Consider the following 288,358-nt stretch of genomic DNA (forward strand, 5'->3'; position numbering starts at 1 on the left):
AGACATGTAGGAGAGTGTCTGGCTTACAAAAGGGCTTGGTACGGGTTAGCTATTGTTTTTACTTTATGCCATTTTATATTTTTTCTTTTTATAATTTTATTAATCATTAATTATATGGATAGCTTTTTGGACAATTGGCTTTAATCCTTCCCTCGAGTTCAGCATCTCTGATAAATATTGTATATATCCTTTTGGTTCATCAGAAGACTATACAGAGTATATAAAATGCTGCATCATATGTGTACATAACATACATTTATACATGCTTATGTATATATCTGGATAGATGTGTGCAAACCAAAAGCTAACATTTAACCAGTTGACTTATTTCTAAACTCTATTAAAATAATAGATTTCCTGCCCTGACCGGTGTGGCTTAGCTGGTTGGGCATTGTCCCGCAAAGTGAAATGCTGCTTGCTTGGTTCCTGGTCAGAATACACGCCTGGGTTGCAGGTTCTGTCCCAGGCGGGATGCATACGAGAAGCAAGCAATCAATATATTGGTATTTTTCTCTCACATCAGTGTTTCTCTGCCTCTCTTTATCCCTCTCTCTCAAAATAAAATGAGTAAATATATAAGTAAACAAAATCTTTAAAAATATATGCATTTCCTAAGATATTTATTCATTTTTCCTTTAGAAGAGCTCTAAATGTTTCTTGAAAGAATTCAAATTTGTATGCATAAAAACCACTTTTTCATTGTTTACACATGTATATTTGCATACTCAGAAAATAAAATAGTTTTCATATGTGTGAACATTTTTTTTTTTTTTTACATAACTGGTATCATATTATATATGGTGCTCTGGAAGTTGTGTTTTTGCTCAATGATTTGTTCTTGAGATTTTTTTCATGTTGATTCATGTCAACTTAATTCATTATTTTTAATGTCTGAATACCATTCCAGCGACTAGAAACGCCACACTTTATGTACTGGCAAGTGTTCCAGGTCCTCTAGCTGTCTCTTGGCTTGAAAAGCCTGTGCAAGGATGCCTGAGTCATGCACTGAGAGTGGCCACTCCCTGGAACCGACGTTCCCACATTTCAGCAAGCAGTTCAGTTCCCTGCTCTCTGCTGGACTAGGTGTGTTTCCTCCCTTGCCAGAGGAGAGACACCTGGACAGGTGCCCTTAGACTGCTCTGTCCTGCTTACTAATTGATAGGATTAGCAGGCAGTCAAAGCCAAGGTCCTGTGCATCCAGATGTCTGTCCCATTACTAACACTGTGGCAGGGCCATGCAGTCCTAAAAAAAAGTGGGGTTTATTGCTACAAACGGATCCCTCCCATTGTTTGCTCTCTATCCTCATTGTTGAACGCGTGTGAAATCAGACACCAAGAAATTGTTCAGGGCATGTTTTGAGCAAGTTAATCGTAAAATACAAATAACCGTCCTCTGAATTGCTGGAATGGTTGTGAGCAATAGCTAATTAAATAGATTGTAAAGCAATTTTATTTGCAAAGTACCCCATCGAAGAGACAGAGGCTTCGAGGCTGGCATCAGGTCAGCACAAAACCTCCTTCTCAGGAAATCAGACTTCATCTTGCAATTCATGATGCTATAAAATTTCTAATTTGAGGATTTGTGAAGAGATGCACAATCTGTTCCTTCGTACAGTCCAGGGCTGGGTACGATGGAGCCCATCTGCCATCTGCTTGTTGGGAAATGACTGGAGTATGCCTTCTCTTTAGCATTTCCATTTCAGGTGTCAGCGTTTGGAATAGGCAGCTTCTAGAATAAATCATATTGAGACATGATACGTAAATGTATGAAGTGAAGCCGTATGCTTAGGCAATGCTGAGCAATAATTCCATCCAGGGATCTCTGCAGAAAGTTCCCTCAGTGCAGGTATTTAACACAGAGCTCCAGGGGCTGCCTCACCGCTGGACCAAAGGGTGGAGTGGGGCCGATGGGGCCCATGGGTCTAGGGAATGTTGGTGGAGAAAGTTCTCCTGTGAGTTCCTCTGATAGGTCTCTGACTTTGGCTTTGTGCATTCTTATCCACCATGAACAAGTGCTTCTGTGCACAGCAGTTTGAATTCTCCCAGGAAACATCTAGTGACTAAGTAAGGAAAAACATAAAAAAGATGAACTCTCTGGGGCAATGTATTTTTTTCGAGTAGCTTGGGAATAAGTCAAGCAGCTAAATTTTATCTTTTTGTTTTTGTTGTTATTGTATGAAAAATGCAAGAGAAGCCCGTAAGGCAATTTTACCTGAAGCTTATCATCATGTTTTTATTTATATTACATATTAACCACCCTGATATTAAGAAGGAAAGACACATTAAAAAATGTCTTTTATAATTAGCTCAGAATTTGATGGAGAGCGAGCAGAGCATGTAGAGGCTGAGATGGAGTTTTATGTATTTAATTAACAAATTTTTTTTGTTTGTTTGCCTCCTTTATGTCAGATTCTGTATTGAATTCAGGATTAGGGAAAACAAACATGGTCTTTGCCTTTCTGGAACATTCAGTCTCATGGGAGGCTCAAAAATAAATAATCATGCTAATGCATATGTAATTTTAAATCCGGGAAATGCTGTCCGTTGCTAAGTGATATACCACACTAAGGGGCAACCTTGCTGGTGGATTTAGGGAGTGCAGCCCCCCTAGGACACATCTTTTGTTCTGAGATGTGAAGAGTGAGTAGGATTTAAATGGGTCAGAGGAGGTAGACAAGCCTGCAAAGGTGAAGAGCTTTACTTGAAAGGGACAGCACCATTAACGGCCTTGTGGAAGAAGTCTCCTCCCTTGGGGCACTGAAAGCCCCTGTCACCTGAGGGCAGACAGAAAGGGCATTTGGGAAGAGGGGAGGCCAGAGGTGTAAGGAGGGGCAGAGGAGGTAGGTCTGCCAGGCTGCGCTGTTATGGCTCAAGGCAAAGGGAAACCAGTGAAGCATTTAAACAAGGCCATTCTGGCTGCAGAGCAAGCTGGGAGATGGGAAGGGCTGGGGAGATGCATTTGTGTAGGGGAGAAATTTTTCTTAGGACACACTATGCACCATACACAGGAGGAGAAGAAAAGAATGCAACTAAAAGAGACAGAGAGCAAAATACTGTTGGTGTGTGTGCATGCGTGTGTAAAAGAGAGAAACAGGTAAAAGCTTGATGGCATTGGGTTTTAAAGTTAGAGCAGATTATGCAATTCTGAGATCATAATAATATAAATTTTAAAATGTATCCTCCCTTCTTAATACTAGGGTGCTTAATTTAACAAACTACAAAGAGAAACACCATCTGCTTCAGATAAAATTGTTTATAGACTTTTCTACGATATTTTATATGAGAACAACACAACCAGAAAGTGGAATTTAGCTGGTTCAAATCCTGGCTCTGCCACTTTCCACCCACGTCAATTAGAGCAGTTTCTTAAATCTCTGAGCCTCGGTTTCTTCATTACTGTTAACTGGTGCTAAAAATGTTCTGTGAGAGTTGAGTGCGGTAGTTAATGTACATAATGTGCGTGTGTGTGTGAGTCTGTACCCTGCTTCACCTTTCTCCTATCCCATCACAAACGAAGCATTCCTCAAATACCTCTCAAAGTAGACTCTCTTTTTTGCTCTTCCTTAGTGACTCCTTCTGGGCTCGCAACGTCTCTTGTGCCTTTTTGATGCATGACCCCACAGTTATTTCCAAATAGACTTAGTTTGGAATGAAAGCCTGAACTCTGACCTGAATTTTCAAGTGTCCAGGTTCACCTTTCTTCCAATGTGTAATGAATGCTTTGAACTCGAGTAGGTCAGTGTTGAGAGTCTGTGGAAAAACCATTGACACTGGAGAAGAAGGCCTGAGTAGCTTCGGGAAATGACTGAACTATTTAGGGCCTCATTTTCTAGAGTTAAAAGGTGGTAGGGAACTTGGCCTAGAATCAGGGTCAAACACTGTCTGGTTTATAAATAAAGTTTTATTAAAACAGCCCTATCCATTTGTCTACAGAGACCAATGGACCATAAATTCTAAAATTAATATCTGGCTCTTTACTGAAAACGTCTACCAACTGTTAAGATTAAGGACATTAGTTTCCAAACTTCCTTTTCCTTCTCCCCTATCCCTCCCTCCCTCTCTCACTCCTTCCCTTCCTTTCTTCCCTCCCCTCTCCCTGCCTCTATTTTTCCTTCTTTCTTAACACCTGAATCCTTTCTTCAAACTATTTATTACATAAAAACCCAGTATAGAACACAGATAAAAGCAGGCTTCCTCTATTGGAAAGGTGTGGATGTGGGCGTGGTTTTCAGTTCCTTTAAATTGAATGTCGTTGGACTAAAGCATTTTCATAACAATAATGATGTGTATAAACAGATAGGATCCCGAGAGCTACAATACTTGACACCTTTAGCAAAATAATCAGGTGATAAAATGTATCTTGGTGCATCCCACTACCAAGTTCCTCCCCTCACCCAGCCCCGAAATCCCTTCCTGGATTTGCTCTCATCTTCTATTCTCCAGGGTTCCCCACCACCCCTGCAGGTCAGTCCGATGTTGCTATGCCCCTGAGGGTGCACTGCCCACATGCCCAAAAGGGGGCACACACTTGGCTCTGCCCCTGGCAGCAGAGTCCCCAGATCCAGACCATTCTGGATCTCCCTGAAGAAGAATTTCCAGTTCATGTTCTCCCCTTGGAATCTGCTTTCTACTGAATGACAGCTGGCTAATCAGATAAATTCAGGCTGTTAATTTTATAAAGCCTGTTAATTTTCACTAATGGCTTAATGAGTTTATTCCTCCCAGGTAACACATTTGTCTTTTAATCGGGGCTTTCTGGAGATGGTGCATTTGTTAACCCCAAGGAAGGACCTTAGTGGAGGGAATGAAACATTGTGATAGTTTCAGGGGTGCTTAGAGTAAGAGAAGCCCTTGGGTGCTGCTCGGACCATGTACAAAAGTGGCTGTCCTGTTGTGTTCATTGATGAAGTTCACCATCTCATGGCCACTTTGCTCGTGCAGGTGGGTAGCCCCATGTGTTGTGTTGTCTCTCCTACTTGTAACCTATGTCACCATGGCCACGTGACGTGGTGTCTTGGGGGCTCACACTCTTCATTTATCTGCGGCAGGGTTCCTGGAGAAGCTGTGCATAAGAAGCCTTTCTCGTACTAGAGTCTCAGTGAATGCTGCTTCAGTTTCTCGTCAGGATGCAACCTAGTTCTCATGTGTTTACGAGTAGACAGTCTCATCTTAATCTTGTGCAGAATTTGTCCACTGATTTAGAGAGACTTTTATTTTGTATGTTTAGTCTCATTCTCAATAAATTAGTTCAGAGAGACAATCGCTGGAATCTGAGAAGTCCGTTAAGTATAAGGGGCCTTAGTAAACACTGGATTTGCTTCTTTTATTTCCCGGAGGTTAAATGATTCATTCAGGGTCACTAGAGGTCTAGGTGGTGGCAGGTCTAGAGCGAGAAACCAGGCCTCCGAACTCCCAGTCTTCCCTAGTCTCCAAACAAGCAGCACATTTTCTCCCCTGAAATTTCTATCCGATATTGAGGAAAATGCTGTATCAAAAACTTGCACTTGGAAGGAAGCACATAGAGATTTGCTCAGAATACCTCCAAGACTGGTGAGGTTGCATATTTCATCTTATTTGGACCAGGGACATAGTCAAGCTCTCAAATCCACTTAATGAAGCAAGAAAATAGGTCCTTTTACCTTGACCATCATTTAGCGTCTGCTTTTCAAGTCTGTTTCTGTAACCAGCAATGAAACCTGCCTTCATCACATTTATTATGGAATGAAAACCGAGCCTCTGCATGTTGATGGCATAGCTCTGGGGAGTCACCCTGCCCACTTGAACTTCAAACCGGCCTCTTACCGCTTATGCCGTATTTGTTCCTCCATGCAAAGTGCTTTCTCCTCATTGCTGGAGAGCCTAACAAGAAAGTAGCCAGGCGCAGCTGCTTCATTCATTCTGCCACAGTACTGGGGGTAATGACAACCTGGCAGGCTGCGGGTCGCCCCTCCCACCCCTCTTTCCAATCCCCGCGCAACTGTTGCAGCCTCTCCGTGCACCAGCTGCCCCACCCTCCATTTCAAAAAATTACTTTCAGTAATTACTACAGCTCAAGGATGCTGTCCAATCTAAAAGAGCTAATGAGAACTAGTCCTTCAATCTACACTGTAATCAGCTTATAACAAGCTCCCTTTTCCTGTGCTTCATTACGGTGACACAATCTATTTTTCATACCTCCAAATGATAAGGCCGAGTTGGGGGGAAAAGAGTCTGTCTCGATCGCCAGGCTTGCGTGAAAGGGGGATGGACTTAAACATGCAGGGCTGATTTATTTGCATTCTTCTATTGCTTTGGTGTCTGCATCTTTGTGAGAAATTAATATCATATTTTTGAATTGGTCCTAAGAACAGCAGGACCTGACAATCAAGCAAGCTTTTATGACCACCAGGAAGAAACAAAACAAAACAAAACAAAAAGTAGCCCGGCAGAGCTCAAGTGCATCATGATTTATTTGGACGTGTGCAGACTTGGAGCAGAAAGTGGGAGAACCTGCCAATCCTCCCTTGAGCTGAATGTTTGTCCTCCCTGAAATGTGTGTGGGGTTACCTACAACCCTATTAGCTACTTAACTGCCTTATGTTGGATGTGCCTGTGTAAATTGTTGCTTATTTTCAAAGAAACAACACAGAGGGTAGCAAGCAAGGGGTGCTTGCTAGGAGCTGGGGAAATCTGGTAGTGAATATTATACAACCTGTTGATAAATGCCCAGGCTATTTTAATCTCCTTTCCAAGTTTATCCTCCTGAGTTCATTTCCAGACTGTCATGTTTTACCTGGTGTGATTAAAGCTCGGCCCTTTGAAGCATCCACATTCTCATGGCGTGATTCCTAGGCATCAGGGTGGTGGCAGAGCACGCCTATTAATCCCACCCTAATGATGAAAGCGGCCGAGGGGCTGCAACTTCTGAGGGGTTAAGACCTCCAGTAGCTGAGTCCTTGGGCTTAATCCAGCTCAGTCATCACTTTGAGTGACAAGTCTGATGAGCTTCCGTAAGGCTGGGACTGCTGTCACTGTCCATTTTGGACTCCACAAACTCAGAAAAGGTAAGCGCCGGTCTCACACGGCTGGGCTGCTCATAGCAGTGTAGGGGTCAATAACATAAAGATACAACATGCAGATTGGAGGATCTTTGTTAAATAAGTGTTAATGGGTGGAAAAACCTTACAAAGAACCCCCTGCAGTATTCTCCTTAAGTCCCTGGAAAAAAAAAAACACAGAAAAAAATTAGACTCCACTAGCCAATTTTTAAAAGTTGTTTTTCAACCAATGTCCTCCCAATAGATTGGATTTAAAAAGTTGTTTTTCCCAACTTTGTCTAAAAATGTGTAAAAAATGAGGCTAAATTAGGAAATCTTTTACCAGATTTCTTTGTTTGTAGAAAATAAATGCACACAACTCATTTAGAGTGGGAGGCTTGCAAACTTGCTCATTAGACACAATAACCAGTAAGCTGGTATCTCGTCTCCAGTGGAATTTTGATCAGACAATCAGGGAAGGTGGCTGTTGGCTGCCTCTCCATCCTCAAGAGTGCTGGGATCCAACTTGCTTTTAAAATAGCAAGTCTGTCAGAGGACTCAGATTGAGCATCTGCACTTCAAGCGAGCCCATAAATTAACTCCTGGTACTTACGGCGTTCTGAAGGAATGAGGCTTACATTGGGACTCGCGGGCCACCTGTCCCAGGAATGTTATGTAACAGTGCCTGTCACACAGGGAGAATTTGCCGCCTCCACCGTTAGCAGGAAGGAATTTTTCTTGCCAAAGCAAGATATTGTATTATCACTCTCCCTCTCCCTCTGCCACTCCCTCTGCCTTTCCTTCTCTGTCTCATTGGAGGTGACCATCTGAAAACATATACAGAGAAATGCCATTACAACCGGTGCCCGGGGGGGCAGAATCCGCAGCCTCCTCTGGACTGATCAATCGGGCCTTTCCTGTTTGAGTGTTCAGTTTCAGGGGACTCGAGCCAGCTGACAGAACACCTGGATTAATAGATGACTGTGTTGTTTTTTAAGGGACATTGATTTCCAATACACAGAGTCCCTCCCATACTATATTCACCTGCCAATGAGCGCCACACTTTTGAACTGCACGGGAAGCGGAACACCAGTTTCGGAATGCATATAGATCTTTGCTAAAGATTAAAATGAAAGCACCAAGTAGTTTCAGAAATAATATAAATTATCAACCCCATATAGTCACTTTTATCGTAGCTGACATGTACATAATATAATGTGCTGTCAAGGCTTTATGTTTCTTCCATCGTATGCTATGTATTTACTGAACACCTTTTACACATGGTGCAGTGTAGGCCACACATAACTAGTGTAAGGAATTGCCCCCATCTTGTGAGTTTGTACTTTTAGCTTTCTAAAATTTTTTAGTTTTTAATTTGTATTGAGTTTATGGGGGGTGACATTGGTTAATAAAATTATCGAGCGTTCAGGTGGACAGTTCTAGAATACATCATCTGTATCATATATTGTGTGTTCACCACCCCAAGGCAAGTCTCCTTCCATCATCATTTGTCCCTCTCTGGTAATCACTGTGTTGACGCTGGAAAGGTGGAGAGGAGTGACCTTAAAGAAGCTTTACTTGTTGCTAAATCTCTACTCTGGGCAATAAGTTCACATGGAGATCAACCGTGGCAAAAGCCACTGGTATAGTCCTGGGCAGTGACACCAGAGCATCTCATATTTGTCTTCCCGTTTGGCACTGCAGGTCCCAGAGTGGTCCCCAAACATGAGTGACAAGAGGTGGTGCAATGGGGACAACCAGGGAGAAAGTGGGAAGGTCCCAAGTACCCAAGTTACTGTCTTAGAATTCTGCTTCAGGGCAATCAAACCAGAGGTACATGTGGGTAGTAAATACTATGACTAAGAGCAGGTCTGGTGAGGGAGGTGTCTGGGAAGACTTCATGGAACTGGTGGCCTGTGAGCTGAGGAATGAAGCACAACAACACTTGAACACTGGGAGACAGAATAAGCTAGACATTCAAGCTAGAGGGAGCAGTGCGTGAAGAAGAAATGCTTCTGAGTATTCAAATGACAAACTGTGGAAACCTTCTCAATCCACTTTACATGTCTACAGCTGATCAATGTGGCAAAAGGTGTTTTCTTTTTTAAATTTAGGGAAAAATTAGCACAATGGAGTATTAGGGTACCTATAGTATTCATTCCTACTTAACTTTCCACCGTGGGGCTTGATCTGTACAGACAGTATCCTCACTGAATATCACAGCTCCAAGAAGCATGATGGGTAATTATACCAAAATCTACGGACTGGAGGGTGTCCGGACGAACAACAAAATCACGACGTGTGGTTGGCTTCACCATAACCAGTATTTCACTAGTAAAAAGCACACTAAAAACAAACAAACAAACAAACAAACAACATAGAATCACCGACTGTTAATTTAAAAAATTAAAAAAAAAAGAAAAGCAAATCTAAGTCAGCTAGAAACATCACACGGCCTTGCAGATTTTCTCTTTTTAGACCCAAGTAATTCCGTCTCTAAGAGAGGACATTCTCTGAGTCACAGTGATGAGACATGATGAACAGAGAGACAGGAAGATGATACCAGACAGTTTCTACCCTCTGGGGATGATCAGAATGGTGAATAAAGAAAATCATGTTTTTAAATGTCTAACCCCGTTTTTGAATTAAAATAAACCTTCAATGCTTGGCAAACTGTCTTTTACACTAAAAGCATGTTTTCTCATAATGTAGTGGCTTTTAACCTCCCTTTCACTCATTAAATTTGAAATGTTTTTAAGCATACTTTTGGTTTGTAGTCATTTTTGCCTTCCTCAGTTGTTCCTGGTGAGAAGTGTAATCATCTGGTAATTAACACATGCTCATTGAACATGCAAAACAATGTGCTAAATATTATGAGGATTTCAACAATTTGTTTCACTTTCAAACTACTATCCTAGCCTTCCAGGGCTTCGGAATCTGTGCTTGGGGAGGGCGATGAGTTGGTGCATAAATTATGCGGAAGGAAGCTGACGCAGTAAGTGCTATGAGAGGGAGCAATCAGGATTCATTGGTTCTGGCTCCTGGATCCGAGAAGGCTTCCTGGAGGAGTCTTCTTTATGTGTTGAGGATACTGTGTTCTGAGAGGCTCATTTGCATTCTCACCTTAATCTTGCCTTTCACACTGGAACGCTAGAGTTGTGTTCTCTGTGGTTTTTATCTCTTGGGTAGATAGGAGTAGTTGCTTCTTCTTCCATCAATACTAATCAGAATATCTGGATTTTGATGCAATTGCTTGTCATCTAGACCTGTATTTTGCAACTAAGGAAAGGCACACAGGCATATTCATTTAATGTATTCATGCTAAATTCACAGTGAAATTCTCTCATTTCTCTCTTTCTCTTTTCCTTCCTCTCAGCATCCATTTCTTTTATTTCATTTTTCACCTGCTCAACTGCCATTTTCATAATGTGTTGGAGAGTAGCTACCAATTTCCTGAGCTTGAATGTTTCAAGCTTGCTGTGTATGTTTTAAAAGTAGTTATTTGTGGATCTGCATTCTTTTGTGTATCAATAACAGATTCCATCTTAGCTGGATCTCTTTGCTGAGCTTCTGAAAGCACTGGACACTTTCAGGGGGACAATGTTGGATGGTGATGATGCACATACATTGTTGAGACCTCCTGGCCTTGAGACCACTTGTGCCACGTGTGACCCCAGCCTTTTGATCTCAGGAGAGCGGCCACCAGCTCTGAGCCGGAGTTTCCTAATTTCCGTTTAATAAAAGGAGGATGTTATAAAGGTGAAATTAGGTAATCCATGAAAAGTTTTAGTGTAGTATCTGATACATACAAGTCTTCAGTAGAGTTGATTATTCATCATCGTCATCACAGAGGTGCCAAGTGGTGGGGTGAATCTTTTTAGAACATCAAATATGCTTAAGGATCTAAGGGAAAGAGTTAACTGATTTCACTCAGAAGTAATTTATTTCTTACATCAAAACAAATACAACCCATCTACAGAAGACAGAAGTCAGGTGGATTTTTTCAAGGTAAAATAAGACAATATATGGTGTATTGTGCTTGTAGCAGGAAGTCCCTGTGGGCGGACATTCACTGTCTTCTGCCACCAGAGCTGTTCCAGGGCCCATCTGGAGAGGTGCTCCTGTCGGTTAACACAACGGGAGAGAAAAGAGCATCAGTCCTCTCAACCAAGCATCACGGCTCATCTGCTTATATTGCTTATTTGTCTGTTACTCAGGAGGAGGTACTTCAGGCTGGACTAAAACCGGCAGTGATTGGAGTTTGCCACCCCTTTCTAGAGGCAAACATCTGTGACTGCTAACTTTGCCCAACGCTGGCTAGGCCACTAGGCCAGTGTGGTTGTGGTGGTTCACAAAACACTAGAATCACTAGGGACATTGTGACAATGCAGAATCCTGGGCCTTAGATATCAGTATATATTTCACCAATACTCCAAATCAATCGTAGGTACAATACCATTTTAAAAATATTTATTTAATGGGTCCTTTCTCTGACTTCCTCTCTCTGCTTGTGAGAAAAGCTTAGTGGCAGACATCATCTTGATTCTAAAGGCTGAGACAAAACCACACACATAATCATATTTGGACATATGTCTGCACATTCATGTTTTCCTAACATCCATCTAGGTGCACAATGCATGTGCATACTGATATATGTACACATTATTTTTACATATATGAACATGTATAAACATGGACTCATCAGTGCAAGCTCATGCACTAGTGTGTAGACAAAATCTTGTTTGGCAGCTCCTCATTATAGTGATAAAAATCCAATGATCATTCGAGAATAATTACTGCTTCCATACCATGCACATGTTTTGACATAGAATGAAGTAGAAATGAAGACACTCACCTCTCCTGAAGTTGGAGGTAGGGAAAGCAAATGCTATTCTAGGCTTTAAGCCTCATTAATATGTGTTGATGAAATCCTTCATCACATCAAAGTAGTGCCATCTTTTAGAGATGCTTTCTTTGAATAAAAGGCTTAAAGTATAGGTACAAAGTTAAATTGCTTAAAATATCTACATGAACAAAGAAGTTCCAGTATTATTAGTAAAAATATTACTCACTAATTGACTTTATTGTGATCTGCTTAATTTGAAATGGTTTTCAGATGAAGAACAACACCATCTAATATCTTTTTATTGCCATTATTTTATTTTAGCATACATTTTTATTTCTTTAATTTGTATAGTTTATTTTTAAACTTGACTTTTCCTTTCTCATTTAGAGAGATTTTCCCAAACACAAGAATAATTCCTGCTGGTAATGTTGCTTATTAGGAACATTTCCAGCAAGAGAGGTGAATGGCACAGCAAATATCTCTTCACTTCCAGCATGGTGAATAATCTGTCAAGACAACACCCTAGCCAATTGTTTAATTGTGTATCAGGTTTAGGTGACAGACCTTGGATATGACGTTACAAAAGGGCTTAGGAAGACCTATCCATCTTCCTTCACTTTAGAGCAGCAGGGTCTTCAGTAAAGACATCTGTTAAGTCTATTTCCTAAGGCAAACAGAACCAGCCTTCTTACCATTCAATTAGTAATGGAAGAACTTCAACAAGGTAAGGTTTCATTTTCATTTTTGCTATTGCTGGCAGGTTTCAGATACTTGGAGGGTTTTATGGATTCCATCCCCTCCTCTTCTCTGTTTCTTTCTGTTCGTGCTCGCAGGATGATCTCCATACTCCTATTAGTTGGAGGTTCATTAGTTTCATTTTCGTATTTGCATTCATTTGATTATTTTTGAGATATTGACCAGGAAAAAAAAGAAAATCTTTTTGCAGAGATGATTTTTTTTTTTTGGTTGTTGTTGTTCTTCTCCCCTCCTTCTCCTTCCCCTCCTTCTTCTTTTTCTCCTCCTCCTTCTTCTAATTAATAGCCACCTTTTAGAACTGTTGAATAAGTCCATATGAGCTATGTCTTCACCCATAATCACTTGCAAATAAATCCTTTGTGAGCTCAGTTTTCCTACAGTTATCAAGTTAAAATGTGCTCTAAATTAAAAAAGGATCTTTCTGCATTAACCTAATTTTTATTTTAAGGTTTGATGAATTTTTGGATCCTCTTCCTTTTCAGAGTTCTTAAGCTGGTTTGTCTCAAACCACAGGTCAGGGTTTCCAAATTCTTCTTCTTAATCTAAGGACACCTGGATACCTGAACAGTGGTGCTAGACGTTACTACTTGCCATAAATAATGTCTTGGATTCTTCCCTTCCATATGTATTTGCTCTTCAATTTCTACTTTATGTAGAAGGAAACAAAGCATCATTTCCCCTCTAACTTTAACCTGACCCTAATTATCCCCTGTACTAATTCAGATCCCCATGAATCCTTCCATCTACTCATCCATCCACCCATCCACCCACCTATCCACCCTCCATGTATAACTAGGTACCCACTCTGTGCCTAACACTTACGTGGCCTGTTGCTGGAGAAATAATGGTGGGAATAAAACTTAGACTTAGTCTCTGCCCCAAAGAACTAATAGTCTATTGAGGAGTAAGATGATAATTTAAAAAATCACACAAATAATTATATATTTTCAGTGGAGATATACATGATATCATGAGAATTTTTAATAGGGCAAATTAAACTAGTTAGGATGGGCAAGAAAGCTGACCCTAAGGAAATGATGACAGCTGAGACATGGAGAAGGAGGAGGGAGAGGAGGAGAAAAAGGGATGGAAGAATAGAAACTAGATAGGCAACAAATTAACCCTTCCCCTCCCCCAAATCTCACACTAAAACAAAAACATTATAATTTTATATCATGTACAGTAAAGACATGCCCTTTTACTATGTTCTAGTCATACCTCCTTTCACATTTTTACATTGTCTATGAACAGCTAATGAAAAAAGCTTTGTCATTTTAAGTGAAATCCTTCCTTCTGAAAGTGGTAATCAATATATATCTATAGGTGATAGTAATTGTGTCTTAACTTGGGTAAGATCTGAATCACTAGTAGAATTGAACAAAGGGGTAGTGCCTAGGGATGCCCAGTTTATTAGCAGCAATTCTGAAAACTAAAAACAAAACAATTTTTTTTTTGTAACTCAGTCACTGAAACTTATTTGGTAAAACTTGACCAGTGCTGATATGAGGATACTTATGATCTTTATTTATCACATTTAGAACGGACATGTATATGTGTTACTGCAAAGATGTAAATGTGTTTGTGTGTTACTGTGCTTGTGAGGTTACACAATATATGGAACTTGTATTACTTTATCCTTTTGAAATCTGCAAAATTGTGCATTCAAAACAAATCTGGCTCAGGAAATTTCAGCTCTGTATTATTAGTCCCTCTGCTTTTTCAGTGTTTTTTAAAAAAAATTATGTGTGACTTGTATGTGAATACCCATGCACCTGTGCTTGGTGAAAAGGGGGATCTTTAATGAGGACCATGAAGGTTTTGAGCCCTAAGTAGAAGACAATATGGAATAAAATATTTGAGGATGAGTTATGTTGGAGAAGGCATGGCTCTCCCGAACACATTTGCAAGTAGGTCTCTATTTCCCCTCCTACCCTCTCAGTCTTTCAGATGTGGATTATCTGTAGGAGAGATGTTTGAGCACTTTCATTCTCAGACAATTAGGTAAAAATATTCCCACATCAAATCTTACATTATCTCATCAACTCTTGTTGTTCTGCTCTTGGAAGAGTTAGTGACACATCTAGAATATTGGTAGGATTCATACCACATAAATGAGTGTATGAGCTGAGACCACACAATACGCTTATGTGAGAGTCTGGCTTAAAATCCAAGTTTAGTCATTTCTACTTCAATGTTCTTTCCATCACGTCCGTGTACTGTGTCCTCAAAGGTTTTTAAGGAAAGAAAACCCTTAGCTTATGTCAGCATTTCTAATTCTAGAAAGGCATCTGGTAAAAAGACCCAGAAATGAGGGTTTTTCTGTTGTATCCTTTTCTCTTTCCCATTTTATCTTATTTCCCAACCTCCATTTCAGTTCCTTTTAAAAATCAATCCAACCGACCTTGCTGCTTGCGTGCCCAGGGCTCGCCAGGGAGGTGACCACTCACGGCCCGCTGACCCTTCACCATTCAGCAGCTTGTACTCCCTGCCGAGCCAGAAGGCCTGGGCCAGACTGGGAAGGAACTCCTGCGAGCAGTCGTCCTTTGTTCTTCTCTTGGCTCCTGCTCTGGCCATGTGCTTTAGGCAGGACTTCCAATTAGGACGCCTGACAGAAAAGAGCAGATTGGAGAAGACTTGTCCTCCTGCACTGCCAGCAGGACGGAGGGTGGCATAATATGCCACCCAAAAGCTCTTCAGGAAAGACTCGTTTCCGTAGGAACAAGCTGTGGCATTTCAGCATCATAGGTAAAGGATGGGAGAAACCAACGGCAAGTGTGGCAGATCTGGGGCATGGCCCTGCCCAGGGTGATCTATGTATCCATATGCTTGTACAAGACTAGTATGTCCCAAAGCTGAGTATAATCCTTGCTTCTAATTGTCACACACGTTTTAAGTGCTGTGTCTCTTGAGCTGTAAAGGCATTAAGCCTTATTTAACCTTTGATATATATTCACCATGGATACAATATCTTTTATACATGTACTTGTTGTACATGTATAAAAATTCTTGTATATATAGTACAATAAAAGTACCATAAATACAAGAATTTGAAGTTTTTTCACTGCTGGATTCCAGTGTCAGAATAGAACTTAGCATGTGATAAGTATCAGGGTGATACTTAAAATATTTAACTACGAGTTCAGCATGGGTGGCAACCAATCAGAAGACTTTAAACAACCAGTGTGCTGGCGTGAATATCAGTTTTGATAAGAACTTGATGAATGTTGATTGAATGACTTAGTAAGGGGTATTGTTCCCACATAAGTGACGAATATAAAGCTTTGAATTGGTTTTTAAAACTTTCCTACTTAAAATAGGTCTTGGGAATTCACATACATGTACTAAAATGTGTATATGAAAATACATTATGTATATGAAAAATGATCGGCCTAGTAATCAAAGAGATACATATTAAAACAACATAGATTTTTGTTGTTGCTTTTATGAACTTCTAAAAAATAAGACAAATTATGTTCCTTACACTGGTGTGAACATGGTGAGTATGTAGTTCCATAGCCCAGTATTCCACTGGTCACTGTCGCTAGCTTAGAAAACAGTTTCATTCACCTTGACCTGTAAGGGGCTAAACTTATTACTGAATTGCAATTATGTTTCAATTTGGTGACACAATCACCAAATATTTAATATATGTTTCAGAGTATTAGGCTGAGTAATTAAGTACTTCTTTAAAATTCTATTCTAATATTAATTTCATAAATGCATAAGATTATGTGTATAGTGCTGTTTATTATAGTACAGTAAAAAAAAAAAAAAAGGGAGCTGCCTAAATGACCAACCACAGGGAATCGGTACAGTGCTGACTACTGCATCCAAGCTAGGTTTCCCTGGGAAGCCCTGGCCAGTGCTCCGAGGTGCCTGACAGCGCGGACCTTGCACATTGTGATAACTCACTGAGGTGGTATAAATGGGTATTTATTCACCAAGTCGCTTTAAAAAAGGTGATGTCTAGCTACCAAGAGAACACACTCTGCTCAGAATTTATTGAGAGAAAAACAACCAAAAAAAGTCCACAAAGCAGCATTTATGATATCTTTTCATTTTTTGGTTTAAAAATACTTACAGAATGAGACTTAAAAGAGATCAGGTGGCTGTAAATCTAAAGTTCAGCCGCTGTACAGAATTTCCAGTGACGGTATTGCTGCAGTATCTGTACACCTCCACGTGGATACAGAGGTAAGAAAGCTCTGAAGTATGTTCCCCTATGTTCATGGTGGTAATTTATCGGGAATGTGGGTGATTATTTTCCTTTCTCTTTGTTTGTCTTTGTTAATCTGTATCTTCTAACTTTTCCACCACGTGCCCCCTGTGAAGTTAAAAGCTAACAATAACGAACGAATAAAAAGCAGCCCTAGGAGGTGTCTGTGAGAGAGGGCAGTCCTGCCTCAGGCAGCCTGCCGGGTGTGATCCCTGGTCCTTCCGTGTGACCCGGGCTAACCCCTTCACCACCGGTGTAACGCCTGACGTGCAGGACCGCTTTAAGGACTAGAGGTAATGTGTGTACGGGTCCCAACGTGCTGCCTGCCCATGCCGGACTCTCAGCAAAGTGGTCTTTATTGGTGCTGTTATTGCGAGACTATCCCTTTTCAATCTGAAAGCAGATGTGAACTGTTCGTCATTCCCACGTGCCCAGCTTGGAAACCTAAGTAGGAGGAAACTGGTATTGTCTGGGGTGCTGCACATGCAGTGATTCCTTGAGACCAGAGCCCGGTGGTAAATAGGAGCCAAGCCCTGAGACAGTGAAGAAATTAGCTGAGCATTTTGAATTCCTATCCTGAGGTTTGGGGTAGAGTACCTATCTGCTCAAGGAGTACATTGGATTTTGAGAGAAGTACCCCCTCCTCACCACACGCACATTAGGTAGCACAGACCAATGGGTTTGTAAACCAAGAGGTAGTTTTTGCATTGGGTGGTTCTTTCGAAACTAAAGTGATTAGCAAGTGCACAAACCTTGGTCTAGAAATGTGCACGTCCGCACACGCGCACGCACACGCGCAGCTGCTCCTGCCGGGCTCTACGTCCTGCCTTCCCTGCCAAGTCCGCTCGGTGATAAAGGAGGTCTTGCCCTTAGCTTCTCTTCTCTCTGTTCTTTTCCATGTTTTCTGGCTTCTGGGGATCCCTAAGGATTTTCCAAGAATATTTTCTAGGGACTAAGTGCATAATCCAGTAAGGACTAGTCTCCGGGAGTTGCTCTGTGGATGTGAACTTGAAGTTGTTCTAACAAAGGTGTTTGGTGGTGGTGGGGGGGGGCTGCCTCCCACCCTCACTTTATCACCTGTTCCCTTGTGGCCAATTACAGCCACTCATTGCTGCAGAACAGAGTTGGTGTCAGTGCAAAATACTTGGCAATGAACTTTTTCACATTCAGGTAGTGAGTAACCAACTTAATTAAAATACAAAACAGCAAATATCTCTCTAGATTTTCTTAAAAAGTACTATGATGTAGGCAAGATTATTATATAGATTGCAAGGTTGCAGCTCTTCCTGGTTATTCATCTTTTTAAAGCTGCGTCTAAAAAGACTTGTTAGTACCCTGGGGGAGGGGTCCTGCCAATTTTCCAGGCACAGTAAATTTAATTCTGTGCTGAAACTTAATACCCCCAACAAACACCTGCATTAAATCTACTTTTTATGGCATTATTATTAAAAGTTAAGTATCATTTGAGGAAATGAGTCTATCACTGCTTAACTTTACTCGTAAAAAGGTCTTCCTTGTTTATAACTTGTATTTTGGGCTTCTGCAAAAAAAAAAAAGTAATACCTCTGTACAAATAAGGATGAAATTCTTGAAACCACTCATAACATAGTTTTTGGGGAGAGGGGGATTTTATTGTTGAGTTAGGCTTCAGATGTTTCTTTATGTACATGAGGTAGTTTGGGGTAATATGGTTGAATAAAAAAAAACCAAAATAAAATAACTTTTTTTTCTACCAAGCTTCTGTATATGCAGTCTTAGGTCACAATAATATTGGTATTTAGTTAAAGTGTAAATTATGACAAAATGTACCTAAATCTTTTCTTTACCCTTAGCGTTGTTGCCTGTACCCCACGTTCCCAATATGCCTTTAATTTCTAATTGGTCTAGTCCTTAGGTAATTAGAATAACTCCCTATGACAAACCATTCTTTCCTTAGCAGAAACACGGAATAGGGAATCAGAAGGCTTAGTTAGGTTCAAGGTGTAACTCTGCCACTTGCCAGGTATAGAATCACTAGTAAATAAACTACACTCTCTGAGTCTGAATTTCTCATCTTAATAGAGATGCAGTATGATACTTTTACCAGAGAACTGTGGTGATGAATAATTAGACAACATAGCTAAACTGTGTAGCATTATATAATGTAAGGCCTGATTATAATTTGGCAAAGATTGGCCAGTTGCATAGATTACATATTTCACTTGATCCATTATGTAGGTAGTTGAATCAATGTAAATAGCTAGTCCTATAGTCAAATCTTAAAACAATTACCCAGAGGTGAGTAATTCCGAGTCTACATTTTACCTTTCTAGATCTCAGTTTCCTCATTTGAGAGAAGAACTCATTGCACTGGAAGATTTAAGGACTTTTCCAGCATTGAGTTCTATGATGACAGAAACTATTTTTTTAAAGGTTATTGTTTAAATCATATTAAAGTAAGACATTTTTCACAGCTTCAATTTCTGCCATTTGGCCCTTTGTTCAATGGAACAAAAATATGCCACTGAGGTCTGTGGTGTTGGCATCACGACACCCAAAGATATTCAATAACAGAGGAATAGAAAATGAAAACAAGAAGGTCAGAGTTTCGTTTGGGAAGCTGGAAATCAGCACGGTGCCAACCAGTTTTCAATCTGGAGGTTTAAATGCATTGGTTTCATCTAGCTCATGAGGAGCCAGGTGGCTGCCACACCACAACAGCTCCCTAAACTGCCTGCTTCATATCGTCCAGGGCTTCCTGCCTTACTCTGAGGTAGTGCGTCAGCCCTGGGCTGTAACTGGACTCCATTCCCAAAGGCTTGTGTGTTACGAGATGGTCCCGCAGGGTGACTGTGGAATTTTCACTTTGCTGCTCTACAGTGAAGCAGGGCAGCTGGAAGGAGATATGAATGCTTTCACAGACCAATGGGGATTCACTGCAAATTGCCTCAGGGAATCCCTGGAAAATGGCATAATGAGGATGGATGGCTAAAAACAAGGAGCTGGATAGTACAGCTAAGATTTACTGAGCACTTACTATGCATCAAGCACTATCCTGTGTTTCACATGCATTATTTGATCTTCTCAACATCTACTTAAGGAAGGTACCATTCACCCAGTCCCCATCAACACGTGAAGAGACTGATGCATGGAGAGGATAATAACTTGCCCAACGCCACACATGTACAGGCAGGTTTCTCCACAGTGAACGAAGAGGCAGCATAGCATCTAATTGTAGGCATGAACGAAAGCTCAAGTTGAATGTGCCCAGGGTTAGAGGGTGATGAATTGTAGTGTTTTCACTACTATCTGCACACTCGTGTGAATTGTAACCCTTTAATATCATTAAATCCCCACATAGAGGACACCTTATTCCTCCATAGCAGGTGTTCAATGTCCTGGACCTCAACTGGCACCCATAAGCTATTTTTTCTCTTACACAGGAAAGAAACAAGAATGACCATTTCAAGTTAATTTCATCCTGAAGAAACATGCTAAAGGATGATTGATTCTTTTAGTTTCGTGCTCTTCGGTACCATTTCAAAACTTAATCCATACTGAATGAAAATTGATTAGAGCACACTCTGATAGTTCAACCCATTTCCCCACCCCCCATGTGTGTGTTTGTGTGTGTGTGTGAAAGAGGCAAAAAGAGAGAGAGAGAGAGAGAGAGAGAAAGGGAGAAGGAAATTGTAGCATGTGCCCATGTCTATGAGGTTATTTAAGGGAAGAGCCCACTTGAGAAAAAAAAAAAAAAGGTGCATAAACCAAATAGAATAGATTTCCAGGAATGTCTCAGAAGTTTTGCAGTTATATTCATATTGCTATTTATTGCAGAAAAGTGGGACATTCTTGCAATATGTTCAGCACTTCTATGCAGAGTGGAGATGCCGGCTATCAAGACTTAATTGTAATGGTTATTGTGTGTCATGGAAAATTACGTCAGTACAGCTTGAGGCAGGTATGTGTGAATGGGGTGTAATCTTTCGAGCAGCAATAGTTGAGGTATTACCCAAGCGAAAACCTAAGTGAGCTCAACATGGGACATATTTTAACTCTCTAACATATTATTTCCAGCTATATTTAAAATAAAACACAATACAGACTATGAAAGTCCACCTATAAAAGTGTGGCCAATATGTAAAAGTTGAATGTGTACTTACTCAAGGACTAGAACATGTCATACAAATGAAAACACTGATTTGGTTAAATGAAAGGATTGTGGACAATTTTGGATTTATCTTCTAATTTTCATATTATTTAAGTAAAATAATGTTTTGCAATGGTTACAGCCTCCAAATGACTCTGCACACTTATGTACATGAAATGCACACTTCATCTTTTCTGCTCAAGAGAAAAATCGGGTCGTTGAGCCTCGTCACCTGACAGGAGAAAATGAAATCCAAAGTGCTAGACCACGTGGTTAGGTCCACATAAGAGCAGTGAAGTGGGATTTGAATTCACAGGGCTTCTTCTGCCTCACCAAGGTGGCTTCCTGCCATCTCTCACCCTTGACATTTCATCTCATCCCTCCCTAATCTTTCATATTCTGGTGACTCCTATAGTAGGATACATGACAGCCCCCCAAATTTGCAGGTACTGATCCCCGGAACCTATAAATATTACTTAATTTGGAAAAAGGGTCTTTGCAGATGTGATTAAATGAAGAACATTGAGGTAAGAAGAAAATCTTAAATTATTTGGATGAACCCTAAATGCCATCACACATGTTCATATAAAAAGAGATAGAAGGAGAATCAACCCCTACTTCTCAAGATAGGTGCATTGGTTTGTAGTGATTTGGTCTCAAGCCAAAGAATGCCAGCAGTCTCCAGAGACTGAAAGAGTCATGCAGTGACTAATTCTGCAGAGGACTGTGGCTCTGTCCACACCTTGATTTTGGTCTCCAGCCTCCAGAACTGGGAGGGACCACATGTGTATTTATTGCGTTACCACTAAGTGTGTGGCACTTTGTTATGGCAGCCATAGAGAATTAACATAAGTCCCAAATTTATTGCTCTTATCCCGACTTCTCCTCTAAATTGAGATTCCAATTTCGATCTGTGGACGTCTCAATTTTCATTTCTAAACCCCCACTAGCTGTCCTCTCCCTTCCCCTCAACATGCTTCCTAGCTCAGGTAATCATTTACCAATTCCTAATCACACTGAGTTTTACCTCTTCTCTCTTATTCCCAACATTTGCTCAGTTACTACATCCTGGTGATACTATCTTGAAAACATTTTTCTGGGATCAGCACCTACTCCCCATTCCTAGCCCTCCTAGTCTAGGCTGGATACTTCTCACCAAGTCTCTTCTTAATTTCTACAATTTTTGTACTTTCCGTTCTTTAATTTGCTCTCTATCCTGCCAACAGAATCGTCTTTCTAAAACGGCAAATGTGATACATATCACTGCACTCGAGAATACCTGCAGAATTAAGTTCAATATCAGAGGGTGACTAAAGCAGCAATAAAGTGCCGACTCGGAGATGTGACTGCCTGGGTTCCATGCGGGGCTCCTTCACTTGACTAGCTCTGCGGCTTTAGGAAATTACTTCACCGTCCATCATTTCTGCCTCTGGAAATTGAGGGCAATAAGAGTGCCTGCCTCGTAAAGGGGCTGTCAGAAATAAATGAGTGGGTACCTGTAAAGCATTCAGAAGAGTGTCTTGGCCACCCAAGAAGTAAGCAGCCACGTTACAGCTTGTCAACAATAACAATTATAATATTGAAAAGAAATATTAGCTGTTTTTAACATGTGTAGAATGACCTACAGATTCTTTACATTCTAGTTATGGTTAATATTACAACCTTGTCTTATGCTGCCCTTTCTGTACTAGCCAGGCTTCTCTAGAGGACGGAACTGATAGAATGTGTGTATATATAAAATTTATTATAAGGAAGTGGCTCATGGGATTGTGGAGTCTGACGAGTCCCCAGATGTGCAGTTGCCAAGTCCCTGAGCCCTGGGAGAGCTGATGGTGCAGCTCCAGTTTGAATGCTGGCAGGCTCGAGACCCAGACAGCAGAGGTTTTAGTTTAAGTCCAAAGGCAGGAATGAACCGATGTCCCAGCTCACAGGCAGTATGCAGGAGGTGCTCTCTCTTCGCCAGGGGTGTTCTTTTGGGGCCTTCAACTGATTGGATGGGACCCACCCACATTAGGGAGGGGAATCTGAATTACTCAAGTCTACCGATTTAAAGGTTAATCTCATCCAAAAACACCCTCATAGAAACACCCAGAATAAATTTTGCCAAAATATCTGGGCTCCCCATTGCCCAGTTAAGTTGAAACATAAAATTAACCATCAGCTTTTCCTAACTACCCTCTTGGTAGTTTCCTGAACAAGCCTGGTCGTCTCTTGTCTTCCTGCCTTGGCTAATACTGCCTTTTTTTTTTTTCCCTCTTCTCCTTAAATTTATGTTTATCCTTCGTTCACTCCAGCCTGGACAAGCCCTCACTATTTTTCACAACTAAGGTCAATTATCACCTATTTCTCTACTTGGCAACTCAGTTCTTTCCTTCTTCACAGTGAGATTGAGCTCTTCCTGCCTCTGTGCTATGCACTGGAACTAAAGTCATAGAACTGATCACGTGGTGTTGAAACTAGATATGTAGCCATCTACTCAAAGTCAAACCTCATGGAAACAGAAACATGGCTTCACTTCTTTATTTTCTTACTAGTTTAGTGCCTGGCTCCGTGCCTGGCACATCGTAGGTGCTCAATGAATGCTTGTTGAATTGATTCTTGGCCCTTTGGGAAAACAGAAATGTTGAGCCTCTCTCATGAACAAGGAAAGGTCAGCAAATTGGAATTGTGGTTATCAGCAGTTTTCCCACTCCCTAAGTGAAGTTTTCCACAGAAGGCATTCTGCTCTTCCCTGCCGAGGGAATTTGGGGACTGCCAGCAGGGGTGCCCTGGCTGAGCTGAATTACTGTGATGGTGCCTAGGGAGAGAGGCAATCTTTGAAGCACCCAGGCGGTAACCTTTATTTAATTGGCAAGATGGAAATCAATGGCACATATGGCATTAACAATTTTAGATTCTGGATTAGTTCACAGTGATATTGCTCATCAGACAAAAAAAATAGATTCAAATAATCTTCAGATCTTTTTGGTACAGAAAAAATCCCAGTGCATTTGGTGTATTTCAAAATAAGAATTTAGAGATTTAAACTTGCATGCAGACAAAACTCTGCAATTGCATAAACAGTTATCTAAAAAGATGTATTTGTTAAATGAAGGATAGGCTGTGCAATATGGCAGATCATTCCCTGTCTTTTTATTTTCTGCCTGGCCAAGAGATATGTCTATTATTACCTATTATTTTTTATTTTAAACTCTAAAAAAATCTTAAAGGCAGACAAAGCATTGGTGCACACAAATGAAGAAGCTGGGAAAACCATCTCCAGACTAAAATGGGGCAATTATTTGGTTTAGTAATGAACTATATCATTCAGAATTCAATATAGGAAACAGAAACCACTTTAGATATTTTAAGCAAGAAGGGGTTTAATGACTAAAATTAAGGGCCTGGAGGACTGTTGGTTAGACTGGTGGAGTGGACATCAAGGGCCCCCACAGGACATACAGAGGAGCCAGCCCAGTGACCGTGACACCACAGCGATGCTGCTGCTGCTGCCGCGGCAGCACCACCGACTTCCAACACTCAGATGGTGGGGACTCGACACGGGAACATGCCCCTTGTCACTCTCATCTCCATGACCTCTCTTCCCAGGAGAAAGAGCAGGAGTAGTAGAGCCTTAGCTATACAGTCAACACGATGCACGCATCGAAGTCCATCCTAACCAAGTCATGTTTCAGTAGGTGAATGGGTAGCCAAGCTGCGGTCCGTCCTGACAGTGGAATATCAGTCAGCGCTGAAAAGAAATAAGCGATTTACCCATGAAGAGATATGGAGGAAACATAAATGCATATTACTATGTGCAAGAGGCCAATCGGAAAAGGCTACATATTGTATGAGTCCACTACATGACGTCCTGGAAAGGCACAAGTATGGAGACAGTGAAAAGATGAGTGGCTGGTTGGCAGGGGTTAGAGGAGAAAGGGTGGCAGGACTAGGAGGAGCACAGAGGGTTTCAGGGCAATGAAACAGCTCTGTGTGACTCTACAAAGGGAGGTATGTGTCATTACACATTTGCCTACACCCGTAGGATGTGTAAAACCAAGCGTGAACATTAGTGTAAACTGTGGACTCCGGGTGACAATGACATGTCCATGTGGGTTGAGCAGCTATGACAAATGTACCACTCTGGTGTGAGATGTTGGTGATGGGGGAGGCTGTGCATGTGTGGGGAACAGGAAGTAGAGGATCTCTGTATCTTCTGCCTAATTTTGCTGTGAACTTAACACTTCTCTGAAAATTACTCTATTTTTGTAAAAGACCAACCTCTGGCATTTGCATACTTTGTTATACAAACTTAGAGGAGAAACTTAGAGATCTAGTCCAAATCCTATATGTGAGAAATTAAGAAACTGACATCATGTGTGGTCCGAAGAAATTTTTCGCTTGAAAAAATAGGGGAGTTAACACAAAGGATCATATTGTCAAATCTGATTTTTTCACAACTAGGAATCTTTTTTAGAACCAATCTTTACTGCTAATTTCAAAGTTAAGCCACCAAAAGGCCAAGGTGCAGCACAGGGGAGCTCGGGAACGCTGAGGCCGGCTCCCCAGGTCCTTTCTGACCTCTCACAAGCACACTCTGACCCGGATTAGACGGATTAGACGAGGTCTCTAACTGAGGCACATGGGCTACCTCACACAGCAGAGAGCATTTTGGTTATGAAATATCTCGGTTTTGTACCCCTGATGGTCACCTAACTTTTGTGATATTTTTTCAGGGGCATCTGGCCCATAAATCCAAAGGTCCCAGGTATGTTTATGTTAAACCTAAACCAGAGACATCCTCCTAAGAAGATTCTCAGATACAGACTCTTCTTAGGAAATATCAGTGGTCTATTTACCAGGAGGTCCAGTTATCAGTGTGTATATTAAGAGATAAGACCAGGTGCCCTATCTTTTCTCTTTCTCCAGAATTGTACCTCCCTATGGTGGGAGAAATGAAGTGTAGGTTAGTTGCTTTAAGCCCTTCCTCTTCAAACAGATTTTGTTTTTTTAAGAGTAGTTTATCAGAAGACACAGAATGTCAGCTGTTCCACTGTTGGTGGTATTACATTTCTTCACTTGGTTAGATGTCTACCGGAAATGACACTACGAAAGTGGGCTATTACTCAAGCTACCTTAACCTTTCATGCTTCATACCACAGTTCTTTCCAAACTCTCTCATTGACAGTCTTTAGCAATGTCTGATTCTCCAACTACATAGTTTTGAAGTCATGAAGAAACAAACTATTTTCCATCCAATCCTACACATTAATAATCCATTTTCTTGCCAATTTTCAAGTTTTTTCCTTTATACCACTCAGATATATACCTTTATATTCACTGTGTAACCATCATTGTAGTTTGGTCTTTAAAGTTTTGTTCTATGAACTCTTGGAACAAATGTTAGTCAACTTTGATCAACACTTTCCTTTTCCATTTTGACTTTTTTCCATCCCATAGAACTTTTAATCATAATCTGTAAACATTCTTAGACCTTGCATTAGTTTACTAGGGCTGCTGAACCAAGTTACTAACAACTGGGAGAGTTTAATGAGCAGAATTTTATTGTTTTATTGTCTTACTGTTCAAGACGTTAGAAGTCCAAGGTCAAGGTGTCAGTAGGGTCGGTTCCTTCTGAGGGCTCTGAGGGAGAATGTGTTCCATACCTCTTCTCTAGTGAGTGTTGCTTTGCTGGCAATCCTTGGTGGTCCTTGGCTTATGGAAGCATCACCTCATCTCTGCCTTAATCTTCACACAGTGTTCTCCCTATGTGTGCCTGTGTCCAAATTTTTCCTTAAAAAAAAAAATAAGGACACAAGCCATATCAATTAGTGCTCCACCCTACTCCAATATGACCTCATCTTAAGTGATTAGATATGCAACAACCCTATTTCCAAACCTAGTCACATTGTGAGGTCCTGGATGTTAGGGCTTCAAGAAATAAATTCTGGCAGAGAGGGCACTACTAAATTCATAACAAATCCTTATATAAACTTCTGTGTGCTAGGTTCTGAGCTATTTATAATTATTTGATCTAGTCAAAGCATCACTTATAATGTCTTGCTTGAAGCCTTTTTTAACTTAATCCTACCCAGTTATTTTCATTTAAAATATTCTATTAAAATTTTCATCACACTTACTATCTGTTACGGTGAAATGGGATCCTTACTCATGTGTACAGCCATCAATTGTGCTTATGTACTAACTGGGCACCACTCATTTTCGAGTGAAATGAGCTTATTTCTCATGATCAGGGGCGGGGCTGGACCTGGGGCTGTACCCAGGGCTGCAGATGACGGCATCAGGGTATTGTCTCTCTCTGGTTTTTTTTTTGCATTGGATCTCTCCCTGCTTTGACTATATTTTCAAACTAAATTTTTCCCTCTGGTAATGATTTTTGACATGGCCAGGTCCAAATTGATATCCTACCTGCTAAGCAATTCAGCTGGAAAATAGATACATATTTCTTTCCAAAAGAGCTCTTGCAGGCTCCTGATTTTGCAACCCATTGGCCAAGACCGGATCACATGTCCATCCCTGACAATCACTGTAACTATCTAATTGGTCATGCTCTGGAACTGTAGGCAAAGTGTGGAGTGAAGATGAATTTAACCTAAAGGAAACCCAGGGTTTTAATTTTTTATTTTTTCCCCCACAAAAATAATAGATGCAGAGAAGGCAAAACAAACAAAAGACAATAACGGTCACCATATGTTTTTCACTACAGCTCATGTTTATACTTCTGTTACATTTGGATTGGCATTTTAAATAAATAAAAATGTGTGCATTTACACAAATATATTTGTCTCATAATTTTCTACAGAAAACAAAGTGGATGGGATTCTCCAAATCTTGATTAAGAGAGTTTTCAGAAACACGCCTCTCTAGGGAAAATCGCAGCATGCTTTCATCTTGTAGGGCTAACGTGAGGATGAGCTAGTACTAGTACTTTGAATATAAACACTACAATATAAATGTATCTTTTAATTATGCTTCTGAAAGTAATTGCTGTTTTCCCTATCTATTAGGAATAACATCAGGTAACAGAAGTAACGTGTAATGAAAGACACCAAAATTAATCATTCTGGGACCAAACAGATTGAAGCAAAATAGCTAGGCAGAGACTCTTTTCCCTGGGTACAAAACTAAATCCAAACAACTTCAACTGGCTAAAAAAATATATCACGTCCACTTTCTTCACTAGCTTCTTTATGTATTGAAAAAAATGACCTTTAAACTACCTTGAGAGATAGCAGCTGACTAGAAAATTACAGTTATTAGCAGGATAACCAGAGATTAGAGTATTTAGAGTATTGTAAAAAAAATACTAAGAGACAGATGTTAACAATTTGCAACCTCAAACGATGGCTACAATAAACCCTGTATTGCAGTGCTTTTAAAGGATGATTGGGGGATCCATGATAATACACTATACTAGAAGTCTGAATGTGGATGAGTCAAACTGCCTTTTTTTTGAGAAATTTATCCATAAATTTTAATTTGTAAAGCTATGGAAAATCACTAATTATATTTATCAAATATTCACCTCTGACCTGAAGATGTTTTCGTGTAATGTTTCCTTTATTATAAATAACTAAAGTACCCACTACAGTTTTTGAAAGACATGGCTGAAATAAGGACTCTGTAATGATTATAGTCTGTTCACTGTTCACCCTTTGGTAGAAGGGCAACATGAACCTAAATTGGGTGTTAGGAATCATGAGTTACAGACATCATTATTAATTTCCACTTGATCCTGGGCCAATCATTCAACAACCATTTTTTTTTCTTCTCAGAGGAAAGCTCCAGCAAAGTTTTCTCTGTGAAAAAGTGGAAAGAAAACATGAGCTCTGGCACCAGCTTGACTGAAGTCCCTACCACACTATGCCACTGAAGCCGGCAGGGCTGGGGAAGGTGACAGATAAGCTCACAGACGCCAGCACTGGCCTGCTTGGGTTCAAGTCTTAGATATGACTCTGTGAGATACAGTTCATAAAATACCTAAATTCTTTACTACAGTGGCCACCCACTGAATGACAGCTGCTTTTTAGCTGATGAGAATTTTCCAAGGTGATAGCTGGACATGTGACCAGGAGATATTCTATAAAATGGCATTCTCGTCTTCTGTGATGGCAAATTCAAGTTTTAGTGATGTCTCTGGAACATTTTATTTCTCCCATGGTCACCATTTAATTCTAAAGTTTATTATAGATTCATATCAATTTAGTAAACATTTATGAACTAATTTTTGTGTGCCTCTATCAGGTGTTGATCTGGAAGGCTGGTGTAAAGAGAAAAAAGCATTTACTTGACATTTCTAGTTGGAATCAGGTTTGCCCTCATCCAATCTGTTAAATCCTCATATGTTCCTTGCTTTAGTCAGTGGAACCACCATCTGCCTGGTTCTTGAAAACCCCTTCCTTTCTTGCCCTTGCCCTCAATGTGCAGCCAACAGCCAAGCCTTGTCAAACCTCTGTGTGTGTCTTCTCCCCCCTGCCACTGTCTCAGTCTTGGGCCCCATCCTCCTTTGCTTACACTCTTAATAAAGCTTGAGGGACACCCCCAACACACACTCAGCCTCCTCTTCTATGCACCCCTTCCGTGGGTCCAGACTGGTGAGAAGATACTGTCCAGATTCCTCAGATTGAGATTAGTTCCCTACCTACCATTCCAACAGTTTCTTACTGTTCTCGTTATGTGCCACATGATCCCCTCGAATCTACCTGCCTGTTTTCCTGCTCTTGCCTTTACTCACACTGCTTCCCTTCCTTGGGGAAATGTACTACCCCACATCCATACCTTACCCACCCTCGGTGGACAATTCCAAAACCTGTCTTGTTCCATGAAGGCTTTTCTGGTTTCCCCCTTCCCTCCCTCTCTACCCACTTCCATCCTCTCTGTTGAGCTTCATTATCTTAGAAATCTCCTAACAGTTCATCTTTACCTCTCTTATGCCACTTATGTGTATCTGTATTATATTTATGTTCTTACTGTCTTTTATTACCCACATTGTAAATTTTAGAGAATAAAATATAGTCTGATTTATCTGAATATCTTCATAATATATACCAGTAAATATGAAAACTCAAAAATACTGATTTAATGATTAAAGATGTAGATGGAAAATACAAAAGAATTGTGGCAGCTAACCTCCAGGAGCCCAGCATCTAGTGGAGTCTATCTATCTCTCTATCTCTCTATCTACTTATCTGTCATCTGTCTATCTACCCACCCATCCATCCATCCATCCATCCATCCATCCATCATCTATTTATCATCTATCTATCAATAATCTATATACACACATGGAAAGTATGATGCAAGGTTGATTCTGGAAAGGCAAAAAATATGTACAAATGTTTTATGAAGCAAGTGTAATCAAAGGAATATTTTAGACTCACTAGGGAATTTGAGGGAAGTTGGGCTTCTTAAAGGCGGTAGAATTTTAATTGAACTTTGAAGATAAGAGAGCATACATAAGCAGATTGGAAACAAAGACACTTTAGACTGAGCCTACAATTTGAGCCAAGACCTGGAGGCAGGTAATGCAGCACCATGTTCAGGAAACAGCATTTAGACTGGTCTCACTGGTTGTGTTATCCATGAACTTTGGTAAGTCTTATGATTGGAGGACTCTCAGGTCTATTCTCCTGTGATGGGTCACTCTCTTCAATACAGTCTAAGCTGATTGAAAGTGAGAGACTCATTTCCTCCATGTTCTTATTTAATACTACCTATTTTTTGTGAACTACAGACCTCTCTCTTTACTGGATATAATTGATAGTTACTAAAAATTGTTGGATGGTATGTGCTCAATCAACATATTTATTACTTGCCATTTTGTTTCATGACAGCAAAATGAACTGCAAATAAAACTTAATATGTATCAGTATTTTTTTAGTGGTATACCAAATTTCATTTTAAAAGAGTTAATTCATTAAAGTGTTATGAAAGACCATGCAGATTGGCAAGCATGAGGAGATGAGTGGTGAAATGCTTTGACATAAAAAGGGTGCTTAATGAGTATGGGCTAAATTAAACTGGTATAGTGACCACCCATGAGATTGTGTACATGTTACTTCCCCTCTTACCCATCCACATGGCTACAATGAGAGACTCTATGTTTCAAGGTCACATACACATTCCTGACCTTGTGTTCCATGAAACATTCCATTATTAAAAAAACAAAAACAAAACTTCTCCCTTTTTTGTTTGGTCTTTTTTTCATTGTCTTTTGGTTTTTATCTACCCAAAGTTGGAAGAAAGATAATTTATCACAGCTTTCTTCCTTATATATGACCACCCAGAGATTTCAAGAGCTTTTATGTAACATTTAAAAAATCCAAAATGAAATTGTCCCTATAGTAATAATTTCCAACTTGTCATAGACTTCAAAGACTGGATATATCTTAGCTATATGGTAAAGACTGTTATGTTAGAAACCAAACATTAGAAGGTGAAGACTTTTTCTCTGGAGAATAGAAGGAATTCTTCAAATGGCTATGCTCTTCCAAGCTTGGCTGATTGCATCAGATGCCCCTGATTTTTTTCCCAGGAATAAAATACTAGTCTTTAATCTTTTACCTCTGCTGGGGGCAGGGTCGGGGGAGAGATGTCTACAATATAATTATCTCCCAACATTTCTTTTCTATTCTGGGTATTATTCCCTTCTACATAACCAACCTCATGACTGGTGTAGAATCTGGTTACACCAATGAATTATTTCACTAGGATTTCTGAACTTGTGTGTATAGAGTTAAAACTAATCTTATTTAGTGGCACAAGCCATGACATATAAAACTCAGATGTGCTGTGCTGCTATATTCCCCATAAAATGGAGAAAAAATATGAGAGACAATAAACTTGATACCCAGAGCAATCAGAAACAAGAGGTAAAAAGAGATGGCCTTAAAACACCAGGCCACAGTTGACCTTGGGTCCTGCTACATCTTTGCCTTGCCACTGAATCCCATCTAACTTTGGATTCTACTAGTCAATATATTCCCCTTCCTACTTAAATGTGGTCAAGGGGTGTCTTTGCCATTTGTGACTAAAGTTCTACAAAATCTCTGACTCATCCTAGGAGACAGGAAGCTGGAGTCAGCTATATGAGTGGGGAAGCACTGGCCGGGTACCTTGGCTATGGGGCAAATGACAACTGGTGGCAGCACTTAGCTTTGACAGAGGCATGACAAAAGCAAATACCTGACCTGAAGCAAAAGGTCTAGAATGGCTGCCCATCAGGATTGGTTCACCAGAAGGCAGACACCAGGAAAAAGTCCCCTGTGTAGGAAGGAGGGGTCTATTCTCAAATGCCTATGAATTCATCCAGGGTTGGGAAGAGAATGTAGAAATCTCGAGCTAAGGACTGATTCCAATGCAGGACCTTTCTTATAGAAGTGTGTAAAAGGGTAAGAATGGGAAATTAAATGTAGGCTATGATTTGGGGAATGATAGAACAGAGCAACAGGTCCTTTTTCCTCTCATACCTGGGGAATGAATCAGCATCATGCATTATCAGTAGATCCATATGGCTCTGAACATTAGCAAGTACATAACTGCAAGAGAGCCAAGTAAAGCTCTATGCCATTTTAGTGATGCAATTGGCATTCCCTTAGAACACTGATATTTCAGAATGTTTACATGAAAGAGAGAATTTGGACAAGAACATCCCAGAGCAGAATATTGAAACCATATACTCTGAAGTAGACTCTTGGCCTGAGTTCTTTTCTGAGAGGTTCAAATACCAGTAATTGAAGGGTTCTAAGGTCCAGCTGGACACTCAGTTTTTGATGCCGGCTGCAAAGCAGATAAATGTATCACAGGGCTGAGTTAGTTGCTTTATGTGTGTGAGGAAAATAAAAGCTGCTCAGTTGCACAATGTACTGTCACAGAATTATGAAACACCTTATGATTTAGTTCCGTGGAAACAGCCAGAAACCTCGCTCCTAAAATTCCTATCTTACCTTGAGAAATGAGGCAATACAAAGTTTTTTCAGATGACATGCCTTTACTCTCCAAATTAGTTTACTGCAAGTCTATAAATCAACACTATTTTTCACTCTTCGCTCTGGTGGGTACCCTTCTGTTTGACTACATCCTGGGGTGGGGGACGACCTTCACTCTTCCCCAGATGTTGTGGAATGCCATAATTCTCTCACTCTTCCCTACTGTTAATTGCCTTGTCTCTTAAGCAGGCAGTTGCAAGTCGAGTGCATGGGAGGATGTGATGATGAGGCCTTATTAAATCAGGGCCAGTCAGGTTAGAAGCTGTGGCATAACTTCAGTCTATGTTTCTGACTCTGAACTTGCTTTTCCGGATTCCTGACCCTGAACTTGCTTTATGGTCCATTGCATTAATTATGATTGTATAAAAATTGTTTTAAAAAGAAAAAAAAAACTTTTAAATAGCTTACAAAGAAGTGTTTGGGAACTTTACTGGGTTTCCCTGATTTGGTTCGTGTTCAAATGGTGAAGCATTTAATTAGGCCACTTTCCTCGGTCACCCCATTCCTTACTTATCAGGAGAACATAACTTTCCCATAATTTTTAGAGTCCTTCTTCTCATAGTATACTGAGGTCAAGAACATGCTAATTTAAAATAAGTGGTAATTTAAATTATATAACATTTGTATATGATTAGCACACAAAGCCCTACACATATATTTTTCACACAGCCACCCTGTGTGGTAAGAATTAGCGTGTGAGGTGAGCAGGCCTGCTTTATCGTGGTGGCCTCAGACAGCAATTATAGGGGTTCTATCCATCTGAAATTCTTTTCTGCAAGGGGCAATGTGATAGGGCTTAAAATTATATGTAAATAAATATGAAGCAAGTTTAAAACACATAAGCCTTCCTTCTACATAGGGAGTTCTATACTAGGCAGGCAGAGGGATTGTATTTCTGCTTTTATTAATCACAAAGGAGGCACATGCTTAGCCAGCCAAAACTGCCTTTATTAGTGAATATACATTCCTTGCGCCTAGGGTTATGGTCTGCATTCTAAAAGTGTTTTATATTCTTTCTTCTACTTATGGCTGTTCTGAGTGATTGAGCTCGAAACTAATCCTTGTGAATTCTCCAAATAACCCTATTAACTGAAGAGGAGAGTAATGCTGGTCTTTCTGAATGAGTTTGTAGGATGTCACACACTTCTAGGTAAAATCAAAAAGCAAATAGCAAACAGTTCTGAAGATCTGATCACTTTATACCACTAAGCACCGATAAGGTTGCTTGGATTTTTCACTCCTCCGCGGCAGGTTTCCTTGGTTTGTCTTAGACGAAATAACAGAACAGTAGTTCTGAACCCCCTGAGGCTTCTTTACTTGATCTTACCCAAAATTCCACTGCAGGGACACATGGTGAATGATGAGACCTGTTTGGCTGTCATAAATCTTAGCAAATCGAGGAGGGAGAGACCAGACAGACATATTACCTCCGAGGACTGGGCTACAGACTCCCAGATGATTTATCTGCCCATTTCTCCTCATTTGGAAAGATGGGAATGGTTTAGCTCAAACATTTGATGGAGACGTTTGGTGAGGGTGGGCCTGTTTCTGGGGGAAGAAACTCCTGTCTTCATCCTGTTTATTGTTCTCCAAAGTTTTTGCTCTAATCTAGATAGAGCTACCAGGCCTTAATCCACAGATTTTATTTTTCTTCTTAGAAATAAAAAGTAAAAGCCTGGCCCCTTGCTAAGGCCTGCTTTCTTTAGGAGAAACTTGGATTTTGAAAGTTCCATCTTTCCTGGCACCAAAGGACGGTTCAAATGAGTAATGTGAGGAATCAGGCAGATGTGGTTTAAAGTTGTGCCAGCCACTTTCCAGCTGCATGCCTCCACACACATTGTTCACCTCCCGAGACTCAGTTCTTCATCTGCTAAATGGCGTTAATCATAATGTCTGTCTCCTAGATTTAAATGAGATAACATTTGCTATGTAGTAAGTGCTAAATAAATACCTGCTGTCACACATCAGCATCTTCCTCCTCATCCCCGCAGCATGCACATCAATTCTACTCTAGGAAGGGGACGTCCTAAGTTTTAGCCTTGATGTCTCTTCTCCATTAGATTCTGAGGCTTCAGCACCAAGGAAGCTGGAAATGGTATCCTTGACGTAGTCTCTCATTAAATCCTGTAATTATATCCATTAACCTGCAGAACGAAGTCCAGTCTCCTTAGCCTCACATACACAGATATAGCACCTGTCTACTGAACCTGGCTTCCTGTGAACTTCTTCAGTAGCTTGTACATTTCCCATGAGATTATCAAATTGCTACAATTTTTGAAATTATGAGCATATAAATCTATCTTCCCCATTAGACTGGAAGCTCCTCAGGGGCAGGATTGTCATACTGGTGCCTGACACAATGAGGCGCTTGCTCCAAATATGATTTTAAAGGTATTTTAAGCTTAGTTTGTAATGAGAGGAGGTATAAAAATCATTTTCTTTGTGAATAAGACTGTAATAAAAGCAACAGACTAATATAGCTACAGGTGGTTCTATATGGAAATATTTACAAGTTTATATATCTACACATTTCTTTGTTTTGTCAAGCAAGGAGGCATGAGGAAAGGGCAACCCATCATCAATGAGCCCACATAGTACCCAGATGTTTGTTTCTAATGTCATTCTTCATAGAAAGGACCAGGGCTACTTGTAGAAATGACTGATTCTAGAATTGGGGGAGGAAATATACAAGGTGAGCTCAAAGCAACTCGTAGAGTCTGAAAATGAAAAGCCTCTAGTACAGCTAACACACATGCACACACACACGTGCACACACCATGGGAGTATGTTGGGCCATAAGAACCAACTTAAAGAACTTTCAATGGCCAGAAGGTGAAATAATTCGGCCAAAAATTTACTAAGGTAGAATTAGATTATAACTCAAAGGATAAAATAAATATCCACAAGTTTGTACTCAGCACTTATCAAATACTCTTGATCAGAAGCATTGAAAGAATTGGAATGGCTCCTATGGAATTTTGGGAAACAGTAAGTGGGTGGGAGAAGGCTGAGCAGCAACCAACTTTCAGTGAGTTTACACAGAGGGAGCTGTTTTGTTGGACTCGGGCCAACAAGAAAAGAACGTAGATGTATAACATTCCATGTGAGAAGCTCTGTTTTGCTCTGTTGCTATACCCACAGCCAGCGACTTATTTCCTGGACAATAAATGTTGTTGTTCAAGTAGAAATTGCTGAAGTTTGTGCATTTAACCAACTTGACAAAAAAAATGCTGAAAAGTTAGTTTGTTGTTCTCAAAAAATTCTGTTCCTAAACTCATGCTTATTTTATATGCATGGTTCTGTGCCCTGGCTGAGAGAGAGCTACATCGGAGTCTTTCTGATAAACAGTGGTGTGGGAGAAAGGCAGGGGATGTCTGCATGACAGGGTGGCCCAGGTCAGAAAATTAATGTTCCTCCTTGGGGCCAGAGCTGGTCAGGAGAAGGACTGGCTTTGACCTTGAGGGTTTTACTCTGGAGGCCTGCAAAGGTGGTCCAACGTGGAGGGGGGATAAAAAGAGGAAACCACAGCAATTTTGATAGAGTTGTTGGATGAATTCAGTCCCCTGTTTAAAGCCTGAGATTCTTTTCTAGTCATGTAGACCAAGCATACAGGCAGTTGGTGAATGCCTTTAATTTTCAAACATTTGTAGAGATTTCAGGTAAACACAGGCTGAGTGTGAGGACCATTAATTAAGATTTCATTCATAAATGATCCAGATTTGGGAATGATAATACGGCATAATCTCACTTAAATGTGGAATCTAAAAAGATACAAACTCATAGAAGCAGAGAGTAGAGTGATGTGGGTGGGGAAATAGGGAGGTAAGTTCTGGAGGTCTAATGCAGAGCATGGCACACACAGTTAACGATACAGTATCGTATATTCGAACCTTGCCCCAGGGTAGATCTTCAGTGGTATCGCCGCGCACCAAAAGAGGAGATGGGAAATATGTGAGGTGATTAATATATATGTTAATAACTTGATTGTGATGATTTCACAATATATACATATATTAAATGATCAAGTTGTACACCTTAAGTAGAAACAATTTTCAACTGTCAGTTATATATCATTAAAGCTGAAAAAATGATTTCAGTCATAATTTTTCACACCTATTCAGTGCCTTCAACTTTCCAAACTGCTTTTGCAAAACTGCAGTTACCTTCTTGCTCCAGCCAGTATCTTCTCTCATTTTCCTTCAGGAAAATAAATCAACAGTAGAGTAAGTGGTTTTAAACCACCTGGGAAAGTCAACTTTCTACGATTTTATAAATCCCTGGGAGCAGGTGGTGGTGGCAGCACTGAGGTGGAGTGAACAGCCCGGGATCTGAGTAGCACCGGTCACATAGATTGCCAGGCTTCATGCAAAATGGAAATGGGGGGGGTCATTGTCAAAAATTATTAAACAATTGAGATGGTGACAGTAGAATACTAAACCAAGAATGCCCTGTGTGACTGCCCAGGCTACACATGCATGAAGCTACCCCTGGTCTGAAGTAGCACAGCAACGTGCTCTAATCCTGTCTCTCCCTTTCAACAATGGCGTAACTTGGGGCAAGTTTTTCGTACTCTTTGACTCAAGATTCTTTACCTGTAAAAGGATAATAAAAGTATTGACCTCATTTTTAGAATGTTAAATGAGGCAATGAATTCAAAGAACAAAATACATTGTATTATGAAGTCAATACTCAAAGAAGGAATAACGGTGATAATGCCATTAATAATAATACCTCAAGCAAGAAGGGGGAGAGGCATTGGGGTTGGGTCGGTGCCCCCCTGAAGTGCACGCAGTCAGGAGAGCTGCTGCCTCTCCTCAGCTGTGCACACCCACCTCAGCTGGCCACCAGTTGCCAGCCCCCACCTGCAGGCCTCAGAAGGGACCATCTGGAACTGGCATTTGACACCACTCCCGGCATTGAAGAGACCAGAAAGAGAGGTCAGGAAACTGCTACAGCGGTCATCTCCTTGACAAGGGCATGTGTTTCCATTTACTACAGTCTTGTTCCTCTAGAATCCCAGTCCCTTATGACGCTTGGAAATTTCCTGAGGGCCTTGGGCTTGACCTCCACACCTGGGTCTGTTGAGTTGGCTTCCTGCTGTCACTGCCTGCCCTCTGGCCTGCCCGTGCACCCGCTTATTGACCTTTGGAGGGCCAGACCTCATAGCGTGTGTGCCCTGTGGCCTTCTTGTCTACACACTTTCTCTGACCTGACGCCATGACGTCTGTATTTGCCCTCGGGCCGCCTGCTGACTCTGTTTGTAGCCCTTTGCATCAATTGAACACCCTCCAGTTCTGGCTGTTTTCCCAGAACAGTGACCCTAAGCTGCCTGAGGCCTGTCCACCAATGCTCCACAACATACTGGCAAAATGCAGTCCGTTTATCTACCCAGCCTGGCCATGCTCTCATAAGGGCACAGGACCGTCCAGTGGAAGCTTCTCCTCCTGCCTTAATATGGGTGGTACCTAAGCACGTGATTCATTCAGTCTAATCAGCAACAGCATCAGTCACTCCGCTTTAGTCAACGACACTGGAGAGAGCTGTTCTCCCTCCAAGGAGTCCTCCTCCCTTTCCCTTGCCTGTGGGAAGGCAGAATGGTTGGGGCATTCTTTCCTCTGGGGTCAGCAAGAGTTCTCCATGAACATGCTTCTTTGTTCTTTATGGTTTGATTATATGCTTTTAAAAAAAATCAAGTAGGCTTTGTGCAGAATTAACCCTTTGAGATTATATATTAGTTGACAATCCTTAATACCAAACCATTTATTTTTCATTTGGTAGGTATTGTGGCAGTGATCCAAATTGCAGTGGAAAGATTAATAGTCAATCTGCCCATGCTTTTACTGTGCTTATATTGTGCTGGAGCAGAGTCAGCTGCTCTCACTCACCAATAGGTGCTTACAGTCCCGCTCAGGCAATCCAATGTGCTTCAGAATGTATGTCTTTGGATCCTGGAAAATGACTCCAAGGTAAAGGCTTTTCTGAGAGGTACGTGGTGGCTACAGCATGGTGTGCAACCTGATAGTTTGCAGGTGTCTGTGAGCAGTCTTCAACTCCAGAGTCCCCCAAAGGGGTGCAAGGTTAAAATAATCTTCCTTCGCTCACCAGCAGTGTTTGGTACAGTGGTCACGGCGATCACTCCTTGAAACACTTCCTTTACTCTCGGGGACATCTCATTCTTGATTCTCCTACCTCACAGCTCCTTCCTTTATGCCTTTTTGTGGTTCCTCCTCATCTTCAAGACTGCTAAATACTGGAATGCCCCTTAGCTCTGTGCTGGGGGAAATCCTCCGTTTGCCCTTTAGGTTCTCACTCTACTACCCCACTCACCCTTTCTTCAAGTAGCCCTGTGTCGTGGGAGGGTGACCGTTGTAGATTACATCATGGACTTCAGTGTCTGTTATGACTTAAATTGTGTCCCCTTCCAAAATCATATGTGGAAGTTTTAAGCCCCAGTATCTCAGAATGTGGCCTTTCTTGGAAATAGGGTCACTGCAGGTATAAACAGTTAAAATGAATTCATATTAGGATAAAGCGGTCCCCTAATCCAAAGTGACTGATGTTCTTATTTAAAAAAAGGATTTTTAGACACATGCACACAGAGTGAATGCCATGTAAACACAAAGGCAGAGATCAGGATGATGCATCTGCAAGCCAACGGACACCAAAATTGTCAGCAAATCACCAGAAGCTGGGAGAAGGGCATGGAGAGGAGTCTCTCCCTCAGCCCTTAGAAGAAACCAATCCTGCATATGATACCTTGATCTTGGACTTTGATTTTCTAAAACTGTGATACACTACTGTTCTGCTATTTAAGCTGCTCAGTTCAGGGTACTTTGCTATAGAAGCCCTAGAAAACTAATCCAGCATCTCTTGTTTCTGGCTGGGTTTGCCCAGTGTAGATCTGGCAGGAGACTAGAGAGAGGAGGAGGGTGAAACAGGCTAGATGGTCCCTGACACCCTCCATGAAACAGTACTTATACCCTAACCCAGTACTCCCTATCTTCACTCCACGCTCTGTTTTTCTTCATAGAAATATGCACATAGAGCAGACAAAATTGCATACTTGTTTATTATCTGCACTTTTCTCCCCATTGCCATTCTTGAAGGTAGGGATTTTGTTCACTGCTCTCTCCTCTACAACTACACTTATGCCAGCCTGGCCCATGGTAGGCACTTGATATATATTTGTTAAATAAATGAATAAAGGCAAAATCTATGCTTCTGATCCTGACCAGGATGAATAATTTATAAAATAATAAATAAAAACTAGACATTTCCTTCTTGTCTTCTATTTATGACATTTAGTTTATGATTTTTGATGAGTGTTTTTTTCTCATTTCCTCTGCATGGGAAGTAGAAGCACATGGAAACGGTGAGCTACAGAGACATGAACCAAACTCTTGTCTCATTCTACCTGGTCTGTCCTGTTTAGATCTTCAGCCTCACAGTTTTCCTTTACCCACTTATCTGGACCCCAGCAGGACTGGATTATACCTGAAATTCCTGCAGGGCACTGAGCTCTCCCTGACCCCTGCCCTTTACTCAGTGTATTCTGCAGGGTCCTTCAGAGAAACAAAATGTGTGTGTGTGTGTGTGTGTGTGTGTGTAAGTAAAAGGAAATCTATTAGAAGGAATTGGCTCATGTGATTATGGGTGTTGAGAAATTCCAAGATCTGCAGTTGGCAAGCTGGGGACTCAGGAGGGCCGATAGTGTAAATTCCAGTCTGAAATCCAGCCCCAAGATGAGTCCGAAAGCATGAAAAGATTGATGGCCCAGTTCAAATAGCCAAGAGAGGAGAAATTCCTTGTTACTTGCAGTAGGAACAGCCTCTTAGTTCTATTTACTCATAACCCTTCATTGGACTGAATGAGGCCAGTCACACAGGGAGGGCAATCAGCTTTGCTCAGTCTACTAATTCAGATATTAATCTCACCCAAAGACACCCACACAAATGAACCCAGAATAATGTTTGACCAAATATTAGGGAACCCTGTGGTCCAGTTAGGTTGACACATAAAAATTAACTACTACACTCAATGTTAGTTTCCTCTTTACCTGCCTAACTTTTACTCTTAGGAATCAGGATGCCCCTTCTGGGAAACAAACTCCAAACACCTGTGGTCATGATTAACTCTTTGTCCAGTGTAGTCATGTAGCAAATTCTTTCTTCCTATAATTATTTTGTACCTCTGGGTTGCAGTTTTGTGTTGGTTCAGGAAGTGGCTATTTCTTGGGCTTTTTCTGCTATGATTGCATCCTACAGCCTGGCATAATTCCTGGAGCAGAGGAAGTGCTCCACATTTTTTTCCAAATGTGCAAATGAACAATGGTCCACTGAAGACTTATAATCCCACATGTCTTTCAGCTGGGAACATGTATCAGGAATGCTGAGTAAAATAAAAGGAAGGAGTTGGTGTCCTTGCATAGTGTGATAGGATCTTGTAAACTCTAAGGCAAAATAGGAGAGATAATTTAAATTACATAGCAGTTCTGAGCAACTATTACACAATTCATTGTACTGGGAACACTTCAAAGAACCCAGCCAGCCTCCAACTTGGACTTGCAGGGCCCTCATAGTTCAATGGGTTGGGCAGTTCAATGTCACAGGGGCTCTTTTAGAATCTCAGGACACACTCAGATCTACTGAATCAAGTCTGCACTTTAATGTGATTCCCAAGTGATGTGAGAAGCTTGAGACACTCATGAGCTATGCTACAAACCAGTCACATGAATTGAGGGAAGTTATTTAACTTCTAGACCAAAACACCTAATCTGTAAAGTAGGGAGAGTGATACTTGGGGTGTTGTAACAACTAAAGAGATTCCCCCTGCTGGTTGTGGTGCCTGGGGTAGGGTAGGAGCTCAATGGTTTTGAGTTCTCCTTTCAACATGGAAGCTGTGCATAAGTGGCATTGAGCAGAATTGATCTGTGTTTGATTCTGTAGATGCTGCTACAGTATTGTACTCACAACTGTGTTGATGGTCTTGGGCTTTTAAGCTCATTTCCATTAAGTTCCCAGTGGACTATATGGAGAGAATATGGTCAGCACTACATGGTTTGCCCATGCTACCTGTAACTTCTTTACTCTGAATATTGCTTTTGTTTACTTTCTAGGGTCCACTTTGTATATTTTATTGGATACTAATTAAATGTAAAGCTCTGTGCTTGATGCTGTTGTAGACTCAGAAGATAAAAACAAAACAAGGACCTTATCCTGGATGAATTTGTAGTATCTTAGAGGAACATAAAGATATATAAATTAAGCCAGAAATTGAGAAATACAAGTCAAGATGCTAAGAAAGTAAGAGAGTAGAAACATTTAGTATATTTTTTAGTATATACATTTATTAGTATATATTTTATGTTTCTGTAGTAGCTGTTATGACAACTTATTTCTCATTATTGATATGAATATTTACTAAAAGATACCTAGGCCCACCCTATGGAATTAATGTTGACATTTTACTGTGCTTTTGTTTTGAGCAAGATTTATTCTATTTCATATTTTTAAAAAATTGGAATTAATATGATCTTTCTGAACAGTTCAATTTAATTACTACTTTAAAATTCAAAGAGAAACATCATTAAATATTAATAGGCCAATCTGCAAAAACAAATTTCCCTGCAAGTTTGGCTTAGGTAAATGAGAATTTGAATAAGTATGACAGAGCTTAAGAAATAATAGAACTCAGAAGTGATTGCATTTTTTAGGCCTTCTTTTTCTTACTTATAAAAAATAATGAATCTTAAGTGTGTGATTCCTAACCGTTCTATAGGTTTATGCTAATGAATATAAAGAAAAGAGCTATAAAAGCCACTCAGGTAATATTAGTGAGAGAGGGGGTCTGGTATGCTCTGCAAAAGGGAGTGATGGGAACTGTGACAAAGTGGAGAAGACCTTCTTCGTGTAAGAGTGCCGACATCATTGAGGTCCAGCTGAGTGTCCCGTGTAGAATGTCTGGAACTTCTTTTTCTAGGGAAATAGACACTATATTTTTATGTAAAATATCCTGTTTTTAAAGAAATATTGTTTTGATTTTAAAAATAATACATGCCAAACTAACATGTCTTCATGCTAAGTAAGGTCTTCGGGCTTTAAGTTTTCACCTTCTCATCTCTACCAAGGGTCCATGGGCAGTCAATCATCAATCCCAGTTGACCAAGAGGGTCAAGTCCAGCGCAATGGTCCTCAACACAGCCAAAACATGAGGCTCATTCAGAGAACGCTTTACAGCAAAAGGGCCCGACAGGGCCTGGACTCCACCTGCCGAGATTCTGATTCCATCAGTCTTAGGCTGGTGTCTGGTGTTAGTAGTTTTTAAAATTCCACTGGTGATTCTAATGTGCAGCTAGGTTTGACAACTGCTGTGTCAAGGTAACATTTCCATCCCCACGATGGATGCCACCTTCTCCCATGAGTTCTGGGTTCCCCAGGGCTACGTGAAGCCTTCTTCCAGCCACGCTTGCCTTTGTCATCATTCTGAAGCCTTGCTGGTGACTAGAGACTATGAAGAAGTCGCAATTCATTTCCTTTCTCTAGAATGTCACAGATGTTGACTCTAGTGTAGTTCAGGCAACTCTGCTCCCAGCCTCATTCCCCACTCCATTACTGCAGGCTCACATTTTTCTACCAGCTGCAGAATGGGAAGGAGAGAATCAGGAGAGATATTCTCTTGCTATTTTTCAGTTTTATGCTGCCTAAACAATATTCATAACAAGCTCTCTGTGGTAAATCTTTCCTTTACTGTCACAGTTTTTCTACTGTTTTGGTTCACTTTTATATTTCTACTCCCTCAAAGTATTGAAAACAAATTAAATTCAGCAAAACAGAAGATCCAGGGAATACAGCAAATAATTATTCCTGCAAGCATGAGTATTTAGCACCTGCATGTTTGGGAAACATTCAAATGTGTTTGCTCTGTATATGCTATAAAGTGCTCCCCGGAGCTGGAGAAATCTCTTTTAGGCTTACTTGTTATTTATGTATTTATTTGATTTTGAAAATGTAGGCAATAGGTGAATTAGGTTAGGTTTCAAAGTCTCTGGGCACAGCCATGAGATTTCAGAATGTCACATTTGGTCTGGATCTCATATTGGGGTCAGGCTTGGGTTATTAATCTGTGGACCTGGGGCCAGATGCATTATACTAAAGTAAGACCTTGTACATTTTCATATAACTCATTTTTGTCATGCAGCATTATATTTCTCAGTGGCTGGAGGTGCACAAATGGCTCATAAATATTTTGTGAACGAAGGTACGGGGATGAGAGTGGGGTAGCCAGAATGAATTGATGTGAGATAGTAGAAAAGTGAGCTGCAGACCTTCCATTGTTCTTACATTTCTTGGAGGCCTGATTTAGAAGCCTGTGTAGTTTCTCCTTAATTACTGCAGAGATAGTTTTGGAAAATGCAACTCTAAATGGAGCATGGGATGATTTATGATCCTGTTTTATGAGACGGAATTAAAAATTCAAACCAGAATGTGGAACGGCGGCAGCGTGGGGCTACTCATTAAGCGGCAGTGAGCCGCTGCCATTCATTTGACTGCACCTGCTCGCGGAGGACCACGCTGGTACCTGCCCATTTGACAGGGCTCAGCAGGATCGAAAGAGACAGTCCCAGATCAGTGACTGGAGAAAGATTCTTTGTAAGGAATTGGGAGAAACCTTCCAATTTCTGAAATGAGAACAGCCGGTAATGTACATAGTGCAGGATAGTCTGGGGATTCCATGCAGTTTGCAATCTAGACACTCTGCCCTGGAAGTTAAGAGCATGTGACTCAGCTTTAGCATATATAGGATGGGGCCAGTGACAGCTACAGGCTGTTCCTTGAGGGTGAAATAAAATCATATTCGGTGAAGCCATTGGTGAACTTGATAATGGAACATAAATATGAATTGTAGTGTGTTTTTCTAAATCCCCCAAGGAAAACGTCTCAAGATACTTTCATGCATTATTAGCACAAAGCAAAACAGTTGCTTCACAACTTGGTGTATACCTAGGGGTTGTGTCAGGGGCCAAAAGAACCCTACATTGTGAAAATTCTCGGCTTTTGCCCACTAACATCCATTTACCCTGCCAGGAGCTCTGGCCATGTCACGGGCTATTTTGTTGGATCAGTACCCACAGTCTACTCAGGTGTGCCAAAAAGATGCATTTTCTCCATCACATGTGTAACTGACCTGTTTGTCTTTATGCCCAACCCCCTGCAAAGTTGTGGGAATAGATCAGCTTGGTAACTTGAGTCTGATACAGTAATTGAAATTATCCCTTTAGGTTTCTCAGCTTATATATAAAATGCTAAGCCTCCCAATTTCCATAATTTGCTCCCTAATACCCATCAAAAATGGCTTATGTGACCTTAATGAAGCAGATTGATGGGATTCTAAGGCCCAGGCTGAATCCTCTGGCTCCTCGGCTCTCTGAGCAATGCCCTTCTCTACCTGGTCCCTCCCAGCATTCATGGTTGGCATCACTTGTGATGTGTTTGCCGTTGCCCTGTTAGGTTTAGTAGCCGCCCCTGCCGTTTGGACTCTCCTGGTTCTTTGTGATCCTCTTTCAGTATCAGCTGTATTCCCTTTTCACCCCTGGCTTAGCCCTGATATGGGGCCCCTCCCCCCATCCTCAGAGAGGCCCATTGTTTCATAACTCAACTGCCTTGTAGTCACACTTCATGAATCCGCAGGAAATTCTAGGTCCTGTTGACACTATACTAGAACTGAGAAAGACCCAATAAAACTTCACAATGGCTGCTCCTCTGATTACAGTGTTAAGATTATTAATTATTTTTGATGTTACCACTTCCCTTTTCCTTCTTGCCAGGTTGGTGAGTTCTAGAGTTCTTTGTTATTGGATTTTTCATCTGCTTACCTAAAATACTTCCTTATCTTTGAGTCCAAGTCTGGAGAGAGATTGGACCTTCTTACCTCTCAGCTGCCTCAGTCCCCAGGAGCTACATAAAGGCTGCTTGGACTTTCCCTTGTAGCATATCCTCCTCCTATTTGGGAAACAAGCCTGTGGTCTGGTTGTCATGGTGGAAGGGGCATCTTAGATACACTATGAAGGACACTTCAAGGTCTGAGTCCTCTAGGTTTGGTTCTTGATATGAAAAATTGCTTTAACTTTGTAGATAAGTATTTCCCAACAAAGTCTGTCTTCAAAGCCTATTAGGCTACTTAAAGACCTTATTTTGAATGCCAGACTCAAATGTAACAATTCAAATACACCACCCCCAAAACATATACGCATAGATATGTACACAGGCTGTGTATGAAATGCTGTTAAGGATGACTTTGTAAAGGAAACAGATGACATTCCTGCTTCCAAGGAGCTGTCATTCTAGCAGGAGGTGACAGATAATAAACCAAATGAATAAGTAAAATAAATATATGAAATGATATATGATATGAAGAAAAATAAAATAAAGCAAGAAAAGATAATAGTAAGTGTGAGGTGGAGGCTAGGCTTCATTTTAAAAGTGACATTTGAGGGCCTGATCTCCAAAATATATAAAGAACTCATATGACTCTACTCCAGGAAGACAAACAACCCAATTAAAAAATGGGCAAAGGACTTGAACAGATACTTCTCCAAGGAAGACATACAGAGGGCCCAGAGACATATGAAAAGATGCTCAGCGTCACTAGCCATCAGAGAGATGCAAATTAAAACCACAATGAGGTACCATCTCACACCAGTCAGAGTGGCCAACATAAACAAATCCACAAACAAATGTTGGAGAGGATGTGGAGAAAAGGGAACCCTAGTGCATTGTTGGTGGGAATGCAGACTGGTGCGGCCACTATGGAAAACAGTATGGAATTTCCTCAGAAAACTAAAAGTGGAACTGCCCTTTGACCCAGCAATTCTGCTGCTGGGATTATACCCTAAGAACTCTGAAATACCCATCCAAAAGAACCTATGCACCCCAATGTTCATAGCAGCACAATTTACAATAGCCAAGTACTGGAAGCAACCTAACTGCCCATCAGCAAATGAGTGGATCAAAAAATTATGGTACATTTACACAATGGAATTCTACACAGCAGAGAGAAAGAAGGAGCTTATACCCTTTGCAATGGCATGGATGGAACTGGAGAGCATTATGGTAAGTGAAAGAAGCCAGGTGGTGAGGGACAAATACCATATGATCTCACCTTTAACTGGAACATAATCAACAAAAGAAAAAAGCAAACAAAATATAACCAGAGACATTGAAATTAAGAACATTGTAACAATAGCCAGAGGGGAGTGGGGCGGGGATAGTGGGGAGAGGGGTCTATAGGAGCTACTACAAAGGACACAAGGACAAAATCAAGGGGGGAGGGCAAAGGTGGGGGAGGGAGGTGGGACTGGCTGGGGTGGGGTGGAGGGAAGGGGAGAAAATGCAGACAATTATAACTGAATAAAAATAAATAAATAAATTAAAAAAATAAAAGTGACATTTGAACAATATCTGACATAAGCTAGAGAGCAAGCCATATGGATTATCTGGGAGAATGTCATGCTTGAGAAGGTCATGTGAGAAACTAGAACTAGAACTAGAAATGCATGTTAATATTTAAAAAAATATCCTTTATCATCACTGATTCCAAAAGGTGATGTTTTGTTTTAGGCAGAGATATCCAGGTTGCATATTATTAACAAATTAGGCTACCACAAAGATACTACACACATGTTCAAAAATCACTGGAGGGATTTTTATTACTTATACGACAAAGTCATTCATTATTCATGCAAAATACTGTAAGAACTGGGGATAAAACAGGAATGTGACATAGTTCTTGCTTTCAAGGGGCTCTTGATCAATTAGGACAGAAGGACTTAATTATAAAAGCATGTAAGAAGATCAGTGGCAGAAATGTGCATGGGGTCTTTTGGAAACGCAGTCAAGGCATCTAATATGCTCTGGGTGGATGTGGGAGGTCAGGGGAAGCTTCTTAGAGAAAGCAATGCCTGAGTTGGGTCTTAAAGATTAGTAAAAGTTACCCAAGCAATGCATGAAAGAGGGCCATCTAAGCAGAAGGGGCAGCATCAGTTAAGGTATGCAGGTGGGAACACACAGGTGAACTTCCTCATAACTGCTGGGAGGAAGGTACAGGACAGGCAATGGAAAGAAATTGGCTAGAGATGTGAACAGATCAGTGAAAGTCATATTAAGTTCAACTTCATTCACAGGCACATCTTCCTTTCCAGGCACATCTCCGGGAGCTCAGTCACTCCAGCCTCTGCTCTACTTAAGCTCTCCTGGGTGTCAGGAGGATCCTCCCACTACTGTCCACTCCTGCAAAATGTATTCATCTCTTAAGTCCTGATTACAGCCTGTCATAGCCAAGCAGCCCTCCTTCATTATAGCTGTCGAGGGTGATTGAACAAGTTCTGCCATATACCTTTAGTTTCCACTCATTGCAGTTCAGTCACGGCTGCCTCTTGTCTTTTAAATGTCTCATGTATGTCTAGCTTCCTTTCACAGATTATAATTTTGAGGACAAAACCTGCCTTGTGTTTCTCCTATGTGGTCCCATACAATGCTCTGTATACATGTTCCTGTTGAAAAATGCATCTCATTATTTTTAGACCTGCACTATACTATATGATAGTCACTGGCCAAATGTGCATATTTAAATTATAGTCAATTAAAATTTTAAAAAGATTAGAAATTCAGTTTATTAATAGCATTAGTCACATTTCAAGTGTACATTAGCCCAAATGTGGCTAGTAGCTACTCTATTGGGCAACACAAAAAACATTTCTATCATCACAGGAAGTTCTATTGGCCATCACTGCTTTTGAATACTTTTTAAAGGAATTTCCAGACGAGAACTGCTTTAGGTCACCTTAAAATCATATCTATAAATTTTCAAAAGAGCACCATTCAGTTCTACTGCTATTGATAAAATGTTATAATTTGACTCTAGGTAATTTATTTTTATAAGCTTGGCAATACACAACATGCAAATATTTATTGAAGAAATAAAAATAGTAGCACTTTATTGATGTCTACTCTGTGCCAGACATTATGCTAACACGCTATGTATATTTTATGCTATAAATATTTTTAATTTAATCTTTAGAACAACCCTTGGAAATATGTATTATTAAAGAAGAAGAAACTGAAGTCATTCTGGTGAAAAACTGACTTGAGATATACAGCCAGAAAGAGATAGAATCCATGTTACAACCCAAAACCTGTCCAGAGAGTATTCCATATTTCATATATAAATATACATATAGTTTATTAACATCAGCAATTCAGAGCTAAGAAATGTTATCATTTTCTATGTTTTCTTCTTTTTATAAAATAAAGACCTAGAGATTTAAAGCCATAGATAACAGGTCTCATTCTTTTTTCTTCCCTTGAAAAAGATAACTCCCATCCTGAAGTTAACATGTACCTCTCCATTCAGGTCTTAGTATTTATAATGTATACATGTACCTAAAAACCATATATAGTTTTGTTTTGAACATCTTAATTTTAAAAACAGAAATGTAGTGTTCTGCAATTTACATTTTCATTTAATACTTTTTTCAAAGTTAAATCCAGTTGATGTATCTATCAGTGATTTATTTATCTCCACTGTTCCATATTTTTATTTTATTATGTGGATGTAGTAGAGGTTATCCATTCTCCTGCTGGTAGACATTTATGTTGTTCCTAATTTTTTTCTCCAAACTTTTACCCAGTGCTGTGGAGAAGATCTACATATATGTTTCCTTAAGCATATTGCAACCATTTCTCTAAGATATATATCTGGGAAGGGGATTGCAGGGTGCTTGTTTTATATGCATCCATATGTTATCGGAGAGTGGTAAATTGTTCTCAAAATGGCAATTTCGATTTATATTTCTATTGTCAGTACTTGAAATTTCCCATTTTCACACATTCCTGCAGTGCTTAGAAATTCATAGTTTTTAATTTCTGCCATTCTGATGAGTATGAAATAGTAGTATTTCATTTTTGTTTCAATTTTTATTTCCTTGGTCACAGTGAAGTTGAACCTATTTTCTTATATGTAGTAGCCATAACCATAAATACTACCCAAATTTCCATTTGATTATTATTTTTTATTTTGATTTGTGAGAGCTCTTGATACATTCTGATTAGTGATCCTTTTTTCTCTAAGTGGGTTGCAAATAATTTTCCAGGTTGTCTTTTCTTTGTCTCCTCACTTTGTTGAAAGAAGGTTGTTTTTTAAATTAAGTTTATTGGGGTGACATTGGTTAATTACATCATAAAAGTTTCAGGTGTACAATTCTATAATACAACATCTGTATATTGCATTGTGTGCTCACCACCCAGAGAACTTCAGTGTAGTCAGATTTTCAATTTCCTTTTTCAGGGCGTTCACTCTTAGTGTATTACTTAAGATATATTTTTCTTATTTCACCTCCATAAAATAATCCATTTCCTTATAAAATTTTTAAAGCTTTATTTTTTACCTTTAGGATCTTGAACAATTTGGATTTTATTTTGGGGTATGATATGATATAGGTATCTGATCTGAAAATCATTAGTATTTACTGGCTGCCCCCTCACTGTGTATAATGAAGTTATCATTTATCCTTATATACACAGTGTGGGCCTGGGCCTGGTCGCTCTTCTCTGCCATGGCTTTCTTTGTTTAAGCCATTGTTCACAATCTTGTGATTTTTGATATCTTATAGAGCACTTATTTGACCTCTTTATTCTTTTTTTGAAATTGCCTTGGTTAGTCTTGGTCTTTTTTCTTTCTTTCTGAAGTTTTGAAACAGCTTTTTCCATTCTGCCAAACTACCTCTATTTTAAGTCTCAAGTTGGTAGTAAAAACATCAGAAAAATCATTTTATGCTCTCTCTACAAGACAAAGTCTGTCTCAGGAAGGATGATGAGTTAAATCAGAAGGCGACATGACATAGGAGAGGAGGGTATGGTTGGCCTTGACCAGACATCTGTACTTTCTTCAAGATCAGATGGGGAGATAGAGGTGAGAATTGGTTGCTGGCTGTGTAGGACTCAGGCCGGTTGCACTGTTTGCCCAAGGAGGGCCAGAATTAAGCTATCAGACCCATCATATACAGGGTGATAATCAAGGATCTAGGCAGGAGGAGTGGGCAGGACAATGCGATGGCCAGAGTCTATGAGAATTTCCTGGCTACCTTGGAGGATGTCAGTTACTTAGCAAAAAGTTAACTTGAATAAGGTCATTCCAACTAGGGGCAGCCTTGCTCTAGGCACCATCCCTTTCCCAGAAAAAGATTTCCTCTCATCATAATAAGACAGTATGGTACAATGGTATAAGCAGGCCTATCAAATTCAACAGGTGGCTTCCAGCTCCACACCACCACCAGGTAGGTGAATGACCTTGAGTGAGGTTTCTTGGTCCCCGCTAAGCTTCTGTGAAATGAAGGTGATTCCTAATTTCTATCTCGAAAGTGAGAAGAACACCAAGAAAGGGCCTAGCAAACAGTAAGTACTTAAGTACTGTTGTTTTATTTCCTTAAAAATAAAACAAACTCCATCAAAAATGGTCAGGTCTCCAAATGCTAGAAACTGTGCCTACAGCACCCTCCTGGTCCTCTTTATTTGGGGAATCCACATTATTCTCATGCCTGTGTATTTCCATCTTCTGCACATAGTGGCCCATCATTGTATTGTGAGCCATGCTAACAGACACTCCTGTCTCAGGTATGTAATTCTCTCTCTTTCAGGTCTTAACCTGGGCTCAAAACTCAGCCACTCTTTACTTCCTACATTGGGAAAGTGACTTAACTTCTCCGTGCCTCAGTTTCCTCATCTGTAAATAGGGAAACTCACAGTTAGGGCTACTACCATCATTAGACGAATTAATATGTAAAAATGCTTAGTACGGTGCTAAGCACATAGAAGGTGGGGCAAAAGCAGGTTTGCAGTTCTGAGTATGCAAAACAGTGCATGCTTGGTTTGTTATTTATTAACTATTATTTTCCATATAAACAACTGTAAACTTACTTTTGCCCCACCCTGTATAGGTCCTCTATAAAAACTGGTTATATAATAATAAATGAAGGCACTGCACTAGACAATGCAGTGTTTAAGGGTTTATTCACTGGTGCCAGACTATCTAGGTCAAATACACACTCTGCCGTTTGCGAGTTGCATGCCTTTGGGAAGTTACTTAAATTGTCTGAGCCTCAGGTCCTCCCTTGTTAACTCGAAAAATAACGTCCATCTCAGAGGGTCATTCTGAGGATTTGTGGGAATGATGTATGTCAGCTGCCTGGCACATTGAAACTGCTCAGCAAGTATGAGGTTTTATTTTCACTACAGTCCTAGCATAAGGTCACTTGCTCAAGGCTTTGTTATACTTGGAATAATATTTAGGTCAAGGATGAGGGAGATGGCTAACCCAAGGTAATGGAAGTTCTATGTTAAGTACATGTGAGGGGCAAAGCTTGTTTACAGGCCTGTGGGAGAACCACCCCATATTCCTTTATACCACCTAACTTACTGGAGATGTGACTCGTCACATCCACACGCTGCTTGGCTTAAAGAGTAGCGTCGTGAGGAGAGGGAAAAGTGTCTTCTTCCCATCCTCAGTCACTGCAGAGTGACACTGAAACACCTCGTTGCATCCTTCTTCATACATCTCAGGAAGGACATCCCAAGCTCCCATTAGATGTGACAGGAAGACTGAATGCATTGAAATTATGTGTGTGCTTGCCACTAAGCTAGGTATGCAAGATGAGAAAAAGGCTTGAGAAAGGGAACAGAATGAGGCTTTAAAATTACTTTCATCTTGAAGAAGTCAGATGTAATTACAAAATAAAACCCCAGTATCACAGCTGTGGTTATCCACCCAATGCAATCTTCACAGTTTGTGAATTTGGCTTTCTATTCATTAGTGGCTCTCCTTCAGTTAGTGGATCTGTTCTAATCATAAATGAATTCTTAATAGCTTCAAACCAAAAGAATTATAGCACAAAGGTCACTGTTTATTTTCTAAATGGCTTTTTGTAATGTAATATCAAATATCTATGATAAAAAATGTATTCCTTCTGAAATTGGTTGGGCATAAAGAGGCCACTTTCTTCAAAGCTCCAGGGTGACAATATCCCATGACAGACACTGCAGTTAATACATGCTCCAAGAGCGGTCCTATGCCCAGAAGCGTATACTCCCAGGAAGTGTTTTAGAAAAAGTAAACTGTAGCTCAGCCTCTGAGGGCTGAGTTATAAGACTACAACGGAAGACTGAGTACTGTAAGAAAGACCCAATTAATAGTGACGTAAGTAGGAAAAATTAATTTACTATTATCCTGAGAAGCCAGACTGATATGGAAGCTCTGTTGTAGTACACAGTCCTTAGAAGCCCGAGTTCCTTCATAATGCTCCTCATCCTTGGTCAGTGCATGTCTGGATTCCAGCCATTATAAAGAGAAAAGAGCAAGGGAAGAGCACAAACCTTGTTTTTAAGTCCCTGACCAGAAGTCTCATATCACATTTGTGTTCACATGTCATTGTTCAAGAGGTAGTCACATGGTACTTGTTCTACAAGGGAAGCTGGGGTATGCAGTCCTTATTCTGGTCATTCATAATCTCAGTTTAAAAACCAACAGCCTCCGAGATTAAAACAAGGAAGACTCCATTGAGAGCTCAGATAAATTTTGTATTCCTGAGGCCTGATGATTTTTGACTTGGATATACCGCCGGGGCTATGAGAAGTCACATGCTGAGCCAACCCTCAAAACTTTGATCTATCCCAATCAAACTAACCACCCCATCTGTACCCAGATTTTTATGCTTCAGCAACAGGTTTTTTAGACTGTGCCCATATTTTAGATCCTTTAATTCTATGAAGTCTAATAGAAGAGTGAAGAGATAAGTTAAGAACAATGCAAGTAAAAAGTTAGACGTGCCATAAGAGAGAGTCTAATCAAGTGCTAGAAAATCCAGGAGGTGAAGGGAATATTTCCTGAACAAAGGCTATCTCTTCCCTGATCCACTCATTTGCCACTGCTCATCCATTCATGTACATCATGAACATAGCAGTGAAGGAGAGGATGTTCTAAGCTGAGCAAACAAATGAGTGGAGCTTTCACTTTGGCTTAGTACACAGGCAGACAGGGTAGGCTGGGGCCAGATCTGACCAAAGATGTTGCTAGTGTGTCTTCCCAAACGGTGTTGCTAACATTGGACAAATACATGAAATTCCATTTACTTAGGATCCTCACTGACAAGGGAGAACGTAAAATTGCAGGTACAGACTGTCCTACACAGAGTAGAAGAACAAGCTAATACAAACTGTGACCGACAGTGTTGTTGGGCCACGTTTTTACAGAAATCATAAGACCAGTGAGCATTTGGCTAGTGTTTGGGGTGCTCCAGTATAGGGTTTTCCTTTTTCTGTAGGTTTAGAGGAGACCTTTTTGAAACAAAATAGAGAATGGGACATAATGAAAACCAATTGGATGGAGGAGTTCAGGAAGCTGAACGAAGTTACCACAATATCAGAAACAGATGTGGTTAAAAATATTGTGATAATTTTTTAAATGTATTTGTTTGGTCATTTGGTTGGTTTATTATTTTTTGGGGGGGAGGGGGAAATGGTGTGTTTAAATGTGTGGCCCTGGCTGGTGTGGCTCAGTGGATTGAGTGCTGGCCTGCAAAGCAAAGGGTGGCTGGTTTGATTCCCAGTGAAGGCATGTGCCTGGGTTACAGGCCAGGTCCCCAGTAGGGGGCCCATGAGAGGCAACTACATATTAATGTTTCTCACCCTCTCTTTCTCCCTCCCCTCTCCTCTGTCTAAAAGTGAATAAATACAGTCTTTAAAAAAATAAATGTATGTTTGACATATTAAACTATGATGTTGTTTACTTAATCTCTGAACTTCAGTTTTCTTATCTGTAAACAGGAAATAATACTACTTACAATATAGGATTATTGTCGGGATTAAATAAGATAATACATAGTGCCTAGCACCTGGTAAGCTAGGTTATGATAGAGATGATGATGATGATGATGATGGTTGATGATGATGGTGATGATGATGGTGTTGATAGTGATGGAGGACAAGGAGATAAAAATGATAATAAAATGGAGGCCTCTACATTTTAAACAATGGGGCATATTCTGATGTTTATACTGATTTTAATAAGATTATATTTGTGTAAATATAAATACTTCAGAATAAAAACATTTAGTCTCTCTGAAGTAAATCATTTACTTCATGGTGAATGGAGAGCTAATAATGCTCCCATCAAGCAAATGTGTGCTCAGTCCCAGAACCACTCTTACAATAAATATGTATTTTTTCTACTGACAAGGGCCTGTTATTGAGATGGTCTTGTAAATGTTGATTGGAAAAATTTATATCAACAATTCCTCTTGCTTCTTATAATTATGTCCTCCTCCACCTCTTCCTCCTGTTCCTCCCCTTTCTTCTTCTTCTTCTTCTCTTCCTCCTTCTTAGTCTATTCTTTTCCTTTCATTTTTATAATCATATATTGTAATAATCAATAATAGTGACGAAATCTTTTTCTTCAGGATTTCTTCTTCCTCTATTTCACAACATTCGTGTCTTCACGTTATATAGTTCAGAGGGCCACGCTCTCCCCACTCCTCCCTAGCACAAGGTGAAGAAGACCCATGTAGAGACCTGGCCAAGCAGAGCCTCCCTGGGCGTGGTGATCAGTGAGGAGCTGGTGTACACCCCAAGCAAAGCCACGTAGAGACATGTCAGATGTTTGAGATTTGATGTATAGAAGCTGCGAAAGAAGAAGGTTTTCTCCCTTTATGATAAAAACATGTGTGCAGAGTTTTCTTGTGGCTTTCTTCCCCATAGTCACTTGGCAGACTTTGTTTACAGAAGACAAAAGAGTCCAAGACAAGAACAGAAGAACTGAAAGAAGTGGGGGCAGGGGGACTGAGGACTGAGGGAGAGAGTTAGGAGTGATTTAATGACAATTTTTAATACCTAAATTCAAAATTTCTTTAGCTATCGCTGTGCATAAGTTTTCAGTTACATGAAAAAACCACATTTTTAAAACTTGAATCAGTTTGAATTGGATTTCTGTCATTTCTACACCAAATATCTATTAAATAAACATTTGAGGGAATGAACTTATTAAGATTCAAAGTATAAGTAGTAGCACTTAAATTTTTAATCAAAAGAATACATGCATATATATATATGTGTGTGTGTGTATATATATATATATAATATTTTCAGAGCACTCTTGTTATACATGAGAAGTTAGATCAATGAAACTTTTTGGTCTAGTCTTAATAAGTCATTACAGCAGACAACTCAATTTGAGATAAAACCTCTTACTTAAAAGTTTTCAGATTTAAAGGTATCTTTCTTATGATATGGTTTGTTTTGTAATCATTACTGTATTTACATTTGTTTGTGGAATTTGTGTGGCGTACAAACAGTAGCATTAGAGAAGGACTAGCATTTATGCTGAGTGGCATGACTGCCTTGGGATAGGTATCACATTGGAAGAAAATAAAGAAAATCAATAAAATCTGCTATTTTTCATTTGCTTTTGGCTTCATATTTAAATGGAACAAAGTAAATATGGTAAATATTTCACATATGTGAATACTGGTATCACATTCCTATTAATCAAGTAGTACAACGTTTGAAATTCTCAATTAAACCCCTTAATTTGCCTGCTATAGTGCCTGCAATCCCTAGAGTAATTGCTCTCTTATTTTCCTGGATAACTTATTTAGGGAAAAATACAATAATGAAATGATCTTAAAATGAAAAGGCCTGAAAATAGTGCTCTTATTTAAATTACAATACTTCACACTCATCTGAGATTTCTTCATCTCTGCAATAATGCAGCTGTTTTCCTCAGGGTGTTCTCACAAGTTCATAAAGAAAAAAATTGTTATGAGCCTTCTGAAACCCTGAGGAAGGCAGCTGTGTTTTTGATAAAATGGGCTACGGTTTCAACACTTCAAGCTATAGAAAAATTTACACGGGAATTTTCTGCATTATATATCCGTGAGCAATATATTTTCAACAGTAACGACGTACACTGTATTTAGTCAGAGTTTACACAGCGAAGCGGTCAGACCGAACACAGCGAAATTAGAGACCTGACCTTCAGCAGAAGTCTCTGCTCTAAACACACAGGATGTCGCTCACTCTGACCTGTTAAAAAACGCAAGGGAAATTAAGGAAGGGTGAGGAGATGCTTTGGCCGACCCCCGCGTCACATCTTTCTCCACATTCAGTAGAGGGAAAACTCCATAAATCAGTGGCATTATCCAAAGATTTCAGTAGAGAAAAAATCTACCAGGGCTTGAGTGATAAGAGAGTTGGGACGCTGCCAATCCCAAATTCTCTCGGTTCACGAAGCTGTGCTGAATCTTCCCTGCTCTCTCACCTTGGCCTTCAAAGCCCTTAACCTGGCTGATTTTGGACAGGAAGAGAAACCTTCCCAGGTTGAACATATTTGAAAGTTTTCTGCATACTTTTGTGAGAAGTGGCCTATGCTGTGTTCACCCAATTGCAAGAAAATGTGCAAGGAAAATTCCGATCAGTGTGTTCAGTTGTGAAAAATTTGTAACTTGTTTTTCCTGGACCTGCCTTCACAGTTCCTTGGCCTCATGTCCTACGGCTCCTGTATCATTCCTTCAGGCAGAGCCATAGTTCATGGTCAGATCGGCTCCCTGTCAAAGCCATCTTTCACTTATTCCATGCCAGTTTCTTCCTCTGTGCACCATTTATTCTACTGACTTTTCTTTTACTTCCTGCTACCATCTTAACCTCCTACACCAAGATCTTGCCTTTGCAACAGACTGTTTAAAAAAGTTAAACTCCAATATGTTCTGTGAGCTGTGTTTCTCTTTAAGAGCTCCGTATCATTCGTTTGCCTGTTTCAAAGGGGAGTGGCATTGGTATTGCAAATATTCCCCCAGCTAATTTAATCAGCACCGACAATTTTTGAGCTCCTGTTGTGGGTTGCGTATTGAGTTATGTGTAGTGTTTCCTAATGACAAGGACAGAGAGACAGACAAGGAAACGGAAGACTGCTATAGAGTGTGATGCATACAATCAGAGCAGTATGCAACAATACAGTGTTGGAAATAGGGGTATTTTTGTGGGATTAAAGAAGCACTTTAGCCATTCCTGAATGTTGATTATCACATGAGCAGCCAGCATGCGCAGTGTGCTAACAGCTTCACTGACCTGTGTCATTGAATCAGCGGGCTGTCTCACGTTAGTCTCCATTCACAGGTGAGGCCCAATAGGTAAAATATTTTTCCAAAGGTCTCAGAACTAGTAAATAGTAACGAATTCACAGGTGTGTCTTTTTCCCAAGCTCATCTTTCTTCTTCATAAACCTGAGTTTATATCTGTCAGATAGCCCTGGAAACAAGGATATAAGCTCCTGTTTGTTGCATATTAGAGTAATGGCTGCCACTTAATATAGATAAAAGTAAATTATGTTGATTTGATTAATTTGCCATGTTAATACTCTCACTACCACCTTTCGTTAGGGCTATGGTAGGTAATAATGTCACATACATCAAAACAACTCCTCATGTCTTCTCATAGACATTACTAATCGAGTACCTTCCTCTGATCTGCTTATCACAGGCAAGGTCAGGGAGGCCCTCTACACACAGTACTCTAGGTGCCTTCTTCTACAAATCAGTCAGCCTTGACAAGGGTTATGGGTTGAATTGTGTGCCCCCAAATTCATATGTTGAAGTCCTAACTACCAGTACCACAGAATATGACCTTATTTAGAGATAGAGGTAATCGGGGAAAAATGAGGTCATTAGGGTGGAATCTAACCCGATATGACTGGTTTCCTCATAAAAAAAGACAATTTGGCTCTGGCTGGTGTGGCTCAGTAGATTGAGTACAGGCTTGTGAACCAAAGGGTTGCTGGTTCGATTCCCAGTCAGGGCACATGCCTGGGTTGCTGGCCAGGTCCCCAGTAGGGGGCATGAGAAAGGCAACCACACCTTGATGTTTCTCTCCCCATTTTTCTCCCTCCCTTTCCCTCTCTCTAAAAATAAATAAAGAAAATCTTTTAAAATTTTTGGAGGCAGTCATGAACACAGAGAGAAGAATGCCATGTGAAGATAAAGGCAGGAACCTACAAGTTAAGGAATATAGAAGACTTTCAACAAACCACCAAAAGCCAGGAGAGCAGGATGGAACATACACTCTCTCATGGTCCTCTGAAGGAACCGACCCTGCTAACACTTTGAGCTCCGACTTGCAGAATCCAGAGCTCTGCAATAGTATATGTCTGTTGTTAAGCCACCCAGTTTGAGGCCCTTTGTCACAGCAACCCAGGAAAATTAATAGAGCAGGTAAGAAAAAAGGTATTTTTCATTGTTGTAGATGGACAAGTAAGCAACAAAAGGAAACAAAAAAGAAAACAATAGAAGAATTGACCCCTCTTCTGTCTTCTGTAACTATGATAGCATCCACTGTTAAAACAGATTATTCTTGTCCAAATTCAGTTTTCTCATTAAGGTCAATATAATGTAGGGCCTTATGTGGCAGAATAAATTAGCAATTGGTAACATTGGGTGCCATCAACCTCAAATTTCCTTTAGGCTAAGCCAGGTGAGCATCTCACAGAGCAAATCATGCTGTCACTCATATGCAGAGAACTAATCACATTCTTTGGGAGTGTGCGTTTGGGGGAAGTGGAAGGCCTTTCTTGGCCTATATTCCTCAGCATCTGTGCCACTAAGAAAGGGTCTCTGGGGGAGGGTACAGTCATGCCAATAACCATCATTGTGATGCTTACCCAAGTCATTTCAATAAATGTTTAACTATCATAAATGGAAAGATACAAGTCAGAAGATGTGTGGGTGAATGTGTCTGTATGTGTATGTTTAATTGTATTGGAACATGAAGTATCTTCTACACTCTTGTTAAATGAATGAATGAATGAATGAATGAATAATGCATGACATGGTGCCAAGGGAAGAGCATGGGCTTCGGGATGAGACAGAACTGGGTTACAAGATTTACAAGAGATAACCTTTGGAGAAGTACTGATACAGAAATGTTCCCTTCTTTCACACTCCTTGATTTCATCACCACCCCTGCGCAGGCACTGCAGCCTCCCTCTCCTTGGACCTGTTGACTTCGTGTTTCTATTTCTTGCCTTAGAAAAGCATTATCTAAGGAGAACTAGATGATCTTAGTTGAATAAATCTCACTTCTGGTATAATAACAATTTCTTCTTCTTTTTTTTTTTTTTGGAAAGAATGTCTCTATTTAAAAAACAATCCTTTGGGAATTAAGCCTTACTAATCAATTAACACCATGGAACAGAGGAGCGCATCTGCAGACACCAGGCATCATGTTCGGTGGAAGTGATCTAAGAATTTATGACAGTGACAGGCACATTCAGTTATGTCCCTCAAGGTGCACGTTACTGTCATAGCCCCACATTTCTAACTCATCAGTGCTGAATGTCACCTGATTCTGTTCTTCACTCTTCTAAATTGCCCTATTAACCAGCCCTGAAGACACATTCAGCAGTTAGAGAACTTTGGAGAAGGTATTAACTATAGTTTGTGCCTTGCGGATTTCCTCTCTGTGACACTGGGGTTCTTCCTGGTGTCGTACCTGTGTCTTTTCAGCTGCTGGAGAACATGAATATTGCTATAGAATGAAAGAAATGCCCCTTGTCTTCCCCTAAATCATAGCTTATGTTCTTTTAAATCAACAAATTGCTCAAAACCAGCCTGAGAATATAGCAGGGCACTCTGTTTTACCAGAGAGCAACACAGATTCAGCATGTCCTTGACACAAGGATGTGACCGTCTCTAAACTATGCTGGTTGACTTAGCTGTCATTTCCTTACCAAAATTGTAGGTAACAATGCTCTATAAAAGCTTTCCTCTGGTCAAGAAATGTCTTCCAACATTTGCTCCTAGATCCTGCTTCTGAATTCTCCCCTCCTGAAACTGGAGCTCTATCTTAACTCCAGTGCGAGTGAGTATTAGTATGTTTGTGCAATATTGGAAACATAATACTGAAAAATTATTCCTTATGTATCTGAAATTCAAAGTTAACTGGTCATCCTGTATTTTTATTTGCCAGACTTGGCACCTCTCAGTTACATTAGCTTTCAAAGTAATGAACTTCCCTTTTCAAAAGAAACTAACATCAATATAAGTTTATCTTGTGAGTATATTTTTGTTTATATATTCACCTTATTAATAAAAGTAATTGAGTAAAACAAGTAGAGAATTGCTGCACCATGGGGTTAACTGATTTTTTTCACTCTCAGCTTTGTCCTTTAAGTAGTTGAGAAACCTTTGATAGAAATTTGGCCTCTACAAACCATGGTCTCTTCTTCTCAGAATTGGAAAAAGTAATACAAGAGGAATATTTGTGGTTGTTAAGCACCTGTATTTGTGCTTCAAGAAAAAAATTATAAAGCTGAAGATATGAATGACTATGCTGGTGTAATACTTTGTGTGTGTGTTTGCATCTGAAGACGCTGGAAGAAGATAGCACTGCTTTTCCCAAAATAAAGAGGATGTCTCTCTACATTAATTCGACAGCTCCTTCTCAGTACAGGCTGGAATGGCCAGCCAGCAAAGCCCTTGGTGCCATGTTGAAGTGAGATGTGGACTGAACTCCCTTGGAAGTAGAGCTGGGATATGGGAGACATGCCATAGCTGCCCACGACAGCATTTCCTGCTCTCTAACAAAGGTGCCACCTGGAAGCTCACCTGGAGGTCTGCTGCTACAGAGCGCAGTGCTGAAATGACAGCTTAACACATGTAGTTTGCCAACAACTTGTTTTTGTCTCTACAGTTCCTTTCCCTCAACGACGTCACCAGGTAGTGACAGAGTGACCAGGGAAAAGGTGATGGTAATTGTCTTATTAGAAAGCAGTTCAGTGCACGTCCAGTAAAACTAGGTACGCGGATAAAGAGCAAGCATTTGCATCTGAGGATAACAGAGTTTAGATATCTCCCACCTTACCTAAATACAGGTTTGCTGCAAAATATTGCATAACATATGGAGGAAGGAATTGAAGTTAGTTCAATGGCAAACCAAATACAATATTATTTGCCTTTTCTTTCCAATGTGAGTGATAAATTGCTAAAAAAAGGATGCAGTGTATTTCAAACTTAAATATAAGGATGCTATCCTTTCTGAAACATAGTGACTGACATTGGATACAAAAAAAGGAGAATTTTTAATGGTGTCTGCATTGAGTCAAGGGTACAAACATCATTTCCTCGTGGTTTGGAACATACGCAGAATACAAATTGTCAAGCCAAGAAATTTACAAATACAGCAAACTTCTGTTCTCAGATAAACTGTAAAAATAAATGAAGTCATCAATAATATCAAGTGTAATTTAATAATAATGTTTTCAACATTAGTAGTTTCCAGATGGCCCAATATTTGTCCAAAAATAAAGATGGTTGTACATATATATAATAAAAACAAACAGTTAATTATTTTCTAAGAAAAGCAAAAGTGTGACAAAATGTATCATTTAAATATATCAATTACATTTAACTAGGATCATAAGTATCACATAGAGGAATTTTTATCAAGATATTTACTCAATTAGCTTCTGAAATTTTACCTCATTCAGGAAGTGTTTACTTTTCTTTACTTAATTTTCTCCTTCCCATTAATGATTTTATGTGTGCCATTGTTTTATTTGCATTAATATTTTTGTATTATTAATCTCACTTTAATTTTTCTCCTTTAACACAAGTACAGAAATGGCTTTAAATAATTATATATAAGAACTTAGCCAATGTTTGTGTTTCTACTGACCCCTGTAGCATAAATGTGATTAGTGGCATTGATTTTTATCTGTACCTGTCTGTAAAGTTCTTTCTTTTAATGAAAAGAACATGTGTTTAGAGTTAGAACTGGTTTGGACACTTAACAGCTTTGTAACCTTGAGCAGGGGACTATGTATCTGAAGTGCAGTTTTCTCTACATCTAAATTAGACTAGTAACAGCCCTGCAGTGAAAATGAAGATAATGGCAGAGAATACAATGTCTCACATAAAGCATCTTCTTGGCTAACGTTGATCAATGGCTACTTCTCTTCTCTCCTTTCCCTGCTCCTCGGGGACTGTCGTCTGCCCATTTTGTTGTTGTTGTTGTTGTCCTTGAGTCCCAAGAACAGTAAAATTTAGAATACATTTGGGAAGACATAGAAATTTGTGATCTATTTGATATGTTGCATGAGTCGATACCCTATAAAGTGATGAATAAAGGCTGCGTTGTGCAGGAATGTTACTGATACAATAGAAAATGATTCTGGAAAGAAATCAAATCAATTTATCAGAACTGAGTGGTCCCCGAATCGTATAAAACCCATATATCAAGTGTATACTTGGAAACGCAAAAACAAACAGTCATGGTCCGTGCCCTGAAGGTACAACTGATTTCCTGAGGATATAAAGTAAGTCATAAGGTATCCATATACAGAGCAAAATGAAAGGCATGCTGGGTTGAGGTATAAACAGTGTGCTGTGACACAGGAGGAAAGAAAACTTTGCTTTGATAGGAATTTCAGTGATACTCCAAACAATTAGGGAAAAAAACAAAGTGGCAAAAACAGGACACTTTTCTCCTTTCCCATGACTTTGGAGTTAACCTACAGAGTGCATATTATATAATGTGTCAAGTTTCAGGCTAAAAGATAGTATTATGAAAAACAAAGGGTGAAAGTACCTCTATCCAAGAACTTGTTAGTGCATTGAGAAGGAGGTCATGTAGATCAGCTGGCATACTGGTCATAAATTATTAATTAATTTGAGGAACTCTGTGCCAAAGTGATTCAGAGGTGATTTACCCTGTCGAATACAGCAGAGTTATCGTAGTAGCAGCAGTAATAGAAATAGTGGTAGATCGCTACTTCAGAAGTAAATCACTGCCTTTTGTTGTTCTATTCAGCCAGCTATATTACTTATCTGTCTTATTTATGTCTTAATAAGGGTTCCAACATATGCTTTATTTGCATTATGTTTGTATGGAGATAATTTGCATATGCTAAAATGCACAGATATTAAGTGTACTGTAAATGCATTTTTTAACCAGAGACATTGAAATAAAGAACAAATTGACAGTAACCAGAGGGCCGAGGGAAGGAGGATAACAGGGGACAGAAGGGGAAGGGTCGTCAAGGAACACGTATAAAGGACCCATGGACAAAGCCAAAGGAGGGTAGGATTGAGGGTGGGTGGGGATGGCTGGGGTCGGGGAAAGTGGTGGTGGGAAAATGGAGACAATTGTATTTGAACAACAATAAAAAAATAACATTAAAAAATAAAAAATATAAATTTATGCACACTACAAAAAAAGAGAAAAAGACAGTCTGATTGTAGAGCAGTTGTAGGCTCAGAGTAAAATTGAGAGGAAGGTAATGATGCATTTTGACAGACTCATGCCTGCGTCACTCACATCTGCTTAGGGAGAAATGATTGTGTTAGTTTCTTCTCAGAGCCAAGCACATTATTTGCTATTTGTGCATAACAAGTTCTTGGACATTTTCACCAAGGCATAGAGGACTGGACCTGGTAGGGTCCATACCAGTGTCACCGTGGATCTGACAGGAAGCGCCCATTCTAGTCTTTCTCTGGTCATAGGTTCCACCACTGGGAAGGGGTCTTTAGGGTCAAGGAGACATGGCTGCCCAGAGCCCAGGCCTTCTCCTGTCTCCCCTGTCCTAGATCATGCTCCTAGAATTGTTTGCCCCAGTGACAAAGAGCCTACTTCCTGGGCCTAAGCAGGTTCCTTCTCTGGATCGTCATCTGAGGGAAGAGTGAGCCACCACTGTGAATGCTCCCAGGGGACTAGTCACTGTGAAGATACCCTGAGAGGTGTCAAGGTTTAAATATTTGGGAGAGGGCTGTGCCCCCATGCTCTGGGGTAGCCACACACATGTGATAAGTTACCTCGTGGAGTGAGACCAAAAAAAGGGAGGGCTGGGTGGGGCCAAGGATCTCCAGTTGTGGTCTTTCCCTAGACCCGCAAATATTAGGGGTGGCACCAATCTTTTCTTACTTTTCCAGTCTCAACTCCCTCCTCCCTGCCTCCACTAAACTCAGTTGCACAGGTGTTCTTCCTGTCCCAGCAGCAGATCAAACTTGCCGCCTTTGTACATGTTCTTTCCTTTGCTTGGATTATGCTTTCCGTGATTAGTTCTGCAATGGGCTCCTTCTAGTTATTCAAACCTGAGCTTCCAAACCACCTCTGCTCCTAGACCTTCTGCCTCATTCCCAGGCATTTTCCTTCATTTTATCCTGTTTTCTTACAGGCCATTTTATAATCTGAAATGGCCTTCTAAAGGCATTTGCCTATGTATTGTTCACCTCTTCCTTCTAGAATACAAACTCCACAAGACAGAGAATTTGTCCTGCCTCTGGTGGTTTCCCCAGGATCTACCAGAGAGTAAGTGCTCAATGATATTTGGTTAACAAGTGATTGAGTCAATAGATATTTGTTGGCTCCATGTGATAAAAAAGACAACCATATGTAAAACTAAAATTAAATTGTATCGTCAGCATTAATCAGGACAGGCTAGGTTAAGTTGCAGTGTCTCTGGTTTAAAACATGACTTACTTCTCATTCACACTACATCACCACTGAGGGTTAGCTGAGGGCTTGATCCCATGTTGTTATTATTCTGGGATGCTGATTGACAGATTCTTCCCTGTCTGGAGCAACACTGGGAACCAACGCACAGGGAAAGAGGGAGGGCATCAAAGCACTAGCTGGCTCTTCAAATATCGACCTGGAAGTAACATATATAGGCTTCGCTCAAATTTTGTTGGTCTTAAGACTGTGCCTCATTTGAAAAGGGGTGCTTTGTTGGAGGACAAGAAACATGTGGTGAACAGCTCCAGTTGTGTCTACTGGACAGATTGTTTTGCTCCACATTTTACAGGTTATATAAGATATTATATTTACAGGGTATTTTGCTTAGCATAAAGATCGTAAGTTGTGATACAAATGAACATATCACTTGTGAGTGGTCATTTGTCTTATACAATATATTTTTAACAGAGCTAGAGCTCATTAAAAGCATAATACTATATATCTGTTTTATTTAAAAAAGAATTTTACATTTTTAAAATTGGTAATAACTTTGCATCCCTTTTCAATGTGATTGCTCCTGGCATATCCACTGATATGTTTAAAATAAAATGACAGAAAATCAAGTGGGTTATTCTCCTGCATACATATGGTTCCATAATGGAATTATTCCTGCTGTGAAGAACAAGTTTGCATTTTGCAGCTGGTCACGATTGGTGAGAACAGAGGGTCTATACCTCTTTAATAGAATGTATTTCTCAAACTCTTCTGACAAGTGCAAGTTCTCTCACTCTGCCCCACAATTAAGTCGGCAGTCCTTGGTTTCAAGCTTTCGTTAGGGAGATGCGATATATTGCACACAGAAGCAGCAGCTGCAGGCTGTCTTTTGATCTATTCTTGCTTGCTCTTCACTTTTCTCCCCTGCCTGTTTCTGCCTAGCTTCCAAGTACCTGTTCATCAGATTCTGTGTAAACACTTTGGATGTATGCAAGAGATTTAGATAAATTTCATTATAATTTCTGCATATTTTGCAAAATAGAAGAATTAAATCCACACTGAAAACTTGCCTATTTGAGATCTTTATTTTCTATCTTTTTTAAATATAGGAAATAGTTTACTTATTTTAGAGTTAATACAAGCCTTTGGGTCCAAGAAGAGAACAAGGACTTTCTTGGAAGGAGTGTCCTTCGATATTTCTCTGCTTCATCAGAGAAGTGGTTGTCTCTACATGACCAGTTGCCACGTGGTTCCAAGAAGCAGCTAAACTATTGTTTTGGGTCCAACTATTGGATGTGGCCTGTTTCTAGGGATAATAGTCAGTGGAGCCCAGAGCTATTTTGTCGTAACCAAAACTTGGAGAGAGAGACCAAAATGAGAGTTGTTACAAAATGTGTAAAGCAAGGTAATTCTTCATAATGTTCTTAGGAATATGGCTTTCCACAGCAAATCAAATGTTTGCAAGTGTGTTTCACACATTTCTATGGAAACCATTCCCATCTACACAGAAAAGGAAGGAGGAAAGGATGATTAGTATCTGTTGGGCCTCTATATGTGCTAATCACCATACTGTATGCCTTACCTGATTCATCTCATTTAATCTCTGTCTCAACAACCCATGAGATACAGATTATTCTCATTTATCTTTTCTGTCTCATTGAAGGAATAAGTATATTACAGAGCCTTGTGGAATAGCAAGACACAGGGAGCCCATCTTATATTTAAGAAGAGGGATGATGCTTCTGGTGGCATCTAAACAGTTAGGATGCCCAGGATTGTGCTATTGTTATTAAGTCTTGTCCTTAATTAATCAGGGAGTTCTGACATAACTCAAATTACATCATCATGTATAAGTTCCACTCTAGTCATATAAAACTGTAGCTAGGACAAAACAAATATTTTGTTTAATTATTGTATTAATTTATTTTTATTGATGACACTTTAAATATTTAATTTTGAATATTTACAAATATTAAAAATACAATAAAGAAGCAGTATCAGTTATGACCCCACCACTTTCTTTCACAGTAAGAAAGAACTGACTTTCACCTATTGATGTATTTACTTCCAGTGTAATTTTATGTATAATATATAACATTGGTATTATGTATATCTTACTTTTCACAAAATATAGATTTTACCATATATACAGTTTATGCTCTCCTTTCTTTACTTAAAATTCAGTTTGATATTTTTAATCAAACATATAATTTTAATAGCTATATGTTCTTGTATTTATGGATTTGCAGTACTAAATACAGCTTTTTGTTTATCGGTTCAGAGATGCTGGTTTGCGTGTGTGTGTGTGTGAGAGAGAGAGAGTTAGACAAAGGTACATGTTCTCTACCTATTCCTCTAGATTTTCTCACTTTCATTCCTGTAACAAGTAAGGTTACCAAACCACACATTTTCATTTCCCATGAAGGTGTCATCATTTCTGAATCATGGTTTAGTGTTATTTCTATAGCAATGATTAGTACCAGTCTACATAAAAAAATGGCAACATGAATGACATTGCTGTGTCCTCAAAAAAACCATCACATCAATAAATTAATCACTGTATGGATAAGGCCTATGAACTATATTCCTGTTAGACATTGGGAATTAACAGGAGACTACTTCTCCTGGATAACAAGGGTACTTTCTTTCACCAACTCATTTTGCTCAGAGCATCTTTATTCTCCCCTGGGCAGACCTAAGTTCAGTGCTCAACTGTAGAAAATATTTGTAGCCTAGGTCTTCACTGTCAAGTATGGTAGCCACCAACCACGTGTGACTCTTAATTTAAGATTAAATAAAATTAAAAATTCAGTTCTTCAGTCACACTAGCTACATTTCAATTGCTCGATAGCCACATGTCTCCATTGTCTATCATACCAGAAACCACAGACATGGAATATTTCCATCAGAGTACAATGTTCTATTGGACAGCATTGCCCGAGATTATGGATCAAAGTATAAATCTCTTGCATTCCATACATCTTTATACTTTACATTAACTTCAACCAGCTATATGATTAGTTACTTATCACTGCATTGTACCTTCTATTACTTTTAGAATTAGGTAATATACAAACTGAAAATATGTGATTAAATCTATCCTGTTATAATAGGATATTTTCATCTTTGTTATAAGTTCTTACAATGTTGATACCCAACCATTAGGATATGACTGGATGGGTTATGAGGCTTACAAAAGAGATTTATAAGTTTTATTATACTCAGGTTGCTTAGATTTACGTGGTCACATTTGAACAGGCCCTGCCTATTATGGTGATCCTCCCCTCCTCACCGCCCCCATCCAGTCCTATTTTTTACATCACTTGCCATCAGTGTGACTGAGTACAGGCTTTACTCGGATCATTAAGGGAGGGCTGGAAATCATGCAGGTGCAATGGTTCTGTGCTTCTCCTTCTACCACACCACCTGACTCATGGTCACTGCTAGTAGGCATAAGTACAGGCAGGGGAAAGAGCTTCCGGAAGAAAACAGCGTCAGTACCCACAGGATAACAATGAATGTTTATTTGCCATTTGGGACATTTAAACTCAGACTGAGAATCTGAGAGCCAGATTCACATTTTAAAATTTAAAAATACTCATACCTCTGATTAACACCGATTTGAGAGGGATTAGAAGTAAACAAGTCAGTTGCATGTGTATGTTAGGACTGGTGATGGCATTTTCTAAACCCTTGTGTATAAATAAGCAAACATAGATTGCCTAGGCCTGTCTATATAGGCGTAGGGTGCTTAGCGATAAATCAGTATGGACCACTTTAATTCCATTCCTTACCTACATAATCAAAATGTAAAGTTCCCTTTTCTGTAACACATAACTCTTCTCAATCATTCCATAAATTACCATATTTCTTTAGAAGAAAATAAATGTCCAGTTCAGCCATGATTTACAGATTGTGTAAATTATTAGCCATATGGTTGTTACATGCTATTCTGCTTGCGAAATATGTTTTAAGTAAATATATCTGTGACTATAAGAGAGATGATTATTCAGTACTACTTAGATGTTTTAAATATCTCTTCTACAGCAAAGGTAAACACTTCTAGCTGGGCTATGTTATTTGTCTTGAACACTTTTTTTCATAGTTTTATTATTCCTACTTATAAAAGTAGCTAAGGATGGGCCTTCATAAGAATAATTTCAGACCACAGCTATCATTTACTATGAAAATATCAAAAAAATTTTTGTTGCCACTTCTCTTGTGCACTCTCAAAAAAGTTATTTGACTGAATTTTTAATTAGTTTTATATTCTGCATGCTAAGATGTCATTGATTGTTTGATACACTACCAGTTTAATAATAATCTTCCTGAGGGTTGACGAGGGATCGATTTCAATAAAAGTAATGTTGATTAGTAATGAGATGGCAAACTCATTCTTCAATTATGAACTCCTGGCATCAGAATTTTACTGAGCTGTTTTGCATGGTAAGCTACTTTGTTGACAGGTTCTTCCTTGAAACTAACTTAGAGTTGCTGTTAAACAATCCAGCTTACATGGGTCTTAAAAGGCGCAGGGTCTCTTGTGTGTAGGGGGATGGCTAAAGGAAGGGGCAATGAAGACTTGCATAGAGACAAACAAGACTTGCATATAGCCAAGCAATTTGGAGCTTGAGGTAGGTAGGGTCAATTCTGGGGACAGTGATGAAACAGAGAGAGATGCTGAGAAGTGAATATAAAATGGGATTAGGCCAAAGCCTTCTAAATTGACTCCTTTGCATCTCCCAAAAACCTTCAGCAAATTCTGTATGCTCCTAAAAGTACCAGTAAGAGAAAAAGGTTTGTGGAAATTGGTAGAGAGGCCAAAGAGATTTTTATGAACCTCAGTAGACTTGGGGTACAACTGAATAGTGCGTAGACATGCAAAAGCCAGAGTTAGGAGAGCTATGAATATAAGCCGAAGATTCAGTCCAGGTTGACACATATATTGTACATTTAAGCTATTCACTGCCTTAATGTATCTATCAGTTTAGTTATCTATGCACTGATGAAGGGAACTTAGTTCTTGCCAGTATTTATCTAACATAGTCAGTACTGAGAACACCTATATATGTCTCTCTGAGCATAGAAAACTTCTCTAAGGAGGTACCTAAAAGTGCCATTTGTTTTGGTTAATGAGGGACATATGAGATATTTTTAAATTGTACTCCAAAGTAACAGTGTACAGTAAGTTACAAAACACAGTGTAAATGTATGCCTTGATTTTCAGTAAAAGAAAGTTCACCTTTACTGTCATTTTGGGGGCAAATAGCATTATCATTCTGACTGAGTATGAAATGTCTTCTTATTTTAGTTAATTAATTAATTTGCTGATTACTAGGGGAACCAGGAGGATTTTCTAATGTGTATTGAACATTAAGTTTCCTCTTGTGTGTATTGCCTCAATTTTTCTTTGGTGGGTACTGTTAATCATTTCTCCTTCCTATGTATTATTTACCTCTTTACCAACAAATTCCGATTTTGTTTGAGATCTCAATGTATCCAGTTAAACTTATTTCCTATTTTCCCATGAGGCTAGAGGTGTGTGCATGAGCCAAGTCTGGCCAATGGGAAATGAGTGGAGATCACTAGGACTTTCAGATAAACTCTTTAAAAGTGTGTCTTTTACTTTTTGTCCCTGAAGTTTCTTTTTTTCCCCCCCTAGAACACAGACTAGACACCTGTAGTAAAAGAAGGATTCTGTGGCATGTAAGGAGAAAGACTATTGAACAGGAAAGAACCTGAATCCTTGGTGATTTCCTCAGATGGCTGTGCCCACCTGGTTGATCTCCTCCCTTACCTCTGGTTTTGCAAGGACAAGCAGACCATATTGGCTTAAGCTTCCCTAACTAAATTTCTGTGGCAACATCCCAGCCTATTAAAATGTCTTGTTCTCCTTTTTAATTCACTTACTTTGTTCTCTTACTGATTTCTTAGTGTTCTTTATATATGATAGATACAAATACTTTATCAGTTTTATTTTCCACAAATATCTTCTTCCAAGAACTGGGTTTTTTTGGGTTTTTTTTTTTGGCTCTTTTTCTAACTTCACCACGAGTTTTGGAAAAACCACTTTTTCTTTCTAGGTTGTAGGTTAATCTTTTGTAAAATGAAGGGTATAGAGTCTCTAAGAACTGGCCTCATCCTATATTCTATAAGTCTATGAGTTTGTGCTTAATAAACACATCTCTAGACAACAAGGTACAGCAGTGTGCTCTGTCCTAGCCCTTTGTCTTGATAAAGCTTTTCCTACCTTGGCAGATAGCTCACACGGTCCAGACTGATTACTTAAGAGACGATTTATAAGCCATTCTGGTTAGCTTTAGAGTGTTCCATCTTATAGACTGGAGGTTAAAATTTTTATTATGTTACTCAAGGCAAAAATACGGGAAAACTAAAGAACAACATTATAATATTTCAGTATATATCTTGTGAAACTAAATGGATATAGGTTGTCAACAGAACCTGAAAATAACATAGGCAATTGGTAAGTGATAGAAAAGATTGGTGAGTAATTCTCAATATGTTTCAATAATACTCATTAAGTTATTATAAATATATTGAAGTAAAACAATTTGCTAGCTGTTAAGTTTGGATTTGATTTAAAACATTGCCTGTGGAGGAATCTTAAAATACAAACAAACAAACAAAAAACCAAATGAAACAACAAATACAGCAGATCGGCCTCACTGAGCACTCTGTCACGATAGCTTCTTCTTCATTATTCCTGTGAACACAAAATGTCGGTTTTTTAAATTGAAGAATGCTTTTCTCTATAGTTCATTTCTTTTTCTCTTTGTGCTTGCATAAAAGCCAAGGCAGAAAGGAGTAAGACAAACAGTTGGGATACAACTAAGAGAATGCCTTTTCTGCAGACAAGACCATCTTGGACATCAGCCTAAACATGCCAGCACTTCCTTGAGTTTTGGGTCTGCGAAGGAGCCTGCACGACTCTCTTTCCTCATTACAGTGCTCTGAAATGAGAAACCTGCCAAGCTGTCCAGAGCAGGTTGGTGACAGTTATGCGAGAGCCTAGTGCATAAATCTACTGACTTGATTCAAGCAAATGATATGTATGACTGAACCAAGTCTTGGATTCACGGAAGGAGGAAAAACAACCACCACCAAACAAAGCTTGTTAATCATCCCTGTTCTTCGCTTATAGCTCTGCCTATGGCAATCTTCTGAGGTTCCTGCTTTATCTCATCCTTCCTCCTTACTTTTCTTGATTGCAACTCAAAAGTCCTCTGGACCCTAAAGTTTTGTGGAGCCTAATTAAGAAGTTACTAATATCATCACTAAGTGAACTGCATGAGGAGTCCTTGATTTTCAAGTAGAAGGACTTGGGCCTTCTGCTTCTTCTTTCCTCCTTGTAATATGTAGAGAAGGGCTCTCTGGGCTTCTTCCTTAACTGACTGCAGACTCCTGTCTTCTCTCTAGTTGTACCAATACTGAGTCACTTCAAGCCGTGCTCAAACTTGACCCTATCTTTCCAGTGTCACCCACGTACAGCAGCCACACCCAGGAGATCCATAACCCAAGATGCTTCTTGCTGTTATCTCTCTATGGTCGCCACTTGGAGCTACTCACCTGTCCCACTTAGTTCTGGTTTTCATATACTTACTTTCATTGCTAGGGAACGACTTTTCTGATCTAGAAACACCTCACTTCTTTGTTTTTATGAGAGGTAGCAATAGGTTGGGGAGATCTGATGTTAATGTATTAGTATCTCTAATAATACAGTTAAATCCACCTTCCTTTATTTCATAGGACCAGCCTGGGGGTGGTTGGATCTGGACCTGGAGGAACCCTCGCTGCAAGGTCTCAGGCCCTGGTGCTGCTCTGGTGCTCATGGCAGACTCTTTCCTCACTGATGAGGAGGGCGGTATCACTAACCCTACCTAGTGCAGTCTCCAGGAGTCTGCATGTTTTTAAAGTTCACTTCTTCTTATTTATATTATTGTTTGCTTTTATCAATGAGGATTGCTTTCTTACAATATGTTTTTTAAGTAGGACGTTGTGGCATATGTAATGTATATAACACTAGTAGCAGAGTGCTGGCACATGGAAAGTGCTTAATGAATGCTCTTGATATGTCCATTTATTTTATTTTTTTAAACATTGCTTTTTTATTTATTGACTTGAGAGACACACACACACACAACTTTTGTTGTTCCATTTATTTATGTATTCATTGGTTGCTTCTTGTATGTGCCCTGAGTGGGGATCAAACCCACAACCTTGGAGTATGGGGAAATTGCTCTAACCAACTGAGCTACCCAGCCAGGGCCATTGATATGTACATTTATTTTGTGCCTAGGCACCTTAATACTTGTGTTCTAATTTTAAAACTAGTTTTTGTTAAATCTTTTATTTTATCTTTATAAAAGCTATAATCTATAAATAATTTTACACTTCACTTATCTTTTCAAAAAAGTGTTATTTTTATTTCTTATTGCTTTGGTTAGATCCTCCAAAATAAATTTACATAGTATTAATGAGGAAAGGAATCTTGGTCTTATTCTCAAAAGGAAAAGAAATCCCTTCTCAAATTGTTATAATTTTCTTTTTCTCCTAAGTTACCTTTGTTTTCTTTAGAGACAGCCTTTCTTATTAACATGGCCTTTTAAAAATATATTTCACATTTTTCCATTACCAGGTGATCCTTAGTTATTGATTTTTAAGACAGTTAAAATAAAAAGCTCCCTGGCAACTCTGCCCATGGATGGGGCTTTTGACTGATGGACTTTATTGTAGCATGATTCAGATGGGAAATTTTCATGATGCTGTGGGACCTTTGAATGTTGGAAATTAGGATCACTTAATGTATCCAGTTTTCTAATCTTTCGTATTCCTTTATTTAGACGCATCATCCAGTTTTCCAGGAGCTTTGCATGTAGTGTGTATGTGGAATCACTATATAAACTTTCAGGTGCTGTCTTATTGCCAGTCTCAGATCTTGTTCTTTTTTGACGTTGCACCTAGTGTTTCTGAGACACATTTTTCTGAAATTCTGAAAAGTAGAATGGTGGTTCCTTGCTGTATTTTTGTAGTTAAGTATTTTCAGCTTTACATTTCTTAGCCTTGCTTCAAGATGTCCCATCTCTATACCCGTGATTTCATTCTTCCAGAAATTCATTAATTTCTACCAAAGCTTCTTTGTGTGTTTAAACTTTATTTTAAAAATTGGTTTTATTTCAATATGGTTTTAGGAAGTAAGGAATAAATCATATTGAATGAGACTATCATTTTAATTGCTAGTTAAGACAGAATATTTAAGATGTACTCTTTTATTTCTATTTTCTAAAATTTTTAAAATTAGAAATGTCAGCATCTTCAGAAAAAATTTTGGAATATCTATTGTTTTACTATATGTCCTACTAATGTGATATACCAAGTTATTAGATTTTATTCCCCATTTTCTTAATTCCTCAAACAAATTCATCATTCACTATTCTCTAGGTACTTCTTAGAGAATTTATAAATAAGTATAAAACATCTTGGACTATTGTGATTCTATTAACATAATTGGAATCTGTTTAAACAATAAGGTATAATGAAGTACAAAATGTATGTAAGGAAAATGGGCTAAGAATAAGCAGCAATTAATTAGAACTGAGAATATAGGGAAAGTTCCACAGAGCTTCTTGCCATTTGAGTTGGAACTTGAAGGATGAGATTGTATTTCCCATGCTAGTAACAGAGAATGATGGTGGCCTTGCAATGATATCCTGGGCTAAAGACACAGGGGGCAAAAAAGAAAGTGTGGAAAAAAGGTGGGATACACAAAAATGGCAAATAACCTTCTTTGTCTTTCTCCAAGATGCATGGAATAAAAGGTGTGTTACAGAGGTGAATGGGGGTCAGACAATAAAAGCTTAAATGGTTTTTGTCTATAACCATGAACATGGACATTTAGACTTGTCAGATAGTTTTTAAATAGAACCCTGATCAAAACTCTGCTTTACAAAGATAAACCTAGGGAAAGTGTAGAGGGTGGACCGACAAAGTAAGAGATCATAGGAAGGGTGCCTGTTAAAAAGCCGTTGCAAGAGTTTAGAAAGAGATCAAAAGTCCAAACTCAGGCATCAGATAAAGTAATTGAAAAAAAGAGATAGATAGCAGAGTCACTTTGAACATATACTTGATAGAAATCATAAACTGATTAGAGATAAGGATTGAGAACAATGCCAAAATAAGGGATACATCAAATTTTTTAGCTTGAGTAACTTGGATAGGCCTGCAGAGTTATTTCCTAGAAACAACACAAGAAGGGAACAGGAAATAATATGGGAAAGGTTAGAGGGTGTTTGTGGCAAACACAATGTCAGGAAGTACCACTCAAAGCTTTTCTGCTCACAGGAGGAAATATCATTCCTATTATTTGGCATAGTCGAAACATTTCCCATGTGCAACAGTGTTCTTGCTTCATTATCCTGGTGTTGTACCTAAGAAGTTCCAGAATTCAATGGAGAAGAGGTGGGAGACTGACCTAGGCTGTAATGAGAACCCGTATTGTATACAACTGAATAATGGAATGCAATCAGGAGCCGGGGCTCTCCAACAAAGATGGTGAAGCCTGCAGATGAGATGTGCATGCACACACACAGCCACGTGTTGTGGGAAAACTGAATCATTGAGAGTCTTGGTGTTCTTCGACCCAGGACCAAAAGACATGAAATTGGCTTTGCCTTGGAGTCAACCACTGCTTTAAAATCACTCTGGGATAAAACTGTCTGACTGTGCAACTTAAGTTTGTGCTAAGAAAAGGGAGTCCAAGCTTCTTCCTTCCATTTATTCACAAACAGAGACACCTACCCAATTTCTTTGGGTGCTTTAGTAATGTCCACTGTTCTGACTCCTCTGGGCCCCTGGACAGTGACCCTCCCTGTCATGGAAGGGGAAGGCAAATATTAATTAATAGAAGTGCTGCCCTGGCTGTTTAATCAACAGCTGCTTTCTGGTTTCTCCTGTAGGCACGGTCTCTGGAAAAACAGGGGAAAGTGCTACTCCTCCTGTAACTGGAACTTTTATAGAAGTTAAGCTTTTCCACTTTAATTTAAAAAAAGCCCACTTCCTGAGGGCAATAATGTGGCCCCTAGAGAAAATAAGCAAGGGCAGAAATGTATTTTGTCTAGAAACAATAATTTCCAATTCTCTGTACCAATTTAAATATCTATTTTCACCAGGTGATTCATTTGCCCTATCTAGGTTGAGTTGATACAACTAAAGCCATAATTTGCTAATTTCATTTTATTGAATTCTTTATCAGAATGACCATCCCCCTTCACTGAAAATCCTCAAGCCACATGTTGCTCTTTGGATGGATAAATTTGTTTTTTTCCTACTTTCTGTCTACACTGTTCTTGAAAATTTCAGTCCCTAATTACATTCATTGGTCAAGAATTTTCTTGATGTTCATTTTATAACCATATTATAACTTTGTTAAAACTTTCTTGTATAAGTTCCTTTGGGTTCTACAGTGGCTCAGGGAAGACCCTGAGTGAGGATAACAGCAGAATTTTGCCAGTTGGTTCAAAGACTTATGGGTGAGGAATTTCAAAAAACACTTGTGGTCCCCTGTGGCATTAGGCAAAATACATGTTCTCCAGGGCTCTCTGATCTTTAGGTGGTAGACAATTAGGGCTGGGCAGTTGTAAGCCTGCTGAGTGGTGGTGAAGCCTGGTTTTTGAGGGAGGCTCTCATCCTTCACTGAAGTCCCCAACAGACTCTATGAGGGCTCAAAGAACGGATATGGTCTGTTGGGAAGGTAGCAGATCACAGAGTTACCCTAGTGATACACAATTTTATTTCACCAGAGCACAGTCTATACTCTAAAAGAATTAATCACTATAATTTTTATAATCCTTCACTTTTATGTATTCCTTCTCAGTTTATAAATCTCAGCACACACTCGATCTCATTTAATCCTCCTATACCCCTAGGCAGTAGGCTTTGCTCACCGCACTTTGCAGATGTGGGGGCCCAGCACCGTGCAGGCTAAAGCAACTTCCCCAGGTCATCTTCTTCTCACCAAGTACTTTGTCCACCAAACCCCGACTATCATGTGATCAAGGTCCTACAAAGTTGGTGCAAGCCTCAAGGCTGGATTCCCAACTACCTCTTACAGAGACTGAGAAGCTCTGGGTATTTCTTTAGAACCAGGTGTGTGTTCCTTGGCCATGATGATCCTTGCTTGTGATGTTCCTTGCTCATCACACTTACACTTTGTTTCCCTCCTTGCTGTAGCTGGAAACTACTAAACCCTCTGGTCCCAGCAGGGGTGCTGGTGGCTCTCAGAAGCTTTTCTGACCTCACTGTCACCACCCCAATTTACACTCCCCTAGTGCGATGAACTTCTCTTCTCTGTGTTGATATGATTAATGTTTCTATCCCCTTGGAAGCCCGTATATATCTATTGAGCAAGGAAAATATGTTTTTGCTCTTCGTTTTGTCCAAGTGCCCAGCAGTTTTTAGCCCATAGTAAGTGTTCAATATATATTTGTTGAATGGATGAATGAATAATTAAGTCTTACTTGAATAAGTTGGCCTATTTGTGAGAAGAAGCAATGACTTTATAATCCAGTGCTGGCAATGTCTTTAAAGATTTTTTTTCCCTACTAAGCACATTTTCTTATTGTGAAACAGACCATGAATCTAATTCCCCTGGTACTTACACTATTCCATGGAAGAAATGGAGCTACGTAAAATTAGTTAAGTCAAGCAGAGGAGTATTTAAGAAGTTTCTGTTTGAGCACATAAGACTAGTTTCATCCAGAATGAATTAATGAATCTATCAAAGATGTCAAGTTATTATTTTAGTTTTCAAGAAGGTCAGCAGAGAAAAAATCTCATACCAGGTGGATCAAATTCATTTCCAAGTATACATTTCAGCTCAAGCTAAGGTAACTTTATCTCAGCTGGCCCAAAACATAAATGTCAACTTGTGAGGCATTTATATAACATTTATAAACTTTTCTCATGAGTATGCTAAATTATGAACTGACAATCTGATTTTTCCATTTTGTCTTTGTTGCTAATGCTGTGACAGAAAGGCACCCACCCACATATTGCTGTTTGCAGGAAATCTGTCATAGAGTAGCTCAGGTGGTGAGGCTGAATTTCTTATCATGGTCCATGCTTCTGAAAATGCTAAGCAACCATTCATTGAAAGCTGGTTCTATTCCCACTGTACAGACAGTGTAAATGAGGCAGTGCACATTGATGAATTAGATGAGCCAGAAAAATGCCTTTTGTGAAATGACCTTCTTGCATTGACCTGTGATAGGCTTTTCTGTGAAATTTTGTTCTCATGAAAAGGAGGATTTCCAATGACAAAGTCTTTGTAGAATCAGTGAAGAGTTGCAGGAAGCTACAGAGAGATGGCTGCATGAGACCCCATTTTGCTCTAGTACAGACAGCCCCACAGGGAAGGATCAGCAGGAGTTGGGAGACCTGGGTTCCAGTCCTGGCTTCTAGCAACTTCCACATGAGCACTGGCAAAATATTTTACTACACTGTGTCTCAGTTTTCACAACTGTGAAACAAGGAGAATAAATTCTGGGTGATTCCAAATGTGGGCTTGCTGCTTGGGTTGCAAAAGAATGACCAGGGACTGATTAAATTGCAGGTTCCTGGCTCTTCTCCAAGACTTAACAAATAAGAACCTTTGGGAGAGGAGTTAGAACCTGGGAATCCAAATTTTTAATAGCTCCATAGATGATTCTTGTAAATTAATGAAACACAGATGGAATACTTCCAGCCATGAATTGTAAGCTTTGGCTCCCACATTTAACAATCCAATCATAATCTATGTCTCCAGGGCAGCAATGGGGTTGCTGGAAGTATCTCTGCATTTGATACAAGACAACTGTTCATCAGAAAGTACTGCCTGTATTTTCTCAGCAATGTGTGATGTGAAAGAGACTAAGATATACATTATTAGTCTTTTCAAGCTCCATAAATGCCACAGAATAGCAATGGGACATAATTCTGCCAACAAGGGAGACCCATGTGGAGCTTCTAAGGAGAAGACCACTATAAACAACTTGCATATTAAGAAATCATCTTTTGCAGTGGGCTGGTGGAGCAGCTGGAACAAAGAGAGACCAGAACTTTGCTATTGTCCAGGCAACAGGTGATGAGCACCAGACCCGGGGAGTAACCTGTTACATAAACTGAGCCAGATGCTGTTAAACTGAAGCCTGGCCATTTGGAGAATGAATGGTGGTACTTCAGAAACACCATTGTTTTTCTATAGATCTTTGTATTTTGTGTACTACTGGGTTTCTTATTTATACACTTAAGAACATTGTGCTCTCTCAATATACCTCCCTGTGGTGTGTGCCTGTCCCTGTGTGTAAGCAGTGCTAGTGGTGTTTTGGGAAGGAGGACACAGAATTGCTAGGAATCCTAAAGGAAATTTAGAATTGGAAAAGTGACACATTGAGAACTTGTATTTCTTCCATTTAAACAACAGATTCGTAGTTAACACATACTTTTAAGCAGACTGTATAATTAGCTTTGTTTCTTCTGACAAGCTTTAAATTTAGAACCAAGATAATGCTTTTTAGTTAAGACCTTTAGGCATAGCATTTTAAAAAATCAAAGTGATAATTTGCAGTTTAAAGTCTTTAGAGTTGCAAAGGAGTAAGAGTTATATATTGAGATTAGAACTTTAAAAAGCCAATTAAGGTTGGGTTATTTTGCTCATTTTGGCTCTTTTCCTCTTTGTACCCCTAATTGGTAGCTTATTCTGATACAAAAGAATAGTTTTATGAGTTTTTACTAATTTGCATATTTTCATCTTAAGTTATCTTCTTAAAATCCTGTTTTTAAAATTTTGTGGGTTGCGGAAATCTCTGTAGGGTGGCTTTAGCCAATTTACTTGACCACCAAGATGCCAGTTCAAGAACTTAAGACAACTGATACTTAGGACTGTATTCTTTTTATGCAATAGAATCCTTAAAGGTGTTCCATAGGGTAGTGTTTTAGGCAGCGTTGCTCACTTTGTCAGAGTGTCCATCAGAGAACCTCTTGCTTTGCTCTTTGGTTCTGAGGCACTTATTGAGATGCCATTGTGAGCTCATTGCTATACCCAACGCTTTTGGACAAAGAGCTGTGAGCTGCTTGGGAACACAAAGCCAAGAGTAGGATTGATTTAAAATTCTCTAGTTGAAATACGTGGTATATTAAAGTTCATCTTTCAGGTCGTGAGCATTCAGATCGCCAATACTCTGACCTCTCTGTGTGGAAGAGACCTGCTTCAAGAAGACACTTACAAATAAGCAGCATGGATCCCACATTCTGCTAAAATCAAATAGAACATTTCCCCTTTGTTGGATGCCTTAATGCATGAGATAGAAGCCTGCAGGATGCCTGGGCTGAGTTACTCATTCTTTTCACCAAGCTCAAAGAGAGCCAGTTCTCATCACTTTTATTCATCAAGAAAAGTTCCACTGCAAGGCAGCTCATTTTTTCAAGAGGAAGTAAAATCTTATATAACTTAAGGGACTAAAAAATAGAGTTTTCATCTATTTTAATGAATGTTTCCTATTAAAACAATCATTGCTTTCACTAGCCAGTTGCCCCAGTATAAGAGAAATAATATGGATTTTGCTGTCAGATTTCAATTTTAGTCCCTAACCCACAGCATACTAGCTTGTGACTTCTTACATTACTCACACAATGGCCTTCACTTACTTCATTTATGAAATAGAGATAATGGTAGTATCTCACAGGACTCTCGAGGATTACATGAAGAAGCTACCATGCTTAGGTTGTGTAAGCTCATGAGGTCCTCCTAATCGAATTCCCAAATTGTCTCAAACACTTGTGTATATGCGTGTGTGCATGTGTGTGCACCTGACCTTTTAGTAGTAAGGTAAGTAAGTATGCGCTGAGAAGTGGGAGATCTGGCTCCAGGCTATCTTTACCTTTTCCTGGTCAGGTGACTTTCAGCAGGATTCCAACTCTCATTCTCTTTCTCTCCGAGCCTCAGTTTCCTTATCATTAAAATGGACAGAACGCCTCCTACCCCAAGTGGGTGTTATGATGACTCATTGAGATAATCTATGTGAAGCCCCTGGAAGAGACACAATCTCTGAGAATACCAATGTCCTTCATTTTCTCCCTTAGTGCCTTTGAGTAGAGAGAGGAAGGGAGAACAGGGGAAGACTAAACGTCATATATTTCATGCTTGCAAAATTATGTCCTGATTATACCAATGAGGACTATATTAAATATCTACTGATTACGTTTTCTGAATAGTTCAAGGCACTTACCTGTATTATCTCTGCATGTAATCTTCACTGCAGCCCTTTCTAGAGATACACTTATTTCCCCATTTTCCTTGAGAGCGAGGCTCAGAGATTAGGGCTCTCACCTAAGATCAAACGTGGGTCTCCCATGTTCCAGAGAAATTTGTTCAATCCTTCACCTTCTGCTTCCCTAACCAATTTTATTTGCTCTTTAATCATGAATGCCCTTGGATGCTTTGGTTTGTTTTTCATTTTTGTTTTCACCAATCTTTGGATTTAAATTGGGAGTGGTACTACCGTATAAAACACAGACAGGCCTGCCTTAAGTTGTGTCTAGACAGGCTCTAGTGGAGGAGGTATCATTTTTCAGCCTGAGTATTTGATTGTTTCTTTTATAAGTACATAATGGAGATACACTTTCTCATTTGCTTTTCAACAAAGGTGTATGGTTTGAAGAAGCCTTACCCTTGTGTGATTAGCTAGCTTGTGTGACCAGTAAGAATATTGTCCTTAAAGGAAATAGGAATATCTTTCAAATACAAAAGCGCTCAATTGGAGTCTTAAATTAGAATGTAATTATGTGTTTTTAGTTTCCTTCTTTTTTTAGGAAAAAATAAAGAGAGCTTTTAATCTCTTAGGGATCTTTAAATTTAAGAAGCTGTTCTGCATCCTGCCTAATTTTGGACCTTGTCCAGAGTCTGAAGGACTAGAAGCAGATAAGTTTGCTTATACCTACCTTTTTAAATAACTGCATTTTATAATTCAAAACAGGGATAAGCTGTTGACATGGATTACTGCACTCAGTATAATGAAATGGTCAGTGTGCTTAGAGATGCTTGGCGTGTACTCAGGCATGTAGGGAAAATAGCCCATTCAACCTCTGAAACAAAGGATTTGTCTTTGACACTGTCACTGAACAAAAGCATCCATGTCCTTTATTTGGGGAATAAACTGCAACATGTACAGTTGTCTTAACATGGAACCAAGTGTGCTCTTTGTTCCCAAACACTCTCCTTTATAGAGAAGAATGACATGGATGGGGAAGACAATAGGGTTACCTGTTAAGCTACTCGTTTTGAATTTATCCATTTATCTACCACCTGAACTGAAATGCAAACAGCTACCCAGGGTTCAGAGCTTGTAAACAGTGATGTAAGTCTTAGCAAATATCAACAGCAATTTAGTCTGAAAAGGAGACGGATTTGTTTAATTTGGACCACTTCTCCCCTTTGGGGAAGTCTCTATTCCCGTGATGTGGATTCCTTGTTCTAGGCTATCATTTGACCTCAGATGCTTTCTCACAAGGGCACTAGTAAAAGCTATCCTTGTGTTCTGCAATGTGCTGGGGATGTTTGCAAATACATTTATGTTCCATCTCATGATCTCAGGATTATGAGGGTGGGTCTTGTGTCTCTATTCTGTGAGGTAAAGTGACTTTTAGACCCCATTGCTGTTATGTAGTAGAGGCAGGATTTACCTACCTGTGCTCTTCATCTTGCAGGTGTACTTATTAAGGATTTCTTTTAATCATAGGGGTGTATTCACTCACTGAGGGAGACATGGAGCCTGGCACACTCTGCCAGTGTTCCTTGCATCAGACGGATTGCCCATCTCTAGCTGTGCCTTTTTAAAACTACTCCTGCCAACATTAATTTGGATGCTAAATTTCTTAGCATCCTAGAGATTTGGAGTTTGAAAAAATGCTAGGAGGCACTGAGGGCCCAATTCCCAAAATGTTACTTATAAGAGACTGAGGACCCAGGAGGCAAACACACAAAAGTAACACTCTGACCAACAAAACGCATCGCCTGGATTGAGTCAGAGGCTTAGCAGCCACTCTGGGATGGATACTTCTTTCCGTTGAGTTTGGATCACTCTGCCACCGTACTGCAAGGGTTATATTTTTATCTTCACTTGTTTCTAGGATACGTTACAGAAGTTTTCAGATCAGAAAAGACAAATCACATTTTAAATGTTTTTTCTTTAAAAACTACATAGGGATTTAAAAAAATGCTTGTTGAGGAAATAATTATAGACGAAAACACAAATAACTATTGTAGAAGCTATTTAGGGACATCTGAAACCAGAGTAAGAGCCTGAAAGTAACAGAATAAACAAGTCACTGAATGTAGGAGCTGAAAATGGTATTAAAAATTGTTCTGTTCTATGTTTTCCAAAGAATGGCATGCAGAATGCTCGGGCAGTGGGATGATCACTGGTACATGCGATGGTTTTGATGCCATAAACAAAATTTGAATATTTATTTTAATGATATTAACATATTTATGCCGATGCGATGGTATATAGGTATGTCTATAGGTCTATTTATGTGTATATATATTTTGAGCCCTTATTGTGTGACAGATACTCTCCTGGGAAACACAGAAAAATGGAAAAGACAAGTTGCCTGCCCCCATGAAGCTGACATTGGCCCACGAGGTTTGTCCACACAACAGAAGGGCTTTAAAATATGAAATCTTCAGGTCCTAATCCCACTGGCCAATGTTGCTGTTGCCTTAACTAGAGAGGTCAAGCTCCCTCCAAGGGCATAGTGAGTCCAGGCCTCAGCTGGGGAGAGAAAAACGTCTGTAGTGTAGCTGAGGTTTTATCACAATGGATGGGCCTCATTAGCCATTCACAGCTTCATAGATTATGCCGTCGAGGATGGTGTCATTTTGTCCAGTGAAGAATCACCCAGGAGATTGTGTTGACATCTGAGATTTATTCTAATCTCTTTTTTGCAGATTTTATAATGAGAATTGCAACAAAGGCCACCAAAGAATCATTACATATCTTATAAAATCTTAATAATACAAAAATTAGAAACGTTTTTCAGGCATATGTTCAATTTTTTCAGAATCTGCAGATTTTATTTTGCTGATGAGCACATAATGCCCTGGGAGGGGACACTGCCTTTAAGAAGTCCTGAGTCCCAAATTGCTGTTCACACTTTTGTTATGAACATTGTTTATGTTTATAGACTGTTACAGTCAAAGTTTGCTGTTTAGACAAAAGAAGATATAGAATGCACATATCCTGTGTATGAGGGATTTTTCTCACTTATTCATTAAATGTTTAATGATTACCTACCTCAATTATAGTATTAAATATAGAGAAGGTAAAAAATAAGACTTTAGAAATGAGGACACATTTTCAGTGTTTGGAGCAGATGTATTGTGGGGATCTCTGGAAAAGCCAAGGATTCCCACAAAAGGCAAGAAGCAAGGGATGTAGATGAAGCTGACTGCGGGACCTGGAGTTAGAAGCATGTCTTATTCTTTTCTAAGGTCCATCACTTGATTGGTATGTGATCCTGGGAGCTACAGACTGAAGATTCTTTTTCAAAATTTATATGTTAAAACATAATCCCTAGAATAATGATATTTGGAGGTGGGGTGTTTGGGAAGTGATTAGGTCACAAAGACAGAGCCCTGTGAATGAGACTAGCACTCTGGTAAAAGAAACGCCAGAGTTCCCATTGCTCTTTTGTCATAGGAGGAAACCCATCTATGAATCAGGATATGGGAATCTACCTGACATTGAATCTGCTGGTCCCTTGATCTTGGACTTCCCAGCCTCCAGAGCTGTGAGAAATAAATTTGTGTTGTTTCTGAACCACCCAGTTTATGGTATTTTGTTATAGCAGCCTGAATGGACTAAGAGACTAGGCAAGGTGTTCAATTTTTTTCTGAGTCTGGTTCCTCACCTGGAAAATAAGATTAAAACCACCTATTTTTGTTGTGCTCTTGTGAAAATCAAAGGGGATATTATATGCAGAATTATCTACACAGAGGAGACATCCAATTCAAATTGGTTTTGCCCCTCTGTTATTTGGTTCAGATCTCAAACAACTCAATTATCCTCTAAAAGCAGTTGTTCATTTCAAGATACATCCTCCTTGAAACTTTGTGGCCTTGAAATGACATCTCATGCAGTATGCCATCATTCTAGTTCCCACTGCCAACCCAGAATTTGGGCTGTTTCGCTATTCTTGCCTCAGATTTCTGTTTTCTTGGTGCTCTAGGCTTCCTTTTTACCCAAGAATCTATCTTCTTCCATTTGATTTCCACAGCTTTCTCTTACTCTATTTCTTAAAGGTTCCATTACTCTCAAGATCTGTTATAGAGAGTATTTCCAAGTTTCCTATTTTTTGTCCACCAAAATAGAAACAGTCAAGTGTTTTTATTTTTTATTTTTCAAATCATTTTTATTGTTATTCTATTACAGTTGTCCCCCCCCCCCTTTGCATTCATACCCTCTATGTTCTTTGTCTAGTCCCTTCCCCTCCTTTCCACCATTATCCCCCACTTCTCTCCCCTCTGGTCACTGTCAGTGTGTTCCATGTTTCCATGCCTGTGGTTCTATTTTGTGTGTTAGTTTATTTTGTTCATTAGATTCCTCTTATAGGTGAGATCATATGGTATTTGTCTTTCATTAACTGGCTTATTTCACTTAGCATAATACTCTCCAGTTCCATCTATGCTATTACAAAAGGTAAGAGTTCCTTCTTTCTTTCTGTTGCGTAGTATTCCTTTGTGTAAATGTACCACAGTTTTCTGATCCACTCGTTTACTGATGGGCACTTAGGCTGTTTCCAGCACTTGGCTATTGTAAATAATGCTGCTCTGAACATTGGGGTGCATGAGCTCTTTTGAATTGGTGATTTGGGATTATTAGGGTATATTCCCAGCAGTGGAATTCCTGGGTCAAAAGGCAGTTCCATTTTTAGTTTTTTAAGGAAAGGATTTCCTTAACATGAACCATAAAACATGTTGAAAATATTCTAGAATCTCCCAAAATTCTTATTATTGTTGTGTCAATACTTCATTGCAATGACCAACCTTGTTATCACTGTACTTCCACTCCTATCTCCCTTCACCCAGTCAGGCTTTTGGCTCATGAGTTTCTGTTGTAAAACTTGCCTATAATCCTGCTCCACCCCCACCATGACCAGCTCTGCCCAACCCTTGAACTCCTGCAAGCATTCAGGGTTTTGTTTCCTAAAAATTAAAATCACTTATATTAAGATGAAGTGAGAGAGGAAAATGCCAAGTGTAATGGGAGCACAGTGAAAGAGAAATAAAAGTTGTAGAACTTCACCATCTAATATTGCAGCCACTGGCCACTTGTGGCTATAAAACACTTGAAATGTGGCTCGTCTGAATTGAGGTGAATTGTAAGCATAAAATACATATTAGGTTTTAAAAGCTTACATGAAAAGAGAAGTGTAAAATATCTTAAATGTAAATTTTTATTGCACATTGAAATGATAATATCTTGGATATATTGTGTCAAATAAAATAGATTATTAAAATTAATTTCATCTGCTTCTTTTAACTTTTTAATGTGGACTCTAGAAAATTTTAAATTGCACTTGTGGTTTTTGTGTGGCTCATGTTATATTCTGCTGCAAGTGTTACTGTAGCAGATGGGATTTGAAAGATGACAGAAGTCCTTCTTTTTAATGCTTTCTAGGCCATTGTAAGACCATTTTCCTTTGCTCTAAGTAAGAGGAAAGCCAGGGGAAAGTTTTGAGCAGAAAATGAACATAATCCGCTATTTTTATAATAGGATCACTCTGGCTACTCCTTTATAGGCTGTAGGAGGATGCAATCGAGAAGATTTTTTGAGGAGCATTGGAATAATCCAGGCTAGAGATGTCTCTGGCTTGGTTAGCAGTGTGGATGGTGAGAGGTGGCCAGAAACCAGAGGATTTTCTGATACATTCAAGATGGAATTTGAGAGAAAGAGAGGAACTGAGAATTATCCCTCAGAGAGTTTGTCTTGAGGAGACTTGTTGATGAGGACTCAGTCATCTTTCGCTGGGATGGAGAAGATGGTGGAGGGCAGATTTGAGCAGAAGCTCAGGCATTTAGCCTCGTACATGACGAGTCTGGGCATCCAAGACTTATTGGGCATCCAAGTGGAAGTTTAAGGAGGCAGTTTGACATAAAAGTCAGGCAGAGGTCTTGGCAGATGATATGTTTTGGAGGGTCTTCAGTACGAAACTGGCAGCAGGGCCAGCAGATTGAGTGGCGTCAGCAAGGGTGTGAGCAGGTATGGAGAAGTCCTGGAGGAGGGAGCCTGGGGCCTCTCAGACAATTCGTGAGTGGACTCACAGCTGCAGCTACCCTGCAGCGCCCTCTCTGGCATTCCCAGCATGGTGCTCATGGGTGTAGACTTACTCAAAAGGAGAAATACAATGATAAGTTTTAAAAGTCTGTTTCTTCTGGGCTGGGTAGTTGCAATAAAACATAGGCTTATGGTAAGTATCAGCATTAAAAAATGTCGTAAAATATATTTTTTCATATATAGATATGAGTCATTATTTAAACAAATTGCATTAAATGAAGTCTTACAGATCTTTGAATTTTAATAAATAATTTGAAATTTCAGTTATTCCAATACCATAATGTGCCATCAATGATCTCAAACGGTACCCCCCATTTTTAGTAAAATTTTAAATTTTATATTGCTCTAATTTTTTAATGCCACACAGTGCTCTGAAATGAGCCCTTGCAAAATTCAAATAAAATGGCAGTGTCTTAGAACTCTAAAGTAGTTAGAATCACCATGGCATAGGCTTCCTGAACACACATTATAAAGACATTTTTAGGCACTCTCGACCTTGTCTTTCAGAAAATATGCCCCTTATATGTCCACTAACTGCTGCATTTTGAATCATCATCTCTGAGTTTTCTGAGTCTTTTTCTCACTTCCAACCTGACCAGTATGTCCATTTCTGAAAAGAAAAGTTACACAAAGGGGTAGGAAGTAGAGTCTGAGTGACCAAAAGCAGAATAATATTATCTTACTGCAGGCGTTGTAGGCCATAATGTGGAAAATTAGGTTTTTCTTCAGGATACGGAAGCTGCATGCTTTTATGTTCTCTATTCATCTAGCTATAGAGTGAGTGGAGTGCAGGGAGCTGAGAATTCAGGCTCTAGAGCTGTAACACCTAAGTTCAAATTCAGGTTCTTTATTTAATAGGCATGTGAACTTCGGCAAAATTTTAAACTTGTCTGCAACAGAATTCTCATCTGTACAGTAGTGATAATATTAGTCCCTATATAGACGGTTGTGGAAAAGATTAAATGAATCAATACTTGTTAAACACTAATAATGCCTAGCTTAGCACTTTATAGGTGTTAACTACATCTATCATCTATCTATCTATCTATCTATCTATCTATCTATCTATCTATCTATCATCTATCTATCTATCTATCATCTATCTATCTCTATCACTTATCTATCAGGTTTCATACTACGAAAGTGCTATCATCAGATTTTGTGAGGTTGTTCCTACTGCCTAGACTCAACATGCCATTTGTCATACATCTATGTGAGTTAAATTCCAAGCCACCCTTCATCACAGTCCTTCTGATACCTTTATGTCCCCAAGGGCTGCTACTCTTGTGCTATGTACCACACTGGCATTCCCTCTGGGGACTTCTGTGCTTTCCAGGGAACAATAAGAAACTAATTTAATAGCCCGAGATAAAGTAACAGATCAATCTACCTTCCTGCTAACAATGACAACAACAAAATGGATACAATATATAGAAACAATGCTCTGCGAGACCCCGGACATCAGGCAATGAAGTTAAGGAGTCCCTGAGAGACAGGAAGCGATGAGTCCTTTGGTCGCTCCAGCGCAATGTCAGGAGTTTCGGTCTGCTGGGTAGGGAGGGATGGGGATGCACACAGAGCCTGGTACACTCCCTGAGCTGTGGACGTGGGTCGGAGAGTCTGAGAAACCCAGAACGATTAGAATTCACAGGGGAAAATAGGGGAGAGGAGAGGCTGCAGAGAGAGGGAACTGCAGGTAATTACAGAGGGGTCTGGAGTTTTAGGGAACACTGATATGCACATGCCTGTGAGGAAGCTACCCCAAGCTGGGGGAGGAGAGGATCAGAGGCAATATTCCTGCGCAGCAGCGAAGCAGGGCCTGTCCCAGTCAGCCGTACTAGAAAGGCGACTGGGGAGAGCACTCAGGGGGACCTTTCCTCAGCAGACGGAAAAATGAGTCCTAGACAGAGCGTAGCTCTGATCCCCTACACTGAATGTTGAACGCAAGAGCCCAAAAGACCAAACTTCTGCCAAATAACTTAATTGAATTCTGAAACAAAGCTCTAGAATATTTATAGTATTTAGAATTATATATATGTATATATAAAATAATATAAATCATCTGGGTCCAACAAAATAATGTTCAAAATATTTGGCACCCAATCAAAAATTACTGATCATAGAAGAAGTAGGGCTATCCATCAATCAGACCAACCCAGCACTGGCACAGATGTTAAAATTAGCATATTAGGACATAAGATGAGTTATTATATCTCTCTTTCATATATTCAAAAACTTAACACATTAAAAGTAAAGGAAAAATCCAAATAAAACTTTTACAGCTGAAAACTATAATGTTTAAGATAAAAAATGTACTGGAGGGGCTAATGGAAGATGAGACACTATAAAAAATAGATTAAAGAAACTGAAGTCATAAAAATAAAAACTGAACAAAATGAAAGAGAAAAGAAAGAATAAAAGGAAAAAAGGGAAAGAACACCAGTGTGCAATGGGGCAACTTTAAGTGGCCTAAAATGTATATGCATATTTATATGTATATACACACATTTATGCATGCATGTTTATGTCCATGCGTTTATGTACATGCAGGTATATGTATACACGTTTAGGCATGTGTTTGTGTACATGCATATGTATATGTACACACATGTTTGTGTATTTGTGCATGTGTATGTATATATTTGTATGGAACTGGAGTCTCAGAAGAAATGAGAGGGCAAAAAGCACACCTATGCCAAGAAATGGAAAGCACCAGACAGTAAGTACACAGGAATAAACATAATACAAGCTTCTTTTTATGTAAATCTCTTTAAAGGTAATTACCTATTTAACAAAAAAATAAGGTATTATCAGTTTCAAAACATATGTGAAAGTGAAATATATGACAACAATATCCCAGGGCTGGCAGGGGGGAAGTGAAAAATTACGGTGCGGTAAGGTTTCTGTACAAGATGTGAAGGGTGTGCTATCCCTGGAAGGTAGGCCGGGACAAGTTAAAATGCGTACTACACGCTCTAAAGCAACCCCTAAGTTAAAGAGTTATGGCTAACAAGGTAACAAAGGAGCTAAAACAGAATCATAAAGAAAAGTGTACTAATACATGTTTTATTTTAAATAAATGTCGGAATGACACATTAGACATGTGCAATCCATCCATTTAAGAACCGAAGAGTTAATTTTGAGGAAAGAATAGAAAAGCATTTGGAAGAGCTCAATCTTACACTGATTTCAGGGTATGTCAATCATCTTTTTACTGCAAATAACCTGAGAAGAAGAAGCCAATCCGAGGACTGTTACAGGAATTAGTTAAAACTTCAGCAGAAAATACAAGACTTGAATCAGGAAGCAACCCACATCTTTCACTGCATTTGGCAAAGTGCAAACTTAAATGTGTGTGTGTGTGGGGGGGGGCTCATTTCCAACATGCAATGTTTACATGAAAGCCCACGTAACCTGCAGGAAATTGGAGGTTATTGTTAAAGCAAAATCAGTTTTAATAACTAGCTTGTGTCTACTAAAACAAATATAAGATTTATAAAAATGGTACAATCTTGAAAACAAAAAGTGAATGCTATCTACCTACATATTGAAACCTATTCTTGGAAGATGAAACAGAGATGGCAGAATATTACATAAGGAACAGAGTGGACGACCATCAGCTTAGAGATCAACACTGAGACAGCTGTGGTGGGAGAGGAAACTGACCTGCCTGACAGAGAACCACGACTATTGTGGACACAAGGAGAAGGAGGACAGAAATCAGAGGTACCACCTGGTCTGCATACCTAACAACTGACAGTCCTTTTTCCTATTCCTGTTTGAAAGATGCCTGACTGCTGTGTTTATTCATATCCCAGTTAAGACAAAACTAATGAAATGCAATAGCTATTTTTTCTGTAGAACTAGAAGCAGTGCTATTAGAAAATAGTGTCAATAGTGTGAGTGCTGGTTACTTAGAGGACATCCCTCCAACTGTAGCCTTTGACGGAGGGTATCTCCAGTGTAACAGTGAGCTCATGTCCCCTTATGCTAAATAAAAGCTCCCAGCAGATAAACCTCACCTCAGCCTGCAGAGTCCTCATAATCCTTTCTACTGTTTTGTGGTTAAATGTAAAAAGATTACCAAGAATCAGCAGGCATTTAAGAAAACAATTCACACAAATAGAAAAACTGATCAAAAGGGAAATGAGGCAATTCAGTAATAAAGAAGTTAACAATGTCTAGTCAATATTTATAAAAACTTAAGGAAATTTTATACCTGTAAAATAAAATAAGGATGCTATTATAAAAGAGTCATCAATAATGACAAGGAACTCTCAGATATATACTATATGTCTGTCAAAAAGGAAAGAACTCAACAGAAAAGTTGGAAGAAAATGTTGAAAATCCAACAAGTAAAAATCCCAAAATGTAGAATAAAAAGACAAGTCAGAAAATAGGAGAGGTAAAGTGAGACATAAATTGAAGATTAATTGGCTAGTTCCAGAATAAGTGAACGAAGCAAAGAAACAACCAATGTGCCTGGAAGTGCTTGGTAAATATTTAAAAAATCAGAAAACCAGCAGAATCTTGGCTGTTTATGAGCTATAGGCAAGGTTGGGCAAGTTGCTTGGTCTGTCTGTATTTGAAAAATTATTTTACATTTATTATAACTGACCTTTTAAATTCAAGGATTGTTACAAAACAGAACATAAGACACTATGAAGCATTCTCATCACTATAATAATTAGCATTAATTATTAAAACTCATACCACTAAAATTATTTTATACATGGCTGAAATTCTCCTCTTATCATTCTATTCTTCTGCTACTGCTCTTCTGAGCTCATTAAGAAATACACAGAATTTACTATATTACAAACCAGTAAATTTTAGGTAGCTTTAACTAGTTTACAATATAATTCATTTGTGATGATAAATTCACAATACATTCACATGGATAATTTTATAATGCTAACCATAATATTTTATTTTTTTCCAACTTTAGCAACTTTGAGGGCAGGATCAAATAATAGCATACAACTGGCTTTAACCCAAAGCATGTATTTTTTGGGGGGAACTAGAAGGGACTTAGAGATTATATAATGTATTTGAACATCTTTATTTTAGTAATTAAGGTCCAGATTGATGATATTCACCCTTAATGGCAGAGTCAACTCTTCTAAACACCTGCCAGAATGTTCTTTCTGATAATTTTTAAATTGAATGTTCTGTGCATTTTAAGAGGAAAAGAACCCTATAAATTTATAACAAAAACATTGGTATTTCAAGAGAACTACAGTCTCAGCAGGTGAGCTAATGTGTACAGAAGGTGTCAAGTACAGAGGAAAGCAATTAACAAAACTGAAATGTATACTTTAGTTATTTAAATCAGATAAGTGAGGATGTATGTTCTTACATGGTATCATAAAGCCATTCTATTTTCTAATCTTGTTATAGCATCATCAAAGGGTAGTTTATTTTCTGTCTTACTTTCTGCTTTTCTTGGTTTAGTAATCCTTTAAAAGGAAAAAAAAGTCTTGCTGAAATTGAAGTGAATACATTTAATGCAACATAATCAGCTTCTAAATCTACTTAACTGAAGCCCCATCATGCATTAGTGCACTGAATGAATGGCACAAATGGGAAACGTATTATAATGAGGACTGGCTGAATTTCGTGAGTTTAAAACTTCACTCTCCTGAAATGTTTTTAAGCATCTGATTTTGTAGTCAAGTATAGCTCAATTTGCATACTCCTTTATTTGCATTTGACCTAGACACCTGCATTACTTTTTTGGAGAATTCCACTTTTATGGTGCTTTTGAACACTTCACCGCCACCCCACTATGACAAAATGCATTTTGCTTGCTGGGGCTCTTTGAGGGGTGCACAGCGTGATTAGGTTTAACCTTTCTCTCGTTCTTATTTAAGTTAGAACAAGTTGTTTACTTATATTACAAGGGTGTTTTGCTTTTCATAGATTTACATTCTCATCCAATTTTTAAAAAAGTACATGCAGTTTTGGAGACATGAGCATTTTCCGAAAATAGACCGCAAACGATACCTACTGATATCTTGATTGTTCATGTTAACATAAAGGGCTCCCCACATTTTCTGTACCAATATTAGAGAATGTGTTCTTGCCTTCACTGTTCTGGAGGAAATACTCATTCAAAACTCAGATGTCCCCAGCTGAACCCGTCAGCTTATCACTTCACTTTGCTGCAAAACATCGCATCACTTTAAATGCTTTTATCGTTGCCCTTTCTGTCCACCTTGAAAACCTGGACATTATACTTCATTCTTTTCTTCTCCACTGTCCCATACCCAATCGATCATGAAGTTTAGTTGACGTCGCTTTGTCAGCTATTGGGTCTGTTGCTTCTCAATTCAAATAGCCATTGCTTAATTCAGGCTCCTGCCATCTCTTAGCATTTCAGCATCCTTATTACTTTACTTCCTGCATCCTATTCAACTGTTCAATGCGACAACATTTCAAAACTTAACATTTCAATATCATACTGCCTTGCTCAAACTGTAAGAGTCAAAACACCCCATTGCTCTTAGGGTAAAGATTACTGGTAAACAGCCTTCATGCTGCAGATCACATAGGCGCCATCTGGCACCTGACTGACTCCTGCGTCTCCCACTTCCCACTGCCCCTTCCTTGTGCATTACTCCCAAGCCATGTGGAATTCCTTCTTGTTACACTGGGCTTTCACAGACCTGTGAACTTGTACATGGATTGCGCTTACAATTCCCATTTCCTCTCTGCATGGCTGCTGGTGCATGTCAAAAAGATTAATGGGCTTTAAAGTATAGGTGGCAATATAAGGTCTATATTCCAGTCCTCTCAGCTATCAACTAACTGTGAGACTTCGCCAAATTACTTAGTTTCTCCAAGTTTCAGTTTTCTCATGTGTACATAGTATTAGTAACACAGTCTGCCCCATTAAATTCATGTGAGGTTCATGGTGATCAATGAATGCTAGCTATTATCAATGCTAATAATTAGAATAATTACATCATGACCATCAAAGAAAGCAAAGCTATTAAGGGTATCATGTTGTATCTCATATATACAGCTTAAAGCTACACTTGATAGCAATGGCAAAAAGAAAAAAAATATATGCCTTTTCTCTACAATGCCTTAAATAATCATCTGATTTGTAAGTCATATCTGTGTAATTATATGTATAACATAATTCATTTTCTATGCATGTGCATGGATAGTGCTGAGAAATTACAGTCATCAAGAAAATATTGATTGCTAGATATTATTTGATTAATAAATCATAACCTTCTGAGGCTCACTGTCTTGGACTTTCTTTTGCAAAAGAAAGAATCATCAGCAATTTCCTGGTCCCATAAGGTGGGTTGCACAGAGGGCATCTTCTGAGACGCCCAGGTGCAATTGCAGCTTAGTCTGGAAACCTCCTGCTGGTTCCACATTCTGCTTTTTTTCACCCTGGCTGGCCTTTTCTGTTATTTTTACTTTGCCTCTGGCTTCAGACCCAAAGCCTGCCTAGAGAGTAGTGAGGATGACCAAGACGCACCCCTGATTTTCCAAATTCTTCAAACCCTCCCTCCAGGGCTTGCCCAAGGGGCTGTGCTGCTTCCTCCCACTCCTTCTCTTCTTTCTGACAACCTGAGAGTCAGTTCATGTTTTCGCTTTCTTTGTGGTCAGAGCTACCTCTGCAAGTGAAGTGACCCCTTTGCCTCATCTCCCAGAACAGCCATCAGCACCTCCTCCTCACCAGGCCAGAGACCAGGAGGAGGTCTCCATTACACTAGTGTTTGAAAAATGGAATTATTATAGCTCCCCAAAGCAAACGGCCAAATTGTAAGTTGAGCAGGAGGCTGCACTGGGCAATGCCAAGGTCTCTTTCTGCTCTAGAATCTTACAAACCTAGGTTTAGAGATATTTTATTTTAAAATCTCCTATTGACAAGAAAAGTTAAAAGACAAAAATAAAAGACACACACATGCTATCTCTTGTTTATTCTTGTGGGAAGTGGGAGACGCAGGAGGCAGCGAGCAGGCTGCCTGCCGTGGTGAGAAGGAGGAAGTGAGGTTCTAGTCCTTCAACATGGTCCCAGGCTCTGCATCCTCTTCTACCCAGAGCTTGCCATTACCTCGGAACCCTGCCTCAAAGGACAATCAGGATTTCAAGAGGGGAGTGGGATTTCTAGTAGCTCTCACCATATGCCCTAGGACAGTTCCTGGGAGTCCTGGGGTCCCACTAAAAATTCTTAGTGGTCACAGAAGAGTAGGGCGTTGAGAGACAGAAGAGGGCTGAGCTTTAGGCATGGCAGCTTCCAGCAGAGCTCTGCCTCGATCAGTCATTTATGTGACAAATGTTTATGGAGCCCCTCCACGTGCCAGGACTGTGCTGAATGCTGGCGGTGCTGGAGGTGACAGACGCATTTCCTAACCTCTTGGACAAGGACAGGGGAATGCAAGTGAAGGGTGAGGGTGAGAGGAAATGGCAAGATAACTCCAGCAAGTGATATGTCTATGAGGATATCGATAAAATGTGTATAGAGGAGTGACTCGAAGGGCCGCCTTAGCTGGGTCCTGCACTGCGGAGCAATAGCGACTCTGCCAGGAAGAACAGCAAGAGAGTTTTCCAGGGAGATGGTCTGACCACTGTGCAGGGCTAAGCCAGGAAGAAAAGCTGACGTATCCAGGAGCCAAGGGGAGGTCAGAGTGTGGCAGAAGGGAAGGAAAGATCCAGGTCACATGCACGTGGTAGACACAGGTCTGGATGTTGTTCTAACAACTTCGTATGGGCACAGGGCTGTAGCAGATTGGGTCTGATCAGGAGACAGAAACCCCACAGTAGGTTGAATGGGGAAGTTTAATATATAGACTTATTAACTATGACAAAGAAGTAACTGTACACCTACAGAGGAACTGCTGCTGGTCCAGGACATCTGATGGTTATCCTTCTTCTTCCTACCGGGGTGCCTGCCAGCCAGCACCACGAATTGCAAAAAACCTCTTCCTCCTATAAAACCCTGCAGCAACTTTTACTGAGAGAGCTTAACATCATGCTGACTTTGACTTTATTTTTTTACTTAAGTACAGTTGACGTACAATGTTATATTAGTTTCAGGTATACGACATAGTGACTAGACATTTAAATAAGCTTCAGAGTGGTAAGTGTTGGCGAGGATGTGGAGGAAAGAGAGCTCTCACGTGCTGTGCTGTTGGTGAGGTTGCAGCTACGGTGGAAACAGGAGGGAGGTTCCTCAAAAATTAAAAATAGAATTACCATATGACCAGCAATTTCACTTCTGAGTATTTATTCAAAGAAATCCAAAGCACTAATTCAAAAAATATATGCAGCCTTACGTTTATGGGAGCGTTACTTACAACAGCCAAAATATGGAAGCCGCCCAAGTGTCCATCGATAGACGGTAGGATAAAGAAGCTATGGCAAATACATACTACAGAGTATTACTTGGCCATAACAATGAATAAAACATTGCCATTTGCAACACCAGGGATGGACCTAGAAGGTATTATGCTCACTTTACATGGAAATATTTAAAGAAGTTCCATTGTTTTTCTCAGAGCCTATACTGAAGGGTGCAGAGATGGGAGACAATTGATAACTCACAAAGGGGTCCCGTGGCTGAAAGTAAAATATAATGAAAACCCTACTCAATGGTACCCGGTTAACTTGGTGATGTCCTTGCTGATGTTCTGGGCTCTCAATTCTGACATCTGTGCTGAGCAGAAGCGCATTGTCCTTTGCCCTTGTATTTTGTTGTCATCCTTGGATTTCTCTCTAATTTCCTCAGTCTGAGAGTCTACTTTCACATTCTTCCCAAGCCTCTAATCTTGGGATGAGGGTCCTGTTCTATTGCTTTGGCATTCCTTTCCTAGCCTTCCTGAGCTCCAGCTCTGGATCTGAGCTCTCGGCCTCACTGAAGGACTTCCTGGAGCTGGACTCCCTGCCCGCCAGACTGGGGTCCTGAGAACCACATCCTGGCTGCTCTGCCCGCACACAGCACCATCGCTGTGGGGGCTGCCCTCTCAGTGGTACCCCACCCCCTGCAGAAGAAGCTGCATGTTTCAGAGGAAAGAGCCTGGCCTTGGGCATTAGCTCTGGTTGCTCCATTGCAGGGTTATTATGAGGAATAAATGAAAAACTAGTTAAAATCCAAGGCATACAGTACAGTCATATACTGCTTAATGCCATTTTGGTCAGTGATGAACTGTGATATACCATGGCGGTCCCATTAGATGATAAAGGTGCTGAAAAGTTTCTATCACCTAGTGATGTTGTACCGGTCCTAATGTCACACTGCAGCACATTGTGTGCTTGTGGTGTTGCTGGTGTAAATGAGCCTCCCACACTGCCAGTCATACAAAAGTGCACACATACAATTATGTACAGCACATAATACTCGAGAATGAGAAAAACTGTTACTGGTTTGTGTATTTTCTACCTTATACTTTTTATCATTATTTTAAAGTGTACTCATTCTACCCATTTGGAAGTTTGCTACAAAACAGTATGTCATGTTACCTCGGCGGCAGCCTTGTACATCTCATGTTTACCTCATCGCTTGAGTGCATCACTTTCTCCTGTGCTCGATTTAATCTTGTGTTCTTTTAGAAATGTAGTGTAGCCTGAGTGGATAGTGGACAGTAATGTCCCAGGCCTTCACGGTCACGCACCACTCACTCACCAACTCACCCAGAGCAACTTCCAGTCCTGTGAGTGCCTGACGCAGGTGTACCATTTTTATCTTTGATACCATATTTTTACTGTACTTTTTCTACGTTTAAATATGCTTAGATACACAAAAACTTAACATTGTGTTGCAATCACCTACAATATTCAGTACATACTGTGTACATGCTGTATAAGCTTATAACCCAGGGATAATATTATATACCATGTAGCTTAGGTGAGTAGGAGGCTATACCATCTAAACTTGTGTAAGTGCACTCACTGTATGATGTAAGCACAACAAATTGCCTGATGACACATTTTTCAGGATGTGTCCTATCGTTAGGCAGTGCATGACTGTGCTGAGTACAATGCCTGACACAGAGTCAGAACTCAAGTCATAGAAGTTTCTTTCTGTCCCCTGGGGGCAGCTCCCAAACCTGCTCCAAGCCCCTCCTTGCTGGTCTCATCCTTTGGTACCTACCCACAAAATGGCCAGTGTTTCCAAAAATAAATATAACAACAATAAAAACAACAACTATGGTTGCTGTTTATCGAGACCTTATTATTTTACAAGGGCTTAATTTAAGAGTATTAATTTATTCCAACTTTAAAACAATTTTTTAGGGAACTGCATTAACATCTTTGAATAAATGAGGAAATTGAAACCCAGAGAAGTTAAGTAGGTCATCCAAGGTTATGCAGATATAAGGATTGGAACATCACCAGCCATCAGAGAGATGAAAATTAAAACCACAATGAGATACCACTTCACACAGGTGAGAATGGCCGTCATCAACAAAGCAACAAACAAATGTTGGAGAGGATGTGGAGAAAAGGGAACTCAGTGCACTGTTGGTGGGAATGCAGACTGGTGCAGCCACTACCACCACAACAAAGTAAATATCACAATAAAGAGAGTCACACAAGTTTTTTGGTTTCCCAATGCATATACAAATCATGTTTATGCTACACTGTAGTCTGTTATGTGTGCAACTGCATTATGCCTACAAAATGTACACACTTTAATTAAAAAGACCTTAATGCTAAAAAAAAATGTTAATCATCATCCGAGTCTTCAGTGAGTCCCAATCTTTTTTCTGGAGGAGAGTCTTGCCTGAATGTTGATGGCTGCTGACTGATCAGGGTGGTGGCTCCTGAAGGCTGGGGTGGCTGTGGCGATTTCTTAATGTAAGACAACAATGAAGTTTACTGCATCGATCGACTCCTCATTTAACGAATGATTTGTCTGTATCACACCATGCAGTTTGATAACATTTTACCTAAGTAGAACTTCTTTCAAAATTGGAGTTAACCCTCTCAGAACCTGCTGCTGCTAAGTTTAGGTAATATTCTAAATCCTTTGTTGTCATTTCAACAAACTTTATAGCAACTTAACCAGCAGTAGATTCTATCTCAAGAAATAGAAGTAACTCCTTGTATGTTCAAGTTGGATCATGAGATTGCAGCAATTCCGTCACATCTTCAGACTCTACTTATAATTCTATGTATTTTTTGCTATTTGCACTACATTTGCAGTTAACTTCCTCCACTGAAGTCTTGAACCCCTTAAAGTCATCTATGAGGGTTGGGATCAACTTCTTCCAAACTCCTGTTAATAATGATATTTTGAACTCTTCCTAAGAATCATGAATATTCTTAGTGCCATCTATAATAGTCAATCCTTTCCTGAAGGTGTTCAGTTTTGGCTAGATTCATCAAGAGAATCACTATCTATAGCAGCTATAGCCTTATAAAAAGCAGTTTTTAAATAATAAGACTTGAAAGTCAACATTACTGCTTGATATGTGGGCTTTAGAAAGCATGTTGTATTACAGACATGAAAACATTAATCTCATTGTGTATCTCCATCAGAGCTCTTAGGTAACAAGATGCTACAAGTATGTCAGAGAAGTATATGAAAAATTTTCCCTCCTCAGGGTGCAAGAAGCATGCATCTTATGATTCACACTCAGAGTTACAAATTTGTAAGTGGTTCTAAGACCACAGCCTCCTCTCACCAAAAGAAGGAGGTCAAACTTAAGTAGGGGAAGCAAGGGGGGATGGAGCTGGAGAGATAATGGCTTCTTAGTTCCAGAATGACCTCAAGAAGTTGGGAATACCTTGGCATTTCTTTTGTTGCTGCGTGATAAAATGCAAAAGTGATCAGAGCTATTTTTGTACCTCCTTCAAGTTACACAAGCTTAAATTGGTCTAAGTCATACCAGTGCATTTTAAGCTCTAAAAGACAACCCAAACTGATGGTAGTAGTAAAATTATTTGAAATGAAGATTCACTTAGGCCACTGCCAAGTGGATTAAATAACAATGATATTATTTTCCTTTGTTCTACTTTTCATGACTTGAACCCTTGCAAGTGTACCCCCTCCAGCTCCAGAATTGCCTAGCAGATTGTGAAAGGGTGGTTTTGATGGCTACAGATGGTGCCACCTACAGTCAGTTCCTCAGTCCTTGTTTGCTCTGTCAGTGGCCTTTGTCATAATCTTCTAACAGCTCGTTTAGGAGAAAAGAGGGAACCGTGAGCCTTTTCTGTTCACAGTGCTCTCACAGTCAGCAGCCAGTGTTACATTGTTGTGGATACAATGGTACAAGGGGGTGGGCAACTGCGGATAATGACAACCCCATCCACAAATTTTTATTCAGGATATATTGTGGAGAGTGTAGCTCTTTGTGGCAAAAAAAATTGTTAAGCTGATTACAACAAATACCGGCTTATGAAATATCTGAGGCTGCAATAATTATTGATTTATAGGCTAATGTAATACTATAGGGAAAAAAACACCCTGTTAAGATGGCACCAAAGCTGAACTCAGTTGAAATGTCTGAAAGTGGCTGTTGATGTTTCTGGGCTACTGTTTTTCTCCTTATGTGCTCTGAATGAATGAATAGATCTTTCATTACTGTTTCTTTACTCCTTTATATAACATTTAAATCTCAAAAATTTCTTGGAGGGTCTATGGGGTACTCGGTTTGAAAGCCCTTTAAATATAACGAAGAGTTGTTCAAACACACTCCATGAAATTAACAATCATCATTGTTCTCTTCCTCCTCCTCCTTCACTTCCTTCTCCTTCTTCTTGAGACAATAGGGATATATTTCAGAAGAGTCATGGGTTTATTCCTAGGTATCGTATTCTTTTTGCAGCAAATGCGAATGGGATTGGTTTCTCAATTTCCCTTTCTGTTAGTTCATTGTTGGCATATAAAAATGCTACTGATTTCTGAATTTTAATTTTGTATCCTGCTACTTTGCTGAATTAATTTATCAGTTCTAGTTGGTTCTCATGGAATCTTTGGTGTTTTCTATGTACAGTATCATGTCATCTGCAAATAATGACAATTTTACTTCTTCCTTTCCAATTGAATGACTTTTATTTCCTCTCCTTGTTCCTGATCTAAAGGGGAATGATTATAGGTTTTGTCCATTGAATATGATGCTGGCAGTGGGTTTGTCATATATGGCCTTTATTATGTTGGGGTATGTTCCCTCTATTCTCACTTTGCTAAGAGTTTTGATCAGAAATGGGTGCTGTATTCTGTTAAATGCTTTTTCTGCATCTATTAATATGATTATGTGGTTTTTATCCTTCATTTTGTTCATGTGGTGAATCACATTTATTGATTTACAAATGTTGTACCAACCTTAAATTTTTGGAATAAATCCTACTTGATCATGGTGTATGATCTTTCTGAAGCATTGCTGTATTCAGTTACGTAATATTTTGTTGAGGATATTAGCATTTATGTTTATCAGGGATATTGGCCTAAAATTTTCTTTCCTGTAGTGTCTTTATCTGGTTTTGGAATTAGAATAATGCTGGCCTTGTAAAATGAGTTTGGGAACCTTCCCCTCTCTTTGATTTTGTGAAATAGTTTTTTAAAATATATTTTTATTGATTATGCTATTACAGTTGACCCATTTTTTTCTCCCCTTTATTCCCCTTGCTGTGTACCCCCCTCTCACCATCATTGCTGCACCTTAGTGTATGTCCATGGCTCATACATATAAGTTCTTTGGCTTCTTCATTTCCCATACTATTCTTAACCTCCCCATGTCTACTTTATACCTATCATTTATGCTTCTTATTCCCTGTACCTTTTCCCCCTCTCTCCCCAGTCCCCCTCCCCGCTGATAACCCTTCATGTGGTCTCTATTTCTGTGAATTTGTTCCTGTTCTAGTTGCTTGCTTAGTTTGTTTTTGTTTTTGTGTTTTTTAGGTTGGGTTGTTGATAGTTGTGAGTTTGTTGTCATTTTACTGTTCATGTTTTTTATCTTCTTCTTGAGAAGGAGAGGTGTTAGCTCTTCTTGGAAAGTTTGATAAAATTCACTTGTGAAACCATCTGGTCCAGGGCTTTTGTTTGTTGGGAGGTTTTTGATTACTGCTTCAATTTCACTAGGTATAATCTATCTATTCAGATTCTCTGATTTTTCCTGATTTAGTTTCAGAAGATTGTATTTTTCTAGGAATTTATCCATTTTCTCCAGGTTGTCCAGTTTGTTGGCATATAGTTGTTCATAATATTTTCTTATAATCCTTTGTATTTCTTTGGTGTCAGTTGTTATTTCTCTTCTTTCATTTCTGATTTTATTTATTTGGGTCCTTTCTCTCTTTCTCTTGATGAGTCTGGTTAAAGGTTTGTCAATCTTGTTTATCTTTTCAAAGAACTGGCTCTTGAATTCATTGATCTTTTGTATATTTTAGACTCTTTCATTTATTTCTGCACTGATCTTTATTGTTTCCTTCTTTCTGCTCACTTTGGGCTTTGTTTGTTTTCCTTTGTCAAGTTCCTTTAAGTGTGAAGTTAGATTGTTTATTTGAGCTTTTTCTTGTTTATTTGAGATAAGCCTCTAATGCTATGAATTTCCCTCTTGGGATTGCTTTGTCTGTGTCCCACAGATTTTTTGGATTGTTATGTCCTCATTTTCATTTGTTTGGTATCTTTTGACTTCTTCCTTGATCTCATTGTTGACCCATTCATTGTTTAATAACATGTTATTAAGCTTCTATGTCTTGGTGTGTTTTTCAGTGTTCTTCTTGTGATTAATTTCTAGTTTCATAGCATTGTGGTTCAGAGAAGATGCTTGATATGATTTCAATCTTCTTAAATTTATTGAGACTTGTTTTGCATCCTAACGTATGATCTATCCTAGAAAATGTTCCATGTGCACTTGAAAAGTATGTATATTCTGCTGCTTTGGGGTGAAATGCTCTGAAGATATCAAATACCTTTTTACCTATTGTATCATTTAAGGCCACTGTCTCCTTGTCGATTTTCTGCCTTGTTGATCTATCCACTGAAGTCAGTGGGGTGTTAAAATCCCCAACTTTGACTGTATTTCTGTCAATCTTTCCCTTTATATCCATCAAGATTTGCTTCACATGTTTAGGTGCTCCTATATTGGGTGTGTGAAGGTTTACGAGGGTTATATACTCATGTTGTATGTCTCCCTTTAACATTATGTAGTGTCCTTCTTTGTCTCTTACTATAGCCTTGGTTTTAAAGTCTATTTTGTTAAATATAAATACTGCTACCCCAGCTTCTATTTCCTTTCTATTCACATTAAGTATGTTTTTCCATCCCTTTACTTTTAGTCTGTGTGTATCTTTAGGTTTGAGATTGGTGTTGTGGAGGAAGCATATATATGGGTCTTGTTTCCTTATCCATTCAGCTACCCTGGGTCTTTTGTTGGAGCATTTAAGCCATTTGCCTTTAAGGTGATTATTGATAGATACATACTTAGTGTCATTTTTTTTGTTTGATTATTTCCCTCTGTATTTTTCTTTCTCTTTTTCTTCTTCTTCTTAAAGTAAGTCCTTCAACATTTGTTGCAGTATCAGTTTGGTGTTAATAAACTACTTTAGTTCTTTCTTGTCTGGGAACTCCTTTTTCTCCTTCAATTTTAAATGATAGTTGTAGGTCCTTGTTTTTTATCACCTTGAATATTTCACACCATTCCCTTCTGGCATGAAATGTTTCTGTTGAATAATCAGATGCCAGACTAATTGATGCTTCCTTGTAGGTAACTACCTGCTTTTCTCTTGTGGCTTTTAGGATTCTCTTCTTGTCTTCAAGCCTTGTCATTTTAATTATGGTGTGTCTTGGGGTGGGCCACTTTGGGTCCAACTTGTTTGGGACTTTCTGTGCTTCCTGGATTTGTGTGTCTAGGAATAAACCTAACCAAGGATGTAAATTACTTGTACTTGGAAAATTATAAGACACTGAAGAAAGAAATAGAAGATACAAATAAGTGGAAGCACACACCATGTTCATGGGTAGGAAGAATTAAGATCATTAAAATGTCCATACTACCCAAAGCAATCTATAGATTCAATGCAATTCCTATTAAGATTCCAATGATAATTTCACAGAACTAAAACAAATATTTCAAAAATTTGTATGGAACCACAAAAGACCCAAATAGCAACAGCAATCCTAAGAAAGAAAAACAAAGTTGGAGGAATCACACTATTTAATATGAAACTATACTATAAGGCCATAGTAATCAAAACAGTATGGTACTGGCATATAAACAGAGACATAGATCAAGGGAACAGAACAGGAAGCCCAGAAATAAACCCATACCTTTCTAGTCAATTAAAATTCAACACAGGAAGCAGTCACATACAATAGGCCAAAGATAGTTTATTCAATAAATGGTATTGGGAAAATTGGACAGATACATTCAGAAAAATGAAACTAGACCACCTTCTTACACCATACATGAGAATAAATTAAAAATGGACCAAAGAGTTAAATGTTATATCCAAAACAATAAAAATCATAGAAGAAAACATAGGCAGCAAAATCTCAGATGCTGATCATAGCAATATTTTATTGGATATATCTCCCCAGGCAAGGGAAACAAAAGAAAAAATAAACAAATGTCTAAAAAAATTAAAAATGGATCTGCCTTTTGAACAAGAGATCTCACTTATGAGAATATGTATGAAGGAACCCAAAGCACTAATTTGAAAAAAAATAAGCACCCCTACCCATTATTTACAATCACAAAGATATGGAAGCAGCCCAAGTGCCCATCAGTAGATGAGTGGACAATACAACTATGGGACACTTACACAATGGAATACTACTTGGCTGTAAAAAAGAAAATTTTACCCTTTGTGACAGTATGGATGGACCTAGAGAACACTATGCCAAGTGAAATAAGCCAGTCAGAGAAAGACAAATACTGTATGATTTCACTCATATATGGAATCTAATGAACAAACTGAATTAACATGAAAAGGGAGTCGACTCATAGATGGAGAGCAGGATGACAGCTATTGGTAGGGGAAGGTTAAGGTTTGGAGGGATTGAGCAAAATCCCTCCATGTCCTCATGGACATGGACAACAGTGTGGCAATTGCTGGGGGAATAGGTATGTAAGGGGACTAAATAGTAATGGAAAAATATAAATATTGATTCAAAAAAATAAGAAAAAAGAGAAAGCTTCAAAAAAAGTCTTGGGGAGACAATAGCAAAGAACACTGTTATGTGCAACCTCCTTCCAAAGAAATATTTGACATCTCAGAGGGAAAAAGAAACGACATCTGGCTGTCTAGATACCAAGCACAGTAAAGCGTTGGTCTCTGCCAAATTGCAGGTTTCACTCTTAGTGTGTCTACATTAGCGGGACAGTGGAGGACTTACGCAATTACTCAGATGATTCAGCCTCTGATTTTTTCAGGTAATTGGAGAAAATACATAGGCAATGTGGCACAATACTGGATAATTATGGATGTTTGGTGCATCATCCCATCATGACAGTACAATCCTTGATTATACTTTAACTATAAAGTCTCTTAAATGATTCTAAAAATTACTGAGAGAAAGTGAGAGGGTAAGATTAAGAGAGGGATAAGGTGAGAGGAAGTGAGAGAGAGCGAGAAAACAAAAGCGAGAGGGAGAGAGGAAGGGCACACATGCAGGAACATGTTAGAAAGGTTTTTAAAAAATGTGTTGGCATTTTCCCTTTGAAATATGACCAAAGGAACTATAGTAGTTGGACTTCGTGTTTTTTTTGATGTTTTTATCAAAATGTACTCCCTATGAAAGCTTTGTTCATTACAAAAAGAACACTGAGAATAGCCGTTCACCACTCAGAGCTTAGTCTCTCTTGGAACTTAACATGGGCAAAAAACCACGGGGATCTCATAAAGAGGAAGACAGAGATAAATATGGTTAAAGTATTTGGATAAAGGTCAAATATTCTATTTCAGATTTGAGAATTCATTAGAATATAAAATTGAATAAGTATCTAAAAATTAATATTTAATAAATTTCATACATAGAATAAACATCTCAGATAAAATAGGTTTATTAAAATCACCTTCAAGAATGTTTTAAAATTAAGATATGATACAAAGAAGTGTCTATGATGCAGAGAAATTTAGATTCTTTTTTAAACTGCACAGTCAAAATCCTAAAGCAATTCTAGCATTTGGGGCTGACAAATCAGTAAAGTTTATCAGAAAAATAAAATTAGGCCAAAATTTTGTCTGTGAAACAAAAAGTCTATGACATTTTAACATATGTCCATGAAGCTGGCCAAGTTTGATTTTTTCATATTTTTTTCTTGTCTTACAGGATGTTGCTGAAGCCTTTATCCATGTTTTTCTCTTTTTAAAATGGTATTGATTTAGAAAAAAGGAAGGTAGAAACTACCCTATAGCTAAAAGATATAAATTAATCAACCTCAAATAAATTTTAAGATGGAAAGAGAAAAGAAAGAATTATGGGCTACACTAACCTCAATTTTTTTAACTTGGCATGCTTTTTATATTTACCATTTATGTTCAAAGTAAAGTTAGAAAAATGACAATGACAACGTAGGTCATGAGAAGGGGACGGTCAATTGCTTGTCTAGACACTGTCTTTGATAACAATGAGCATTTTCAGATACCCAGGGAAAGCACATCCCTTTCAGAAAGGTAACTAGATAGGGGATGTGTGCTTATATTACCAATAATTGGGCCTAGGATTCACAGTTGAGAATTTTCCCTCTCCTAACTGGCTCATGCCTCAAACTGGATGCTACCTGCTCTTTCGTAAATGGAATTCAGGGAGTAGAGAAAAATTCTGGCTTTAATGAAGGTGATACAAAGTTAGAGACAATGTGAATGTGTTCCATATTCATTATCATGCTAGATACCATATGAATTTTTATAATGACCTACTTTTATAGATAATATGACTCTACATGGATTAAACCATATTTGCTCAGTTTGATCTCATTTCTTAGTATCCTCCTGTCATTCTGGGTTATTATGGTTTCTTATGGGATTTGCTGTCATTTGTTTTTTCCTATCTACACTTTCATTATCAAGAATGAATATGGTATTTATATATTTTTTTAAAAAGCACTTCTTTTCCTTTCAGTTTTTTCTTATTGCAAAGGTAAGCTTTGCTGTGACTGTGAGTAAAATTTAACCCGCAGAAGCATGCCGGAATTAGCTAAATTTAAACTTCATCCGGTTGCAATGCAAAAATATCATGACAAAAGTGTGTGTTTCATCTTGTCTTTTGATGAGCACAGCACGAAGTAGAAGATGTCCCCTTTTAACACACACTGCCAAATTTCTATACTGGTGCCCTAATTACACCCTTGCGATGCGAAGGTTTGTCCATTTGCACATCAGTGGAGAGCAAATGCTGCTGCACACTGGGGCGCTGGTGCTGTCCAATGAACTAGGAGAGTAGGTAAATGACTCTTTTTCTTTTAATGTTTTCCCCCAACATTTTATTATGAAAATTTTCAAACATACAGCAAAGTTTGAAAGAATTTTTCAGTGAACATCTCACTACCTTTCACCTGGATTTTACCATTAACATTTTACTACATTTTCTATAACGCGTAATTATCCCTCTATCCATTTCTCTATCTGTGCATCAATCTATCTCATTTTTGTGATGCATTTCAAAGTGAATTGCAGAACTGTTTCCCTAAGTACTTCAGCCTCTTATAATGGTTTTGATGAAGAAAATGGATGCATTTCTCCCAACCAACTTTGAAAGAGCAATTTTAGAGAGGCGAATAAAGGTAGAGGAAATTATTTTCCAGGAACAAAGATATGAAGAAAAATAAGTTTTGAGACATCACACAGGGTCATTTTATAGAATGCTATTCTAATCCTGCTGGAATTTAAATCAATAATGCCTTTTTTTTTTTTTTTGCTCTCAGTAGCAAGAGAGAATTGTTTCATCAGATCATCAGATTTATATGACACTCTTTAGAATCAGCAATACATTGGTATTAACTTGGTACCAACTGATGCTTAAAATATGAGAATTTCTACTGGATTTTGTTTTTATACCACTAAGCAGATATAGGACAATTATTTTCCTATATGTTATTGAAACCAAATAATACAGATGAGATGACCTGAGCATAGTATGGGATAAAATCATCCTTTCATTAGAATATTGGTTTCTTAGATGAAGGACATTAAATGCATAACAAAATAATTGAGACACTCAGTCTTCTCTGCATATTATTGTGTTGCTCTTTAGCTATGTGATGACTTAAACTTTCTTGGCAGGAGAGGGGTGAGTAAGTTACCAAGCAATGTTGGGGTGTGAAAAAGAAGTGAAATAAGGAGTTCTGAACAGGAGGTGCTAGAGTAATCCATTTAATAAGAGTTCTTAAATTGGAAGCAAAATTATAGAGAGCAATCCTTAATTTGCCATATACATGGAATGAGAGATGACTTAACTTTAAGATGCCTTATGCATCAGTGATTTGGGAATTGATAGCACAGGATAGGACAGTGAATAATTTGAAATGATTGTAATGTGCAACCTTGTGTCCAAGAGAAAAAGATGTAGCATTATTGCCTGGGGCTGAAGGGTGATTACAGGGGAGAAGACAACCCTGAATGCATAAGAGAGGTTGTCTGGGCCTGACCCAAGGATGAGTCAAAGAGGAAGACTTTAAATTCCACTGGGGTTACACAAAAAAGAAGAATGTTTTAGAGAGTGGTAGCAAAAGAAAACTGATTGTGATAGTTGAAGGTAGGGAGGGAAAATGATTGCTGAGTATAGAAGCTGATAGAGGGAGAGATATATCCACACCCCTTTTCCTTTAAAACCAGGGAATGTGGTCTATATTATGCTCTAGAGCTAAGGGTTCTGATACCTTCTTTTGCCTAGAGTTCTAAATATACATATTTATTGTGAATAGATGGCAGATGATAGCCTTCTGTCAGTGTTCCTTAGTTCTTCCATCCATCTAGATCTTGTGACAGGTGATATACCGCAGTCCACCAGAGGAAGCTCACAGAGGGCCTCTGGAGAGAAAGACAGGCCAATGCATATCAGTTATAGATTATTTTGGTTAAACAGGAAAACATCCCAAAGTGAGCTGTCTGGAGGAAAGTCAGTCTCCTAACATAACAGAAAGACTAAGTGATTCACCTAAGTTCACACAGCAAGTTAATTGAAAACATTGGATTTTATCTTGACTTTTAGTCCATCATTGTTTAGGGGAACTGGGAGAAGGAAAAGAAGGGAGAGAAGAGTGTCAGGGAAGAAGGGTGAGAAAGGAAGGAGGGAAAGTAGAGAAGAGGAAGAAAAATGGAGGTAATGCATTTCATAGTCCCCCCAAATATTTGATTCCTTTTGTACCATTTAAATATAAATATAAAGAAAAATAAATGTTAAGTATAATTTATTTTAAAATACATATATATTCAGTAATATTCCTCTTTATGGGTAAACTACATTATACATGATGCACTCTAATTGGCATAGGCTAACCAAATGACTTGATTTGTAATTGCTACGGATGTCCTTGGTGCACCAACATTTTCATTAAAAAGAAAAAAAAATCCCAAGATTTCAAAATGCCCACAAGTTCTGATATTATATATCTATTTTCCCCACCTCATTTCCGTTTTGGACATTCTGCCATCATCTGGCCTAAACTCATATTAGAGGATGAATGCTCAGCTCACTGAGGTTTAAACTGTGATGGGAACCTGCAGAGAGCGGTCCTAGACTAATGCAGTCATTGCGTTCTCTCCTCAATTGCTCTCTTTTAAATACACTATATATCTGAACAGTTTAATGTGGAAACCTTTGCAATTTTGCTCATATGGGTAATTTAACTCAAAATACCCGTGGGAGAGGAAAGAGATTTACTTGAAAAATTCTGGAGATTTCAGAGATCCCTCACAGAGTAGCTCTGTGTTGTCACCCAAGGACCACTGCCCTCCTTTCCACCCCCATTCCTCCTTTCGTACCCTCGCCTGAAGCACATCAACTACCTGTTCACCAGATGCTCTCTACTTTTTGATAAGAAATGGTTTTAAATTTATTATATGTTAATGAATTGTTTTTTTTTCCAAAATAGAGGTCAATGTTAATTATAGTCACTTTTGTTAGAACTCATCTACTGTCTACTTGATCATGGAAGAATTATGAATTTTAGCAAGGTATAGTTTATTATAGGTACAATTAATTAATACTACAGCCCACAGAGATTTCGAGAACAAAAACATTTTCTACATTATGCATGCTAAAAGAACAAAAAGACCCCTTTTGTACCCAGAGAAAAGGATGAAGGAGGTAAACGAGACTTGGACGCTTTCTATTGGGTCTTGGAAGAGGGTCATATGAATGCACTCTTTATTTTCACATAAAATAGGGGATTTTCATACTCACATCCACAGTCACACTTTGTGTAAAAGACAAAGAGGCCAAAATGTTAATTCTAGAATCTTTTTTTAGAATAATAAGTAATTGACAAACACTGATTTTTTTCTTGGCTCTGTATCTCCCAAAGCTTTTATGTAATTCCTTCTTCCATCCATCTGCTTGTCCTTCTGTCTAGCCATCCATCCAACCATTCACTTAGAGAACATATAGTACACCTGAGGCATTTGCTTGGGTTATGAAGAGGAATGAGCCATTCCCAACCCTGAGGAAGCTCATAGTGTAATAAAATGCCCTTTTGTCAACCTAGGGTTCACTCCCAAGGGTTCTGGCAGGGCTATCCCCAAAGGCAGAAGTTATCTTCTGCCTTCCAGAAGAAGATAACGTGGCATCGCCTTCCAGAGCTTTGATTTCACTTTAAGGCTAACCTGTGGGAAAAATTAATTTACGGATCACTTAAATCTTTTTATAGATGGCATATAGATATTTTATTAGTTGGAGACAAAATTTGTTTGTATTTAAAAATGTTTGAGAGGTGAGAGACACCCTGACAGACATTCTGTGATTCTGAAGATGGAACGGCAGTGTGTGTGGAAATCCGGGAAGCAAACAGCAGGCACAGGAGCGCTGGAGACGGTGGTGGGGAATGGCGCTGCCTGGCAGGTGGAGCCAGCCTGGGATGGGCCTTGAACACTGTGCTGATGACTTTGAACTTTATGCCAGAGGCTCCAGGAAGTTGCTGTGAGTGAACCAACAATTTGACCCTCCCAGAATGGTTTCGTTCTTCTTGGTAAACTGGTATCAGACATTGTCTAAAGTTTGCTCAGGCAGCATAATAAACTAAATATTGTGCTATTGTCTGTGAGTCAGAAAAACACCCTTTTGGTTCCACTAACCATGTGAATGAGCTTGTATAAGTACCTTGGTCTGTCAGGGACTCAGTTTTCTCATCTACCAAAGGGAGGGAAAGCCATCTGCCAGTGCGTCCCGCAGGCGATCATGCCAACGTGTCCTCCTGGGTAAACAGCAAAGCACTGAACGAACTGAACGAACAATGCACATACTGTTTATTACTGTGAGTCACCTCAACTGTGATGTAAAATCACTCAATAAATATTTTCATAAGTTTTTACAAGTGAGTTTCCAAATACTTTTTTTTTTTAAACTCACGTCAGAGGATTAAGAGTTTCTGTCCCTTGAAGGTTGTTGTTTTTCTGTTTTTACAGAATTAGGCACAGCCTCCAGTTCAACAATTCAGTAGGAGCTCAATAAACATTTCTTTCATGACTCCATTCCCATAGCCAGGTGCCCTACTTCTAGTCTTATCACTTGCCCCAACAGAGCGACTTCTCTGTCTCCTTTTTTCTTGTTGTTTCTCAACTCCACATCCAAAATGAAACCTTGGTCCTGAGACCACTCTTCAGACTTGAGAATATGTAGATATCTAGATGTTTCTACAGACATTCACCTTGAGGGTTCCTGACCACCATTTTCTTGGTATTTTTTTTTTTACCTCATTCCCTGAGCTCTTTGGAGGTAAGTTTAACTCAAATTTCTTTTATTTTTAATCATTACTTGTTCATTCATTTATTCATATACCAAGAATGACATGTATCTTTTCATTTCATAGCACTAGACTGTGGGAAAATAAAAGGGCAATTACAACTTTTATTCCTGATTTGAAGGATCTTCTGAAGGGGTGGGATAAACAGCTCTGTGGGAGATATGGAGGAAGTAATGCAGGATGCCTAGAATAAAGGTATGAACCAAGAGTTGTGAGAAGTCCAAGCAGTCACGACGGAGTGATTCTACCTGGGAACATCTGGCCAGACTTCACAAGAGGGATTCATTTAAGAATCTTGAAGAATGATAACTTGTTTACTTATTTATCTAGTCATTTGTACTCCAAGTTGTATGATTTTAGATGGATCTCAAAATTATAGGCAATCTACTTAAAAGTAGATGAGAAAATCAGGATATTGAAAAAATTAGAGAGAAGTAAATAAAATGAAGGCAGGGTGAAATTAGGCCATAAATGTATGGACTTAAACTTTTTAGAGGTAGATCACAGATTTGAGCTAAGCTAAGGGAGGAAGCATCTTTTCAAATGAATCAGTTTGTGCTTAAGACAAACACAAACCAGCTCTGAGAAGACCTCAACTCTCCCAGTTTGGAGAGACATTGCCTTGGTGCCCGCAGGAAGAGAGCCCTGGTGAAACAAGACGATACTTTCGAATTCCGCCACTACAGTCAACATAACAGCAGGGTTCGTGGGGTTATTCTCACAACCTTTATTAAGGGGGCTGATGGCATAACGTCCATGTCAAGTTGAGTGAAAGTGATTCTAACTTGTCAAGTATACAGCTGAGAACAATGAATACAATTTTGCCAGGTGAGGCTGGCATTTGGAGCTGAAGCAGTAAGGTGCACAATAGCAGAAAGTTGTGAAAGTGCCTGGAGTGGCTGTGCAACCAAGCAGAGTTTGGCGTGGCTATGGCTCAGGGTGTGTCTGGGAGCTCTGCCACCCGCAGGATCAAATCCACACTTCCTAGCATGGCTCGCAAGACCCATGAAGGGCTGGTTGCCTGCCTACATTTCCCAACTTCAGCGTAGCCACACCTCATTCCCACTCTCGAGTCATAGGATTCAATTTTACTTACCTTTTTTTAATTTTTCATTTTCAAGATATCCTATGCTCTTTCATGTCTAGATAGCTTGGTTCAGTCAGTTCCTTCAGCCTAGACTGCCATCATCTACCACGTCTCTCAGTGCACCAGGTCCACGTCTCTTTTGTTTTCACCATCTTCTCTCAGCTCTGTAAAAATTCTCCCAGGCTGGCCCTGGCTGGTGTGGCCCAGTGGATTAAGTGCCAGTCTCCAAACCAAAGGGTTGCCTGTTCCATTCCCGGTCAGGGCACATGCCTGGATTGTGGTCCAGGTCCCCAGTGTGTGTGGGGGGGGGTGCACAAAGGCAACCACACACTGTTGTTTCTCTCCCTCAATTTCTCCCTCCTTTCCCTTCTCTCTAAAAGTAAATAAATAAAGTCTTAAAAAAATAAAAATAATAAAAGTTCTCCCAGGCTGAATCTAACATTCCTCCTCTGGATTTCATAATGTGTTTGTTTGTCTCTTCTGCACCCTTCATTAGCTTTGTAATTCCATGTGGATATTTTTGCTTTTTCTTTGGTCTGCAACAAAACACGATTTTTTCTCATTCATTTTTCTTTCTCCACCACCTGGTAGAGTGGCTTACCTAAATAGGTATTCAATGAATATTTACTGACTAAGGAAGGGAGAAATATGAACAGGGTGATAGGCAGGAGATGATACTGGAATAGTCAGGTGGAAAAAAATTGCAAAAGACCCCATATCTATGCTAATGATGTAGGCTTTTTCTAAATTTAAAGAAATGAAAAGAAATGGAGAACAATAGACAGTGTGTACACAAGGGAGTTAGTAGGGCAAGCCAGCACTTAGGAGGGGAAACTGGCCGACAGGGGCACAGACAGACCAGTTGATGTTTACTGTAGTCTCCCTCGTGCGAAGCAGTACAGCTCGGAGCCAAGACAGAGCAATGAGCAAGAAGAGACACTGGAGGTAAAAACATCAAGGCCAGGTGAACAGTTTATTTCTGAAACTGTTCTAAAGGCACTGCCTGACATATATACTTCACCAGTTCGAGTTATTTCCTGCTCATTATTTATTATTTTTAAATTGTGATATAACGTGCATAAAGGGCACCAATTTTAAATATATACAATATAATTCAATAAATTTAATATATTTATACAGCTGTGACTGTCACTCTGATTAAGACAGAGGGCTCTTTGTGTTCCCTCCTGGTCGATATCACTCCCCAAATGTAGCTGCAATTCTGATTTTTATCACTATTGATTAGTTTTGCCTGTTCTTTAACTATATGTAAATAGAACTGCACAGTACTCATTCCTTTGTGTCTGCCCTCTATGTTGTTGTGTGTGACTATAGCCCATTCATTTTCATTGATGCATAGTGTTCCATGTTATGAATACATCCAAAAGTGTTAATCCATCCCATTGATGGATATTGGGGTTGTTTCCAACTTGGGACTATTATGAATCAAGTTTCATCACTTTTAATACCTCAAATTGTTCCATGAAGCCTACATGGACTATAAAAGGCTGTTACATTGCAAAAAGCCTTGGACTTGGAGTCCAGCCCTGTCTCTGACAGTTATTAGCTTTATAACATGGGCAATTTATTTCACAACTCTGTCTCAGTTATGTTTTCTGTAAAATTGGGGTAACTCTCTGAACTCACCAAATCTTGAAAACCAAGTCAGGCCTGACATAGTAAGTAGGATGTATGTCTTCATGAGACATCGGGAGGTGACTGATTCACTCACTATTGCAGGCCCTGAGCCTGGCACTCATTAAATGCTCACAAATTGTTGAATCAGTCAATGACAATTAATAACAGTTGGTAATTTTACCCTTAATCTTTCCTGTCTAAACAATAATCCTTCTTAGTGGACTTTTTAGTAATATATCAACCCATTATGTGATTCATGGATAAGTAATTAAAATACACGTAGCATATAAGCCTGTTCTCGAGGCTCCTATGTTTATTTTAGCTGAAATTTGCAATGTGGATATTGCCCAAATGTTACTGTTTTCTTGGTCATTGTTTCCTTAATGTGATACTCTACAAGTGGAGGAACGGTTGTTTCACCAGGCTCTGTGCCCTGTGGAGCATGGCTCACTGCTGAGTCCTGCGTGTGAGCAGATGTTCCATCGCCTGTTTGCCTTTAAAGACCACTTTAATCTCCATTCCATCAAATATACTTAGCCCTTTTTATTCACTGTAAATACTGGTAATATTTATCTAATACATGCATTGGTTTAATATTAGTCAATGGGTGATTATATCCTTCAGAGGTACACTGTTACTATGACCTTTGCTTAGAAGCTTTAGGGGTGAGGCCCTGCTTCGGGTCATCCACCGAGCGCCAAAACAACTATTGACTGATTAAACAATTAAATCAGCCAGTCGTGTGGGCTATCTACTATCAAAACAACTGGTTTGACTCCTACAGAAATATTGACAGATTTTGTTTTTGTTTGTTTTTGAGGGGCGCGCACAGTGAATGCAACTAATTTTTACACATTGGGCTAGCCAAAGGGGAATATTTATGGTGATGAACAATGAAAATTTGTTAAATTTGGTTGCCTTTTCTTCTGTCCCTTAATTTGGGGCTCTAATCTGATATCTAAGAAATACAATCCAATGAATCGTGAGGCTCTTATGAATGGTTAAGGGGGGCATTCAGCTTTCTCTACTGACCACCAGACTCTTCTCTCTGAATGTTAATTGGGCATCTCCCCTGGGGTATTCTATAGAACATAAAAATTTAACTCCTCAACAACAAGCTTCTCCTTTTTCCCCCTAAATTTGTCCCATCCCAATTAGCTCCGTCATGGTGACTGACAATAGTCACTTGTACAAACTAGAGAGTCCTCTCTCCTACACCGTACCAAGCCCAACCGTACCAAGGGGTGGCATATTAAATCCATCATTCAGTTCTTTGGCCCTCACCTCTTTATCCCTCTTATCTAATTCCTATCTTTCTCTCCTTTCACTATAATAACTCAGGCCCTTAGCATTATTCTCCTGTAGTATCATCTTTTGGCTTCTCTCTTTCTAACATAAACCACCTACTAACCTTTCCATGATTTTTTTCAAAATAATTTTATTAAAATTCAATTTAGACAATGCCATGTTCTCTTTAAAGTCTTTCATTCTCTGGTTGAAACTTTCAAGAAACATTTACAGATATTTTTCTTAGACAGGTAAGGTCTCCTTACATATGGTGGCCATGGCTTAGTGTTCCAGGTGTAGTTCCCTCCCTCCCTGGCATGTGTTTGTCACTTAATAACAGAAGTACTCAAAGATGTCATGCTATTTGTGGGATTGGGTTTTACTTTCCTTTTTTTAAAACATGTACACAACTTACATGTGAGCACAGTCTCCTTATGCAAGATACAAGTATCCTATACTTTGCAAAGCCTCACATGCAAAGTTCTTTTCCCCCCAATGCCATGCTTTTCCAAATGTCTGAGTCTACACATATTCTCTTTCTGTGGGGGTTTCTTTTAATATCTTCTAGAAAACTCCATCCCATCCTTCAATAATGAGGTAGAACATCAACTGCTCTAAGAATCCTTTTCTGACTCCTCCTAAAATAATTATGTCATTCTGGGCTACATTTCAAAGTGTACAACCCTGATTAGTAGAATTTGCACTTGTTCTGCAATTACTGATCTCCTTGTCTTTCTCCTCAGCTAGAAGGTAGGCTCCTTAAGAGAAGGAAAAGTTGTTTTACTTGACTTTGTGCTCCAAAATCATGGTCAGTAAGTGTTTGTTGAAAGATGAATGAGCAAATTGTTTAACTTGTCAGAGTGTTCATTTGAACTATGAGGCAGGAAATAACCATGGAGAAAAGGACTTTTGAGTAATGGAAAACAATCTCCTCTGCACTGATAAGCTCAGAATACTTCCTTTCTATCCTGAAGTCATAGAGATATAAAAACTTCTCTCATAGCAGAAACATAGAACAGAGGACGTTTGCAGAGATTTAAAGGATGTCAAACTGTAGTGCTCTTCTTTATAGATTAATGAAGTAACAATTTGGAAATGAATTAGAAGCAACAAATTATTTAATTATATGTATGACTCTGTCTATGTAGCCTTTATATCAAAGTTTGAACTCTGAAGCTTACATATGAAGACTTTGGGATATCTCTACAATAAGAATATCACATTAAATGCCAGATGCAGTCAGGCTGGCTTGGACTGACCCAGGGCACTAAGGATCAGGCTTATTAGAGGATGAAAAGAACAGAAAACCTAGGAACAGGCCGAGATGGCACCAAGAGCACTCCTGTCTACGGGTTTCAACAACACCCTTAAATCACTACAGTGAAGTGTGGAATAGAGCAAGATTACTGCTGACTATTCTTTGTAAGCTGCTAAACCTATTGGTGTTTACGTTGTCTTAGTTGTAATATGCAGAATCTATTCCATAATGTAAAGTTATTTTTTACGAATAATATTTCGGTTGTTCTTTTAAAAAATTATTAAATCTAATGGGTGACACTGGTTAATAAAATTGTATAGGTTTTATGTGTATGACATCACCATCCAAAGTCAAGTCTCCTCTGTCACCGTGTATTTGACCCCTTTTCCCTCCCCATCACCCCAACACATTTCCTTCCCCGACTGGTAAACCACCATACTGTTGTCTGTGACTATGCGGGTTTTCTTTCTAGTTTTGCTTATTCATTTGTTGTTTTCTGTTTTATATCACACATGAGTGAAATCATATGGTTCTTGTCCTTTTCTGTCTGATTTATTTTGCTTCACATGATATTCTCAAGATCCATTCACGTTGTTGCAAATGCCAGTATTTCATCTTTTCTTATGGATGAGTATTTTTCCATTGTTCTTATAAAGCCTCAAGTTAATAAATTTTAAGGTATTATCAGAGTGATACCTGAACCAAATAGAAACACATCCAATTGTCTTGCTTGACTGGTAACTTGATTGGGTAGCACAACCAAGTAGTCCCAATATAGGTCCATTTTTTTGGTCAATACAGTACATGGTTGAAAATGAATGAAAAATTATGTTAGTAAAATGCTCTATGTGTTTCTACATGGCCATGCATAAATGGTGTTTTATTTCAAAGATGTATTACTTTCTCCACTGAATAAAATCAGATGATTATATATATTGTAGTAGCATATTATAATGTAATTGAAAGTAAAGAGAAAACAGCGCAGAATCAAGAAGGGCTTGGAAAGAAGTGATCAGAAGTTTGGGATGAATTGTTTCATGGATTGTGTTGAAACTGGGACCAGGACTGGGGGGACATCAAGCAGGATTTGCTAATGGTATCAAAGACATTTCACAAACCAGTTAGAATCATAAAAAATTTTCAGAGTCAATACAGAATAATGGCTACTAGGATAAAATAAATATCAAGAGATCAATAAAAGTGATAGAATTTGAAGAAGGAATTTGGGTATTGCTCCTGTATATTTCATTTCCTTGAGGATGTAATGGAAAAGCTTATGTACTGAAAAATGAGTAAAAGTTCATTGATTTCAATGAAAATATATTAACAAGATGAAATTATTGAAATAAAATATCAATAATGTAGTTACTTGCTTATGACCCACAAGAAATGTTTTAAATGTGAAGTCTTGTTGAAATGGAGGTATACAAAACTTGTTTCAGTTTTCTGAGTGGAAGACATAGTCTCCATTCACCCCCCACGCCCCCATTTCCTTCCCCTTTATCTAGTGACCAAACTGCCACCGCTTTCCTCCAAGCTCCACAGAGCCAGGGACATAATTTTCCTCACGTTCATCAGGGGTCTCTGCTCTGACAAACTCCAATGCACTGTTTTTATTCCTTTTATCAAGTGACCCACCCAAAGTATTTGACACAGCTGACACTTTTCAACTGAACATTCCTCTTCTCTTGACTTATTGGATGTCATTCTTGGTGGTTTTCTTATTTCATTGGTTTTCTTTAGTGGTTTTCTCAAGCTGCTTATTTTCACTCTCTCCCTGGCCTTTTTGCCTTGAAAGAGCTCTTATAGTTTCATGCAGCCTAGACTCCGTATCTGTTCCCTTTCTCTATCACCCCGCAGGCTCTCCGCGAACCTCACCACCCCAAGGCTTTAACCACCACTTATACAGTAGTGACACCCAGAGCTTTATATTTTGCCCCTATGTTCTTCCTGTCTTCTACTCTGACCGGGTCTTCTGCCTCCTCCTCAGATTCTCTACAGGAGCATCTCCTTGTCTAGTTAAAATGAAAACCTTTTTCCCAGCCCAACTTCTTGTCTTTCTCATTCGTTTCTCATCAGAAATAGCTTCATAGTCCATACAGTTGCTCAGGTAAGCCAACTTGTGTTTGTCTTTGAAATCAATCCCCTTCCTTTTATATTCTTCCTTCTATGTCATCCACCATACCAAATTGGTCGGCGAGCTCTATCAATGCCACATTCTAAGATTTGCTTTTAAATAGATTTTCTTCCTTTTACCTCCCCATCGGAATTTAAGCTCAGGCCTGCGGTCTCTTTCACCTGCACTAGTATCTACAGGTCACTTAGAATCATCTCCTTCTTTGTGACTTTCCTGTCTCCTGTCTCTCCTTCTGTTCATTCATCTTTGACGTATTGTCTAGAATAACTGTGCAGAAATGCAATTAGGATCATATCATTCCCTAAGTTTAAACACTTAAAAGGTTCCCAATTACTCTGTAGGTTAAGATCCAAATCACTCAGCTGTGCGAAAACAAGAACAAACAACATCAGCCGTTCACCTTTAATTGTCCCCAAGCCTGCCTGACAGCACACGGTACCATGCTGCTCCCCACGCCAACTGCCCAGCGCATTCCTGTCTTGTATTTCCTGCCCTCTGTGCTGCTGCTTTTCCACCCACTCACTGCCTGGGGAGCCCTTCCTCGAAGATACAACCCACGTGTTTCCTCCTTTTAGAAAACTTTCTTGCGGGTAACCTTATCTTGGCTGTCTCACGATCCCGCACACATGCTCCTGCCACAGCGCTTACCACACAGATGGGACTGTGACCATCTGTTTACCACCCGTTTTTCCCATTAAGCAGAGATCTTAACATTTTTTCAGATGTGACACATTTCACAGATGACATTCAATAGTGCAACATATTTCCACCAGTTTTCCCAATGAGGTGGCTATAACTGGACCATTTTTTCCCTCTCAGTCAAGAGAGCATATTCCAATAGCAGTGAGAGTGACAGACAAGAATGGCCGTGGCTCTCTCCATGCACACACACATATGAATTTATTTATATTTGAAAAGTCGTTTAGAGGTCTCATACTGATTCTGGGGTTCAGACTGCCCAGATTTAAATTCTGGCTTTTTCACTTACTGCCCAAAGACCAAAATGAGTTATCTAACTCTATAAGCCCCAGTTGTGTAAAACAAGAATTATAATAGTAAAAAGGACCTAAGTAGATAAAAAATCAAATGAATTAATTCAGGTAACTCGCTTAGTACGGTAGCGGTACATGAAGTGTTCCCAGTGAATCTTAGCTATTACTGCTATCATTGTTACTACCATTTAGTATAAACTGATTGATTTCCCCTCAGTGGATTCTAGTAACTCGTTCTTATTTTGCTGCTACAGAATCTGACTTTACATCAGCACTTTTGTGAAAAGACAGAAATAGTTATCCCTGAGACTATGCTGAACTTCAGTTACTCATGAAATTGGAAAAATAACGCCCATGACATTGGGCAAAATAGAAAAAATAGCACTAGTTGGGAGCGTCAAATCCACAGGGTTCATACTGTAGACACACAGGTGCTCCTTCCCTTCCTCTCGTCAAACCTACCAGCCAAGGGTAAAGGCGAGGGCAGAGCTCTTCAAATTTTCTGGGGCAGAACTATGATGAGATCAGCTTTGTTCCACTATACAAAGAGAAAACCACTTCACCAAGAGAGGGGCTATCAACCTGAACACGGAAGAGAGAGAAACACGCCTGTGATTGCAAAGGAAATTCTTTAAGTGTGAATTGCTCCGAGTACAATATAAACCTTGTCAGTTACGGCATTCCAGCTGTTGTTTTATTGCCTTTAATTTCCCATTAGTGGTTCAGTGTCTGGGAAAGGTATCTGGCCTCCAGTGGGGGGAAGCTACGGTCGAAACTGTTGTTCCTGTCTCTGCCAACATTTTGAATGGAGTTTAAACGAAATTGTTCAAAAGATCATCTTATGCCTAATTTTTGTAAGGAGTGTTTGTGGCTAAAATAAGCTCTTTTAGTGTCCCCTCTCTCTCTCCTATGACTCTGCCTCTACTCTCTTCCCACCTTCACCAGGAAAGAAATGTTGGGATAACACAAAAGAATCATTCTGATACAGAATTTGGGTGTAGCTGCTCATTACATGGGAGAAGGGCATGGAGGGTGTTGACAGTGGAGTGTGGGCTTCATCAGTTGACCTTAACTCTTCCGCTTTATGGATTGAATGCCCTATATGTGTCTACTGCCAAAAAAGACCATGTTCCAATTGGGTGCACCCTGATTCTAACATTTACTCAACATATTATTAGGTATCTTGCTGGAGGAATTCAGTTTGTTCACTGACATGGTAGGGTAAGGTATTTCCTTCTTGATCATTTTTAAGATTACTGGTGGCTGGACTTCATACCAGCTGTAAACTGGAGGCTGATGAAAACTGGCATTTATTCTAACATAGACAGACAGACAGATATTTTGGGGCCCGTAGTTAAATGCCTTTTTTTTTTAATATATTTATTGATTATGCTATTACAGTTGTCCTATTTCCCGCCCCACTCCACTCCATCCTGCCCACCCCCCTCCCTCCCACATTCCCCCCCTATAGTTCATGTCCATGGGTCATACTTATAAGTTCTTTGGCTTCTACATTTCCTACACTATTTTTACCCTCCCCCTGTCTATTTTCCACCTATCATCTATGCTACTTATTCTCTGTACCTTTCCCCCTCTCTCCCCCTCCCACTCCCTTAATGACAACCCTCATGTTCTAGTTGTTTGCCTAGTTTGCTCTCGTTTTTGTTTTAGGTGTGGTCGTTAATAACTGTGAGTTTGCTGTCATTTTTACTGTTCCAATTTTTGATCTTCTTTTTCTTAGGTAACTCCCTTTAACATTTCATATAATAAGGGCTTGGTGATGATGAGCTTCTTTAACTTGACCTTATCTGAGAAGCACTTTATCTTCCCTTCCATTCTAAGTGATAGCTTTGCTGGATACAGTAATCTTGGATGTAGGTCCTTGCGTTTAATCTTGGGTAATGTAATTATGATGTGCCTTGGTGTGTTCCTCCTTGGGTCCAGCTTCTTTGGGACTCTCTGAGCTTCCTGGACTTCCTGGAAGTCTATTTCCTTTGCCAGATTAGGGAAGTTCTCCTTCATTATTTGTTCAAATAAGTTTTCAATTTTTTGTTCTTCCTCTTCTCCTTCTGGCACCCCTATAATTCGGATGTTGGAACGTTTCAAGGCGTCTGGAAGGTTCCTAAGCCTCTCCTCATTTTTCCAAGTTCTTGTTTCTTCATTCTTTTCTGTTTGGATGTTTGTTTCTTCCTTCTGGTCCACACCATTGATTTGAGTCCCAGTTTCCTTCTCATCACTATTGGTTCCCTGTACATTTTCCTTTGTTTCTCTTAGCATAGGCTTCATTTTTTCATCTGTTTTTCGAATAGATTCAACCAAGTCTGTGAGCATATTGATAACCAGTGCTTTGAACTGTGCATCCGATAGGTTGGCTATCTCTTCCTCGCTTAGTTGTATTTTTTCTGGAGCTTTGAAGTGTTCTGTCATTTGGGCCATTTTTTTTTTTTGTCTTGGCGCGTCTGTTACTTTAAGGGGCGGAGCCTTAGGTGTTCACCAGGGCGGGGTAACGCTGGTCGCTGAGCTGAGGCGCTGTACGAGGGGGAGGGGCCGAGTGGGAGCAATGGCGCCCGCCTTACTCTCCTCCGGATTTCAATCCTTCACTCCGCTACCCACAATCAAACTGGGCCACTCTGGTGCTGGTTCCCGAGTAAGTGGGCCTGTGCACACTCTAGGCCCCTGTGGGTCTCTCCAGCGACCTCTCCTGTGAGGCTGGGAGTCTCTCCTGCTGCCGCCCCAACCCCCAGGGTCGCTTTCAATCAGAGGTTTGAGGCTTTATTTCCCCGAGCTGGAGCCCTGGATTACGCGGTCTGCTCCCCGCCATTCGTCAGGTTTATCTGTGGGCAAATTTGGTGCTGCGGGGTGCTACCCGCTGCTCTGCCTGCCCCACTCTCCGCCACTCTGAGTCCGGCCCTCTGCGTTTATCTGTGCAAATGTGGGACCGCAGGGTCTGCTAGTGCTCGGACTGCCTGCGCCATTTGTCCCACACTCCACCAGTCTCAGTCCCGCCACAGCCACGAGAGTCCTCTCCACCCCGGTGCCCGTCTCCGCCCCTCCTACCAGTCTGGATGAATGGTTATTTTCTATTTTCTTGGTGTTGGTCCCCCTTGCTGTTCGATTCTCTGTCAGTTCTGGTTGTGCGAGGAGGCGCAGTGTGTCTACCTACGCCGCCATCTTGGTTCTCCCAAATGCCTTTAATTTATATCATCACATTAACTTCTACGGTGCCAATGTGAAGCATATAATATCACTGTTTCCATTGTAAATCAGGGTTCAAATATTCAGAGAAATGGAGAATATAAAATGTTTAATTGGAAAGGATAGAATTTGTAACCACATGTAACTAAATCAAAACTCTAAAAATAAATGTGCTGTTTTGTCCATACAACTTCTCCAGAAAGAAGAAGGGAGGAGTTTTTCTTTTCTGTACCTAAGAGTCTGCACTGCTCAGGAACTTCACATGGTAATAGGAAGATCCATGCCCTGTCACTGTTTCCTATGGGGCTGGGTCTTCCCATCTGGATTGATCACTATTTAATATGTGAGTCCAGAGGCAGGCACCCCTGAAGCCCTGTAAGACGGAGCTGGAATTCCTTATTATTTGTACCTCCTCCCATCAAAGACATTGAGATTTCTCTACAAAAGACCAAAAAGACTCTTCTTCATGTGCCTGATTTTCAAGTCTTTCTGTGGAGTTTCTGGGGGTCAGGTAATGAAATGCAGGTGCATTCCTCTGACAGCCAGAATGTGAAGGCTACAAACATTTGGTTGAATATTCAGCACTTTTAAATGCTAACCTTGTAATAGCAGTGTTCTTATTATTCCAAACCCTGCAGTCAGGATTTCCTGGCCCTGAGCACTAATATGAGCCATGTATATATTTTTTCTGTGTAACCACAGACACAGTGGTCACGTTAGAGGGCCTAAGGGTTACATCAAGTGCAGTACAGTGATATAACATATACATGCAAACTCGCGATAGCAGCCAATGCTGGAAAGGCCAACTGAATTCTGTGAAAATTTTATTTAAAACTGTGGTTAAAGAACAATCATGTCAGCTTCTGGGCATGGCCTATATTTGAGGTGAGCAATCAGCAACTATTAGTTAAGACACCTCGGCTTCTATTAACAATACACAGATATTGTTGATCCTGTGTATACTGCTCACCTCTGCTTAATGCCATGTATTTCAACCATGTCCAGTTCATGGATGGGTTATTATGGTGTTTTGTTTTTAATCTTGCCATTGATATTAATGACATTTCCATTATAATCCCATTCCCCAGCTGGCTTTTTAGAAAAGAATAATATACAAACAGTTACATTTTGGGCAATATTTTCCCCATACTATTACATAGCAGATATCGAGAGTCAAAATAGTGCAGCTTTTCAGAGATGACTGTCACATGTGGCCCCCAGAGCACGGCTGAGGCAGATGGTGGTACAGAAGGGGTGGGAGACCTTGCCTCCCGTCTTCTCAAAACGCAGAGCAAAGCTGGTGTTCCTCTGCCAAAGTCTCACAGTATTTGGCCCCAAATAAAGTTGGACCATGTCCTTCTGTTTCTCTCTCTTTTCCCCACCTTCTGTGAGGAGACCACGTCTGTCTCAGTTGCCGTGCTGCTCTGCCAACTCTGCCAGTGCAGGCACATGTCCGTGGCTGAAAACTTTGACTCGGGTGTGGTGGAAACCCCCATGACATCCCCCACCCTCAGCCAGAGCAGAAGTCATCGAGGGCACTGCCATGTGATGGCTTCAAGATTTGTCCCAAGATGACAATTCTAAAATTTTCTTCATCAGTAATTTTTGCTGATTGGTAATCTATCAGAGAATGTTCTTTTATGTCTAACCGATAGTCATGTCTACATGATAGGTAATTATTGAGTTATATAAAAACTAATTGAGTCATCCAAGTGGTTGGCTCCTGTGATGCCAATCACCCTGAGGCATGGAATTTGGGGAGCATGATAAAACATGTATCCTCAGCTCTAAACATTGATTTTCTTAAAGTCAAGTCTTCTGCTTAATTGTAGTCACTGTAGCTTTCAGACCTATAATGAAGGCATCACACTTCCTGGAAGCAAACCGCACGGTGGTCCTCACAATAGAAAAATGAGCGGAAGCTTTAATTTATAAGTGGTAAGCGGCACTGTCCTTGCATCAGCTATTGGCCTCTATTTTTTGTTAATTGTATGATTCTGTTCTTTTAAAGAATTCAAAGGGTATAACTTAAGACAAAGTGGTAGTTTGACTTATTCCTGCTTAATTCAGTTATTTTAGAGAACAAGTTTTGGTCAGATGCGCAGGTTCTTTATTCCTTTGACTAGAATTATGGTGCGATGGGAGAGTAAAAAACAACCATGGTTAGTCCTCCCTTAGCAAACATTTTGAAGTGGTGGAAAAGTTCATCATCTTGGGTTTCCTTTATAGAATTCCTTTATTTTCTATTTACGTCCTCTTTGTCTTTCAGTGATGTCACATTCATTACATATTGTAACCCTATCAGAACTTGGTATTAAGATGATGTCCATACCAAACTGGAGTTATACATTTTTCACTTAGTTAATTTTTTTTATTTTTTTATGTTTTATTGTTTGTGCTCTTACAGTTGTCAAAATAACGCATCATGCATTTTGTTTCTTATCTATAGATATTAGAAAATAAGCTTTGAAAATTGTTTTAGAACCAGCAGATGAAGAGTTGTAATAAACTTTAAAGTGTTTGGTACATTCCTATGATTCATTGAATCATCTGTTTTTTCATTCTTTTTTTAAAAAATAGTTTTGAATGTCTCTGTTCTGTGGGTGCTAGAGTAGCTATTAGAAATCAGTAACATGTAGTTTTTCCTAAAATTGAATTACCATAGCAAAGTAGCATAATGAGGAAATAAGTAAAGTAATTGAAATAAAGAATCTTAGATGCAATGGTGTCGCCTTTAGAGAGTACAGTGTAAATGAAAAGGAAAGAAAAATCTAGTCCATTTGATGAAACAAACTGGCAAGTCTTCATGAAAGAAGTCATATTTGAGCAGAGCATTAAAGTATGTATCTTCCAGGAAAGGCAAAAGGGTTGGGAGGATGGGGGAGGAAATAATATCATGGGGATAGAAAAGCCACAGGAGCATGAGGGAGTACTGCGCATTCAAGAATCTGCAAAGAGTTCACAGAGCTAGACTGTAAGGTGCGCACACACAGAAAAAGAGGCTTTATGGCAATGGATGAAGCTCAGAAAGAAGTTAGTGGAGATACATGATACCTGGGTGTTGTCTGCTCTGAATTTATTTGGTCTTGGCCTCACCCTACATATATCCATTTAATAATAGCTGTTATGGTGGAGATTATAGTTCATATGTAATGATGTTCTCATTTTTCTGGTACCATGGCTACCATGGCAAAAAGTTTGAGCTATGCCTTCTGGGCAATTAATAAAGAGCCCTAGAAAGACTTTAGACAGAGGAGGGGCATGGCCAGAATTGCTATGTCAGCTGTAAGGTAAAGAAAAGATTGGATCGAACAAGCCTGGGAGCACAGAGTGTGAATGGGAAAGACTTGAAAGATCCCAACATAGCCCTCTAGAGAGGCCAAATAAAGTCAGTGACAGAAAAGAAAACTATGAGAGATTGTTTTTACATTTAATATTTTTACAATTTACATTTAATACTATTCAATATTTTGCATTAGTTTCAGGTATACAGCATACTGTTAGACAATCACATACTTTACAAAGTGGAAGTAGATAAAGTCAACTGGATTTGGCCACCAATTAAACATGGACGATGAGAAAGCATTCTGGGTGAAATCCCAGGTTTCTGATGAGGATGGCGGGTGTTTCAGTGAGAAAGAGAACATAACAGAAAGACCACGTCTGTGGGAAAAGAAGGGCTGGGCTGAGGGCATATTAAATTAGACTTCTAAGTGAGACACTTAGGAAACTTGCTTTGCAGACACTGGATACTAGGGGTCTGGCGTTCAGGAGAAGGCCTGAGGCCAGGGGTGCACATGTGGTAGTCACCAGCAGCTGAGCATCAAGTCACTCCCCCAAAGTGATTACCCAGTGGACACATGGAGAGTGAGAAGAGTGTGCACCAATGTTGGAACACTGCGGGTGCATGCATCTACAAAAGAAGAGTAATCACCTGAAGAAGGAATACTCAGAGATATGGAAGGAGAATGAAGTGTAGGGGAGAAGGAGAGGAGTTATAGGAAATAACAGAGGAGAGACAGTACGGTGTAAAATTGCTAAATCAGAGTTGTAGTGACACAAGGAAATGCCTCTGTGGAAAGAGAGAAAGGAGAGAGAGAGGAGAAGGAGGAGGACAGGGAAGAGTGAAGGAGAGGGAGGAGAAGGGGGAAAACACACAAAAAGGTTTCTTTGTTGACTTTTTTCATAGGAAAATACGGGCTGGATACATACGTTGGAGTGACAATGGCAGGGAAGCACTGCGTGAGCAAGAATAGAGACTAGAAAGGACATGCATTTGAATTTGGAACTTGGTGTGTGTGAAAGAGGGTGTGAGAAGATGAAGTCAGCATATAGTCCCCTAAGGAGCTTGGACTTTATCTCAAAGGCAACATCAAAGCATTTCAACCAGGGCAGAGATCATTTCAGAGCTTTAGAAAGCTCATTGTGTTTTAGAAAGCACATTCTGACAGCTGTGTGGAGGAAGGTTGGACAAATGCCATCAGTCAAGAGGTTGGTGAAATCCTGGCCAGAGAGGACGAGAGTCTTCATGAGGGTATGTGAAGTGGGCCCCGACCCATGACGCTCTCAGAGATTCAGTTATCTGTCTTTGATAGAGTGTAGCTTTTTCCTGCATCCCGGTGTTTCTAAAAATAGCCATCAGCATGCACAACCCACCACTTGTCTAAATGAGCTCAGAAGGTGATGCATACTGCTGCAGCTTTGCGTGATTATCGTTGGCCTTCAAAGGGAAAGTGTTTCTATTTTCCACTTCACCATGGTCACAGCTCTGGTCTTGAAGAAGGATTCTGGTTCCAGAGACAGAGCTTGGCTCAGCTCCAGGAGGTACATTCACCTCTGAGCTCTGTGAATGGCGCCCACTGGAGGCCTGCAGCACACAGCCTCTAGAACATGAAGGAAGGTTCTATTTGTGCCTATTCCTCATATGGAGAGTTACCAACAGTTTCCTGCATGCTCCTCCTTTCTCTCATTGTGGCTTCAGACAGTTAACCTATATTTTAAAGCAGCAGTTGTCAACCAAGTGTGGTCTCCTGCCCAGGGGACATTTGACAACATCTGGAGATGTTTTGGTTGCCACAACTAGGAAGAGGGGGCTGGCTTGCTATTGGCACCTATAGGTAGAGGCCAGGGATGCTGCCAAATATCCTACAATGCACAGGGCAGTCCCCACAAACAAACCAAAAATAAGTAATTATCTGGCTCAAAATGTCAATCATACAAAGGGTGAGAAGATGTGTTTTAAAGGACTGCGAATTTTTTTCTTAAGACAAGCTTTTTATTTCATCACTTACTATAAAAGTTTACTTTTCAAGTTATCTACTTCCAGACATCTATGTATCTACTATAAATTGAAATGGATAATTCAATAAATCATTTTGGTTATGGCAAACCAACATTCTAAAATAAGTTTTATTCAATTATTAAGTATTACTCTAATTAATTTTTAGAATTTAATTGTTCAAATATGGGTGGCTAAAATCTCTTTTGTAGTTGTACCTTAAACAATGAATAGTTAAATAAAAATGAAGGTAGGTTAGCTTAATAGATTTTGGCCTGAAATATTAGTATTTTCAAGTGCTCATGTATGTACTCCAGTGAATCATGAAGGATAAATGTTCTCTGTTGGAATACAATGCAAAATGCCAATGCCCTCACCTTTTTCTGTGTACACTGAGATTTAGGCAAAAAAGTTTGGGACACTGACTAATTTGAGAAATAGTGATTACCCAACAGCTATCTCTAGAATATCACCTTTACTTCCATTTATTTGTTGAGGAAAGAGATTATATTTATGTTACAATCCTCTCTTCCAAGATATTTTGAGGAAAAACAAATGCTAGCAGAATGCAGTAGATCTATGCTTTTATAAGGTAGGAGACAATTCACACATCTCACAATGATTAAAAATGTACTAAGTTTACATTAGAAAGGCAATCTGTCTTCTTAGCAAAACTCCACTTAATAGTTGTCACATTTTTATTTTCATTTTTTCCAGCATTTATTTATGATGTCAAAATCAAAATTCAAAGAACGACACTGCATTTATCAACTAAAACCTATGTCAACAAGGCAGATATTTAAGCATTTAACAATGAAAGCAAATGGTTGAGAGAGGATTCTCTGACACAGTTGGTGGTCAACGCTGCAATAAGCCACCTCCTTAGAATTAGCATGAAGCACAACCAGTCACATCGGAAGCCTAGAGTGTCCTCCTGGGTTGCAGTCCGAGCCAGCTGTGTTCCTCCTCATAGCAGTGATGACTGAAACTCCTGTTTCTAATTTGCATCTGAATCTCATTTTAGAATTTCTAGAAGGGTACACTGGCACCATACTTTTTCCCTTTAAATTTGAGTAGAATTACCAATGAGAAGTAATGTCCTAAAAAGTACTAAAACTCAATTCTTCTAGGGTTAATTTTTCTAAATAAAGTGAACATTTAATATAATTTCAGAGAAAACTCTATTGTTTTGGAACACATTTTTGATCTTTCATGGTTATGTGACTTGAAAGTACAGGGAGTCTGGCCATTTAGATAATAGTCTGCATTGTTAAGTACCCTCTTCTCTGAGATTCTGTAATAGTCCATGCATATACCTGTCATTGCATTCATCACATTGAATTTGAGTTATTTCTTTACGTGACTATCTCCCCCATTAGACTGCAGGACCTTGAGCTAAGGACTAAACATTCATTTATCATTTTGTTCCCAGTGTCTAGTCCAACTATAAAAATGAACAAATGAATAGATAGTTAGATGGATGGACAGATGAAGATGTAACACCAAGTGAGTGCATTGAAAATAGGTTAAAGGCAGTAGTAACGTTGGCCCAGAGATAGCTGGAATATATATTATTAATGGATTTTCAGTGAAAAAAATTAAAAGCTTCAGGGTAAAATATGTTTAAGGAATTCTGAGTTTGTGTGTTATAAACTGAAAGACTTCCCAGAGCTTGTAAATTGTCCATAGGCAGTGTGAAATTTGAGAAAGAATAGTAGAATGTATAACATTTCAGAAATTCATGTGAGCAGAGGATATTTCATGTCTTTCTCAGAAATGACACTCAGGGAAACATCTTTTGGAAAAGGCTGGTTCACCTTCACTGGTGAGGAAAAGAAGAACAAAATAGAAGCTTGAAAGGAGGTGAGATTTTTGAATACTTCACTCTCAGAGTAGGTAGTAGGGATGTGTGTAAAAGATAAATTTTCTTAGAAAGCTCTAAAATGGGTTGAAAGGCTTTATAGCAAGAAAAAAAGAGAATATATAGAGGTTTAGAGTTCTGAAGCTAAGCAAGTTGGAAAATACCCAATTTACTTGCTTTTTTCATTATTTTATTTTCACAGTTATATATGAAAGTGGATTTAACAACATTTTGTGTTGCCTAATCAAGGCCCTAAATGAGATACCTGCCCCTCCAACCACTGCCTCTATGTTTTCATCTCCTAAGGCTCCTTGCCTCTGTCTTTCCACTCCAGCCCCAGGAGCCCTTGTGGCCCTTCAAACAGGCTGAGCACACTCTAACCTCAGGGTGCTTGTGTCATTGTTTCCCTGTGTCTGGAAAACTAGTCCCCAAATATCATTCTTACTCAGCTTTACCAAATGGCACCTCCTCAAGACTTTCTTCTCTATCTAAAATATTCTGCCTCCTCTCTCTTGATTTCCTTTTTAATTTTTCTTCTTGGTGCTTACCACTGCCTGACATATAACTAGCTGTGTATGTTTTTTTTCCCCACTACTGGAGCATAACGTTAGTAAAACATTGGGGCAGATGTTAAGGATACAAGGTGAGGAAGGTGGAGATGGCCCTTGCCCTCAGGAGGCTTCCAAACTCAGATGAACTTAGGTCCCTGTTCCCTGCTCCCTAACAGAGACTCCTTAGTATTACTGATAGAGTAAGAATACCAAGGAGAATTCAATACTACTAAATTTTCTGTAAGTTTGCCTAAGGTGTGAGTAAACCTGGCCCAAGAACTTCTTCACAATGTTATTGAGAATTAAATGTAATGATGTGTATACACTAGCTCTTTGCAGAAGGTAAAATGCTGTAGAATCACATATTATTATTAGTGTTTCACCAGCACTTACTTTTCATTTAAGTTTATATTTCTGAGTCAAGTTAATAAAATGGACCCATCTTCAAGCAGGCAAATTGTCCCCAGGCATATATGTATTACATTCCAAAACCTACTATCAAGTTCAGGCTCACCAACTTCTAGAATTCTAATGTGGGAAGGGACCTTAGAGACCACCTAGTGCAACCCCCTCATTTTGGCACTTGTGCTTATGGCACTAATTATTACAATCTACTGCAATAAGCAGTGGTCGAGAGGCATTAAGAGACCCAGAAGAGTACTCCATGTATTTGGTCTCTAATTGGCAGTTACAACTCAACCTTGGCATAAAAGGAGGGATTTTTTTCTCTTACTATGAACAAATAACCTTGGTCTACATAGTGTGTCTTTTCATACTGAAGAGTAAAACAGGAAGGAGAAATTTATATTAAGAATTGTTCAACTGAACTTGTCTTTGTTTGCTGAAGTACCTTTTGTTGTTTGGAGGAAAATAAACTACTGAAAATTGTTCATTGTGAGGTTTTGAAGCATTTCTGGTGTTAAAATTCAGTGGACTCCATGACCTAACTGAACATTCAAAAAGAAACTAGTTCAATGGTTGTACCAGAGATATATAAATGGTGCCATTTTATTAATACATTTCAAGGACCGGAGTGTGGTCTCCCTTGATGGACCGCACCAAAAGTCAACCTGTGCTTGGGGAAAGAGTCGTGAACAATAGGGGCTTGGTCTCTGCTCTGTGAAGATCAACGTAGTGTGAGAGTAAAAACCATAATGAAAAATAATACAGCAAGTTCACGTTTTTGTCCCTCAGCCAGTGCTCTGACCCTTTTTTAATTTAGAAAAACATTAAGGTGTTCTTATCTCTCAAGTGGTGGACTTCCTTGCTCCAGTCTTCTAAAATATTTTCCCATTTCTTTCTACGGTCTACATTTTCTTGGAGGGTGGGTTTCTGATTTTGTCATACTCTTCTTATGCATACCAGTCTCCCACACTATGTGGATTCTGTGACGTTTTCCCAGTTTTGGTCTTTTTCCTCCATTTGAAGACTGAATTCAGCCATCTCATAGGTGTTACCATTCAAATTAAGGACTTTGATGTCATTTTTTTACACAGCTACCGTATTCCTGAAAAGGACATGTGATTTGTCATCACTCAAGACTAACCATTTTGAGAACTTTCCCTTTGTGAACAGATTAAAAATGCATTTTAGGCTACCTTTTACTTTTAAACAAAAGCCTTGCCGCTTTTAGTTATTTTAGATAAGTAAGCTAATCATCCCTAAAGAGGCATTTAATGGGAAATTATTGAATTGCCTTGGAAGCTGTGAGAGGTGGTTCAGGAAGTTTGAGCTGAGGGCCTTTGTGCTGGTATGTGTCAGTCAGCAGCGTCTGCGGACTAGGCCAGGTAGGGTTTGTATGGGGGCTTCCTGCCGTCAGGAGCCCACGTTCCCATCTCTGTCCTTCACAGCCTTAACAGGTAGCCGCAATTTCACCTACATGTAATAAAATCTGTGTTCCAGGCAGGAAGGAGTGGAAATAATACACTTCCAATTGACCTAGGCTCTTTGAAGGGTCTTTCCTGGAAGCTCTACCCAGTGTTTTAATACCTACACTTGGATGCAAGGAAGTCCAGGAAATGTAGTCTTTTAGCTGGGTACATTGCCACTAATAATCAAATGAGACTTCTGCTAGAAAGGAGGAGAGAATGATTGTTAGGAAAGCAACTTGCACTCTCTGCCACACTTAACTGTGTGTCTCAGGCAGGAAACAGATGAAATTTCATTCACCTAATGGAATCAAGCCATCGGCACCAGCAGTCGGTGCAACCTTTCACCTGCCCCGATATATTAAACAGATTATGTTAGCCACTGGCATGCTGCCAGCTGCGTTTCCTAGGCCCTGGTGGCTTTTGTGTTAGAAGCAGGAGCCTTGGCCTGACTTCAGACAGGACCCTGCTCTGCTCTTGCTCTAGAACACATGCCTTCCCATTTGTTTGATTTCACAGTGGGCAGTGGCCTTTGTTTCCTATCTTGGGCTGCACAGGTAAAAAGTGTCTTTGATTCTGAAGTGCTTATAGAGTTTTAGAGAATTTAAAAATCTTTTATTCACCAAATTGAAAAAAATTAAAAACAGACTGTCAAATACTCGATATAGCAGAGCTGTGTTGAAAAACAAGAGAGAGTGTGGAGTAGGGGCTTGTAGCTAAAAAGGGTCCATATGCGCAGCCTGACGGCTCAGGGGCCTGCATGCTGGGCCTCCCAAACCTGGAAACTAGACTACACAGGTGGTCTCAATGGAAAAATTTCTAACTCAAAGTGGGTCAGGGCGGGTAGTCATGTCCTTGGCCTGTAGCTTCCTTGACAGAGGTCAATTTTTAATCTTTGAAATTTTCTATTGTCTTGTGCATCCAAAATAACATGTCTTCAAAATGTCAGAGAAATTTTCTTTTTCAGCCCTCTTGGAGCACGAGCCCATGGCAATGTCATGGTCCTCGTATCCCTGCCTACCATCTCTGGGTGCTGTAAAGGTTCATTATTAGCTCTCCTGCACCCACCATATAGAAGGAGTATGTGTCAGTCCATTCTGCTTTTTATCTAGCACCACAGATGCCCCTGCTTTGCTTTCTCCCACCTCCTTAATCTATCTCCAGTGGATTTCATTACATCTCTTCGTTTGGTTCTGATGTGTAAAGTAAGCTGCGAAGTTGCCATCCTCTGGAGCATTTTCTCAACCCATTGGAATTTTGCTTCCTGGCAATTGTTTCCATTTGGCTCAGATAAACTCTTCTGAAAAAAGTCAACTTGTAGAGATGAGTGTAGGCATTTGTTAGAGACAGTCAAGACTAAGGAATCTTTACGTAGTCTTAAAAGTCCACTATCAATTTTTAAAAATACGTTGCCATGAATTACAAATATGATTAAAGAGTCTCTTTGTTTAAAAAAACTTGGTGGGGGTAGAAGTGGGAGGACATATTATCCCACTTTTTATTCTTGACAAAAATGTTTTACCTAATTAAATACAAGGTGACTAAACTACTCTTTAGCCAAAATTATTACACATAATTTACAGTTTTAACCTACTTTTCATTATAATTGGCTTAAAATATTTGTATGCATTGGCAAGAGCAGGATTGATAAACATAAAAGAAATGGCAAAATAATACTGTACTTACATATGAACCATATTATGTTATAGTTAATATAAATTTATATGTACTATTCACTTAAAACATCTTTGAAAAATTGTACTGTATTTAAATGGCTTTTTAATTTTGCCACACACAACATCTGGTTTAACCAACTCTTTCACATGTGTCCACTCATCACTTTGGAATTGAGGACATAGACTAGACTCTTTACCAAATGTGGTTTCCAACTAAGCTCCACTATTAAAATTGAACAAGGAAACAGTACTCGAGCATCCTCCCAGCATATGACAAATAACTCCAAGCCATAAACTGCCCTAGATATAGATCTGTGTTTAGTAATGAAGATGTAATCATAAAAGTGTAACCTGGAGTTTCTACGCTGCTGAGCCAAGTTGCCATCAACAGACATGTTGATGCCTGACAGCGTATTTCAGCACCTCAATGTCAGGAAATAAGAAAAATGCCAATTTTATTCAGTCTTCAACAGATCCCACTTAGGCATCTCCCAACTTGTGGCTTGAATGTAACTTTAAAATCCTGGTTGCTCAATAACTGATAATCATCTTTCAGGGACTGTGTCTCTTCTTTAAGTAGTAATTTGTAGTAGAGGTGGTTTTTAAAATGAACTGTTTCTAAAGCTTGACAGTTTTTAATACACTTTGACTTTTTAAATAAGGCATTTTGTGACAGAATTACTTTTTTCCCTCTCTCATGCTCTGTGGTGTACCTTACCTCACAGGTCAAGATAGATGATTTCTACATCAAGACTATTTTGTATTTTTATTTGTAGTCATTGATGACACAAACATTTATTGCACTTGTTTTTTTCTTTTTTTCTAGGAGAGGCAACACTATGTTAGGTGCTAAGGATACAAAACCAGATAAAACAGAGGCCCTCCACCCTAGGAGCACACAAGGTAGCAAGGTAGACATTCTTGTAAATAGGTACCAGTGATACATTTTTATAAATAATGCAATCAAGCTATGAACAAAGGCAGTGGGAGTTCAGTTGACAGGGCAACCTGTGACATTGCAAAAAAAAAAAAAAAAAAAAAAAAGCCTGTAAAGAGAAGGAGACATTACTTTTAAATTGAGAAAAGAAATAAAGAAATTTCCAGAAAATAGGCAAAAGTCTATTCCAGGAATATTGGATAGTGTTTGTAAGGCACAGAGTGACTTGTGAAGGGACAATTACATCTAAGCAATGGTGGAAATTTGAGCGCACCTGGACTGGAGAAGACAGTTAAGAATGATGCAGAAGAAATAGCTGGACAATGTTTTACAAAGCTTTATGTAGGCCATGCCAAGGAATTTGGATTTTATCCCTCTGCCCAAATAAAACATTACATGACCTTAAAATACTAATTTAGAATTATAAGATTGTTTCCTGATTTTTTACCCGTCGGTGAAAATCAGCATTTTGGTTGGCTTCACTTACGTGGCCCACGTTCTCAAGAAATGTTTTGACACAGGAAGGGCACAGGTGTGGAGAACAGTCTGAGCACAAGACCAGGGTGGAAGTGCATAAGGTTACTCCGCACAGCAGCATCCAGGAGACCTGTGCAAGGCCCTGGCTCAGATCCCCTGGTAGATCAATGTCCAGAGCGAGGTTGGAGGATTGATTGTGGAAGTTAAGGACAAAGACTCCCATGGCCATGGCTGTGCCTGTACATGGGTAAAATAGGTAGGTGGCAGCATGTTGAAATTTAAGGCACATTAAAAGAAATAAATACCCCAAGAGATTTAACATCTACCTTTGGATCCATTTCACGGAGGAAGGCATTGTCCCCTGAAATTCTTATTAAGATATAAGCATTAGGCCAGAAGTTATCACATGAGCATATCATCATAGCATCCTTAGTCCTGGCCCCACAAAAGACATCAGGGGCCCAAAGACATCTCAATTTGAAGGGTATGGTAAGTACATTTGAATGCGAGTTATGCTGTACCATACACTGACCCCAAAAAGGACATAGTGGAAAGTTAGGAGGCAGAGCGAAAGTTTGGATGGGATTAGGGAGAGGCGTGGAAAGGCTTTGCTTTCTCCTGACATAACTATCATTTCTATCGTTATTCTGAAGGTTTAGAAGCCTGACTCACTAAAAGTCATGGAAATAAAAGGAAAAAAACCCAACTGCAGTAACAAACACTTATGGCTAGATAAAGGACAGGTGTCTGCATTACCGAGTATTACATTTAATTCCTCTTCCGAGACTTAAAGCCTCCTTAGTCCTCTTAGATTCTTCTCATGTTGTTTGGGTGTCGTCAGGCTCCCGGCACTACCTTGGTTCTACTTGGCCCCCTGGAGCGGGAACACCTTCTTTATATAAACCTAACAGTTTATGTCCCTGAATTTAAACTGACTTTGCATGTGTCTCCTTCTCCACTGTCCTAGAAAATGTCAGAGTCTGACCAGTCCCTGTTATCCTTTATTACATGCTGATCATGTTCCTGACACTCGTCACTAGCCAGCTTCAGGCTCGTTGTCCCTAACACCCTGTGATCAACCTTAGTGGTGGCCTTTCCTCACCTTGAACCTTGGACTCTGCCCCACAGTGACGTGCCTCTGTGACTGCTTAAGATAGAGACCATTTTTTCTCCCGAACCACAACCCCATGGACCCTTCTTTTCACTCGTGGAGCTACTGTTTCATATTTGAAAACTGGCTCCTGCTCCAGTTACACGTACGGTGCATCAAGGACAGGACTCGCTGAACGATCAAGCATTTGGTCCCAATCACTCTGCCCATGAACGTCCCTGTGGTGTGCATGTGTTCTAAGGAGAGAGCGGTGGGAAGGCAGTTGAGCAGCAGTGTTCCAAACCCCGTTATGGTTTGGCATATTGCCATAGACAAAATGTGTGCTAGAATAGTAATTATTGTACATAGATAATGTTTATTGAATGCTTACTATGTGCCAAACATATGTACATGCTTTATATAAGTTTAAATATTTTAGCGCTAAACTTAACACTACACTACCCTTAGAACAAATAGGAAGCCAGTCTCCACATTCACAGAGTGTAAGTCTTGGTGGGGTCATGTTCTCAGAGTTCCTTTGTTGGTTTCCTCAGTAGATATCGTCTCCCCTGTCTTCTGGCTGAAAGTGGAAACATTGTTGCCCCAGCACACATACATACCTGTGTGTCTACACCCACATACCCCATTTCAATTTCCTCCTGCACAGAGCCTCATCTGGGTTGTGGCTGTTGCAACTCCCATGCTGGGCTCTTACTTATGTTGTTAATATTCTAACACTCATTTGTGAGTCAGGGAATCAAGAACAACATATTCCAAGGTAATTTGGGTGTGTAAAAAGTGTATTAGCAATACAATAAAAATGCACATAAGATATTATACACCAGAGAGTGCGGCTTTTGAACAATGTCATAAATAAGCATTTTTAAAGCATTTATTCCTTAAAATGGCAAGTTTGGAAGATAAACACAAATTCCTTGAGATATCCCAGCATCTAAAGAAACTGAAAAGAAACATAGATGTGAACTGCTTTGATCCACTTTTCAAGAAAACAAGCCAATGATTATTCCCTGACAACAAAACAAAACAAAACACACTGTAAGGGATTCTTCATTACTATGTCCACATTTGTCAATATCCCATTATTAATTCTCCCATGGAGAAGGAATTTCTGTCTGGTAAAAATGCTATATGAATATAATTCTACTAAATACCATCATTTCATATTAAAGCACTCATTTTACAAAGCAGTTCTCCAGAGCAATGATCAGGGTATTTCTTCTCAAAAGTCTACCAAATTTCTGCCCTCCTTCATGGGTAAGTTCCAAATCTTAGACATGACAGCCTGCTTTTGTAGAGTATGTCCTGAGCAACAGGACACCAAATCTGTAATGTGCAATCTTACAAGTAGTGCTTTTGCTATTGGTAGTTAGCTAATTGTTAACAAGAAGGGGGACGAAAGGAATTAAACATTGAGCTTAATAAACAGGGTAGCATGAGCCTGTTTGCTTCACCAGGAAGCTACAGTGTTGTACCCCGGGGGATTATAGCATTGCTCCTCCAAGGAGATTAACATCCCTGACTTCCCCCACCAGTACCAGATTGCCAGGGACAGACAGGCCCATGTGCAATAGAAGTCAAAAGGGCACAGCAGGGAGGTGCTTGACCACAGAGACCTGTCAATCGAGCCTGGGGAACAATGGATTAGCCTGGGTATGGATTCGTTGAAAAGCCTGTGACAGTTTGGGAAGTTGATTTGTTCTTTTGAAAAATCACCTGGACCATCCCAAACACAAACTAGTATAATACAAGAGGAATAAAGAAGCTCTCTCTCTCTCTCTCTCTCTCTCTCCCCCTCTCCCCACACTTGCCCATTTGTTCGCTCTCTCTCACAAGGGAGAATGAGGCCATGTGTGTCTAGAAGCTACTGGGGCCTGCAGCGGATGGCGTGGGCTCCAAAGGACTAAGCTTTAACATGAACACAAACTCTGGACCTTGGCTTTTAGTTTTTGGCCTTGCTGAGGACATGGTTGGACTTTTTCCATGGAAGGATGGAAGGAGATGGGATTTTGGAAATCCAGGGGTAGGTTCCCACATCAATAAACCATCTTACTACACTACTATATCCCCTGAGTGGACCCTTGGAATGCTTCCCTCACAATCCCAGGGAAGAGCCTGATTTCCACTGGCAATGGTGTTTTGGTTTGTACTCAGAATCCAAATTGTTTCTGATCAATATCAGGAAGCACATTACCAAAGATCTCTAAGAGTTAAACAGATCATATAATATTGCAGATAAGCTGGCATATTGTTCTTGCGTACATAGTGAATTATGTTTAATCAGATTAACTACAGCTTTAAGGCTTTTGAAATTTACTAATTTTCTTTATTAAGAGGCAATTAAAATATTATTGTTACCTTGATGATACTCTTTTACATGAGAGAGATTTTAAAGAATCTCAAATATTATAAAATGCTCAGGTTTATAAATATTTGAGACTTCAAAAAGTATTCCATAAATAGATCATTATTCTGATAGTGCCTATTGTCAGAATTCTCTCAATGTTTTAATTTAAGCCCCACTCTAGGGATGATTGGGACCCAGGATAGGCGATGTCTGTAAATTCAGTATTCTCCTTTTGCTATTTTTCACTTTTCCATTAGTGTAACTTTTAATACCTGGTGCCTACACCTCATGAAGTACATCTTAGTGTATGTGCTAGTCATGATGGGCTGTTATGAAAATGTTGTAACCGACATCCCCAAAATTGCAGGGGCCAGAAATGACAAAAGTTTATTTCTCCCTTATGCCACACACTTCCATGCAGAGTCAGCAGAAAGTTCTGCTCTGCATTGTTCTCTCTCGGGGGCCCAGCCCTCCCCAACCTGGACAATCTAAAATATTACAGATGACATGGTGAGTCACACACTGGCTGTTAAAGATTTCCGCCCGAAAGTGATACACATCACTATTGCTCACATCATAAAGGCCATAGCAAGTAATGTGAAAACTCCTAACCTCAAAGAGGAGGAGCAGTGTGATCATATTTTGTGCCTGGAGGAAGGAGGCCTGGACATTATGGAGAAGAGCATTAAGAACCACTCTGATTCTTAAAAATTTATTTTATTTCCAACATGAGAAATACGCTCATTTTATTTTCAAGTGAGTCAACCCAAAAGTGCCATTCAGTCATGGTATCGTACTCAAAGTGCTGGACCTCTTGGTGATAGGAAGGACCAGCAGTCTCCACAAAGGGAGGAGGTTTGCAATGGTATGGAAGTGCAGGCCAGTTATGGTCCTCACACACCCAGGGCCTGACCATGCAACAGAGACACAGCGCAGACACGGGGCTGGCTGTCGCAGCTGTACATATTCACTTATTTTGAAGACCGACTTTGGTTAAGCACCAGTTTTACTTCCTGGGAGCAGCTCCTCATCTTTTGTCCTCTGTGGCCCCTGGTTCAGCCCCTTGGGAGAGTCTTCTCCTTCACACCCAAAGTGAGACCCAAAAGAACACACCCTCCCTGATGACTGGGCAGCCCCCCTCAGCTCTTGTCTTGCCCACAGACAACTGGATTTCCATGGGCCACGCCAAGTTTCTGTCTGTCCCTTTTAATCCAGGTTGATAGCGCTTTAGGCAGTACAACTTCCTTGGAAAATGAGCTGGCTTTTAATCTCTTCCTTTGTGAACTTTGTCTTCTAACGGCCATACCCACAATGCTTTTGATACTTAATTCCTTGGCTTTGTCACCCCCATGCCTTTCTCTCTACTTCATTGTAACTATGTTGAGCCCCTCAAGCATTAGTGGGTCACACATTTTTCTGAATCAGTTTGTCCAATTGAATAGAGTAAATGGGCACCGCGAGTGAGATCTTTAATCTGAGGCCCCTTAATTCTTTGTGATTTTAATAACTGCCATGACAGTCATCCCCTAAAACTTACCTTTGTGGAAAGGAGACCTTTTCTTGATTTTTGTGGTTCTACTATTTTTTAAAGTTTTATCTTTCGCTGTTAAGGAATTAAAAACAGTTGCTCCTTTGAATCCTAAACATTTTTGTAATTTATGGACTCCCTGAATTCCCTTTTATGTGATGGCACATTGGCCAGCTGTGTTCTGAGCTCATCTGTCTCTCGTAATATACCTTGCCCCTTGAGGCCAACAGCAACCAGCACGCACAAACTTAATAGTGTCTCGTCTCTTTCCTTAGGGCTGCAAGTGTGTGAGAGGCATAGTCTGCTGCCCAAGTTACTGCAGCGTCGGAGATAATTTCACTAACGTGTTCACTGCTGCATTAGCTTTTCATTGCCTTTCCTGCTGAAGAGTAACAGCTTGTTTGTCACTCGCTGCCTGAACAGTAGCCATGGACGTATAGTTCCGCGTTTGGTCCTCATGGTATGCCAAGTTTCCATTTTCTGTATTAGTCCGGAAGATCTGAGTTAGCCTGTGGTAAGAAGCAATCCCAAAAATCTCAGGGGCTTAAAACTGTAAGTTTATTTCTCACTCGTTCTATATGTCCATCTTGGGGTCTCAGAAACTGTGCTCAAACATATCTCTTAGCCAGAGACTCCAGCTATGGAACTTTCGCTAACTGCTGTACCACAAGTCCCCAGGGAATAGGGAGAAGAATGTTGAATCAAGGACTGGCTTTTAAGATCTTCTTCTCAAAAGTGACCCATATCCTTCCATTTTCCAAATGGAAGCCCATTTTCCAAATAAGGTCACACTGTGATGCTGAATTTCAAACACCTAAGCACTCCACAAATGCTTGCTTGCTAACCTGTCCTTGTCTGTCTCGAAGCATTTGCACACGCTCTGCCCTCTTCCTAGAGTGTTTTCTCTTCTCTGCCTTGTGTGGTCTTAGTTCAAAACACAGTTCACATTCCCACCCACAATGCATAAGGGTTCTCTCTTCTCCACATCCTCTCTGGCACTTGTTGTTTGTTGATTTATTGATGATGGCCATTCTGACAGGTGTGAGGTGATATCTCACTCATGCACTGTTGGTGGGAATGCAGACTGGTGCAGCCACTATGGAAAACAGTTTGGAGTTTCTTCAAAAAAACTAAAAATGGAACTGCTGTTTGACTAGGAGATCCCACTTCTTGGAATATGCCCTAGGGATCCCTAAACACCAATCAGAAAGACTATATGCACCTCTGTGTTCATAGCAGCATTGTTTACGACAGCCAAGATCTGGAAACAGCCAAAATGCCCACCAGTAGATGAGTGGATACAAAAATATATGGTACATTTATACAGTGGAATACCGCATGGCTGTAAAACAAAAATGAAACTCGTATCCTTTGCAGCAGCATGGGTGGACCTGGAGAATACTATACTAAGTGAAATAAGTCAGTCAGAGAAAGACAAATACTATATGATTTCACTTATATGTAAAATCTAATGAAAAACATAGTCTGACAAAATAAAACCAGAGGCATGGATATATGGAACAGATTGACAGATCTCAGGGGGGAAGGGGAGGGGGGACCTGGAAGAGATTAACCAGAGAACATATATGCATATATGCATAACCCATGGACACAGACAACAATACAGTGAAGGCCTCAGGGGGCGGGGGGGGGGAGTGGGGAACATCAGTAATAATCTCAACAATAAAAAATAAAGAAAGAAAAGAAAATACAGTTCACATGCCCCCTATTCTGGGAAATATTCCTCAATATGTCACTGAGGAATAAACCATGTTCTCCCATATTCTTACAGAAGTTTGCTCTTGCATTTGCAAAACTGCATTGTCATTATGTATTCAACTGATTTCTTCACCAGACTTTGAACTCTAAGGATATGATTGAAATTTTATTAATTTTTAAATTCTAAGCACCTATACAGTACCAGGCACATAATAGATGCTAAAGAAATTATTAAGAAGTGAATCCTGCCTTGAGAAATCGATTATAAAATCCACAGTCAATTTTTTCTTTAGATTGAGTTTTTAAATTATACATTTTGACATAACTTGATGAAGAATTTCACCTTGTAATTATTTTGTTTGAAATATTTTTTTCTTTCCTCTTATGCCATTTTCTATTAATAATCATAGTCCAGGCTTTCAAAACAGTATGCTTGGACTATTCCAACAATTTGTTAGATTATATGATGAGCTTTTCTTCTCATTCACCCCAAAACCAAGGCAATCACTTTCCATCATTGAAACCTTGTCGCTTTGACCACACCATGCCCAAGGACTCACCCTGTTTTTCTGTAACGTGTGAGTTCGAGCTCTTTAGTACCGGTGGATGGAGCTCCTTTTCCATCTCACAACCGATTTTATGGTATCGTTATCTGTCCTCCCCTATGATTTGTTTATTTATGAACGGCTTATTCTCTGCCCCCAGAATCCTGTTTGCAGCCTGATCTGAACAACGGTTAACTGAACAGAGCAACTCTGACCGGCAACACGGCAGCTGCCTCCGCAACTGTGAAAAGTGACAGCACGACGGCCCCAGAGCTGTTTCCGGACTTGTCAACGGCGGGGACACTGTCCCCTTCAGACTCACCCTCAGAGCCACAGCGCTTTTCCAGCACGTTTGCCTGTCCCCATCCCTGCTTGGGTCAGCTCTGCTGAGCAGGGCCTGAATTATTATTTTTTTATTTCTTCCATTAAAAAAAAAAATCTAAAGTATGCAAATCATTAGCCCAGAGGAAGATCTGGTGCTTTCATCTTCCAGAAAGTAAAGGAAGCAGTGCTGAAAACTGCTAGTCTGGATTTAATTCTAACCTACAAAGAAGGACATGATGTGGAGAGGGGGAAGTCTGAAAATCAGGAGACTTAGAAGAAAGAAATGATCTCACCTTGGGGTTGGTAATTATCAATAAGAACATAATGAGTATATTGGATTCGGGTGCAGACTTTATAAAAGCAAATTTCAAAAGATTCTAAAATATACACACATATATAAAATATGTTTCCACTAGCTAGAGATTCTAAAGTAATAGGAGAAAGTAAAAGTAATTCTTAAAGTAAGCAAATCAGGAACAAAGAAACAGAAAAAGACAAGACATTACTACAACTGTAAATGTTCTATTAAGGAAGAAGTCTGAAGGAGTCTGGAATGGTAGGCCAAGTAAAAAGAAATGTGGATTTTTGACCCACTCTGATTTTAAAACGCTGTACATGAAGGAAGAATGAAAAAGTATGTGGCCTAATGCAGATGCAAAATGAGTGACAAAACTCAGCAGGTATTAGGGCAAGGACGTCAGTGCTTTAGAGTAAACTGAGGCTGATAGAAACGTTCCTAACAATTCAGACGCCTCTGGGTGGATTTAGAGAATGAAAGGTGGGAATCGCCAACAGGAACGATCATTAACCCATGACAGAGAACAACATAAAATAACGAGTAAACAGGTATTTGCTTTAGTAATTTCTATAAATAAAAAGGCATTCAAATGTTACAGACTGGACACACTGTATTTAAATAAAACGGTGCCTGAACTAAATGGAAAGGATCCTACAAAACAGCCCAGGTCCTTTTTACCCAGTGCCTTCTCTGAGCCCGGGCTAACTGCCCTCCAAAGTACCGCCAGAGAGAAGAAACAGGGCCCATCTGAGGAAAGATGGAGAAGGACAGGCTGAGGGTTTCACCGCCTAAAGTCTGTTCTGTAGACCAGCGGCCTGAACGTCACCTTGGACCCTGATGGCGATACTGATTCACAGGCTCCACCGCCAGCCTGCAGACCCTGCCTTTCAACCAGATATCCTGTGATTCACATACACATTAAATTTGAAAAGCTCTGTGCTAGAAAAATGCAGATGGGCAAAAAAATTTGATTTTCAACATGTCAATTCTGTGTACTAAAGCATGTTGATTTTTGACACTAATATCAGCAGAACGGGAGAAAGAATTATTCGAGAAATGGTTATGCACCCACGGAAGGGCTGTGGTAATCTCTGACTGAGAGAAGTCCACTCAGAGCAGAACACACACACTAAACCCCCTTTCACAGCTAGAATTAGGGTGGGGTAGCAGGGAACGCCGTGAATTTTTTTTTTTAAGTGGCAGCACAGCATGAGGATTAAGAACAAAGGCTGTGGAGTCCAGCTGTTGAGTTCAGATCCCAGTTTCTGCTATTTTCTGTGCGACTTTGACCAACTGCTTAACTTCTTTATGTCTCGGTTTTTTCATCTGTAAAATAGAGAAACTGTACCTATCTCATGCATAATCATGAAGTAGTAAAAGCAAAGCATTTCTAAACGCAGTGTGGACCCTGGATAGGATCCTGGAACAGAAAGAGGTCAGTGGTGGAAAAACTGGTAAATTCCAAATAAAGCCTGCAGCTTCGTTACTAGCAATGCACTGATGTTAATTTCTTAGTCTGGACAAATGTGCATGATTATGTAAGATGCTAACATTAGGGAAGTGGGCGAAGGGAATATGAAACTCTCTATACCATTCTTGTAACTCTTCTAATGAAATTAGATTTTTCTAATCTAAAATTATTTCAAAATGTACTTTATCTAAAAAGCGAAGCGTAGAACATAGGACCTAACAGGCAATAAGCACTCAACAAATGTGAGCTATTGTAATTAGTTTAAATTTTTGTTCACTGACAGTCAGTATATCCAAATCTAAGGAGTCTAGTACAGGCATAACAATCCTGCTCCAGCAATGTATTTTGGTTGAAGATATAGAAGATATAATTATCATATTTTGGGATAGTACAAAACTCAGAGAGAGCTAACATATGTAAAGCTCACATCCACTAGGTTTAAAAAAATGCCAACTTTTGCTTTTAGTGCAGCTTATAAAATCGAATGAGACACAGAATAATGAGTGTTGAAAAGGATAAGGGTCAGGGGGACCCTGGCAATCTGAGTACAGTAAAGAATGGACGTTGTAATCAGTGTGGAGCTCAGGGGTGTGAAATCTACAGTAGTTTTATCTTTGGGCCACTCAAAGGTTCACATTCCAAGGGCCAAGAACAATTAACTTGTCCAGCAAGGGTCTGTGTCCTTTCTGGCACCCATCACGTGAACAGAGGGGGCAAAGGTGGTTGGGATGAAAAGGAAGGGGCATGGATGCTAGGCAGGTAAAAGGAGCAGAAGTCTAATGCAACTATAAATACAGTTTTGAAAAGGTCTTAATAAACTAGGGAAGGGTTCTAAGGATATGAAGTCTGGCTTCAAGGTTAAGGTTGTTCTGTAAAGGAAGGCAGGTCAGCGAAGAATCTCTATCTGCAAGCACAGTGTGAACCAGCCTGTTGTCCAGCTGCCTGGACACTGCAGTATGAGGAGGTTGGGGTATAAATACAAGGGGGAGTTCTCTGGACCCTCTCACTAATTAGAAGCACTTTGTGTTCTAGTTTTGGTTCCTTATTTTAGTGGGATTTGTCCAATCTGAAATAAAGAAAGTCATGTTCCTGGAAGACCTATGACTGTGTGCAGTGGTCTCCGAAGTGGGATCTATGCATTCCAGGGAGGAGCAAAATCATATACTTTGGGGTGAAGGTAAAATATTAGAGCTGCTATTAATATTTACACTGTATACGGAGAAAAAATTAATTAAATGTGATATGTATTCTACACACTGCCTCAGATGTGTTCCCTGGGACCAGACGTTAGTTGGTCCCATGTCACACACCATGGGTCATATGTGGGGCTGGAGCACAAGTTCCATCCTTGTGCCCACAGTCTCACGTTCTTCGGGTGGGTTGAGACATACTTTGATTTAAATGGACCCAGTTGAATGGGTCTGGGAAGGAACGTGAAAAAGCTTTTCCAAAGAGACACCAGATCAAAAGAGCACTAATGATGGATGAACCAGGAAAATGGAGGAGCTTACACTTCTGTCCCCAGCATAAACTGCTCATCAGCTACATTAAAAGATAAAGGCAATAATGATGTAAGCAAATTTGCAAGAAGCTGGTGAACGAGTTCAGAATCATCCAGAAGAACGTCTAAACTGTGGATTTATACCTACAACATTGAGTGATAAATTTCACCCTAAATCAGTAGTTTCTTTCTTTTTTATTGAAGTTTTAAGGTGACATTCAGAGAAAGACAAGTGCCATATGACTTCATTCATGTGTGGAATCTAATGAACAGAACAAACTAACAAACAAAATAGAAACAGACTCATAGATAGAACAGATTGACAGCTGTCGAGAGGGGAGAGGGCTTGTAGGGCTGAGTGAAAAAAGTGAAGAAATTAAGAAAAAACTCTCATAGAATAGACAACAGTGTGGTGATTACCAGAGGGGAAGGGATTGGGGGAGGTAGAAGAGGGAATAGGGGGATAAATGGTGATGGAAGGAGACTTGACTTGGGGTGGTGAACACCCAGTACAACATACAGATGATGTATTATAGAATTGTACACCTGAAACCTATATAATTTTATTACATTAGTAGTTTTTTTTTTAACAGGAAGTGACTTTGGTCCTGAGGGGACATTTGCAATGTCTGGAGATGGTTTTGGTTGTAAAAACTGGGAGATACCACTGTCATCTGTGGAGAGTGTGGGGACGATGTGCAAAACCTCCCACAACGCCCAGGAAAGTCCCCTCCCCCAACAAAGAATTTTCTGGCCCAAAATGTTAGTGGTGCCTAGGCTAAAAATCCTGTGCTTTGTTTAAGATATTTGAAAATTATAGTGCTATACTTATAAAATTTTAAAAACAACATACATAATGTGTTATAAATATATAAAATACATATCAACATGCATGTGTTATACATGTGTGTTAAGTAACATTATTTATGGCAATATTTACTCAAAATACTTTTATGATCGGGGATTATGCATCAAAAAAAGAATTCGGACCATCAGAATAGCACATAACAGCTGCCTGATAAAGGTTGTCATTTGCCTTTATTTAAAGACCAGCTAACGGTTGTGAAAACACATCACAGAAATCATTGAAGGCATGTGTGACTGTGAAACTTGAAACAGAAGATACAGCAGTTATGTTAGTTGTGTTCAAAAATTGAGGAGTATTTTGTAGAAGAAAGATTCTTCTTAGTGAGGTATCCACAGAGGGCAGAACTAAAATCCCTGGAATCAAACAGTAAAAGGAGTTTTTGATACAAGAGCAGGAAGACTTTCCTAACATTTTAGTAATTGGGCAATGAAATGAGCTGATAGGCCACCAGAAATTCTCACATGGGTTAGGGCCTTGGCCAAGATGAGTGTGGGCCTCGGCTCAGCAATTCCGCAATTTGTACTTAAAATGTATGAAAAGCATTTTAAAAGCAAGACATTTTGCATAAACAATCCCGGTTTCAGGTTTTTCTGGCAACATGTGGAGATGTGACACCACCAGGAATGTGTCCGAATGGCAAAAATAACCAGGAATTGTCCACTTCACTCATTTCTAGAACCAATGTCTGCTTTAGAGATCTTGTTTCAGAGCGGAGTAGCGACTGATGGAGTTAACTCCGGAGCTATGCGACGTGGCTACAAATGCCTCTGCCATTATTTACTAGAGATTTTTTGGGTATTTCCTAATGTTCTCTTTGCTCTTAATTTTCTTGTCTCTGGTGTGACGATAACGACACCCACCGTGTCAAGGTGTATGAAGATTAGTTGTATTCACTACAGGCAGAGTCCTTGGAACAGTTCCTGGCCCACGGCACTGCTCAGTGAGTGTCATCATTTCAGTCTGGGGCTCCGGGTGGAAAGGCTGCTTGCGAGGTTTCCTCTTGCAATTCTCAGCAGAGCGGCTGAGTCAACAGGGTTTCTCCTTGACCTGACATTACCATCTGAATGCAAGAAACAAAAGCCCTGTTTGCATTCAGGCTTTGAAACAATTGTCAGATTCTATGACTGGTTAAAATCAAATAAAAGTGTGGTTAGGGAAGCTGGAAAAGGACTGCTTACACTTTGTTATAGGACTGATAATTTCATGTCATAAGTTCATCGTGGAAACATGAATCAACAGAACTCCTCTGTTGGGGGAGCCGTAGTCACCATCATTGTGATTTATCAGCAAAGTGCCACTGGCAACTAGGAGGACTGGAAACCTCAAACAGAACTGTAGAGTGGATGGAAAGGATAATATTTAAAAACATCCAGTGGGAAGGGGACAAAATGCAGACAGTTGTAACTGAATAAAAAAAAACCAAACCATCCAGTAGCTCACTGAAGAATAACTTCAGTCCCAGGGACCAATTCCTATCTGTTTGTCTTAAAGGGAGTTTGAGTTAAAATTGCATTATTCTCTTGCCTAATGGGAATTAAAGGTTTATTATTATTATTATTTGCAACTTTATAGAAAAATTGAAAAACAGGTAGAGTCCATTAAGAGATACAGTGGATTTGGTGAAATTTAATCCAGTAGGGGGAAAACTGGCTTTGATATTGGCTGAATAACCTTCTTATTTGGATCAGGGTGAACAGAATTGACACACATACCTTTCAACATTGGTTGCTACTGAGAGCAAAACCATAAAGCCCAGAAATTGCAGGTGTGATTAGTCTCCAGTGCTAAACGACCTCCCAAGGAAGGCAGACGCATTTTGCCAAGATAGAGGTTTCATTGAAGAACTTCGATAATGACAGATAAAGACAGCCTGGTGGTGCATGGTTACGTCTTTTTCAAGGGTTTACTGAATGCTGATAGGACACAGCTTTTGTCTGAAAAGAAGCCTTTGCGACCAGTGATTGTCTTGTATCATGAAACCTGCTCACCAGTTGTTCTGACCCACAGGACCCGCTTTATCACACCAAGGGAAAGAAAGGATGGTTAGGTATTTTTAATGACAAAAAGAAGCTGGAGTTTGAAATATGCACATGTTTACACAATGATGAAGAGAGATTTCTGTGCCTGATGGGTGAGTTCTGTTTCATTTCTATCGTTACACATTGTACGTGTGCGAGGAAGAGTGAAGTTACTCAAAATTAGGTCCAGGTAATGGGAACCTGAAAGCTGACCTGGCCTCATGTAAGTATATTTTAACCAGCCATCTTGTTCACATTCCATGTTATATGGAAATACATGTTAATGTATGTTAATATAAATGTTAATATTTGTTGCCTTATATTTTCTCTCATGATTAAGGATATACATTGCATGGATATGTATATCCAACTATAATGTATAATATACATACATTAATATACAACTATAATATACATTACATGATGTCATAGGTCCTTCTAATATTTCTCTTCCTCTATGTTGCTCCTTACAGAGGCCTGGGCACATAACATAGGTTCAAAAATATATGTTGATTGGTTGAGTGGCAAAGATTATGGTTACAGAAAGTGATGGGACAAAAATTCCAAAGTTCCAACACAAGCTGAGCTTTCAAAGGATGAAATGGTCACTTACTTAGAAAGGGACTTAACTGAAGATTGAGAAAAGGAAACTATGGGAAGGTGGCTTGTCCCAACACTGTTGAGACAGGAGCTTTGAAACAGAAATGGATGATGTTGAATGATGAAAAGAAATTTTGAGCTATGCTAAAATACTGTATTTTCCCATGTATAATGCACACCCATGGTTTTTGCCCAAACTTTCCAGAACAGTCTTTTGTTTTACTTTTTTAATTCAAATTTTTATTTATTTATATTTAGCACTTGTTTTTTGTATTATAAAGAATCTTTAGATTTATTTTTGAACATATCATGGTATCAGAAATTTCATGTAACAAATAATGACAAAACACATGAACAGATAGATACAAGGTATTTTAGGCACTACCCATATATAATGTGCATCCTTACTTTTCCCTCTAAAATTTTGGGCAAAAAAGTGTGCATTATACACAATGAAATATAGGTAGATGCAGTCTTCAAATCACACTTCCTTAGCTTATGACACTATGGATTAAGATAACATAGAACCAAATTAAGTATTTGGTTCTTTGAACCATTTTAGACAAGTTTCCCCCTCACTTTCCACTGCTTTTATTCATCATCATTGCTGGCCTATATTTTTAAAAAAAGGTAATGATAGTGGGATATGGAGCCACTATACATGTTTATTTATTTGTTGTTATTAGTCATAGAAAATACGTTAACTATTCTTCTGGAACCAATGGCCTTACCCTCGTTCACATGCAGTATCAATGAAATGCATGGAGGAATCTATCTGGAAGTTAGCATTCCCTAAAAATTTCAGCCCGATATCTTTTTCTTACTTTGTTTTTATTGTTGACACTATTACAGATGTCCCCACTTTCCCCCTTTGCCCATCTCCACCCAGCCTCCGCTGCCCCTCCCTCTGGCCATCACCACCCTGTTGTCTGTGTCTTTGGTTTATGCCTATTTGTTCTTTGGCCAATCCCTTCACCTTCTTTCATCCAGTTCCCCCCATTCCTCCTCTCCTCTGACAGCTGTCCGTCTGTTCCATGTATGCGTGCCTCTGTTTCTAACGTGCTACCAATCAAATATCTAGACTGAGGTCACAAACAGCCACGGAGTGGAGAAGGTGCCCTCGACACTTCTTCTGAAGTCGTGTAAGGGAGAGTGGATGTCAGGCTCCCTGTTCCATTACTTGGACAAATGGCGCGTGACTTTTATGCAAACACCACTTTCTTTGATAAGTATGATTAGTCTTCCTATGATTGGAAATGCTGTCTCCCCTGTAATGAATGAGTGACGCGCTTCGATTCCATCAGGACGTACGCGGGCCCTCCTGTGTTTCGGTGGCTGTTACAGAATCCATTGAAGTCCTTCCTAGAGAAGTTAAATTAATGGAAGCAACCACATCATGAGTCAGAACTTCAGTAAATTTTTTGGGGGCAGGTCACCAGGTATGTATCCTTTACTTTTATATTTATTTCAGAAGAGAAGAGATAGTGACTTAACATGTGTTGAACAGTTCTCATGGGTCAGGCTTTGAATGGGGCTTTCACATCATTGTATCATTGGCTCTTCAACAACATCCTGAGCCAGGTGTGGTTATCCTCACTGATACGAGAAGAAGATGAATCACAGAGAAGTTGAGTAACCTGCTCCAGGCACACACAACCACTGAACGTGAGAGTTGGGATACGGATCCAACTACATGTGAAAGAAAAGCTCATGATGTTTATCATTTTTCTTCATCTCTTGATAAAAACATAGACTTTCCATTTTCTGCAATTCCACTACCCCAATGACAAAGTTTTTAAAATATTTAGAACTAACATTTTTGTGTGTTTGATTAAACTCCATAGCTTTATGTACTAAGTGCTTGAAATTTATTCTTTTTAAAGCCTCATAACCCTGCAAATTAGGTATGATTATTATAATTCCTATATAACTATAGGAAACTATAAATGTGGAAACTGAGGCACAGTTGCGCTATCTAATTGTTCAAGGTCATGTGACTAGTAAGTGGCAAACTGGGATTTGAATTCAGAAAGTATGGCTGGCTCTGTGGTCTGTTCTATCATCACTATCCTTAACTGATACATCCCGTATTCCTTCCCGTAGTATTAAACATAAACACAGACTTAGCTTTGACCTTGATGTGTGCTGCTTAGTACATTTATATGTAATTACCTAATAGGGAATCTTCTCTTGATGTCTCCATTCAAAATGGTTTATGCACTAACTGAATCAGGCTGAATAAATAATATTTTACTCGCTGTAAGTTTTACATGTGTGAGAGTCCATTTTTCTGTGTAATAACATTATATCTCTGAAGGACAATTTTATCTTTTCTGTTAAAAACATAGTTGATTTGATTCTTTAATAAAAATATAATACATGTGATGTTTGTTACTAAATTAAGTTTTCTATTTAATATAAATTAATTACAGATGGTATATAACTCAAAGTGGATTACAATCTGTTCAAGAATTCACATTATTTTATATAGAGGACCTCATGTAGCATCACAGTGTTGCTTTGAGTTTTAAAATAAAATAAATGTACATCTTCCTTGCCTTTGAAGATTCTCTTGCTAATCTCAGATTGCCATCTGAAATTTTAATTAGTGATTTAAAATGTGCTTACACAAAGAACTTTGTCCAAGTTGTCTGTTTCTGCCAAATTAAACTATTAAACTAAGTAACCTAATTAAAATCCTTTTAGCTTTTAATCAATATTTTATTTACATTCATATTTCCTGGGATACTTGATTAGCTTTCTGGATGTGATAGTTATTTCTTCCCCATTTATCAAAAGTCATTTTTAAAGAGGAAAGTCTCTGCTCCAAGGCCATGGAGCCAGAAGGAAAGAAGTGAGGACGACTGGGGTGCAGGCCTCTGCCTCGCCTCCCAGCCCTGGGTGCACAGGGAAGCCTGGTAGAGCGCTGCTGTCGGAGGAAACGGGGGTGGTGTGTTTGTCCCACACAGGGAATTCCTCTGCTCTCCCTCCCGGAGATCCCGGCAACACACATGGACATAATTGCAGGAAGTGAAGACCACGATGTGCTTTCCAAGCCAAAAAGTAGGTTCCCTACTCCTTCTTCTCAAGAATCAAATAGTTTTATAAAACTTCTGAAAACAAATGTCCTTTCTGTTCCCCTGTCACCCTTCTCTCTTCCCTATTTGCTTTGTAACAGGCTGCCCATTTCTCAGGTGCAATAGCTTCCAGCTTTTGAAAATAAATTTGAGTATCAATATCTCCAGAAAGCACACTTCCTATTCCTTGATTTAAAAAACAAAACCAAAACCAAAAACTTAGACACACCTATTAATATTCTACTGTAGAGGATAGTGATTTGGTTTTCTTTAATCTCCCCCAGTGCCCATCCACATATACCTACACACCTATGCACACTGCCCATTCGCACAATACAGGCGTAGAACAAAAGTTTGGTTATATAAGTATTTCACGTTGACAATTTCATGAGCACATATACATTATTCCCTACTAAGTCATGTAGTATACTATGAAAACTTTTCACTTCTTGAAAACTCTTTGTTTTTGTTTCCTTGAATTTGATTATGTTATTTCTTTGTTTACTTAGTTTGTGTGTGTGTGTGTGTGTTCATGTAGTTTAGCCTCAAATTCCCCCTTAATGGGTTAAATCTCCCTTCATACAGTCAAACGTGTTACAGTGTAAAGGTGAGTATTCTTGGAGATCTCACACCCAGAGCATACGGACTATTTTAATCTAGGCTAGTTGGTTTTTATGGGGTACACAACGCTCATTCTGAGGTCACCCTTCACCACCCTGGGGAGTCCTTCGTATCTCCATGGAGCCAGGTTTCCCTGAATTGTAATGGATCATATGTGTTGGTAAAGCACATTCTGTTATAGTTTCCCAAAAGCGAGTACATGAGAGGTAAACTGACATCTACATGTCTAAAGAATGTTTTCATTCAACCCTTGTAGTTAATAGTTTCTCCGAATATGGCATTCTAGGTTGATGTGGAAGATTGCATTTTCCAAAAATAGCTAAAGTGTTATCTTCCACCTCACACTCTCTTAGTATGTGGCTTTGACACCCTCTCATAGAAAGGCGAGGTCTCTCTTCTCTGCCCTTCAATCTGGACAGCCTTATGACTGTGGTGGCGGAGATGCCATGTAACCTTCAAAACTAGGATACACAAGATTATACAGGGTTTTGGTGAGGGGGAACTTAGCTCTTGGGGCCCAGCCAGTATACTCGAGAGTATATACAATCCACCCACAAGGAGAGAAACTTATAGCCAGTATCAGCTCACTAGCTATGTGGGTGAGCTCATTTGGAACTGGGTTCTCCCGGCCAGTCAAGGAACCTACTCATGCTACTGAAGGCAGACCCTGCTGAGTCTTATCCAAATTGCAGATTTGTGACCAAAATACACTATTTGAGGGTTTGGGATGATTTCTTATTGAACAAAACATAAATGCAACACTTGGGGGGAAATTCCCTAGGAATTTGGAAGGTATCATTCCTGACTCTTGGCTTCCCATATTGCTGTGACAAGCATGAAGGTATTCTAATTTCAGATTAACAACATTTTAAATTTTTTAGGGAGATTTTTAGGTTGTACTCTTTAGCCCTATGCAGAAATTTTACAATGTTGAACCCTGATATGTGTCTTTTTTCACTCAAGTTGTTTGATGTTTTCTTCTCCTACCTCTCTCTTTTCTTTCTGTGTCTATATGAAAATATTGAATTTCTGGAACTGATTCCAAAAATCTCCTAGCTTCTATTTTATTATCTGTCCTTTTTTTCTATCTTTCATGTTTTGTTCTACTTTCTGGGTTATTTCCAATACTTATCAACCATTCTCTTAAGATTTTTTATTTTTTTAACATATTTTGAATTCCTCGTCATATTTGCTTTGTTCTCTGACTTTTAATAGTGTTTGTTTTTTCCATAAATATACCATCGTTACTTATGCCTAAGATGGAATTAATGATAAACATAGATTAAAAAATTCCTTTTTGTTCTTATATGTTTTTTTTAAAGTCTTCTAGGGAATCAAGCCTAGAAAAATAAGCACATGCATAAATATACCATTTTTACTATGGCCTTTATTGACCAGAAAAACAAATACAAACAGTAAAAGAGGCGATTATAATATCATATTCTACGTGTTTCTACATGGAAATCTTCCAGCTTACTGGTCAAAATTAAGTAAAAAAAAATTCCCTGTCTGATTTTTTACACTTTTAATCCACAATTAAATACTATTGATCATTTTATATATATCTTCTTGCATCACTTTCATTTTTCCTACCCAGACTAAGATTCTTACAACTGTATGAAGTGACTTCATTTTCTGCCTTGGTATCCTGGGGGAATGCAAGAGCCCCCTGCCACTGGTAAGGTTTGGCTCGGCCTGCAGTGATTACGAAACGCAGTCTGAAAATGAGCATCAGGGTCAGAAGTCCCACAAGTAAACCTGAGATGTTTCTGCAGGCGGGGGCGGGACAGTCATATTTCCATGGCTCCATCACTGAGAGGAGTGTCACTTCACACCTACGTGAAGGAAACACAGGTGTGCCTGTCCCAGAGAAGCACTGCATACATGAAGAACTTTAGTAGAACCTGTGGGTCTACTCCCTGGGTCCCTCTTTACCTTCCTGATCCAGTTCTCTCTCCTCCACAGCACCAATCTGGGCCAAGAGAAACAGCAGGCAATTTCTCTATCTTCTTTAAACTGCTAGTCCATGAAGGTGCACAGCAGCAAGCTGACATCTGCCTTAACCTTGTCTTCAAGTTTTCCCTTTCCCAACAAGTGCCGTTCCTGACCGGCAGCGTTTATCTTTAGGTGGGTGTTTATCCTGTCTTACATCACATCATAACATGTTTTAGAGTCCAATGTGTTTTAGAGATCAGTCAATCCAAAAACCACATTATAAGAGAGAAAGTGCAGAGACATCATTTGGCTTGCTCCAAATCACACGGTGACTAATCGACAATTGAAGTTCGCGATTTCTGACTCATACTCCAGGTCCATACTATCATATTGACCTTCACGTTGTGAAAATGTAGCATTTGAGACAAATAGTTGGCTATGTCCTTCCTCTTATTAACGTGTGTGTCTTTGGTTAGCAAGAATTCATTATCTTTTCACTGTCCCTGTGTCCAAGGCAATTTTACAATACATGTTTTATAAATCCTTTTTGTCTCCCCTGAAACAATTTTCAGTGTCCTCATTACTTACAGACTGAAAAAAAAAATAGCCACACTTAAGGGATATTCTCAGAGACCATCCCCTGATGCTTCCCCCTCTGTACATTACAATGTTTTTATTTTTTAAATTTGGTATATAACTTTAAATGCAGACCTTCCAAGAACAAGCTGTAAGGGCTCTTCTCTGGTTAACTGCTCTCAGAAACACTCTCAGAATTGTTCGTCAACAATATCCTTCTTTGGCAGTCCCCAGAGATCACGGAAAGTCATTGCATAACAGCCACTTCCATTCTTCATCTAGCCAGTCCAAGGTAGCCACTGATACACATTATTTGTCTTGTTCTGACTCTCAAAAGCACCTTTAAAACTCCCTTAAATCATGCACTGTACTGACATGAAAATGGAATGCATCAAGCTAATCAAACAATTGAACCCTCTGTATAGTGTCATGATCAAAATTAAACCATAGTATTCACAACCAGTCAGTTCCATCTGCTTTTGGGTTACATATGCCGTAACACAGAATGCACATGTGCTGTTTCTCTCATTCCTGAACCAGGGAGGACATTGCTAATCAATCACAGACCCTATTGGGAAGACTCAGAATCTTGCTCAGATTCTTGGTAGCCACTACCCAATAATCATATTATCCATGTGAGTTTGAAAACCATTCAGTTAATCTATTACCTAGTTATTCTGTGTATACTGAGAAAGAACGAATGTGAAAATCCAAACATAGACTAACTTATTAACATTCCATAATGTTATTGTCATTTTTTCTTTCTTTGGCCTATTGAAAGCATGTTTTCTGGTTCACAAAAACTTCCCAGGAATTCCCCTTCCATTAGTGTAAAAAACAAACAAGCAAATAAACAAGCAAAAATGCCTGTTAGAGCCTTAATATTCTCAGTGGTGAAATAAAACAGTGCACTGGATTAGTTTTTAGTTTTAAACACATGTGAGTCTAGTCTTTCTGTCAGGGTGTTAACTAAGAAAACACACCCTAACTGTCGCAGAAGGTAAATGTTTAAGTTGGAGAGATACCGCCACTCAAACATTTCCCAAAAAGAAGTGTCTATGAAAGTATTGTGTTTATAAGGTGATAAAAATTATATTTTTGTTACATAATTATTTTTATAAATGATATTTAAGTAGATTAGTGCATAATCTATATTTCTATCATTAGTAAAATAGACTTAGTGCCTTTCTGCAACATGTTTGTGAATATAATTTAGTTACTAAAACAGCATTTAACTTAAACATACAAATAAACAAAAAACACAAAACAGCAAACAAACAAAACTGGAAAGGACCATGGCTGAATATGGCCAGTGAAAGGAAAACCTTTGAGTATGAGAGCGAGGCGGTGACAACAGTCTTAGAATTAAGCCTTTAATTTTTCCCCTCCCCAGCTAGGGCCTTCTGGGCTCTTGATCAGCAGTGAAGAAAACGCATTTCTGTCGGGACGAAATGGAGAACATGATCCTTTAAAATCTACAAATCTCAATTTGTAGAGAGTCTGTTATGTTGAGAAGAGGTAGAGATTAGGTTGACCTTCCCCAGCAGTTCCTTAGACAGGGAAAATAATTAAAATACCTCAGGTTAGGCCACTTTAGTGTCACTACTGTACAAGACCCCAGGAAGTCCTACACCAAGGGAAACTCAAAAGCAGAGAAAGTGAGATGAGTGAACTGCCGTGCCCCGGGGCCGAAATTAGCTGCAGAAAGCTCCTAGCCCGCTGTGTGATGGGCTGGGTTCCACCCAGTTTCAGTAATAATCAAGTGAGCATGAAAGAGAAATGGAAATATGTAAAATGAATGAGGATAAGCTTTCTCATAGAGATACAGTTTAGGAACACCTCGCCTATGAAATGGTCATGTTTCTGGTTTTTTAAATACATTTTTTTTTACCAGTTTTATAGTAAGTATTGTAGCTTTATCAGAAAAAACATATATGTGTGTGTATATATATGTGTATGTATGTGTGTGTGTGTGTATATGACACAAGGTAATTACATTTAGTTATACATAGTTTTATGATGTAAATTTATCTAAAATTTTTACTCTTGCGTTAGTAAATCAATTCCGGTTCTCCTGGTGGGAGTGCACATCCTTTATGACACGTGACGTGCCTGAGCTGGGGTAATGTGATGCAGGAAATTAGAAGAAGTGAGGTGTTTCCTGCTGGGCAGAAGCCGTGGTGAGCCCGACGCGGTAAACCACGCCCCTTTCTCCGTGCCACAATGACGTAAAGGATGTGGAGTTTCTGTCATTGTGAGTCCCTGAGTGAGAGGGACAGAGGACAGCGTTGCTGCGGATCTCAGAGGCTGATAGGGCAAGAGTGAGAACTGCTTTTGCTGGTGGTGTAGGTCACCCAGCTCTGGTCGCTGTTTGTCCTGCAAGGGCATGCGGCCCACTCCAGACTTCAGGCAGTAGCAGGATTGTGTGATGAAAAGCAGTAAGGACAACTCAGCTGGGGAAAACATTGGATTAAAAACTCACTCAACTTTAAGGTAACCCCTTCTTAATACTCTGCAATCAGGTAAGTGCCGATCAGGACCTGTCATTTGCTTACCGTGTGGCTTACTCACGTCATGTCAACTCTTTGGATAAATGAACATTTGAACGAGATTTCGATAAGGTATGTCCCTTACATACCATCCTGGACTAATAAATGTGTATCAGCTGTTTTTGTGAGAAAAAAGTCCCACTTTGTAGAGGTGGTCAATGTCTGTGGTCTAAATATTCCTAACGTGGACATTTTCATGCTATTCATATAACATCACTGAAAACATCGTTAGGAAGAGTTGCCAGTGATTCAGTTTTACAAGCAGTACAGGGTGGCTCCAGCACATCACGCTACATCTCTACTGTTACAATCCTTGCAACTAAGATGCCTACTGAGAACTTCATGAATTATTCCAACTCCTCGCCTCCTGATCCTTCCCTAAAGTTTTAGAATTTAGAAATGATGTGTGCCATTCATTTGACATTTAACTGCATCTCTATTTTAGACATCCTTTATATTTATACCCTATTATTTTTTAATTCAATAATTATTTTGTAACTAAGGTTTATGTCTTATTTTTCAAGCTGGAGCGCAAGTTATATGACAGGGAATTTTTGTATTATGGCTCGCCGTGTCTCCTCCACATCTTTCTTTTTCTTCTGTCAGTGCCTGTTAAGTAGTTTGTTAGTGTATAAGTAACATTTAAACATGTCCCACAATTTCCTGCTGAATAAATTCAGCTTCCTATTTTTATTTACATCCATAGCTGGCGAACAATAAACCTAAGTGACTGTTTTGCGTGTAAGGTGCTGTTCTAAATGACATGTGAGTTTTATTTACAAGTATTTTAAATAAAGACTTCAAACACAATAATAATTAACAGGGGAAGAAGTTGAGAAAAAGGGATATTTGGGAGAGTTTTATAACAAGATAAATTTTTCAGGAAACAAGTTCATAATTTAGCCTCCTTCCAATGTAAGTGATCAAACGGTAAAACATTGACAGAAAGGCGCATTTAAGGAATAATTTGGCATTTTGTTTATGGGTTCAATCTGATTATAAAATATGCTTCAAAGAGATGTTAGAGCATCTTTGGTTCATTTTTGTGTGTAAGAAAGGGGAAATTAACATGGTTGCTTGTTTGCATTGTGCAAGTGGCATTCGCTATAGAGCATTGCATTAATTACTAGCTGAATCATTGAGAACAAACAACACTTGCTTAATTCAAAAGACAAGGTTAAAGAAGTGTATATGTGTGTATATGTGTTATTTTCTGTTACTCTAATATCCTGCCTCAAGAGATAAACTGATTTTCATCAAAATGAGCTAGTTTTTTTGGAAATCAGTACAACTCAGCCTCTTTACCCAATTAGAATAATTTAGATAGAAATAAATTATAGCAGTGCATGTCTCAGGCCTCTAAGCATGTACCAAAAATGCTCATTAGCTTTCCCCAGAGAGGATCAGCACACTAAGAAGCTGTATCTGGATGGGGACAAAGAGCCACGGCATCGCCACAAATGCCATTGATCGATAAGAGGACTCATATTTTCAATACCAAGAAAACTAAAAAACATGAATTATCTTAGCTGCAAATGGATGCCTTAAAAATTTTATGAATAAATTTTTCCTCTAATGGCTCTGTTTACATGGAACTTGGGTCTCTTTGCTGTTGTTTCTCAAAAAGAGAGAAAAAGTAAAACACCAGAAATATTGTATCTAGGAAGTAGGTTGAAATCAGTCCAGGGTGAGTAAATTCTAAGCTCTAGCATAGTTCTTAGTGCTGTGTCTGACCTTAAAAATGATTAATAAAATGTAAGAGCAGTAATAAAAGGTACATACTTTTTTTTTTAAAGAGAAAGTCCTGGGCAGGAGAAGTTAATGGGTCCTGTAATGACTGGGAACCTGTACTGGGATCCCAAACAGCAACTTTGAGAGGTAGAAAATTATCAGAAGATGTTCTTAGCCTTATCAAATATCCCTATTCCCAAAAATGGTGTAGAAGTTGGAGAGAAATGGAGGCACCGTTTGAACAGGAAAAATGGCAGACTTGGTGGTAACCAGAAGAAATTACCAATTGCCTTAATTTCACGGTAATTTTCTATAAGGAGTGCCTGAAATTTTTGATAATGAGTATCTCTAACAAGTGACGTGAGTTGTAGGGTGGGACAGGGCTCACTCTTTATTAATAAATGTAGTGACCAAGTTCCTGTGTTAGTTCTAAATAAAAAAAAGAGTGAAGACCTCCTCATACCGTATATGTTTACATATTAAATAATACTCATATTTATGCCATATAAATATACATATGTCAATATTTTGATATTTCCAATAGTTAGTCTTTACTAAAAGTTTGTATTAAATTACCACATTACAAGTCTTAATTCTGTACTAATTGTTAATTTTTTAAATGTCTACCGTGGGAAAAGCACTTTATTAAATAAAGGGCCTATCAAGTACTTAAAAATCAACAAATAGTCTGCTGTTTGGTGTGACTGGAAAGAGATTACAAAGAAATGTATTCATTTTAATTGGTCTTAAATGTCTTTATGCATCTTTATCGCCATCTCTAGCTCAAGCTCTATTTCTGTCTCTGCCTACCTACTATAATACTCTTTTTAAAAAGTGTCTTTTTGGTTTCCTGATCCTACCTTAACTCTCTCTTTAAAGTTAAACAGGCACTGAAAAAGTTGTATTTCCATAGACACTTAAATCGTAAGTGAATCTTAAATCCTTTGTCAGTCAAAGTGGACTCATTGTTATTTCTTGAATAGAGGCAAGAAACCTACCCAAGCTTTCTGAAATTGGAGCTAGAATATATAGAAATGTAAATACAACTTTTACTTACACATGAGCCATGAGCTGCCTCTCCAATAGCTCCCTTTGTGGTGGAGAATGCCTGCTAGGAAAGATCCAAAGAGTCTGTCTACTCGAGATGGCTTAATGCAAGAACTTCTCAAAGTGATTTTCAAAAGATTTCATGTACCAAACATACATAAGCCAAGTTTAAAGATAAAAATAACAAATATTTTACATGCATTTTGGGAAAGGATGCATGGACATGAACAATAGTGTGGTAATTGTGGGAGAGAGGGGAGTATAAGGGGGATAAATGGTAATGGAAAAATATAATAAAAAATTTGAAACTAAAACAAGTTTTTTTTTTAAAGGTGAAACACATTCACAATGATCAGGATTTTAATTGGGTTGATATTACTGTCTTACTAAACATGCCTTTTAACACCTATTTGATGAAATAAAGACAGATGTTAGTCTTCAAAAATACCTTTTCCCATTAAAACAAATCCCTTTATTTGAGACAGAGAGAGCGGTTGAGAGAGAGAGGAGAGAGACTGAAAGAGGAAGAGGGTTGAGAGGGACAGGGACAAGGAGAGGGGGAGAGAGAGACAGACAGACAGACAGACCTCAGAGAATGTCAGTCAAGTACTTTTCTTTGGTAAAGGAATCAAGTCATATTTTGGCCTTATTCTAGTTACAGAAGCAAATCATGAAGCCTCTGGCTAGGTGATATATCATTTATTGGCTGGCCCCATATGATCATAAGTCAATCAAATATCGATCCCTATATATTTGAGCCAGCTGGATTGCTCAATGTAAATGGCCTAGTAAAAGTCTATCATAATTATTTCAGAAGGTAATCAGTTGTGATTAACCAAATGTATCAATCAGTCAGCTAAGAGACTTGTTGATTAAATCGTGTTTCTTTATCCAAAATTCATAGACATAAGTGTTGACATTCACCCTCTTTCTAAGTAAGAGAAACATGACCAGAAACATATTAAAAAGCAGTCAGCGCAATGCTGAAGATACCTGTTTCTTGGTCTGGGTGGATGGTAACAAATGTATTCAGCTTTTGAATATTCATTGAACTTAACACTGATGAAGTGTGCAGTTTTCTGTGTGTAGGTTGTACTGAGATTTTAAAATAGTTTTTTTTTTTAATCAATACTCTCCAAAATAAGTTGATGTGTTTTTATCCTGAAGCTAATACAATTGATCGCAAATGACATTTTGATGCCTCTAACATAATTATTTTCTGGTTCATGCCTACAGCCTAGACTTTTTCCAACCAGAAGATTTGTTACTGAATACAACTGTGATTCATCTGTATAGTTTTACATCCCATAGCCTCTTGAAATTATTTTCTTTAGTGTTATAAAATTAATACATGGAGTGGCTATTGTGATTACTTTGATTGCAACTTTTAATTTCCAGTTCATGAGACTTATCCTCATTCTTAGAAATCATTGTTTTCCAGGAAAGCACATAGGAGAGGTAAATGAAATTAATTTCAACCAAATGAAATTTCAACCATTTCCACAGATTTAAGTTTGCCTTAGTTAGGAAGTTGGGCTCATGAGTTCTGAAATGTTTGAAACAATTTTCTGATAAATAAAAACTTTCTGCTGAACCCAGTTTTATTCCCATAAATTCTGATATTCACAAGAAATTTTTGTTTCCCAAAATTCTACAGATCCTGTGACTTCCTACCTAGAAATATGTGCATACTTACGGGAATCTTTCATTTGGGATAACTGTTATTTTGCATCTACCCAATATTAAAACCAAACCACACCAAATCAAACCTAAGGTACAGAGAGGTTCAGAAGTACTTGTGTCAGTACCCACTACGCAATGCTGCCTCTTACACTCACTTTGGTGTGTCTCTAATTTAAACGTGTACGAGGTTAGATACTCAGATATAGAAAGGGTGATGCATTATAAACATGGTGTTTTTACAACATGCGCAATATCAAAGGACTACACTGAATTTTGTTTATTAGAAGCTAGGGACCATTAGTTCTTATGAAGCTGAGGTTAAGTAATCTGCATGATCTAGACCAAAGCTGAAGAATTTAGTTAAATTGAGAAAGTAAAAAAAAAAGATTGCCTTGGAGACAGGACCAAGGATTTTACATGGAGCAAAGGTTAGGCTTGGGTTGGGATAGGTAAGATGAAGGGAGATATCCAAGATGAAATATTTTTACTGACTTTTTTTGATATATTTATTGATTATGCTATTACAGTTGTCCCATTTCCTGCCCCCCTCACTCCACTCCATCCTGCCCACCCCCTCCCTCCCACATTCCCCCCCTATAGTTCATGTCCATGGGTCATACTTATAAGTTCTTTGGCTTCTACATTTCCTACACTATTCTTACCCTCCCCCTGTCTATTTTCCACCTATCATTTATGTTATTTATTCTCTGTACCTTTCCCCCATCTCTCCCCCTCCCAATCCCCTATTGATAACCCTCCATGTGATCTCCATTTCTGTGGTTCTGTTTCTGTTCTAGTTGTTTGCTTAGTTTTCTTTTGTTTTGCTTTTAGGTATGGTTGTTTATAACTGTGAGTTTGCTGTCATTTTTACTGTTCATATTTTTTATCTTCTTTTTCTTAGGTAACTCCCTTTAACATTTCATATAATAATGGCTTGGTGATGATGAACTCCTTTAACTTGACCTTATCTGAGAAGCACTTTATCTTCTCTTCCATTCTAAATGATAGCTTTGCTGGATACAGTAATCTTGGATGTAGGCCCTTGCCTTTCATGACTTGGAATACTTCTTTCCAGCCCCTTCTTGCCTGTAAGGTCTCTTTGGAGAAATCAGCTGACAGTCTTATGGGAACCCCTTTGTAGGTAACTGTCTCCTTTTCTCTTGCTGCTTCTAAGATTCTCTCCTTCTGTTTCATCTTGGGGAATGTAATTATGATGTGCCTTGGTGTGTTCCTCCTTGGGTCCAGCTTCTTTGGGACTCTCTGAGCTTCCTGGACTTCCTGGAAGTCTATTTCCTTTGCCAGACTGGGGAAGTTCTCCTTCATTATTTGTTCAAATAAGTTTTCAATTTTTTGTTCTTCCTCTTCTCCCTCTGGCACCCCTATAATTCGGATGTTGGAACATTTCAAGATGTCCTGGAGGTTCCTAAGCCTCTCCTCATTTTTCCGAATTCTTGTTTCTCCATTCTTTTCTGGTTGGATGTTTCTTCCTTCCTTCTGGTCCACACCGTTGATTTGAGTCCCAGTTTCCTTCACATCACTATTGGTTCCCTGTACATTTTCCTTTGTTTCTCTTGGCATAGGCTTCATTTTTTTCATCTAGTTTTCGAACAAATTCAACCAATTCTGTGAGCGTCTTAATAACCAGTGTTTTGAACTGTGCATCCGATAGGTTGGCTATCTCTTCCTCGCTCAGTTGTATTTTTTCTGGAGCTTTGAAGTGTTCTGTCATTTGGGCCTTTTTTTTTTTTTGTCTTGGCGAGGCTGTTACTTAAAGGGGCGGAGCCTTAGGTGTTGGGGGAGGGGCCGAGAGGGAGCAATGGCGCCCGCTCCACTCTCCACCGGATTTCAGCCACTGCCTCTGCTACCCACGATCAAATTGGGCCCCTCTGGTGCTGGTTCCCGAGTGGGTGGGCTTGTGCACGCTCTAGGCCCCTGTGGGTCTCTCCAGTGACCTCTCCTGTGAGGCTAGGAGTCTCTCCTGCTGCCACCCCAACCCCCACAGGCATTTTCAATCAGAGGTTTGAGGCTTTATTTCCCAGAGCTGGAGACCTGGGTTACGTGGTCTGCTTTGCTCCCCACCGTTGGTCCGGTTTATCTGTGTGCGAATGTGGGGCCGTAGGGTCTGCTAGTGGTCAGACTGCTTGCCCTGTTAGTCCCACACTCTGCTGGTCTCGGTCCCAACAAGGCCACGCAAGTCCTCTCCGCCCTGGTGCCCGTCTCCACCCTCCCTACCAGTCTGGATGTATGTTTCTTTTTTATCTACTTGGTGTCGGACTTCCTTGCTGTTTGATTTTCTGTCAGTTCTGGTTGCGCGAGGAGGTGCAGTGTGTCTACCTACGCCGCCATCTTGGTTCTCCTATTTTTACTGACTTTGAGTCTAGATAGATTATACATTTAAAACATTTAACAGGCCAGCATATCAGAAGGGCACTAAAACAGGGGATCTTCAAGTAATTTTTTAATTGAACTCTGCCTCTATTCACCTTGAAAGAAAATAGGTGTTAAATTAATAAAACGGGAGCATGTTCCCTGGCTATTGACTAACTAAAATAATATCAATCTGAACACATATGAAGAGCACTATAAATAACTCAAAAGTATATTAATGAGAGGAAAACTAAAGTCCAATTTAGTAACCTATTCGGTATATGATTCAACAGATTTATAAGTATTTATCAAAATTTTGTATAAGTTTTTCTTATTGTTAGCCATGCAAGAAAATCAAGACACATTTGTAATTTCACTTCTGCAAGTGTCTCATTTGTAAATAGTTGAATTAAATGTAAACCCTCCGTCTCTATGCTGGGGTCAGTAGAGAATGCCTGGAAATAAATAAACATCTCTGGTCAGATTTAGCATGATCCCAGGAGGAAAAAAATAGAAAAAGCTTTTGCCAAAGCAGGTTCTGTGGCTGTGGCAAGAAGTTGTCCTATAATTATAGCCATGATTAATATTTTCAGTACAGCATAAGTTTGGGTTCAATAAACCCATTCTAAACTCCCTGGTTACCTCAATCTTGTCCCCAATCAATTCAAAATATTTCAGAACTTTCTATTTTAATTGAAAAATTTTGTGGTTTTTGTGAAGAGAAGGTCTTTTTATCATTTAGAGAAATGCTGTGAAAAGTGTTTATAGTACTGGGAAAAATTCCATAGGCTATTTTAGAACTTAACACATATTTTTCAAATAATTTGATTGGAGAAATTATTTTTATTGACTGGGATTGTTTCCATTAAGTCAGAAGAGTAAAGAAAAGTCTGTTGAAAAAGGCCAAACATAAATTCAACTGATTCTTACCCAACTGAACAGTAAATAGCAATAATAGCACCAAAAGCAATAATGCACTATTCACTATAGCTCATTATTTTCTGCCTGTGAAATCTGATAATGAGTCTCTCTTAGATTTTAATTAAAACATTTAATATTTCAATTAGGTTATGAGAATAGTACTGTGTACACTATAGTCTATAATCCTGGAATCAAAATTGCCTAATTAAACTGTATCTATATTAATCCAAAATATTTATCTAGTTCATCCACATAACAATTAATATACTTGTATTTAAATAGAGTAATGATCATAGTTAATATTTAAGGGCAATAAATATACAAAGGTGACAAGGGATTTAGGAGACATTAATTTCAGAATTGTTTGGCTAAGTTAACAGAGACTAAATGAAGGTGACTTGAACAAGTTTAATTTATTTCTTTCTCATGTAAAGTCTGAGTTGGTAGGTGGTCCAGGGAGCTTCAGCATCTTTGCTTTTTGTATAGCCATCCAGGGCTTCAGGTTCCTTCTCCTCATGTGTGGTCCTCACAAGGATGGTCAAAGCTTGCTCACTTCCCCATATCTTCCACCTATCCCCTTTATACATTCACATAATACAAAGGAAAGACAGAAAGAATTAACATCTTCCTTTCAGGAACATAGCCCAGAAGATTCACACATCAATTCCATTCATCCATTGGCCAAAATCAGTCACATGACAATATATGCTACCAGGAAAGATGGGAAATATAAAGTCTCTGAGAAAGCCATAGATCCAGTTCAGAGTAGGGAGCTCTTTGCTTAAAAGGAAGAAAGAGAATAGATATTAAGGACAAATTATCAGTCTCATCAAAAAGGGAGGCTAACTCTTGAAAAGAACTTTAGATTCTTCAGATTAATCTAGGAAATTAACTCTATTATTCAATAATATTATTTATAATATTTTTCTGTGGCCTAATATCAGCCTCAGCTTCTCTTTTGGAAAAGTCACTTTTACTTCCCAACATGACCTCTACAATATAGTAATTACCTGGTATATCTGGAGGAACCCCACCTATTCTCCAATATCTCTCCACAACTTGGCTTTTATATTTCTTGAAATTTCCATTTATACTTAAAAGGAAGATATTCACTTTTTGACTCAGATAGCCCCAAATATCAAATCTACCAGCAGGTTGACCTTAAGCAAATGCTTTAATATATTTGAACCTCCATTTTCTTAATGGAGTGGTATTACTTTCTTGCATGAGATTTAAGTATAATATATGCAAAACACCTTTAAGTGGACATCATAGTAACTCCAGACAGTCCTCATTTAAATACTGAAACATATAGTTAAATGAAGGTAACATCCATAAAATAGACTTAAGTGTGCTAACTTCATTAAAAGTACATTTTAAACATTGAGTTATATGAGAACAGCAATTTTATTGAGTTTTTGCCTTTACTGACATCTCCAAAGTTTTTAGATTTATGTCATTCAACTCTTTTGGGAACATAGCTGCTTCCAAATTTTCAAATTTCATTTTTAACTTCTTATATATTAACAAATATCACTTACTTATTTTTAAGTGAGTCACCATGACAGCAACATGCTTTTTTACTCTTCAACTGTTTTTTAATTAATAGAATTTATTTTGAGTCATTTTAGTTTACAGAAAAATCGAGCTGAAAATACAGAGATCTCATAAACCCACTCACATCCCAGTTCCTCCAATATTATATCTACCATTAGGATGCTATATGTGTTTCAACTGATAAGCCAAATACTGATACATTATCATTAACTAAAGTCCACAGTCAACTTAGGATTCATTCTTTCACATTCCCATCAACAGTGAATGAAAGTCCAGTTGCTCCATATCCTTGTCGGCATTTGGTATTGTCATTTTTCTGGATTTTACTATTCTGATAGGTATGTGGTATTATATCATTGTTGTTTTAATTTGCAATTCCATAAGGACATAAAATGTTGAGCAGTTTTTATGTGGTTGCCATCTGTATATCTTCATATTTTTTGCTCAGTTAAAAATGGGTTATTTTCTTATTGTCGGGTTTTAGAAGTTCTTTGTGTATTTTAGACAGCAGTTCTTTATCAGATACATGTTCTTCAAAGATTTTCTCTCAAACTGTGGCTTACCTTTTCCTTCTCTTAAAAGTGTTTATCACAGAGTAAGACTTCTAATTTTAATTAAGTTCAAGTTTTTCATTCTCGTATTATGGTTTTGGTGCTGTATCTTAAATGACATCATCAATCCAAGATCACCTAAATTTCAGTCTTCTATGTTATCTTCTAGAAGTTTTCTGGTTTTTATTATCAGCATGCTTTTTACAAGCCCTTTTTCCTGTATGAACATGCATGGTTGATGATATTTTTATGGTGGACATCTATAGCAGAAATATTTCTGACTGATGCAGAAACTACAGTGCAATTAAGACATGAATGCATAAAGTGTGGACAAAGTTACTCTTGCAAACATGTTCTTTGTCAAAATTACTTTGGCTACTCTACATCCTTTGCATTTTTATACCAATTAAAAATTTTAGAGGTCATCTTGGAGGCTGGACACCACAAAACTGAAGGATAAATTCAGTGTAAAAGACTAGTTTGGTAAACATTTGTTTTTTCATCTCCTCTTTCTCCTCTTCCTCTTCCTTCTCCCCATCCTCCTCCCCTTTCTCCTTCTTCTTTTCATTAACAAACAGACATTGTAATAATTATCAGTGAAGCATTAACCATAAACCTAAAGACACATATACATCCATGCTCATATACAGAAATGGATTAATAGACAAATGGACCCATTCACCTGCAGTTTATCATATGAAATTTTCCCATGTGCAAAACAATTAAAAAGTAAACTTTATTTGAAGCCTTAAAAAATTTACACCTAAACAAATATCACTTACTACTGTATTAAAAATAATCAGTGTATAAATCATTTTTAAATTCATAATGGTTTATTCTTAACTGCCCTATTTTCTTTGATCTAATAATTTCTAAACATTATAAAATAGTTTAATATTTATTTTAAGAAAATAATGAATCTCCATCATTTGAACAAGTTTTTTCTGTTAATTTTCATAAAAGTAGGCTCATAGTAAGTGATGAATAAATAAATAATTAGAAGGAGTCCCTATATAGAAACTTTCATACATGTGTGTTTTTGAATGGCACATAGTGAAATGGTCTTTTCAGGTATTTTTCAGAGTGATTCATGAATCACCAGCATCAGGGTCACTAGTGAAGTTTAGAAGAAATGTGGGTCCTTGCCCCCCCCCCCAATCCTACTGAATCAGAATTTCAGGGGTTGGGTGTGGAATCTCCATTTCAGCAAGGTCTCAGGTGGGTCTAATGCACATTAAAGCAGTCACACTATGGGTTTTTACAATATTTTGCAAATTTAGCAAAACCCTATTCCCCATCTTTGCTTTAGCCATAGCCCTTGAAGGACAAGATTCCCTGGCATGGGTTTGGACTCCCTTTTACTGGGTGTCCATAACATGGAATAGTAGTGGACAGAGGGTGGGATTCTCTCCTGGGCATAATCTCAGGCCTATGTGTCTGTGTGAGCCTTTGATGACTGCCTCATTTTCTGTGGGAGGAGAAGAATCTGGAAGCTAGGCCTATGATGCAAACCTGACAAGTCGATGCAAGCCTCAGGTACCATGTGCTCTTGGTAAATGCTCTTCAATTGTCAGTGTTTTTCATTTTCCTTTAGTGAAAATAATGAAGTGTCTTTGAATAAATGGTTTCCTCTGTTTCAGAAAGTTGTATGTTTATCTCAGTGTGACCAGTCAATGAATTCCAAAAGATTTATCATTTTTATTTTCCTTTTAAGGGGCAATCAAAGTCTAAATTCTAAAGGATTTGGAAATGTCAACTAGTAATATAAACTGGGTTAGCCCCAGGGTCTGAGATCAGAACCATAACTCACCGTGTTTACAAATTATATCATTTGGTCTAGTGTGCTAACTGTAAACTCACCGATAATTACAGTAGAGAATGAATTACAGCCAGCCTTTCCTTTTTTCCCCTTGGTGTCTGAACTGTTATGACATATGGATTCTCCATCAGCCCTCAAATCACACAGCAGACTACCCTGTAAGCTAGTCTTGAAATCAATGCAGCTAGGATTTCAGATGAAATATGGAATTACTACAGACTTTTTAAAAGGGAGAGCAAATGATTTCACTAAATGAATCCCTTGTAAATCTAGGCAGATATACACACATTTGTGATCTTCAATAGAAAGAATAAAATACGACATTCTCTTAGGTAACTTGCACATTTAAAAAGTTACTCTTCTCTTTAGTCTGTTTGCCTTTTGCTGTTCTTCTCAACTAATTCTCTCCCTTTGTGTTTAAAAAGGCACAATTAAAGATGGAATGGTAATACTTTGTTTTTCTCTCAAACTCCTCTTTCTCCACCTCTAACTCTTTTTAAAAAATTGTTCTTATGCTTTCCCCAATAATTTGTCTTCCAAAGTAATGATACCATTTTAATTTGGTCTAAAGAAGATGTTCTCACTTTGGGTCTGAGCAAACAAGAGGAAAGGAAGTAGTTTGTGGAACTTGTGGGCAGGTCGCTCCCGGTGCCAAGCTGCGCAGCCTAGGGACTGCATAAATCCTGAGCTGTCCAACATTGCCATGAAATTTGGAGTCAAAAGTAGCAATTTAGGCTACTGGAACATAGTAAAGAAACACCCATTATCCACTAATTGCCTAGAATATGTAGTAGATTTGTTTTTAGACCTTTGCATTGTCTCTGTATTATATTGATGTAAGTCAGATACAGATATAAGTATCTTCATTTTTGGAAGAGTTAATAAAAGTGTGAAAAATAAAGGACAGAAGAGTAGTGATAAATTAGATGATGTATTTTATTCTAATGAATATATTAGCCGACATGCTAGGAAGTACTGGTGCTTGTGTGTGTGTGTTCACCTGTAATGGATGTGTTTTACACCAACACATTCTTCAGAACTATGAGCAGACGTTTCTGTGGGTTGTTGCCACTGATCTATACCTGACACTGTGGGCAAGGTTCTGGCAGAGACTGCAAATCCAGTAGAGAAAAGACAACAGGATGGGGAAATTAAAAAAAAAAAGAGTTAGAAGGAAATGTTATATGTTTTAAGATAAAAAATGATGAGCCATTGTTAAAAAATTCTTGAATAATAATATGTTTTTTTGAAATCTTTTATGTAATAATCAATAGTGACAGAGTGAGAAAGCAAGTTATTACAAGGAAAAAATTTTATCTTCCTCCTGTTCCAAAATGCTGTGGACTAACTCATCAATTGGCAAGACCGGGCAGAACCATCTAGGAAAAGTCAATAGTGAGGGCAGCCATTATCAGAACCTAGCGAGTCAGATTTCCCAGAGTTCCTTCTGTCTCTGTCCAGCTGCTAGAGCTAAATAAAATCTTTGCAGGGACCCAGGGAAGCAGCCTGATGGGTATAAAACAGCTCCTTCCAGGTGTTCTTTTGGGTCTTAAATTTATAGTCAGTCCCTGTGCATCCAACATTTGCCAAAGCCAAGGATTTTGTTCCTGCCTTCTATGCATGCATTTCATAATCTATTTTCTTTTTCAGGGGCCAACTGAGTATTCATTATAATTTAATATAGTGTATAAAAATTATGATTTTTTGTCCCAAAACACTTTTCTAAAAGTATGGTAATTGTCTTGTTTCAAATCATCAGTTTAATAACAAGGACTTCATCATATTTTATTGTGTCATTTATTTATGTGATGGGTAATGCTTACATGTGTTTTTAAAATAATTTATCTCAAGGTTACACACTGGTGAATTTTTGTTCTCAGATTGATAGTATTTCGTATTTTATTATCAGCCTGTTTTTTTAAAATACCACAAATCTCCCAGAATTCAATATTGCTCTATTAGTTTGGCTTCCTTTTTTATCTATTGAAATAAAAAATGAGATAACAATGCCCTATCAGTACATTATATTAATATGCTGTTATTCTTCAGGCCTACTCTCATAAAAATATGGGAAGAGCTTCTGGTTTATTCGAAAAAAAATCAATGAAAATATCAAGACAAGGCATAATGTCAAGTGAGTCCAATAATCAGAACACAGCTAATGGCTAAAAAAAATCATGAGGTGGCAAAAAATGAAGTTTTATGTCTGCTCAGGTTACCAAACAAAGCACTGACTGATCTCCAACCAAAGTGAAAATAATCTAGAATTTATTGTACACCCTATCAGGTTTTCTGAAAGGTCATATAATTAACACTTTGCATTAACTCAACTCTTCACCTTGACCCCAAAACACCAAACATATGTTGCAGCCTATTAGTTGGGATTCATAGTGATTGTGAATACAAATCAACAGAGAGCTAGAAGGCACTGCAAGAGAGCGAGCACTTTCATTTCAGCGGGGACATCGGAAGAGAGAAAAACATTGAGCAAACAGCTGGACATTAAGTTAAGGACAAAATGGAAGCTCTGGGGTGACCTACATACTACGATAAAGATAAAGGCAAATTGGTTCCAGATTTATTTTTTTGCTTTTATTTATTTATTTATTTTTATTTGTTTTTGGTTCCAGAACTCTTAAATAGGAATCATCAAAGACCCAGAGCTGGTCCGTTCTCAGGATGAAGATAGTCCTGGTGATTGATTTTATTACATCATTTTAGGTGTATTGGCAGAGTTGGCTTCACAAATAAGTGGAGAAGATGCTTATATTCGAGAATATAGTTGTCAAGAAAAATATATTTCCTATTCTGCTTATCATGACAGTGTAAATTCCATCCCTATTGATCTTTCTCTGAAATGCTGAGTTGCTGCATGTAGTAAGGGGCTGGAGAGTACAGAAGGAACAAGACACATAAGAGGATGATTAAAAAGTCAATGAAATATTTAAAGCACCTACTACTTCAACATATTTGTGTTGGAGGAGGGAGGAGGATAAGGTTGAATTTTTTAATCAAATAAATATCTACTGCGTATCCAGTACGCAGCAGCATGCATTCTGCTAACAGAAAGATCAAATGATCAGACACTAGCAATTCCAGCCCTCGATAAGCTTTCACTGTTGTAGTTCACTCCTAAATCTGATATTAAAGAGACAATCTACAGAGTATATAATTTTCTGTATTCACTTACTGTTATCTTAAATATCAGCATGCATGCCTCATGTCCTGCCCCCACTCGATAACACTTCCCACACACGCACCCTTTGCATCTGAACCCCTGTATGCCTTTTGTCAAGGTTTCTTTCGAGATCTGCATCTATCTTTATTATTGAAGGAGAGTCAGGGTTGAGTGGGGATGGATCAGGGACACTGACAGTTTTCCCTTTCCGAATCTCCTCCCTAAGCATTGCTGTCACCTAGCCCTTCTGCCCCTGTTATTGTGTTGTCTTCTTTTGCTTGTTTTTAAGATTTTATTTTTTAAAGCAGTTGTAGATTTGAGACAAAATGGAGAAGGAGGTATGGAAATTTCCCATATACTCCATCCCCACCCATCTTTATACAGGTACAGCCTCCCCCGTTATCAACATCACTCAACAGAACGGTACTTTCTTTTCTTTTCCCCAAGGATGAAACTACATTGACACGTCACAGTCACCCAAAGTCCATAGTTTACCTTAGGGTTGACTCTTGATGTTGTACTTTCTATGAGTTTGGGCAAATGTATAATGACATATAGCCATCACTATAACACCACACAGAATATTTTAACTGCCTTAAAAATCCTGTGTGCTCTGCCTACTCATCTGCCCTTGGCCCCCAAACTCCTGGAAATCACTGATCTTTTTATTGTCTCCATAGTTTTCCTTTTCCAGAATGTCACATTATTGGAATCCTATGATATGTAGGCTTTTCAGATGAGCTTCTTTCACTTCGTAATATGCATTTAAGCTTCTCTGTCTTTTTGTAGCTTGATAACCACTTCTTTTAGCACTGAATAGTGTTCCATTGTCTGGATGTAACAGTTTATCCATTTATCTACTGAAGGACGTCTTGGTTGTGTTCAAGTTTTTTCTTTTTTTTATTTATTTTTTAATTACAGTTAGCATGCAATATTATATTAGTTTCAGGTGTACTAAGTAGTGATCATACATTTATATATCTTACAAATGATCACCCCAGTAAGTCTAATACCCATCTGACCAAACATAGTTATTACACTATTACTGACTGTATTCCCTATGCTGTACTTACATCCCCATCCGTGATTATTTTTATAACTGGCAATTTGTACTTCTTAATCTCTTTCACCTTTCACGCCCATCCCTTCAAACCCCTCCCATCTGGTGATCCTTCTTTTGTTTTCTGTATCTATGAGTTTGTTTCTGGGGTTTTTTTTGGGGGGGGGGTTGTTGTTTTTCAGATTCCACATATAAGTGAAATTATATGGTAATTATAAATAAAGCTGCTCATAAACTTCCTTGTACAGGTTTTTGTGTGGACGTAAGTTTCTAACTCCTTTGGGGAAACACCAGAGTGTGATTGCTGGATCATATGGTAAGACTATGTTTGGTTCTGTAAGAAAATACCACACTATCTTCCAAAGTGGTTATATCACTTTTCCTTCCCAGGAGAAGTTCATGAGAATTCTAGTTGCCCCACCTCTTCACCAGCATTTGATGTTGGCAGTGTTCTGGAATTGGGCCACTCTAATTGGCATGTAGCTGTATCCCATTGTTTTAATGACTCCTGTCCTTACATGGACATACCCATCCACTACTTTAGTGTGGAAGAAGCCTCACAGACGAGAATGTGTTCTGAGCCAGAGTCTGTATTCTAAGCATTTAGGAAATAGAAGTGGTATCATGCCTGTGTATTCCAGCACACACACTGGGCCACTCGGGCGATGATTTTGCTGACAGCTGCTTGAAGTTCCAGAGGAGGGACAGGCTGATGACAGCAGCTAACAGCAAGTTGCTGTGGTCCTAGGTGGGAAGTAGAAAATTATGTGCCTTATTGAATATTACAGCTGAAGTGTTGATTTGAGGGTCTAAATATGGCTAATTGATCAGCAATTTTTTCATAAATAATCATGCTATTTTTCTTATTGTTCTCTTTGCTCAAGCCTCATAAACCTCTATCACGCAGAGGATGACTCATACTATAAATGCAAGTTACCAAAAAGCCATGGGCACATAGGACAATAAAAGTGCCCTGTAAATTATAAAGTGGTACCAAAATATTAACACAATTATTAAATTTACAAATAGGGCAGGGAAAGAAGAAAAATTTTACCCTCTGGGGGGAGACATCACCACTTCAGAGCCAAAGCAAGAAAAACTCATATATGTAATTGTTCTTTTCTAAGTAATAGAATACAGTGTTGAAGATACAATAAAATCAATTCCATTTAAATAAAATAAAATACAAAACAATCTCCATGTGCCAACATCATTAAGTTCAAGGTGACCAGAGCTCTGCCCTCCAGGTGATAATTCTCAGTCACTCTTTAACCTCCACAGCAAAACCACCTTCTGGTTCCATCTGGGCTAGTCTCCATCCCTTATACTGAAGGTCCTTAAACCCAGTTAAAGTTAAGATTTATCTGAGAAAGTGAAACCCCTGTACCTATTAGCATTAAGTCAAACCGAATGTGAAGGGAGAGTCTGACTAAGTTAACTGAGGAGTGAAGGCATGAAAGGACCACACCAGGGCCAGTGCGGCACCCTTCCGTGGAGAAGGACCAAGGTGAATAATACAGCGATGTGAGCATTTTGGCCAATTTTTCTTGAATCACTTCAGGACATGTACGTATATGGACAGTACAGGGCAGGGCAAAACTAGGTTTACAGTTGTTGGAAAATAGTACAATACTTAATAAATAATAATGCAAGAGTAAACTCTGTTTCACATGGAACTGTAAAACTACTTTTTCCCCATCTGTATGTGCAGGCTTGTATAAGGATATGCACAGAGGTGTCTGGGGCATGACAAATTCAGGGGAAAATGTCAAGACTTAAAAGGCACAGAGGTATGTGGAGGATAGGACAGTTGGGTATAAACTGGAAAATTTTGTCAATGAATGTTAACATTTCTATACTTTCTTGGTCCCTTAAGTTTTTCTTCTAGAATTTACATAAGTTGATGTGTTAAATATTCTGGCAAACTTTTTACTTGCTTCTTTTCCATGTTTAAATACTGCAGCTGGTGAGTTTTTCTACAAAACCCCTGTGGTAAAAACTGCCAGCTGCTATGGAGATCACTCCTTCCTAGTGAATAGTTGTTGCTAGGACACAGCTGTGTCTCACTCCTTGCATTTAAGTTAAGCCAGGTGACTGAGTGCTGCTCAAGGAATTGTGGGTAGAATTAATGATCACAACTTAGAAGCCTCGCCACGTAAAACAGTCAGATGTACAATCCTCTACTCTCTTCCTCCATGCCAGCTAGATATTGTCTCCCAGGAAAACCTCTGAAACCATGTGTTGAAGGTTTGGTCAGCCTGGGTCCCTCTGTTTCTGATTAGAGCTGTGGGTTGGACTTTGTTTAAAATCACTTGGGGCCTGAATATATTGTAATAGGACTTTGTGTCTTTTCTTATGCAATCAGGTCTCCTTCAGGTTCACAATGGAATTCATTAATTCTTTTATGTTTGGGGATGATGGGAGGAAAATCGTTAGTGCTTAAGTCTTCTCTCCGAAAACACTCAGTCTTAACCTTGGATCCCAAGAGCTCACGCATTGCATCCTTGTCTGCTAAGAGACCTGTAAATAGTGTCTAGTCAATTGTATGAAACTGGTCTCCGATTCCTTAGCAGAGCAGCTTCCTGACAGCCTTTAAACAATGATCCTCACCAACTTGGCAATCATGGGGTAAGGCTGGCAATTCATCGACAGAGAATTGACATTTCGCTTCAAGAAGATCCTGACTACGCTGGTTGTTCTCTAAAGGTCACTCACAGGAGGCAGTGACAGCCATTTGACAATGGTAATGGGGTTCTAAAACACAAATGAAGCGAGGGAGAGGGCTTTATGTTTGTTTGTGTTGGGATTTTTTTCTAGATTATGTTTTTTTTCTTCTTCTTCTAAGCTTTAGAGAAATAACAGAGCAAGGAGAGAAGTGCATTCTAATTGTTTTCTGCTCCTAAAGCTATGGGACACAAGTAACAGCAGGAACAGCAGGGCTGAACAAAACAAGCTTTTTCTCAGATAAGTATCTATAGGAAAAGAGACACCAACAACAAATAGTTCTGCCAGCCATGACTAGTTTTCCACTGGTGAATCTTGAGACATAGTTAATAGAAGTTATCTAAATGATTAACTTCATAGTGAATCAATGATAATGTTCAGTCACATAGAATAAACTTAAACTGAGGGACAGAGAAAATGCTCAAATCAAGAAGTAATTGCAAAAGCCACTGCTGTGCTTCTATTTCTGCAGGATAATTAAACTGATTTAGGGAAATGATGGGATTAAGAGACAGAAATTGAGAGGTCATCTAATCTACCAGTTTTTCAAAAGCCAATCCTCTGATTTGTGCTGGTCCCAGACAGTGTTTTCACAGTTAATGGCCAAATGAAATAAATTAGAAAAATGAATGAGTTTCTTAATAAAGTATTCAACATAAATTGTTCTTTATCCTACAATTATATTCTTTCTAATTTTATGCTAAAATATTCTTTCTCTAAAGGAATTTCAGCCATAATGTTTTTTCTGATTGTTGGTTTTGTTTTTTAGTATCTTTGGCAAAAAAAATGTAACCTTTTATTCCTTTTTTTAATATTGCATTGGTTTCTGAAATTCTAGAAGCTATTCATCTCAAGAAAGACTACATTCTAAAACAGAACCCTACATCATATTTTTTTCAGAAATGAAGGAAATGTTATAATGTCCCTGAATAATACTTGACGGCTAAAGATATTTCACTATTAGAAATGCTTTTTTACTTCTAATATTAATCCCTCAAGAGAAGGTTAAATTACAGATTTTCTTTTCCTGCCCAGTATCATCAAAATTTCGAACTGGATAAGACATTTAAAAATATCTAGTTGAACTCCTTCCTTTGATGTAGAGATGGAGATTGAAGCACCCAATAGTGGAGACTGGATCTGGGATATATGGCTGGGTAATCTTACAAACAGGTCCTTCTAAGCCTCATCCACACTCTCTCCTATGGGCATGTTCCTTAAATAGCAGATCCCTCTTGCCAAGCAAAACCTTTTAAAATTTTGGCATGCTGTGATTTAATCTGAGTTTCACCTAGGCCTTTCCCCTATTATAAAAATAATAATGCTTAATAGAAATTGCATGCCATTTGAATATTAAATTAATTATATAGTTCTATGCATAGCCCACGTACACAAAGCCTTCATATGGGAAATGCTTGCCAACTGCGAGATCGGGGTGCCAGTGGAGGATGCCATAGTTGTGATGGTTGGACTTCCTTCAAGTGTAGAGAAAAGGGGAGACGAAATAGAAATATTTTATTCTTCAAATAGCTTATATGTTGGAAAACCTCATCCTCTATTTACAACTGATACACAAATTACAGCAAGATATGGAGAAAATGAATTGTGTATAATTCCACACAAACCAAACTCTTGCACATTTCATATTGTGATAGAATTCCAAGATTTTGCAGGAAGTTGAGTTTTTCTAAACTGCGATCCAACTCAGATCTGTGTCACTGATGGCTTTGAATCTTTCAAGACAGGCATTTTTACTTGAGATTTCTGGAACCCTATTTTCTTATGATTTATATGAATAAACACAGAACTGTTATAGAAATATTCACCTAACAGAGTTGATGTGTACAAATTAGAAAGAGGCATAAGTTTAAATATAAAATGGGAGAGATAAAAGTGACACAGAAAATAGGGTGGGCATTTGCCACTGAAATGTTAGCGCTATTACTTCATAGCCCAGCAACCAGAGAGAATGAACAGTCCTCCCCTCAGCCACCCAGCTCTGAGGGCAGCCAGGGAGCCTGGGAAGCAGAGAGGGCATATCCAGTGTGGATGCCAACACTCTGCTTTGAAAACTGGTGCACAGGCTTCTGGTAGGTCACCCTTTGACACCTCCGACCCTTATAAAACTGGCCTCAGTGGAACACCATACGAGCATTAAGCAATTGTTATGTAAATGAAAATGTTTATCATGCTAAAATTTCATGTAAATGTGTATACAAATATATAACAAGTACATGTATATATTTGTTCCTGTAATTCATCTATATTACCATGTATTTAACTGAATAAATCTTTGTTTTGGTTTCACTATCTCATTACACACACACACGTAGGTGTGTTAGGGATGATGTACAACTTTTGGCCTCTCCACTTCTGCCCCAGTTATTTCCACTGCCTGGCAACAAAGGCTCCAGCTGTGCTCGCTCTGTCTCATCTCGCCACGGTACACATCTCCCTGTGGGTACTCACTGCCATAAACGGTGCATCCTGATGGACGAAATGTAACCCATTCGTCGCACCTAGCCTACCCAGTTCAAAACTTCTAGTTCTGTCTGCAGCTGCTCACTTTTCCCACTCAATTCCTTATCAACGTTGAGATTTTCTCTTTTCTTCAGTAACTGAACTCACTTTTCTGTTCACCCCAATTATGTTGTTCAGAAGATAAGGCTTAATGTTTTTTTACCCTTTTAAACATTTACATTAACTACAGTATGATATTTGGACAAAAAATGTGTGTGTGTATTATTATTATTTGCAAAATGTTGTTCACGGTTGGATTTTTAATTGATACACATTTCTCTATAAAATCTTACCTAAGATTTAAATGGGAATTGTGTGCAAGTACAATTATGTGGAGCCTGAAATAAGGATCCATGGCTTTGACACCGTTTCTTCTCAGCTGACTCATTTGTCAAGCTGAGAGGAAAAAAAAAAAAAAAAAAACAACTGAGTGTGTTTGTTTTGTCTTGTTTTGTTTAGCAGATAGTTTTTTTGTGGACAAGCACATCTTGACATGATGGGAAGATGGGCAGCATTATTTCAAGTCCTAGTTCCATTCCCCCTGCATAGCCCGCCAGAAATGCTTAGTAAAAAACTAACTGTAGGAAGTTTGAAAGGCATGTTCTCCACAGTGAAATTCATTCTATTTTAAGGGGAAAAAATATCAGTTGCCAAAATTAATTTATAAAGAAGTAAATATTATTCAGACACACATACCATCTCTTAACATGTAGACGTGAGCATCTGTTATAATATTTTAATGTTTCTGCTTAAAATAGACTGCTTGGTTGGGAGCCATGATTTCAGAGCATTGCCATCACTGGGATATTCACTGGATGGAGGGGAGGCGTGGACGCGTGCATGCACGTTCTCTGGCATTTGTAACCACGTTTTAAGAAATGGACCAGCATTCTTGTTATTGGTCAATGGGCTAAGGGAATTCTGTTGCTATTCTGAAATATTTCATTTGATCACACCCAAGGATTTTTTACTTCTTTACTGTTTATTTCTCTCTCCACCCTATCCTCAGACAAACACTGATCTTCTTTCTGTCACTAGCTTATCTTATACTTTTTAGAATTTTATATAATGGAATTACCATAGCATATGCTCTTTTTTGTCATTTACAAATGTCAATTATATCAATATGGTTGATAATGTTGTTCAAATCTTTTATATCTTTGCTAATATTTTTGTTCAGTGTGCTACTAATTGCTGGGAAAGAGTTATAAACATTTCTGCTATAATTGGAGACTTGTCTGTTTCTCCCTTTTATTTTGTCAATTTCTGCTTTATGTATTTTAAGGTTGATACAGAGAGATCTGATCAGATCACTCAGGAGGAGAAGGGAGGGGCTGGAGAAGGAAGTTGCCTGGGGCGACAGTAAACAGCCTAGGATGGGATTGCCTGAGAAGCTGAATGCCTCTGGAGTGTGTGAAATTATAGGTCAGAATATTTAAAATAAAAGGAGGGCAGAGACTGGCTCTCTGATTCTCTTCCTCAAGGATGCATGGGTGACCATGCTGCAGCTGCCTCTCTTTCCCAGAGGACATTATTTTGGATGGGAGAAGGAACTCAGTGCGGCCTAGGACCGGGCTGGCCTGGCAGAGGGTGACAGGGCTATTTTTCTTTGGGTGTTTTAGAGGGAACGGGATCTGAGGCAGAAGCCTGCCATTCTTCCAAAATCCTGTAGCTTTTGTATCTTATGTTGTTTGAGTTTGTAAACTAACCCTATGGAAATAAGATAATTAAAAACTGACCTGGGTAATGATAGGGGAACTCAGAGGTTAAAGGTTTTAGCCTTAATTGATAGCCTTAAGTGGCTGATGCCTGCAGAAAGCTGTTATGTCAAAATTGTGTAGCTTTTGAATAAAGACTCCTTTCCTTTATCAACAAATCTTTGCACCCGGAATTTTGCCTAGAGGGTGGCAGCTGGCAGCGGGACCCTGCTCGCTGTTCAGTAACAAGACTGTTACCAGGCGCGCACACACATTCATAATTGCTATTTTCCTTTTATTATTATAAAAAACCCTCTGTAGCTATAGTAAAACTGTTGAAGTATATTTATCTGATACTATAGTCACTGTAATGTTTACTGTTTGCTTGGTCTCTATCTTTCTACCCATTCATTTTCAATCTGTCCGTTTTTGTATATTTGAAGTGCATGTGTAGTAGGAAACTTCTAAGAGAGTCTTGGTTTAGTTTCTACTCTGTTAATTAGAATATTTTACACAATTAACATGTAATATAATTATTGATATTGTTTGATTTAGATCTACCATTTTACTGTTTTCTGTTTTTCTCATCTGTATTTTGTTTCTTTGTTCTCTCTTTTCTTCATTCCTCTAGATTGCTTGAATATTTTTTTGCATTCTGTTTTTAAATAATGATGTTTGGCTATGTATCTTTCTTTGTAGTGGTTGTTTTAGGGGTTAAAATATATGTATTTAACTCAATGTCTACATACGGTTAATATTCTACCACCTCCTATAAATATTTATATCTTTATGCTACATTTGTTGTAATTATTACTTGTTTATATATATTTACAAAAGTATATTATACATAGTTATATATATTACTCCATCTAATAACTTCATATTAACAAATATATTTTAAAGAACTTAAAATGATAACATGTTCTGTTATTCACCCATATATTTATCATTTATTTTCTTATTCCTTAGAAACAAGTTTCCCGCTGATGTTGCCCATCAGCTGTACAACTTCTCTTAACATATTTACGTAGCAGTAGATAGGTTATAAAATAACTTTAAATCTAACACAATCCATTATGGAAAGTCTGGGCTGTGATATACATATATATTTAGGCACCCAGTGTATATCTATTGAAGACATGAGTGATACCATCATCTTTACCATCCTCACCATCACGAACATTTATGAAACATTTACTATGTGTCACGTACTGTTCTGAACTCGTCACGTGCATTTTCTTTTTTGGATGTCAGCAGAACAAGTCTTTGGTTTATGTAGCGAATGTGGGAATCGAGGCACAAAACAAGTTAGTAACTTCCCCGAGTTTATGAAGTTAGTAAGTGGAGGAGCTGGAGCAAAAACCCACACTGCTCTGCACACAGTGCTTGTAACCAATATTAAAAAGAAGAGCACATGTCAGTACTTTTTCACTCAGGAAATACCTATAAATATCGATTTCATTTAGTAACACATTGTTAGGTGCCATTCGACATTTGTTATCACTTCATTATTTAGTTTTGCAATTTCAGCACCCCCACCCCTACCATCTTAGCTACTGTTCCCAAAGTGGAAGCTGTATGGAAGGATTCAATCTTACCTTCAGGCCCTCCTCACTTAATCATGCATATTTTACTCTCCTTTAAAAATGTCAAGTAAAAACAGAACTATTTAGAAAACACGTCAAATAAACATATAAAAAGTATTTTTAAAAACAGTTTGGAAAAATTTCTCAAAGACAAAATAGGGAGTAATTTTTTGTGTCCACCAAAAGCATTGTCCCTTTCTTTCCCCAGTTTACCCCTAATTACTCCCTGATGGCCACCATGAAGCCCAACTCGGCCAAAGCTTTCTCCTCAATAGCTGGATTCTCCGCATCTTAAAAATAACTCACTTATATTTTTTGAATTGGCCTTTCCAGTTATTTCATTGTAAGAAGGTCTATTTCATTCTTTAAACCAATCACAGAAGGCCACTTTGAGCACAGAATAATCACGTTCCATTTCTTTTCATGTATATTCATTGTGTGTCTTACCCTCAAACTGTTCAGCAAAGCCTGGCTCAATGAGTGAATGAAGAAAGTACCTGGCAGGGTTCTTATAAGCAATGATAAATGTTAAACCAAAATAAAAAGAGCTACAAAGCTACATATAATATCCTACCTCCCTTTCCTCACTCTTTTAAATCATTTTTTACCGACAAAAACACTTCAATTCTTTTATTTCTAGTCCTCAGTGTCTTCCTTTACCTTTATTTTTTTTTAAACTTAGCTAGATGACAAAATGCTAGCACTGAACCCTTGCTTTCTTCACTAATCATCTCCTCCTCTTGGTTTTTCTTTGTCAAATATTTCTTGGAAATAATTTTCTCAAAGAACCACTTTCTTTACCCAAACAAAATATTCTAAATAAATTTAAACATGGCTGTTGAACAGATGTTTAATTTAATGTTACTATATCTAGAGCAAATTTTTGGAAAGCAGTACCTTAATAAGAAAGCTTAAGCATGAAATATCTAAGGAACTTCAATTCCAGAAGCAAAAATTTTTGGAAAGTGAAAACACAAATTTGCTTATCATGGTGTTAATGGGTATAAAAAGTATTAATTACTAGAATAACATATGAATTAATATCTTGCTATAATAAAAGATTATGTCATTAGCATCAAACGAAGAGAAAACAAAAACTTGAGTTCTGAAATCTTCCATGTTCATTATACTAGAAAAAAGACTTTTAAACTATAAGTTAAACTATCATTTGGTAGTTTACAAGATATACCCACTGTTTAAGCTCTGTGCTACTCTCCCAGGAACTTGTTTGGTAACATGTGTGGGAGTTAGGGATGGATGTATTTTAAATGAACCCCTCCAGGTTTTGTGAAACAATTTCCACTCAGCTCTCTACCTTTCCCTGTTAAACTCCCGTCAGGTTTGTGCGCCCTTGGACACGAAAGCAGCGAATTTTCGACAAGGTTGTGACCCACCGTGGTGGGCTTTGTGAGACAATAAAAAGGCTAAGTCCCCAGCTGTGTCCATGTCAACTAGTGAACCTCAAAAGTAGGGTCACTGACCAGAGAAAAAAATCTTAATTTTGTATAGGTTTAAAAAAAGGTGGGGGAGCACAAGACAGAGAGTAGAGAGATGGTTAAATCTGGAATAAGAAATAGACTTACAGGTGCTACGGAGGAAGGAGACCAGTGTTTTGCTTGCCTCTTAAACAGAAAAAGGAGAAAGCAATAAGCAACAGAAGATTCTTAATGATCATAATATGGCCACAGATGCCTGAGGCTGGGCCTATTTCAGGGCAATAATGAGCTTTCGGGCTTGTGGAATCATTTATTTGGCTCTGCAGCCTGGAGCCCAAGGGTGCTGTTCATTAGGAAGCAGAAATTTTACCTAAGGGTTGTTTGTGTTGGTCTTTCTTGCCAATATGAATTGTTCATTAGCATCTGAGGGGAAAAAATCTTCTCTCTCTAGATAAATGCTTTAAAATAAAACTTGTTGGTTGGGGTTGGGGTGAGCAAAAAGAAAAATGGGCGTTGAGTAGAGATGGTTAAACTCCTTTGATGATAGTTGAGTGATTCCAAATCACTGCAAGACTAACCTGGTTTTGTCATTAAAATAACATATTAACTTGGCCCTATGTGTAATGCAGTTCTTTGGGTTAACGTGGTGTAATTGAATAAACCAATATTGTAAGCTATTAACTATTAGTCCTGTTGCATAGTTACTGCACTTCCCCACTACCATTAATCACCCCAGGATTTTTTCTTTCTTTCAATATGGAAACACCTACTGGGTGACTGAGTAGAAGGAGGGCTCTGGGACTTGGAATCCCAAAGGCCTGGTGACTATACCAGCTGTGTAGGCACTTACTTCTGTCTTATCCCGTGTGATGTTACCATGCAGAGGTCTCTTGCTTTTTGCTGGGGCATTGGGGCTTAATAGCATTTTAGGAGTGAGGACATTTTCTGTCTTTGTGTAGCCTTGTGAGTAATGGTACAGAAGGAAATATTAATACATTTTTTTTGTCTCTCCTTTTAGTGAAATTCTCCAGAAAGTAATTTGGAGAGTTAAAAATATATGTAGCCTGGAGACTATAATAAGATATTTTGAAAAAAATAAAATGAAACTAAATAAACCAAAAATAAGCGTTCTTCCCAGATGGAGATTTTCAAAACTTAGGACAAAGAACACAGAGAAGGTTTTTGTAATGGATTAGTGACAGGAAGGCTGAGAAACAGCCTGAGGGACGTGAAGTTTGCCTCCCCTGACATGGAAGATTCAAGTTTGACTAACATCCTGGGTAAAGGGTTGAAGCCATTGCCTGCTGCAAATCAGAACCCACCTGGTCCTGGAGGTTTCTTTTAATTGAGGTTAGCTGTTACTTTGCCTAAATTACTTCAAATTTCCCTAGTACTTCTAGCAAATATTCCATTGGCCCTAGCTCTGGCAACATCCATTGAAATATTGTAAAATTACTAATGCCTGAAAGGGAGCAACACACGAAGAAAGCCCCTTAAAGACTGGATGCGTTCGGGCCCACTGCTGATGATTTCCCAGCAAGCTGTGCTGTAGTGACTTAAGTAGAACACATCTTTTTCACAGCATATGTGGATGTGGAGACATACGGATGCTTTCGCAGCCCCACACGACAATTTAACAGCCCACATTGCACAGGTGCCCTTTGTTTCTTGCCACTGATTACTTATTATACCTTCTCTTTTTAATTAGAAAAGCTTCATTCATTTACTGATGGGCACTTAGGTTGTTTCCAGCACTTGGCTATTGTAAATTGTGCTGCTGTGCACATTGGGGTGCATAGGTTCTTTTGGATTGGTGTTTCAGGGCTCTTAGGATATAATCCTAGCAGTGGAATTGCCAGGTCAAAAGGCAGTTCCATTTTTAGTTTTCTGAGGAAATTCCATACTGTTTTCCACAGTGGCTGCACCAGTCTGCAATCCTACCAACAGTGCACTAGGGTTCCCTTTTCTCTGCATCCTCTCCAACATTTGTTGTTTGTTGCTTTGTTTATGATGACCATTCTCACCAGTGTGAAGTGGTATCTCATTGTGGTTTTAATTTGCATCTCTCTGATAGCTAGCAATACTGAGCATCTTTTCATGTACCTCTGGACCCTCCGTAATGGATCAAAGACTGTGGTATATTTATACAATGGAATATTATGCAGCAGAAAGAAAGAAGGAGCTCCTACCCTTTGGGACAGCATGGATGGAACTGGAGAGCATTATGCTAAGTGAAATAAGCCAGGCAGTGAAAGACAAATACCATATGATCTCACCTTTAACAGGAATCTAATCAACAAAACAAATAAGCAAGCAAAATATAACCAAAGACACTGAAATTGAGAACAGGCTGACAGTAACCAGAGGGGAAAGGGGAGAGGGTTATGGGGGAAAGGGTGAAGGATTTGCAGGAACTATTATAAAGGACACATGGACAATAACAAGGGGGGTGGAAACAGGGGAGGGAGGTGGGGAGGTGTGGGGTGGTGGGGAGGGGTGGGGGGAAAAGGCAGAAACTGTACTCGAACAACAATGAAAAAATGTTAAAAAAATAATTAGAAAAGCTCTTACCAACAAATCTTCCTGGACCAAGAACCTCACACCCTTTAAGCTATTTCTAATATTAACAGTATTTGGATTTGCCAGGCAATCAGGAATGCTGGCACGGACATGTACCACACCCACCAGGTGCGTAGAGATATTTTTTTCAGAAGCGCCTTCTGCTCCTGGTTCTGATGTTCACATATTTCCAGTGCCTTCTTTCCAGTGGAAATTCCCTATGTCCCTCTGCCCTAGGTCCATATAAGTCTTTTCTGATGAACAATATAGCTATTATAACCCTTGGGAAGTGTGAACTTTTGTGAACATACCATAGTACATTATTTTTTGTCAATTTAGCTATCCTCTGTCTGTATAACTTGGCTTAAAGGGAATGAAACCACCTGTGCCAAGCCTAGCAATTGAAACTGGCTATCCACAGGGTTAGGTTAAAGAAATGACAGAACGATACGCATTGTCTCCAGGGCAAATGTTTGCCGTTTTGTCCACAATTTGTAATGGCTTACAATTAGATAAAATAATAAGCTATCATTCAGCAAAATTTGCTTTATTATTTAACCTTGTAACTAATTTAAATGTCATATTTCCTAGACTGTGTCACTCCTTCCTGATATTGGTAATTTATAAACTTCACTTTGGAATTCCACTATAAAAGACGACATTTAGGTCACTGGAAGGTGTTACAGACTGAGGAGTCAAATTGATTTCTTTTCACGAGGGACATTCTCTGGAACACTAATTTCTCAGCGACTTCATGTAGTCTCTGGATAACCGCCATCCATCGATTGCACACCGTGTTTTCAATAACTGCAAGTTTAGTTATGAATTAATAAGGAATCTCCGTAAGAACCACACTGTTGAGCTAATGACTCTTCATTCATGGGCATCGCTTTAATACCAATGAAAGGGAATGGCAGGAGGAAATGTCATTTTTTTCATTTTTAAAAAATTTAGTAAAGATGGTAAAATACCAAAAATATGAAAATGGATCAAAACTCTCACGTACCCAGTAACTACTGTTAAAAATAATAAATATTGCTATCATTGCTCATGTTATATATTATTTTGTAAAGAATGGCTACTCCTTTCTTCTCTAAATCACTTCAAATAAGATAGAATTTATGTGTTTCTTAAAAGTTCTGTAAGAGTTGCCAGTGAAACAGTCTGAAACTCATATTTTATTGTAATCTGTATGTGTATGAAAAGTATGCACAATGTGGTAGGTGGTAATTTACTATAAATTCAATTTTTCTAATGTTAGCTAATCAATTTATATATTACATAATAAATTACAGCTAATTATGATTTCCTATAAAGTTGTACATTTATCTTAGTTTGCAAGTTTATTGACTAATTATTTTCATAAAATCGTCTTAAGATTCTAAATCTCTACTCATCATGCATCCTCTTAATTTTTTTTATTTGAATAAATATATTTTAAATTTTAGAACCTCTACTTGGCTATTTAGGAAATGTCCCTTTCCTTTTATTTACAGTTCTTTATGTGTTTTTTTTTTATTTCTCCCTCTATTGCTTTTAACCTTTCAAATACAAATTACTTTTAAATTTCTGTTAGATTCTCCTGTGGTTTGCACTTACCAGAGTTTAAATTTCCCTGTTGTGTCTTCTGTCTCCTGTGGCCTTTCTCTTGTTTGTGGCTTCCTGTGCCTTCTGGTTGCTTGTAGGAATCTCAGTCCCTTCCTCCTTTGGACTTACGGCCTGAGGTCTGGCCTCTCTTTCCTACACCAGAATCAGAATTCTGTTTGTTAAGACTTCTAGCTCATGCCATTATCACCACAAGTAAGTCTTTGTAGGTTTTCAAAGGTTATTACCTAAAAATATTACTATTCTTAGAAGAGGTGAAAAGTAAAAGAGTTGGAAAGAGAGGATTTGAGGAAGTTTCCATAGTATGTTAACCTGCTGTATAAATCTAGTATTAGAGAACTGATTGATAATGTTGAAAATTAAGAAGATACTGAAATAGGAAAATACAATAACATCTCAAGATAGACTCATTCATTAAGAATGTGAGATAAGTGCCAAAAATTATCTCCCATTGTACTTGTGAGGAAAGTACAATTACCAGAAAAAAACATAATAGACTTTAAATTAGTTAAATATATAGTATATACTTAAAGGTTTCGTTAGCAATTGCATTTGATGTGTTTTTCTGCAGTTTATAAGTGACATGCTGATGAATGACATGTGGGACACATCTTTCTCATTCCCGGATTTCATTTTCATAATTATTTTTTTTAGGGAAAGCTTTGTTTTTCCTATTTATGTTCAAGGGTCCCTTCCCTCTTCTTTTTCAAAATATGAAAGGTCATGGGAGGCTTCTTTTCCTTGTTTCTGGTTTTCATAAATGATTGATGGGGTTTAAAGCAATGAAGTTTTCCTAGGGATATTTACAGCTCAATGAGACAAAAGAAGGTGGGATAAAAGGATGGATCTGGGGTGGTAGGAATCCCATGCCAATGGGATATAGGGCATTTGTGGGGTCAGGCTTATCTTAATGACTCTTCTAAAATCACGTCATATAGAGGATTGACTTAGAGCAGAGCCCAGCTCTGCCACTGATAAAAATCAAATGTAGTACATGTGTCTGTGAGAATATGTTACTGGTGAAGTTTGAGAATATCATTGAGATATATAATAAATGTATTTAAACAATTAAATATTTTGGAATTTCTCATATTCACAATTATTACATCTGCTTTAATTTGTGAGCTTTTTATCATAAGCTTAAACCACACTAAAAATGTCAGTAAATTTTATTAAAATGTCATTTTGTATCATCTAAGTAATCACGTACCTAATAAAGATATATGAGTACTGAATTATATGATGCAATCATATGCCAGAGATTCTTTCATTTCATTTAGTTGCTTACTGCTTTGGGAAATTGAGAAAAGTTTTCAATCATTTTCCCAGAAAAAAAAAAAAGCATAATATTTAAAGAGACAGTGACCCTAAATCCCAAATCAGAACTCGAGTCATAATCTCTGATTCTAGAACATCTAGTTGTTTATAGCACACAGGTAAAACGGATCCTGACCCGCCCCAGAAATAGGACTGTTAAGTTTTATTTAAAGGTGATGGTGTCTTGTCCTTTCTGACGTTTCCGTGTTCTCTGAAATCAGGTGTGTGAGGTCAGAGATATCAGTTTAAATTCTGAGGCCCTAAGCAAACTAAACAAATAAAAACAGTGGATACCTTCTTTATATAAAACACCAATGGCTGATTTACATCGCACACTTTTATTTCCAGGTTTCCTCACCTCGATGTCCCTCACATCCATTCTTTTGCTGCTCACTTGGGTCAGAAGACATTGTTTTCCCAAGGGTGAGGTCCAAGATTCTTATAAGATTTTTTCCTGAATCCCTTTTGCACTATAAGATTCATGCAACTTTAGGGTAAACTAGACCTCATGGACATAAAGTCCTTTATAAAATAAAATTTAAATATATTTCTGATTACTATTTTGTGACCCCTAACCTAAATATATCTGTTTCTTTCACTTACTGTCCCTGCCCCCCTACAAAAGCCCTATTTGGCACATACTTATTTTTCAAAGTTAATGGATTGAGGTGTGTCTTCGATTTTTTTAAAAAGAGTATTTTGGGAGAGTCTCTTGAAAGCTTTTAACATAATTAAGATAACCCATCTTAATTATAGCTTTTGAGAATCACTATTTTTCACATGTATATAGTCTTATTGAACCAACTCTTCTAGAACATTGTTGTTGTGAATTAATGCCATGTCTCACTCTCCTAATGCTTTCAGAAGTATGGCATTTCACAAAATCAGAATAACTCATCTCTAAGTAGTGTGTAATTTATATTATCCATTAAAAGGTATCTGTTAGATTAAAAGTCATGTTCGCTACAATCTAAACAAATCACTTGGCTTTTTACAGATGGCACTTACTAAAACTTTTTTCAGAAATGGAAAAAAAAATGGAAGTTTCCAAACAAACTTTATTTTAGTTAACAAATAGTGGAACATTAACATCATTATTCGTGAGACTTATTCTTGAAGGACATTCTCATGACAAGACATGCTAGATGTCACGAGTTGCGAGTTAGCAGGGAGAAGCTCTGCTTTCTGTGTAAATATCTTGGTACTCATTAGGAACAATCATTGAAATGATTTCCTAAATTGAAGGATTGTGTTACAGTTAATGAAGCTTGTATTCAACAGGGCATCATTAAGAAAAGGCACATTTTCTCACATAAAATTTTTTAGGTTGTTAAAAGATGTAGCACTGATCATTCTGCTGTGGATGTGTGTGAAGACGTGGATGGAGTCTGGCTTACTCCGTGGCCAGTTCATAAGTGGAGAATTTATGTAAATGGTGTCAGTGCCCATTCTGGAAGATGGTGGACAGTCCTTTTGGAGGATCTCAACAAACCGAGGTTGAGCTCAGCCTTTGAATTAGGCAAAGTGACCAGCCTGTAGTCCTTTCTTTTGCACACATAAAATATACCTTAGTTCTGCCACAGAGCACTTCAGCTATTGCATTTTCTATGACGTGTGGGTGTGTGTGTGCATTTGTCCCATCTCTTACGGTCTTCTTTGCACTCATGGCTGATCTTTTCTGCTGAAGAATGGAAGGCTTAGCTTCTGTGGCAGTGAGGCTCCCAGTATCCATGTAATTAAGCTCCTGGCTCCTGAAAGCAGTTGTCTTGCTCACTACCTCTGGGACCCTGGGCAGAATTCCTAAATCCCTAAGTCTCAGTTACCTGGCATGTGCAAAGGGTAGGGTGACCACCAAACCCAGTTTCCCTGGGATGGAAGTGTTCCTTAGATGCAGATCTTTCAATACAAAGACCAGGGAAGTCCCAGGAAAACAGATGAATTGATTGCTCCAACAAAGAGTGAAATAAAAGGACCCACCGCCAGTCCGGTGCTGGAACCACCCCCTCCTAGCCAGGAGGCAGCTGTTACCGTCAGGAAGTTTGTGGGGCAATTCTGATACAGTTAGAAGTCTTGGTTGGTAGCTTGTTTCCATCATGGTGACCAGCAAATGCTACAAATCAGGGCATTTTTTTTTCTCCCCAGAGAGTCAGTTAAGTAGCATACCACTGCCTACCAAACAAGGGTGGTGCAATTACTGATTGATAATGCATGTAAAAGGGTTACTAGAGAGCATGATACAAAGTAAGTGCTAATTCAGTGTCACTAATTAGTCATTTATTATTATCATTGTTAATTTTGCATTGGCTGTCAATAAGTATATGTTAAACTTAATTGAACTCTGCCACAAGTCACTTCCTATAAATTATTTCAGCAGATTTTTAAAACGTATCCAGAAAGTAGAATAAGTACATTTTCTAGGTCTTCAAACTGCCCAACTGGTGGTTTTCTCCTTCTCCCTTTCTTATAAATTCCCTGTCTGTGAACCTAGAAAGATCTCCCCTTCCCCCGCTCTACTACGGCCAGTCCTCAGACACTGCACGCCTGTCTGGGGCAGTGAGTCCAGCTCCAGGAAGAATTACGCACTGGTACTGTGCATGGAGCACAGTAAATTAAATTATGCTAATTAGGTCAGTTAGGAGAGGACACAGAGAAGATGGCCTCCTGTGTTGTGACTGAGGCCACCCCCACAGGGCTTGCCTTTCCCCAGTACCCAAATCATCCCCACATTTCTCTGAACTCCAGTACTGCTAGAAATTCCTACTTTTAGTCTCTGAGGTACAGCATTTTAGACACCTCTTTAGATGCAAATCCTTACTTGGGAAAGATAACACATTAGGTTATCAGCATAGTGCTAATTAGTGTATTGAGTTAGCAAGAATCTTTGCTTTAAGAAAATTGGCTCCGGAAGGTTGTTAAAGTTTGGGAGAGTACAGGGGAGGATCGGAGTGGGTGGGGAAGGCTCAAGGCGCACAGTAGGCAGCCCTGGTGCACAGTAGTTCCTTGGATGAAGGAGTGAACGTTAAAGCAAGGAAAGGAGAACTAGTGTGAGATGAAGGAAAAGAAAGGCAAATGCAGATCTTTGATTTTTGATTCCGTAGAACTAAGAGGGATTACCCTCACAATCCTCTGAAACTTCAGATTTTAGAATGAAGTTGGAGGCTATGCAGGTAAAATGATATTAAACTTGTAACAGCTCAGTTGGGGCCAACCTAGATCTTCAGGCATAAAAATGCATGCCCGAGCAATTCCATCTCCAGTTTCTTAGAAAGTCTAAGGTACATAAAATGAAGACACTCTGCCTGGACCAACGCAAGATGACAGCATCCTAATCCCAATGTATCAGATCATCATCTAAGGCTTTTGTCCTCCCTCTGGCTCATTTAGCAGAAGCCACAGGCGCTCTGTCCTCAGGAGGAACAGATCAGTCTCTTAGGATGGGGATGCTAACTCACACTGAAGAGCCCTACTGCTCTCCCAGCATGACATCTCAAGGGGCAGTGTGTAGGCCCCTGGTTCTGCCCCAGCACTGGGGGACTTCCAGCTGATCTCTCTGATTGCTCTCACATAGCTAATGGAACATCATAAAAGGGGAGTTTCTGTAGCAGCTTACTTGCAATGAAAGGCTGCCCCTGGCTACCCAGCATTTCCTGTTGTGAGTACCAAGTTCAGTGTTCTGTACCGAGAGAAAGGGAAGGGGTGACTGATGGGTTCGGGGGAATGTCTGGACAGGTCTAGGTCTTCAGAAGTGCTGGAGTAGAAAGCAGAAGCCGCTGGGAACAGCATTCCCAATCTACAGACATGCATTGGATACTTCAACTCTTGTTTGTTTGTTTTTTTTAAAGATTCAATCTCTGTATTGAACCAGTTGTTCTTTCATGGATGTGCTTTTTCTCTCTCCTCAGTGGTCTCTTGGCTTTTAAAACTATTGACTGAAGGCTTTTCCTTCCTCAAGTCAATTCACTTTAGAAAGGATCTACTCATGGTGCCCAGAAGCATGCTCCATCCACACCACGGAGCAAACAGAAGGGGATCTGACTAACACTTGCTCTCTGTACTCTAACTTCTGTCAGAGGCAAGGACCAAGGGGTCTTTTAAAAAAATGTGAATAATTAAATAATGTTACAAAGTCATACGTGACTTCAAGAAAGAAAGAGCTCATTGTGTAAAGAACACAGTTCTTTAAGGAAGAATTAGACAGCAAAGGAAAGAAGCAAAGGGAACCAGATCTTCAAAAGCACAGAGTTTGGGACAAACAGCGTGTTGCGTGCGTTCCTGCCGTGTTTGTTCTTGCACACAACAAATATTTACTGAGCCTGCGGCACTTGCCCAGCCTGGTTCCCGGGAGCTGGGGGCTCATCCTTGAAAAGAAGTCATTGTTCTCCTAGGAGTTGAGAGCCTAGTGGAGCCAATAAGCAAATGAATGATTAAACAGCGTAGTTTTAATTAGAGATTTTTAGGATTAAGAAAATGTTAAAGAAGAAAGTACTCTTGGAGTAAGGATGGCCAGAAAAGGCCTCTGTGAGCAGGTGACAATTTTACACATTATTCACCTGGAGGATGAAAAAGAGCAAAGCTTGTGAAACACAGGGAAGAGCTTTGCAGACAGCAGGGTCAAGGAAATGTCTTGCAACAGGAAACGTCCCAGCAGATGAAAGTTAACCCTAACTGCCCATTAGAATTACCTGGGGAGCCTTTTAAAAAATACCTCTATTTGGGCCGCACCTTCAGAGAACTTTATTTAATTGCTTTGGGGTAATGCCCAGACTTTAACGTTTTTAACATCCTCAGGTAATGTAAATGTCAGCCACAGCCGAGAACAAATGGATTAGAGAGCGGTGATTCTCAAACTTCAGCAGGCATCAGAATCCCCTGGAGGCTCTTCCATCCACCTGGCTGAGCCCCAACTGCAGGGTTTCTGCTTCAGGTTGCCTGGAGTGCGGTACAGGAAGTGGCATTGCCCACCAGTTTTCAGTCCATCGGATATTGATGCTGGTGGTTTGAGAAGGGAACGTGAAAACCGCTGGTTTTGAGAACAACAGTAGAAGCTGGTGTTGAATGAGGAGGAGAGTGATGTGAAGGAAGCTAGGAGAAGGGAGTTGCATCTTCTGTCCTGGAAAGGAAGCAGTGCAGAGCAGAGCCACAGAAACACAGAAATGATGAGGACAGGTGTGGAACTGGGAGGGTGGCTCTGGGTGAAGAAGAGATGCAGAGCAGAAGCCCAGACACAGTCTGCAGGGCAGGTGAGAAACCTGGAAGAGCAGAGTTGACATGGCAAGCAGATGGAGGCTGTTCAGAGCGAGCAACTTAAGCCATGGATGAGGGGAGGCAGACATGGGAAGATGGACAGACACAAAGTGGCTGAGGAAAGGGGAACAACCAGGAGGCTTCTTCTGGACTTTGAGTGGCCAGGGGCAGAGTCATTGGTGCAGAGATGCTGATTCAGCCACAGTGCTGGACGAGATCTTGGAGGGAACATTTAGGGAGAGAAGTGAAGCCAGAAACAAAGACTTGTGTTTAAAATAACAAGAAAGGTGACGAGGTACAGGAAAATCAGATGGAAGCCTATGAAACCACCATAGAGCTGCTTACACACCCAGGGAGCAGGCGGGCAGTGAACATCAGTGGAGAGTCGGTTGGGAGGACTGGATGAAGCATGCTCTGTATAAACAGGAGAAACGTGAGTCCAGGAGGTTGCAGCCATTCAGAATTACTAGTCATCTTTCTGCTCTGTCTTCGGTGCTAATGTAGGCAGCCCCTGGAAATGGGCTTCAATTTTTAAACATCATGCAAGTCAAGTGCAAACACACTGAATCTTCTTGTGTTTGTAACCTGGAAACCACTTAGTATGTATGATGCCTTGTGCATCTAAATCTTCACTGTGTGAGTGTTAAAAAACCAAAGAAGGAAGGTTAGAACTTACGTGTGAGCTGAGTTATGTAAGCATGAGGGAATCAACAGTAGCCACTAGCAGACTGTCTTAATCAAAGCATATGAGGAAGGTAATAATTCAGATCACATGTATGGGGCTATACTTGGCGTGGGACATTTAGTGTCATAACTGCAAGAATAGACTAGAAGGTATTCAGAGAAGGAAATTGAGGCTCTTCTTTTTCCTGTCTACAGAGAATGATGGAATGACTTAGAAATAGTTTGTCTGAGAAAGTGACTATTCAGTCAGTGTAACTGTCTTCAAATTTTAAAGAATGTCATTAGGACGAGAATTTCTATGTGTTCAAATTGGCACAAGTGGGTGGAAACTTTGTAATAGAAGTTTCCCCCAATTTAATAAACATTTTTCTGAAGTCAGAACCGTATGAGATGGAGGGGACTGTTCCAGGTAGTAGTGAGCTTCTCATTCTTGGAAGTGATCACACACAAAATGTGCCACCACTGGGTGGAAATGCAAAGGATTATTGGTGAAATCTATGTTTTCATTATTTGATGTCTTCTTTCAAATGAAAAAAACGTTTGGAGAACTTCTGTAAAGTAAGACAAATTACATACCTCAGGGGTCCTGTGGATCTGATTTGTAACTACCACTTCCCTGGAAAACTCAGGAAGCTACACAAGAGAGAAACTGCACTTTTGAGTCATGTTTAATCTGAACACACTCGGAATTCTATAACATATTGCAGCATCGAAGGATAGAAAGCAAGAGAGAGAATCGGATGTAACATTTGAATAAATCAATTTAAATCCTTTTACTGTTTCTCATATGACCATTTATTAAGTCCTCATCAGATACCAATTTCCATGCTAAACCTGTCTTTATATTATTTCATTTTGTGCTTTTGATAACGCCACGAGGTTGTACACTTAGAATACCTGTTTACCACTGGAGGAAAGCGAAGGCTCTGAATTAGAGTCAGCAAATGAAATTTGGAAAAGTCATTTAGTGCCTCTGAAAATCAATCTTGTGTTTACAAAATGAAGGTTCTACATGTAGCTGGGAGGTTTGCAGTGAGGCCCACCATCAAACGAGCATCTCCATGCAAACGGCTTGGTGAATTATTAAGTGCAGACACCTGTGCAAACGCACATGGGGATCCATGAAATGGACCCTCAGTGCCCTTTTCTCTGGTTGTCTGGGTAGAGAGATAGAAGGAGGTATCTTGTGGTTATGGAGTTGAGAGCGATTTAAAATCTTTCATAGTTCTAGGTCATGCCCTGGAAATCATGAAAAGAAGGATTAAAAGGACACACTGCTATGCAGGCAGATTTCATATTTAAACATAAAGCCTATAATGGGATGAGCAATTGTCTCTATGTGAGACCTTGCAATTTACATGTTAAAAGTAGGAAAACAGAAAATAATAATATTTATATTTTAAAGCAATAGTCAACCAAATGGTTCTTTATCTTTAAAGTATCTGATTAATCTGATTTTCAATCTAAATATACGAGTTATATCTTATTCTAACAAGAGTAGTTATGTAGTAGTGTTAACTTACAAATTCATCTTAATTAAAATCAATCGACTATTCACTGGGTCTTTATTGAGTTTGTATGTTTCAATAAATAAAGCCATACTTCCTCTTGCAGATACACACAGTCTTGCATCGAGTTCCTTGGCAAACGAGTTCTCATTTTATTGTGTTTACATATAAACTAGAACAGTTATTCAAAGAAGTGTTTGAGCCCTGACCGGTGTGGCTCAGTTGGTTGGGCATCATCCCGTAGAGTGAAAGGTCACTGGTTTGATTCCAGGTGAGGGCACATGCCTGGGTTGCAGGTTCAGTGCCTGGTTGGGGTGTGTACTAGAGGCAACCAATTGGTGTATTTCTCTCATATCTATGTTTCTCTCTGTCTCCCTCCCTGCCCCCTTTTAAAAAATTTCTTTAAAAAAAATGAACTGTTTGAGACTCCACATGTGTAGCTGGCAATGTAAACAAAATTAGTAGGTTTCTCTTAATGTTCTTATGCTTTGAAACTCTATGCATTGTTGGCATATTTTAGGATACTCAAAGTAGCTAGATGTATTTATCAAACAGTTTCTTTTTAGATATGCTTATTCTTCCTCTTTCTGCCCCTTTATTTATATTATTTCTCTCCATCTTAACATTTTGTCTTCTTTCAGACCAATCCATGGATTAGTTCAAGTCCTACTGGGTCAGTTGGAGCCCATGAAGTCTGCATCAAATACAGGAGTTTGATTCTGTTCTTATTTTTATAATAGTTATTGCCAATATTGCCAAGCCACTGACTGTGACAGAGTGGGACTCAGCTGTATTTCTCTTTAGCAGTTACTGAGAGAGACGCCTTACGTGGATGCTAATATGTGAGACAGGGATGAGTTTAGCGTCTTTCTGCTAGGACCCATCAGGCTTGACTTGACTTTTCTGAGCTGACCTACCAAGATCCTAAGAGTCCACGTTGCATTATTTGAAAACCACTAGGGGAGAATTTGCAAACCCCGATTTCCACAGGGGTAAGGCAGGTGATATCAAAGAAGGAAATGCACAGGTGGGAGCTGGACTTCACAGAGGCACATGCTTAATCTATAGGGATGACTATAACCTGCTCTAGATTATTGATGCCAGGTGGCACTAAAAGCTCAGTTTTTTCAGGCCTATAGTCCTCCAAGAGAAGCCAGACTGCCAGATTATCTTTAATGTAATTCTCTCAACTTTTCAATGTTGGAAATAGATGTATATATTTATACAATGATGAACAGGCCAAAAAAGGCATATCCACTGGCCAAATCTGGACTGCAAGATAATGACCAGATAATGACCTCTGCCTCTTTGAATGTGGAGCCCCAAAAGAAAAAAGGTCATGCTTGTTACATGTATTGTTTTATCTTCAGTATCAAAGCAGGTGTCCAAATTTGATGGATGAAAGAATAAATGATGAGTCAATAAATAGACCACTATCATAATGTCTCCCATTGATTTATTGTTTGCTGAATTAAATAAAGGCAATGCAGAATAATAGGAAGAACACTTGTTTAAAAGGGAGATATGGGCTGTAGGTCTCCATCTGCCTCCCACCATGTGTGGGTTCTTAGGCAATTCACATTACTGATAAGTCTTAGTTTCCTTATTGGTGAAATGCTGAGATTGGATTACAGTGTTGGAGTCTATAGTTTTTCAAACAAGGTTTCAGGGAATCTTCATGATTTGGGAGAATGTGATTTAAGAGGAGTCTGAAGGGGTGAGGTGGGTGCCTAAGACAAAGGAAGTCTTCAGGATTTAGAAGCTAAGAATAAGATTACATTGTCTTTTTGATACATCATGGCCAAATAAACGTAATCATTTGTTTGCTTCTTCCCAGTACTCCAACATGACAAGAAAGGGAATTTTTTTGAACGCATAAACACATGCAGACCAAGAGGACAAAGAGCAACACAAAAGCAAAAAGAAATTAGACACTGGTGGTGTAGCAGATTCAAGAATGCCTACTTCTAAATCAGCTTTCTATTTTTATCCTAATCATTATAGGACTAACTATTTGACTCTTTAGACTATGTCCATATATAGCCTTTAAAATGTATTTTAAAAGGATACATTTTAACAAAAATCTTAATGTTAAAAAATATTGTAAACCCTTTGAGTAGATGAAAGCCCAGTTGGTGTTTCTCTTCTATGGTTATTCTCTGGACAGAAGGCTGTACGATGCCGAGTTGTGGGTATTGTACGTTTCCTCAAGCCCTAACAAAACATGTTAGAAGGGCACACAGCAGCAAATCCATAAATGTTTCCTGCCAAGACCACATTTTTCTGGTTTCTTTACTTACCAAAGTCAAACTGGAGTCTGAGGAAAGAAACAGAGAGCTCTCTCTGGTAATGAGTTCCATGAAATTCTATGCTCATCAAAGTCCATTGTCAAATCTTCCATTTATAAAATATCTGTAAGAATAGGAAACCCAAGTCATTTGTTACAGTGATTCATTAATTGGCATTTCAGAGCCAAAACAACAAGTACGACCAAAGAATCACTTCTGATGAGATCGGCAATGGAAAATGGAAGCAATGTCATTTAAGAAAAATTCTAAATGCAGCTCACTCGTCAATGTGTTTCAGATTTCTTCACAGCTTCAAATCTAATGGGCAGAGAGGAGTTTTTCCTTGAGATAGCATTTTAGCGAAACACTTTTTAATTCATTTTACACAGCTCTTATTAGATTTGTAAGGAGATACACATTGTATAAGCACTCCACAGTCACTTGAGAGGAGAGTAGTTACCTGACTCATTTAACAGGCAATTACCTGTTTAAAAAAAGAGACAGATATCCTGTGTCTGACAGAGGCTATGCCTGCATGACATGAACCAAATGTTTGAGACTGTTAAAAAAAATTCCACACTGATGTTGATTCTGAGCTCCTGTACAGAATTCATTCATCTTAGACTAGTATTTAAAAATGAATTCTTGATAGAACTGTTCCATATCTTGACATCTTGACCATGGTGGTGGTTACACAAATCTACACATGTGATAAAAATGCATTAAACTAAAAACAACACACACACACCAGTGCGTGTGAAACTGGTGAGACATGAGTAAAGTGGACGGATTGCATCGATGTCAGTACCCTGGTGGTGAGATGATACTGTAGATTTTAAAGATGTTGCCATTGGAGGAAAGTGGGTGAAAGGCAATAGCCTGTGAATCTACAGTTATCTCAAAATAACAAGTTAAAAAACAAAGCAGTTCCTAATTGCATGTATTAATTTGGTCCATACTGCAAACTCAGCTTACTGTTCATGTTCCAGTGATGCATAATGTGAGGGAAGGATGTGGTTCTGATGGGCATGTGGGTTTTACACAGAAGAACGTCTTCCAAAAAGCTTGCATATTTCAAGAATGTCATTGTCCATGAGAGAATTTGGGTTAAGATGTTATTCTCTTTTCTTTCATTTCCCACGCATGGGTTGGAATTAGGGATCGAGGGAGTGGGAGTGGCACCCTGCATTTACTTCCTTGGAGTGCACTGTGGTGTGATATGCCAGTGTTTTTGTGCAGCTCTAGATCAGTGTGATGGAGACATTTTTCAGATGGGCCATTTGACTCTTCTCCTGAGAGCATCCTTGTGGGAGGTTGTGTCGATGGTCCTCTTCATGCTTTCTGCATGTAACTTCGTAGACCTCCCACTGTGAGTTTGCTGTGGGCAATAGTTTGTTAGCAGATATAAGTAAAGAGAGGCTTAAAAAGTACTTGTGTGTTTGAACTTGCTCTCTTGCACTTAGGCCATTATCAGGACAAGTACATGCCTAGACTAGCCTACTGATCCCAGTAAAAAGATGAGAGAAATATGGATCAGAGCTACCCAATTACACTACTCGGACCAATCCCATCCTGAGCAGAATCGCTGGCTGACCTGCAGACTCCTAAGTACGCCCAGTCCACAACTGCCCCAGGGATGCATGTGTGCTAGTAATGGCTATTGTTTGAAGCCGTGGGTTCTTAGTTGGTTTTATGTGCAGCAGGAGTTGGTAATCACTAGAGTTGTGATGGCTGACCTGTTGGGTTTCAGATGGGTGGCTGGTTTCTGGAAGATTGGAATAAAGAGACAGCGGGAGGGAGAGGTGTTAATACTCCACACTTGTACAAATTAGAATACAAAGTAGTAACTTGGTTACATAAAATGGACAGGTGTCAGTTATTAAAGGCGAGGACATAAGGTCTGCCAAGGTCATGTTTAAGGTCATGTTGAGGACCTGTTTGAGGTCATGAATTATCCTGATGCTGAACCACCTAAGCTTTTGAATGACATTCTTTTGACTAAAGGCTAGGTGAGGCTAAGCCAGCAGGAGGTGGTTAAGTGGCCTAGCACTAAGGTCTGTGGAGGATGGAGTGAAGTGGGGGTCTTGTCTTCCATCTAGATCAGGAGGTGGCGTGTTTTTCTGTAAAGCAATATATATATATATATATGTATACACACATGTGTATACATCCACACACATATATGTACATGTACATACACATATCCACATACATATATGCATATGTGTGTGGCAAGTATAGTAATTTTTATGGGCTATACAATCTCTATCACAAATATTCAATTTGTCTGTTGTAGCACAAAAGTAGCTATAGGCAACATGTAAACGAATAAATGTGATTGTGTGTGTTCCAATAACATTTTACTTACAGAAACAGGTAGTTGTTGGAATTGGCCTTCAAGATATATAGATATAGATATATAGATATATATATATAATGTATATACACACACACATATACACATATACATATTATAATTAAATATTGGCATACACTACCTAGTGAACACCCTGTTACCAAACAAAAACAGAGGTTTGGCTTCCTGTGCCATCAAAAGCCAAATTTGGGAGGCAGTTGGTGGTGAAGAAAGAAAGTGGTTTTTATTCAGATGCTGTGTGCTCTGGGAGAATGTGGACTCCCTGTTGCAAAGCTCGTCTCCTCCACAGAACCCGGAAAAAGTCCAGCTGTTCTCGGCAAGACCAAAACAAAAGCAACTGCCAGAGTTCCAGCTCAGTTTTAAAGTACCGTCCTTGGAGCCCACAGACAGCTGCTAACCGGTCATCCAGGTAGTTTGGCTTGTTCCCAGCTGCTGCCCACTTCGGGCTCCCTCCAGGCGGCTATGCCATGTGGCTGCCAAGACCACAAGATCATGTGCTCCCGGGAGAGAGTATGCAAATGCTCCAGTGAATGCCTCACCAGGTTGGCAAGAGAGAGAATGAGAGAGAGAGAGAGAGAGAGAGAGGGAGGGAGGGAGGAAGAGACTCCCTCCTGGATGCCACAGGCCACATGGATGCCAAGGCCACGTGACTCAAGGCGAGAACAGGTGAAAACACCACGCGAGTGCAGGTCCTGAGCCAGAACACTGAGCAACAGCATGTTTCTTTGTTCCCTTTGGTGTGTTTTAGTCTGGGTGTGGGACAGACCAGATGCTTCCTCAAAATGACCTTTCAACTTCCCAAACTTTTATATGCCCTTGGTGGGTCCACCTCCCAACCAATCCCTTCTTTCCCCAGGCCAGACTGACAGGCCTCTGGTCTAACACCTCCCCCTATGCCATTTTGCCTGCTATGACACATGTGCCTGCCTCCCCCTGGTCACACCCCCAATATAGTACAGGAGGGGCAGGGAGAAGGGTTTTCACATGCTCGGTGTAAGAGCCTCCCTCTGCCACCGACTTGTCCAATGAGCAGAGACTCCCCAGGCTCCACCTGACCATCAACCATCGTCAACCTCCCTTAACAACCTAGTTATGATCATTACCACACAATTAACTCCCTTCACACATTTAGCACATGAACCCCCGTTCTCTGCTCCTCTAGTAACTACCAATTGGTTCTCTGTAGCTCTAATTTTTTTATTCGTTTTTATTTTTTTTTAGATTCTATATATGAATTAAATCATATGGTATTTGTCTTTGTGTATGGTGAAGATAACCATCATGAAAATGAAGTCAATAGCCCTGGCTGGTGTGGCTCAGTGGATCGAGCTCCAGTCTGCAAACCAAAAGGTTTTTGGTTTGATTCCCAGTCAGGGTACCTGCCTGGGTTGCAGGTCAGGTCCCCAGCTGGGGACATGCGAGAGGCAACTGATTGATGTTTCTCTCACAAATCAATATATCTCTCTCTCCCTCCCTTCCCCCTCTGTCTCAAAAATAAGTAAATAAAATCTTTAAAAAAGAAATTAAAAGTCTACTAAATGGGAGAAGATATTTATAAATCATATATCTGATAAGAGGTTAATACCAAAATATATAAAAACTTATGTAACTCAATAACACAAAATAAACATCCTGATTGAAAAATGAGCCAAGAATCCGAGTAGATATTTCTCCAAAGAAGACATACAGGTGCATGCAAAGGTGTTCAATATCACTAATTAGGGAAATACAAATAAAAACCACAATGTGACATCACTTTATACCTGTGAGAATGGCTATTATAAAAAACAAACAAACAAATATAGTAAATGTTGAAGAGAATGTGGACAAAAGGAAACCTCACTATCTGTTGGTAGGAATGTAAATTGGTGCACCCACTATGGAAAACAGTATGGAGATTCCTCAAAAACTTAAGGCTAGAAGTACTATATGATCCAAACATGAAATTAGCTCAAAATGGATTATGGATTTGAATGCCTGACCTAAAACCATAAAATTTCTAGGAGAAAACGTAGGCAGCAACCTCCTTGGCATTGGTCTTAGTGATGTTTCTGTGAACCTGACTCCACAAGCAAGGAAAACAAAAGCAAAAAGAAACAAATGGGACTACACCATGCTAAAAAGCTTTGGCACAGCATCCATGCTTGATGGTGCCATCATCCCTTGGTAATGGCTTGTGAACAGCTTGAACCCTGCAGGCGATTCTCAACCAACCTCTCCCTCTGCAAGCTCTCCAGTAAAGAAAGCCAGCTGGGAAGCTTGCAATTAATCACGTGATTCGAGCAGTCTGTATTGAGGGCTCGGGAATTCTTATACGGACACTTAAGAAGAGGGGTCCAAAAGCAGTCCTGGATATAATCTGGCAGGTGGTTAAGACATCAGTACTGTAGGCTGCTTTAGGGGCACAAACTTGAAATACTGAGCAAAAGTTTGGGGGAAATTTTTGGTGGTCAAATAATTAACTGTGTAAAGCTATTCTTGTGAGTCTCCCTAAATATTATGAAAGATAGTGAAAAGTTAGGACTAGGACTTTTGAATGAGTTAATGGACCTTTGGGATCCCTGCAATAACAGAAAGCGTTTAAAAACAAGTTGGGTGAGGTTCCTTTTGTAGGGAAAAGTTTCTGATGCCTTAGCTTATTGGGTAGGAAAGTTGTGACTTGATTTGCATTTCCCCAACCTCACCCAATATCGAAAGACAGATATTTGGGAAGAAATGGTGCTAATTGCCTTGAGCAAGGATTAACTGGCATTCCTGTTACCTCCACTCTTTCATTGACACTTCTCCCACCACTACCATTCCGATGCCGTGCTTTGAGCCTGCGAATACAAAAAAGCAAAGGACCTCTCCTTTCTTGTCTTTCTGTTCCAAACCCTGATCATCCTGTCCACAGTGGCTGGTCAGAGTAGTCACACGTGAGGTTGAATCTACCAGTGAGAGCTGGCTGTACATTACTGTTGTCTCGTTTACTAAATCTTAAGCAGAAAATATCTCTCCAAAGTACAGATATCTCCAGTATGTTAAGACTTGAAGTTTCTAGACAGAACTTGGAGGGATCTCCAGGATGAATCCTATTTAAGAGTCCCTATCGGCAGTAGGGTTTACGACCTCCATGTGGGATCAGGACCTCCCAATAGTGCAGTCACTATTAACAGTTCATTTGTCCAATGATTAAAAACTCTGTTGACCCAATTTTCCAGCCCATTTCTTTCTAATATTCTTCTCCCTGCACTGAATCCCCTGAGAGAAGGACAAAAAAGAGGGGCAATTTCAGGACTGTGGAACCAAGAGTTATAGGAAGAATTAAGAAAAGAAAGGGGGCAAAGACCATGCATGCGCAAGGCTTCCGGAGGAGTCTGCACAAGACGAAAGCTGGGTTCTAAACCTCGTGAAGGCTTTCAGTAATGATGTTCCACATGTGGCAGGCACTTGTAGTCAGGCCAGCTCCCAGAACATCTGTTTACAGAGAAGGGGTAACATAGGCAAAGTATTAGTATCAATTGTGTTTCTATTCTACCCCTTTCATGTTCTTTCTAGACTGGAAGCTCAGAAACTTTCCTTTCTTTTTTATCAGGAAGATAATAAGAAACAAGGTAAAGATGCGAAATTTGCTAAGTCTGAATGAAACGCAAGAACTTATTATTGTGAAATAGTCGACCTGAGAAATGATATTGCTGAGAGAAATTTCAGTGTCTAGTTGACAGCTGACTTGATATAACCTAAATGCAAAACAGTAAAGCTTGTCTAGGGAAAGTCATTTTAAAGTTTCTTAATACTATATTCCTCTGTCTGCACACCTGCTGGTAAATTATTTACTTTCAGTGATAGAGCCATTATATACTGAATTGTCCACGTTATGGCCTTTCTGTGTTATTGTGGGAGCGACCCAGCATATCCCCACTGGAGATATCCTGTGATGTTGGTAGGATTGATTGGATGAGACAGCCACTTTCTTTAAAGTGAAGCTCATTGCACAGAAATGTAGCGAGAAACTATTCTGTCCACATTAAAATGCAAAATATTTACATATTTTGAATGACTCTCTTTTTATTTCTCAGAAATCTCGTAACTGTACATTTTAACATAGCTGTAATCACAGGCTACACGTCTGGCTTTGTGTTTTTGCTTTCCTTGCCTAATATTTCCACAATGAAATACACAATTGCCCACAGACAGCTTACTGTATTGATATATTTACTGAACTTTAATACTTTTTCATTGTGAAGCTATCATCCTAACAACTGCCAATTGGAACTGGATTGAATGTGTGTGTACTTGTTTTAACTGGATTAAACATGTATGTACTTGTTTTCCAGAACACGCAGCCTGAAAGATGCAGACAGTGTTCATACCACTCACTATTGGCTCTGGGCTTCACCACTGTGACTCTGGACCCCTGAACTCCAAATCCCTCCCTTGTCAAGGTAGACTCTTGTGGATGGTTCAAACATCTTCTTGGAGAGCCATTACCATTTTCCTCTTTGCCGCCGAAAGCTGTCTGCTACATCTTTCTCTTGCCCCTTCACCACCTTTCCAGCTTTCTGAATGTTGGTATTTCTGTCTTTGTCGTGCTCCTACTGGTACTAACACATGGGAAGCTACCGTCCTGAGAGGAAACCAGAATCTCTTTCGCCCGTGATAAAACTATTTTGATGGTCCTCTGCATAGGACAGGTTGTTGTCCATTCACTCACTCACCCAGCAAATGGTAATGAGCACTTCCAATGGCTTTGGCCCCATTCGAGGTGCTGGGGATACAATGGTGGCCATGCAGACATAGTCTCTCCCTCATGGAGCTGACAGCCTTGTGACTGTGTTTCGTTAATTCACATTAGTGCGGTTGTGTTTTGCATCTCACTTTTTTTTTTTTTTTTTTTAAGTTTAGTATTACTTCACCCACCCACCTTCCCCAAACATGGTGAACTTCTCTGGAAATAACCTTATCCACCCCACTGATACCCAATCAATAGCTGCCCCAGGGCCATACAGTACGCTTTCTCCCCCACCAAATAAAATGTTTCCTTATGCAACATATTTATGAAGAGGTTAAGGATGTTTGGAGCGCTTCCACTCGACCTCATTTATGAAAGTATCAGTGCACCATGTCCCTTGCTGTCTCTCTCAGATCAGAGACGAAACATGTGTGCCTCTGGAGACACACAGAATAATCGTTTTTTGGAACTTCATTACTCATATATAAATATTTGTACCTAAAAATGTATGTGAGGTGCCTCACTTTGGGTATAAGTAATATAGATTCATGTTTTTCATAGACTAATATGCATGCCCTATGCTAAAAAGAAGTGCTATAAAGTAAAATAGTTGTTCACATTCCGGACCTTTGAGGCTGGCGACAGTATCCCAGCAACTGCCATCTATTCCTGGAAGCATCTAAGTTACATGCTATTTGTTCAGTGAGGAGGTGGAAGGAGCTAGGGGGGAAAGTGAAGTGGGAAATCGGCCACTGAAAGCCCTAGGGAGGGAAGCATTCTGTGGGTTTACAGAAATGCGTAGGGTACCACTTACCCATGAATGTTTGAAGAGTAAGACAAAGGAGGACTTGGGAGAGTTCTTTTACTCTAATAGTTCTCCTTAACATTCCATATAATTTCCTGAGGGCATGAGAAAGCCCAGATTCCTCCTCTCCTTCAAAGAGCTCCTTGTCCCTCAGTGTGTTTCCTCAGTAGATCCCAATACACAAGCTATTGCAGGGACACAAAGATCTTCTGCTGTGAGTCAGATGGAGCTTGATTTCTGGCTTTTTAAAAACGAGCAGATGACCGTCTTAATTTCAGTTTCTTCAACAGTGGAGAGTAGCAGAATATGCCAACCCAAAATATAACTGTCGGAGTTCAAGACACGCCATGCTAAAGCATCCCACTTTGGTATATCGATTATTTTGAGCTGTAGGCAATTGGAAAACAGCAAACGCAGGAGAAGATTTCTCTGCACTTCCCTTATCTGCCTAAAGACAGATCCTCCGAAAGGAATTTAACTGTCATAAATCCTCTCCCTGGGAGTTTCATCAGCCAGGGAAGATTGATTTTTGTCACAGGAGAGGAGACTAGAAGTTGACAACACACCCAGACAAACTTTTCACAAACTATCATATTTCCCATCTATTCTTCTAAGGGTCCACTTATCTTTCCTAAAAATCGTTCACTCTCTCTTAAGAGGCCTATATGCCCTCACCTTTTCTCTACTAATATTGTAGTTAAGTCTAAATCCTAAGCCACCTGGGGAGCTATCCATATTTCCCTGGGTATTTCCTATGTATGGATGAGGTATACATGTTAATAAACTTGTTTCTCTTTCTCTGGTTAATCTACCTTATACTGAAGGATTTTCCATTATGAACTCAGAAGGGAAGAGGAATTTTTTTTCTCTACAACAATCACAAGAGATAACATCATGACCTTTCAGGTTATTAGAAACATATTTCAAAGTGTCTTGCACATTGTCTTAAAATCAGGTTAACCAGTTAACATAAGTTGATTCCCTTCTTCCTGTCTCTTTTCCTCATTCTCTCTTTCCTTCCTTCTTTCCCCACAAGCCTTTATTCTTCTCTACTGTTATTAAGGAGCTACAGTCAAAACACATGTTAATGGTAAACAGATTTAATATCCTAACATCAAAATTAAAATTACATGATTTCACAAAATAGCCTGACTTCTTGGAATCCAGTAGAGAAAGTTAAGGTGATATTCAGGATGAAAAGAAAACAATGTTTATGATAGTAACATAAAAAACAATATTTTATACATGGTTTAAAGTGGTTTAGTGGTTTATACATTTATAATTTCCTCTGATTTTTACTACAATCTCATGAAACAGGTTTTATTGTCACTTTCATGAAGACTCAAAAAATTTAAGGTAGTTTTCAGTATAAAGTAGTTGTGAAGTGAAAGAGGTAGGGTTTGAACTCACTTCTGATTCTAAATCCTAGATTCATTCTTCTATACTTTGTTGCTCATGTTTGAAACTAATTAGATACACAACAAATTTTACCTTATAGAAGTTACAGAAGTTCATGCCCAAGCTTATGGGAAAAAACGTAGATTTTCTTCACTGTCCTCCCTCCCTCACTTTACATCTGAAAACACATTGGCACATATGTTGTAGTAGCTAACTGAAGCCTTCATACCTTTCGTTACTGTTCTATGTTGTCACATATTTTTGTACATATATTTATAAAGTCCTGTGACATTCCCATTTTAGTCTAGCAGGCTTTTCTAAAATGATGACTTCTGAAAGAACATACTAGATTTTTAAAGTGACTTTAAACTTTCATTTTGAAGAAATGATTTAATCACGAACAATATTCACTGAAAAACCATTCTTGGAATTTTATGGCATTAGCCACATACATTGATCCCTTTGGCTTTTAGCTTATTTTACAAGCCCTGAAGAATGCCACCGTTAATTTTGTGGCATCTCAAACTCTCTCTCAGCAAGGAAACTCTGCCGTCGACCATGGGAACATGTGGCTACGTGAGTGTGTAGATGAGGGCTGTGGTAAAAAAAAATGCGCTCTGGAATCAACTGTGGATCTTGAATAGGGTCTCACTGTTGGTAGGTAAAAAAGCAGGATGATGTGTATTGGTTGTAACTGAAAAGAGACTCCATGAAACAGTTGAAAATCCCAGTTTAACAGGGTTCGTCTAAGGTCATGAGCAAGATGTGAGCTGAGACAGAGATGTGGGAGCCCCCGTATTGGCAGCTTTAGACACATCTCTTCTTGACTAGCACTCTGCCGTGAGTTGGAATGGATCTCAAAGGAGCCGGGGTTCTAAAGATTCCATGCAGGGGTCTTCAAGATCAAGATTATGGGGGACACAAGGACGGGATCAACGGGGAGGGTGGAGGTGGGGGAGGGAGGTGGGACTGCCTGGAGTGGAGTGGAGGGAAGGGGAGAAAATGCAGACAATTGTAACTGAATAAAAATAAATTAATTAATTAAATTTAAAAAAGATTAACATTACTATGAGCTACCTATAGTCTATTACAGGAAAGATTAAACCCTAATTACAGTAGCTTTCCTTTATCTGTGACTTGAATGTTCCAAGGCCCCCCAGTGAATGTCTGACACCATAGATAGTACTGAATCTTATATACCCTACTTTTTAAAAATACATATATAACTATTGGGTTGGACAAAAATATCACTTAGTTTTTTCTGCATTGTTGGCTCTAGTAGTGCTTAGTTGTCTTTAACTTCATTCAAAACAGTTTTGTTAAATTGTGACAGCTGTCATATCAGTGTGCATTTTTAAAAAACTAATTGAAATTGGTGAATTTTCATGCAGCCACTTTAATATTGAAGATGGAAGAAAATGTGAACATTTTCAGTGTATTATGCTTTATTATTTCAAGAACGGTAAAAAGGCAACTGAAACACAAAGGAAGATTTGTGCAGCGTGTGCAGAAGGTGCTGTGACTGATCGAATGTATCGAAAGTGGTTTGCAAAGTTTCTTGCTACTATTGACATTTTCGCCAAATAATTCTTTGCTGTGGGGCAATTTTATGCATTGGAATATGTTTAGCAGCACCCCTGGCCTCTACTCACTAGGAGCCAATGGTGGGAGATAGCCAACAGACTCACAATATCCAAATGAGCAAAGTTATTGGTGAAAATGAAAATGTGTCTTTTATTTTATAAGAAAAACCTAAACAGACTTCTTTGGCCAACCCACTATGATAAAGTTTAATTTATAAATTAGGCACAGTAATAGATCAGCTGCAAGTATTAATGAGATAAAACAATTGTAACAATATTCTGCCATGAGTTATGGGAGTGTGGCCTCGCGGCCCAGATCTCTCGGTGTATTCTTCTCACACTTCTTGGGATGATGTGAGATGATTTGATGCGTGCCCAATGAAAGGGAGGGAGGTAAATGACATGGGCACTGAGGTGGGTGTTGGGCTGCTGTGGACTCTCTGACGATATGGCTACTGCATGACCAGGGGTGGGTAGAATGTACAGTGTGGAGATGCTGGGACAAGGGACGGCTCCCGTTCCAGGTGGGGCAGTGTAGGGCTGAGCACGATTTCATCATGTACTCAGAATGGCATGCAATTTAAAACTTAAAAGTTGTTTACTTCTGGAAGTGTTCATGTAATATTTTTAGATCGCAGTTGACCATAAGTAACTGCCACAGCAGAGAGCAAAAGCGTGAGCAATGAAACCATGGAAAAGTGGGACTCCTGAGGTTAGGCTGCAGCCAGTGAAATTTAGTTAGATTGCGTGTCCTCCCAGCTACACAATCACGTGAAATCGCAGATGACAATAAAAACAAGACTTTATCTGAGACTCATTCTGTATGTCCAAAAGCATCTCTCTTGAACTGTGATACAAATAAAAGCATAACACACATATTAAAAGAATATTCTTCAGAGATGGGGAAAATGAGTTCAATTTATATGAAATGATAAAAAATGAAACCATCCAAATAGCAGTATTCTCATCCTTCTCTGAGGCATAAAATGCCACAGCTTAATAGTAAAGTTACACATGAGTTACGAGGGAGAAAAGAAGAAAGTCTTCAGACATAGAGAGCACACTCGCTCTTTATTGTTACCCTGATGTAATTACAATCTATCAAGAAAAATGATCATTATCATAAATTTTGATCATCCATTTTACAACCAGTGATGAGAAAGTAATGGCTGAGGACAAAGTAAAAAGATTTTCCTCATATCATTACCACTACTATTGCATTTTGACATACAAATACAAAATAACAAATTACTTGATAATTGTTTATACATTCTGAATTGCACCAAATAGTACATACTCTAAGACACAAAGACAAAACATAAAGGAATTCTGTTAGTTAGTGAGTGTCTCTATCGCCATGCTGGCCTTATCTCTTCTTGCCAGTTATGTTGTAATGTGTCTAGAATATCTCCATGGTAACTTCTGGATACATCTGTACGTGTAACTGAATGTTTTCCATTTGTCGCAAATATTTATTTTGTGTTGTGCATGGAATTGTCTTGTCACTTAACTTTATTTATGTGAAAAATATATATTCACATACACACATGTGTACACACATATACACATACACCCAAATTCCCAAAGAATTTCAAATAATTTAGAAAAAATGGATACGGTTAACACAGGTCAGTTAAAGTAAAGATATGCATTGAAAGAATTAGATGGGGAAAGAGAAATGCACAAGAAAGATAGGATACAATATGTTACATATTATGATAGTCCAGCAGCCTGAGAAGAAATAGAAATGTATTTCATCCTTATATATTTCTCATTTGATTAAAAAAAAAGTCAAAGACAAATTATCTTCATCCTTAATTGACACAGGTATCCACTGAGTTGTATCTTTTATAAAGACATTGATATTGTGATTTAAGAGAATCCTACCATAATGGGGAAAAAAAAGATCTAAATATACAGTACACAGAAACACATGCTTATTTTTTTCATAGTCTTTGGTACAACCCAAGGGACTAAGCTGGCAACATACAAGGGCTGAATCCCTTCATGGAGGTAACCTATCAGAAACTGCTCTGAGAGGTCAAGCAAAGGGGACACAGTTACCTGGTGAACTAGACAAAATCCTTCTCTTTCCATACTCTTTCATGTAATTTTTCTCTCCTGCTACCCAGTCACATTAGCCTGCCTTCTACCCTTGGAAATCTGTCCCCAGAAGAGCTGTGACGACGCCCGCAGTCCATATTTCAGAATTCTGTGGTTTTTGCATTTTAAGATTTGCCTCCAGAATGAAATGAGACTTGGCTTTTGTTGCTCAGTTTGGGGGCAAGAGGAAGAGATTCATTTGTGGTGGGGTGAGAGGCCATCCCCATGGCTGCCTATTTCTCAGATTACCTCTGTGTCCCCGGGTAATGAGCTCAGTGATGTCAAGTAGGAGGTATGTGAGCCAGTGATGTGAAGACAAGCAAGTGAGACATTTGCCTCCTCTCCACTGATTAAATACTTCCCCCAGACACATTTAAAAAATATACTTACTAAAGATGGCTGAGTGCAATACTTTCTATAACATGTTTTGGGGATGCGCATGATCGATTAACGCTGGAAGGAAATCAAACTCATGAACCATTTCTGGCAGATTTTATCTGCTGAAGACATTGGACATGATGTCTGTAGGTACCGTATGAAACGGGGTTTCTGCATCAACAAGTATTTCAGTGCTGGCAGATGGACCATGTGCAGTTAAAATGGGCGTGGGAGCAGATGGCCCCACATTCACGCCCATGTGGTGTCATTTATAGCCTCTGCGGTCATGGGCACGTTCATCTTGTCCCGAAGCCTTGGTTTCTTCAGCTGCGAGCTACAATAAAGGTTTACCTTCCGTGTGAGATGGTTGTGATAAATACTTTAGATAATGCACACACATGATTAGCACTGTGCCTTAGGGAGTGATTGCTCCAAAAATATTAATTACTGTCCCCACTGCCCTACTAACACTACAGTTGTTATTATTTCATGAAACTTGCTCAAAAACACAATAGAATGTAAGCATGGGAACCTTTTGATGTGCAGTAGAACAGATAAAAATGAGCATAATATTTCCTTTTTCATGAGTTTTGCACAGAATCATCTGCTAATGAATGTGGGGAAAATGAAATAAAAGATTTATATGGCATTGAGGTTATTTTCCTGTTCAATGACAGTTAAAAACAGTGAGATCTTTTAAAATTTATTTGGAGAACTTCCTTCAATAAAAATGCCTTGAAATATTTTATTTTTTAAAATGCTAATTTAGAGATCTCAAAAGCAAACAAACAAAAAAACAAATGAAAATATCTCAGATGGAAGACCAAAAGAAAACCAGGCTTAGTCTTTAGCAAAATATCTTATATTCCATCTTTCATTTTCATTTATTTTGGGGTAAGTTCTCATGGAGTTCTATCCTTGTGAGGTAATTGGATTATGCTGGTGTCTAAGAAGCAAGAAAATATTCTTAAAAAATGAAGCCTGAAAACTAACATAGTTGTCTCTTATGAAGCATTCGTATGAGTCAGAGTTTCTCAAGTTGATTTTCAAAAATAGTCTGAACAATCACCTGGAACACTTGTAAAAATGCAGGTCACTAAATCCCTGAGAAGGCCACACTAGGCCAAAGTAGGGTCCCAGTGATGTACCATTTTTATTAGTCTCCTTATATTGTTTAAAAACCATTGTGGTAAATATTGAATAAATAAATGCCTCCTTTAGATATTTTAGAAGGTACTTTGGCTAGTTATTTTTAGATATAAGATAATTATGACCAAGTTGTTTTATCGTTGTTATTCATTCTCGACTTTCACCATACTGGCGAATAGGGCCCTCAAATCTAGTAATGCCTAAGCAATAGAAATGAGTCGCTGCAGCTTTAAATGTTGAGCACAAGGAGCTACAGGGATGTGGCGGAGCAGGTTTCTCGTGCCGGGTCTGTGTGGTTATGTGCCTGTTCATTGCATGTTCATTTCCGGCTCCCAGACATTGTAACTGAATTGAAATTGACATAACTCAGTCTACAGAACACCAAAACGCAGGACTATGTGTGTGTATATATATATATATGAATCTCAGATAATAGAATGAGACCGGGGAACATTGGCTCTATGCATACATTTTTAAATGAATTATTAAATGATACATTAAAACGAGTCCTCAAAGGGAGGAAATTTTTTCAAGCTCCTCCTGGCTGTATCTCTTTTGCCACAGAACTATTCATGCAAATTGAAAACCATGTTCTGTGGAATCTGTGAATAGCGTTAGCAAATGTGGTGTTGGAAGAATCATTGAGAGACAAGATTTCAGAAAGATAAAAAGTATATATAGACATTAAAAATGGCCTAATATAATTTAAATTTCTGGAACATGCTTTCCCGCATTTTCATCTGGGCATAAATTTGATAGATCACCACCGAGATAGAGTTGGAGTCTCTGCCAAATCTCTTTAATTTCTTTGCAACAGTAATCATAAAAGCAGAGAAGGGGGGACGACTGTGTGTGTGAAACAGTCGAAAGATATAAATTCTCCTTTGAGGTAACTTAAGTCTACTTGAAATTTTCTAATATGATAATGAAAAACCAGAACGGAAAGAGGGCTTGAAAATGAAAAAGAATTGCTAGGACATGAGAATAATGTACGCCTTTCAACATGTTTAAGCTATGCCATTAAAAAAAAGGACTCAGAGCACCATTTTAAAAAGATCAATAGCGTCACCAGACAAAACAACCCCCCCCCCCCCCCTGCCAACAACACACACCTTTCTGGTAAGGAATATGTATCTTTTTAAAAAGCAGACAAGCATTGCAGGAGATAGAGACAGCTTCCTCTTATTCAAATCTCCTGTTACATGCTTTTCTTACTAAATGCTAAAAGGTTCTTTGCCTAATATTCCTTGATTTCTCTCCTCCCTAATATTGTTTTCCAGGCCTTGGACAGGGGTTGAGGTGTCAGCCAACCAGCACTTTATAAATGAGGAAGCTTAAAAAATACTGAAAATTGATTGTCATCAGCACAAAATACCTACTCCTTGTCACTAGAGAATGGGAGAACTTTCACTGCCCACCCCGCCCTTGATTATAGACCCCAGGACTGTATTTTGGGTTTGCCTGCTGAATCCAAAGGCACCTGGGCCTTCTGACCCTGTCTGCGCTGCTGTTTTCTGGCATATTCCATCTTGAGGTCAATATTCCATTTCCTTTCTAGATCTTACTGCTCCTTGGCAATCAGTCCTAAAACCTCTTCCATCATCTGGGAGGCACGTGGTCTGGATGATGTTTTATCCTTAATGGACACGTGAGGATCTCCATTTCTCCTAAGCTCTTCCCTTGGCTGAGTTTTACACAGTCCCACTCCTGGTCACCGCACCGACCTGGAATTATTAAGCTGTCCCATTCTTCTCTTCTAGCTGCGGGTGCTGAGGCGTTAACCTGTCTGCGTTTTCTCTCTTGTACAAGTTCTCTAGGACCATCAGTTATTTTCACACACCACAGCTGTGTCTTTGAGAGCCCACACCCATCTCCAACTCCTTTCCACCTTTCCTCAGTGTCACCTTTAATCCCTGAATGGACTGGATTCTGGTGAGACTCTGCCACGTGTATTCTCCAGGATGTCATGGATGTGTGAAAATCTGAGCATTCCTAAGGAGACAGATCACTTCTTACTGCAACAGAAAACCAAATGTTACAGTTATTAGGTGGTAAGGATACATTGTGATTTCTCATTAGAAAAATGTCACTGTTCTCTTGCACACAGGGCTCCCAGGGTTTTCTATTACCAGCACCACTACCCTTATAACTCCAAAGGTTTTCTCACCCCTCTTGCTCATTGCACCTCGCAGCCGCTCACCAGCTCTGGCATTTGCTGGAGTGGGGCCTTTCCTAACATGGTATTACAACTAAAATCAGGCAAGAATCAGCACATCAGCCAAGAATTGTGTAGAGTCATAATTGCTCTTTAAAAATCTCTTTGCAAGTTCATGAAAGGTAGCATAAATTATTTGGTTTCCCTCACCTTCCTCATGAGGCCAATCCAACTAGCTTTTTGTACTATTGTGCATTGAAAAAAAATCACCATTGCTTTGGTTGAGTATCAGATGAAGTACTTTATATTCATTTGAGACCCATGTGCAGGAAAACTATTATTATTATTGTTCTTTTCATATGCTCAATATATGGAGTTGAATTTGCACAATGCAAATGTTCATATGACATAATTTTACTGAAGTCTTTTCATTTAAAGACAACAAATATAACCCAAGTGAGATTAAGTAATTTGCCTAAAGTCACTGCTACATACTAAAAGAAATAAATTTATAACTTGGTTTTCCCCATCCTAGATCAGGTTCTTCTTCTATTAGTTTAAAGTTGGTTAATTACTTCCGCCAATGGGAACTGACTGATTACCAGTGTTTTCCTGGTTTCCTGTGTCAGGTAGGATTCTGAAGCTGAGTCCAGGCTCAGCAAGAAAGGCCACAGTAATCGTCAGTGTGTCATGGGCAAGGGTGGACAAAAGTGACATGCTTGTCTCATATTAAGAATCAGGAGTAGTTCTTTCCTTTCTTGACCTATCTGTACAGTCCAATGAGGATTTAAAATCTGATAATTAATCATATATTTTCCATATGATCTTAGTTAAATGAGGACATTTAAAAAACAGAGGAAACCTCAATAGGAGAGATAATTGACTGACTAACTTTAAGTGTATTTTCACAATGGACAAGCTCCTGAAGCACTCGTTGACTAATGTGCTCATGGCAGTGTGCGGTTGCTGTCTCTGTGGAACAGGCTGAAAAGCGCACGTCACAATGGCCCCTTTTCTGTCAAAGAGCTGGGGACAGCCCCCTCACCTTGTCTTCCCTGAGAAGGATCAAGGGTCTTATTGCTATTCCTGGTTCTGTTCACCGCAGGCTCAGTAAGCTGTTCCACTTACAGGCTGCCCTAGAGGGCGAGGGGAAAAGAAAAAAAAAATCTGCCACTGCTTGTGGGAAACAGCCATTTAGTCCCAGTGTGGAATCAGGTCCATGGTTCCTAGGAGACTCACCTTAACAAAATCTTCTACCCCACCTCCTTCAAGGCTGCCAAGGACCTGGCGGTTCTCTAGTGGTCAATGGTGCGTGCCCTGTGGGTGGCCCAGAGCTGGGCAGTGTGTGGGGGCCATGTGATGGTAATCTTGCACCCCACCTCTGAGGAACCTGCTGTCAGGGAACTAGCAGGATTGGACTCTCCTTTCACTCTGATGCAAAAGGTCGCTTTCCTTTAGCTTGGTGACAAAAGCTGGGCACCTGTCTCCTCCAGGACAGTCCACAGTGAAGCTAGATTTTCTGCTGTCACTAAGTCCCTGATTTTTACTCTTAGCTCTGGGGCATCGTTTCTCCTCAACGCATTTCACCTTACACAAAGGGGATGCCCATCCTCCTTGATGCCTCGGGGAGAACGCCAACTGCCTAAAGCCTTTGCATGTGACTTGTCTTACTAAAGGCTCCTTGTCACCAACAGTGGCAGGATGATCAAGGAGCCTTTCTGCTACTTCACAATTGGGGACAACTCTGTCTTGAGTAACAGACATTGACTCTCACAAAATACTCCTTGGTTGTTCGGACCACCTGGATTTTCTGCCTGCCAGTTTTCCCCCTTAGTGGTCACTGCCTTCTCCGTGCCCCTCCCTGCTTCGCCTCCGACTAGTCACACACAGCTCTTCCCCTGGCGTGTTCTGAGGAGGTTCTCACCCCACCCTCCTTGGTTGCCATCTGGAGCTTCCACATTTCAAAATCCATTACAGACAAATTTAACTCTGAATCCCCATCAGGAATCAGGCTCTGTACTTATTTGGTACATCCAAATTATACACAAAAAGCTTTTCTATTCCAAAGCACCTGCCTTTGAATTGTACATAACCCTTGAATGTGGAACTGTGGCAAATTTTTGTTTGTTTTAATAGCATCTGTTTCCCATCCTGAGAGAGAAAGATAGAGACAGGTAGGTAGAGAGAGACTGGGAGAAAACTAACATGCAGGGAGTAGTTAATAAATGTTGGGCATGGTACTGGGGATATTGAAATAGTTGTATCATTTAAGTGATAACCTACTCCCACCTCTTTTGTGGCTGGGACATCAGTGTTCAGCATATGGGCACTGAATTCAGACGGACCAGGTTCAAATTCCAGCCCCAACTCTTCTGTGAGGTTTTAGTGAACTTATTTAATATTTCAGATCATTATCTCTAAATTGGAAATGGTAAAATCCCTTGGAACAAATGTTCCTTGTGAGAATTAAATGAGATACTCGGTGGAAATAATGCACACAGAGCCTCCATTAACACTACTACTGCTGTTGCTGATGCTCCCCCATGATGGTGATTGATGATGGTGATGATGATGATGATGATGATGATGATGAAATTAGTTTCATCAGTCCCGTTGAGGAGACAAATACACACTTAAGTCCATTTTCACGAAATGGTCATTCCCTGGAAGATCAAACCCAAAGAAGTCCACAGATGACCCTGACCAAAACACCCTCCTATTACACTGACTTTGAAGGGCGCCCAGTCTACTGAGGACCCGTCAAGAAGGGGACGATATCCGCGGCACAGGTCTCAAGAGTCACACCCCAGAGCAACCTTGCCCTTCCCCAGAGACCCATTGTCATAGAACATCCGTCTCTATCTTTCATATCGGCCCATGTGTCTACGACAATGTACTGCTTGCTCATTACTAACAGAGTGTGACGGAAGGGTGGTTAAAGGTAGGAAAACAAACAAAACCACACCAGTTCCTTACCTGGGCCTGTGAGGTGCCCCTGCCCTGCTCCTCTCTGCCTGTCCAGCCTCTGTTCACAACCTGCCCCACCGAAGCTCTTAAAGCAATAGAGCAGAGTTCTGTTTAACATAAACCACAAGACCCAAGAGTTTTTCCTCCTCCAGTTAGCCCTTTCTGTGCCAGCTAGACTCATAGCAATAGAGCAGAATGAAATTTAACATAACACACACACACACACACACACACACACACAACCAAGAGCTTTTCTAGAGACTGCCAATAACTAATGACCACTTATGTATCCGAGATTATATTTATCATCCCAAAGAAATGATTGTAATACTTAAGGATATATTAACCCTGAAAAATATGAGAGATGTTTTGAAAGATAAATATAATATTTTATTGAAAGTCTTAAACACCAGGTATTAGAAATCTCTGCATTTCTAAATTGTATCATTTTTCAAGGTTTCACTCAAATGTTATATTTTAAGTGCAACATTGCATTGTAACCTCCATAATACCTTGCATTTTTCTTAGAAGAGCTTTCGCTTATTATTTAGTTATTTATTGTTACCAAACATTGCCCCAAAACTTACTAACTTAAAATAACAAAAATGTTTATCATCTCACATCTTCTATGGGTCAGGGATTCTGGAGTGGCTAGAGGTGATTCTGTCCGGGGGTCTCCTATGCAGCTGCAGTCAGGAAGTCAGCTCAAAGGGACCCAGAGGAGGGCTTCTGCACTGGCTCCCAGTATGGCTGGTAGGTCCACGTTGTCTCTTGGCGGGAGGCCTCAGTTTCCTCCAGAGCAAGTGGCCAAAAAAGGACGAGGCGGAACCTGCCATGCCCTTCACGACTAAGCCTCAGAAGTCATACACGGTGACCTCTTTCGTATCTTACTGGTGACTCAGACAGCCACCGTTCGGTACGGGCAGGGGCTACAGTAATGTCCGAAAACCTGGAGGTGACGATCACTAGGGACCCTCTTGAAAATTGACTATGTTTATTGTCTTGCATTAAGATTATTTTTTAAAGATTTTATTATTTAATTACTTTTAGAGAGAAGGGAGAGGGAGGGAGAAAGAGAGGGAAAGAAACATCGTTATGAAAGAGGAACATCGATTGGTCACCTCTGGTATGTGCACAGACCGAGGATGTTCCCCGCAACTCAGGCATGTGTCCTGACCAGGAATCGGACCAGCGGCCCTTTGCTTTGCAGGACAATGTCCAGCCAACCGAGACACACCTGTCAGGTTTTTGTTTGTGTCATAAGAGTCTGGGGAGCAATTCATTTGGGGGCTCTATTTTCCATGTTTTTACCTTTCGCATAATCAGCATACTATAGATCACACAATACATGTTTAAAGAGAACAAATAAACAAAAAAAGATGGTAGGAAAGTCAGGTGGGCCTTCTGGAGACCATCGGTGCTCCTCTTGAGTGGTATCCCCTAGACACACGTCTTGTTCGTAGGTCTTAGAACAGGAGCAGACGTGTCTGTCTGGAAACTATTGCAAGTGCCAAAACAAAGCAATCTACCTTTGGTATTCATTTCTCTTTAATATGTTTTATATATTTTATTCAAAAATATGTGTGTTTGGAGGAAGGTGCTCATTCCTTGAAATAGGACATGCTTAGAAATGTTTCTGTCTTATAGAGGTATCTACTGTCATAAAATAAAATACTTTCCTTTGAAAGTATTTTCAAAGGAAAATACAGATGGAAAGTATGGAAAAGATTGATGTCAAGCTAGTTTAATATGCCACGTTTTTATTTTGCACTTATTGTATGCCAGTTTTTGTGCTTAGTGCTAGAATGAAAAAAAACCCACCTAAAAGTAAAACATTAAGCCATTTTTCTTTCTCTAAAGTAATTCACAATACACTCCAGTACCTATAAAATGAAACTGATGCAGAATTTATAGAGTTAAGCCATGGGAGAAAAGCACTGTAGTTTTAACAAATTCAATTATCCAGAAAAGCAAATCCATTTTGTTTTTGTTAATAGCACTGAAATTTGCATGCCACTCTTTTAATTAAACCAGTTGAGAACACATGTTGTTCCCTTCATATCTGTATATTTCCTCTGGGAACAAGTCAAGCTTTATGATAAAGCATAATGAAAATAATTTATATGTACAACAATAAACCCAATTCTCTAACCTAGAATTTTTCAAATGAGGAATTTTCATATCACCTGTCTCAGAGAGAGTCTATTAACTAAGTAGTTGATACGGAGACTCACCACAAACCTGCATGTAATCTCCCAGGTTGTGGCCAGGGAATATTTTATAAACTACTCAGGTGATATTTATATGCACTAACTTCAGAAACCAGTTCTCCAGCAGCGAAAGTCAGTGAGTGATGGACAACCGTGGCCACCTTCAGAGGTTTACTTGTTTTTTCAATTGTATCACCTTCCTGTTAGCTTCATTTCAATGACTGCTTGTGTGTTGCTACCGTAGTCGAGATACCTAAAGGCTAACCCATGGGAAAAATACACCCCCAAATCTCAGCCACATAACAAAGCTTTATTTTCTCATATCTCAGTCCACACGGGAATATACGTGTAGACTGACTCTGTTTCCAAGTTTCCATGATTATCAAGGCAGGAAAAGGGAACAAGAAGAAACATGTACTATGCTTTCAAGTGTCCACCCAAATATGAAATGATGTATTTTATTGGCCAAAGGGTCACATGGCCACACCTAACTTACAGATGGCAGGGGAATACAATAAAACTACTTTCCAGAGGAAGAAAATGAGAGAGATTTGGTAACCAACACTTACAACTACACCAAGCCCCGAATTGAACCTCCTCTTATACCAAGAAATTGGAGTCCACTTTGAAATACTTTTATTTGCTTTTTTTCTATTTTAATTTTTCTTAGGTCATGAGCCATTTATAGGCCTCTATTCAATTTTTATTAATATATATTCAGATATCCTACTGTTCTTTTCCAATTTTGTTCACCTTTTTAGGGCTATGTATGTCAATATTTCCTACTACCATCGTGTTTTTGTTAAATAGTCCTTGTATTTCTTTTTCATGTTTGTACCACCTGTATGTGTTTTTATTGTCAAGTTTCTTCTCAAGTTGTTTATCACGTAACAGTTCATAGTTATTGCAGCTTTGCTTGTGAATTGAGCTCTCATAGTAGATGGAGCAGGCATTAGTCCCGTGCAGGCAGGTGGAGGGGTGCGTCACAGACAACGAGGAAGTCTGCATTCGAGCACATTGACTAGAAACAACTGGACAGGAAGCATAGACAGGAGCTGGGTCATAGCGTATCTTTCATGTCTTTCTTATTCCTGAGATAATTATGATGAAGAAAAAGGAAATTTAATGCAGTAACTCTCAACAAAAAATGTTTTGAAAAGGATGTGATGATTAAAGTCATCTTGAGTTGAGAGAAAAGAAAGAGCATGTTTAATCAAAATGACTTTAATCTCAGTTATAGAGTCACTGATATTGCAAAAACTAGAATGTGCATGGGGCTATGTTACCCTAGAAGCACTGAGCGCTGTGCTTTGGTAACGAACTCTCAACTGGGAACGTGAAAATTCATGCCCTATACTTGCTTTTTGTCATTAAGATAGTTCTGTAGCCTTAGGTAGCTCAGATAGCCTTCGTGTTTGAGTTGCTCCATAAATAAGATTGATATTTTCATAGTTTTCTTATTTAATGCATAAGGTTATAACATAATGGATATATAAAGGTCACATAAAAATAAAATTAAAATTAGCATAAATAATCAAGATATTCTTGATCCCTATAATAAAAATTCATATGACATGTCATCAATATTCAAAGTAATAAAAATTTGACATTTAGTTTGGGCCTTTGGTACTGGTGAAATAGTCTCTTAGATATTTTAAAAAATAAACTCCATCAAGACTAGAGTGATTTTGTTAATTGAAAATGTAATATTTAAAGATCAAGCCTCTTAAAACTTAAACATTTAAAATAAGCAGACCAAATTTTAAACATATATATGCACATATGGTTTATATAAGTGTCTCATCATTACTGGTTGCCTAGGCTTTCATTTAAAATCTCTTCAAAATAATTAGAATGATCACTTTTGATTTTGGAATATGTCATTTTGTAAACTATTATAATTTTCCATTAATTATAAATGTTGACCCCCTGACCAATTAGAACATTTCTATCCATTTAATTATTCTTCAAGAATCCCAATTACTTCATCAATAATCAAAATAAATGCCATTAGTCATGAACTTCTCTGTGCCATTTAACAAAGGTTATGCTAATTTGAAAGGGAAATCACTTCTACATGCCCCTTTGGAGATGATCTTCATGATGTCAGTGGCATGTCTAGGTCTATGAGAGTCTTAGGGACCAAAAGCACAAAGAAGTGTGGAGTCATGAATACAGACCCTAAGAACACGAAATCATCAGATTTCTCTGTAGATTCCAATATAGCATAAAGATTAGCCAGCCTTCTTTCTTTAAAACAAAGCCTTCACTCGACATGGGTCTATTGGGTACTGAATATATACCAAGTGCTGTGAACACTCTTGGGCTTTTAGAGAAGAAGCAAGGTAAGACAATCTGTCTGACCACGAAGAACCCACGATCAGAAATAATTGCCATCATTTCACAAAGTTTTCACCTGTCTCCTGATCAACCTCCATCCCTCATGGCCGCCCCCTGTCCTAATTTCTAGTCACAGATCATTAAGTCTGTCATAGAGTCTCATTGAGATGGACTCATACAATCTGTATTGTTTTTGGTCTAGTAACTTTTGCTTTCACCTAGTGTAATTTTCCTTCATATTTTTATGTACCCGTAGTTTATTCTTTTTTTATTACTCACATGACATTTCATTGGATAAGTATGACACTATTTGTCATGCTCATAGATACCACAGATACCACACATAGTATCCACAAACAGTATCTATTTTTGAATATTTGAGTTATTTCTTTTTCTGCTATCCTTAATAACACTGCTATTAACATTCTATAAAACTTTTGTAGATATATGTTTTTATTTTTTTGGGTAAATGCCTAGGAGAAAAATGGGTGGATTATATAATAGGAGTATGCCTCACTTTACAGGAAATTGCTAAATAGTTTTCCAATGTGCTGTAACATTTTACACTTCAACAAGTTGATTTGTATCCTCAAGCAACATTTGGTGCTGTAAGTGAAGTGGCGTCTCCTTGTGTTGTGGTTTTATGTTACATTTGTTTCTCTTGTCATGTGCTTATTAACTATACCCACATCTACATTTGTAAAACATCTGTTCAACTGTTATTTACAACTTTTCAAATTCGGTAGTTCTGTTCTTATTGTGTTTTAGGAGTTTATAAAAAATACAGGGTCAGGCACAAATATCACCTATTTTTATTGCAAAGTCTTTTATTACAAAATCATAAGCATGTAATTCTGTAACATAACAATATCACACTCAAGCACGCCATATGACATTTTAGGTGAAATGTTCAGATGGCTGTCCATCTCGTGCGAGACATTCGCATACCCCACCAAGCACACTCAAGCAAGCTTTGCTTCTGCCTGACCCTGTTTATTCTGAAGTAAGTGTTTTGTTAAATATAGGTATTGCAAATATTTCTTCATTTTTAAGCTTGTCTTTTATATTTTCTTAATACTGTTTTGTGATAAAGATAATTATTAAATTTTGTCAAAGTCTAGTTTATGATCTTTACTTTTTTAAAGGCAGTAACCTTTGTGTCTTCCACTAAAATTCTTTTTTTACTACAAGATTGTGAAGATAATCTCCCATATTTCCCAACAAATTTTACAATATGTTTTCCCATTGAGACCTATTTGATGCACTTTAAATACATTTTACATTTCATGTGAGGTAGAGGTCAATGTCCACACTTTTCATTCATCCATCTAGTCATTCCAGTACCTTTGCTGAAAATAAAATTTTTACCACGTGAACCTGCTATGAAGCCTTACTGAAAATCAATCGACTATATACTACTGAATCTATCTCTGGATTCTCTTTTCTGCCATTGACCTATGGGTCTGTCTACGTGCCCATGACAACTCTCACTGTGACTTTATGGTTACCGCGGCAGCCTTGAAATCTGGTGGTATAGCCCTCCATTTTCCTCCTTCTTCTTCCACATTGTTTTTTGTCTTTTCTAGGTGTTTTGTGTTTCCATATGAGTCTTAGAATTAGCTTGCCAATTTTACTAAAATTGCCCTCTTGGTTTTTAATTAGGATTGAAATGAACTTACAGATAAATTTGGTAAGAACTGATATCTGAACTCTTAGCAATATTGAGTCTCCCGATACATGAACACACTGATGGGGCCAGACCTCTACCATCGTCCAATCCTACACAAACTTTCACTTCTCAGTTAAGCAGGTAGTTCTGTAGCCAGGACTCTCTATTTGGCCTTGTGGGTCATCTCCCTGCTTTGGAAAAGCCCAACCTTCAGCCAAGAACTCACTGGAAACTCCCACGCAGACCCTGGTTCATATCTTTTCTTTAGCTCTTCTCTCTCTGATACCAAGCTCCAATATTTCCATTTCCTTCAGCAAAACCATACCCAGTCCCAGACTTTTCAGCTCACCAAGACCACTCAGCTCTGCTTGGATCCACCTTTGTGTGCACCAGTCTGGAAGGTACTCCTAGGAAGAAACCCAGAGGAAACAACACGGCACTAGCCTTGTATTTTCCCTTTGCCCAAAGATTACAATCCTACGTTACCTCTTGTCTAATGTATGGAGACAGTCACTTCAGATTTTGTCCAATTTTATGGTTGTTTATGGTAAGAAAGCTAGGCTGGTATCAGCTACAACATCATTATGGCAAATACCAGAAGTATTGCCATTTAGGGTTTTAAGGAATCCCATAAATATTGAAAATGCAATTCTGAACTTCAAATGGAAATAGTGCGTGAGAGAGAGGGGGGGAGAGAGAAAGAGAGAGAGAGAGTGCGTTTCCATAGTTTAGAGGTTGAGAAAAGGCTTCTTGGCACAATGATTTTAAGTATACACCTGGAAGTCAGAGTGGAGTCAGGCAGTAAAAAGAGTGGGAGAGAGTTAAAGTCCTCTTACTTTAATTATGAAACATGAAGGCTTGAATCAGATGCTCTTGCCAGGGAATTATTGGATAAGGCTCAAGTATGTGCGAAAACACCATTATATTCCTTGAAATCATCCCTCTAGGGGCCTGTACTGTTGACACTCGCTTGGGGATAAGGGACATGACCTGGGCTGCTAGGACTCCCAGTTACTAAAATATAACTAGGGTTACTGTTGATAGATACTTTCTCTCTCAAACTATTTTGTGCCGAATTATCTAGGTAATTCAGTATTCCTTTTCATAATGTATTTTTCTCAGATAAAGGAATAAATCAGTAATTTTAAACTAGGATTAAATAAGTGCCCTTTCTATGTTCAAAATTCATCAGAGAACTTCCATATTTAATATGTTTGAGAAGCACAAGAATCTCATGACAATTTTTACCTCTATTGAAAAGGAGAACACTTTAGAATATATTCATAAATTCCATTGCATTCATCACTTATTTAAAAATTACAGTATCTTATTGTCTAAATGACAAATGAGCTGGCTTATTATCTCTTCCTTAGATTGTCTACTGGAAGCTGTTCCAAGAGGAACAGGGGAAAGACCTTCTCCATGAGCTTGGTTTGGGTTATGCTTTGCAGTAGCTCCATAAGAATATTAAGACTTGTGCATAATATACCTGGGGTTTACTTTTTTTGTATGTTTAGTAACATAAAAGATTAGTGCAATTTTCCTGATATATCCACTTATCTATTGAGAATTTAAATCACATTAGGAATTCCCATTTTCAATTAAATTTCATTCCCTATGCCTTTCAAATATCAGGAGGGAAAGTATCAGGTGAAAGGAAAAGTTATTAGGCTAGAATGTAATCTCAATGTGTCTTATTATTTTGTAGATTTTACTGTCTTTACCTCTTCTGTGCCTTAGAGACTGTAGTCAAACTACATTGATACTTGCAATCTTGGGTCTATTTTAGATTTGTAGTGAGACCAGCCTTTAAAAATAGTCTGTTCATTCTACAGTCATATCAATTTATAGTGCCCTGGGGAATAGCTCCTACCCAATGTACTGAGTGCATACAGTCAGGTTATAGTGTAGCCCACGTTGTTGGAGGGTCAGGTGGGTACAAAAGTATTCGGTCATTTTGCTTTGTTTTTGAACATGTCCCCTTTGCTTGAAATGTCAGCAAACCTGTTCTCAAGCCAAAAGATGAAAAACAGGATTAATTCTCTCCCTGTTCATATACATATTCACAATAAATTAAAAAAAAAAACTTCCAGGTGTGGAAATTTGGTAAGAAGCAAGTTTAGTTATTTAGACAGTTTTAATGTAATTTTCAAAACTAAGTAAAGTCCTTTATAATTTTTTAAGTAAACCTTACATATGAGGATCTATTTACATTTACAGAAATGTTGCAAAAATTACAAGAGTTCCCATATACCTCATACCCAGTTTCTCCTTTTATTAATAGACTGCATTATTAGGATACATTTGTCACAATTAATGAACCAGTAACTATACATTATTATTAATCTTCATGGTTTTTAGTGTCTTGTATTGTGAAGAGTGTCTCTCTTCCTCTCCAAGCAGAGTGAAATGCATAATTTTCTATCCAAATGGAAATAGGGAACAACAAGGATTATTTTTTTTTAACAGTGACTATTTAAAACAGACTCTGTGTTTTATTTAGATTTCCTTAGATTTTACTTAGTGTCCTTTTTCTGCTCCAGGATTCCACATAGGACACCATATGAGGCATCAGGTCTCCTTAGGGTTGGTTTGTTTGTTCGCGATGTCGGCTTCTTGGAATTGCCTGGCTTGAGATGATCTCGACAGTTTGAGGGGGGTCTTGTCAGGTATTTTGTAGACTGCCCCTCAGTTGCATTTGCCTGATGCTTTTCTCATGATTAGGCTGTTCTGATGGGTTTTGGGGAAGACCACAGAGTTAAAGTGTTATTCTCATCATCACCTCCGGTCCAGGGTATGTACCACCAATGTGACTTACCGCTGCTGATGTTGACGGTAATCCTGTGAGGGAGCTGGTGGTGTTCAGGTTTCTTCACTTTAAGATCTTTTTCCCCCTTTCTTTCCTCACTGTCCTCTTTGGAAGGACGTCACTATGTGTCCACTCTGAAGGAATGGGTGTCATTCTCCACCTCCTGGAGGCTAGTATCTAAATCAATAATTTGGAATTCTTCTGCACGGGAGATTTGTTTATTCTCTATCATTTGTTTATTCAATAATTTGTAACATTGAGAACTCATGGATATTTATTTATACTGGGATTATAATCAAATACTATTTTATTTGTTAGTGCTCAAATTGTTCTAGCTCTTTCCGTTATCTCCTGCATACCCTTGACATGTATCTCCATCCTTGCAGTGTAGTTGTTTAAAACGCAAAGAAGAAAAAAGGTTGGGTAAGTTTTTAAGTGCATAAAGATGTTAGGAAAATACATGAATGGAGTAATTTTTTTTTTTCAAACTGGGAGTTCCATTATAAAAGCAACACTAGATTCCCCTGCAATGGTTCTAACAGTACAGGAAACGTGGATGAATTTCTAGGAAATTCTCCTAGAAATATTGGCTATAATTATAATTTCCACATGAAATGCTAAAACCAATGAGAACATATCATGGGCACAATTTAATGCCTAATTAAGAGAACTAAACTAAATGAGGGTTTAAGTAAACCTTCTTTAAACATATACAGTTTTCTTTTGGAGGCAATACTGTTAATGCTAGTCTCAAAATTTTGAGTTGCTTTTATTCCACTTCCTGGTTGACTTTCTTGTTATGATTCCTCTTTCTTCTTTTTTTTCCCCCCAAACCACCACTTTTTTCTCCGTGGTCACCTTTCTCTGCCCCTACAGGGAAGCCTCTGCTACTTGGTGATCTTCAGATGATAAACTCTCTACAGCAACTAGACCTTGTCTGAGACCCTCTTCTTCTTGGGCTTGAATTCCTTCATCTGCAAATATGATATATTTAAATTGGATGGTGTCTAAAATTCCACAGAGGCCTCAAATTTCATGGGCTGGTAACCAATGGTAGAGCTGAGTATGAAGAGACCATGTCATAGAAACCCTTGCTTAGCTGCCAATTGACAAAACAGGTTGCACACAGAGTAAGTGATGGAGTCGGGATTGACTCCACATTTCTGACCACCAAGCCCACCCTCTTCACCTCTCCACTCCACTGCCTTTTCCGTAGTGTGTATTGATAAGATATTCATCAGCTGATTCCTATGGAATTTGATATAACAAAAGACTTTATGTGCAAAGTATTATGGGAGCTCTTAGAGGAGGTGATTTGTGTTACATCTTGAAGGTAGAGTAGAAGTTTATTAAATGGGGGGGGTAATTTTGAGTTACAACATTAAGGCAGATTAGAACTTTAGCTGCACCTCAACAGCACATGCTGAGGGACAGAGGCATGAGACTGCCTGGGATACTGAAGCAACAGCAGGTATTTCTTTATTATTAAATGGGAAGCTGCTCTTTTCCCTTTTCAGTGAAGAGCAGATTTTTTTTGGTACAGATTTAGGATTAATTACCCTTCTAATTCCTGCAGTTTTAATCCATTCTATTAGATCTGCACCAATAATTTAAGAAGGGGAAGTCATCTTCACGATGCTTAGTAAAAAATATGAACTGTATATAGTATGGGATGCCTTAGACGGGTTTTCTAAACAGAGAATATAAACCCATTGATGTTCTGGAATATTTGTGATAAAAATGGATACTGACAGGGCAGGTATGGCTCCTGATACAATGTGGCCATTTGGTAGCAGCTCGATAAACACACATTGACTTGCATGTATTCCAGGTGTGATGAAAGATCACGTGGCTCCCTTAACATCACAGAAGCAGGTAAGTGGCAATGAGTCAGCAGAGCTAGCTGCTCCAGCTAAGATGGTGCATCCTTGAACACCTCCTATCCAGGGCAGCTCTGCAGCCCATTCACTCCTGTCTGCTAAGGCTACTTTCCCATTGCTCAGTCTGAGCATGCTAACCTTTACACCATTTTCTCAAGTCTCACTAGTTCCCTTTTGTTTCACCCTCATGTTTCCAGCTCTGTCTGTAGAGGTTCTGGTAGTCGTAGTTGCCATTTCCTTCTTCGTGCATGTCTCAGTGGGATGCTCACCTGCTCTTGACCCAAAGTTAACATCTCTGCCAGTGTTCCTGGGCCCTTTGTGGAGTAGCCCCCACCTTAGAGTTTCCTGTGCTCATGGTGTGTTAAACTCAGCTCAGGTGTGGCCTCCTAGACCCCTCAAAGAACAGCAGACCCACAGCTCTCCCATTCTGTTTTCCCATCATGGTAAGTTGGTTTCTTCACTGGACTGTTAACTCCACCAACGAGGAAGTGCATCTTGTGTGCTGGCATCTGGATGCTGGATGAATACTTCTGAAACTTTTCATACTTATTTTAATACTTTCTATTAGAAATGTAATAAATCTTTGCTGTGGAAAGTTTAGAAAGCAGAAGTGTGTGCAAAGGACATACAAAGAACTACCTACACCCCACTTCAGAGAAGTGAGTCTCTTCAGTTTATAAACTTTCTGCTTGTTAGCTTCCTTTATCAAATGTATAGAAGTAACATGTCCTTTATACTTTAGTAAAATATATATAATCTTACACTCTCTTATTTTGGCTCAGCATTATATCATAAGCAATTCTTCACAGAATAAAAAAGCCTTCAAATATATTATATTTCTTTCCACATCTGTTTTAGTCATTTTGGATTTTTTTGAAAATGTTTGCATATATGTAAAATTATGTTAAATATTATACATATACCCTTGTATATTTTACATCTCTTAAGATGTATTCTTTAAAGTAACATTACTGGCTCAAAAGTATAGAACTCAGAATATATTATTAAAAATATTTAAGATTCTTAACTATTTGCCAAACTGACTTCTAAGGTTAGCACCAATTCATACTTTCATCTTTATCATATGAAGATACCAGTGACTACTTGTTACTATTAATGACTATTTAAGAATCTTTGCTAATATGATTAGAAAAAGTTTAGTACATGTATTGGACTTTTAAAATGTGATTTCATTAATAATAAGCTGAATGTCATATATTTTTAATTATATATATGCTTCTGTAAATTATCTATGCTAGTTTTTTTTATTTGCCTATTGGTGTCTTGGTAATGAACTCTTTCTAAATTTACAGATCTAAACATTTATTGTTTGCATTTAAAAATGTTTATGAACTTTTAATGTAATTTTTAAATATATAATTTATTCTTTTGGTTTATAATAGATTCTGCTTCTATTTTTCTAGATTTATTAAATACTTCATTTAGACAAAATAAATACATAAATAAATATATGTGAGATTTTTAGGGTTTAATTGTTTTCATTTAACAAGAATTCCTTTGAGAGACTGGTGTTAGAATTCTAAACAGTTTGCTTTCATGTAACCTAATTTTTAATAGCATCTATGAAGTAGCCAAATTTTTGCCAATGTTTGGTATTTTGTGATTATATATTTACCAAATTTAAATACCTCTTTAGATAAATTCCTCATATGCTTACTATTTTATCTGTTATACGGATTTACATGACATACACATATGAAAATATAGGCATACCTTTATGCATGCTTAGATAAATTCATAGTATTGCTGTCATATTGCTGTACATGTGGAGTGTGTAGCAATGTGTATCATGTGTAGCTATTGCAACCGCTATGTGTTTGCTGTGCTAATTTGTGAACACCCGTGCGCATGTGCACGTGTATGTGTTGTGGGCTATCCATTTAAATTTGATCTGCTGGTCTATTTTTACATATCAACAGACTGTTTTAATTATTGCAGTTTTAAAATATCTGGTGAGAAAAGCCTCACTTTATTGTTCTTTCCCAATTTTATAGTAATTGCCTATCTCTTTACAGAAATAAATGTGGAGAATAGTTATATTGTGATATCTCTGCTACTTACTCACCGTCTACCACTAGTGTCCCATCAATTCACCCGGGATTCCGTGCATTTTCTACATTACTTTGGACAAATTGCAATGTTCATCATATTCACTTTTGTCTTTGAGAATGTGACCCTTATCTCCAAATCTTCATATCTTCTTAACATATACTTTTTAAAGATTTATAGTTCCTGTAGGGCTAGTCTAACTTGAGGCTGTTAACAGATTTTTTCCTAATTTTATTTTATAAATGGTTATTTTGACATATAGAAACTTATTTGTATACTTATATACAACCTGATTTCTGGATTTTTATTAACTCAAAGTTTCTGCAGTTGATTTTTGCTTATTATGAAAAGTTATAAAACTATAGAAAATTTTATATACTTTAAATAATAATAAATATCCACTGTAAGGAAAAGATATGTATATACATATTTTGTTATTACCTCTGAAAAGTGCTATTGTTTTATTTATTTATTGGAGCATGTTTAATACCTTCTTAAGCACTTGGTAGAAAAAAATAGACATATTAAGATAAAATAAGAGGCAACAGAAAGAAATAGGGAGCTCCTACCCTTCTCGACAACATGGATGGAACTGGAGAGCATCATGCTAAGTGAAAGAAGCCAGGCAGTGAAAGACAAATACCATATGATCTCTCCTATAAGTGGAACTAATCAAAAAAACAAACAAACTGACAAAATATAATCAGAGACATGGAAATAAAGAACAAACTGACAGTAACCAGAGGGGAAGTAGAAAGGGATAATGGGGGAAATAGGAGAAGGGCCATCAAGGAACATGTATAAAGGACACATGGACAAAGCCGAAGGGGGTAAGTTCGAGGGTGGGAGGCAGGGATGGGTGGGGAAGAAGGTGTGGTGGGGTGAAAATGGAGACAACTGTACTTGAACAACCATAAAAATAAATGAATAAGAAGAGGATAAATATTAATTATAGTTTTACACTATGAAGTTACTGTAACATCTTTTCTGTTATATACATTGTTTAAATACATGTGTATAAATTTTCAATATTTGACCATAATTTAAAACTGTTAAGTTTCAGTCGCTTCCTAATAGCAGCCATATTTCCCATCCCCCTGAATAACACTGTAGCCCTTAAGCGAACTGCAGTTTCTTCTATTTTCTTAAACTTGGCTCAGGTGCACCTGTTCTATTGGCCTTTGTAACTATAAAAGAAATATCTTTCATAAACATATTTCGTTGTCAGTACTGTAGGAAATGCAAATGCACCACATAGCATCTGTTTTGCAATTAATTGGTAATAAAAAGAAACAACAGGTTTATTATTTCTCCAATAGCTATTTCCTAAGACATGACATACCCTTTTTACTCACCATTGTGAGTATAGTTCTCCACTGAGCACTCTGCCACTAGAAGAACTAAAGTCAACATTTAAATTTCCTGTCTCTCTCCATTGAAGGAGAACGGACACCATTACATCACACATATTCCTTCCTTTATATAGCCTAGGAATCTGTCCACACAGTGAAATATTAAGGAGTGATATTTGGACTTACTGTGACATAGTATGAACCCTTATAAGGATATATTATCTCTAGCTATTATTTTTACAAAAGGGACTAAATACATACTAACTATTATGCCAGCTTCCTTGGTGGGTTGACTTGTGTTAATAAACACTAAGGTTGATTCAGATTTAACTTTGAGATTACTTGAGTTGTTTATAATTGGTGAAAATTGAGAAATGTCAGATCAAAAGATTTACCCTATGGGTTGGTCCATCAGGATGGTCTTATACTATGTAATCCTCTTACGTGGCAAAAAAAATCTCTAGTTGCACTGCAAATATGTTCTGTGGGATGAATGAATGAAAGGGAGGGAGGGCCAAATCCTTTAACCCCTCAGCACCTTCTAAGCACAAAGTATTTGTGTTCACACAAAAGTGTGTGGTTTTTTTTTTACTGAATGGACTATCTTTCTGGCAACAAATTGTCATAATCTTATTTCCCTTTGTATAAAATCAGCTAAGAGATTATTTAAAATGCATGTTTTTCAGAGACAGATTCATAGATGGAGAAGAGGTGACAGCTATTGGGGGATATTGGGGGGTGGAGGGATCGAGCAAAAAAAAAGGACTCATAGACATGGACAGCAGTGTGGTTGTTACTGGGGAGAAGGGGTGTAAGGGGACTCAATGGTAATGCAAAAATAAAATAAGTATATATTTAAAAATAAATAAAATGCATATTTTTGTTTAAATATTATGTTTAATGTTACAATGAAGACAATTAAAAATACAAACAAGAAGCCTACTACTTTGTTGCTTTTATATTTTCATTTATTTTGGTTTGTGAAGAGTCTGGTCTTGCTGCTTCATATGGTACTTTTTGTCATTTCATCATATTCAATAACTGCATTGACTCAATAAGAGAAATTTAAAGAGCTTTCTACACGTTGTTAATGTGGACAGAATGTCAAAACCACTAACAGAAGAACATATTTTACATGTTTTATTTTGATTTGTCACACATCTACTTTTTCACAGTTTTCTATTTTGTATTAAAAAATTATACTATGGTCTGAAACTTGACATTCAGGTTACTAGACTGCAAGAATGTTTGAGACAACAGTTTAAATAGCCTGTTAGCTAATATTAGTTTTATTCTTTAGTCAAATGCCATTGGTATATTTAGAATGATTTATTTCCCTTCAGCACTACAGAAGTTGAAGATTATATGCTCTGGCAGCCACATTCTGTGATAAATCTGAGTAAATTTACATAACATTTCATAACTTTGTAATGGAGGAAGGGAGTTTACAAAGGAATTAAAGTTTCTGAGAAAAAAGGTGCTGCGCAGTGCAAATGATCGCATAAATTAGGTTTTTGGAAAAATCACATTTGGGGAAGATTTAATTGAACTTTGTAGAAGGGAGTCAGTTCAGAGGAATGGAAGGACTGCAGAATTTAGCACTTCATTTGTATTCAGCTCAGAAGGAAAATTTAAAACTCCAAAGAAACTAGTGCATGATGGTTGTGTTTATAGTCCCTGTCCTTTATGGCACCGAGAGAGCTTGTAGATATCCAATTTCCTAGAATACAGTGAATGGGCCTGGACATATCTCCGTCACTGAAACTCGGGACTAGTGGTGCCAGCACCTATGTCAAAAGTTCAGTCGTGGGATTTATGGCGCCTCGTGACAGAGCAGGACGTTTGGACATGGCGCCTCTGGAGATGCAGGTGTTTGGGATCCTTCCTACCAGATCTGCACTTGTTCCCTGACCTCAGCGACTTTCCTGAGCTTGACCTTAATCCTGAACCTCGCCCCTTATGCTAAGTCTTACCTTTTCTTCACTCCCCTTTATCTGTACCCTTTCCTTTGTTCTCACCCACCCTGAAATTACTTCACCCTGTGCTTCATCCTAGAGTTGAGAGAAGAAGCTGTCAAGGATAGTTGTCTGGCTCAGTGACAGGGTGAATGGTACATTATACTTGATTAAAAAAAAAAAAACTAGTAACATGAAGGGGCAGTGCTTGCTTTTTTAAGCCTTATGTGGACCAGATATAAGAATACAAACGAACCTCCTATTAAAAGATCTGATGTCAAAATGCCACCCGTCTTTTTTAGACATACTGTCTGGGCCAGTGGGTTGGCCTTGGGAGCCATGTATTCTGTACCATGAATTCTGATTGGTTGCAGCCAAATGGATCTTATCCAATATCTGGGAGCCACTGGGGCTTTATGCAATTACCACTGCTAGCTGGACTCTAAAGAGACCTAACTCTAAATTTATCAGGTAATATCTGCTCCAATGTGGTGTATTTAGAATTTGTATAAGTCTACATGACTTATACAAAGTCCACATCATTGTAAGACAAAGTAGACAAACTTTTCATAAATAGACCATATCCTTTACTTAACAATTTGATGTTAATATTGTAGGATTATAAATTGCATAATCTGAAAAACTCAAAGTGATCATTTGCCTTACTGTTTTTTATTTTTTGAGTTGGTATGCTGAGGTAGAATGACATACGTAAGGCATGCACAAAAGACTTCTGACATTATTTAGTGCTTCTTGTCACCATTTACCCTCATGATGTATTGGGAAGATGCCTAATGGCCAGTGGATTTGACAAAGTCAAGATTGTTGAGACATTGTAGCTAGACTACAGAGTTAAGATATAGTGACAAACAGCTAATTTCTGAACCCATAATCTCCCCTTATTTCCCCTCTGAAAATTGAGTAGTTTATTCATTTCTTTAGTTATCTTCTTTATCGTGGGCTTTGAAATGATGTCCCACATCATATTATGAGTTGTGAAAAAAACCCAACTACTTGATAAAGCTGTAAATGATCTGAATTAGATGTTAGAGGGAAGAGTGGAGAGTAGAGGAGTGAAGAAGAGAGGCCGGTGAGGAGCAAGACAGAGAAACACATCTGTGATGGTGTTGGCACCTTTTCCAGGTACAGCTGAGTTCTCCGCCATTTTCCTTTCCCTTCTTTCTGCCCTGCTTACAAAAGACTCTACATCCTTAATCATGTTGTTGAACTCTCCAGCCCTGCTGTGGAGGATTGGAAGGGTCCTTCAAATGCAGCACAGTCACCACACCCAGCATCTCGTCAAACATAAAAAGGATTCAGGCAGCCCTGGAGAGAGTATACAGTCTACAGGACAGCAACCCAGCATGTTCCCCAAACCTCCCTGCTCTAACTGACCAGGCTAAGCTGTGCTGTTCAGCAGGTGAGGTGGATTAAATGCATTTTTTACTTACGTTTATGATACTTTGAACTTATGAGGGCTTTTTGGGGTGTAACTGATAGGTTGAGCATCTCTCTATACCCATCTCTCTCTATATATGCACTTCTTACTTTTAACGATAGTTAAATCTGCGTGTAGTAATGCATACAAATGTTGTTTGCTTTCACAGTCAGACAAAAAAGGTATAAAGTCCATCTTTCTCCTCGTTTTCCCTCATCACTCTAACTCACTTAAACCGAATACTTTGACGTTATTCAGTATCCCAGCTACCAATGAGGCCACAATGGCCCAAGGGAAAAGGAATAGAATAAAGCTAATATTTAGCTCAGCTTGGTTTCAGAGACAGTGGCGTCCCTTTAATGACACTTCTATTGGCATCTAAGAAACCAGGAGCCTGCACCCTGTTCTGGGGCCTTGAGGGCTCTTTCTCCAGCACCTTCTTCACTTCGACACCTCCACAAATGCTCCGAACATCTTTGTCTGAAAAACAAACAAACAAACAAAGTGTTTTTCACAATGCTCAATTTTCATCTAAAATGAATACTAGCCCTTTTTATCTATTTATAAGTCTGACAGCATGGCTTTAAAATATTAATATTTAATATTTTAAATATTTCAATCAGAAGAAAAACAACTTCAGTTCATCCTTCAAGACAAGGTTCTTCCTGGTTGGTACTCACTCCCTGAAAATAAACATGGGAAGGAGGACGAAGAAAGGAGAAGGCAGAGGAGGAAAAGGAAGAAAGGTGCAGTTATCCCTCATTCTAAGTAAGTGTGGTTTTTGCAGGAAACAGATTTATCCTGTATGTTTTAACGTTTTAAATGAGATTTTCAGACTGGATTAATGGCCCTACCAATTTCTGGTAGACACTGTGATAGAAAATTTAACCACAAAGATAAGAAAGAAGGAGCAAATACTCATTATTACCTGTGTGACATCATCGTGGTCCAGAGAGAGCAAGCAGCGAACCTGTTCATATCAGTAGAGAGGAAGATCCTGGACAGGCAGGTCCTACCCAAGACAATAAAGAAGGACTTGCTGGACAAGTCTGAAAACATAAGCCAGAATAGCAGTTCTAGTGTTAAAAAATCATCACATTTGAATATATTTCTACCATACCTAAATTTTCAGCGTGGTCTACTTTTTCTTCCTTTTCTCTCTAGAACAAGACAAAAATCAGATATCTATTGTATAATGGGAAGCAATGGAAAATTTGATGCATTCTACATCTACCTGCTTAACAGAGAAAGATTTGGAAAATAAGTATTATTAAGAGGGTATGCCTTCAAAAATAGGATAATCATAAAAGTAAAAATGCCTTTAAGTCTAAAAGTCATAGTTTGTACATAAGGTGAACTTTAACAGTTAAACCAGTATAAAATTTTTGAGAGAGCATTTGCCTTAGTTTACATTTAAACTTCCAGAAGAAAAATAATTTTAAAAAAGTCCCAAACATTTGGAGTACTTTTGAATTAGGCTTCTTTGAAGCACAAAGACAAATTGATTCCAGGATGGTTGCACAAAGGCACCCAACAAGTCATAAAGCAGCTGAGTGCACACAACTGCTGAATGTTTAGTCTATGAACTCAACACATTCTCTAGGCTCCGGATGATGGAGACTTTATTGCAAATGGGCAAGAAGGTTTAAGTTAGCATAAGGCTGTCATTTTAATATACTTGTGAAGCTTTATGTCTCTAATCTTTGCAAAATCCTTAAAATACAAATGTCAAACATGCCTAATTGGTTTTGAAGTTGTAGTTCATTGTAAAGGGTTTCTTACCTACTATACTATGTTAGCCATGTGAGTGGGTTGTATATAAACATATGTTAAACTTCTTAGTATAATACAGTTTTATTAAACAACTTAAAAATTTCAAAAGCATAATGTATGGTCTTATATAGCAAGTCATTGACATAAATTTTCAGGCATTATCTTTTTTTTCCTTTAAGAGTTTGTTTTGGATGAAATAAAGAGAACTGTACAATAAACTATTAATGGTTATTCAGAATCAGTGCTTCAGATAGTTTAAATAGTCACAATGTTATTTTGGAGTCCCGTTTTATCAAGACAGTAATTGGTGCTGTAATCTATATCCAGAAATTTAAAATGAACTTGGCGTTCTACCATGTAGAATCTTGGTCCATGAGTGAGTTCCAAAGGAGCTGCTCATGTTTAATTGCATTCTGGGACCACAGGTGTGTTCCTGCTTATTTACACGTCTCCTCTCTCCACCTCCCCTGGTTTTTTTTATCAGTCTTCCACTCATCCTTTTAATCGTCTCAGGGCTCAGTGCCCTCTTCCTGTAGGGAAAACAGAACAGCTTGTGTACTTCCCGCAATTCTTTACAAGATTCCATTTCTTGGTGGTTGCACGGTAGCTCCTCAAGCTGCTCCCATGGAAGGGTCAGAGAGGCTGAAGAACAGGTGGGGAGGTGTCACTGACAGAGGAAGTGATTATTCATGGGTCCCACGAGCATATGTATCTCTCTGATCATCAGCTATGTTGGATAAAAAGGGGGAGAAGTCTGCTTTTTGTCATGTTAGCTCCATTCTTTCCTTTTTGGAAGAACAAGCTCTGTAAGTCTGCTTTGATGAGTAAAAGAACAGGAGCTCAGAACTAGATAGACCTGAACTGTGATTCAGATCTTATCATTGCTGCACTCAGTCACTACGGCATTGGGTGACTTGCTCGAATCCTCTGTGCTGCAGTTTCTTTAACTTTAAAATGTGGATGAAAGTTCCTAATTTATAAAGTTATACAGACTATAGAACAATGTAAGTAATTTTACTTGCATATTTCATAGTTAAAATTCAATAAACTGGAGCAGTGACTGTTGTTATTATTATTCTACCGAACGGTTTGGAAAACAGCTGTCTACCTGTTTGCACACATACCAACTGCTTACATAACCCTGAGGCCAAGAATAGCCTCAGTTACCTTCCAAGAATGACCCAATTTTATTGGCTCCAGTCCAGAATGTGACAATACACCACTTCAGTAATCTAATCTCAATCTGATGTTACTTCTACTTGTTTTAAAATGCTATTCCCCATGTTATCAATATCAGTTTTATGGAAACAAAAAGTCCAATAACAACATTCCAAAAAAAAAAGCACAGAACTGAAACTCCCTTAGATTTTTGTATTTTTAATTAAAAAAATTATTCTCATTTTTGCAATTCCATTTAACCCCCTTATCCCCCCTCCCCACTGCAATTACCATGCTGTTGTCTATGTCCACGAGTCCTTTTTCTTCCATCACTGCACCCCCTAACTTCACCCCCTCCAATAGCTGGCATCTTGCTATCTATGAGTCTGTCTCTCTTTTGATTGTTAATTCAGTTTGTTCATTAGATTTCACATACAAGTGAAATCATATGGTAAATACTATGGTCTTTCTCTGAATGGCTTATTCCACTTAGCATAATTTTCTCCAGGTCCATCCATACTGTCACAAAGGGTAAAATTTTCTTCTTTTTTTACTGACAAATGGTATTCCATTGTGTAAGTGTCCCATAGTTGTATTATCCACTCATCTACTGATGGAACGTTGGGCTGCTTCCAGATCTTGGCGATTGTAAATAATGCTGCAATGAACATAGGGCTGCTTATGTTCTTTTGAATTAGCTTTTTTGGGGGGTTTCTTTGGATAAATTCCCAGAAGTGAGATTGCTGGGTCAAAAGGTAGATCCATTTTAAATTTTTTGAAGTATCTCCATTCTTCTTTCCACAGTGGCTGCACCATTCTGCATTCCCACCAAGAGTGCAAAAAGGTTGCATTTTCTCCACATCCTTGCTAGCACTTGTTTATTGATTTATTGATGAGAGCCATTCTGACAGGTGTGAGATGGTATCTCATTGTGGTTTCAATTTGCCTTCCTCTGATGATTATTGATGTTGAGAATCTTTTCATATGTCTATTGACCATCTGTTATGTCCTCTTTAGAGAAGTGTCTATTCATGTCTTTTGCCCATTTTTTAATTGGGTTGTTTGTTTTTTTGGTGTTGAGTTTTGTAAATTCTTTATAAATTTTTATATTAACCCCTTATCAGGTATATTGGTGAATATGTTCTCCCATTCTGTGGATTGTCTTTTTATTTTGTTGGTGGTCTCCTTTGCTGTGCAAAAACTTCCTAGTTTGATGTAGTCCCATTTATTTACTTTTTTCTTTTGTTTCTCCTGCATGGAGAGATATAACAGATAAAATATTGGTATGAGCAATGTCTGAGATTTTACTGCCTATGTTTTCTGCTAGCATTTTTTATGGTTCTGGGTCTAATATTTAAGTCTTTAGTCCATTTTAAATTTATTCTTGTATGTGGTATAAGAAGGGTCTAGTTTCATTTGCCTACAGCCATACCACCCTGAACGCAGCAGGTCTTGTCTTATTTTTAATTTTTGTTTTCAAAATATTCATATGTACTCAGAGAACCCAGCACACACTCTGTTTGCTGGTGCCATATCACCTTATGCTTCTCACTTGCCCTTGGTTCTTTCTACTGCTGCTTTTAATATGGAGAACATGCCTTCTCTAAAAAGAAAGATTTTTTCATGTTATTTAAGGTATTCACTCAAAATTAATGCCCAAATGGGCTTTCTCTGTTTATAGCCTGAAGAAAAGTGTGCAGAAAAAAGAAGAGAAAGTGAATATCAGACTTGAGTACTTGATATCCATAACAAATATTTCAGAATTTGTCCACGTTCATCAGTCTCTAAAACCTCTCTCCCAGCATCACCCACACCCATCCACCTGCTGTGGGCTGTGACCCCAGTATGAGTATTCTCCAATGTCACAAAGTTTGTGGATAAAGGATGCACGTCCACTGATCCTTCGTCTTGACAGTTGCTGCCTCCTTGTTCCCTCAAACATCTTCAGAGAAATTCATCAGTTCAACAATAAGTCCCATATTTGGAAATCATTTAGATTTTTGATTCTGAAGTTAATATCCCAGAATTCCTTATATCTCTGCTGGCTCTTGGCAGAAAATGATTCTTGGCCCTTTCTTCGTGCCTCCAAATTATGGGGGATGAGAAAAGTAGAGGAGTTGTAGCGATTCTTAACTGTATCACCTTGGAAAGAAACTTATGATCAACCCTGATTACACGGCCCAAACCTAACTACAAAGAAAAGGAAAATATAGAGGAACACATGAATATTTAGTGAGTATTAACTCATTTTCCAGAGTATTTATGCATATCCTTAAATATGTATATACATATATGCGGGTGTTCATTCATGTATTATGTATAGGTATAAAACTGCATTACACTACTCTGAAAGTTTTACAGTCTATCATTAATCAGTAACCATGGGGAAGTTAGTGAGATGGGGTGGTTGGTGAATGGGGATTTTTAAGATTTATTTTATGTATTCACATATTTCATGTATTTTTCAAGCCTATTTCTTGTATTATTTTTTAATTTTTATTTTTAAAGAGTAGTACTCATTTACCTTTTCCAACTCATCTTCCATTTACTTACTAACGTACTGAAACTCAACTTCTTTCCCACCACTCTGTAGAAACAACACCCACAAATCTCATCAATGACCTATATTTGTTCAATTCAGCAACCCCACTTGACTTTTGACTGTACTTGACCTCTTGTAGCACTTGACACTATTAAACATATGGTCCCTCTTTGAGACGTTTAAGACGTTTGCCTTATATGACATTACACTCTCTTGTTCCACTTCCTATTTCTGATTATTCTTTATTATCTTTAATTATACCTTCTTCCTTGTTGGTGTTTAAATTGCAAGCATCCACACAAATTCCCTGAAGCCATACTCTCTTCCTGATAAATTTTAACAATAGCCAGAGATTCAGTGTTTACAATTTTAAGCAGAAGACTGAGAAATCTGCATTCCAGTCTCTAAAAATTTTCTGTACTGAATTTTTAATTACATTCCAGAGAGCTTATACCAATGTACAATGGGAAACTCAAACCACTATACATAAAGTGCTGATCACATAACCACCTTCCTCACAACTTTCTCACCATCCTAAGTTTCATAGCTCACTCATTCACCTCCTGGAGTGAGCTCATGTAATCTTCAGTCAAATGGAGCTGAAATGTAAGTCCCCAAATTTCCCAGCTATATGTTTGGGAAATTATTAAAACTCTGAAAATTTAGATTCATTATCTAAAAGGGAAATATGAGTAATAATAATGACCTCAAATGTCTGTTGTGAGGAAATGTATATATCATATGTAAAGAAAACTCAGCAAGGTGTTAAAACAATTTTTATTATAATCTTACTAAACACTGATACTAGTACCTTTGTGCAAGAATGTGTATCTTTCTCTTCTCATGGTTTCTTTCCCCACAACACTGAGTTAAAATGTTATCAGGGCCCATCAGCCACTGTGCTAAGTTGTCTTCTTATATCACTTTCTTCTTTCAGGGACCTCTTTTTCTTCTAAGTTGTGTGCAGACAGTACCCGTTACTAGTCTCCTTGCTCCATGTCTCAGTAGATTTATTGGCTCCCGTTGCCATCTCAGTACTTTCCAAATCCATTAATGCGTCAGGCAAGGACTTACGTAATCAAGACCCAACCTCCCCTTCCACGTTGATTCCTCCCCACCCACTCTGTGCTCTAATCATTTTAAGCAACATGCTTCTTCTTTCATATCTTCTCTGCCTTTACTCATATCTGTCCCTTTATCTAAACACCTCTTCTTCCCTCCTTCTTTCTGTATTGAAACTCTTTTTGGAAGTTCATCTTAATAGCTTCCCCCACTTTTAGACGTGTTCTGGTGACCTCTCATTCCAGAAAGAATTTATTACCTCCTTATTTTGACTTCCACAGTCATTGAGTTTTACATCTTTGTTATCCTTACACCACACCTACTTACGTTCTTTCACTTATTTATTTATTCATTCAGTCCTTTCAGAGTGAACTCTGTCGGGCACCATGCAGTGCTCTGATGACACAGGGGTGATCAACCTGTGTACGAATGTCTTTCTTACTCTATTTAAGCTCCTTGAAGGCACTTCTGATATTTTCACCTGCCCCTCTTCCTACGGTCCAGCTCATTCTTTGCGCAGAGTAGCTCACTATCGAATGCTTATTGATCAAAGCAGACCAGCATTTACAAATCTTTCTGCAGAGTCTATATGTGGAAATAAAATGCTGACTCCAAGATACCTTCTTCAGAAGGACAGCGTGCCTATTTGTCATCTAATTCTTTTTGAACATCAAAAAAAAAAAAAAAAGAAAGAAAGAAAAGAAAAAACAAACTAGGTTTCTTTTTCTGAGGGACTCCTAAACCTCCCCCTTTGATTCTATTTCTGTTGGAAGGATGCCTACAATCAAATGTTTTCACGGAATTATATCTTATCAGACCTGGAAGGTTCTCCAACAAATATTTCCCTGGATATATTTGCTCATCGAGCTTCTCAGGGAAAACTTAAAGTGACTTGGGACCTCTAGAAAAGAAAAGAGTCCCATATGCCCAGTCCTAGATGAAGTTAGCCCTGACTTTTGAAACTCGAATGGCTAGTCTTGCCTTAAATCTTTTTAAGGAGTGTGAGAAAAGGAAATGAGGGAGTGGAAGGGAGTGATGTTAGTAAAGTCAGAGAGTGAGCTGCAGAGGAGGCAGGGGCCAAGTGGAGGGGCCAAGGAGCTTAGACTCCTTGTTCTAACTCAGCAGAGCCCGAAAAGGAAGGAGGTTTAGTGGCAATTTGTGTTTCACAGCCTGTAAATCATGTCTGCACTCCACCGGGTCAAGATGTTTTTCAAGATTTCTTTCATATCATATTGCACCTCACACTCACCTTCCACATGCAAAATGTCAGGAGTGTGCTATTTTTCTCTGTTTGTACACATTTAATATGTAAAAAGTCTCCAGAATTATTTCTTAAATATCCTATGAGTGAATGAAAAAATTGTTTTATATTCAAATTCTCATTCTGTTTCTGAACCTTTTAAATATGCAATTAATTCCCTATACTATAATAATTCATAACCTTGTAACTTTATTAGAAGAAATGAGCAAATGCTTTTAAAAATAACAATAACCTTTCTTTTTCAAGTTAAGTGCTGATATTTTTAAAGGGGCAGATGAAATTACTTAAATAACTGAATTTTGGGGGTCTATGATACTATTAATTGGTTATGTGAATTTTTATACTTACTCTTCTCATATATATATGTATGTATATATATATGATTTAAATAAAAGGGCTTATTTTTAACCAACAATAGAGAAATAACTCTGAATCTCTAATCTCCAGAGGAAGGGAACAATTTTATAGCTGTAATAGCAAAGGCACACATATAGAAGCATTTCTGGGGGAAAAAAGTTTTAATCTTGGACCAAGATTATCAGAGTTTCCAAACCTGGAAATGGATACTAGATTTTACTTTCACAGAGAAAACATCTTTAAAAATAAGGTTTAATAATAACTAAAAATTAGATTAATTTTTGGTAATTGGGTGCAGTTATTTTAGAATTTACCATTTGCATAATTACTTCAAAGCTATTAAAATTAACAGATTAAAATTATTTGTAAACAAATTTGATAGTTTTGTGAAAATATCTTGTCTAGATAAGCTAAAGTAAAATGACCAGGTTGAGGAGAGGAGAGGAGAGGACAGGAGAGGACAGGAGAGGACAGGAGGGGAGAGGACAGGAGAGGACAGGAGAGGACAGGAGGGGAGAGGAGAGGAGGGGAGGGGAGAGGAGAGGAGAGGACAGGAGGGGAGAGGACAGGAGGGGAGGGGAGATGGAAGAAGAGGAGAGGACAGGAGAGGAGAGAAGGGGAGGGGAGAAGAGGGGAGAGGAGAGGAGAGGAGAGGGGAGGAGAGGAGAGGAGGGGAGGGGAGAGGAGCATGCTCTTAATGAATGGAGGAGTAATGAGAGGACTCTTAAAAATATTGCTGTAGCTGCTGGAGCACTGTGTTTTACTGAGTACAGCTCTATGGTCTGACCTGTAAATTACAGAATATTTGAATTAAGTAATCTAAAGTCTGGCACATGCTACTTGATTTCCAGCTGGTCAGGTGTCTGATAATGAAATCATTTTCTTAAAATATTTATATAAAACGTCAGTAGTTAACACTTATTAAACACTTATCCTATGCCAGGCATTGTTTTAGTTGTTTACAAGCATTACCTTCTTTGAATAAATAACTTAAAGACTCTATGAGGTGAGTGTTATTCTTATCCCCATTTCATAGGTGAGAAAAACCAAGGCTCTGCAAAACTAAGTAACTTGCACCAATTCTCATGGTTAGGAAATGGTACCTATTGTTGTTTAAACCAGGTGTTCTGATTCCCAAACCCACATCCTTAATCACGGCTTTTGTGCACAGGAAAAAGCACTTTCTCTTCAGAAACAGTCACTGCTAACTTTCTTTTAGCTTTCGAGGGCCTCCTGCAGCAGAGTGGTTCACAAGAAGCCTGGAACGGACACAGCCCTATTTCCAAATGCCGTGTTATTTTTCCCAGCACTTCCTCTAAAATCTTTTAATCGCCATTTAAGAAACTCCATCTCAGCAGATTACCTGGCAGAGAGCCGTTAAGGTACAATTGTAGACAGAAGATTTGTGTTCAGGAAGATGAAGTCAACGGCTGTTAACTTCTCTCTCTGCCGGCCCTACCCGCTACCCTCTGAAGTTTGGCTGCATCCCTGCCAATGTGTTCACTCCAGTGTCAAACCTGCAAGCATTTACTCCAGGAAAGTGAAATATTGGTGACCTGGAAGAGCCGTGTTTTAGAAGCTGCCTCGGTGCTCCCTTCTGCGCTTAGTGAAGTTACTTTGGCTCCCGAAAGTGCCTGAGCTTGGTGCGAAGTGGCACATGTATCCAAATGCTCTTTTAATATTTTTTGCTGTGAAAAGACGCCTCTTAGCAAGGCTTCCTTTATGTTCACTCCTAATGCTGGAAATGTTTTGCAGATTTTATGGAATTCCCCGCTGAGAAAAATAAAATGCTGCCTTCAGACAGCCCACATTTTAATGATTGAATAGGTACTCAGCACATTGTAGTTGCTCAATAAAGGCTTGTTGAAAGGAATTAAGTTTTATCGATGGCTGAATTCCAAGAAAAACATCTGTTAGGATGATGCAAGTTCAATGTCAGGTGCTCCCTGTGTGGCACAGTTAGGCCAGGTGTTGAGTAAAGGGACTTTAAACCGAAACGTTAAAAAGAAGGGGAAAGCACTGAAAGCTAACTCAGTCAGAGGGATACTTTATTATTTTCTTTATCCTAACTGCCAGTTTTCTATCACCCTGTGAGGTGGGCCGAAAACACGGTCTCCCTTCTGCAGGTGAGCCTTGGGACAGTAACAGAGACAGCTGTAAGATCAGCCAGTTAGCACAGTACCCAACCTAGACAACTGGGGAAGGGATTGAGTCCAGGCGGCCACACCGCGCTGCCGCACAGGGGAAAACAGCACTGCAACCAGAAAGCGCTGTTTCCATGCCCTTTACCTGCACAGAGCCTTTCTCCCCACAAGACTTAATTACTCATTGCCAGCACCGCGCACACTCAAGGATCATGTGTGTGGCGCTCATTAAAAGAGAAATAGAACGTTGAAACGGCTCCAAGGTGTAGCTGTTCGCTCAGAGGGTGAAGTTCCCCCCACTGCAGCAGGCAGATGATGGAAACGAGTGAGAGCAGAGCCGGAGTCTCGGTGGGTGGAGTGGGTATTGACTCGAGCTCCTCGCCTCACTCCGTGGCCGTCATTACTCACCTGTGGGCAACGATGACTCCTGCTTCCCTGATACTCGCGGGGATGAGCTGGCACACGGTGCTGCTAACTTCTTCAATAGGCTTTTGGGGGACCGAGGGGCCCTGAAGCCTAGATAGATTTTTGGTAGAAAGGGATTTATCGTGCGTAATTCTAACAATACGACTCAAACCTAACTTGAGTATTATAGCTGCCTATTTTTATTGTTGCGTGGTGGCCGACCTGGCGTTAATAACACTGAATCTCACATTGCAGTCAGCCATGCAGGGGCTTCAAGGTGTGCGAATAAATGACTAAGTTACTATATTCACGGCTCAGCAAAGGAATAATTCCATACTTTGACCCAATATATACATAAACCTGATTTTTAAAAAATTTTCTAATTTGTTGGTCTCCATTTAGGAGTTGAGGAGGTGAAGGAGGAACCTTAAAAATCTAGGAATTTGCCTGTACCCATGAATAAGGAACATTGAAAATGAAGTTGAGTGCCTTTTAAAAATATCAAACCTTCTTTGGGTACCCAAACAAACGTGGCAAAAATAACTCATTGATTTACTGACTTCTGGAAACCTCCAGATCTAACGTATATTATTTGTTACTTTTTCTCATTGTAAACCTCTACTGGTTACAGAACATCTGAGACCTCGCTGTCATAGGGACTGACCGGTTCCCGAAACTGGAAACCATGTTCCAGGACATGAAGACAAGATACCGCCTTTACGTAGCCAAGTTGATTCTGGAAACACTTTCGTGATTAATTCTTCTCTGGCCTCCCTCCATGGTACAGCAGCAGCACTCTTCCCAAGGGCAGAAACGTATTTTCGTAGGTGAAATGACTATACTGAAAATGTTGTAATCACAAACCCCACACATCTCAGCTCTGAGTCAGCGAGTGGAATGCTGTGGAACACTAAAAGGTAGTCAAAGATTGGGGCCGAGCTGAAGCCCTATGTTAGGGTAGCTCTCAATATCTTTTCAAAGAGTAAGTGTCAGGAGTGTCGTTTATCTTTTCATCAAGTCAGCCTGGATCATTCCATTTCCTGGTAGCGAGGAAGGAAACCACAAGGGGGGGCCTATAGGGCTACAGGGGAGAGTGAGGAAAAGTGGCCTGGTTATTCTGGGTAAAATAATGCTCACTCACTTTTCTTCAGCAGAAACATACATATTGAACATCTACACCAGTTGAACATCAACGGGTACAAGTGGAGTCTACTTCAGCACTTCAGCTTCAATGGACGTTTTGCTCTCACCGGATATAATATATCTTTGTAATACTGTTAATAAATGGCAGAAAGTAATACATTTTATAAAAGCGTAGTAACGAATGTGCTATGTACACTTAAAGGAGTCTAAAATCACTCCCAATATGAGGGGCACAATTAGGCTTTTAATCCAGAATTAAACAAATAATGTGGGCCACATGCAGGTGAAGGCCATTCCAGATAAAAGAAACATTATACTAATAAGTATATCATATTATAAACAATATTAACAAAAGCACAAAACTAAGAAAGTGTAAAATCAGCACACAGAGCCACCTGCTTGGCTAAAGGGACGTAGTGATGAATGAAGTTGAAATTTATGTTAGGACGACTTGTTTAGAATTCTTTCTTTAGGTAACGAGTGAAGGTGTTATATATCCACTTATCAGACAGGGAAACTATACAAGGACTGTATTTAGAAATAATACTGCCGTTGAGTGTACGGTGCCTTGCTGAGGAGACCATTGCTATCATTTGAATTAGAGGTAATAGTGCAAAGACTTGCTTCATGGTCCCAGGCAAAGGAAAGAAACCATGGCACCATGCATTCGGGGCAAGTTCCCAGTGAAACTGGTGGCATCGTTAACAGAATTGGGGAATCAAAAAAGAAAGGCAAGCTCTGCAAGAGAAAATGAATGAGTTCAGCCTCAGATAATGCCTTAGAGATCACAGTTCTGATAATCTAACTCCAACAGGAGTTAGAAATCCAATCTCGAAACCCAGAAGAGACTGAGATGGTAAATATAGATTCAAGAGTCATCTGCTGCCTAGATGCAATCACTGCAACTGACAGATTAGATGAGGGTGTTAAGGGAGTGATTGCGAAGGAAAAAGGGCAAGTCAAGGACAAAGACCCAAATGTCTTTCCTTTGTGAGTGAAGATGTTGGATTTCTAAATAGCCTCTGCTTCAGCAGCCGGATTTTTCTTTTTACTTACAAAATATAGCAGGACTGTTGGCAGCATGCTTAAGACAGAAGTTCTCAGTATGTTGCTTAGCAGTAGTTAACGTTTTGTTTTTCTAGAGACTGGAGTTTCTAGCATTGCCCCAATGTGTATTGTATGACATTCGTGATGGGGTTGGTGGTGGTGGTTATGTACCTGTGTGTGTGTGTGTTTTGGGAGGAGGGTAATAGCTGGATTTTCCTTATTAGCAAAGCACTAAATAGAGAAATGTGTGCAACCATTTCTACCATAATATTGCAGTATTACGAAAGGCATTAATGGTTAAGTGCTATGCATCAGTATTTACCCTGACAACTCTTTGGGGTGGGAATTACTACCATCTACACCTGCTGTATAGGTCATTCGGGTTGAATTACTGAGTCACCTGGTAAATGTACTTACGTGTTTTTTTCGCTTGTTTGGTTTTTAAAGCATTTGAGCTGAATGACCAGTTGGAACAGTTACAGCAAGCCATCCCGGTTATCTGCGGAGAAGCTCTCTCAAAAATGTGCTGCAAGTGAAGAAAAGACGCACCCATGAGTACAATGACTGTGGCAGATAAAATCCAGTAAAAAGTCAACTGAATCTCCAGAAGTTCACAGAAATCATCTAGACCATTCTCCACGATCTACTGGGAAAGAACTGAGGCTCCATTCATTGTGATTTGTTACATTGCGAGTTTTCACACCACTGAGGCTTAAGTGAGACTCCTTAACCCCCAGGCCGCAGGAAAGAATGGCTCCAGAAAGAAAAATAAAACTCTTCTCTCGGGGGAAGCCAAACCTTCATGAGAGTGAAGCTAACATTGGCACTTAGAATGATTTCAAGACGAAGATGTATGTGTTCTCTTTGGGACTGTAAGGAGATTTCCAATGGCATACATGAGTATGTTTACTGAAAATTTCTCTATTTCAATGTTCTGAAGATATAAACACTAATTTAAAGTCTATAAATATTTAAATATGAATGATATCCTTTTGTAAATATAACATCATGTAAGGAAGTTGTGAAGTGTTGGTTCCATTTTGGGCATTTTGAGGTCATTATATGTAAAACAAATGTTTAATGCTAACCAAATATCCCGCTTTGTTAATAACTATGCCTCAAGTTACACTAAACAACATGAGCTATGAGAGCTTATGAAGTCTGTATATTTAAGAGCAATGTCCATTTGTTATACATGTAGTAATTATTGTAACATATTTGCTCATTAGTAGATGTCATGAAATGCTTTGTTTTAAGGTCTGCTGCATTTGGTAGATTTTAAGAAATACTGAAAATTCTAGTATTTTCCCACTGAAAAAGAGAAGCAAAGAAATGCAGTGGTTTACAAAGGTCTATTTAAGGATAAAGTTCATTTTTATCTCAAATAGAATTTCAAAGAAGAGAAATGCTTACCTTGGAAGTATGAATTTAATAGAATAAAGAATGGCCAAAAAAAAGAATAAAAATGATGTAACTATTGTTTATTTTACCTAAAGATGATTGTTGTAGTTACAGAGAAAGCAACTGAGGCCTTCCTTTCTCAGGTTCTGCATGTAAAGAGCTTGGACGTTGCCACTCTGTCCCAGCAACAGGTAAATTGCTGAACAGACGAAAGAATCAACAACTCTTTTTAGATCCAAAAGAGAGGAGAAGACATAGGGATAACTGTTGCCCCCAAGACTGGAGAGACAGAGTGGGGATACGGGAAGCATAGCTTCCTGGAGCAGAGACTCACAAGGAGCAGAAGGAGCTATGGGAAATAAGCAGGAAGGGAAATCTGTAACTGAGGAATTGCTGGAGGCTCAGTGAAGACAACTCAGAGTCAAAGTCTTCTTTAATTTGACATAGTTAAAAACTATGACCCCATCACAGCTAGCCCTCTACCTCACAATACTTCCAAAGAAAGACATAGCCAAGAAGACCACGAAAGATATATGACCTCTGAGAATCTTTGCTTTTTAGGCATGGACCAATATCCAGCTCTGTCCAGCTAGGGAAAGGGAAGAAGATAGCCCAGCTCGGCAGTACTGACAGAGGGTAGTCTACACAGATTGTTTATTTCTTTTACAGTTAGTAAGAATTAGTTGTTTTCAGAGTGGAGGAGAATGATGGAAGCACTAGAGAAAAAACAGACAAGTGATCCTGGATGAAAAGTAGAGACCCTCATGAAGAGGAGAGGAAGGGGTGATGCCCAGCACACAGGATGGTGCCCCAGGAAAGGCCAGGTTTCCGTGATCTCTCTGGCGACAGCTGGTAATCTTGATGTTTCTTGAGCAACAAGTTCCTTGCAGATTTTTGATAATCATGTACAATCTATTAATTTAATGTTTAGTGCTGTTCTATCATAAAGAAAAACATACTTTTAATGTTCTGAGCAACCCTTCCCTGATCTCATGTCCACTGTCTCAAATCCAGGGTCTTATTAGGTCCTGGGAAACTGTTCTACTGAAGACAATGATCTGGCCGTCTGATCACCTGTGGCCTATCCTCCTGGAGACCTCTGTCTGCAGTTTACTTGGGCAGGCAGAACGTGGAAGTTTCCTCTTATTGAACATGAATGTAATGTTAACGGAATGAGATTGGAAGATGGTAATACAGAACAAACGATAATTTAGAGCAAGTGGAGGGAAAGTAAAAGGAGAGTCAGAGTGGGTGATGCAGGGGCTGGAGACAAAGGTGGAAGTTCTGCATTCATCTTTTGCTATTTATAAACTACTTCCTCTCCCAATGTAGTCACCTGTCATGTACGGCTGTGGAAACACACCACTTCATTTCATGCCGGTATCATGAAGATCAGAATGAGGGGGCCTTAATCAAAACTAAAAGAGAGTGAAGAACAATAGACTCAGCTGAGTGGAGGTTTGAAGGAGTGTTGAACACAGGAAGACACTGAAGGGTCACAAATCTGAAGGGATCAGAATAAAATCAAATTTAGGGTACCAGAGCTAGTGCTTATTAACTGAGTACTAATAGTATTAATATTGTTCTTGATATTAATAAACTGTTTAGCGGTGATTTTTCCATCTGCCTCAATTATAACATTAGTTTTAAGCCAGATGTTTTAGGAATGGATGCCTGGTTTTAATTAACTGAGGATTAATATCCGTTAACACTATCAGGGAAAATTGTATATATGGTCTGGGAGAGCTATGAGTAGCAATCTGTTACGGAACATAGCCCTTCCTACCCCCTGGCAGCACTGAGCCATAGGATCTAAGGGGTTAGTGTGAAAGCACAGGGTCTTTCTGATTACTGTGCACTTGTACCAGACATGCTAACGAGATAACTATTTGCCATGTGACACTCATTCTTGTCAAGGGCCTTATTTTTCATTGCCGGAGGGGTTTTACTGGCTTTAAGAGATACACCACCTCATCCACAGTGGAACACACACAAAAACACCTGAAATACAACACACACACACGACTGTCCGTTTATCTGGCATATACATACCAGCCTGAGTAGGGTAAGTACAGCTGTACTCAGACCCAGGTGTAACCCATATGGAATGCTGTTTTACAGTGGTTATGCTGTTCATCTTTGGAATTGAACCAAATAAGGAGACTGTTTTTAATCTATGGTACCTACAATATACCCAGATCCTCTTTAAACTCCCACATTTCTGGAAGCCACCTTTTAATTTTTCTAAAGGAAATTATGCTGCACTAATCATATTAAAGAAAATTCTGACATAAAAATCTAAGCATTTCTAAAACCTAAAACACCAAATATTTATTTTTCAAAATATTTTTCATCATTGTCCAAGGAAACACATATTTTCACAGTTACAGCCATCACGTATTCTATTTATTCCCTATAGTACTACTTTCTGCATAGTTTTCAGATTTATAATTTCAATAGCTAGTCATTAATGGTTTGAAACTTACAATGTCTCCTACTTGATTTAAGATAAAGAGTATGTGTTATTTATTTACATAGGAGGATAAGTACAGCTATTATATAGCTATAGATGTCCATTGCTAAGGCCGTGTTGAAACAATAGAGATTCTTGGCTGTATCACTATAACCAAGGTGAAGTCCTTGATTCAAAGTAAGTTAAAATTGATTTTGTTTTTATGGTACTGGTTATTGAATATAGTCATAATTTTCTAGTAGATAGGAATAATGTTAGGTATATCTAAAATAATGTGAAAATCCATCATAAGTGACCTTCCATGTTGTTACACATGAGAAGGAAAACATGTCTCAATATGTCTGTGGTTCATCCATTACTATTCTACTTCACACTGAGTGGCAAGACACCTCTGAGTGACCCGAGAAATGTTTGAAGAGTCAGTAGGTCTTTGTACTTGATTCTTCAGCTAACTGTTGGGGTCGATGACAGCTGCTCTTGCAATTAGCCCTTCCCTTGACCTCATGGCAAACCACGATAGCCTTGGAGATTTGGGGAAGGGAAACTATTACTTGTAAGGTTTCTGGACAAGAGCTGCATGTGTGCCAGTTAATAGGGGGACTGTTTTCTGTGCTTTAGTCTCCTTTTTTTGTCTTGGTTACAAATTGTCCCCATCCATATGTGACAGGCACATCTGGTTACATACTCTACTGGGTGAAGAAATGGATCTAACAGGAAGGAAAAGCCATATAATACTCCCCAGGAATGTTTAAAAGAGGATTCCTCAGGCTTCCTTCAAAAACAGGAGCCTTAAGGGGACATTCCTGGCTGAAAACTAATTTATTTGCTCAACTTACCTCTCTTTTCAATCAGAAGGAAGAGATATGTAGTATATGATGACACTTACTAGGATGGATCAAGAGTATATTAATACAATACAAGAAACACAGTTTTCAACAGATTGAAATGATAGGTGTGTAATGAGCTGGCTACCTTTCTTCTCCTTATCACCCTCCAATCTCCCCATCTCATGGAGGTGCTACAGGCCATGAACACCCACTCTCTCCAAGTCTCTGTTTACTTAGTCCAGAAGGCAGACTATGGCTCAGAACCTAGTTTAGAGTCATTTTAGAATTGGGGAAAAAATCCCCTTCTCTCTCTATCCTTCATGCTGGGTTTTTTGTTTTTCAGTCATGTAGAGATGTCTACAAGTGTGTGAAACAGAGTTGAATTGGAGAAGGTCAATCATTCAATGATGCCTGTCCGCATAAACCTCATGTGTAGGAAACCTGAGAGTGAAGAGCAGAGTTGGAATAGTAAGAAAATAAGGGCTGGGGAAGGAGTTGCGAGGAGCACAGCAGATGGAGATGTGGTGCTGGGAGCTGTGGGAGAGGCAGAAGGGATTGAAAGCGGAGCTTCAGGACAAGTGAGTGGTGAGCTCTTCGCAGAGCTGACCTGGCCAGTGACAATGGTCGAGGCTTAGGTGCACGGACTTGGAATACCACAGAAAAGCATTCTTCTAAGTCCTTTTCATTGGGTGACAAGTACAAATTCACCCAAACAGGGCAAGAAGAATGGGAGTGACAAAACAAAACGATAGTCTCAAATCAAATGAATAAATGAATTCTCATGATTTTCTGAGACATGTGAAAACAACATTTGTCAAGCGCTGTCCAGTCTTTGTGGTCATATTCCCAGAATCCTTCCTAATAAAGAAGTATATTCAGCTACATTGTAAATTACAGTTTGTGTATTATGAAAAGCCTGCCTTAATTATTTTCTAGAAAAATATTGAAATATAAATTAATAAACATCAGGGGAAGATGAATTGATAAGACGAGGGACTTCTTATGTAGTACTAGCCAAGTAATCCAATAATTGGTTATAATCAAGTGGTCATACCAAAAATAGTCTTTGGAATTATAACTTTAATCTACTTCTACTCATCATAGTTGTATATGACAATTCCTTAAAATACAGAAAATGCTTTTCATTTTTACTGTATGGGATTCTTTAGTTTCTAGGGTATATATAGAAACCCATGGCAAGAAGAATATGGCTTTATTTTATTAACTACGTATTTATATGACAATGTACTTAATGACAGATGGAGCTACCATGCTACACAGAAAACATGCCATAAATGTTTATCAAATGAACAAAGTAAAAAATAAAAACAAAGCAGGTTGCAACAAATATTTATATAGCATAAACAACTGCCGAATAAATGGAAAATTTAAAGGCAGTTCTAAGGGGGAAAAGTGTCCTTCTCTGGGTATGCACCAAGAAATTCAGACATAGACAAGGAGGAAGTCATTAGTGACAGTGGTCATTCCAGGAATTCTTGATGAAGTTAGCATTTAAAAATGTTTCCAGTAGAATTAAAATGTAAATCTTTCTGTGAAACATCATTTGGCAGTGGGCTGAATGGCCTTTACCCACGGAGGTCAGAGAGCACTTTCCAGAAGATACTATGAATAAAAACTCTTTTATCTCAAATTTCTTGGACACTGCCAAGCCTTCAGCACCCATCTCCAAGCTGCACTGGAGCAGTGCCTGACAGATTTGGGATTGGCTGGAGTCACTGCTTCGACTGTGTTCATAAATTAAACCAATAAGTACACGGATTATTCAAATTGGTGTCCTTGACTGACCCAAGACCTTAAAGCAGGTAATTGCTAAGTGCCAAGGAACTTGAGTTAATTAATGCTGATGGCATTGATTTTTCATGAGAACTTTTCTGTAAAACAGTTAATTGTTCGTTTCTTTAATGTCGAGCTGTAACAGGTACGTCTTTAACACGGAGCTGTAACGGGTATGTCAGTGGTTCTCACCAGGAGTCACTTTTGCCCCCTGACCTCCATGGGACATGTGGCAATGGCTGGAGCTATATTTGGTTGTCACAGCTGGAGGCGGGGGTACTATTGGCATCTACTGGGTAGAGGTCAGATGTGCTACTAGACATCCCATAATGTCTAGGCCAGTTCACTTCCAAACAATAAGGTAGGTCCAACGTGCCACTGGTGCCACTGGTGAGGACCTGTGTGTCCAAGTACGAAGACCAATCATCGTGCAATTTGAGAAAAAAGCACACAAACAACTAAAGACACTTCGAAACTTTGATTTATGATCATAACAATTTCTGACACAATACATTTTTCCTATGCTTAAATTACTCCCTAATAATAAATTAGGCTTCTTTTGACACTGCATTACTGTTTAAAACCACTAGGGAGCTATTCCGTGTGTTACTACTTTGGTGTATTAAATACAGCCTTAGGGTACTCAAAAAGTTAATGGAACTTTCAAAGTACTTAATTTACAACTGAGACTTAAGAGAACCAACACATGTGAAAAAGACATAAATGCACTCAGAAGAAACACATAAACAAGCTTAAATGTTCAGAGGACATAAAGTAATCTAAGTTAGGTGTGTGAATGTGCATTGAAGGGAGGGGGGTCATTAGTTAGAAATGGCCAGAGGTAAATTTGAGCTGGGTTTAAAGAAAAAGAAAACCATAGGTAGTTAGTTTAAAGGAAAAGAAAACCATAGATAGTTAGAAGGACATTCCAATAATTTAGTAGCCCTTGTTCATGTAAAACATGAAAGTGGTTAGTTGCTAATTCAATTTCCTGACAGTTTTCAACAAATAAGGGTTGAAGAAAGTGCTTAGTATCTACTGAGTGAAAACTGTTAAAACTAATTCAACTTTTGATTAATTTTAAACAAATTTTTACGATAATGTTTAAATATTATGGGTACCTAGAATGTGGCTGATTAATTGGAGGAAAATCTGCTAATTTAAAAAAATTGTAACATTTCACCATGTCACGTATTTAGCAGCACACTAATTGTATGGGAGGAGAAGGTAATTCAAATCTATGTAGATACTCTTCATTGAAAAGAACTGACAAGTTTTCAAGGTAGTACCTTTAAGCAGGGGTTTTAAATAGAGTGAGGAAGATTTTTATATTTGCTTTCCACACACAATTCTGGGTAAAAGAAGAAATTACAGCTCTGATTGTTGACTTCTTTCCCTTTCTTGAATATCCAGTGCAGTGCTCTCTGCACATGTAAAGGCGGATGGGAGGCAGGATCAGACAAGTCTGTGAAAATCGGAAATGTACCATTGATAAAGTAGTGCTGTTAAGGGCAAATATTTCATTCTCTAAACATGCCTCATACATTAACCTTGGTAGGTATAATAGTCATCATTTTTGAGAAACTGAGGAGTGCAAATAATTTCATGATGGAGTGATAATTAGGGCAAATGAAGAATTTTGAAGTGTTACCTCCCACCCCGCCAGGGCCTTGCTGTCTTTTGACCTCCAAGGTGACTAGAAACCCAAGGAGGACATACTGACCATCACAGCTATCAACAGACCAGTGCTGGTTGGTTTTATGCTTCACCTTGACCAGGCCACAGTACTCAGATGTTTGGTCAAATGTTATTGTGGGTATTTTGGAATATTTTAAAGATGAGAGTGACATTTGAATCAGTAGGCTTTGAGAGAAACAGATTATCCTCCTTAATGTGGGTGGACATCATCCAATCAGCTGAAAGTATTAATAGAAAAAAAAGACTGACCTTTCTAGAGGAAAAGGAAACTCTACCAGCAGACTGCCTCTGGACTCAAACTGCAGACCAGTTCCCTAAAAGAGATCTCAGTCTCTCTCTCTCTCTCTTTATATGAATATATCTGTATACAGACATATACATGAGATACATTTATATACACATTTTAGAGTAATTATACATCATTCCTGTTTATATATCATATATATGTTTACGAATATACACATACATAGGCGTAGGCACACACACCCTATTAGGTCCTATTGGTTCTGTTTCTCTGGAGAGTCCTGACAAATACAAGGTCACAACTCTGGACTGCAGGGAACTCTGCACAAACTCTCATCCCTTCCACAAACATTTTGTATACTTGTCTGTGTACCAGGCACTAAAACATGGCTGGAGATACTGATGCTAAGCCAAGTCAGACTTTATTCTTGTGCTTACAGAGGTATCACACCTATATTAGACTAGCTAAAAGAAGATGTTTATGACAAAATAAATAATAAAAATAAGAAGGGATACTTCATAAGTATTAGAGTTACAAAGGGACATCTGAAACATTATAAGTCTAATTTGAATATATCTAATGCCTGGACTTCTAAGTATATAAATGGAGATTACAGAGCCAAAAAGATAGGTAGATGAATCTACAAAAATGGTGAAAAACATTAACACACGTTTTACTAGCAGACAGAACAGATATAACATGAGTAAGGATATAGAATATCTGAATAATTAACAAGGGTCAGAAAATTAACAAAGTTGACCTAGTTCTTATATATGTATGATTGAAATCATCTTTTCATGAGCATGCAAAACATATACAGAAATTAACATAAGTTTGGTCCAAAATAAAGCTTCAAGATTTTTTTCCCCTAAATTTGAGATAATTCAGGATATATTTCTAGAAATTTTGAGAGTAAGCTATAACTAAATAATTAGAAATCCTTACTGATCTTAACATTAACTAAAACATTAAACAACAAATTTTATGTTAACACATGAGTTAATGTTAAAAACAAATAAAAATAAGAAAATATTTTAAATGAGTGGCAAATCCCATGAAAAATGCAGCTTGAACAATGCTTAGAAATAGTTACACCTGACATGTACATATTAGATAAGAAGACAGAAATGAATAGTTCAGCTTCCATCTCAAGACATGATAATAAAAATGGTAAATAAAATTTAAGTAAATAGAAGTAAATTATAAAGAATAAAAAGATAATAAACTTTTAAGAATTTTAGATGTGTCACAGAAATCTTAATGAAGCAAAAGGTTTTACAAAAAAATAAATTGATAACATTATAATATAAAAAATAGGTAATTAATATCATGATTAAAAGCGATTATCCTACAGATAGTAGAAGAGACCAAAAGGTTATTAGTAACATACTATGAGCACCAGTAAACATAACAATTTGCACTAAACTTTAAAAAAAAAAATTTAAAAATGCCTTACCGAAACTGAAAAAAACAAAACAAAAATCTGAATAATTTAAGAACTTATAAAGAAATTGAAACTATTGCTTCCTCACATAAACATTCAGGCATACTTGGCTTCACTGGGTAATTCCTAGAAACATACTATATAGAATTAACACCTAAAAATGAACAAGTACTCAAGACATTCACTCTGAAAATTCAAAATATTACTAAGAAAAATTGTAAAAGACTTAAATAAAGAGAGGGCATGAATTTATATTCATAAATTGGAAGACTCAATATGGTAAAAATTTAATTCTTCCCCCAATAGTCTATAGATTCAATACAATCTTGGTAAAAATTTGTCAGCCCTTTCTGAAGTGAACATGGAAATGGAAAGGGCTGAGGACAGCCAGGGCGACGTGAAACTGAGAGGTTGGGAGACATAAGACATGTCAAGAGAGAATCAAGCTGTAATCATTCAGGCGGTTCCATGCTGGTTCAAGGGAAGACGACATGACAAATGGCAGAGAACAGAGTCCAGAAATCAGTCCGCACTTACAAACATCTGACCTGAAGGATGCTAGAGTTCAGTAGGGAAAAAACGATCTTTTCAATAAGCAATGCTGGGTCAATTTGTTATCCATATGTATTTTAAAAAGTGTTCCTTGGCCCCCATTTTATATCATAAACAAACACAATTCCAGATGGATTGCAGATCTAAAGTGAAAGGAAACACAATAAAGCTTTTAGAGAAAAAGAAAGAGCATCCCTGTGACCCTGGCACTGGCCACTGTTTCATAAACAAGACGCGAACGGGCCCAACTATAAACAAAGAGGCCGAAGATAAATTTGGTTTTAAACTAAGAACTCGACTTCATCAAAAGACACCATTAAGAGAATAAAAATACAACTCAAAATTGGTAGAAGTTATTCTCCATACTTGTCAGTGAGTCACTTCCAAAAATAGTATATAAACAACCCCGACAAATTCGTGAGAAAAAGACAGTCTGCCAAAGAGAGAGAAAAGCAAAAGACTTCAACAGAACCTTAAAAACATAGGGTATTAAGTGGCTGGTCAGTATATGAAAAGCTGCTTTTATTAAATAACCATCACAAAGATACCTATTAAAACCACAATGTGATAAAATTATGCATACACCAAAATAACCGCAATGAAAAAAATACTCAGTATCAAGTGTGATGACAACATGGAGCAACTGGAACTTTTATCTACTACGTATGAGAATGTACGTGGTTTATGCTCTTTGGAAAACTGTTTAATAGAATGTGCTATAGGTGCGCATACACAGGTCCTATGATGCAGCAATTCCCCTAAGTGTATATGCAGCAGAAAGGAGTTTATACACTTACCAGGCCCAAAGTGGAATCTACTCAAATGCCCATCTATAGTAGAATAAATGAGAAAACAGTCATATATTTAGTTAATGAAATTACACAACATTGAGAATAAATAATATATGCCTACATGGAAAATACAAATGAATATCACAAGTAAAATATTGAATTATTTTAAAAAGCCAAACACGAAAGGGCACATGCTACCACCCCACATGGCTCTGGCTACTTAAAGAGTGTACCACGCAAAGGTAACCCGCTGGTGGAAGTCATTATAGTGGCCAAGCCTCAGGAGAGAGTTCCAGCTTCTGCAGGGAGGCTGGGACTTAAAGGGAACACCAGAGTTACTTTTAGGGTGCTGATAACGTTATGTTTCTCAAACTAAGTGTTGGTTACCTATGTGGGTTCATTTTGTAAAAAATCATCAAGTTGTATACTTATTATATATCCATATTTTCTGTATATTTTTCTTTAATTAAAAGGCATAAACAAGAGCCTCAGCTTTGGAGGTAAAGTACTTGGGTTGAGGTCATGGCTCCCTCACTTAGTAACTAATGAAGCATGAGCAGGTTATTTACCTGTACTAAGTCTATTTACTCATGTTGAAAACAGCCATAGAGAGTACTTAGTTTCAAAGAATCACTGTGAGGATTAACCGACTGAATGCATTTAAAACACATAAAACACTTCCCAGAGCAAGTTACCACATTCAATTAGTGGTTGCCAAAATGTGGATCATAGCTGAGTTCAGCTGGAACTCGGCTGAAATTTACTTGCATGAATAGGAGCTCAGTCATACATTGTCTCTCTGAAAGTCTGGTTTTAAAAAGGCAGATCCACAGACAGTTTATGAAACAGAGCACCTTATTTTATTCTATCTTAGGGTAAGATACCAAGGAGATCAGTTTTCCCCTGAGCAGACCAGAGAGGTATGGGGGAGAGAAGTGTAGTTATTTGTGGGTTTTCTAAGAATCTCATGGTCTCTACGTGCAACAGTGGTATGGCCCGTAGTGGGTGCCCTAAGCTGGAGCTATAGCGCCTGTGTCTCCCATTGTGGTCCTGAAACTCCTAGTCAGTCTCAGCTTTCAGAGAAACCGAGTGGAAGGGGTGTCATCAGCTGATGTCAGGTCAGAATAATGGCTGTGCAGTATCTTCTACCTGCACACCAGAGAGTAGAAAGAGACAAGAATATGAAGAACATCACATTGTCATAAGAAATGGTTAAAACTTATTTTGTTTCAAGCTTTCTTATTGGCTCAGGCCTAACCAAAAGAATAGTCTCAAGGATCAGTTTGGCTGACCTTAGATAACCAGGTGACTTTTTATCTCAATTGATTAATGATTGTTTTACTTTTCCTGAATTGCTTTCCCAGATGAAACAAGATATTTTATTAATTGCATATACTTTGCCTTTGATGGCCAGTAAATGGTTGAGGGAAAGTCTATTGCCTAGAACTATTTTAATGGATTAATGTGTGCTGGTCCATTAGGCTTCTAATACTCATGTCGTTTTATTTCTTATCTGGGCCATATCAGGAATAAATTGCAGAACACATTGTTTACTTAGACACTTCTAGCCAAGGTAGAATTTTGTACAAACCAGTGAAATCCAGTGTCTCAGGCCCTTCTAATAAAGGAATGTAGCTTTGCTTTAATCAAATACAAGCAACCTGGAATTTTGCATTTAAAAAAGGCCAAATGGCCACATGTAAAGCATAGGCTTAATTTATACATGATGAGCACAAGAGGGCATCTGATTTCACAGGAAGAATAGCCCCATGGGTGCACAATGAGAGGGCACAAACGTGTCGTTCACAGTAACTGTTTGTCACAAATTATTGCCAAGACTTCATTGGTCTTACTACAGAAGACTAATACTCTGGGTGGAGTTAAATCACATAATAATTTCTACATAGCTCAAGGAGGAAATAATTTAACCATAGGTCCAGTTCAGACATGTAGATATGTTGGGGTTAATGATCATTGTTCTTCTATTGCACAAAACATAAGATGTGATTATTACCAAGGCCTACATTAAGGCTTATATGTCTGGCTACAACATTCTTGTGATGACAAAGCCAAAAGTTGGAAAGAGTGGAAATTGCTGCAAATGTTTGGGAAAGGAGAAGTCTATGGGTTTATAGGAAATCAGATAGTTGAGAAACTGGCAAAAAGATCACACCATCAATTTAATTATGTAGTATTGAACTAACACACACACAAATAATACATATTAAGCAACCAAAGAAATAAGAAAATAAAGGAAATAAGAACATATAAGACTGTTACTGAAATTACAGATTGTAATTCAAAGGTCTTTCTCAGATGGAAGTTATCTACATCTGATAGGATGTTCTTGATCCAGCCATAGCTGAGACACCTGTTGACTTCTGGACTGGAACTATTTTGAGGCACTTAAACACATTTTAGCCTCAGAGCTAGGTCTCCAGGTGGAACAGATATCCAGGTCGTAAGGGCTGTAGCACATTTATCCTGGGGATTATGGATCCATGAAAAATATGCTCTGGGGTTGAAGAAACCATTAAAGTAACAAAACTGATCATTTCCAGGGACTCCCATTTGCCTTTTTCTATACAGCTAATCTCTGGGTTGTATATCAGGTAGGAATGTGTTTAGAGGTGTCACTTTTAGAATGGTAGCTTCTACCTGTCGGGCATAAGGCTGTGCATGTGGCAATCATTTTTTACGATACCTAACAGAATCAAAATAAAGCAAGCTTGGTTCTGCCAGTGCTGTCAGAAAAAAACCAATTTACCATACACCGTTCTGAAATTCATTTTCCTCTCATTTTCATTTGGTAGCAGGAACTTATGTTTCCAAAATCTTGCCTTCAGTATGAATTTTGTTTCAGATGACCAAGGTAATAACTTAATAGCTGTTTCACTACCACATGCCATGTTGATCCCAATTCTTGCAGAACTGGATTTTCAGTGCCTTAGCTTCCACTGGACCAGAGAACCAATCCCAGATTCCTTCCATTTTCTTGACTGTTGCTTTGTTGCCTGTTGTCTGCTCCCAGTTCCAACCTCTCTAACAATTACAGTCCATGACTGCAAATGCCTGACTTCGACTAACATAATCCCTAAAGGAACGCATTGGGGATTTCACAGAAATCACAGGAAACAGGAGAGCACAGTTCTCAAAATGAGCAGAAAGAAAAGGCAGCCAGAAATGCTGGAAAAAATCCATAAATAAAGAGCTGATTAAGGCCATGGCCACAGCTCCAGGATGATGCCCACAGTGACTAATACCATCACCACCTCTGCTAGATGCTGGCCACTGTGGCTACCACCACTACTACTGTACAAAGCCAGTGGGCACAGATAAGTGGTTTTCTGTTCCTGTATCTGTGCATCACTCCATTTAAACTCCAATTGAGGATGGGAACATTAGAGTGGCTGAGCACAGACTGTGAATTTGTGTTCGGGATGCCAGGAAGCTGGGTATGTTGGAGGAACAGAAGACTTTTCCACAATACCAGAGGAATTTCAGATCCCTGCAGAAAAAATGACATATTTTCACTGCAACCTACTACAGAATTTCCTGCTAGATTTTATGCTAGATAAGGAAATAGATACATGCAGGCATACACACATTCTCACATGCATACAAGGGAAGATTTTTTTTCAGGGTTTCAGGTATATACTCTCCTTTTGTTTATCTGGCTTAAATCTTTCATGTTCCTTGTCTCTTCCATATGTTTCCTATGACATATAGTCCTAACAACACGGTAAGGTCCATGAGGAAAGAACATCTATCTCATGAATTAGCATCTACACTCCAAATGAAAGTTGTTGTACAGAATACACCACTGATAAGTCACTACTGATTTATTGATTCTTTCTGTCAATTTCTCCTTAGGCGCTAATTGATTCATGAGCAAAAACAAAGGCTGGGATGTCAGAAGTAACTCGCAGCTATGAAGGTTACTATGGCTGTCAAGCCATGGACAAGTTCAGAAAGTGTGGGATTGAATTGAGTAGGTATGAAAAGGACTTGGGGATTGTTTTATCTTTGAAATCCAAGGAAAGCACATGGAAATGACAATTGTTAAAGACTTAGAATTGAACCTACGTGACTGATTTTTTAAAAGTGCACTCAATGCAGCTACAAAATCTACTCGTTAAAATGCCACATTTAACTGTCTTAACATGCAGATGCCATTTTATCCCAGGAGAAAACTAGATTCATCTGCTGTTAGATATTTATAAGTTTATAATGTAAATCTAGACATCTGAAGTAGCAAAATAACCATGTAAAATATGTTGTACCAGCCTACTTCATGGCCTCAATTTTTGCATGTGCTGATTTGGACTAATTATTATTGGCCAACAAAATTATACAGATTACATTGACCCCAAATGGTAAGTCGGACCTACACAGCTAGTCTAAAACAATGGCAAGTTAATTCAGTAGCTTGCTCCACTTGTGTTTTTCAAGCAAATTCTGAGGGGGCATATTCTCACAAAGAAATACGCTGAACTCTTGCAAAGCCCAAGAACATTTCTTAATTAAAATGTCATTGCTGAAAAATTCAATTATGCTTTAATGTTTACTCAGCTGGTATTGACATATAAAGATGTATTTCAGCATGATGGCGTGTTGAATGGTCTGGAATTTTAATATGCAGGACTTATTAGTGATTACAGAAAACAACTACGAGGCAGATCCACAAAGGTCTAAGTAACCTTGGTTATGGGTAAAAAATTTTAAGTGAGAAACACAAAGATAAAAATAATAACTTAGATCCTTATCTTATTAATCCAAAAGAAAAGAAATAAGCACTCTGACAAGAAGCCATAAAAGTAAGCATGCTAATATTCATACCTTTCAAAACAAACTTGTATATGCATGCAAAGAAGTTTAAAACCAAACCTGGTGTGGTATTGGAGAGAAGAGTGAGGTTGATAACAACATGGTAGCCCGAGTAACCTTGTGCCTTTAGGAAGAACATGGCTGGGTTCCCCACAAGGGGAGCAGCATGTCATGGAGAATAGACATGGGAATGTTGTCACGGTCAGTTGTGATAGAGAAGATCAGGACCAGATATACTTTTGCTGTTCCTTATCCCTATAGTAGGTACTGGGAGGATAGATGCACAGAAGAGTCTCCAAGGATATGGGACAGCATCTATCACTAGACAGCATTTTGTGCTGACATCACTAGAGACCTCTTACCCCTGAGAAGCTGGAATGAACCCATTTAGCCACAAGGCTCTCCTTGTCTCAATACTGCCAGTTCCAGTCCAAAGGGAGATTTTTTTCCTTAATTGTTATTCAATTACAGTTGTCTGCAATTTCTCCCCACTCCTCCACCCCACCCCAGCCAAACCCACCTCCCTCCCCCGACTCCACCCTCCCCCTTAATTTTGACCATGTGTCCTTTATAGTAGTTCCTGAAAACCCCTCTCCCACTGTCCCTTCCCCCCTCCCCTCTGGCTATTGTTATATTGTTCTTAACTTCAATGTCTCTGGTTATATTTTGTTTGCTTTTTTCTTTTGTTGCTTATGTTCCAGTTAAAGGGGAGGTTTAAGTGGCCTTTGTTATTGCTCCTTTTATCCAGGCCAGCACCTGGATATCAGCCCTTTGGATCTGTGCACACTGTGAAAAGAGACAGGCAAGAGAAAGCAAAGGGAGACTTCAACTCAGACTTGAAGCATTTGCAGCCTTCAGCTCTGATTCTTTCTAATGTACCTTTCCATGGAAGTTTCCACTGAGCCTTGCTAAAATTGGAGAAGCCATAGATCTAAGTCACTACTTCTTAAGTTGGGTTGTATATTGAAATAATACAGGCAGATTTAAGAACTACTGATGCCTAGGCCCCACTCCAGATATTTTGATTTAATTAATCTGGGTTTTATGGCCTGGTCATCAGTTTAAAACTTCCCAGATATTCTAATAGCCAGCCAAGTGTGAGCACAACTGACTTAGACTAGGGTAACAAACTAGCTTCAGAGGATGGAGTGGTCAACAACAGCACATGGATCCCGAAAAGATAGTCAAGAGGCAGACAAAAAAAAATGATATGGTAAATGAAGGCAAACTATGTGAAAGAGTTTTGTTATTTCTTGGCTGAATGACAATCCACTTCCTACTAATCTGATTACCTATTTTTTTAAAAAACTCTGATTTGAAGTCGGCAATAGATGATTCCACCACAATCAGATTTCTCCAAATGCACAAGGCTTTGCTTTTTGGCCTATTTGCTTTTGTTTAAAGATACAAGTACTCAAAATAATTTGTTATCATCCTTCTTTTCAACCAAATTGGGGCTTGGTTAATATAAACAAAAAGAGAAGTGCCTATCTCTTGAAAGAGTATCTTTAACAATTTCTTTAGGCCATCAAGTTTATCAGAACAAAAAAATCGCTTTTACTAGCATATTAAACAGGAGCTGGATTTTCTGATCAAGAAATGCCTACAAAATTAGAAAGTGTGATGAGAGGAAGGAGCCATACACACGTGAATACACTTGGGTGGCAGGGAATACAACCCAACTCAGGTGGGCCTAAACAACAAAGGAGATGTATTAGGTTACAGCAAATAAAAAATCCAGAGGTAGGGGAGGTTGTAGCTGCAGTTTGGTCAGAATTCCAACTCTATTTCTCTGCCGTCCTTTGAGTTTTGTTTTCTTCTTTGTACTGGCCATATCCTCGGGTGAGCTTCCCTATGGCAGCAAAACGGTAACCAGCTGCTATAGGATCTGGTACACAGATCTCTTTGCGGTCCTTGCCATTTGCAACAGGAAGAAATCTTATCTTCTGATTGTGTTCTTGCAAGAGTTGGGAAAGAAACTATATTTTTACTTCAATTGCCAGCAAACAGCTCCTAGAAGTTATTGTCCCCAATTGGACCATATGTTCATCTCTAAACCCATTACCATGGATGAGGGAATGAAATCAGCAGAATGGTTTGAGAAGGTCAAGGCCACTCCTGAATCTGGGGGTGAGACTAGCCTTTCTAGAAACATATGAGTTCCCAAGATGTCAAAAATTATAAATAGAGGGAAATTATTCCACAACAAATTAAATCCTCATTTTGACTTCTTAAAATATACATATGGAAAAAAAAAGAGAGAGAGAGAGGAATGGGAATAGGTAACAAAACATATGTACAACAGAAGCTTCTAACAGGAAACTCTTGAGGGGACCATCGAAGCTAGGTTCCAGTTTAATTTCCGCCAACTAGATTTGTGTCCTTGCTTGAACAAGTCAGTTACATTGTTAAAGTGAGTGTGTTTGACAAAACTATCTTATTTCTAAGATACCATTCAAACCTACAATCCCTTCCTTAAGTTTTTATCTCTAAAACATGCTGCACCCGAGCTGTTGGTTTTCAGTCTTAAGAAATATTTAAAGGAATAGATCTGATTTACGGTCTTGGGAAAAATTGTCAAAAGGAGTTACAGAATGCTTCTACTTTTCTTTGCTAACATAGGTACCTCTGTTCTCTTTAGCATCTACTGGTGGATCCAGCTCCTTCTTTCACTTTTGCTTCCATGGGTGACTGATAAATCAGAGCAATTACTCTGACTTGTATAAGAAAGGATTTTCCTGTATTTGTTTTTAAGACTTCCTAGAATGATTCACTTTGCTACCACAATTCCCTTGTGCTCCCAAAATGTTATGTGGCACTGCTAAGGTAAATTTATTGAGACTCTCAATTTTAATTAGTTTTTTCTCATATTTTCTCTGAAAAGTTAATCCCCTTTTAATGAAATTGTAAAATATAAGCAAATCTTACATGACACTTTTATCACCTGCTCATCTGAGATCAAAAGTCTAACTGTATTGCCTTCTAAAATTATACCAAATTTTAAGTGCGTATTAAAATGGTAATTTTTATCTCAGATCAATGGCTGTGCTTTAATTTATTTGAGCAAAATAAAACAATGGGGATAATGGTTTAGTGCTGTATTTCAACATGTTTTATAGTACTAAGATATTATTATAGTGATTTTATCACTGTTTGAAGTGGAGCAGGAAGTGAATTCTTAACTTGAAAACACAATGCATAGGACTAAACTTCCCATCAGAAAAGAATCTGCCAAATTACTTCTGTACAATGAAAAGGGAGATGCTTTCATATCACAACCAGGTTTTATGATGATGTAAAATAATACCTACTCTTACATTCTGATGATTGTAAAAATCTAGTGCACGTGTGCGTTTGCCAGTTTAATAGTGTTATTCTTTTCCTTTAGTGATAAAGTAAATATTTGTACTCTAATCTCTCTTCCAAATTTTCCAACCATATCTCTTAAGTTTAAGACCGGAAATGGCATTTTGGATCCATGAACAGCACTGTTGTATTCTCCATTTAATTGGGAAACCTCAGTTCATATTGTTTTAGCTTTTTTCTTTATTTATGATCAAAGTATAGGCTCACTTTGCAGCGTTACGCTGACAATTTACAACCAGCTTATAAATGCTCCTAGCCTTGTGATTTATGGTGGGCCTCCTACTTTCTGTCTATGACCTCTCTCTCCCAGGGCCCCACTCATTGCTCATCTCAGGCAACCAGTTGAAATTCATTAGCTTAGGTACCTGTTGAAAAAGGAAAGCCAGTATTTAAACAACGTCTACACTATCTCCTGGCTGTTGATGCCAGCGTGTTAAAGGAGTGGAAGATGACTATTTGTACTGGCTTGGCCTGAGAACTGCTTAGAACATAACTGAACTTTGTTGACAATTCAAGATAACACTCTCCAGAGGAAAAATAAAAGGCAAAACAAGTTTTAGTAATGAAATTAATTGAGAAAAACCAGTCTAACTGTCAAAAGAGAAGAACCTTGAGAAGAAAGGCAGCTTCTAAAGGTCAATACACAGCGTGCTGTAATCTTTACCATCTGTGTTCAGGCTGGTAAGATTCTGAGACTGTCACATGCAGTCTTTTTTCCCCTGAAAATAACAGACAAGGGAAAAAAAAAGAGGCTTGTCCAACAGGGAGCCTGGATGTACTTAGCTGGATAGAAAACAAAACACTATATGGTATAAAACAAAACACTATATGGTATAAACTTAGGATGACCCTTAATTTTCCTTCCCCTTGACCTACATGGATCCACAGATAATTTCAGAGAAGTAATGCCGCGGAGAATTGAAATAATTCTATCACCAACAGAACGGAATGTTACATTTACAAGGTGGAACGCCAGGCAACTCCAGTCAGTGTGAGCACTCTCCATTGTCTGCCTGCATATTTTGATGAAAGCTAACAAAGCCTTTCCTTTTTTTCCTAATGGAAAAAGAAAATTAAGTAAATACAAAATGAAATTGGGTACTCTTTATCTAAAAGGTTTGAAAGAGATGTTGGAAATCTAGAAAGTTATGATTCCATACACAGAAATATAAGTTTCTCCTGTTAGAACAACATTTGTTACATAGGCTTTTTAGAGGGTATGTAACAAATATAACAAATGGCATTGTGACTAAAAATGATAATTTTATAATCTCTCATTTCTGTGAATCTGTAGTATTTTTGCACAATTGAGAAATCATTGAAAAAGAAAAAGTAAATTATATATAATATTTACATGCATTATAGTGTTTACACATATGGGCATGTATATATTCATATGTGTATTTAAGTATTACATAACTATTTCTTAGATAAATTATTATGCATAAACTTTAAGGGACTTTATTGGAATTTTGTGTTTTCTAATTAATTAAGGTGTAAAATGCTCTGTCTCCCACTATTTTATCCAAAGCCAAATGTTTTCAATAATGTTCTCAGAATATCAGTTTCTATACTTTTTCAAAAAAAATTCAATCTTTTAAAGATTTTCAGCTCTAATTGTAACTTATTCTGTAGTACAACCTCCATCTACATAGTGCCTTATCTGAGGAGATCATTTTTATGCATACTGCTTCACTGATACTCACAAATCAGGAGATTCAGGAATACACATGTGATTCTAAAGATTCCCGATTCCCGTGTACTATCATATAATAAAGCATCTCCTAGGTGTTTGTCGGTGCCATTTTAACCATGGTAAGAGTGGTAGCTTCTACAAGCGTGCTGACATCTGAACTTCATGGATACAGCCCAAGCTCACCCGACTCATTTTTCTCTCCTGTGAATTCCTTGCTTGGTTTTAGAAACACAAAACAGGAGGCGAGGCTCTGCGAAATTTGTCACTGCGTCTACAGCCTCCGAGGAAAATAGGATCCATAAAATCTTAGACATAAAAAATAATAACACTCTCCAAATGCTAGTTAATAAAAAGCTCCACCTCTTCAGGAGAGAGAGAGATTTTATTTGTATTCATTAGGGTGACCTAACCACTCACTAGAATGCTTTATGACACCTCTCCTGCGCGACGTGAGCGCGTGAACCTCTGAAAACAGACCTCGTAGATCTGGTGTCTTCTCACTCCACGTACTTGAAACACGGATACCCTTTGTTTCTCCCTTTCCCACCCCTCTTTTGATTTTCTCCTCTTCCCCTTCCTCCCTTCTTCCTCCTCTTCCTCCCCCTTGCTCTGCCCACCAATGACTCCCCTAACGAGCCATTTCATTTTACATCCTAGAGGCAGTCTTGTTGGTTAAAGCCCCTGTGAGATCACACCAGAGGCTTAGGTTTATTTTCTTGTTGTTGCTTTGACATCTTGAGTTACATATTACTTGCCTCTGCTGGTTTATGTTGACCTAAAGACCTTTTTTTTTCTTTCTTTTTTTTTTGGGGGGGGGGGATGGAAAATGCAGTGTTTTATAACTAATAAATAATGAAGAAACAATCTCAGTTAATGAAAATATAACCACAGAACAAAAACCTGGTTCTAGGGAAAAAAATGGAGAAAGAAAGAAGCTGTTTACACATAGGCTGTAAAATAAATGTTTTTCCTTAGTTTTGGAGAAAAGAATCTCAACATTAACAAATGATACAGCTCTGAGGCCATTAGGTTGAATATTCTATGTCACCGCCAATCACTTTGCCATCCACAGAGCAATAATTCTCCATTATAACTGCCAAATCCAGTCAATATATTTGCATTTTACTTTAGAGACTTATGAAATGCAAATGAAAATTCTAATAATAATGCTTCTTACTTAATTAGTTCTGCCTGATGGATATTCTCTTTCTTCAGCACAGCCTTAAGAATAAAAATTCCCATTCCGAGCCTGATATGGCCATTTGCCCATTCTTTGTTAGAATTGCCGACCCAGCTTTGAAGTTGCTGAGCAAGAAGACAAGAGTCATAATATGAGAAATGAGACCCTTTTTTTGGAAAACAGTGCACTTTACAGAAATCTTTTATTCACTATATTATTTTAAACCCAGAAAAAAGTATCATGGCCACATTATATTCTTAACTCACTTAAAAAGAAATCTTTGCAAAAGTGAAACTGTACTTTCACCAGAGGTCAGAGGCATCTGCTGTGAATGTCCTGCTGTGCTACTTTGCTGGATCTCTGTACACACACCAAACCGTACCAACCTCCCTCATTTTAGAAAAATACCGCTCTCCTTCACTCCATAGTAATCCTGCTTATGCACATGCTGGATAAGAGACACAGCCCTTGCTGGCTAGAACACTCCATTACCCTAAGCACATTTAGGGGTGGAGGCTGCCCAGCCAGCTGCCTGTGGAACCTGGAAGCTGCTCTGTCCTATGGAAGGGATGCCCTGGCTCACCACATTCCTATGCTCTTTCCACAACCTTTGGTCCCATGGAGCATGGCCTCTGATCAAGATGGCGACGGAGGCATGGCTGTGGAACTGTACTCAGGAATCTAGGTTTAAACCATGAGGATGATATGTTCACCAGCAGTTGGGGGAGATACGTGCCACACAATGTGATATTAAGAACCTTTTATAGGACATTCCAACCTGTCTTTATCACTTATGTGGCACAGTCTTAAACTGATTCAGTCTTTGGTTTCAGATATTGGTATTTTTTGTTTTTTTCTTTTTTCTTTTATAACCCATTTATAACTGAAAATCTCATATGAATCCAACACTGTATTTTGCAAATTAGTGAAGCTGTTTTGGTGGAGTAAACTAGAACTCTTCTATTTTATTATTTTTTATTTTTGCTGCATCTACACTTTTCCAAGCTCTTGTACCAATCTCTTGGAACATGAGTCCCAAGATTATTCTATGGAAGCAGAAGTCTCCACAGGAAAAAAAAAACCCTAAAAATTTAAAAATTAAGACATTGAATTATTGAATGTATAAGAGTCATGTCTCTAGTTATTCCATGTAAAACATTCCTAGGGCATCAACACTGTAGCAGTCATTCATTTCATTAATAGGGATATATAAAAATAGGTGGCTGAGAGGGAGGATGGATAGATAGCTGAAGGCAGGTAAATATGGATGAAAGAAAGCATAGGAATAGATCACTGTAGAATCCTGTCGATGACAGTTCTATTATACAATTAAGGGGAACCCTGATGTATCAGCAACATTATAGTGGGTCCCTAAAGAAATGAGGTTGGCTAAGAGAAAAGTAAGGATAACAGGCAACTTTGCTGAGGGACAGGCCTGGCACAACCAATTTCTTCCTTGAGTTGGTATTACATAGGCACAGCCATTGCTGAAAATAAGGGTGGACCCGTTTGGGGCATTAAGAAACTGCCACCCACACCCGTATGTGCTCATCTCTTTCCTGCCAAAACATGACTTTTGAGTCATGTCGGCTTGTGTTAAGGGAAAAATCAGGCAGCATGTTCAATGGGATGTGGAGAAATATTCATAAACTCATGGGTCTGCGACTACCCACAGGAAGTTTTGGTTTCTGCTTTCAAATTAACCTGTCCAGGTGTTGCTTAGAGGCTTATAGATTATGGAGAGCAATACAAATGCTCACACTATTTTTCTTAGTTAAGACTTTGAATTTCTATTAGGAAATTCCTAAACTCTTAGCAGAAAAATAGGCAGAAAATATGTATTCCAGTGCTCAAAACATGTATTGGCTCCAGAGGTCAGGATAGGTTGTTTCAGCGTCAGGGAGAGACAAACACAACAAAAACAAAACCTGTAGATCACATTTAAACCCTCAGGGTAAGTATGAACAAAGAATAGACTATATTTTTCTAAGGCATCTGGGTGTAAACCTTTTTTTCCCTCTTTGCCAGAAACCATAGTGTTTATAGGCATGTTTTACTGGAAATCTGCTGCTTCTCACAATGTTTCCTGCACAACTGTCTTAGTAAAACTACATCTGGAAATGACAAGCACACAGTTGTAAATCTGGAAGTCTGTGTGTTGTTGTAATAGCTTGCAGCTACAATATGGCCGTCTTGCTGAATGCCAAAGAGAGTTACAAAGACAGAGGCCAGCTGTAGCTACTGAAATGGATATTATTTTTCTGAGGGGATAGAAGGAGTTTTAAAAGGGTTATAATGTTTCCTGTCAAACTGCCAAATGAACCAAGGTAGCATTGAACTTATTGTCTGTTGAACAAATCGAATATTTTCAGAGTTTTTGACCACCGGATTGGGTTGAGCAAGCATGATTTGTTCGATGGTGTAAAAACAGGTAGAGATCCATTGAATTGTAGTTTCCTAGAGTGAGGCTGCATCCTAGGGGCCATCTAAGTCAGATTTCTTCTTGGATCGTGAGCCTCCCTTCCCAAGAGCTACAGAAAGCCATCCTCAATTATCAGCTTGAACATTTCAGCAGTTCTCGGTCCTGGATGACTGATGTAATCCATTTAGGTTCCAAACAAAGCATTCTGTGTGGTAAGGCTGAAACTTGCCCCATATATGTATTTCTTTGAGTCTTTTAAAATAACCTGGGGAATCAAAGAATGATTCATCACTATGGGCAGTTTATCAAATCCCATTTTGATATAAATGCCACCAGTGAGAATGACAGTGATAAATTAAATAACCAGTATTTAGTAATGAAACAATAAGGAAATCAGGCAACTTCTTAATTTTCTTTTTACAAAATTAATATTTGAGTAGTGAGTATTAGTATATTTAGCTATCACAGGCTTTGTAACACAAACATATTTGAGTTTTGTTTATTATTTTAAAATGGCTTACACTTTCAGTAATGTCTTTAAACCTGTGATTAAAAGGTGCATATTTAAAATATATAATATCTTGCCTCTTCTCTACCTATACTCTGTTTCTAGCATGTTCTTTTCCCTTTTGTTTTGTCTCAGAGGAAGAGCAGATCATCTCTCTTTATTGGGACAAACTCCCTTTTCCTATTTCCTCTACTCCACCTCTTTACACTTCTAAAGGGAATTTTGCTTTTTATTTTTTTCTTGTATCCTCTACCTTCAATATTTATATTTCCTTTATAGTTCTTTTCTTCTTGCTTTTGATCATAGGTAATATTTTCTATATAAAAGTGAAGGTGCTCAAATGTACAAACTTCCAGTTATAAGATTGATACTTTCTGGGGATAAAATGTATAGTATGATGACTACGGTTAACCATGCTGTACTTTATGTTTATATTTTAAATATATACATATCTGAAAATGTGTTGCGTTTTCATCACTATAAAAATGTATGATTATGCAAGGTGATGGATGTTAACTAAACTTATTGTAATTGTTTTGCAATATCTATCTATCTATCTATATATCTATCAAACCATTATGTTGTGTACCTTAAACTTGCACAGTGTAATATGCCAATTATATCTCAATAAAACTATGAGGAAAAAATAATTTACAAATGAACTATACAGTCTACTGAATCTGTCAGAAACCAAAGGGGAAAAAGTCTTGAAATAATTGTTCTTATAAGACCCGTGAGGCATGATGATAGGGCCAGTATTTATGGTTCATCGGTATTCCCAATGTCTAAAAGAATGCCCAGGTATAGTAAGTGCTCAATAAATACTTGCCAAAAAATGAATGAAAACTGTAAATGAGTAAATATATAATAAATGTATGTATACTAGCTGACTCAACTCCCTCACAGTTTACTGGCGATTTCCTTTCCCTCAACGCCAAATTTCTGAAAAATCACCTTGATCTGCTAGATGCTCAGTCACTATTCCAACAGCTTTTCCCACCTTCATTTTCTCATTTTTCCTATACATTTGACACCGTGGACTCCTCCATCACCACTACCTCCTCAACACACACACGTGCACACACACGAACACACACATACACACACATACTCATTTTACTAGATTTCTCTCTCCTAGATTTCATGATGGGACATCAGTCAGTTCTAATCCAGACTCCGTTTGTGCATCTCCTTCACTGTCCCTGACTTTTCTCGAAACGCTTTCCCCTTGGCTCCAGCTCTCTAGGGTCTGAGTTTGGATTCACCTTACCTCACATCTTGGTGACTCAATGGCCCCTCTTTACTGAGACAGAGGAAAAGGGCACATGGGAGGGGAGAAAGCAAAAAATGGAAAGACTTAAGTAAGAGTTTGTAGCTGGAGACTACTTTTTCTAGGGACTCAACACTTTTCCCATTCCTACCTCCTCTCCCTTTCTCCTGTTATAGCCCCCTCTACAGTTTACATCAGAATTGTTAAAACACTGATTTCCAGGCTCTCCCTCAGTCCCTTAGTCCTATTAAAACAGAATTCTAGGGATGGGACATCCAGAATCTATTAAAAAGCAAAAAAATTCTTAGATGATTCTCATTTGCTGCCAGGTTTGGGGACGATTGAAGTACGTAACACCACATAGGAGAAGATAAGTTTAAGGGGAAAAAAATGAGGGATGGAAACTTAATCCATTCCAAGGCAGTGGCTGCTGGGTCATTCATCATCACCTACAGCACTGTGCACAGCTCTCTTTGCTCCCAGTTTAACAAAAGTGATGTACTGAATTTAGCTATCTTCAGTGTTCTGAAGATTATTTATCAGCTTCTTACCTTCACTATGTACTGATACCTACTTTATGTAAGACAACTTCAGCAAAGAGCTTTCTCTTTAGCTGGTAAAAATATGAGGATGGTTTTTCAGAGGAGTTTCCTCAAGAAATACAATACAGTAGAGATTCAAATTATATGATTGCTAAGACTCTAGTACTTCTATTCCATTCCTGAAATGGTTGGCAGAGTCCCTTTGCCCTTCACTTTATTTTTCCTTGAGCCTGTGTCTTCATGGTTCTAGTAATGGCCACCATTCCTAGTCACCTACCACATGATGTGCTACAGATATTTCCTACGGAATCTTCCTGTACCTGTGAATTCTCATAGGAATGGTGTTTAATTACGTACTATAGATGAAGAGAATGAGGCTCTCAGGGTCTCAGTAATTTCACCATTTTATACTTTCAAAATAATTTCACATGTATGAAGGGAAGCAGGCTGGGGGGGTGTGAAATGTTCAGAGAGGCATAACTTTTATGTGGCAGGATATCATGAGATGTTGCTTTTCTCTTGATACTTGATGTGCTTTCTTTTCCACTCCGTCTCCAACCAGGAAAGGTCGTTCCAGGCCAACATCGGAGAGCTAGATGTGTGCCAGTTCAGCTGCAGACTGTGCACTGAGGCCCCATGCATGTGAACATTCTTCAGTGAAGTAAGCACAGATATTGAGAGGAAGCATTTAGAAATATTTATAACAAATGGACAGTAATTGCATGCCTGTTGAGTATTAGATGGCTGTCTATGTTTTAACCTTGACATTTCTAATGTGTGATCCGACCCCAACTTGCACATGAGTTGTTTGTACTTGATGATCTCTGAAGTTTGGGAGTCATTACCTATCTCGATGTAACTTGATCTCCTTCTGCCCACTTGGGAAAAGCTGTGTTCTTATTATCACCTTTACCTCCTTTTCTCTACCTTCTTTTACTAGTTTGTAATGATGCTCTTCCTAAATATAGTGTTTGAAAAAACTATACACCATTCTAATGTAAATACTCACAATATCATACTACTCATAAAAACATTACCCAGAAGTATCCACTATTAACATTTTAATACTTCTTCTACCCAGACCTTTTCCCAGTCTGTCTTTTTAGAATTGAAATCATAATGTATATTTTTCCAGCTTGATTTATTTTCCTCTGATTTTTGCTATAAGTATCTCCCATTTAATTAAAAACACTTGATAAATGCCATTTTAATGGTGGCATGATATTCAACAAATTGACAAAAACACAATTTCTTTGGATATTTTCCAAATTGTGGGAATTTAGGCTATTTCCAAGAATTGAATATTTTTGAGAAGTGAACATGCAGACAGATATATGTTTATATGCTTCTACCTGATTTATTTTCCTAGGACAGATTGATGATGAATCAATGGATTGGAGAACGTACTTTTATCTCTCTTGATACATATGTCTCTTGCCCATTTTCATACCTGATTTTAGATATTACCTTACTTCAGATTATTATGACTATTGGTAGTCAATATTTATTGACAGTAATTGTTAACTAGAGGTAATGAGAATTAATTGAAGGGAAATATAAAAATGAGGAGTAATTTTCTAGAAATGTCTACATGGAGGAGATATTTCATCCTTAATTAAATAACAAATTTTATATCTACATTTCTGACGTCAGGGTTCTCCCTGCCTACTTTCTCTTCTTCTCAGGTGAGTTTAAGACTCCTTCTTCCCGTGTTATTTTGCAAATATCTATGCAGTTCAGGCAAAGGAGATGCATTCCTCTTTCTGCTTTCGATGGCATTTGGGTTGCTTCCACCTGCAGCACAAAACAAGTTGTCCCTCTGATTTCTAAACATTTTTGTGCCCTCAGTTCTACTCTGTCCTTCACGTGGTTTTGGCTGCCTAAACTCTCTCAGCTCATTCACTCCCAAAAACTTCAGCATGATACTTACTAGTTCAGGTTTGCAGCCCTATTCAACCTGCAGTTTGAGAATGGTATACTCAGAGGGCTGTCCAGTGCCACCATTCCACAACCTTTCAGCAAAATTCCTTCACACTGTGCTGAAATGTTATTCCCAGTCTGACCTAATTCCCTGTCTTTCCTCTCCTCGTGAATCAGAGCTGAGTCCTTCAGCTGAAGTCCTATTTTGGAGCAGATCTTCCTTTCTGGAGTCAGAGCTGTGGAAGCTCAAGAACAGACCAATGCTGCAATGGTGACTTCCCCTAAGGAGCTGCCTGTTAAACAGGGAACAGGAAGATAGGGAGACATAGCCGCTGCTTAACTTCTGGATCTTGTGTGAGCCTGAGTGGCTGATGGCAGTGAGATGGGCAGGAGCCAAAGAAGTTAGTCCTTTTATATTCAAATTGAGAAACAAAATCACTTTACTGATGCAATTCTGCATGTAGCAACATTTCTTAGGTGAGCTAAGAAAGAAATTCAATAGCGAGCGTCACTGCTGTTCTGCTGGTGGACTTCACCAATCTTCTTTGAAAATGACAGACTGTTGGAATGTAAAGCATTTGGACTTTTACAAATGCTTTTACTTGTGTTGGAACTTGTGATCTATGTTTCAGGTCAAAGGCAAGAACACACTTTTCCCTATCTGTTTCCTGTCTCTAAGCGATCAATCATTTATGTCCCAAAGGAATTGTAGTTCTTAGGCATGTGGCCTGTTTTCCATTGGCTTCTATTATCATTTGCTAATTAGATTACAACCTAGTATTTACTTTGCTCTGTGGCTTTGAGACCTTTCTCTGCAGTGTTTTTCTGTTAGCTTTACAAATGCCGCAGACCAGGCCTTTCCTTGGCCTATTGTCTTAAACCTGGCACAGTGGTGAATTTACATTCACCTCTGATTTTTCTTGGCACAGGGGAGGGAAAGGTAAAGCATTAAAACTAAATCAATTTAGCCCTGGCTGGTGAGGCTCAGTGGGTTGAGTGCTGGCCTGCGAACCAAAGGGTTGCCGGTTTGATTCCCACTCATGGCACAAGCCTGGGTTGCAGGCCAAGTCCCCAGTGAGGGGCACGTTAGAGGCAACCACACACTGACGTTTCTCTACCTCTCTTTCTCCTTCCCTTCCCCTCTCGCTAAAAATAAATAAATAAAATCTTAAAAAAAAAACCCCTTTGACCCAGCAATTCCGCTGCTGGGATTATACCCTAAGAACCCTGAAACACCAATCCAAAAGAACCTGTGCACCCCAATGTTCATAGCAGCACAATTTACAATAGCCAAGTACTGGAAGCAACCTAAGTGCCCATCAGCAAACGAGTGGATCCAAAAACTATGGTATATTTACACAATGGAATTCTATGCAGCAGAGAGAAAGAAGGAGCTTATACCCTTTGCAACAGCATGGATGGAACTGGAGAGCATTATGCTAAGTGAAATAAGCCAGGCAGTGAGGGACAAATACCATATGATCTCACCCTTAACTGGAACATAATCAATAGAAGAAAAAAGCAAACAAAATACAACCAAAGACATTGAGGTTGGGAACAGTCTAGCAGTGGCCAGGGGGGAGTGGGGTGGGGACAGTGGGAAGAGGGGATTGCAGGAACTATTATAAAGGACACATGGACAAAATTGGTGGGGATGGTGGAGGTGGGGGAGGGAGGTGGGTTCAGCTGGGGTGGGGTGGAGGGAAGGGGAGAAAAGGCATACAACTGTAATTGAATAACAATAAAAATTAAAAAAAAAACCCTAAATCAATTCTGCTTTATGTTCAGACATGATTCAACTTTAAGGATATGCACTTAGGCATTTTGGAGATTTTGCTATCCCTGGAATACTTTAGGTTTTAAAATAACTCTTAGCTTGGACTGATATCTTGCTGAAGCTTAATAACATTTTTTTCTTTGACATGAAATACTCTCATGTCCCATTGTGATGATTAATTTGATGTGGCAACCTGCTAGGCTATGGTGCCCTATTGCTTAGTCAAACACCAGTTTAGATATTGCCGTGAAGGCATTTTTTTAGGTGTGATTAATATTTAAATTAGTAGACTTTGAGTAAAGAAGATTACTCTCATAATGTGGGTGGGACTCATCTTGCCCAGAGAAAAATTTCACTTAAAGAGGCAGTCCAACTTTACTTTAGAACTTCTAAAATACTCTGGACTCCACTCCACCAACCAGGACTGGTTTCGGAGGATCAGTTTTGCATATTTCTTTCCAGGAGCCCTGGCAGGATTGACCCTTTCCGTCTACCTCCCTAACTCCCCAAACTCTTTCTATCCCAGTGTAAACTGTGGGTGGAAGACTTTAGAAGAAGACAGTCTGTTTTCTTTATAGGGTTTGTTAATTTCTTGGCTCTTACAGAGCCTTTCGTGGTAAGTGGGGTGCCAGGTGAGTGTGTGCAGGGTGAAGGTAAAGCATACACAGTAGGCAGAGCCGCACAGTAGGACATTTACAGGGACAAGGACTCTAATGCTAACGCTAGAAAACAAGAATGTGCTGCACTTCCTACCCTTGGCAAGATTCTGGTTTAGTTGAAAACAAAGGACAAGAGGTCGCGAAACATAATGATAGTACCCAAGGACTGCAGTTTTCCCAGCCAAAGGTATTTTAGTGCTAAAACCAGAAGAGCTCCAGGCAAACAGGGCTGAATTAGTCAAAGTATTAGGCCGGAATTAATACCATGAATGTTGAAAATAAAGGGGAAGTACCCAGGTGAGGCAGACTAGGAAGAGAAGACCTCCTGGGGTAGGAAGATCTCTAGGAATTTAAGAAGGGGGGATTTGCCTAGGCAGGCGGAAGGAGGTGTTCTGGACTGAAAGCTCAGCATGAGCCAAGAAAGAAGGCACGATTAAGCAAATGTGTCCAGAAGACAGACAGCGGGCAGCACGGGCGGGGGGGGGGGGGGGGGGGGGGAGGGGCGCGGTAGAGGGAAGTGGAAAGATAAGATCGGAAAGTCTGGCTGTGGCCAAATTCAGAAATTCAGATTTTGTTCTGTAAACAGTATCCAGTGGATTCTGAACAGTGTCCTGCTATGATCTAAACCAGTGATTTTCAACTGCTGTGCCACAAAAAAAATTTAAAACATGGGTTACTGAGTCTTCAGTCAGGGGCACTGACCTCTTTTCCCTCTGATTGTCAAATTAAAAAAAATACAACAAGCAATGGAGTAATAGCCAACCTATGGTGTGAATAAATCAACATTATACCTATTTTTTTGTCAGATTGTCTCTCTCTCTCTCTCTCTATATATATATATGTATATATATATATAAAATAGAATTTTAGTAATTAGTTTATGTGTGCCATGAGAAGGAAAAGGTTGAAAATCACTGATCTAAACAAAGTTTTAGTTTTCAACTATAAAAAATATTGGGTAGGGGATAGGATAGACAAGAGTCTGGGCAATCAGGTATTTCACTAATTAAAGTTGGAGGAAAGGATACGATAAATTAGTGTGATTGGAGTAGAAATATTAAAGTAAGAAGAAATGTAATGTAAAAGTAAGAAACATGGCAAAGGAAAAGTGGGCAGAACCCTGCCACCGATTAGGGACAGTAAGGCATAAAGTGAATGGAGTCAAGGATACCAGCAGACCTTCTGGGGGCTGGGTCTCTGAAAATCAGGGCAGCCTGAAAGCTCACTCCCTTTGGACCAACTGGTTAATTGGAGGTTCCCACGCAAAAAACAAACAAACAAACAAAAAACTCACTCCCTTCCTGGGAAAGCTGATGCCCCTGACTCCTAAAATGGTATCTTTCTTCTCTTGGAGCAAGTAAAGAAATTTAGCCTACTATGGCTAAAGCCTTGCACCATTTAGTAATTAGTGCTGAGTACATGTTTGTTTGGGGTATGTATCATTGCCTGACAAAGTATATTATAAGTATATTTCAACTTAATTTTTATTTTTAGCTCACTTGAACCAAGGTGGCACAATATTAAGCTCAGGCTTTTGAGCCACAGTTTTTTCCTTGGAAATGTACTTAAATTCTGAGTTTTAAGGACAAAAAGAAGTGGGGGAGAAAAGCAGCCACAATCTGGGCTTCAAATGTTCTCTCCAGGTGGTGTCTGAGACATCAGTCCTATTCTGGGATTCCCTTTGGAATAACCCTCACTCCTGCCCAAGTAAGCTTTGCATGCATGGCCAGTGTCTTCTTCAGCCATGTCTCTATTTTCCTTGGAGGTTCAACTTCTGCGTCCTCTACGACATGTTGGGGTGCAGAAATTTCTGCCAGTTGATCTAGGGTTTCAACTACCTTATTTCACTTTGTAGTCACCAATTTTGTGGGGTCTATTTGCCTCCATGATGCTCCATCTCCTCCCAAAAAGAAGATAAGGCTCCATTAGCGAGGGTTCATTAAATATTCATGCATTCTCTGCCTGCCAACCATCTAGTTCAGGGTCTCTCAAACCTTTGTGATGAAGCATCAGTCTCCCCAGCCTTTCAGTTTGTCACGAATTGATAATTATATAAACAAAAATAAATAAAAGGGACATTTGAAAAACACAAGCCTATATACTTTGTTATATCAGAGTCAACAGGCATGCAGTTGATGTCCATTTGTTATAAATATCTCTAAATGCTTCCTCTCAATATCTGTGCTTACTTCACTGAAGAATGTTCACATGCATGGGGCCTCAGTGCACCGTCTGCAGCTGAACTGGCACACATCTAGCTCTCCGATGTTGGCCTGGAACGACCTTTCCTGGTTGGAGACAGAGTGGAAAAGAAAGCACATCAAGTATCAAGAGGAAAGCAACATCTCATGATATTCTGCCACATAAAAGTTATGCCTCTCTGAACATTTCATGCCCACCCCCCCAGCCTGCTTCCCTTCATACATGTGAAATTATTTTGAAAGTATAAAATGGTGAAATTACTGAGACCCTGAGAGCCTCATTCTCTTCATCTATAGTACATAATTAAACATCATTCCTATGAGAATTCACAGGTACAGGAAGATTCCATAAGGAAATGCCTGTAGCGCATCATGTGGTAGGTGACTAGGAATGGTGGCCATTACTAGAACCATGAAGACACAGGCTCAAGGAAAAATAAAGTGAAGGGCAAAGGGACTCTGCCAACCATTTCAGGAAATACAGGGTCACGAAAACCAGAAGGATTAGACCTAGTTGGGATGACTTTGGGACTTTATCATGGAGCTCTAGACTCTTGGGTAAGCATAATCAATTAATCTTCCCATACTTGGGAGGGCATCAGGTACTAAAGTATAGTGTAAACTATTGGACCGTTGAGCACTGGGAGCCTCACCGCTTCTGTGACTCAGTCACCTATCTCCCAGATGGCTTTATACTTGAAAGTTAACGAGTCTTTTGTATTTACGGTTTTTAAAGCAGTTTTGAATGCTGGAGGATTAAACACACTGTAAGAATGTCTAGATTACAGTAATAATATGGTCATTTATTCTTGCAGTCTTAAATACCTCAATGTATAGTATATGCAATATAATCTAATGAAAACAAATCTTTAAGCTATCTTTCTTGTTAACTAAAAATGACACAAATTTAAATTAATAACTGGTATAGCAATAAAGCTGCTAGAGGATAGGATTCATTGTGCATTAGCCCTAGGTTCTTTATTTAGGCTGGAAGTGATTATGTGATAATAGGATAAATGCTTTGCTAAGTATATAAAAACTAAAATACTCTGTATATCACAGAGGCACATTACATTTGCAGGGCATTAATTTATCTCGTTATGCAATAAAATTCTTTTTTACTCTTTTTAAGTAAAATCTCAAGGAAAAAATCACTTTGCTGAATGAAAGTCAAGATATGTTAACCTTGGATAAAAATTAGCATTTGACATACGTTCCATGTCATCTAAATGGTTTTCTCTGGACCTTTTAAAACAGAAGATTCTAGAGGAATCCAAACACACTTTGGCAAAAAGCCAAGCATTCTATACTCACGGAAGAATTCTTCCTTATGCCTACCCCCTAACACCTACCAGCAATTAATCAATCATCAATTTGAACACAGGTACTGAGAAGTCAGAATAGTTTATCACCATATTGAAAAAACACTTTAGAGTAAATAGTTACAAGTCATTAAGTCATGACTAGAAAGTTAACCATTAAACAAACAAAAAGTCTGTGGTGCTGTTTCGGTCAAAATTTTTTACTGTCATATTTTTAAGGCTTTTATTTTATTTATTTTTAGGCACAGTCATCCTTTTTTATTTACTCATTTCTAGCTTCATTCCACTAGAGTCAGAAAATATACTCTACAATTTAAAAAATCTGAAACAATATTTGGCCCATGATGTTTAATTTGGGTAAATTATATACTTGGAAATATTATACAGTTACTGATTGACAAGTTCCATAAGTGTCATATTGTTGATTACTAAAGAAAATATGTCTGCTGACTGTGAAAGAAAATAATGTACTGGATTCAAGACAAAATCCGAAGAGTTAGCGCATCCCCTCTTTCTTTCCTTCACTTTCCCCACATTCAGTCCATGGCTCAATTCTATTCACCCGCCAAACTGCAGGGTGGGACAAAAGTAGGTTTATAGTTGTGAGTGTGCAAAATGAGGAGTTCATTCTTGCATTATTATTTATTAATGATTGTATTATTTTCCATATGAACAGCTGTACACCTACTTTTGCCCCACCTTGTATAGCTCAAGCCCATGCACTTTTTTCTACCTTAACCAAGATTTCTGCAAACCATCATCCTCTGTTGCTTGAACTCTGAAATTGGGCTTTTTATTGGGCTCCCAGCTTTGTCTCTTGCTCCAAAGTCTATCCTCCGTATAGCAGCCAGAGCAATAGTTTTAAAAACGTAAATTGTATTATACCCCTCCACTGATCAAGCCTCCAGTGACATCCTAGTGCATTGGAATAAAATCCAAGTCATTTTCTGGGCCCTGGCTACTTCTCTGCTCTGGTCTCATCCCACCTTCTTCCCTTTCACTCTGACCTATTTGTGTTGGCCTACTTTCTTTTCTGTAGAGTCCCCAAAGTAGTTCTCAATTTAGGGCCGTTGTACATGCTATTCACTCTGCTGGAATGTTTCCCCAAAGTGTTTCCAAGGCTGGCTCCCTGTCATAAAGCATATCTTACCTTCTCAGAAATGCCTTCCTTAATCACCCTACATAATGGGCCATGCCCTTTTTCTATACTACTATTTTCTTTGTGTCACACCTCACTCTCTGAAATAACCTGTGCCTTGGTCAGTTTGTTTGTGGTCTATTTCCCTGGACCAGGTTGGCTTCATCTTGTCACTCTTGTATCCCCAAAGCCAGCACCGTGCTGGGCACTCATTAAGCCTCAGTAAATATTTGCGGGGTATATTCATTGACTAATGTGAGTAGATTCTGATAGGCACAGTGCTGGCTGGTGAAAGGGCTTTCTGGCCTGTCCGAAATAGAAAAACGAAAGGACAAGTATCCAACCTATCTGCATCATCTTAACAAGCCTTCATCAGAGACATTTTCAAACAAGCAAACTCATTTAGAAATGATCAGTGTTGTTAAGTCCTTCGAACCATCTCTAGAGGCTTATGATTGACTGATGACATTTTCTGCACATTTTGAGAGGAGTTTTTAGTGTTACTACATTCTCTCGTGGACTATTTCAGAATTTGTGTTACTATTTGCCATTTTTATTTTCACCCCATAGAGTATATACATCAAAAAGGATGTTGTTATCATGGATGATAGATATTTTATCAATTCTTGCCGCCAACATTAAAAAATAATGTTTGGACTGTTCCCCGGGGATTGTAATCAATTCTCTTGATAAACTAATGCCTGGCCTTTACTCCTGACAGAATAAATGAAACTCCTCTTAGTCTCTGTAATTGACAAAAGGGGCTCCCACGCATGCTAGTGTCAGGGTGCTAAGAACACAGGCAGTGTACCACCAGAAACAGATTCCGATAGGGAAGGTAGCCTGGATTATGTATGGCCAAATCCTCTCAGTTTGCCTTAAAATGTCTAAACAAAGCTACCTACCGAAGGAAGGGAG

This window comes from Desmodus rotundus, chromosome 2 (assembly GCF_022682495.2).
Source record: "Desmodus rotundus isolate HL8 chromosome 2, HLdesRot8A.1, whole genome shotgun sequence".
Classification (NCBI taxonomy): Eukaryota; Metazoa; Chordata; class Mammalia; order Chiroptera; family Phyllostomidae; genus Desmodus; species Desmodus rotundus.